This window comes from Gymnodraco acuticeps, unplaced genomic scaffold (assembly GCF_902827175.1).
Source record: "Gymnodraco acuticeps unplaced genomic scaffold, fGymAcu1.1, whole genome shotgun sequence".
In the NCBI taxonomy this organism is placed as follows: Eukaryota; Metazoa; Chordata; class Actinopteri; order Perciformes; family Bathydraconidae; genus Gymnodraco; species Gymnodraco acuticeps.
Window position 1 is genome coordinate 1,845,149 of NW_022990023.1, and position 288,358 is coordinate 2,133,506.

General features: G+C 40.2%; 13 protein-coding genes across 40 annotated transcripts; 6 read left to right on the forward strand and 7 right to left on the reverse strand.

Annotated features, from left to right (window-relative positions):
• Window positions 1–40,294: 40,294 nt before the first annotated feature.
• On the reverse strand, window positions 40,295–52,338 carry LOC117544866 (G protein-activated inward rectifier potassium channel 1-like). Its single transcript, XM_034214349.1, has 3 exons — window positions 51,222–52,338; window positions 42,987–43,203; window positions 40,295–42,623 (listed from the first exon to the last, which is right to left on the reverse strand). The coding sequence occupies exons 1-3, from the start codon at window positions 51,888–51,890 to the stop codon at window positions 41,956–41,958; spliced, it is 1,554 nt and encodes a 517-aa protein (XP_034070240.1). The 5' UTR covers window positions 51,891–52,338; the 3' UTR covers window positions 40,295–41,955.
• Window positions 52,339–54,384: 2,046 nt separating this feature from the next.
• znf281b (zinc finger protein 281b) lies at window positions 54,385–64,349 on the forward strand. 5 transcript variants are annotated; one of them, XM_034214343.1, is made up of 7 exons: window positions 54,385–55,141; window positions 57,267–57,788; window positions 57,938–58,048; window positions 58,154–58,277; window positions 59,676–59,768; window positions 59,998–60,116; window positions 60,414–64,349. In XM_034214343.1, the coding sequence occupies exons 2-7, from the start codon at window positions 57,339–57,341 to the stop codon at window positions 62,016–62,018; spliced, it is 2,502 nt and encodes an 833-aa protein (XP_034070234.1). In that variant the 5' UTR covers window positions 54,385–55,141; window positions 57,267–57,338; the 3' UTR covers window positions 62,019–64,349. The 5 variants fall into 5 exon arrangements, with proteins under 5 accessions (XP_034070234.1, XP_034070236.1, XP_034070237.1 ...); XM_034214345.1 differs by having other exon boundaries at window positions 54,943–55,141; window positions 59,685–59,768; XM_034214346.1 differs by having other exon boundaries at window positions 54,943–55,141; window positions 57,938–58,021.
• Window positions 64,350–81,642: 17,293 nt separating this feature from the next.
• muc13b (mucin 13b, cell surface associated) lies at window positions 81,643–88,797 on the forward strand. 3 transcript variants are annotated; one of them, XM_034214322.1, is made up of 13 exons: window positions 81,643–81,776; window positions 82,634–82,732; window positions 82,805–83,200; window positions 83,315–83,437; window positions 84,162–84,268; window positions 84,549–84,604; window positions 84,759–84,922; window positions 85,628–85,768; window positions 85,998–86,043; window positions 86,149–86,186; window positions 86,531–86,618; window positions 86,897–87,164; window positions 87,929–88,797. In XM_034214322.1, the coding sequence occupies exons 1-13, from the start codon at window positions 81,725–81,727 to the stop codon at window positions 88,076–88,078; spliced, it is 1,728 nt and encodes a 575-aa protein (XP_034070213.1). In that variant the 5' UTR covers window positions 81,643–81,724; the 3' UTR covers window positions 88,079–88,797. The 3 variants fall into 3 exon arrangements, with proteins under 3 accessions (XP_034070213.1, XP_034070211.1, XP_034070212.1); XM_034214320.1 differs by having other exon boundaries at window positions 82,634–83,200; XM_034214321.1 differs by having other exon boundaries at window positions 81,645–81,776; window positions 82,637–83,200.
• Window positions 88,798–90,461: 1,664 nt separating this feature from the next.
• Window positions 90,462–134,769, forward strand: lrp2b (low density lipoprotein receptor-related protein 2b). The gene is given in 82 exon segments (XM_034214327.1): window positions 90,462–90,528; window positions 91,259–91,369; window positions 91,534–91,656; window positions 92,036–92,152; window positions 92,306–92,416; window positions 93,837–93,953; window positions 94,259–94,375; window positions 94,704–94,847; window positions 95,353–95,469; window positions 95,846–95,974; window positions 96,141–96,310; window positions 96,476–96,699; window positions 97,129–97,335; window positions 98,099–98,301; window positions 98,858–98,998; window positions 99,424–99,633; window positions 99,732–99,924; window positions 100,573–100,698; window positions 100,804–100,934; window positions 101,400–101,537; window positions 102,082–102,360; window positions 102,678–102,917; window positions 103,045–103,167; window positions 103,335–103,451; window positions 103,690–104,067; window positions 104,508–104,756; window positions 105,036–105,244; window positions 105,434–105,618; window positions 106,955–107,183; window positions 107,611–107,788; window positions 107,994–108,122; window positions 108,845–109,011; window positions 109,331–109,474; window positions 110,049–110,158; window positions 110,678–110,855; window positions 111,253–111,466; window positions 112,258–112,494; window positions 112,588–112,779; window positions 112,917–113,389; window positions 113,607–114,054; window positions 114,643–114,808; window positions 114,903–115,061; window positions 115,153–115,442; window positions 115,818–116,021; window positions 116,255–116,497; window positions 116,695–116,820; window positions 116,930–117,049; window positions 117,201–117,332; window positions 117,515–117,716; window positions 117,800–118,095; window positions 118,755–119,268; window positions 119,485–119,640; window positions 120,096–120,266; window positions 120,438–120,661; window positions 120,749–120,926; window positions 121,308–121,504; window positions 121,803–122,048; window positions 122,440–122,568; window positions 123,066–123,185; window positions 123,469–123,585; window positions 123,671–123,750; window positions 123,752–123,788; window positions 124,472–124,609; window positions 125,009–125,131; window positions 126,259–126,387; window positions 127,203–127,334; window positions 128,319–128,444; window positions 128,794–128,937; window positions 129,031–129,196; window positions 129,456–129,584; window positions 129,751–129,971; window positions 130,064–130,246; window positions 130,779–130,898; window positions 131,282–131,369; window positions 131,726–131,790; window positions 131,898–132,075; window positions 132,348–132,411; window positions 132,846–132,965; window positions 133,332–133,418; window positions 133,660–133,743; window positions 133,970–134,026; window positions 134,486–134,769. Coding segments are annotated over 82 exon segments (13,863 nt in total). The 3' UTR covers window positions 134,513–134,769.
• A 1,268-nt stretch (window positions 134,770–136,037) lies between these two features.
• Window positions 136,038–152,571, forward strand: LOC117544998 (MAGUK p55 subfamily member 3-like). Its single transcript, XM_034214631.1, is given in 20 exon segments — window positions 136,038–136,187; window positions 144,205–144,345; window positions 145,008–145,126; window positions 145,431–145,508; window positions 145,659–145,739; window positions 145,903–146,040; window positions 146,535–146,594; window positions 146,596–146,617; window positions 147,021–147,106; window positions 147,181–147,255; window positions 147,356–147,552; window positions 147,683–147,747; window positions 148,313–148,330; window positions 148,577–148,618; window positions 149,958–150,116; window positions 150,463–150,543; window positions 151,066–151,159; window positions 151,234–151,342; window positions 151,830–151,949; window positions 152,099–152,571. Coding segments are annotated over 19 exon segments (1,749 nt in total). The 5' UTR covers window positions 136,038–136,187; window positions 144,205–144,320; the 3' UTR covers window positions 152,279–152,571.
• Window positions 152,572–153,436: 865 nt separating this feature from the next.
• Window positions 153,437–157,393, reverse strand: psmc5 (proteasome 26S subunit, ATPase 5). The gene is made up of 12 exons (XM_034214650.1): window positions 157,318–157,393; window positions 156,184–156,255; window positions 156,031–156,100; window positions 155,851–155,948; window positions 155,711–155,767; window positions 155,275–155,505; window positions 155,027–155,153; window positions 154,718–154,908; window positions 154,284–154,382; window positions 154,087–154,197; window positions 153,919–154,005; window positions 153,437–153,596 (listed from the first exon to the last, which is right to left on the reverse strand). The coding sequence occupies exons 1-12, from the start codon at window positions 157,339–157,341 to the stop codon at window positions 153,543–153,545; spliced, it is 1,221 nt and encodes a 406-aa protein (XP_034070541.1). The 5' UTR covers window positions 157,342–157,393; the 3' UTR covers window positions 153,437–153,542.
• Window positions 157,394–159,604: 2,211 nt separating this feature from the next.
• smarcd2 (SWI/SNF related, matrix associated, actin dependent regulator of chromatin, subfamily d, member 2) lies at window positions 159,605–168,138 on the reverse strand. Its single transcript, XM_034214633.1, has 13 exons — window positions 167,750–168,138; window positions 166,267–166,472; window positions 164,486–164,528; window positions 164,260–164,382; window positions 163,688–163,807; window positions 162,982–163,077; window positions 162,598–162,699; window positions 162,340–162,501; window positions 161,756–161,853; window positions 161,437–161,572; window positions 161,200–161,322; window positions 160,855–160,956; window positions 159,605–160,746 (listed from the first exon to the last, which is right to left on the reverse strand). The coding sequence occupies exons 1-13, from the start codon at window positions 167,900–167,902 to the stop codon at window positions 160,693–160,695; spliced, it is 1,518 nt and encodes a 505-aa protein (XP_034070524.1). The 5' UTR covers window positions 167,903–168,138; the 3' UTR covers window positions 159,605–160,692.
• A 653-nt stretch (window positions 168,139–168,791) lies between these two features.
• On the reverse strand, window positions 168,792–173,151 carry si:dkeyp-118b1.2 (uncharacterized protein LOC559983 homolog). 3 transcript variants are annotated; one of them, XM_034214680.1, is made up of 9 exons: window positions 172,993–173,151; window positions 172,414–172,460; window positions 172,182–172,305; window positions 171,919–172,051; window positions 171,307–171,478; window positions 170,847–170,947; window positions 170,714–170,736; window positions 170,535–170,580; window positions 168,792–169,702 (listed from the first exon to the last, which is right to left on the reverse strand). In XM_034214680.1, the coding sequence occupies exons 3-9, from the start codon at window positions 172,230–172,232 to the stop codon at window positions 169,683–169,685; spliced, it is 546 nt and encodes a 181-aa protein (XP_034070571.1). In that variant the 5' UTR covers window positions 172,233–172,305; window positions 172,414–172,460; window positions 172,993–173,151; the 3' UTR covers window positions 168,792–169,682. The 3 variants fall into 3 exon arrangements, with proteins under 3 accessions (XP_034070571.1, XP_034070569.1, XP_034070570.1); XM_034214678.1 differs by having other exon boundaries at window positions 168,792–169,682; window positions 172,993–173,150; XM_034214679.1 differs by having other exon boundaries at window positions 168,792–169,682; window positions 172,941–173,036.
• A 129-nt stretch (window positions 173,152–173,280) lies between these two features.
• LOC117544994 (nucleolar transcription factor 1-like) lies at window positions 173,281–179,785 on the reverse strand. 14 transcript variants are annotated; one of them, XR_004568749.1, is made up of 23 exons: window positions 179,418–179,785; window positions 178,742–178,926; window positions 178,344–178,421; window positions 178,024–178,179; window positions 177,874–177,938; window positions 177,720–177,780; window positions 177,484–177,542; window positions 176,983–177,118; window positions 176,853–176,894; window positions 176,719–176,778; window positions 176,308–176,463; window positions 176,158–176,222; window positions 176,004–176,064; window positions 175,768–175,826; window positions 175,285–175,420; window positions 175,155–175,196; window positions 175,021–175,080; window positions 174,810–174,871; window positions 174,557–174,664; window positions 174,364–174,411; window positions 174,216–174,272; window positions 173,818–173,886; window positions 173,281–173,739 (listed from the first exon to the last, which is right to left on the reverse strand). XR_004568749.1 is itself a non-coding variant. In XM_034214620.1 (23 exons), the coding sequence occupies exons 1-23, from the start codon at window positions 179,449–179,451 to the stop codon at window positions 173,686–173,688; spliced, it is 1,881 nt and encodes a 626-aa protein (XP_034070511.1). In that variant the 5' UTR covers window positions 179,452–179,784; the 3' UTR covers window positions 173,281–173,685. The 14 variants fall into 14 exon arrangements, 9 of the variants coding, with proteins under 9 accessions (XP_034070511.1, XP_034070510.1, XP_034070518.1 ...); XR_004568751.1 differs by having other exon boundaries at window positions 174,506–174,664; window positions 179,418–179,783; XM_034214620.1 differs by having other exon boundaries at window positions 174,557–174,692; window positions 179,418–179,784.
• Window positions 179,786–192,542: 12,757 nt separating this feature from the next.
• LOC117545023 lies at window positions 192,543–198,450 on the forward strand. Of its 5 annotated transcripts, XM_034214663.1 has the most exons (16): window positions 192,544–192,580; window positions 192,679–192,970; window positions 193,060–193,160; window positions 193,270–193,389; window positions 193,472–193,519; window positions 193,688–193,768; window positions 193,847–193,930; window positions 194,584–194,644; window positions 194,738–194,788; window positions 194,874–194,918; window positions 195,034–195,098; window positions 195,190–195,295; window positions 197,199–197,237; window positions 197,541–197,694; window positions 197,787–197,897; window positions 198,002–198,450. In XM_034214663.1, coding segments are annotated over exons 5-16 (897 nt in total). In that variant the 5' UTR covers window positions 192,544–192,580; window positions 192,679–192,970; window positions 193,060–193,160; window positions 193,270–193,389; window positions 193,472–193,517; the 3' UTR covers window positions 198,100–198,450. The 5 variants fall into 5 exon arrangements, with proteins under 5 accessions (XP_034070556.1, XP_034070554.1, XP_034070553.1 ...); XM_034214665.1 differs by lacking the exon at window positions 193,847–193,930 and having other exon boundaries at window positions 192,543–192,580; XM_034214662.1 differs by lacking the exons at window positions 192,544–192,580; window positions 192,679–192,970; window positions 193,060–193,160; window positions 193,270–193,389; window positions 193,472–193,519 and having other exon boundaries at window positions 193,531–193,768; window positions 198,002–198,099; window positions 198,190–198,450.
• A 4,819-nt stretch (window positions 198,451–203,269) lies between these two features.
• slc4a1b (solute carrier family 4 member 1b (Diego blood group)) lies at window positions 203,270–216,217 on the reverse strand. Of its 2 annotated transcripts, XM_034214609.1 has the most exons (18): window positions 216,160–216,217; window positions 214,841–214,881; window positions 213,452–213,632; window positions 212,781–212,916; window positions 210,523–210,595; window positions 210,034–210,076; window positions 209,734–209,918; window positions 208,967–209,177; window positions 208,666–208,869; window positions 207,839–207,987; window positions 207,529–207,723; window positions 207,160–207,408; window positions 206,964–207,053; window positions 206,409–206,575; window positions 206,062–206,303; window positions 204,616–204,785; window positions 204,088–204,261; window positions 203,270–204,006 (listed from the first exon to the last, which is right to left on the reverse strand). In XM_034214609.1, exons 3-18 carry the CDS (start codon window positions 213,606–213,608, stop codon window positions 203,926–203,928), a joined length of 2,526 nt encoding a protein of 841 aa, XP_034070500.1. In that variant the 5' UTR covers window positions 213,609–213,632; window positions 214,841–214,881; window positions 216,160–216,217; the 3' UTR covers window positions 203,270–203,925. The 2 variants fall into 2 exon arrangements, with proteins under 2 accessions (XP_034070500.1, XP_034070501.1); XM_034214610.1 differs by lacking the exons at window positions 210,523–210,595; window positions 212,781–212,916; window positions 213,452–213,632; window positions 214,841–214,881; window positions 216,160–216,217 and adding an exon at window positions 210,210–210,467.
• A 9,836-nt stretch (window positions 216,218–226,053) lies between these two features.
• Window positions 226,054–255,881, forward strand: ngfrb (nerve growth factor receptor b). Its single transcript, XM_034214645.1, has 6 exons — window positions 226,054–226,378; window positions 231,612–231,750; window positions 237,490–237,846; window positions 250,839–251,085; window positions 251,597–251,757; window positions 252,629–255,881. Exons 1-6 carry the CDS (start codon window positions 226,325–226,327, stop codon window positions 252,970–252,972), a joined length of 1,302 nt encoding a protein of 433 aa, XP_034070536.1. The 5' UTR covers window positions 226,054–226,324; the 3' UTR covers window positions 252,973–255,881.
• A 14,309-nt stretch (window positions 255,882–270,190) lies between these two features.
• LOC117544970 (alpha-tectorin-like) lies at window positions 270,191–283,585 on the reverse strand. Of its 2 annotated transcripts, XM_034214522.1 has the most exons (26): window positions 283,531–283,585; window positions 282,656–282,773; window positions 281,731–281,800; window positions 281,576–281,599; window positions 280,222–280,337; window positions 279,647–279,925; window positions 279,468–279,563; window positions 279,187–279,355; window positions 278,427–278,827; window positions 277,756–278,332; window positions 277,075–277,658; window positions 276,321–276,870; window positions 275,637–276,235; window positions 275,319–275,476; window positions 274,784–275,184; window positions 274,444–274,640; window positions 273,737–274,132; window positions 273,343–273,626; window positions 272,972–273,255; window positions 272,745–272,864; window positions 271,910–272,094; window positions 271,645–271,805; window positions 271,291–271,542; window positions 270,941–271,100; window positions 270,753–270,855; window positions 270,191–270,656 (listed from the first exon to the last, which is right to left on the reverse strand). In XM_034214522.1, exons 3-26 carry the CDS (start codon window positions 281,774–281,776, stop codon window positions 270,565–270,567), a joined length of 6,234 nt encoding a protein of 2,077 aa, XP_034070413.1. In that variant the 5' UTR covers window positions 281,777–281,800; window positions 282,656–282,773; window positions 283,531–283,585; the 3' UTR covers window positions 270,191–270,564. The 2 variants fall into 2 exon arrangements, 1 of the variants encoding a protein (XP_034070413.1); XR_004568747.1 differs by lacking the exon at window positions 270,191–270,656 and having other exon boundaries at window positions 271,668–271,805.
• Window positions 283,586–288,358: the final 4,773 nt, after the last annotated feature.

Sequence of the window (288,358 nt, forward strand, 5' to 3'; positions counted from 1 at the left end):
CACTGTGTTACTTTTTAATTAAAGAATGACTGCCCCTCTAGGTTTCTGAAACCCTCAACAAATGACCTCCAAAAAGTTAGATTTAAAAGACATGACCTTGGTCCTCTCAATATCTAACTATTAATTGTGCTGCTTTGTTGAGAGGGAGGAAGCGGGTTGTATTAATTAAATGTTTGATTAACCTCCAGAAGCCCATTAAAAGTAACGCTTTCCTGTAAGCTTATTAAGTTAAAATTAATATATTGACAGTCTTGTTTTTATTTAACCACAAGAGGGCGTTGTCTGTCCAGGCTTTACACTATAGCCTACTGCTCTCAATTTAAATCCATGCAGTCTTGGGCCCTACATAAACAATAATTGATGAGTAGAACATCAATATCTGAGTCTAAAAGATCAAAACTAAACTATCTCCTTGAAATAATCATTTTTTGTTGCTGGAGGTCTTTGAAAATCTCTCCAACACTGTGTCAAAAGCAGAATGATCATCTGTTATGTTCTGCCTGACTCATTGCTTTTTTCGAGCACATCTGTGAATCACTCACCCATGGGCCAGAGGCTTACTGTAAACACACAATGAGTACCACGTAGAGACTCATATTTAAGCAAACTAGCTCTACATCAATCCCTTATGGATCCTGGCTAGTTCCGACAAACATGCAGCATCAGAGTTAATTCCACAACAGATGGCAGGAGGCAGCCGCCCCTTCCTCAGGTTTGTTTATTTATCATCTACTCAGTCCGGCGAGCATTAATCACCTGCGTCACTCTGCCTTCTGGCTCAGGTGCCACAGCAGCCCACAATGCAGCTGACATGCAAACAATATAGCTGCTAATACAAGGCAGATGAGTTTGAGCACGCTGTATATGAAATGATGGAGCTGAAAGGGCAGCTCTGCAAGGGAAAATAGTCAAGAGCTTTGATCAAGATACACATTTTGACTGAGTGTGAGCCTGAAGAACTGTTTGAACTCATGCTTGAACAATATTTTAGTAAACTCAAGACTTTCCCATTCCTTTCTTTCTACATAACTCTATACTGTCATACTGTTTTATATCTCGCTTTCAGTGTTGTTTTCTTTTAATTATTTTTTTTTCAAAGCTATATCTAGAGTAAACCTTGAAAACATGAAACAAAAAAAGTTTGTTCACCAGAGTTGACCGCAGGCAGTTCTAGTCTGTACTTGTTGAAGCATATTACATCATCAATTTGTTGACATGTTTCATTGCCAACATCTTCCCTTGTGAATAGGAGCTGTGTTTTGTGCCGACTTTAAAACTTAAAAAGATAGAAGGCAGTTTAATTAGATTTCTTTTGTGTGTGTTCTTACTTTTCATGCTGAAAGACGTGATGGGGTCATAATTGCGGAGCTGAAAACATCAACAAAACAGCAGGATAAGAAAAGAAACACACATCCAAATAACATGTTTTAAGAAAATGGACTACCTCGGAGAGAGAAAGCCAATCAATTCTCCTGTTTTCAAGGAACCTTCTTTCACTGTATTTAATTAGCTGGCGAACCTGGCTGTGAGGAGGATAAGCAAGCCCTTCAGATTCTCATAACCCACAAAGCAATAGAATCTGGCTCACTTAGAAAGGGAGAAAAAAACACTTTTTATGTGGGAAATCAAAAGCCTTGAAAATGTAATTGAACGCTTGGAGAGCGGCAGACAATATTGAACTGAAATAAACCTGCAATAACCTTGGATCTTTTTGTCTGTGTGTGTGCACTGAATCAGAGGGTATAAAGGTGATAATGTTACTAATCAATAGTGCTCTCTGGCTCTCCTCCAAGCAGCGCTCTGGCGGATGATCCCTGCTGCTGAGATGAACTCGTCAACTTCTCCCAGAATGCTTACGAACCACAGCGGGATTACCTCTGGAAGCTGAGCAATATGTGCACTTCAGAATATAGGCTGATCCATAAGGTATGATTTCACATCTTAGATACCTGGGTGTACCATCTAAAAAGCCTAATATTTTCTTTATATCTTTGTATTATATAGCTTTTGCCTTTAAAGGGACACACCACTCCTAAATAGCAGTAATATATACTAGATAATAATATTCTTCTCTGACAAAACAACAACTTAAATGGTTTTCTGAGCTCACAACTGCATCAAATGTGCAAAAATAATTCTATACCGGTTGTACTACACTAATAGGCAATTAGTTTAAAATGGCCACAGCGCAGTGCCCTAATAACAAATGAGGAGTGGGTGTAAGCCCTGACAAAGCTAGTCTGAGGAGCTATGAGGTAAGATTATTTTTCATTCACGCTGTTTTTCATTCAACAGCATATCAGTGACAAGGAGGCAGGACCTGCAACTAATCCTCAAATGACATGAAGGATTTCCCAAAACTGATGGTGCGTCAAGGCTCTCCTCATCAACTACAAAATGTGAGGTGGGTGCAGATTACTTCTTCAGCAGTGAGTCGAAAAAATCCCTTAAGTACGTGGAGCATCCACTGTACAAGGTTAGCTACCAGGACATCCCAACATAGAAAATATAGTCAAATACCTTTTAAATTCTTCTGATTCTGACTAATAGAGAGCAGGATGGCTGGTGTCTTCTTAGTTTGCTCTTAAATCAAAACCTAAGTAGACTTTATACCAGGACTAACACTGACGTTAATGGGTAAATATGTATATAAAATATTTTTACAACAGGCATTTTGGCAACAAGATTAACGTTGGCTCTTTTCCATTTTAGTGTCTCAGTAAATCATGGCATTACTATACCAGGACACTGATACCAAAGCAGCGTTATCACTATATTACATGTATACCTGTGTGTCCTACTGTGAAATATCTAAATATCTTGTGCTACAAAGGCCTATCAAACGTTGTTTACTCGTTTCCCTTTAATAGAGTCTTCTGGGAGGGGATGTTGTTGGAATCAAAGTCAAATAAATAAATAAAATAAGATCAGACAAGCAAACACTTGCGTAGCCCAAATGCTGTGGATTAGCAGCGCTGCTCCTGCTGAGCCAGATGCTGAAGTGAGCATTTACAGCACATGGTGACAATGTGCCCACCCACCTTCTGCACAACACATTCAAACACACACATCTCAACAACAACAAACAAACTAATTCATTCCCAAACCTGCACCACCTGCTGACCAAGCAGGTACTATACACCACACACATGCATAAACACACGCACATCTTCCAGTGACAAAAGCCTGCCTGTATCGACCATGACATCAGTCCCGTTTCCTGCAGATGAGAGGGGAACTGCGGATGACAGATTGATTGAAAGATCTTCCCGCCTCTCGCATCCATCATTTCAGCCTGATTATAATCCTCTTGCTGTTCAATCCATCTGCTGGAAAGAGGGAGAAAAGCATTTAGGCCAGCCTTGGACCGAACATCGAGTCACCCAGAGGGGTTTCAGACAACGTACAGCTGGGGCTCAGGGACAAGACTGGAGGACCACAATTAGTTTAGGCTCAAATAAATAGAAAGTGACATTTAGTTGAATTTATTGTCCAGGTAGCAGACCCTTTTTCATTGTTGCAGAGCTACTTGATAATCTAATGCTGAAAGTTCTGTACCTAAGTGAGTTTGTGAGAAGCCCAAAATGTAATCCCAAGACATGAAGGGATTTGTCTAAGCTGCGCTAAGATATGTCTGAGCTGACGGTGGGGGACATTTTGAATTCTAATCCACTCATCTTGCCAATATGTTTTGCAACTACAAGAGAGGTAAATGGAAGGCGAGGAACAACTGTAATGTAGAGGATGTACCATAAACTGTATGTGTGTGAGGCACCACCGTCTGTTTACTCCCATATTTGGGCTGACTGGTTTCTGCTATTGTGTCTGCTCAGTGCTCCGTTGTTGCACAGTGCGCCAAACACAACAATTAACAACCGAACAGATCTACACACAGATGGACTTTTTCGAGTTGATGGGAATGAAACACCTACACAGTTTTCTTGTGGGCAAACAAACAGGAACTGACTCATCAGACAAAAGTAAACTAAATTCATGAATTCAGTGTTTTTGCATTGGCAACAGTGCACTCACAAACAGGGGTTCTTCTGAAGTGGATATATTGTGGAGCGCTCAAGTTATTTCAAACAGTGAAATTCTGATTAAAATGTTCGTATTTTTGTGTAGGAGAAAAAAAATCAACATCCAGGAATGGTTTTAAATGTGTAAGTGGTAAGATATGTTGTTCTTTACCATCACAATAACCAGTAAGCAACCAGTACAGCACAGTACAACTAACCTGAGCCAGCAGAGCCACATGTTTTGGATACAATTTAAGCTATTTCATTAGTTTCAATGTTTTTTAATCAACAAGCAACTGAAGTTCAATTACCCAACACAAAAAGTTGACATTTGTTCTGCCTTTTCTGTCCATTATAAGTCTTAGAAATATTTGTATATATATATATATATATATATAGTGCCCAGATGTAATTGTAAAACCCTGTTGACAGTAAAACTGCCCTGGGTGTCTAAACAGTGAACTTTTTTTTGATGTAAACAGCACTTGTGAGGAGAAACTTAAAGGGGACCTATCATGCAAAATGCACTTTTGTACGTCTTTTATACATGAATATGTGTCCCCGGTGTGTCAGGGAACTCACCAAGTGTCAGAAAACACAACCCTCTCTCTGTTCCTCCATACCCAAATCTCTAAAAACGGGGCTGCAACGGAGCTGATACAGATTTGAAATTGTTCTGAAGTCAGAAACGGGGAGCTCCGCCTATATGGGTAACTCTCCACCTATCAGGGGAATGGGGGGTTGCGTGGCATGGTAACAGCATGGTAACAGCATGGTAACAGCATGGTAACAGCATGGTAACAGCATGGTAACAGCATGGTAACAGCATGGTAACAGCATGGTAACAGCATGGTAACATGACGCTCATGCCTCGCCCCCCTGTGGTCAGCTGCAGCTCATTTGCCACAGAATCAGCCCTTGTGAAGACAGGGCTGGAATAGAGCAAATAGAGCGAAATGAGGCATGGCTAAAATGCATGATCTGTTTGGTATTTTGAAAAAAAAACTTCACAGACATGTTTTATATAGGTATGGCCCTACAATATATTTTTCAAATATAGCATGATAGGTCCACTTTAAGTTAAGAACAACAACATAAACGCCACTCTTCTAGATCACTGATACAGACTGCCTTTAGAACGCATTGTCAGTGTCATATCTGCAGAGCGCCCTGATGACAGGAGCAAATGCATTTTCCTTTATCCTCCAGGGTAAGGGTAAGGCAATATGTCAGTCGTGAAAAAGCCAAGATAAAAAGTGTTCAGAAAGAGCTTAGAGATAAATATGTAAAATATAACTGCAGAAAGGTGTTGGGAAATGCATGTCAATGTTGCTTCCTAAAAAGAAAACATTGCTTATTAAATATGAGGCGCTAAAGAATTGTATGGTTTTGACAAAAAAAGGAAATTAATGTGAATCATTTCTAAAGCCAGACTTTTTCAAAAACTATTGAATATAGAATTAGTTTTTGGTTTACAGAAGATAGAAAGCGAACAGATAAGACAGGACAGTGATGCACACATAATGAATAGAAAGAAAGTCAAGGTTAAAAGAGATGATGAATTGTCAGGTGTTTTATCATATTCTGTTATAAATATAATCACAACTTCTTGCAGATCAGTTTATCCACTTTATTCTGTGGGTCCAGCATGTTTGTCCAGACTAAGATATATTTATAACAAGTAGATGGACAGTTGGCATTTGTTGTTTAGGGTAAAATATTTGGACAACTATTGAATAGAAAGTCCTGAAATTTGCTACATCAGAATAAAGATCCATAGAAGATAAATCCTAATTTCCACATCATTCTGCTCATTTAGCGCTAAAATTCTCACTTAGTTAGTTAAATATCTCAACACCTACGTAGTGAGTTCAGTTGACACCATTTCTTTACATTAATTTATCATTCCTAGGTCATATTTTCTAATGCCTTTACCTGTAGTCTCACTATACAGATTACTTTTGTATTCATCATTGAAATATCTCTGTCAACACCTGATGCATTGTAATCACATTTGGTACAGTTCTTGATGTTTGCACTAAACTTTTGATGGACTTATGATTATGATATTAATGGCTGCCTCTGTGTAAATCCCTATGGTCAGAATAAAGTGCCTCAGTTACAGTATTATAGGTCGGCCTTGCGCAGTTACAGACAACCTATTTTGCGTCTCTGTGCTTTGGAGCTTTCTGAAAACATGTTAGGAAATTGCTTTCATGTGACGTTGGCGGGAGGAGACGTCTTTGTAATTGAGCTATCATTTCTATAGGATGATGGGACTCTCATGAAGGCTTACCCTGTTCTGTCTGTACTTATTACAGCAACTGAGCTTTTTGTGCTAGCCGTCTAATCCTTGCTATGCCCATCGGGTTTTATGGCACCAGCTAAATGGGGTTGTCCACTGTTTGATTTGGAGTGACCTTCTCTGTTGCAGAAGAAGCTGAGTTAAGTCTGTGAGGCACGGAGTCAGTCCTGCTATTGTTTTACACTCTTTTCTATCTCACCTCCACTCTTCTTATAAAACCTCCTCTACTCTTTTGTTTACATTAATTTGCTCCAACATGGCACTTCCACCATTGTCTCTGCAGGTACTAAATATGTCAAGATAAGAACATTTTAGCAATTTTATATTGATTTGTTTCTTTCTGTTTAGAGCCCCCCCCACCCATTTTCCTCCTCTTTCTCCTTATTCTTTATTTTTATGATTTAATGTCAATTTCATCCTGCTGTTTTCATCCTTAAATTGATCCTTCTTTGGCGTTCTAGTAGTCCCTTTTTTTTTTTTTTTTTAACCTTATATAACTGTTTCCTATTCAATAACCTTTTGCTATTTTATTCTCTTATTTTTGTAACCTTTAAAAACATTTTTGTATCCCTTTGTCCCTTGCCTGAGTGATATTATTCCTAACAAGTTTGCAACTAGTAATGCAGTATTCAGTACTGTACTACGTCCAACCGATCTATTGTCCCGTCTTCGTTGTACAATATGTTTTTACCTTGTGGCATTTAAGGTGGAAGCCATTACTAAAACAGTCCATAATCTTTATTCCACCCCTTTTCTCGGAAAACACTAATCCTATCTGAATCGAAACCCTTCAAATTCAATTCCTCCCAACCTCTCCGAAAACAAATGTCCAGCTGAGAGGTTTGACGAAGGACTCGTACTGTAGCTGGATTCCACCAAGGTCAGTTCACCCATATAGTGCACGGTAACATGTGAGTGGAAAGAGGATACTGAGTGGTGTAATAAAGCTTTCACAGTGTGTGTTTATTAGAATGAGACGGGGCTCTGTTCTCTTCCACCAAGCTTTGATATATTTCCCCAGATCAGATATTTACCTCCTAGTATCTGCAGAGGTATTATTCTCTATCACTACAGCATGCAGTCTTCACTATCATTTATTTCTACAGTATATTTGCCTCCTGGGGTTATATACAAACTCATTCTCTTACGCAGATGCTGTGAAATTGCTTTCATAGGTGTGTTTACATTTGCCTGTTAAGCTAACTGCACACACACACACACACACACACACACACACACACACACACACACACACACACACACACACACACACACACACACACACACACACACACACACACACACACACACACACACACACACACACACACATACACACATTTATCATTTGATATATTTGCATGTGGCTTTAGTGTCACTGCAGGTGTTTAGCAGTAAAGCCGCTCTGTATATGTATCATTTTCAAACTGTTTTTCCTTTATCCCCATTTTCCCTCCATCTCCTTTTCCTCCCACAATTTATTCACTCCATGTCGACTTCGTCTTCCATTCATTCTCTCTCTCTCTCTCTCTCTCTCTCTCTCTCTCTCTCCTTCTCTCTCTCTCTCTCTCCTCTCTCTCTCTCTCTCTCTCTCTCTCTCTCTCTCTCTCTCTCTCTCTCTCTCTCTCTCTCGTAATATGCCAGCCTCCATTCTTCTGCCTCCCTCCCCTCCACCCTGCTCTTCTTCACCATCTCTTTTTAAATCTCCAACAATCCGCCGCAGTGGAAAAGCTATTTCCCAGCTATATGCAGACGCCGGTATCTGCAATTTGGGGTCAGAGGAGCTGTTGTGTACACCTCAAAGCACCAATGTGACAAAACAAATGAGGGTGCTGTGACGTTAATTGGTTTTCAGACTGACCTGAATATTTGTCAGGAGAATTTGGGTTTATTCTTTTGGAACGGGGATGTATGATCTCTTTCACGCTCTTCTTGATCCCTTGAGAATCTGGACCTTTTTGTCCATTGATCTAATTCAGAGTCAAACTTGCTCTCTAATGGCACATTTCCACTGCAGCGGGGTAGCCCCATTTAAGCGTCCCTTAGCGTCCTCGCTCAGGCCTCGGACTGCCTCGCTGGCCGTCCGAGGCCGTGGCGCATTTCCATTACAGTTTAGGACCTGGGGTAGCAGTTTAGGACCTGGGGTAGCAGTTTAGGACCTGGGGTAACAGTTTAGGACCTGTGGTAACAGTTTAGGACCTGGGGTAGCAACGGCGGGGCGATCGGCTTTTTTTTTCTTTTTCCCATTTCGAGTTGTTCCGTCGAGCTCCCGCTGGATTTGATCATCCCCAATGAGATGTAGGAACGTCGTCACCTCCTCAGTCGACCACGGTGTGCTTTTCTTCGACGTTGCCATTTTTGTAGCTCCTCCGTTTACAAAAATGCTGTGACTTTAACTTTAACTATATATTTATTTGTTGTTCCTTCCTTTTCTTTTCCCTTCACTATATCTGTAAAGCGTCTTTGAGCACCTGTAAAAGCGCTAACAAATTAAATCTATTATTATTATTATTATTATTATAAAAATGCTGCAAGCTTGCTTCTAGATATATATATGCGACGCTAGGGATGATCTCGCGCGCAATCTTGTGACGATTCTCGCTGACCAATCAGCAGTCGAGAGTGTTGACGTCACTAGTTCAGCCCTGGCCTGATAGAACCACGATTTTATGGGGCCGTAAAAAGAGGGAAAAAGTACCCGCTAGCCGGTGCTACGCTATATGGAAAGGCCACCAAAAACTGGCCTGGCCGCTTGAGGACGATTAAGGACGCTTAAACGGGGCTACCCGCTGCAGTGGAAATGCGCCATAACTGTCGCAAATGGTTTCCTTTAACAGCCCATTTGTGAAAGGAGTGTTTCAGGTAGGGCGGCTCGATTATGGCAAAAATCATAATCGAGATTATTTGGGTCAATAATTGATATCAGGTTTATTAAAAACGATTATCCATTTACTTTGAAAACATCCATTTATTGAAAAATAAATGTTTAGCAGTTGATTACCCTGAACTTTAAGTATAATTCAACTGAAAAACCAATAAAAAAATAAATAAGAATAATCGTTTTATTTTGATTATGTTGTTTTCATAATCGTTGCAAGCCAAAATCGTAATTGCGATTAAAATACGATTAATTGAGCAGCCCTAGTTTCAGGCCATAAATGTGAGAAAAAAAATCACGGTTTAATTGCAGACTTCTTTTGCAGTCTGGATAAAAGTGCTATTAAAAAGAATGGTGACAGAGTAATTGTGATGAATGTTGTGTCGGTGTGTAGCACTGATAGAAACACTAGTCCCTGTGGAAAGTGACCGGCTGACCCTCCTCCCTGCCCCCCCGAGGAGATAATGAACTCAAGCTGCTGACTCAATTCCCAGCATGTGTCAGTGCACACACGTAGCATGCACTGTCACAAAGCATTTATATATTACATACATTGTGATCGCTGTGCAGCCTTACAATGTGTGTGTAGGCACTCCTGCAGTTTCCCGCTGACATGCACATGATAAAAAAAAAAAAAATGAATACCCTTAATCTTCACATATCTGCAGAGTGGAGAGAGACAAGTGTTTTCTTGGCCAGGGTAACACAAGGTTTTAGTTTTACAACATCAAAGAGCCGTCTCTCCCTCTCAGTCCCAAACCGCCTGTTCATTTACTCCACAGAACTTCAATCTCTCCTCAGGAGTGTCATTTTCTGTGAGCAACACAATGTCTCGCTTTTCATGTCTCTGTTAATGGGAGTGTTTAAGTAGAAACATGTCACCATGAAAGGTCCAGACGATGAGTTAGATTTTTCATTATTCACTTTCTGCTTGATATCTACAAATGTTCAGAGAGATTTGTTTTAGCTGGGTCCTCTGTGTATATATCGGAGTGATGACAACATGTGAAACAACATCAGTAATTTTCCATGAAAACTCAATTTCAGCAGCAGCCGAAGAGTTTCTCTGGGCTGTTCGCTATCGCTGCAGTTTTTTCGTTTTTTCCCACCTCACTGCAGTCCATTACAGGCAAAAAAATCACTATGACCCCTCCATTTCCACCTGCAATGTTACCGATAATGGCACCTACACACGTTGACATGTGTGCAAAATAATCAGCACTGTGACCCCTCCTGATGAGGGGTTATGAGCAAACCTTTTCCCTGCTGTTTTACAGCCCCCCCCCCCCCCCCCCGATATTTTGCTCTCCTGCTGGCTAGGTGCATTTGTTGTGTGCTCCGATCCATCTCAGTGTGACCCCGGAGTCCTGAAATGCCACCGCAGCGTTTCCATCCACAGAAAACAAGTCCGATGTGTGTGTTTGCTCTGATCAGGTTCCTTTGATGGCTGGCATACACAGCCTGAAATAAGCTGTCAGACCTGTAATGTCGTGAAACACATGCTGCACAAGTGTGTCCTCACTTTCTGCACAACCCGCAAATAAAATGCCAGATTGATGAAGTTAGTTTATTTTGCAAATACCCTCCTGAATCGTTCCTGTGGTTTTCTAAAGCCAAGTTTCCTTGTGATACTCTGCATTAATCTTTGATCTTCAATTCGCAAAGGTCTTCCTTTTTTAAAAGCTGAATCTTAAAATGACTGAACTCAAAGTTAAATTGACATTTTTTTTCATATAACCTTGATTTGCAAAATATCAGGGCATTTGAAAAGGAGTGCAGGCTACCCATTCAGAGAGCAAAACAGACCTTCAAAATTCAATTAGGAGCAAGCCGCTGTACAAAGGCCCTCTTTCTACTACACAATTATCGGACCTGAGATATTTTATTTGTTTTTACTTGGAAAACGTACTTTACATCCTTCTAGTCCCCATGTTGCGTTTTTATTGAAGGACTTCCACATGTTGGGAAACATACTTCTTCGGTTTCTTGTAGGGAGTTAAATGGAGGAAACCTGAAGTGCAAAAACAAACAATTTTACACACAGTTATGTGCAGGACTATTTCTTACAAAATTAAGAAACTAAATTGAACATTTTAATTATTATGCTTTAGAGGTAGGTTATTCTGTTTTACCCTGTTTCCAAACTTTGATCAAAGCTAAGATAACTGGTTGCTAGACTGAATCTTTATTTCACTAGTTAGCTGTTGTTGGCTTGGCTTTATTTACATTCTCCATGTTTTATTGGTATAAATACCCTCCGTCTGTCTTAAAAATCTGGCTGTGAAATCTCCTTAGCAGCATACCAAATGTCCCTCTCTCTTTAACTAATATGTCATATTTTCCTTCTGTGTTAACGGAGCCGATCCATCTAATGTCACCTGCTCATGTGTAAAATGTGGTCATGCTGGATTTCACTGACAGCTCTCAAAGACACCTCATCCCCTGTGGTTAGCCACTGATCCATCCATGGGGGGGTTCAGTCCTCCCACAGTACACGTCAGAGCACGCACACACACACACCTACACCCACACACAACACACTTCACTGAACACTTCACCTCCTGTGTGGTTCTCCGCTGAGACTTCTGCTATCCTCTCCATGCTGAGATGCACACACACACACACACACACACACACACACACACACACACACACACACACACACACACACACACACACACACACACACACACACACACACACACACACACACACACACACACACACACACACGCAGGGAGATGTACTCTACACTCACACAACTGCACCTACATCATACAGGCACACACATACTGCACACACACAAAACACACATATACTGCACTTGAAAGGACAAAGGCTCCCATATATATTACACTATGCATACATACACAAAAAATGAATACACGTTTCCCCTTCACTTCTGGGGCTCTGAGTCCACACTTCAGTAGCCCCGCAGACTCTGAGGGGGAGCAATGGTTGGAGTTTTAAAGAAATACACCACCTTTTTAAAGGATTGGCCCGTTTCTTCAGCTTACTGTGAAAGTGAGAGGACAGAGACACGAAGTCATGCATGTGTTCCCTGGTAGCTTGTGTTTGTAGCCATGCTAGCAGCTCTAGGGATTTTGATATTGCTCGGTTCATTGGACAGTCGTTCGATCACTTTGGTCCAGATGGAAATGTCTCAACAACTGATGATTACTGGACTGCTAGAAATTGAGTACATACATTCATGGACTCCATAGGGAGGGGACCTACTTACTGCTAAACACGATGTACCGTGTAACTTAAACATGGCAGAATTGTTATTGTTGGCATGTTACAGTAGCATGCTGACGTTAGCGTCCAGCTCAATATAGCTTCAAGATCACTAGAAGCTTGTACAAATTGAATCATTCAATTTGGATGTTAAAGACAGTGTCACATGTAGTTTATATCTTCCTTGATAATATTGAATTGTGGATTACATAGTTTCTGCTCTTTAACTAACACAGAAAACGAAATAGTGACTAACAATGGCTAATTACAATTCCTGTAACAACTTGTTAGTCAGAATGTTAAGTAGATCCAAATCAATCTTCTTTCAAATGGTATTTACTATTGAGTTGTACATAAAACGAAGAACCTCTTCTGTGGACACATAGATGAATTATTCTAATCACTTCGAGTCTTTTTTGGAGCTTAATTTATGTATCTATAATCAAATGGAGTGTTAATGTCTAAGAAAGTTAATAAAGAAGACTTTAAATTGAACCTGAGATTAGATCGTTACGACAGGTTGATATCAAGCGAGAGTACCTAAAAACAAAAATGCTATATAAATAAAGGGATTATTATTTAATATTAATATTATTGATTAAACAGAAGCCAAATAAGCTTTGTGTATCTGTCATGTGAGAAACCCTAGTGAAGCCTTCCTTATTGTGTTTAAAGACTCTTACGAAAAGGGAGATATACCATCCAAAAAAACTTGGTTTACTCCTTTAAATGTGTCCACACAGTCAGTGTCATTGTGTGTGTGTGTGTGTGTGTGTGTGTGTGTGTGTGTGTGTGTGTGTGTGTGTGTGTGTGTGTTGTGTGTGTGTGTGTGTGTGTGTGTGTGTGTGTGTGGTGTGTGTGTGTGTGTGTGTGTGTGTGTGTGTGTGTGTGTGTGTGTGTGTGTGTGTGTGTGTGTGTGTGTTGTGTGTGTGTGTTGTGTGTGTGTGTGTGTGGGTGGGTGGGTGGGTGGGGTGGGGGTGTGTCAGGGCTGGCTTGATGGACCCCTGCACAAACAGTAACATGGGCAGAATGTCAGAGCCATATGGTGGCAATGAAGGAGCTGATTAATGCTCGGATGTGTGAAACGGAGAAGCTTTTTTTTTGTTTTTAACTACTGACTCAGTGAGAGAGCAGGCAGTACGTGTGGTGTCCTTGCGGATTCTGAATAGCTGTATGTGTATGGGACCTGTGTGTGTGTGTGTGTGTGTGTGTGTGTGTGTGTGTGTGTGTGTGTGTGTGTGTGTGTGTGTGTGTGTGTGTGTGTGTGTGTGTGTGTGTGTGTGTGTGTGTGTGTGTGTGTGTGTGTGTGTGTGTGTGTGTGTGGTGTGTGTGTGTGTGTGTGTGGTGTGTGTGTGTGTGTGTGTGTGTGTGTGTGTGTGTGTGTGTGTGTGTGTGTGTGTGTGTGTGTGCGTGTGTCATGTGTCTACCAGATGGAGCCCTTGACAGGGAAATGTATCGTGGGGGGGTTGTAAGAGGCGACATTGAAATGATGTCACTCAGTCCTCTTCCTGTCTCCCCCTAATTAAATAAACTCTCTCTCTCTCCCTGTATCCCTCTACCTCACTCTCTCCCTCTAATTCCATCAGATCCAGATCCCCTTGCGTACATTGCAGAGGCAGGTGGTTTGTTTGTGTGTGTGTGTGTGTGTGTGTGTGTGTGTGTGTGTGTGTGGTGTGTGTGTGTGTGTGTGTGTGTGTGTGTGTGTGTGTGTGTGTGTGTGTGTGTGTGTGTGTGTGTGTGTGTGTGTGTGTGTGTGTGTGTGTGTGTGTGTGTGTGTGTGTGTGTGTGTGTGTGTGTGTGTGTGTGTGTGTGTGTGTGTGTGTGTGTGTGTGTGTGTTAGGAGAGCAGGGGGTTAAACATGCGGATAAGACAGTGGGTGCAGTAAATTCATGGCCTTTTCCTTTTGACAAATGACTCTGTCAGCCTCTCGAAGGGCGGCGGCCCTCCATCGACCCTCAAGGTCATGGTCTACCATTGGTAGATGTGAGTGCTCGTATATCCTAAAATCGTTTTTAATTTTAATCTCAATGAGTCTTTTACCTGGTTAAATAAAGGATATATGAGGTGCCCTTCTGCACACTCAACTGCTACTGAGAGGATCAAAATTACAAGTGCAATGAACTTAATGAACAAATATCCAGCTGATGCCTCCGGAGAGCACACTTAACACATTTTATTGTGTCCCGCAGTGCAGTGCGTGCACCTTTTGTTGGCAGAATCAAACCTCTAAAAGGGTTATTTTAATGCTGATTTATCCAAATAGAGAGCACTGAGTAGGCAGAAGCCTCTGTGGCAGGGATTAAACTGGTTACCACCCTCAATTAATAACAATTATTTATTGTGAACACTAATGTGTGACTTGTTAGAATGATAATTTTACATTTAAATGATTTGTATCGGTCTAAAGCTGGAATTTGCTTCTCAATAAATACATAATAACATCTCTGTGAAATGATACAAAGAAGGGTGTTGTGATTATAGGAGCCAAATCGCTACACCTGCCAATATGGCAGCAAGGCGCTGTGCAGACCTACGTGTCAAGAAAGCTGTTGGATTATTAAATTGCTGTCTGGAGGCAGGTTTTAGGTAGAAGGGAAAAGAAAATACAAGTTGTAGTGCAAATCTAAAACACTAAGGGCAACGCTCTAAATTACGCCCATGTATATTCGCTAACAGCAGCCCAAAAAAGCTTCACCCTCAAAATGTAGAATTTTTTTTATTCAACCTTCATTTTATTTTATTTTAATCTGAGATTGAAAAATGGCCAAATTTGCAGTTGTGGGTGAATAGGGGCATTTAATAAGCATTTTATTTTGCTAATATGCTTAATATTTTGATGTAATTCACAATAAACTTGGTTGTAAAATAAGCTATAGAGAAGCGTGAGTGCACAATTATAAGTTTAGTTTTTTTTTGTTTTATTATTTTAGATGTAAAAGTTTCTCACCTCCAAACAGCTGGTTTGTAATGGTGTGAATTTAAGAATATCGGTTTTGGAAAATTACACAAGTAGCTAGACAATACGCCCACAATTCTGACGTCAAAAAGGTACTTGTTTTGTTTGAGGTATAAATCCTTCATCCTTTCAATTTCTTTAAATATTGCCAATAATTGGCAAATATAATGAAACTAGATGGACTTTTATTAATCCCTCGTGGGGAAATTGTTTCTCTGCATTTGACCCATCCTAGTGTTAGGAGCAGTGTGCTGCCATTTTGAACGGCGCCCGGGGAGCAGTGTGGGGAACGGTGCCTTGCTCAGGGACACCTCGGTAGCACTTGGTCTTGCCGGGACTTGAACTGGTGACCTTCCAGTTGCCAAGCCAAGTCCCTATCGACTTCGCCACCACCGCCCGAAAACTGGTTGTAAAATGTTGGTGTATGTGTTGAACACTACACTGACATCAGTATTTTCTTGTTTTCCTTACACAACTACTGACAGAGAGAAGTGTACTCTCAATTTTGAATAATTACTGAATGATTAGTTTGTTATTCTCCTGGGCTGCTGTTCAAAATGAATCGCTTTCATTTCCCAAACATTATTAAAGATTGTGTTTCAACTGATGACATTTGGGAATGAGATCTAATCAATGTCATCAAACTTCTCAACTCTCTCATATTGACTTTTTAAACCCATCACAGAAAAAGAGTGGATTGAATTTTCAAAGCAATTTTCCACTGCTCCACAACAACATGTGATTGAGCCTGGCCTGAGTGTGAGCAAAACTAAATTCCATTAGATGCCGTGTGACAGCGGGGGAAACTGAGAGCTGGTTGCGAGTGGGCGGGCGGGATGTGACTCCCCGTGTTGGAGAGGAATAAGGGGCTTGGTTCGATAGAGTTTGGTCAAAGTGGGCCGGTGGAGTTGAGCTTTACGGTTATGAAAGCCGCTCTGAAATGGAAGCGTGTGGGTGCCAAGTGCCTTGTCGAACACACTCTTATCTAATTGTATGTCGGCAAGTAGGGAGGGGGATAAGAGAAAATGTGCTCAGTGCATATGTGCGAGTCCCATGCCTATTGTAATCCCATCATATGAAATCCATATTATTGTGTGTTTTGCGCTTCACAGTGCCAGCTCGTTGATTTGTTGTCACTCGCTTTGAGGATGTAATTAGGCGTCTTATTCATGTAGTTCCGGTATGTTTGCACTGTGTGTGTTTGCTTCAGCTCACACTGTACTTTCATGTGGATGAGCTCGCTCTCCCTCCACTCATAAATGTAACTGACTCGGTTGAAGCCCCGGATAATTGCTATGGGGATTCATCAAAACAGCTCCCCTGATGGAGGGTCCCAGGTCAGCATCACACAAGTGCTGACTCATGTTTCACACAGCGATGAAAATGCTCTTACATCGCCAAACAGGACCAGACGCTCACACTTGATGTTTAATGCATTAAATGGATGGTCCAACAATGTGCCTCAAATTACATTTAACCTCAAAATATTTCTGAACATTTCCTTCCATTGTCCTTCTGAAAATGGCTTTGAATCACTTTTACAAAATGATTCATGTTTTCTGATCTTCTTGTAATGATTTAGTTAAAAGTTATGAAACTACCAGTGCAGTATACTGTCAAATGAATTACTAAAATGAATGCAGCATTGGGGTGAGTTCATGCAGATTCACGCTGCATAATTCCTGATTTACAAGATAAACAAAGCTAAAGATTAATAGGTGGTATTTGTTGAATCTGAGTTAATCATGTTACAGTCTCTCACGGTTGTAGTGAAAATACACTGCCAGTCAAATTTGAACAAAGGTTTGTTTTGCGACAATTTCCAGTTTTGAAATGTTGTTTTTTGCAAGTCTAGAAGACGCATACAGCAGATCTGTAAATGAAAGAACAGAACATGTAAACACCAAGTCAACAACAACTGATTTATTTATAAAGATGTCAACATCTGTGTAGATGACTGTTATGACAGGCATGTGTAGCAAATATGTAGGACCCAGTGAGTAAAAGGTCAAAGAGTATTTACATCTTGGTGTGTGTGTGTGTGATACTCTCGTACTTCTATCGTTGTTAGGACCAATTTAGATTTTAGTAGAGTGAGGGTGCTTTTGGACTTCTTTAGAGGCTATTTAAGGGTTAAGACTAGGGCTGAACGATTAATCGATTTTAAATCGAAATCGCGATTTGAAATGATGCGATTATTAAATCGCAAAGCCTGCGATTTTTTTTTCTTTTTTTTTTTTTTTTCTTGTGTGTCACTCATCCACACCAATCAGAAGTGCTGTGCTCCACATGTACCAGCCATTGTTAATCAATCAGAACTGGCCCATGATAGAAGGTGATAGACAGATTGATCCAATCAGCTGCCAAGTATTTTTGAAAGTGCCTGCCCTTTCCAAATGGCTTCCAATGGAGCTTTCCTAGATGGTTTGGAAGCATCTGAGTCAGGTTAGTAATGCTCCATCACATGTTCTACATCTATTACAGGGTGAATCTTAAACTGAAGCTTGACTTTAAAGCAACCCAACGGAAGTTTCATGTAAGTTTAGTTATTTCACTCGTAGCTCGGGCTGCGGGGGTGCTAGAGACGGGAGTACGTTGATACGACCTTCCTAGCCGGAGTTATGGCCGCATTTTACAATAAACTTCCGTTGGGTCGCTTGAAAAATTGCAATTAGATTTTTTTCCCAAAATCGTGCAGCCCTAGAGACTTGGCTTTAGAGGCATTGCATTTGAAAGCCAACGTTTTTTATTTATTTAGCTAATGCATTATGTCATTGCCAAGTATCAAAATGGATGGCGTGTGAATGGGGTTCATGTGTATATATATTTAAGCTCCTCTGCTGTGATCAGTATGTATGGCACACTGTGCACCTGCTGCATTATTAACCAGCAGTGTGCGTATGTGGATACGCATGAAACAGATGAAAGTGAATTTCCTACACGTCTCCTTCCATTTTTTCATTTTCTCCCCCTTACCTAACCCCAGTAAAGACACATTGAGGAGCGAAGGTCAGCTGGAGTCCAGTTCACCTGACGTTGACTTCTTAGACCTGGAATCGTTGTCAATTAGGTAAGTTGTAAAATAAAACGTGGGACGTGTGAGCAGAAAGAGGGGGGGTCGTGGCTGTTTCCATCAAATATATAAACGATGTGCTGGGAGAGTGTGGCGTTCATGTTTCATTCATTACTGTAACCAGGGGCGAAGAGGAAGAGCATGAGATCAGGTGTGTATCTCTGTGCTCTGTATGTGTTTAGAGTTGAAGTTGATGTATGTGCGCTGTGCCTCGGAGAAAACTGTGTTATGTATGCGCATGAATGAGCAGTGGTCGACAGGAGCTAAACCCCCTGAGAGGAACGCTTGTATGCATGTATGTGGTTTTGCATGAGTGCACATTTGTCTGTGTGTGTGTGTGTGTAGATTTTGTTCGTTTGCTTGTTGTCTTAAGGCTTGTGATTGTCGTCGTACTGCTGAGCGCTTGGATCAGTCATCGTATGGAAGACTGAAGACTTGATTCCTTTGTTTGATTAACCACTGAAGGATGCATCTTGGACAAATACAAAACTGTTAGTTCTTCTTAAAATCCTCAGAATAAAACTACAGCACCACATGTAAAGGCATACCCATAATCTGTTTTTTTAAAGGCTAAAAGAAAGCTTAGTTTTCCTGAAGAGTCTTAAGAGGCTGGCAGTGTCAAATAAAATCTCCATCAGTTCAGAACATTTAGCTGTACTCTTTTATAATTGACCTCCTTAGTGTTTTCACTGGTTAATATCACATGAAGAAGTGAATATTTGCATCACTAAAGAACGCTCTTTGCACATGTTCATTTCTTCCATGAGTCACTGCAGGGCATTATGTTTTGGGGTCATCTCCTTTATTTGACTACCAAACTAATGGAGCCTTTAAATGTGAGTAAACTGCTTTAAATCCGCATGATGAGCATTCCTCGGGCTATTAGCTTTCTCTGCAGCTGACTGTGGGACACCCTTAACTAAGATTGCATCTAATCAACACAATTAAGTCTTTATGTGTGTGTTCACATTTTTTTTTTTCACTCTCTCTTTGAAGGATTCATTACGTCCAATAAAACAAGCAATTGAGCTTAAAGTATCAGTTTATTCAAATTGCCAACTCACCAAAACATATGAGATTTCCCTGAGTACAATGATAGTAAAAGGTGTGCAGTAATGGAAAACATTTGTTTTAAAGAATGTTTTGGGGCTATTGTATTTGTTTGTTGACTTGGAGACAGCCAGGCAGAAGAGATGAAATGCTCATTCCCGCGTTGCGTTGATTACAATCTCAGTATCTGCACAAATTTCCCCAAACAATACTTGAGAAAGTTGCCTCAGGGAATTGGGAATTACCTCAGGTTTGAGCAGCCAAAACCAACCAATATGTTGGTATATGCCTTACACCACTATTCCACAGGAGCGCTCTGAGTCTTAAACAATTATGCCTCGTTATATAAGTGTCCCAGTTAGTTTGGATAATCCTCAGAACTCACTGTGAGAGACTTCCACTGAAACTATCATACAGTTCATTCATCACTGTTTCTGGAAAAATATGTTTTAATAAAACGTCATTTTCAAAACCAGTAACCGTTCATACAAATCCATTTAATCCCGGTGGATGCAGGGGTCAAAGGATCTTTAAATGGCACCAAAATGATCAGCAGAGCTAGAAACAGAGAGAATCAATGTGAGGTTTATTACTGTTCTGGTTTAACCGTCTATTCAATATGTCTCTACCACTCAATAGGTTTCAGCCTGTAGGCAACATAACACACAGAGCGGTTGTTGTGTAACAATCCTGTTCTGAGCAGTCACCTTCACCTGAAGAAGACATTCAGTAAATGTATCTATCTTTTTGTTCCAACTGATACTCTTCAATCAAGTTACATCTTTTACAAATTACCTCAAATGTTGACTTGTTTATCAGTTCAACCCGTTTCTGTTCCAGTTTGCTTACATTATCAATCAGAAGCTTTGTCCCCTCTCATTACTCACTACTCCGACATACTCAGTGTTTTACTTTACCATCCTTCAGAAACCCAACAGGCAGCTCACAAAAAGATGTTCTCGATGGAATTGGACAAAACCAGTGTCAGCTGAAAATCTGCTTCGCTTGGGCGATCATCCGTTATCTCCTACAGGACCCAGGCAGAGCTATAACCTTGAAGCAAAACACATTTCTTTCTCAAGGCTGGAGAGAGAATATGTTTTACTTTAATGGCTTATGCATTTTTAAACAACATATCTGTATATAAGCTGAGTGCAAGAGTCTCTGCGTGTATTTGTTTTGTTTTGTTTCATATCTCGAGTCTCATCTGTGTCCTGCAGTCCAGTTCAGTCAAGATTTCAAAATGCGGGAAAGGGGCCGAAACTTTAATATACAAAGTTCATAGGAGAAAGCTGTCCATTACATAAACTATGCTCCAAGCTTTTTGTAAGGAGTGTGTGCTTTATATATTCACAAGCTAAATGTCAACCTGCTCTGCTTGTCCTCTGGTTTTATCTTATCACTCATATCCTTCTTTTTCCTCTTCTCAGTGTTTGGTGATTCAGGGGCATCAGTACATCACTTTGAATTCAATCCTACTGTCTTGCGTGATCCATGATTTCAAAGAGCACCAACATGAAGTTCACAATTTTTGTTTTGATTGAAATACTCCGAATTGTAGTTTTATTTTGTTCAATACTGTGATGTATGACCAAATACCCGCAAACATTCATTATGACTTTCCCATTAGCCATGACTGTTAGCATGCTGCCTTTAGCATACATCTCGATTGCGCTTGTTAAAGCCCCTGTCACACTGTCCTGAAATTGACACCAGATGGACACACAAGTATGGAATTGTGAATTTCGCACGAAGATGGCCCCGAACTTGGTCAACAGCCAAGCAACAGCCGAAGCAAGTACGATGCCTACAGAAGGCCACACGATGGCACCCGAACCACACACGAAAATATGGTCGTAGACTTTACTGATGATTTAGAATGTATCCAGACTCAACGTAAGAGCTTGTGCCTCTTCGGGGGGTGCTAACATTTAAACATACACTTTATTCTTTACTTTCTCCGTCTTTATGATTAGAAGATAATACTTATCTCTGTCGTTGTTTCCATAGCAACAACAACTTCCTGTCAACAGCGTAAACTTGCCTTCAAAATAAAAGCATCTAAATAAATCAGGAAGTTAACCTAAATTACATTTAAGACATACAACTGCAACGAAAGTAACAAAAACAATGTAATATCCTTTTCAGTTTCACAGAACACAAATTGGGTTATTTATATAATATGTTTACATGATTTTGTTGTGCAATAAATGCAATCTCGATGTCATCGTACTATAATACAATGGCTACATTGGCATTGCGAGGGCTTCACGTAGTCGTGTTGCCTTCCTAAAACAATCGGGCTGCTTCTTGTTTCCTTCGTATTGTCTTCTTGAGGCGAAAAATGCCCGATGGCACCGATGATCACACGAAGTAAAGACGAAGATGGCACGATTTGACAAGATGCCCTCACAATGTCCTTACGAAGGGCAAAATGGGCACACAAATTCAACACGAAAATGAACCTTCTCAAGGTCTTTCTGCAATTTGTTGGCATGCCAAAGATTTTGCCACCGCTCACGAAGTTGCTGCCGGAGCCTGAGAAACTCCACCGGCGGTCATACGTTGGCTTAAGATGCCCTCACGAACTTTGGCGTTTTCTCCTGGAGGCCAAGGGAAGCCAGGCTTCCCCTGTTTTTTCGGATTGTAGTTATAATTTTAATAAATAAATAAAAACACTTAGTTTGGTTTCGGTAATTTTTCTGTGCTGTGTGTTGCTGCCGGTCCGTCTTTCCCCCATTCTCATTGAGTATTTTACAGAGAGTGAAACAGCGCCCCTCTACATGTTATGGTGAAACAGTAGATGGCACTCTCTGTTGCGAGAGGAGGCCAGCCGAATCTGGCTTCCCTTGGTGAAAGAAAATTGAGGGATTGACCAATCAGATGAAGGCTCATGTGATGCCCCTTCCAACCTGTGATTGGTCAGGGCCATGCCAAGGGAAGCTGGAGGCGGCTGGCTTCCCTTGCCTCACAATCCAATCAAATCGCATCAACTTAGTGTTGCAGTGACGCCTCCTAAAATCCGGAAGTAAGCTGCGCGCGGTTTCCCTCGACAAAAAATCAATGGGATTTCTCCATAGGATTTTGGAAAATAGCTCGAAATAAGGTCAGTGGAAAACGAACCTGTTAGATAAATGCACGTTGTGTTCAGTCGGATAATATCCACATGTCTACCCTACTTTTATAATTTTCGAATCATAAATCTAATCGATAGAAGATAGATAGCGCCACTGCACCACTCTCACCGCCGTTAGAAAGTAGCAAGCAACTGAAGCAAGTGCAATTATGGAGGGTGGAGATTTGGAGTATTTCATCAAAAATAATTGTACTAAACTTCCGCTACAGCAGCAACAACAAATACAATCTGATGACAGGCCAATGCCCAAACTGGAGCTGTGTACAGCGAGGAAAAAAGGAGCGAATCGGACGTAAAACGTTAAAGGTCTCCTGATTTAGTTTGTGAATGAATGCTTATTAGAGTTTCGGCTGGAGAGTACGTGCGGACCTGTCGGTTAGATAACAGGCGTGTGTAAGTCCTGCATCTGTATGATACAAATGTGTGTAAAATGATACCGGGTGCTGTAATCACTCATCTGGTTACGTTATTATATTGACCACCACACCCCCGACTCAAAAGAAAGGACGTATTATTGGCTTCCCCTAATTTTTTCCCCACGCCACGCTACTGCTCACGAATGGCCCGATGTAGTTACGATCAGAGCCGAATTTGAACATTTCCTTTATCGTGTGTCCATCTGGTGTCAATTTCGGGACAGTGTGACGGGGGCTTAAAGCCTCGTGGAGCTGCTAGCATGGCTGTAGACCAGGGGTGGGGAACCTCCGGCCTCCGGGCCGTATACGGCCCACGAGACCATTTGGTATGGCCCTCGAGGTAATTTATAAACATACGCAAAAAAGAAAAAAATTAAAGAAACCTAGACCGCAAAATAATTAAACAAGCGAGTGCCTGTTTTTCCTGGCAACGGTCATGGTCCTTGAACACAACACGACCCAAACCTGTCATCACGTGGTATATGTCTCGTCTGACAGGGGTGACGGAGAGCACCAGAACGCTGCTCCGGGACTTCAAAAAATTGGAGTACCCATAAATCCGTACACATGCTGCAGTTTTTGCGTGGCTTTGTCTTTAGTTGTAAGTCCAGTGGCGATCTGTCATACTGATCAATAACTTTGTTGTTATTAGCATATGGTTAGCTAGCTATGCTAACGAATATAAGAAGCTTTTTCTCCAACCAGTGAGGTGAAGGCACATCTTTATATGATCATTATAGTTATCAAAAAACAAGAGAATTAAGTAAACAGGTATAAAATACTATATGACAGTAAAAAAAAAGTTGTTATTAATAAACAAGAATACAGTTTGAAAGGAGAGTGATTTGTAAAATATCCATAAAGAAAAAGTAAATCTGCTTACAGTTCTGTTTCAAATGGGTGTTGAGAGATGTTTCCAGATCTCTTCATTTTGCTCTCAAAGTGCACCAGATTGATGCTTTCAACTTCAATATTTAAAAATAAATCTTCCCGGGGGAGCATGCCCCCCTGGACCGCCCTAGAGGAGGTTAGGTCCCCCCCCCCCCCCCCCCCACTTAAATCATGTCCACATGGATAGGAAACTAAATACATTTGCACACATCTTGTGTCCATATCTTTCTGTTTGGTGATCATGCCACAACCATGACTCGTGCATGCATGCACGAGTCATGGCAAGATATCTGGATTAAGAGGTTGCTTTTTCTTTGCAAAGCATGAAAGAAAGGCCAAATGAATGGGCTGTGATTTTTAAGCAGAGGTCAATAATTTGTAAACCTTGAATCTCTGCAGTGAAATGCATTTTTTTTTTTTTTAAACCACTGTACTTTTCTAATCTTCTGCCTCGATGATATAATGTGAATGGGTGCCAACCTATTATAAAATAAATGTTCAATATATTTGATTAGCAATATCTCCTCAAAATGAATGAATGAATGTTTCTCTATTTTAGCCTCTTTGTGTCTTATCTTGCCCCGTTCTCACTCTGTCTTTCCAGCAGCTTTCCTCAAGGATGTCACAAGGTCTCAGTCCTCTATAGCGATTAAAATATTAGCACGCTGCAGCATATTGGGATTAGACTGGAGAAATTAACAGTGGACAGAAACCACAAACTGTCTTCAGGCCCTGAGGAAAGAATCATGACCTTTCACTCTTTTAGCTGAACCAGGGGATTCTTACCTTGAAACAATAAGAGAGATATGCTTTGACAGCACCTCTCAAAGGTCACAAACATGCTGCAGGCAAATTGTGCAATGTCCTCAAACAATGTGCACTGTGGTTTTAGTCAGAAACGTCTCTGTTACGAAATGAGACAGCAAGGACACCTGGGGATACACAACATGAAAATACTGATGCAGTGAGTCACTCTGCCTTTGAACTTGATAGAAATTCAAAAGACATTACACAGGTTAATGATGTTCTGTTACTAAATACAGTATATAACGCTGCATAACGATGAGGCATGATAGAAAAAGGACGAAGCCCACACGAGTGCTCATGATGCAACCAACCAGAATCATTTCTGTTCATAAGAGAAAGGACTGAATTTCACGCAGTCCAAAAGTAGAAAAGCCTTTAGTGTTAGTGGCGACATGATTAAAGACATTTGTGTGATTGTTTGACCCTCTTTGACCTTGAATATAAGAACTTAAAGGTGGAGTAGGTAAGTTTGAGAAACCGGCTCGAGATACACTTTTTGTTATATTCCATGGAATGCTCTTAACATCCCGATAGCAATGAATATCTTAAGTGCTTTGACAAAAAATCCATAAAAAAAATTCATCTGTGGAAGCCGTAATACTGTAAAAAGTAAGACCAATCAGTTTAGCCGGCCGGCTAAACTGATTGGATTGCCGCCCTGTCTGTCAGCCTTCCATCTCGTGCACGCACAAATGTATCTCGTGCCCTCATTGGACGTGCCGTCATTGGGCGTGCATTGCAGCAGTACTTCAATGACTCGCCAGCAACAGGCGGCCACTTTCACCATGGCAGAGTTAGGTTCAACATCGTCTACTGGTGGCAAAAGAAATAATGTAACGGAGCAAATTAGGAACAAAAACAAAGTGGAAACTAGGAGAATTCAAACCAGAGTCAATATCGGAGTTGCTTTTCAACGATGGCGACTACTGATGGAACACACCTATGGGGGTTATTCCCTATCTTTATTCAAGAGCGTGGTATTTAAATTTGAGAGCATACTTTATGTATTTATTTCCCTCAAACCCTGTCCTCACACTCAAATAGTGCCTGCTTGCACTTAGATTAGCTCTGCTTGTGCTCAAACTGTACGCTTGCACTCAGATATATTGCTGCTTACAGATTTTTTTCTGCTCTCATATTTATTCTGTGCGCGCTCGAAACTTTTGTGCAACAATCCTGTCAAAATCCTTCAACCAATAGGAGGCCAGGTGTCCTTGCGGGTGCGTTCGCTTGACTTATTACAGCGTCCCATAAGGGCGGTTACTCTTTGGTTTGTCTTTGGTGCGATGACAGGGTTTGAGTGAAGGAAGTCAATAAAGTATGCTCTCAAATTTAAGTACCACGCTCTTGAATAAAGATAGGGAATAACCCCCATACACACCGAGTTGAAATCTGACGCCGTGGTCGCTCTTTTTCTCTTGGACAGGTAATTATCTGTTTTGTATGGTTTACAATTCCCCTGAACTATATTCTTTCACACACAGTGACGTCACGAGCTACCCACAATGCAACGCGCATTGTATTTATATATATATAAATACGCCATTTTTCTGGAGGTGCAAAAATCCTGGAGGTGCTAATATAAACAGCTAGCTAACGTAGCCAGGCAGAGCGCACTAGGTTTTTTTTCTGAATTAACGACCGAAGAAATCGCTGCATGACTTCAGATTACATCTCTGGACTTGAGGGGTGTGCTCTAGGTCGTTACCAGCGTAAACTAGAGCTGTGTGGGTTGTCCGATTGCCCTTACAGAGTGCCTGCAGATGTATGGAAAAACGATCCTCGAAAGTGGCCTTCGGTCGATTTTGGCAGCATCTACGTCTATCTTCTGGAAACACCAGGTGAATACCCCACTTGTCACAATAATATTATCATGCCATTGCATATATGTGGTATTTTAGAGTTGACTATATTGATTAAGGCAATAGACTATGATATTCTGCTTGCACCTCGCCTGAAATGGCGGATACCGGAAGTACGGCCCTCGGCCCAAAACCTGTATGTGTGTGTGAAAGAATAGCCAACCTAAGTCATGTGCGCGTTCATGTGTGTTGGAGGAGGTGCTCTGTAAGGAAGTCTGACGGAAGGGGCGGATTCTTTTCGGCTGTGTACTTTCAAATTTTAGTGCACTCGAGCCGGTTTCTGAAACTTACCTACCCCACCTTTAAACTGAGCGATATAAAACAGTGTGGCTTGATTTTTGGAGGGAATTCATTTCCTTTCTTGTTTTAAGTTGTTTGACCTCATATCTGACCTCATCATACTTCAGTGGTTGGCTCCGAGTGCAATTGTGGTTCCATTCTTTTCAAATCTTTGTGGCGATCAGACCCATTTCTCTTTATGCCATCGTGTGGTACCAGCGCGTTGGTGAAAGTACGTTTATATTGAAGAGATTATCTTCTCTAATAAGGGTGAAAATCCCGAATGGGCTTATTCCTCCATTCAGTTAACATCAAAGTTGTAGTTATTGCGATTCATTTGTCGAAATAGTTGTTGCATCACTTTGCAACACACGTCAAATAATTCCTGAAAATACATGAATGCTTTTTTGTGCATTTATTTACATTTAAATCAATCCACGTCTTTATATAAAGTATAAAGTACTTTTTATAAAATATTCCGTCTGTAAATAAATGAATTTTTAATAAATGGTTGTATTATTATAAACTTAAACTTAGATGTGGTTTAACAGATACAGTAGTGGTCTCATAACTGGATCTGTTGTGTTTGCGTATGTACAGAAAAAGTGGAAATTACATCCGTTTGATTCTTTTTTTGTTTTATTTTACAGACACTACATGATTTACAAGAGACTGTAAAGAAGAATAGCCTTAACTTTTTTCAGGGGCCTAACAAGTGTTATCATATTACTGGAAATAATTACTATTTGTACAGTAATTTATATGTGTCTATTAATAATTGAGACAAAGGAAATCATATTCACCCTGCAGTACAACAACTCTCACCTCATTAATTACATGTATTATAAAGGACTTTAGGGCTTATACGGCCCATTAGATTTCAACATTTAATTTACTTTTGGAAAGATTTACAGAGATATTTGCGATTTGTTTTCGGTGCTGTTTTGTTTCCTATCAAAGTGGTACTGAATTTCCTGCACTGTGTTTACTCAATGTGAATGTTTCCCCTGCTGTACTCCGGTATCTTTCAAAGGAGATCTTAATCTCAATAAGACTACTTGATTAAATAAATGTTATACTTTGTTACCTGTTTTCTTACAAAAAGCACAGTGTGCTCAAGCCGTAAGGTTCATGATAGCATATACGAATACACTAAGCTCACACTTTGCCTCCAGTGATAGAGATATTATTCTGATTGTGTCTGTGATATTTTTTCTAATGTTGTATCTACCACATAGTGGAGAGAATGCAAAAGGAGTCTGGATATGTGATGCTCTTACAGTCAAGTAAATCCCTTGTACTTCTTCCATACAATAAAGAATACACATACTATACATCAGCAATGTTTAGGTCCTAACGAAAAATGTAGTAGGAAGATGTAAGTGTTCTCCACACTTTTACAGTTAAAAGAGACGCAAGCTATTGGCCCCTAAAGACAGAAAATCAATACAATTATCTTGCCGATAAAAAACATCCTCAAGGTTTTCTACAGCTCTTCATTGTTCATTGGCCTTTTCTGCTTAGAGCTTTTCATTCAAGTTCCTCTGATATATATTTGATGAATATTTCTCGTATAATCAATTATTAAACTTTAGTTCACGGCTTGCCAATGTACATTTGAGAATAAATATGAATTATGAAAAGGGTAATAAATATATGATTGTATCTAAACATGTAGGTTTGTGCATATAGAGCAAAATAGGATAGTTTTTCATACTGATCTACATACATTTGTATTGATTTGAAATAAAGCAGAGTCTTGACAAGATGAACAATTGTGGTAGTTTCTTTGTAGGTACCCTGTTTATTAAATCATCGAGTAATCAAATCAATCAACTAATCAAATCTAGAAATTCTCCCAATTGATGGAGCACAAGGTTGCATAAGAGACCGCAGACCTCCACAGAACACGCAATCAGATTAAGCCCCTTCTAAACACAATTTGTCCGCCGTTAATGAAAATGAATGTAACCTGCTTCCACACACTGTTTGGACAGCATGATGGTGAGGATGCAGGGAAGCATAGTTTGTCCGATCACGTTAAACTCACCGTAAACACATATCCCTGCTGTCAGCGCAACGTGTAAGTGTCAATAAATTGCAATTTGTGTATATTAAAATGATAGCTCTCCAGAGCCGCTTAGAGACAGACACAAGGAGGATCCAAATGAAATGGCAAGTAGGCTCTATTTTGATCCATCCAGTAACCTTACAAAAATATTGTTGTTAAGGCTCTGATAGCTGACAGTTACACGTCTGTCAGGAAAGGGCATGTCTCAAATGCTGTACTGAGAATCATCCTGAAGGTGACATTTTTGCTGGATTCAGACAAGACTAGATGTGTGATGTTATGAAACTACAGGAAGAAGTCAGTCAGCAATCATCTGGGGACTCGACTGTCACAGATTCTTCTGACGCTCCGCTGAGCTTTGAGGAACACCTTACCCCTCTTGGTTGGAAAACATAAAGTGGAAGCACAGGCCCAATAAGTCCCACTTTATATTCACAGTATAAAGACAACAAAATTAGTTTTTTATTAGAGCTGTTACTGGTGTACCTGTCAAGCTTCGGATTCTCGCACGGTACATATGCAATTAACACAGACAGCAGTGGCAGATTTACCACTTGAAATCTGTGTGTGTATTTTTTTAAACATTTAATTGTTGGCTGCAGACAGAGCTAGGCAAAAGCAAGAAGCTGTCACACTGGCAGATACAGTATTATCACCTCGAGCCAGCTAGCTATTTAAGCTACCATTACATTACTGAGGTTGCTCTCAGTCACAGTTGGGGGTTGACTGTTCAAAGTTTTCCTTGTTGTAAAAGATAATCATTGTTTTTGAATACTATTATTTTTTACATAGCGGTCTTAAATATGTACTTGATGCTACATACATTGTCCATGCTGAAAGACCCTCCGTGTATTGCTACATGTCCTGAACAGCATCATCTTCACCAATACATGATCCATATAGATGACAGCAACATTTAAAATAGTTCTTATACTGCATGTATTCTTATGATCAAGAAACATGCTAGATCAGACTTATCTCATTGCATCATAACCATGTTTGACTCTTAAAATATGTGTTTGCTTGTGACCAGTTAAAGGTGGGGTAGGTAAGTTTGAGAAACCGGCTCGAGTTACACTTTTTGTTATATTCCATGGAATGCTCTTAACATCCCGATAGCAATGAATATCTTAAGTGCTTTGACAAAACATCTGTGGAAGCTGTAGTACTGTAAAAAGCACGACCAATCATTTTAGCCGGCCCGGCTAAAGTAACTGGATGGCCTACCTGCCTGTCAGCCTTCCATCTGTGCACAAACTTATCTCGTGCCCTCATTGGTCATGTGCGCGTTTGTGTGTGTTGGAGGAGGGGCTCAATAAGGAAGTGGCAGATTTTCTCCGGCTGTGTATTTTCAAATTCTAGCGGGCTCGAGCTGGTTTCTCCAAAATTACCTACCCCACCTTTAAGCTGAAGTTAAAACTGTCCTCAAATCAAATGAGGAGTGCTGCTAACGTTAGCCTAAATATTCCAAAAGCATCCAGGACACTTAGTGCTAGTCTTTACTGTATTTTGATAACGTCTTCTTGATTCTTAAGTCGATAGAGAAAGCACCTTCTAATGTCTAATGTCCATCCAATGGGCTGATCAAATTCAAATCATTCTGAATAATGAGAAACTGGAAGCTTGACGGCCTGCCTTCCCCAGTTATGGCTGATAAGTTAGGATTGGAAAACTCAGGGGGAAACAGTCCATTGCAACTGTTCAATCAAAATGATGTGTTTCAAACTTACTTAAAGTCACCAGCTTCAATAAGTGGTGGAACTCATAATTCTAACTCTGGATTTTGCTACTGCAGCATTTCCCTGATTTCAGCACTTAAAGACCATTTTAACTGAACATACCTCTGTGACCAAAGTAATTGTTTGCTAAATTCTCCACATGCAGACCCAGCTCTCCCCTTAGAGCTGTGCAAAGGCTCTGTGCAAATAGGCTTTGGAATCAGAGCCATTGGCTAACAGTAGTTCAAAAGGTCAAACTTGGCAAAGAAAAAATCAAACAACCACATTTTTCAGCAGAATATTGATTTGTCATGGGAATGATATTCTGAGGAGCAATTTCATCCGCCTGTTTCTCCTCTGTGGTAAATTAGAGCGTAGCAAGTGCATTTCAGGACACGGAATACTGATGAGACAGAGAGGTGCAGCGTCTGAGTCAGTTAACGGGTAAATCCACTTAATGTAGGGAAACCATACCAAATACACAGTGCTTGCTCAGCGTATGTGTAAATGCCTAAGATATATAATAATAATAATAATTGTGGTTGCACAATGTACGCGTCTTGCAAACCGTCTTCTGCTTGTCCTTATTGCAGGAATTACTTAACGGTTCAATTGAGCCAGATGGCAAAGAACTCTCTGGAAAAGCATTTAGCATGAGAAAGATATTTTTTACCCTGACAACGACTCAGCTGCCATATTGTCTTGTTATAAACTCACATGAACATACGGTGCATGCAGCTATTTTTCTCAAGGGCATTTTAACATGTCCTCTCCTGCTGATAATTACCACGATGTACTGCAGTAACGTTGACACAACATTCAGAAACGGAAAAACATTTCCAACAAATCCTGGTGTGAGCAGATCACTCGACCCACTTTACTGCCACTAGATTTCAGTCTTTGTTACACACAGTCTTTAAAGCTCCCTGAGGACATCATTTTAATGCTCTTTAAAGTTTTATTAAGGTCGGTTTGACCTCAACAGCAGATATGGGTTGAACAGAAGGACACACGTTATAGCTGCCCCACCCACTGCCTGTGCTTTATAGCTCGTATTTGATGTGGGGCTTTGTGATTAATATGCCTAAATACATATATTTACCAATAACTACATTAGTGTGTGATATTTTAAGATGTCACGCTGATAAGCTTTAGTAATCATAAACAAATTAAATATGATCAAAATAATGAGTGTGCCCACAAGTAATAGTGTCAAAACTGCTAAACGCCAGAGGACAGAATAGATGACTTTTTAACCACAGATGGCCGTCTACCTCACCAACTGGGGACTAACGGTATTCCCTCAAGTACAAGTGATTTTACTGCATTAGCTGCTTTAGCATGTCCCCCCCCTCACTAATCACAGATTGTCAGAGCAAGTGTACAGGAGGATTATGTGAACAACAAGAAGCAGAGGCCAGCCCAAGAATTAATAGCTCCATTGTATTCCAAACTCAAAAGGAGTCACATAGCTCTAACAAAATGTGGATAAATGTCACATTCGATTGAAATGTCCTGTGTGTGCCTGACATTTGGATTTATTAAAGGCCCCCTATTAAACTGTCTTCCATCAATATATTATAGGTCTTTTATATACAAGCATGTCTCTGAAGTGTTTGGCTCTAAATACCCAACAGATTATGCATTGTAGCATTACCCATAATCCCCTCTGTTTCAGCCCTGTTTCAAAAGTGCTAATTCTCTGTCTGTTACTTTAGATGAAAATAAGGAGCCCCTCCCCACGCCCCTCTGAGAGATATTTGGTTACAAAGAACTCAATGGTGCTCTAGGAGGAGATTCAGGTGATAAGGTGGGGGGGGTACCTTGGTTGGTGATTGGCTAATGGTTACACAAGCCAACAAATCGTTATGACATCATAAAGTGGCCAACATCTGATCGGCTCATTTTCAGACAGGTTTTTATAGAAATGGATCAGGACAAAAAGGGAGCTAATATTTTTTCCTCAAACGTTCAGAATCTCTTTCCACAGAGGGGACACATGTTTAAAAGACATGAACAAGTGGATTTTTCATAATAGGTGACCTTTAAAGCTTATTCTTAATGAAAAGAAGACATTCACTACATTTTCAGGATTAAACTCCTCAACCGGGTAGAGTAAGTGACAACAAATAAATAGTTTATGCCACGCGGGAACCATGTCATAGTCCTGGCAATCAGCTTTCCTGCCAGAGCGCCCGGGAGAAAAAAACAAAGATACAACGATTGCTGCTGTCTGAGTAAATCCCATGGGTACATGCGTGGTAAATAATGCAGAGCTCATTGATTGGAGTTACTTCCAATAGATTGGGATACTGGGGCCAGTGTAATAAAGTAGAGAAGTCACTGCTGTAGGAGCGAGAGACATTACGGGAAACGCTCACGTGTTCTTCTACAATTCCCTTTTATTTTATAATCCTTTTTTACACCTGCATGATGTCATATCTGTTTATACTCTTAGCATTATTTTTTTTTAAATGCCTGGCGAAGTAATACTAATAATAATAATAATCCTTATATTTATTATAGCGCTTTATCAAAGACTCTCAAAGCGCTTTACAAATACGCATTACACATACAGATCATACATGTAATGGTCATCTACTGTGGACAATACCCACAGGAGCAAATTCGGGTAGTAGTTAGCTTTGCAATGTCACGGCTGTTCCACCTGCTATTACCCTGATAAGCGAATAATCTGCTTTGCCAAGTTCGACTAGGATTGAAAGGTCAGTAGCCGCGGTACAGATGACTCACTTTCCTGCCTAACCAATTTGTCCCCGAGCCACGAAGTGATTAACCTCGCCCAGAGGCTGTAAATCTGCCTGGCAGGAGTCGGATAAGTAGGAAGGTTCAGGGCACAGATGCAGCTTCTCCACAACTTACTGTATGTCCTGGCTAGCACTGCATCATATTCCCAGAAGACAGCCTGGCATCGTGGCCGGTCTGGGACATGTGCACCCAACATTTGTGTGTTAGCCAGATTGAAGAGCTTGTTAGCTCAGCTGCTGTTGCTTCTTGAAACTGGTAAATGTGCTAGACAGCATTTTATTGGTCATTATTCTGATGCAGAAATCTGTTTCTGAGTTTGGCAGGCCAACTCCTTTAGTCATGACTAATATTGTTTTGAAAGATACTCAGAATCAGAAACGGATGTATTGCCAGGTAGGTTCACACATACGAGGAATTTGACTTGATGTCATGGTGCATAAACTATAAAACAAAAACTCTACATATGAAACAAAAAATCTAATATAAAACAACAAATCTTTAAGGACACTGTAATAAAATATAGTTGGATAGCAATAAAATAAAGCAGTAATTTACAGCGAAATAGAAATAGAACTGGACTGTTTGTGCTAAATACCATTTTGTCAGGAGTTTTCTTTACTTTCTTTACCGACTAAGAAAGTGGATCACATCACTCCTGTTCTGAAGTCTTTACACTGGCTTCCTGTGTGTCAAAGAATATATTTCAAAATACTGCTGCTGGTTTATAAAGCACTGAATGGTTTAGGCCCAAAATACATTTCTGACCTCCTGCTAAATTATGAACCATCCAGATCTCTCAGGTCTTCAGGGACTGGTCAGCTTTCTGTCCCCAGAGTCAGAACTAAACATGGAGAAGCAGCGTTCAGTTATTATGCTCCAAATATCTGGAACAAACTCCCAGAAACCTGCAGGTCCGCTGCAACTCTGACTACTTTTAAATCCAGGCTGAAGACTTTTCTTTGAAAAGTGCTATATAAATAAACTTGCCTTGCCTTGCCTTACTGTCATGTTCATTCAGATACAAACTACCTATTTCAGTTATTCTCAAACATGGGTACTTGTATCGCAGGGGGAACTTCTGCAGTTTTGCCAGGGCGTTACATATAGAAATGTAAGTACCCAAATTAATCGTATTATTTTAAAGGAAGTTACAATTTGATTTGAAAGTATCTGAAATCTTAAGTGGGCCATGGCACCTGGAATATGTTGCACTCACTGAAAGAGTGAAAACTAGTCTACGCAAGGAGAAAAGAAGGTTAATGGCTAAATGGTTGAAATAGTTGTCAAACAGTAAATGACGAAGCTAAAAGGATTAAAGTATTGGAAACATGACTGAAATAGTTAGCTGAAATGAATGTATGGTTGAAATGGTTTGCTAAAAGTAATGGAGACATGGTTGGAACGTGCACCTTCTGTCACTCTAAAAAAAAAAGCATGGCAGTAAGAATGCAGCCAAACGACGGACTTTTCTGAACCACAACTGAATCATTTTGTAACATTTAGCCACTATTATATCCACTAAAATATGCTCAGTTTAAATTGTATTCACAGGTTGTGACAAGGGCTGTGGGTTACCTCTGACAAAGAGAGTTGGGAACCACTGGCCCTGTATCATTTTATATTTTATACACCTTTTGAATTTCCCATGAAACTATGTTATTCCTGCCTGGATCATAACACATTCAAGCAGTTGTTTCTTTTCACTTCCTTGTAGAAGTTGTAATTGAAGACTCAGATCAACACTAGCAGCTCCCATCTCCTCTCAGCTCTTCTGGGAATTACCTGCTAACATCTGCAAAAATTAAAAGTTTGAATTATTTATCAAGTCTAATGTGCAGGAAACATTCACCTCAATTAGCACTGCGCTGAATAAGGCTGTGTTCTCAGCTAATTCGATTTATTTGTGTTGGAAGCTATTTCATTTGATCGGATACACCTGAACAAAGCTTGGAAATGCTGATTGGAGAATATTAAATCCAATTCAATCTACGAACGCTGTGGGTTGATAGATCTGAGCGAGACTAGAAATGTAATAGACAATTTCATAAACAACCAGCGGTGTTTGTTGTACTGTTTTCAGGACTTGCAGATTTGTATGTGCATGTTTTATAGCCGTCCAACTAACAATGAAAAGCTGACATCTCAAGTGTCAAAAACATCTGTTACAAACTTGTCAGAATGATGGAAATTAAGCCGAGACATCTTCCTGTCCCAGAAAATATGTAAATGTTCTGAAAATAGGTAAATGTTTTGGGACAAGGAGAAGTCTTCATTTTGGAGCTTCTCTTTGAAGATTACTAAATGATCCCACATGGTATTGACTGAATGTGTTGCTAAGGTAATCCAGAGAGGGAAGATGCATTCATTTGAGGAAGAGTGAAAACTGTTTGAGCAATGCAAGGTCTTTTAGGAGATCAAAGGTGTTAATGCGCCATTCTTGTCGAGGACTGAAGCTGAATTTCCTTTTCACGTATCGAAGACAGTGCACTGATGGCTTTGTCCCTCACTGATGGTCTCACCTGAATCAGAGTGGAAGCAGAGCTTGTGTGAGGGAGACAGAAAAGAGTGCATATTATTTGAATGGATGTTGAATAGAATGAGTTTTCCACTTTACAAAGATACCTCTTTCCTGCAAATGCTTAGATTTGTCAAAGAAGTAGAAGATAAAGGATGATCACTCATTTAATCTTTGCACCACGAGCCGCATTACAATATGGCTCTCAGGCATTGCACTTAACCTTAAAATATTCATCTTTCCTATCTAGTGGAAGATGGATGAAGTCACACATTTATGCAGGAGTGTCTTCCCCAAGCAGTGCTTTTCACTTATTAAAACATCAATCAAATGTTTATTTGACAAGCACGCTTTTCACAAGGGACATGAACATACACAATCATTTTCACTCATGTAGTAGTTTGACTCCGACAATAAATGTTTTGGTTGGCTTCACTAACTCCTCGCTAAAATCTCTAAAGGATGGATTCCTTACATTTAAAGCAAATAAAAGCCCCGTGAAGACAATGACTCTTTTCAAGCAGCAGCCACTGCTCCTGCATATCTGCTAATGTGCGCTGAGTGATTTTGTATTCACAGTAGTGGGAAAGTAATTCAGACGTTTGAAAAAGTCTTGGTGGGAAAACCCAATTGGGATGCCAAGTAGGGGCATGTAATAAGATTCTGTCGCTCTGTAATGGATTGACAGGGCTGGTAATAAGGCAGCCACATGTTGAGCTGAGCCGATTTCAATCAGAGTCGCCCTGGGAAGCATGACCTGCTTCGAAAAGAGGATACAACACCCTCCCCTGCTGGCTAGATGATTGTGTAATGTTACCATATAGATTGTTAAGACATCATTCATTGTAAAGTGTGTACAGTTCACAATAAACATACAATAATAAGCTTAAAGACTTAAACATCTCGTCAAATATATGATCATCTTATCTAACGCTGCCACGATTAGTTTTCAGTTGCTCAAAAGAAAGAAAGAATTAAATGTGTTCAAAATAACCTTTTTGAAACTCTTAGTTTCTTAAACTTACAGATAAGTACGTTTTTTTTTCACCCGAAACTTTAACTTTGTTTGTTTTTGTTTTAAGTAATCGATATTCAAACCTGCATTAACACGTTGTTTGGCCATCAGTGCAAACAAACTGTAAACACATTACAGACGAATATCCCCTTGTAAAGTTGCTAAACGGACAGTAGTAGTTGCAGACGGTTTCCTTTTTTCACATCTAGCAGATAGCGATCCAGCAAATTCCATCTGTTTCATTCTGTTTCTCCTGAGGGACATATCTGCCTCTTTAGCTGCTAAGTTCTCGATTATTTTCACAAGCTAGTTGTCTGCCATTTGGTGCTGAGCAGGTGGTTTTTAGTGATGTTTTCACAGAAAACAGCTGCAAACTGTTCCCAATACAATCCTGCTGAAGTGGTGGAAGTGAACCAAAGCATTAGAGTTAAACTGAGAGATGTGGGAATGCTCCTGAGGGCTGAGGGGAACTGCTGAGTCGGGAATAATTGTATGTTGGTCTGGTACTTTAAGCGACCCCTTAATGTCAGTCTGATTCAGGTTAACGGTGAGACTGCTGCTGAAATGACTTCCTTATTCCCTCAGGGATAACTGTATTCTTTTATTGTTGAGGTTTATCACAACAACATTGTTTTGAAAATAATTAATTTTACTTTAGGTAATAATACTGGGCTTGAAAAGACATCTGAGATTGCTTCCCTTTAGTGTTTGCACTAAATATGAATACATGCGAGAAATGGATCTTGAAAGAACAATGTTTCAAGTGCTAAATGGTTTACTTTTTAAAAATACTTCCCCTTGCACCCTTCAGACTGAAAGAACATCAACGAAATAAAGAGCACTTGAATTGACGCACAGTGACTCAGGTAGAAAGCAAAGAAAGTAAAGTAATTGAGATTCTGCAGGGGGAGCCGAGCACTATTTACCCAGGCTGCCCAGAGCGAGCCTGTGGGCACAACACAGCTGACACCACAAGCCAGTTATGCCCTCTCCAATCTGTCATAGTGATCCAATGGAAACTTTATACATCTCTCATGACCAACTGTGCATTTTCTGTTGAATACATCATTCAAAAATGTCCTAGGGATATATCCCTAGGACATTTTTGAATGATCAAAATTAAAGGTTTGTTTTACAGTTTTATACCCTGTGATATTATTTTTCAGTTTTTCGTGAACAAAACAGATCCCTTAGGGAAAAGTTCAGAAGTGTGATGGTTGCTTTCTCAGTGAGATCAAACTCATTTTACATTTTCACATATAAGAGCTCATAGATACAGATTTGTTCACAGCTTCTGGGACCTGTAAATGACTCAATCAATGTCCAAGAGGTACAGAGCTGAAACCTCACAGCCCAGTCATGATAGCCCCGGCTCACAAAGCTAATGGCGCCGTGCTTAAGAGAAGCAACAATTTTGTGCTCATTGACTATGGATGAGCATCTGGTCAATGTGGATGTGTGATCTGATCTCTGTGCTTCCTCTGAGAGCGCCTCACTCTGTTTCCCTATGCTCACAGGTAAACACGCAGCTTTACAGCTCCCAGTCACGCTCTCTAGCCACATCTGCATCTATGTTGGCATACAAAGACATCCTCACACTCTGACTGACTCACAGCCTCGTACACATGAAGGAGAATAACAATCGTAAATCACACTGTTAATTGTTTTGGACTTGTAAATATACAAATTGTGAATAAGTCTCTTTAAGGGTAGAAAAGAATAACCAATATTGGAACAAAATCGGGCCGCTTTTGCTGCTGTATCTGATGGACGTCATACAGAAAGGTCAATGCTAAGAGTCTAAGATAAAGAAACAATACCACACTAAAAAAAAAATGAATATGTGGCACCGTGTTGTGTGAGCTTTTTCAAGTATTTTCACCGTGTGGTTATTGTTGTGTGATAATCAACTATCTGCTGCCTTCTGTTGTAAAAGTCTCTTCTTATTCGGGTCAGCTTTTGAACGCATAGGATTTCCATATGGTGCTCAAGAAATAAATGTACTTTCTGGTTGTTTACTGTTTGGTTGGATCTCTTCCAATTCTGTAGAATATTGTGACGTTAAATCAGACCAGGCTCATTTGCATGTTTATTCTATAGATGTAATAACCATTATTGTACCAAGGAAGTGTCTCTGAAGGGAAAATTAGACCAATCCATTCCCCAAACACAATTGAATGACAGAAGAATGAGCAAAACAGATTTTCCTTGTTGAATCCATCCTTATACTGTATTACGTCTGTTTGAAGAATGGCCTGTGATTTATTCTTCCCCCTTACATTCGTCTGAGCTCATTTTATCTTTAGCTGGACAGAGGTCATTTTGCACTGTCAACGAGTAACATAATCAAATGTATGTTTTAAGCTATTATTTGCAGTATAACTAATTAGTTCTGGACATCCTCTGATGTGCAATGTCTGGAAAATTGCCCTCCTCTGGTGCACTTCTATCTTGATAGCCACAATTAAGACCAAACTAATTCCTCATTTCCCCTGCATGGTTCAGCTCCCTTTTGGTACTTTGGGGTTTATTATTATTTCGTTATGTAGGCAGCATCCTTAGTTAAACGGCATAATAATGTTGTACAAGAGTGTCTAGCATCTTCTTCAGCATTGCACTCGTCTAATCATCTGCAAAGAAAAAAAAGGGATGCTCTTCCTTGATTGTACAGTGTGGTGTGTGGATTTGTTTTATAGGCTAAATATGTTGGTTATTGATGACAGTAGCTTCAAAAGAATGGGTTGCTGCAATATGCTAGTGTAGATTGTCTCTGAACAGTCTGTTGTCTGCAGTGTTTTATCTCGGGCAGTGTTTTAACTCCATGTCGAGTATTGACTTGCCTGCAACCTCGAGATTGGAACGAATAAAAAGTACCTAGTAGTCACATCTACAACTGTTGCTAATGGAACATCTAGTTAAGTTGATTAGAGCCATGTCGTACCATGCAGTGTTCATACGGTGCCACTGACCAGGCTGGTGAACAGCATTAAATCTTTAAGATACCGAACATTTCAATTATTAGCTGAGGTTGCACCCAGATTAAGGCTTTCATTCTAAGTAAGCAGCGTAAAGCACATTAACAACGATAAATCAGTAATAGTTTGCCACCAGAGTATTTTGTCTGGAGCTACTCTGTACTCTTTCCCTGATAAAACTCACATTCATATTTAAGGCTTTAATATTAAATACAACATTTAAAAAAGACTGAAATACCACAGGGTTTTGAAAGCTGGATTCTGTCCAACAGAGAAGATGAGCATTTCAATTTGGTCAAGAAAATGATATACTCAGCACTTGTATTTTCAAATAATTTATTGTTAAGCATTTGCAATAATTATGAAGTTTTAACTTTCCGTTATATGGCAATCATAAGTATCCCCTGATGTCAGCAACCCTGGATTCACAAATATTTGTTTGGGATTTTTATAAATCAGTTCATGATGAAAGAGTTCTAAATTAATCTGGGATTACATTTGTTCAACCATATAACGAGCCAATGCAAAAGCACACACTGCACCAAGGGGTACAAATAGTTACAATTGTACAGTAGTAAAGATACGAATAAAATAGGTATTCAAACAAAGAAATATTCAGTACAAGTGATAAATAAATAAATATAGTCTATCAACCTAACTTGTTTTAGGGTTTCCCTAAATGTATTACCCATTTCAGTTGGACTGACTTTTTTTTCCAATCTCTTTATTTACAATGACGGCAGATTGAAATTCTTATTTGTATTTAAACAATGGTCCTTCATTTTACACTTAAGAGGTAGACAAATACAGATGTCTCATTTGTAGCTGGCAACCATCAATTTGTTCAGCTTTACGTAAATTAGCAGCTAATTAAGCTAACATTAGCTTTGTTAGCTGAATACTCGGTCTTCTGCTGATTTTTCAAACTGCTTCTAATTACAATTATTTAAAGAGTTCGTAAATATGCGCCTGGTGTCAACATACATGATATTGTGCTAAAACAGTGAGGGTTAAGCTTATACGTCCCTGTAAAAAGTCAGCAACCACACTAGTTAAACAGGATGGGGTGGTGACGTTAGCATACCTTGCAAGTTTCCAGTATCAGCATTCACACAGTGTGGTATGTGCTAGCTGTGAGGGGTTTTTGTTGACCTGTGACCCCCATAAACTACTAGGCATTAAAATACATACCATGCTCCTTAACCTTGGAAGTAACAGTCGTTTAGTTATGCAGGTATGTTATGGTACATGCTAACGTTTGCACCTCATTTGAGACGAGAGCACATATACGCACGGTTTTCTCAGACGACCAAACTCTTTAAATTCAGAGGTATCACTCTTATATAGAAATGTAATTAAGTGGACTCACTAAATGTGGCCCTTGTTTGAACAAAGTTACAAATGTATAACTCCTGACAACACCCCTTATCACATCCCTGGTCAGTCGACTGAAAGTCCACACCATCCGGCAAATCTTCCCTTATGAAATAGGGGCACAAAATGCCCAATGTGAAACGCTTGAGGAATAGAAATCCCAAACTTGACAGACTTGCAGTGCCTGGTTACTGATTGGACAATCGCTGTTTGGAGGAGGGGTTTAGCGAATGGTGAATTCCAGATTAGTCTTATTTATTACTGCCACTTTGGTAATTAACGGATATAGTCTTTTAAGATAATAAAGTATTTAATGCAACTCTAAGAACCTACGTGAAAGAAACAAGGGAAGTGTTTAAAGTCAGTGGGGGGGCACAAATGGTGATCCATCAAAAATGACTCACAGTATGAGCGGATGGATGGCTTATTGGCGTTGTCCTTCTATTTGTGGCAATGGACAACTAAGTAGAGAGCCCCTAATTAAATGTAAAATACTGGCCCAAATCTACAGAAAAAAACCAAAACTTGTATCACAGTAGTCTTTGTTTATATGCAATGCCTATCAAGCCTGATTTAATTTCAAAACGTCTGAAAAGTAGTCTGCAGAAGTCAGCGGTCAGCGTTCATTCTGCGCAGTTTGGCGGGCAGGTTGTCCTCTGGCCGACCCCCTTTTGAGGGAATCTGAACCGGGGTCGGAGCATAAATGGTGCTAATGGCTTTAGGCAGTCTGTGTTTATCCATCTCACACTCCTCAACATCTCCATCCAAGGACAGCAGCTGGACCTGCTCATCCAGCTGTTCTTTCTTCACAACGGGGATGGAGCTAGACCTCAGCCTCTGAATACTAAGTGGAAGGTCTCCTGTGCTGGAGGCCTTGCCCCCAGGCAGGACTGACCCTGTCTTCAGTCCCCGCCAGTGGTGCTCATCTTTAGTGGAGTTCATGCGCTGGAGTTTGCTCGGTAGCCTGGATGTTTTTTCATCTACGTGGTCTGCATAGTCGGCTGAAAGGAGCCTTTCTCTGCGACCTCCACGGCTACTGTTTCCCAGCTGGGGAGAGGAGCTGGTCAGTGCGGCAGGGAGCGAGTTTGCCGTCGTCAGAGAGGACTTCTCCTCATGCTCTTTGACGCTGTATGGAGGGATATTGACCTCAAAGTGGTTGTGGAATTGGGAGTAGTCGACTCTGAAGAAGCCCTCCTCCAGTGACATGACGGGGAGGAAACGATGGCCCCATAAGACTTCATCTTCGGTGTAAGATGTCCTCGCCTGGCATGTCATCCCTAAGATGGAGTAAAGAGACAGAGAAATAATTTAACTACAGACACGAAAAAGAAAGGACTGAGAAATGTGTAGAAAGTGGGCTATTAAATTAGAATGGACAGACAGCTAGACAGGGAACAGAAATTGCTTTAGGAAAAATGCAGACAGAGATGGGAGGAAAATGTATTATGACAAAGATGTAGAAGTGCTATTAAATAATTAAAGACCATGAAATTAAACATTCCCTTAAATATTTTATTTTATATTACTGATAAATGCTCTACTATGCCAAAGGCTAAATGATGATGAAATAAATGTTAAGGGAATGGGAATGGGAAGTTAAGTCAAAGTTATTAGGGAAAAATGTATATTTATGCTCTAACCAGTGGTTTCCACGATGCCCTCGAGGATGACAACGATCTCAAACTCCTCATTCATGAGTGAGCGCTGCGACAGATCAAAGAACGGGCTCTTGGTGTTGATCTCATGGCAGATGGTTAAAGGCGACACCAGAAAGAGTTGGTCCGCCCCCGTCCCGAAACCCACATCCAGCTCGCACTGGTCCAGGGGAAGGAACTCGCCCTCTGGGGTTTGCCGAGACTGGAAAACAAATAATGATGACATTTAACATTTCATTTCTTATTACAAGAGAACATTGAGAATCATTCTGCAACCTTTTCTCTAAATTGTGTAATTAAACCACAACTGAATGCTTTGTATTGAATTTAAAAATCACTAGGTCTATAGCCCTAAGTGTTTGATCTGTTCTTAATGGTTGTAGTTTGAAGTCTTAGATTAAATTATTAACTTTCTTGGGGAGAATTAAAAAAATAAAGATCAATATCACTTTCATAGAGTAGTATCAATCTACCCAACACTTGATAGGAAAGGGAAAGAGGGCCTTTTCCCAAAATGTATGTTTTCTTTGAAATCATTATTGTGGTTTTAATGAAACCGTCTGTTCGACAAAGCAGCTGATATTAGCCTACAAGATGGCAAATAGAAAACCTCCAATATTCAAGTCACGTCTTTGTTGTAATGAAATAACAATAATTGAAGGCTTCATCCATTTTGCTTCAGGATGACTGGTGTGCAGCTATGAGACAGTTTTGTTGAATATTATTTTCCACTTTAGAGGACATTTTCCAAACATAACCCTTTAGAACTACTGTATGCATGTATTTTTTGCAGGTGTATAACCCTGATGGGAATGAAATATGTTATAGCATTACTACGTCTAAAACTGTTCCAATAGAAATATTTCGTATATCAATATTTTAATAAGGTAGGACACTGGTTTATATTGTAGCGTGTTCAAGTAACCAAGGGATATAGTAGTTATCAAATAAGTATAAGATGTGCACAGTTATGATAAGTTTGCACTGTTGTTGTCCCTTCCATATGAGTGTGTGTGTGTACGGCGGGCATGAGGCGTGCATGACGGGACGTGTTGTATTCGTATGTGGAAAAGTCATACTCAGTGCGGTGAACGCTGGCTTTATTGCTACTGTATCCGTAGCACCCCACGCAATAGTTGGGACTGTGTACTGACGTCAGTACAAAAATGTTGCCCCCCCCCAGCGCAAATGTCAAACTCTGCCCTATATGGTTAAAGGTCCCATGAAATAGCTTTGAGAAGCAATTTTCCTGTGTGATTAGACGTAGTCCCACATGAAATAGTACGTTTGGGGTGGCAGCTAAAGTAAGGAGGGACTTAAACGCACAAAAGCAGGCAGGACAAAGCCTGCAAACTAAAATTGTTCAGGATCAATTCCATCATCCAAGCCTCAGGATTTATTTTGATGTTCCTGCAAATTGATGGCACTTAAATGCAACCCTCTGACCTTCTGCTTTAGTGCTGGATTGACTCACTAGACTTGGACGTTGTGTAAAATGGGAAATTGTATTGGATGGGATTTCTCTTTTTGAGTTGAATGAGTCAACAAAAAAAACGTGACCCTTTTTGCCGACACGAGGATGGATGGCTTTTGATGTAAAAATACAAAGAAATACACATGAGAAAACAACATTCAAAAGGTGTTCTCTGGACCTTGATCTTGTTTACTGGCAGACATGGGTAAAGGTGAGAATAAGGGTGTAAAGCTATTCAGTTTGACAACATGAACATTTGGTAACACTTGTAGTTTAAGACAATAATCTTTTACTATCATTAGAGAACTTAAAAACTCTCTGTGGAAGCCTCACCTCTAAGTATCATTTGACAAAGGAGAAAACACTAGTGCTAGCTCTGGAAAAACTAAGCTCAATCAAATGAAGTACTTTTTTGAGTGTTAAAATATACCATGGAATGAGGGAGAATGCTTAAACTTCTCTAAGCTTATATACATAAAACGTGCCTGTATTGCAAGCCTCTTACTGCAGTTGATACAAAGAAAACTGTGTTTGTTTTAGCAAGAAGGACACACATAAAAACCCTGCTCCAACCCATTCAACCATCAACACGAGTGAAAACAAAACAAATGTCTAATCCGAACTAAGTAACATTCTGCTATGGCTCAATTTGAATATTTCTCCCTGCTTCCTCGTGCTAACTTGTATGCAGAGCCGCCTCCCTGGTCCTTTGAGTGAGGAGCCACTTGGTCCGCAGATGGCAAACAAATTGTCATTTGTATTCACAGTGATGTTGAGGAGTGAAGGGTGTGACATTTCACAGGAAGACGTCTGTGCCCACAGATCCCTGGCGTGGTGAGGGAGAGTGTCACCCATCATGCTGTATCAGTGATGGCCGCTCACTAAATCTGCAGTCAGGACGCCTATGTTCCATGTCGACTGAAGTTAAATCAGAATGAAACCATGAAATCTAGAAGTGTGGGTGTTTTGAAAACAAAAGTTGTTAAGTGTGGATGCCTGGGGGTGAAAAAACAAGAAGGGAAAAGCTGTAAAAAAACACACACACCAACTCCTTGTCCTTAAACCAACCACTCTGTATATTCTTCTACTTGATACACTTCTTCATGGCTTTTCTCGTCGTAAAAGGTGTAATAGATGCAGTGTAAATACCAAGGAAGGGATTATTGGTTTGAAAGTTATATAAATAGTTTGACATTTTAGATAATGTATTTGCTTTCTTGCTAAGAGTCGGAGAAGATCAATTAAACTTATTTTGTTTGAATGTAATATCACTCTAATCTAATGATTACTTTAAATGCAAATAAAAATCGGTGTCATTTCCAGCAGCGTATGGTTTATTGTTATGAATTGTCGATGTGTGAAATATCTGTTGAATTAATAGATGTGCTAATTATTGCTGCTTCCCTTTGATATTTTCATATAATTGCACTTTGTGTAGTTAATTAACCCACTTCCTGCTACATCCTCCTGCATCTATTAGAGATAAGGTGAAACAAACAGGTAAGCATAACATTTAAATACAAGTGTAATGGTTGTGTGGTTTTTTCCATATTGCTTTTGATCACCGTTTCTTGAAAAGCTTCCTCCCACACCTTTAAGTGGGAGAAGCACATGACATCATTTTTAAAAGCCTGTTTATGATTATATATTAATTTATTTATTTCTCCAAATCATTAAAAAATGTAAATTGTCGTTGATATATTGCAGGCAGGTGTCCCATTTTTCAGCAATGCTCGTTCAAGGATATGATTTTGGAAACCAATTTCCGGGGAAGTCATATTTAAGCCAATTCTAGTCGTGAGAGTTGAAGCTGCTATTTTTCAGACACTGTTCATAGCTCCATCGCAACAAAATTATACCTCCACCAAGGAAGACGGCTTGACACTAAATTGTTTTAACGAGGTGAAAGCTTTGTGTTCGCTAACCGTCGCTAAACAGTCAGTGTCACAGGGGGGGAAATTAATGGCCTTTAGAAGCGGACCTGATAGAGAGGGAGTGCTTAATTTACAGAGCCACCTGAGATTCAGGTTTAGTGAAAGCAGGCCCTCTCCCTGGTGACTCACTTCCTCCTCAGGGGCAGAGTGTGTGTGTGAGTCCGATGCAAAGACACACTGACAGTGAAAGTTAGAAAGAAGTGTGTGTGCATCTTGTTTGTCTTTAATGCATCTGTGTACGTGTGTATGTTCAGCTGGAACCTTTGAGCTGGACATCAAACGTAATGCTCACACATGCTGCCATTCCCAATCTCTCGACAGCACCATTAGTCTTTCTCTCAGGTCTTCTACTCTCTTTCCGCTTGTCCTTCAGAGTAAGACAGTGGCAGATGTGGCGAGTCACGCTTGTGTGTCTGCCTGCCTAGCTAATCGCCTGCCTGTCCATCTGCCTGAACTAGCCCTCATCACTTATCTCCTGCTGTGGACCGACCCACTGAGACGAGTGTCTGTTGACATTGACGACCACCGCCCAACTGTCGCTCTATTGCTCAGTCTCTTTTTTAGGCCGGTTGCGTTCCTTGTTAGAACTCAGGCACTTAGGAGGTAGGACCCAATTGCACGACCCGGGAGACAGAGGTAAAGTATTGGTAGGATACTTTATTTTCCAAAATACAGCAAAAAATGGTCAATAATTCATCTCAGGATGAGATGACAAAAATTGAGAACAAAATGATAATCGCTCACGTGGTGAGGAACAAAACTTTTCTAGAGCACAAAAGACCTGACCAAGGCAAAAGACAAGGAGCATAGACCTGACCATGACCATAGAAAAAAACGAACTGACACTGAACACTGGGAGAGAGGGGAATTTAAACACAGGGTAACAAGACACAGGTGGGAACAATCAGGGGCGGGGCTGACACTGATGAGCACAGGAGACACAAAAGGGGTGACAGGTGAAAACAATCAGGAAATTAGACACACCAGGGAAACTAACGACAGACATAAAAACACAGGGGAAAAGACCAGACAATACACAGGGAGGAAAACATGACAAGGAGACAAGCAAAACACCCACTACCAGACACACAAAACTAAAAATGTGACACAACACAATAATCGTGACATTCCTACATGCACTGCTGTCTCTACTACCTATATATTAAAATAATATTCCGCCAGTGCACCACTGCATTGTATTGATTTATTAATGAAAGCTGCATTAATATTAATGTAAATTCAAGGACAGTTATCTTTTAAAGTTAATATGCATTATGAATCGAGAGAAAAGCACAGTGCTGCTAAGGAATAATGTTTGCATTAATAATTAAATTAGTTGTCTAAGTCAAAAATGAAGTGTAGTCTATGGGACGCTTGACACCAAAAGTGGGTCAAACTGCAAAAAGACCCAAAAAATACATATATATATATCTAATGAAATAAATGTGTCACTGAAAAGGCAGAGTATTCACTGTTACTTTGACAATTAGTTGTGTGCCTTTAATTTTATTTTCTATGAAATATTGTAATGCCGGTATCAATAACTTTTTTGCACACCAAAAAGTCACAAATAGTAAGAAATGTATAACATTATAGACTTCCACCCAAAACCCGTCTAGAATTGGTGAAAACACTTCCAGGACCATTGGCCCCTCCCACTTTGCAACTGTATGTACGACACTTTAAGCCTCAGCTCAGGCCTTCAAATGGTTCAGAAAAGCAAACAGCCCTGGCATTATATATAGATGTATAGCCAGGGAAAGAAAACACCAATCAGATTGCACTAGCAACACCATCTACAGCATATAGACGCTGCAGGATTTCCATTCAAAACTGCTATTTATTTTTCTGTTAAATTCCATTAAACATTTCAAGAATGTAACTTTTAAAAACATCGAATTAAAGCAAGATGTTCCCAAAGTATATTTGTAGTCAATATTTGTGTTGAACAATCGTAATCCCTATATTGACCTCATTGTGATTTATAAATGTTGTTGCCATAATCTAGCAGTCCTTTCCAATGTGAGGATGAGGACAATAGTCTTACATCAAATTCTGAATCAATATAAAAAAGTGTGAAAATAATAAAGCTGTAAAACTTAAATGACTGCCCCAAAATATGCTTAGTTGGTTTAAAGCAGATTCCCTGACAGCTCTGCTTGTTTGTTTTCTTCAGTGTTGAAAAGTTAGAGATGCATGTCCTAATGCGTAATACATACATGACATTGCACTGTAAATAACGTGCCTGCTAATCAGGAATGTGACCAACTTTATCTAAGTATCCAGGTCCCGTAAGAATGTACAGCCCATGCTGTTCCCTGAAAATTGATTGCAGTTGCCATGTCACCGTGCGTTTACACAGCCCCATCACTTGAATTTACTGTGGCATGTCTTGTATCTCCAGTCAGCTTTGTTAGGAGCCCACCTAACACTGACCTTGAGAAGTGCATTGCTGGAACACAAGCCAGGTAGAGCACAACGAAGTGATGTAGAGTCACTTTACTATAGCCCAATGCTTTATGGGCTCTTAAACATCACTGAGACAGTTAACACACACTTTGAAAGACACATTATAACACCATCTATTCAGCAACAATGTTTCCTGCACAATGCAACCCTTTTAATAACACATTTAATCTAGAAGCCAAAGAAAGTAGAGGTTTGACCTTATAATAGGGTATTATATAATTGTAGAAGCAGATCAATAAAAGACAAATGAAACTGCACTGGACAAAGTTAGTTGTCTGTTGGTCCTCGCGGCACGAATGATTGCACACGGACGTGACGCTTTTTAGCGGATAATTAGCAAAGTGCTGGATGCCTGACCGTCCACTAACACATTTAATGAAAGCTCATCATTTACTGGCAGGAATCCCAAAGTAATATCATCACATAAATCTGATCAACCGATGTCTGTTGAACTACCAAATCACAGAGACAGATGGTGAGAAGTTGAACACTTTAATAAACAAACGTTCCCTATTGCCCTAATTATATTACACTCAGGCAGGTTCATTTACTTAAAGAAAAATACCTAAGCATTAAAGGGAAGATTAAGTATGGTGCAGTGTAGCGTAAGTACTTGTAATCTACTTGTAATCACACTGCAGCACTTAGTTCTGCTTTAAATATTGTGTGCAAGTTTCAGACTTATCCAATAGGCCTTAAGGTATCAAAAAATAACTAAATTCTCAACTGTGTGGAAGATCCCTGCCAAACAGGGTAATTCTACTAAGGAGATATCTTTATTATTGGCACAGATTATTCAGAGGTCAAACATGAAAGCATAGTCCTTGGGAAAATATCCCAATATTCTGTTTGAAATAACTGATTTAATGTGTCATGGACGATTATTACAGAATATTAAACGCTCTAAATGTGACTCCTATAGCCTTCGTAGAACAAGAAGAAATTATGATTTGTGACTTGATGATGCTCCGTTGATTAGTTGCAATTAACACACCATATTTTTCTATGCCTTTTGTCGGCTGTTCATTAAATAGTTAATGATAACAGAAGGAAAAAACGAATTGAAGTGAAAGCTGGAGCATATAGCCTTTATACATTGTTGAAGCATAGCTTTTGATGTGTTAAACTGGGTGACTTTTATTGCCCTATACTGGATACTTTTACTCTAATCAAATGTAAAATGACTGAACAGAAAAACTTATTTCAAATGATATCATATGCCTGGATAAAATCATAGAAGACGAAGTATAACCACATTAATACCAACATACTGGGAGCTTTCTGGAGACTTTCCCTCGAGGTTCAGAAAGTAAACTGTCACTTGAGATCATCACGCTACTCCGCAGAGAAGACAAAAGCACGACTAACTCTCCCTGTCACAACAAAGCATCGCTCTCCTTTAGATATCGGCTAGTGTTTGGACAGGAAAAAAATAGAATACATTTAAAAGACATTCCTGCTACGGAGAGAAAATGCAGAGCTTGCAGATTAGACACACAACTGTCAAGAAAAATCTGCTTGTGGCAGTGCATGTGGCCAGCTGTTGGTCATACATTCTGCAGAGAACAAAAAGTATTATTGGTACTTCAGAAACTTAATTTAACGATACAATCTTAAAATGCGGTAATCATCGCTGCAGTTTCTTGTAGTTTTGAAATTGACCAAATGTTATCCTCTTCTCTTTTATCACAGCCAGAAGCTCCTTCCATCATCAGAATACTTTCAGCACTGAAACCAGCCCTCACGTCATGCAAAGGTAAATCTCTTCCTACTATCAGTGCTTCAGATTAGTGGCATTTTGTCTTTTGGCAAGACTGACCTTAAGAAAAATACTTTACTACATTGCAGCCCACTCAGGGAAATAATTGCTCTGATTGATCGTTTAGTCAATAAGCGTGTTGTCCCCTGAGGGCCCATTCATCTCATCTTAGCACAGTTGAAGGCACACTGAGGGGGGGGGGGGGGGTGGCAACTGTATGCTACATCCTGTGCAGAAACACAACACAGTGTCCAGGACAAACCTGAAGTATAGTTGCTGCAGGGTGTGAATGGTAACTCATTAAAATACATCTTATGTTGGAGCCTCGTGTTAAACCCATAGCTCTCTACAAATCATAAAGGCCCTCAGGGAGTGCAATCAATTCTGGAGATGAATGGGAATGCAACGCATGACTTGGAAAGCACTCATAAAACACAATGAGCAATTTCAAAACAAATTAAGTGACTGCCAATTGGTCTTAGCCTGGATAATGACTCTCCAAGAGGCAAATGCCCACTGCGCAAAAGTGTGCCTATACTTTTTGAGTGATTTGGAATAAACTACGTGTTTAACTTATAGCTTACCTTGATGAGTTTGCACCTGATTTGCGCGGACACCATATGGCTGTTCCGCAGGTTCCCCACTCGGAACATGAGGCACAACTTCCCGTCCCGCTGCGAAATGACTGCTTCCTGGCTGAACATCAGCGTCTCTGCGCGCTTCTTCGGCTGCGACATCTTGATGAACATGCATCCGATGAGGAAGGCGTCCACGATGGAGCCCAGCAGCGACTGGAAGAGGAAGAGGATGATACCCTCCGGGCACTTTTCAGTGATGTAGCGGTAGCCGTAGCCGATCGTCGCTTCGGTCTCGATGAAAAACAAGAACGCGGAGGGAAAGTTGTACACGTTGGCGACGCACGGGGTGTAGGATTCTTCGTGGCCGCCGTTGCTCAGGTCGCCCCGGATAAAGGCGATCACCCACCACATTGAAGCCATGACCAGCCACGCGACTGTGTAAGTGAGGATGAAGATGAGTAGGTTCCAGCGCCACTTAAGATCCACCAGAGTGGTGAACAGATCGGAGATGTACCGGCTGGTTTCCCCGCCAAGGTTACCGTGCTGGACATTGCAGCGGCCGTTCTTCTCCACGAACCGCTGCCTCTTCTTCTTCACCTGTGCGGAAAAAGTAATGCCCTGGTTTGTGTTAACCACCTGGTAGTCCTCGCCAAATTTCTTCCGTAAGGCTGCCATTGTGTCAATCCCCTACTTGTGACAAGTGATCGATACTTGTGCAGAATCAGTCTCTTTGCGCAAGTTTGTTCCCCCCCTGCCCAAAATCCATTCAGCGCGCGTCTCGCATCCTGTGAGGTTGAGATGCGCCTCTCTCCTGTAAATTAATCCTAAATGAGCTGAGATTCTGCGCAATACATGATTCAGATTCGGTCCTTTACGCAAAAGAGTCAGCTGCAAGTGCCAACTTTTTTTTCAGTTTTCATCCATGCAGGAAAAATAAACCACCTTCAAACGTTACGTTTAAAACTAAAGCTGCATCCAAACAGCTCGATTCAGAGGCTTTGTCCTCGCTGTAACCAGGTGCTGCTTCAATAGACCTGTGAATGTGAATAGCAGGCTACAGTGCGCACTTCTGCCTCAGGGAACACGCTCTTGTAGGAGTGACTTCTAATTAACGATTGAAGGCGAATTGCAGCACGGGTGGTTTATTCCTCTTCCTCTGGGGGTGGGGCAGCTGATGTGAGGGTACAGAGAGAGATATTGTGTCATGTCTGTGCACAATCAGGTAGATGGAAAACAATGCATCTCTTTAATTTAATTTGTTTCCACATTACTTTTAAATGCATTTCCTGATGTCTGATAAGGTGGCTCTTATGGGAAGCACTGTACTATTACATTGGTTAGTCTAAGCCTTGGGTCGTTGGTGGCTATTTAGTTCCCCCTAGTGTTACTGTAGTGGTAGTAAACCTGAGTCAATTACTGTAAATATGGACCGCATAATTCTTTAAAGAAAACTAAATGCAATGTAAGTCAGTCTGCCAGATTGTGGAGAAATGTATCCAGAAATACACACAATTAACAACAATTGGTTATAGCCTATAAACACCAAGTCCCTATGAGAATATGATCAACTTTGATATGATGTATCGCCGTTACAGCTATTTACTGCATTTGAAAATTGAATAACTGCTCTTTTCTTTCCAATGAGGGCCTTAATGTGATCACGATTGTGCTGTAATGGCACTATAGTCCTAAAAGGAATATCAAGTTTGTAATTTCCTCTGTCAGCATTGTCAATACAATAATCTTACAATGACCTTGCTGTGTTGATTAACTGAAAATAAAGGAGTATGGGGCTGGTAGGAAGAACAGACAGAGTGAGACATTTAGTTGGACTAACTCCAAGGGCAGCAGGAAATGAGTTGTTCAGTTCTAGAAGTGAATACAATATAAGTGGCAATGAAAACCAATTGGAAAAACACTTTTTACTGGATGATTTTGGATTTGGACGTAATAAATATGTTGATGTTTTATCAGCAGAGGATACATGCAAATTGAACTGTGCACAAAAAAACTGAATCTCAGCTATTCGCTATTTTAAACCTTCGTACAATAATATGTTTCTAATTGTGTTGTGCTTCCCCTATCAAAAACACTTTACATGACATGCCTTTATCTTGATACCTACAGTATTTCGTAAAGGGTTGCATGATGAGTCAATAATGTTAACCGCCACAGTAACTTTTAAGTGATATTTTATTTTGTAATTGTTTTGCCTTTAGCTCCCCCGAAGCGCGGACTCTTGACTGTAAGGCATTAATCTGATATCTGTCAATAACAGGTTGATAACAAAAACTCTTTATTTTGTTAATGAGTAAAGACATGTTTTGCTTTTAGCAGAAGAACATGTAAAGTGTGGTAAACACTGCACAAACTGCAGGAGAAACACTCAGTGTCCTCATTTTCCTAATTCTAGCTGATATAAAATGTCAAATAAAAATGCATCAGTGGAGAAACGAAAGCTCCCAAGGATTATTATATTAACATTCAAAATAACCATTTCTACGAAGCCACAAATGTAGTGCCTGAACAATAAAGGAAAAGGACACACTCATCATGGTGAATGCATCACACAACAACAGAACATGTTCAATCTAAGGAACAAGGTCAAAATATGAGCCCTGTTCACCCCCATCATCAGTTATTCATGAACATTCACTTTGTGGAGACAACACAAACAAAACAAATGTGATTTTATAATTACATTTTGAAACAGGGATTTTCTCATTCATAGTGCAGATTACCCCTGAACTGATCAATACTATCGTGGAGCCAATTCCCTAATGAAATTAGTCATTAATCAATATCGAAATAAATCAATTCACTGTGACGATGGTGCTATATATATCGGAATCATACACATAAAAAACAATACAGTCTTAATTTTAACAAAGTTCAACATTTGTGGCAGTTTGCATTGGCATTTTTTATTTATCAGCATCCATATTCTTATGAGGTGTTATTATTTTATTATGAATGGAAATGTCCTTTACTTAATTGATTTAATGAATTGACTTTTGTTCTCTGTTTGTAATGTATGTGTCAATAGTATTTATTTATGGTTTTCTAGCTTTTTTCATCTCCATTTTCAAATTGAATCTTGATGTATGTCTTTTTGTCTTACTTGAAAATCGAAAAAAATAAAAGGTTATCATTTAAGTAACTTATATGTACCTAAATGACATGTTTATTATATAAATCTGACAATTATTGCAACAAAGTAAATGTTACTCTTTGTATAGACAACAAAGGATCCATTGTGAAAGATATTTTCATTATATGTTCTCCTCTTTTATATTTTGCCAAGATCCTTTCAGTACTGCACATTCCCAAATATACATCCAACCGTTCATCACATATTTCATTCAACATTAAAGTGATATTGAACCTTTATCTAACATTGAATCTTTCAAAAGGAACCCTGAACAATACATTGTTTTATCTTCCAATTAAACTATTTCCATAAATTAATGTGTGTGGCTTATCATATCCTCCAGTGTCCTTTTCTGAATAATTACATTACATTTAATGTAGGTGTTTTCTGTCATGTCAACTGAACAATCTGTATGTCTGGGAGATATGTGTTTTACTTGGGACGTTTTCTGAATCCTGAATTAAAAAAGATAAAGACTTGCACGACGCCATGTCTCTCCACATTACATGATGTGTTCATGTTAATATGTCCGAGTTGTTTACATTACTATAGTTCTTCTCACTCAGTGCTGTCCAGCCTCTCTCTCTTCCCTCAGCAGACTCCACCAGCCTGTCTCCTCTCACGACCCGTCCCTACTACACCCATAATTCCCCGCGCCAGGACAAGATGGATGAAAGCAGCGACCGCCGGAGAACAATGTTTTGGCAATAAACCCCCAAAGCGGCGAATACGGAGAGAATACAGGCACGTTTTAACCAACTGCGGTCATGTGTAGGTGAGTGGGAAACGAAATAGTATTTTATTTGTGGTGAATGCTTAAGCTTTGTCGAGATTTTACCCGACGGAATTGTGAGACGGTGAGATGCACCGAGAGCCAGCATCATTGTTTCTGTTGCATGGGCCGTAATGCGGGTTTTCATTCGGGGCAAGCTAGCAGCTAACTAGCTAGCTCATGGCAGCTTGATTGTTATAAACACAGCTGCTTCAAAGCGTACAGTTTTGTTTAGCACTGGATATCAAGTCCACGTGTACAGCAGTCGCCGAGGAATGTGTTTGGTAGCTAAATGTGCTGGTAAGGCTTATCCGGGAGCAATTACAGCTAAAGTTAGCTAACAATAAATAGAGCGCCAGCGTCGCTCGAAGCCAGACAGATTTGATTTCACGAGCGTCATCAAAGCTTGGGAATTGGAGAATGAGTAATTTATACCGATGACCTTATTTGTCTAAAACTTGCTGTTAAAATGTACATGTCCCACTGTTTTGTATTTGCTTCTATGGAATTGATTCATGCCTTTGTTTGTGTTATGCTGCCCCTCATATATGTACCTTTTTTAAATAGCCAATATGCGTTAATGGCATCAAATCATGGATCCTGTTTTAGCATTAGCTAGCTTGATAGCAACACTAGGTAACATGCTAAACGTTGCGTTACATCGATAATATAGGATAAAAATACACATTTATCAAAGACATACATGGCTGATTGAGTCAACATAACTTTGATTGTTGGTTTGACTTTATGTGAATGGCCGATCTTTGGTTTTAGTTTGTCTTAGCCTATTGTTTTGATTGAGGACGTAAAGGTGCGTTGATTGTGTCTCATTGTGGTAAACCGGCTAGCTTGCTATGCTAACTAGCTAACTATTATGCATCACAAAAGCTCATCCGCTTTCTGTTGAATTCAGTGTGGAGGAGCCAAATGGTCGGCTAGTGTAGACTAAACAATAAATTCTCACTCCAGTCTTCTGTGCTCCTTTCGATACACGTAGTAACAAATCAAGCCTGCCTATTTTGACTGTTACGTCTAGCTGTATTTGACCTAAATATCGTTTGTTTTAGACAAGTGTAGTGGACCGAGTAATGTGACTGTATTGAAATCAATGCCCCCCAGCTTTTTTATTCGTGATGGTTTATTAACCAAACATGACCAGCGATGTGCTTCAGTATGCATCAAAGTGTAAAAACAATAGGGATGTCTGTCTGAAGGCGTTCAAGCTTTTGCACAGATTTTATTTTGGCTACATTCCAAAACACATGTGGTGCTAAATGCCACAAGCAGAACAATACAGGGTTCAGACGCAGGTTTTTGCTCTTTTCTCCATTTACTATTGAACTAATTCTATAGAACCGATTTCGTTCCAAAGCTTGTATTTTATTAAGTATAGAGCTTCAGTTTTTTTTACTTTATACCCTTACACAACATATATCATTTATATAATTCACAATCTTAGTGTCTCTGTTTTTTATTAACCAGAGATCTGTATTTCAATAATACACAGGCACGTGCATTTATCTTTAATTCAAATGTGTATTAATAATGTCTTTATTTTGTGTTTGTTATAGAGAATACTAGGTTATTTCATGATGGTTGACCTATTTATTATTTCATTTGGGGATTGATGTGGAATTTGTGCCATTGCGATGGTACGGTCTCTTTGAAGTATTCAACATACTAATTGTAAATAAATAATATAAACATTGGCTTGAAGCTGTGCCAAAAGTCGATTGCTGGGTTTGAGATAAAAGAAAAAGTCCACTAACTGCTTTTATATTTTATATTCATGTAGTATAAACAGTATTTACAATTTATTGCTTCACTGTTGTGTTGACAGTTTCACAAAGTGAGCTGTTTATTTTAATTCAGAGGTTTCTCACGACTATTTACGTAAAGCCTAATAAATCCAATTACGTAATTAATGGGCCACAGGGGAAATTGAGAGAACATTGTCATGCACACACTGAAGGCTGACGACAAGTGAGAAGTACTTTAGGTTGAGTGGCCTTAGAGATTAGGTGTTTTTATATACATTAATAACAAAACCTGACAAATATTTGTAATTGTATTATATGTATCAATGTCTAAAATCACCAATAATTAACATGATTCTTCTCTCTTTCAGGAAACCCTTCTCCTGCATTCTTCTTTAGACCTATTGCCCTTCTTCTTCCCTGCACAAAGCAACACCTCCACCATGAGTATTATCCAAGACAAATTAGGCAATGAGTTTTTGCGCAATGGTGGCATGGATCCCAATTTTGCACCAGGTATGCTTATGTTCAGCCACCTGCCGCCGGTCACCAGCTTTACGCGGCTCCCCACCCAGTCGGTTATGGGCGAGCTTCCTCAGGAGATGATCCTGAAGAAAGAACGTGACTCGCCACCAGACCACCAGGGCCATTTGAACACAGGGGGCTTCCTCCACAGTATGGGAATTAAGCAGGAGCGACTAAGCGAGCTGGATTACCGCATGCCCCTCTACAGTGGGGGTGGAGGAGTAGGGGTAAACTGTGCTGGAGGGGGCGCGGGGAAAAGTAATAATGACATGCCGGACATGTCTTTCGGCAACCATCACCACCAAAATCACCAGAATATGCTCCTTCATGACCTCAGCCTCAGCAACGTCCGTTCCCTTGGAGAACAGGTGAGAAGGGGTTGTGGTTCTTAATATTGTTTAGTGATATCTAGTTCAGCTTAAATTTGTACACCCTTTTAACTTTCAATTTATGTCCCTTTTCTGCCATTTACTGAATTTACCCTGTTGTTGTTGTTGTTGTTGTTGTGTGTCCTCAGATGCCTGTAAGACTGGGTAAAGAGCCAAAAGAGTCTGCAGGTAGAAGAGGACGAAGGAACAACGGGGACGGGCAAGGAGGCAAGGCAAGAAGGAAACGCAACGATGCTAAGGTTAATCCCTTATCTGTGGTCCCTGTCAATACACCAGCAAAATGTGCTATTTGCATGAAGAATATCTCAGTATCTAACATGTTCTGATGTGTTTTCTCTTTGTAGGCCATGATGTTGGATGGAGAAGGAGCCTGCATGTCCCCCAACTCAAAACCACATATCTGTGAGCACTGTAACGCGGCCTTTCGCAGCTCCTACCACTTACGCAGACATGTGCTCATACACACAGGTGAGAGGCTTTCGCTGCTTGCCAGTGCCTTTTACTTCTTATCCTATATATTTATATTAAATGATGTGTTGATAAGTTAAATTCAACCAGCTATGTCCACTCCTCCTTTCACTATGCACCATTGCTGATTAGATCTCCCAATAAGAGACGCCTGGTTGAGACTGTATTAGAACTAACAACATTATAATGAAACTATGCTTGTACTAAACTATACTTCCCGTGATCAATTTGCATGTTACCTGCTCTTAAGCTATGTCAGCAGGATTGCACTAAAACACAATTAGGCAATAATAAAAACAGCGCTCTTGGAAAAAATAATATTACACTCTTCACTAGTCTCCGGTCTAACTAATCTCCCCTTCCCCATGAGTGCTTGGGGCCATAGTTAAAACCAGGAAATCACAGAAGCCACGGATGACTCAATGACTACTCATGTATTTCTGGAAGTCTTATGGCGCGTTTCCACTGCAGCGGGTAGCCCCGTTTAACCGTCCTCAAGTGGCCAGGCCGGTTTTTGGTGGCGTTTCCATATAGCCTAGTACCGGCCAGCGGGTACTTTTTCTGGCCTCATAAAATCGTGGTTCCCTCAGACCAGGGCCAGGGCTGAACTAGTGACGTCAACACTCTCGACTGCTGATTGGTCAGAGAGAATCGTCACAAGATTGCGCGCGAGTTCATCCCTAGCGTCGCATATATATCTAGAAGCAAGCTTGCAGCATTTTTATAAACAGCATTTTGTAAACGGATGAGCTACAAAAATGGCTACGTCTAATAAGAAAAGCACACCGTGGTCGACCGAGGAGGTGACGACGTTCCTACATCTCATTGGGGATGATCAAATCCAGCGGGAGCTCGACGGAACAACTCGAAATGTGAACAAAAACAAAGCCGATCGCCCCGCCTACACTGCGTTGCTAGCACAGGTCCTAAACTGTAATGAAAATGCGCCACGGCCTGGGCCGGCCAGCGAGGCAGCCCGAGGCCAGAGCGAGGACGCTTAAACGGGGCTACCCCGCTGCAGTGGAAACGCGTCGTCCTCTTCGCTGGGAAGACCTCATTTTGCTCTTAGAACTTAAACACATAAAAGATTTGGAGGAAAGCTTTTTTTTCAGTTTATTTGAAATCACTTGCCTTGTTTCCTGATTACTTCTTCCAAGCGTACCGGCGTGTCACAATTTAAACATGGGAAATAAGTTGTTTTTGTATAGTTCTTTATCTTATGTGTCACACTAAATACACAATATAACACCATTTCTCTAGGAGATGTCTATATGAAGTGTTTAGCATGTGAGTCTCATATGTCTTTGAGACGCCACAGCTTTAACTGTCATTGTGACCATATGGTCGGGTGACGGGCTAGGAGATAATTAATGTGGTGAGCGGATTGTTGTACTCTTGATCGCACAGGTGAGAGGCCTTTCCGGTGCAGTCAGTGTAACATGAGCTTCATCCAGAAATATCTTCTCCAGCGGCACGAGAAGATCCACAGTGGTGAGTTTCTGCCCTTGGATATAAAGTCTTGTGTTTTTGGAACACATCCCTTTGCTTATCTGCATAATAATAATAATAATAATAATTCCTTACATTTATTATAGCGCTTTTCCAGATGCTCAAAGCGCTTTACAAATACACATTACACATCTTTTTTATACATGCAATCAGATTGCATAAGCGATGTTGTAGTTACACAAACTCTAACACCGTCATCTGTCTTTTTCAGGAGAGAAGCCTTTTAGCTGTGACCAGTGTAACATGCGCTTTATCCAGAAGTACCATATGGAGCGACACAAAAGGACACACAGTGGCGAGAAGCCATATCGCTGCGATACATGTCAACAAGTAGGTTATCTGTGGTCTCTTTGATTTGATGTCTTCTGCAATTTCGCTTTTATATATGTTTTTGATGCTGTTTTTGAAGTGATCCTTTATTGAATTATGTGTATCAGTAACATGCATTATTATCATTTTGTCTGCAAATCTAAAAAACATTTATTTCTTTGCTTTCCACACTTAAATCCATCTTTAAATCCCTGTCTCAAATGGGATTGGTGAAGTTAAAAGACGTCATTGAGAGCAATATTTTAGAACGGTTTTGGTTTTTCTCCCTTATCCATGTTCTCCTTTTTCCAATTTTAGTTTTTCTCAAGAACAGACCGGTTACTGAAGCACAAACGGACTTGTGGAGAAGCCATAAAGAAGGGCCTGGACCCGAGCATGCTGGAGCTCAGCGATGCGGAGCTAGGCCAGGGCAGCTATTCACTCACTCAGGGAAACTCAACCACCTCCGGACGCAAGAGGGCCAAGTCCAAAAACGGGGAGGGCGGCAAGCGGAAGAAGAACGCCTCGGCATCAGCAGCTTCTTCCTCTGGGGGGATGAGTATGCAGGACTTCGACATGGAGCACCCCTCGGGCTCCGACCCCAACATGCAGGGACGTACTCCTAAATTGGTCTTTAAAAAAGCAGGCCGCAAGGACCTGGACAAGGGCCTCCTCGCTCTGGAAGACACCGCCGACGGACAGAAGCGGTTGGGGCAGAAGCACGACTCCATGGATCACGTGGAGGTTTCGGGCCTCGATAACATGGGTCTGCTCCAGGGGCCCGGGCTCAACAAGCAGGGGCCCACCACCAGCAGCAACTACGATGATGCAATGCAGTTTGTGAAAAAGCGGCGCTACCTCCAAGCTGTAAACAATGACTATGGAGCCGGCTCACTGCACATGGCATCCCAGGGCAACAGCGTCATCCACGGCTCCCTGGGGCCCGAGCCCACGCTGGCCATGCTGGACACCTCGCCTCTGGATCTCAAGCACGACAAGTCAGGCATTCCCGACGAGGTGCTGCAAACCCTGCTCGAGCATTATAGCCATAAGCCAGAGGGGCAACACCACCACGACGTGACTTTCGACTTGTCGGACCACCCGCACCACGTCGACCTCCAGCCGGCGGCCCCCGTCACCCCTGAGCTGGAGGACGACTCCCCCAACGGTGGCGACAAGCATGCAGTGATGAGCGAGTACTCGAAGTTCCTCCTGCAGGCCCTGGAGCGCACCAGCCACAGCGGGCCCTTCCCCAGCCTTGGCCAAACTGGGCCCTTCCCACTCCTGTCCAGCAGCTCCAGCCCCACGGGGCCCCTCTTCTCAGACAAACACGGGTACGCCACATCTCCGCTGGACTGTGGCTACCCGCCTTCTGTGTCCTCCCCGCTTCCCATCGTCGCCCCTTCGTCAAACTCCTCGTCGTCGTCCTCCAAGTCCCACTACGGCATGCTGGTCAGCTCCCCCTCCCAGGCGGGCTACCACCTCAGCTTGGAGCCCACCAGCCACCAGCAGCTGACCCCCTCTCAGGAGCTGACAGAGCAGCTGGAGAAGCAGCACTCCCCGGGCACCTTCAACCTACCTCCCCAGGACCTGACTGCCTCGGCAGACGGATCCAAGGGGCCGCAGCCCAAGTCCGGAGTGGGCATTGCACCCACCAACGGCTCCAGCTATCCAGACCTGTCCCCACTGAACACCCCAAAAGAAACCATGTACCAGATCGAGAACTTCGCCCAGGCCTTTGGCTCCCAGTTCAAGTCAGGGCGGCGGACCCCTCTGGGCTACGGCAGCGATCCTGGGGTGGAGGTGGACCACCGAATACGGACTCCAGTGTCAGAATTCTCAGGGTATACCAGTTTGTTAGCTGACGTCGGCGAGCCAGTGAGTACAGGATCAAAAACCCAGACAAGCCAAAGTTTCAGATAAGGGTCAAACGAGGTGAATCCAGCAGGGGGCTCCTGTTACTGTCCACGCAGCCCCCACACCCATCCTAATTTTTGTTTTTTAAACACTGCCATTAATTGTTAATACAAAATGACCAGGGAGGGTCTTTCATGGCCTCAAATGCAATTTTTTTTAAATATTCTCATTTTTATTATGTATTTAGTCGCTTCATTTTTGTTTAAGAGTAGTGATTTTGATATGAACGTACCGTAGATTTAAATGTAATTTAAAACATTTAGAGGGTAGCTATAAACTTGCATCTTTTTTTTTTGGAAACCCTTGTGTTTTACCAATCATACCATTGTAAAGTAATAATGGCTAATGTTGATAATTTCAATAATAACATGTGTGGCAGGGAAAGGCCCAGAATTCAAATTGCAAAAAAAGTATATATTGTCTGTTACAAGAAACATATTAACTCAGGAAAAATAGTCAAATTTGTGTAATAAGACTTTGTATTATGAGATGCAATTAGCACAGTTTTTACAGGTGTACTTTGAGACTACAAAGCTTTGATTTTTTGTTTCTTTTTTACTCGTCGGAACAACAAATTACAATACATGATGTTTGGTTTCTACTGCGTGTAGCTTTGTTGAGATTATGATACTGTTGTGTCAATGTGAAGACATCCACATTTCTTTTGAGAGCCACATGTGTACACGAGGTAGTATGAATTGTAGTGGAGTTCAGCACACAGCATCTTTAAGGTAACTTGTCAGCTTTAGGCGTCGGTTAATGAATCTCGTCTAACCGCATACTTCTCTAGTTGTGCCTGCTTTGGCCAGTAGAAAAGAAGAAGCTTAGACTAAATTCATCCCATTGCTGGAGATCTTTTCCTCATGCTGTTGCTGTAGTCGTCACTTTCTGCTCCACTCTTGCTGTTCCTTTTTTGTGTAAATGGAATCAAACAAGCACTTTTTAAAAACAAATCATCATTGGAAGCAACAACAACCCATTCAATTTGCAGATGTGATACGTGATTATTATGCTAATGATTATTATTATTATTTTAAGAGGAGAAAACTGTGAACGGGATTGGGGGGTGGGAGGGAGGGAGTATTTGAATAGGGGTTGAGTAGGCATGGGCATCTAAATGTATTTTGTTGCTTTTTTCTTACGGTCTGTCGGGTGATGTTGTAAAAAGATTTGCCATAACTTTGTTATACAATATTTTGAGAGTACCTCTTTGTATTTAAGTGTTTTGAGAGACGGGCTGACATGCTGGAACCCCAAACCCCTTTTTATTTATTCTCCACTAGCCACAACAGAACTCGGTAGCAGATATTTTTGGCAAGTAATCCCATTACCTCTTACCTCCTTTTCCCCCCCCTCGACTATTTCTTAATGATGTTTTTAACCCCACTGTGGTAGTAGCTGCAAGAAACTGCTTCAATGATACAGTTGAGAAACACAAACGGTAACTTATTCCCCCCTCCCCTTTCCCAAAATGCAGCCCTGCACTCACAAGAATAAACAATGGCCTTCTTTGTCTTACGTGGCTAAAGCCATTCTATCCCGGCAGCCAGGGTTGATATTTAATTTAGTTGATTTCCTGTGAGCCGAACCCCCCCCTTCTCCCCTTTTCCTTTTCCTATGTCTGTGAGCTCCACAGCCAAGAGACTTTGAAGCTGCTCAGATCACAGGGAACAAAGACTGACCAGCCACCTCACTCCAAACAAACACTATGCTTTCTAAAGGAGAAAAAAAAAGAGTGGGTGAGAGACGGAGAAGAAAAAAAGACGATACGATTGACCTAAATATACCTCATATCACTAAAGCGCAAGAAAGCAGGGACACACGTTTCATGTATGTAGTGGAAATATTTGTAGTATAGGTTCGACATATTGTATACTCATTTTAACACTGCCTGTGTTTACAAATATAGAGCAAATGACTCGTCAAAATGCAAATGTATTTTTCTTTTTCTGTAAAAACATCCACGCCAAGCAGTGTTGCATTCTAGATGCCTCATAGAACATTCATTTCTCTCGTTATATCCCTTATTTTTGTTACTTGCCATAATGTGTTTTGATATGATCTCTAGAAGGATATTGTTTACAGAAATGTACAAAAACACTACAAATGTGTGTTCTCATTTTGTTTTGAGTTTTTCTCCAGTATGCATGATAAAGACATTTTTCTATGGCTTTTTTTCTGACTCACCTCAATACCAAATGTTGTAGCAGAGGCCTCCCCATCCCCTTTGTCTTATTTGTTCTAGAACCCATGTGATATGATTTCCCAGGCTGTACCTGTTATTGAGATGAACGGATTAGAGAAGCCAATAAAACTTTTTGTTACAAAAAAAGAAGACGGTGTGTGGTTTATGTCTCTCAGAAGCTCATGTGATACCTGATATTGTTTATTTTTTCTAATTATTGGTATTATTTTGTTCTGTTTTTACAAAAGATTTTGGGCAAACATCTTTTCCTGGCAATGACAGCAGCACATAGAAATATGGCTGACATCATTTGATAGAAATCTGAAGAGAATGTGATGTTTAATGTAAATACACACTCAAGTACGGAGCCCTGGAGGGTTCATAGAGAGAAAAATAAATAAAACGTGGCCACGTTTTACTTTCTCGTGCGCACGCTTTAGTAACTCGTGCGCACGAGTTACTAAAGCGTGCGCACGAGTTACTAAAGCGTGGCCTCGTTTTGTGTGTGTGTGTGGGGGGGCATTTGTTTATGATAGTATCGTTCGTTCCGGTGCACTCCGGCAGGACTATAGCACATCGAGATTAAGATTAAACAAATGTCTTTCACTTGGGAATACACTTAACTATGGGGAACCAGATTTGTGTAAAGTACTGTTCGTGGTAATTTGAAAACAAATGCCGGTGGTGTCGGATACACACGAACACGCACACAGAGCGGAGCTGAGCACACACACATCATGCGCCCCGGTGACAGGACATCTCCTTCATAAAGCGAGGGAGAATACTCTGGTAGTTCGATGTGTGAATAGGTGTGTGTGGTTAAACGTAGCAGCCTCGATCTCTATTCAGCGGTTCTAATGAAGGGAAACGCAGTGAAGTAAACAGTAAAAGGCACAGCTCTTTGCAGCTGGTGCTGCTCTTCTCAGATTCTGCTGAGTTACACGTTACTGCCTGTACGACGAAGCCTGTACGACGAAGCCAGTTCAACAGACCCTGGACCTGGATATGTTCGATTTACCCGGCTTAACTGACCCTAACAAACGCGATGTCGATAAGCGGTCCTACGAAGCTGGTTATCAACTCAATAAATCAACCAGGGTTTCTCTGCCCGGCTGAGAGCGCGTTCACGTGAAAGGGACGGGACATTTGACCAATGACAAACATGGAGACGCGTGCTGACAGCGCAGCGTCATACTTCATGAATGAATAGTGTAAATAGCAAATCCTGCTTCGTAGTACAGGCCACTGGTGCCGCAGAGATTTCATAAAGTGAAGGAGGTTTTCCTTCTATAAAACAGCTGTGGGCAGCAGATACTGTGAGTCACGGACAGGAATCCCTCAATTTAAATAAAACGAGGCCACGCTTTATTAACTCGTGCGCACGCTTTAGTAACTCGTGCGCACGCTTAAGTAACTTGTGCGCACGCTTTAGTAACTCGTGCGCACGCTTTAGTAACTCGTGTGCACGCTTTAGTAGCTCGTGCGCACGAGTTACGAAAGCGTGCGCACGAGAAAGTAAAACGTGGCCACGTTTTATTTATTTTTCTCTCTATGAACCCTCCAGGGCTCCGTACTCAAGGCATTACAAGCACACTTGACATTGCGATATATTTTTTCCTGCGATATGAAAAAATACAGGAATTGAAGAAAAAAACGTTTTTTTTTGTCTGCAAACCATCTTTTCTTGAACTTTAATGCTATACAATTGGTATTTTTTTAACGATATTTAACCGGATTAAGGATTTTAGTCACAAACTTCTGGATCTTAAATTATCAGAACAAGTTGAGTTAGCTCGGTGGATCCTGCTGTGATGGTTGTGATTGGTGGTTTGCTGTGCATGCAGAGCCTGCATGTCACTCACTCAAGTACCTTTTCCTTTTGTAGCAAAATAATTGTAACATGACGTGTTTGAGTTAATTTGCCTACTTAATATCGCACTTCCTACATTTTATTTTAGCCCTAGTTATGAAGGTAGATATGGTGCAAAATGCGAGTGTGTAAAACCTGATGTGAGCACTTGCAGAAAAAAAATCTGAGCTTGTGTGCATACATTTACACTTGTATAAAATATCCACGTAACTGTGAACCAAATGTACACTTGTATAAAATATCCACGTAACTGTGAACCAAATTTGAAGTCACAGAAGAAAAAAAAAGTTTTGTAGCTTGTAGAAAAAAAATGAACTTAGTGATGAAATGTTCACTTGCAGAAAAATACATATTTTTAAAATATATTTTCCATTACAACTGCAACTTTATTTATTACAACCTCTCAAATCAGTCATTACAACTTGACGAATCTGCTCTGTGGCAGTATAAATCGACGAATCTGCGGTCTTGACTTTTGCTACACTTCTTGCGATAAATGTGTTGCAAAAGTAATTTTCACCTGTAGATGTGGGGGGTTGGAGCGAAGGGGCGGAGCTATCAGAACAACGAGGCTCGGGTATGGAAGCAAACAAGAGACAGAAGTATTTGAATTTTATTAGACACCGAATTTATAGCATTGAAAATAATTACTTTGAAAATCATGAATCTGAATTTTTTTTGCTCCGAATTTATCTATGTGAAATAAAAATGTAAAAATTCAAGTTAAAAAAATTCGAATGTTCAAATTCAGATCCCAAAAATTCAAGTGAAAAAAATTCGACGTCAAATATTTCGGTGTTTAAAATTCGATGTAAAAAAATTCGGTGTGTAAAATTCGACGTCAAAAATTGCGATGCAGCCTCATCCGGGCTACTCAGACAGGATAAGCAATCGAGCCCTAATGCAATCAAACCGACTTCTGGCCTATCAGAGCCAAGCGGCAAACCCCGGGACAGTGCGGTGAAGCCCAATGCTGCAAACTGTAGGCGATGGATGCAGATGGGAGCAATTCCCGTAGACCCTTTGTTAAAATGTCCAACTTAACATCAGAAAATGAACATGTTTCTAGCCTGGATCTACAAAAACATATTCTGTATATAGTTAGATTCCCCCTTCATGACAACGGGGCTGCTGCTCCTAGCTCCTCTCTGCTAGCTCCGTTAGCTCCGTGATGCTACAGCGGCTCAGCTCATGAGGAGAACACTACTTGAACTCGGCCATGTTTGTTGTGTTGGTTCCTGGTGGACTATTCGTCCTGCAAATATAGGATTTATCTGCCGTTGAAACAGACCGTCCATGAATGCAGTTTCTTCGGTAAGTCAACCCTGCGTACTTTATGTTATGTTACTGGTGTTTTTATTAAGCTAACGTTAATGAATGTTTAGAGTTGGGGTAGCATTTTAGCAATCGTAGCTCCATCTGTGCTAACGATGCTATGCGTAGCATCCAAGAGTGTAAAACATTAAGTGGGATGCTACTGTATACCAAAAGGCTTCTGTGCGAGGTTGCTAAAATAAGGTCATCTTTGTACGTTAGATAGTTAGTTTTCTATTTAGGTTACTGTATGCATTGTTAAGGTTCATTTAAATTCGCTATGCTCTACTATAGCATAAAATAGACTAGCTAACGTCAACGTATTGTTGAAGAGAGGCTTAGTGTATATTAAATCAACCTCACAATGAAATATGTGTATCTTTAAAATATGAACGTCACATTTCAAGATAATAACGCTCCCTTAGATATTGTAATATGGTTTGTTGAACTGGAGTTATTTATTGCAGCTAACCGCCTATCCGACGAACATTGTTGTTTTTAATATTATTACCAATGCCTCTTTTAATTGTATTATCCTCACACTTGAGAAACAGCCTCATCGTGGCTGTAGAACAGAACATGTAACTTAATTCCTGCATTTAAGGACGATGAATAGCGTAGTCAATGCTTTAGTGACAAGGAAATGATTTGTTTAAATATTAGATGCAGTATGACGTTATCTGTGACTTCAGTGAAAATTAAGCTTATCCATTGCATTGCATTTGTTCAATAGGTTTGTGTCTTACCCCTATGTGTGTGATACATATGAATATGGCATATGAAAACAAATTAATTTGACTGACTCATGAAAACCTCATCCAAAGTAACAGTAAAATAAATAGGACCTACACAATAATACTCAATCAAACTGATACAGTATAAGGACTGTGATATCCAGCCATTTCTTAAGTATAACAATAAGATTATGACCTGTTTTTAAAAGAAGATAAAAAGTTGTTTGCATGGAAAGAAGTCTGTAAGCCACGCATGTAACTTTACATCTGTTTGTTCAAAGTGTCCTTAAGGTGATCCAGACAGGCTGGACCAGAGGAGGAGAGACAGACCTGGACCAGAGGAGGAGAGACAGATCTGGACCAGAGGAGGAGAGACAGACCTGGACCAGAGGAGGAGAGACAGACCTGGACCAGAGGAGGAGAGACAGACCTGGACCAGAGGAGGAGAGACAGACCTGGACCAGAGGAGGAGAGACAGATCTGGAGTCCTAGCAGCAGAGAACTTCAGCACGGATTCCAAGGTACACCTTTTTCATGCTTTACAAAGAATGCATAAAGTAATGACTCCAATACACTGATATACATGCCATTAAACATGGCTGAATACTAGATCACCTACACATCAGTGAAGTTGAGTGGACTTTATTAGCAAAAGGTTACATTTGACCAAGCAACATCACATAGTGAGAGCTGCGACCCTTTGTCTTTCAGTGAGACAACCGAACAGAGCAAGCTTCCACAGTTGCACTAAGTTTTGATAACAGTTAAATATTATTTTAATAATACATTTATTTAGTTTGATTGCATTAGGGCTCGATTGCTTATCCTGTCTGAGTAGCCCGGATGATGCTGCATCGCAATTTTTGACATCGAATTTTATACACCGAATTTTTTGACATCGAATTTTTTGACGTCGAATTTTTGGGATCTGAATTTGAACATTCGAATTTTTTTTACTTGAATTTTTACATTTTTATTTCACATAGGTAAATTCGGAGCAAAAACATTCAGATACATGATTTTCAAAGTAATTATTTTCAATGCTATAAATTCGGTGTCTAATACAATTCGAATACTTCTGTCTCTTGTTTGCTTCCATACTCGGGTCAGTCACACAGTCACGTCGAACCGGATGACTGCGGGGCTAACGGTTCGTGTTGCTCCCAGTCCGCTGACATGGCGCACCAATCAATGGTAAATGTTGCCCATTACTTGCCCAGTATTACTTTGAATATTATTATTGTGATTGAGGATTAAATCCGCTTTGAAGACCACCGTTTTATATCGTGCAGTTTAGCGGCAAAATAACGTCAGTCAGCCAGCTAACGCTAGCTTTGTTGAGTTTATGCTAGCTAAACAAGTAGTGGTTGTAGTCTACAGCAGTAATTAATATATTATAGCCTACTGCTTTGGCACTAACGGTTGATAACCGTTTATGAAAATAAAACCAATTGAACTGTACTGAAATAATGACAAGTTTTATAATTGTCTTGGGCTCCTGCTGTGTTTTTAAAGCCTTTGTAAATTATCCATGCTATTTTCTATTTAGAACGAAGACTTCAGAATCTTAAAATCCCTTAACGTTTGTATGCAATTGTGCTAAATTCAACTCTGGAATCAAGCAAATATTAATATGTTTGCATGACATTAGTTATTTATATTTTGCCATCACTGAACTATACGTTTAATACATTTAAGTCAAGCTAAGGTACATGTGATGGAAGCTAGTTAGTGCTCTTACCTGTGATGCCTCCTCCAAACAGCATAATAACCAGACTGTATCATTAAAACTAAAACTAAGTACCAGTTCTAGATCCTTGACTTTAGACAAACAATTCAAAAGACAACATGTATTTAAAGACCAATCTTTATTTGAAGGTGCTTCTTAACCTGAGATATTAGTTATACAGTAATAGTATTGACAATCTAAAAAAACTGAGCAACTCAACAGTCAACTTTATGTTTCTTATTGTCTAAAGCATTTATTATTTTCATTTCCCCCCCTCTCATATTCAGTGTGGACGGATTGAGACAGTGTGGTGTCCAGAGAGCTGCAGAGACTTCAGGGAGAAACCTCCGTGTGATGGACGTCCTGTCTGTTGGTTTGGAGAGGACTGAGGGTCTTTCCTCAGCGAGGAGGACCAGGCCTGATGGAGGAGCCCATGCTGGGCATAGCTGATACCAACTGCACAGGCCTAGTCTGTCACTTTATTTGACTAAATGTGTTTACTTATACATTTAATAGGTTTACACCTTCTGTCCATATGTGCTTTTTATTTAAAACATGTTTGATTAACTTTTGGTTCACATTTGAATAAATTGTATTTGTATTTGCACTCCTTTTGTCCATTATTCTTACTGAAAATGATAGATTACACATTCACATCTGACTGAAGATTGGCCCCATTTATTTGTGACGTTGCAAACTCTGCGGTTCAAGGCACAAGTGATGTGAAGCTCATAAAGTGAGGCAAATAGAAATAATCAGCTGATGGAGTGTAGATGTGGAAATAGATGCATCCCATCAGCTGACTGTTTTTCGCCACACTTTATAAGCCTGACTATAACCACCCCTTCTCTGAGGTGCAGGCAGCGTCACAAACAAATGATGGTCCTGATAGACTACAAAAATATTCGGTGTGCAGATCTTTTTTTTCACAATAAAAGTAGTTTCTTAGTGAATGTCCTGTACTGGTCTTAAAATCTCATAACATCAGCTTTTAATGTTCCTCTTGGATGTTCTTCTTGACCCTCAGAGAAGGAGAAGATGTCGTGTCTTTCAGGCATGTCCTTCCCTAACAAAAATTACAGGAAACATAAAACATTATGGCAGAACAAGTGTGTTATTTATGAAAGAGGTGTGTTTGTGTTTAGGGGCTGTTGATATAATTATTTTTTAATTGTAATCAGATTATGAATGAACAGTATGAAATTCATCAACATTGAAATATGTTATTATCAAAATAATATTGAACTGTTATCAAAATGTAGTACAACTGTAGAAGCTTGCTCTGTTGTCTCACTGAAAGAATAATTTTTACCATGTTTTTTACAGACAATATTGAGAGATAAATAGTAGTAGTTCTCACTATGTGTTAAATATCTTTGCCTTCAATACATTAAATTAGAAAGCTGACAAAGTCATATTGCTTGTTAACATCTAAATGTAACCTTTTGCATGGAAAAAAACCTCAACTTCACTGATGTGTAGGTGATCTAGTATTGTTTAATGGAATGTATATCAGTGTATTCAAGTCAATACTTCATTCATTTAAACCAATATATTTCTTGATTCTTTGTACAGTATGAAAAAAGAGTCTTTGTACCTGAGCTGAAGTTCACTGCTGTGAGGAGTCCAGTTCTGTCTCTCACTCTTTGGTCCAGCCTGTCTGCATCACCTGGACACCTTAAACAAACATATATATATATATATATATATATATATATATATATATATATATATATATATATATATATATATATATAAAGAACCATGTGTACAAACAATATAACTGATTCTCTTCTGTTGAACATGTTGGATTGTGTATTGTCCGAATCAGGGTCCTTTTTATTTTACTGTAACTTTGGAAATTGTGTTACCAATGCTTGCTGTTTATTTGATATCAATTTGGTAATACAATTAATAAAAACAACAAGGTTTGGGTTCGTTCTTCAGATGACTGTGACGTTAACGTGTAAGCTCAATAATGAACTCCAGCTCAACCAACCATATTGTAATATCTAAGTAATCATCTTGAAATATGACATTAATAATTGTAATATACACACATCTTATTGTGAGGCTGATTTCACATACACTACTTCGACGTTAGCTAAATAGAAAATAGCATGGATAATTTACAAAGGCTTTAAAAACACAGCAGGAGCCCAAGACAATTATAAAACGTGTCATTATTTCAGTACAGTTCAATTGGTTTTATTTTCATAAACGGTTATCAACCGTTAGTGACAAAGCAGTAGGCTATAATATATTAATTACTGCTGTAGACTAGTGATGTGTCGGTCGCGAACGAGCCGGCTCTTTTAAGTGAACGACGGGAGCCGGCTCACGCCCGCGAACGAGCCGTTTTTTTTTTGCGGAGGGATCTAGATCGGCTTGAAGGCACATTGCAATGTGCACATTATCCCGCTTATTACATGGCCACATTCTCAACAAAGTAACGACATGACTCCCAATATTAATTGAAATGCTTTTATGGATTTAGAAAATGATTTTATTGATTTAAAAAAAATAGTTTTATGTATTGATTTAAATTGACATGCATCAACTAAGAAAAGTAGTCCGTTGTTACTGTTTGAACTAACGTAGCAACAGCAGGAACTGCTTCAATAGTGTTTTTGAGGAGCTTTTTGATTACAGATTTGAAAACATCGTTGCTTGCTTTAAAAGTAGCACAATTCATTATGTCAAACCTTGGAAAGTATCTAGATATCCCTGCCCTAATGCCAAAGGAACTGCACACTGAATATGTGTCGCCGTTTGATGTCTATGTCTGGACCGCTGCGTAAAAAGGAGGGTTTCTGCCCCATTACTTCTCTTCTTACTTCTATAAGAATAAAACACGGAGGAGGGAGATCTCTTTTTCTCCCCCTCTTCTGACAGCCCAGCAGCTTATCTCAAAGCACGCTCCCCTCTCCTGCAGGGGGGCGTGGTCAGCTGCAGCTCACAGAATCAGCCCCTGACAAAAACAGCCATGGGAGCCTGCCTGCAGACCTCCACTCTCAGGCAGTGGCGGCGCCAGAGATTTTCTCTAGGGGGTGCTGTGGGGTAGCTTGACGTTTCATAGAGGGTGCTCACACATTTAGGGTTTCCCATGAATGCACCAGCGCTACAGTTGAATTTTCTACTGCAACACTCCCCACGCACACACACACAGTGCACCCGCGACTGTTACAATGAAGGCTCGATAATCAGCTCACGGCATATAGGCAGGGGTAAAGTGCTATTTTTACAAGTGGGGAGCGGACCTCACCTCCTCTAGGAGGGTCCTCACCTCCTCTAGGGGGGTCCGGGGGCTAGCTACCCCGTGAAGATTTGTTGTTACATATTTAAGTTAAAAGCATCAATCTGGTGCACTTTGAGAGCAACATTAAGAGATCTATGGATACATCTCAACACCCATACGAAACAGAACTGTCAACAGATTTTCTATTTCTTTATAGATATTTTACAAATCACTCCCCTTTTAAAACAAACCGTTTGAGACCCACTGAGATAACTAGACTAAAGTTAACTATCTAAACACTGAGAGATTCCTTTACTTCACCTGAGTTGAGGTTACCTGAGACTCTCCGTCTGACAGGAGAGAGTTCTCCCTCCACCTTGTTGTTGAAAAAGCTCCTTATATCCATTAGCTTGGCTAGCTAGCACCAGATGCTAACCACAACGATCTCCGGTAGATACCCACTGGTGCGCGAGGCGAGCTCTCTCGCTCGCTCGCACACGCACGCACACAAAATGGCTCGTGCCACACACACACACACACACAGAGCAGGGCTTGAATGAAACACAGAGACCCAGAAGTAAGCTACTTGTACTCACGAGGCCTATTATGTGCAGAATCCCTCTCGCTTTCAGTTGGTTTTGATTGAGTGTCCACACGTGGTCGTTTAAGGACTAAAAAACGATCAATTTTTCACTTTGCTGTTAGCAAATCATTTGGCGCTCTAGCTAACAGGAAGTCAATCAAGTGTCACAAAGTAATTTAGCCTATGGGTAGGTCAAAAATCGAATGGGTGCTGACCATTGGCCTAATCATATCACCTGTGTTGGCTTTATGTTTTTGGTCAAAAATGTGTTTGTTTCACATATGCATTGATGTAATCAATAATATTTCTAATTTAATAAAAATAATAATAATTTTCGAAAAAAAACACATTTCTTGGGGGTGCTTAGGGGGTGCTTTGGCAATCCTGGGGGGTGCTTCAGCACCCCCTAGCTCCCCCCTGGCGCCGCCCCTGCTCTCAGGACAGTTCCGGTGCAGACCTCCACTCTCAGCACATCTCCACTGTCAGTACAGGAAGTGACGATTCTGACGCGTTTTTTTCCCGCCCACCGAAGGACTCGTTTGATGGAAGTTTTCAAATCACAATGGAGACTCATCACGGAGGTGATGAGTCCGCCCACCGTGCACTTTTGGTCGGCCTTGGTCAAGCCCTTTTGACCCCCCCAGCCTGGTTCTCATAAAAGTTTTTCGCTCAAATGACACCATGGAGGAATGTAACGGGGACTCTGCCCGCCTCACGAGTGCCTATTTTCGGACACTTTTTTTCACTTTACCCCGGTTTTATAAGTTTTTTGGCTATTTCACCCGGTTTCTACCGGAGACTTTGCCTGATCTCGGGTGGCCCCCCACGGCCCCCCCCCCATCCATATATTAACGGATTTTGACCATTTTAGTTGCATTTTCTCCTCCCCTCTAACTGATCGAATGGAAAACGTGACCCACTGTCAGAGCTCTGGCGGTCGGTTCCTCCGAACTGCGGGTTCGACTCTGATGGCCGGGAGGGTGTGCTGCGTTGGGGTGGGGGACTTCCCCCACTCTGCGTGTCTCTTCCTTCCCGGGCCGGCCGATATGAAGCGTGACCAAGACGCACCGTCCAGGGGTCCCACCACGGGCCCCGCAGCGGGGTGGAGGTTCCCAGCTGGAACCTCCCCACCTCCGCCGCGGTGCACCCGGCAAACACGGTTGTTTCTCGAACCTTCCACTGTTTCTAGCGGGTGTAACTAAAATACAAGATGTCGTATTTATATATATATAAATAAATATATATCTATATAGATAATAAGTGTCAGTACGATTTTATTTTGTATTTGCATGCATTTCCTGTTCGGAAAGTGGCGCTGCGGCTGTACTGATAGTAACAACAATATAAGGTGTCCGTATATATATATAGATATATATAGATATATACGTAACATATGTATATAATAAGTGTCACGATCCGATTTTATTTTGTATTTGCGTGCATTTCCTGTTTGGAAAGTGGCACTGTACTGATAGTGGTGATTTTATTTTGGAATTCTTAGCGTGCACTTCCTGTCCTGATAGTGGAGGTGTCCTGAGAGTGGAGGTCTGCACCGGAACTGTCCTGAGAGTGGAGGTCTGCAAGCAGACCCCTCTCAAAACAGCGCTGGAAAGAGCAAATAGAGCGAAATGAGGCATGCTAAAATGCAGGATCTTTTTGGTCTATAAGTCTATATATTTTTATATAAAAAAAGATATTTATATACTTTATATAGGTCGATACAGTAACCCCTTATCTGTTTTGTGTAGCGTGGTTCTACAAGCAAGTCAATGCATTCATTGGGTGGTATCAGAGAGTTACACGGGTCTGTAAATGCAATGAAAACAATTGGCCACAGCAAATCATTTATATTAATCATGTAATTTTTACTTTAGAATACTTCAGTACAAAGGATGTATTGAATAATTTAAGTGATATATGTGTACACATATAAATCATTAGTCAAAATAGGGCTACATTTGATGGAATTAAAAGGTATAATATGTGGTAAACTGAAGAGCCGTTTGGGAGCCGAAAGAGCCGGCTCTTCTTGGTGAGCCGAGCCAAATGATCCGGCTCACCAAGAAGAGCCGGAATTCCCATCACTACTGTAGAGTCTACAACCACTACTTGTTTAGCTAGCATAAACTCAACAAAGCTAGCGTTAGCTGGCTGACTGACGTTATTTTGCCGCTAAACTGCACGATATAAAACGGTGGTCTTCAAAGCGGATTTAATCCTCAATCACAATAATAATATTCAAAGTAATACTGGGCAAGTAATGGGCAAAATGTACCGTTGATTGATGCGCCATGTCAGCGGACTGGTAGCGACACGAACCCTAGCCCCGCAGTCTCCAGTCACCCGAGCCTCGTTGTTCTGATAGCTCCGCCCCTTCGCTCCAACCCCCCTCCCTCCCCCCACATCTACAGGTGAAAATTACTTTTGCGACACATTTATCACAAGAAGTGTAGCAAAAGTCAAGACCGCAGATTCGTCGATTTATACTGCCACAGAGCAGATTCGTCAAGTTGTAATGACTGATTTGAGAGGTTGTAATAAATAAAGTTGCAGTTGTAATGGAAAATATATTTAAAAAATATGTATCTTTCCGCAAGTGAACATTTCATAACTAAGTTAATTTTTTTTATACAAGCTACAAAACGTTTTATTTTCTTCTGTGACTTCAAATTTGGTTCACAGTTACGTGGATATGTTTTACAAGTGTACATTTGGTTCACAGTTACGTGGATATTTTATACAAGTGTACATTTGGTTCACAGTTACGTGGATATTTTATACAAGTGTAAATGTATGTACACAAACTCAGATTGTTTTTCTACAAGTGCTCACATCAGGTTTTCACGCTCTCGCATTTTGCACCATATCTACCTTCATACTAGTTGTGATTGTTTTTCAGTTACATTTGTTCAGGAAACATTGTAATTCAGATGATATGGTTTCTAAAACTTCTCGTTTTCTCCTCAGATTATGAAATAATTGCTTTGAACACTTTATCCCAGTTGCAGGTTGTATTTCAACACAGAAGCCACCAGATAATGTGTTTTTAATGTGAATCCTCCTATCGTTTAGAAACGACCTGCTGCCAGAGGATGGAGCTGTTTTCCACCTGACAGACGTAAACGCAGGTAAAACGTTATCAGATCATTTATACTATAGTGGTTGAAATGTAGGCCTACATGCTGCCTCCTGATAGGTGCTGAACGTAGTGTTACCAGATTCTTTAGTGTTCACACTGTTCACCCTACAGCTGTGAAACCTGTTTCCCAGACACTGAAGAGAGTCTGTTATTATGGCCTTTTGTCTGGAATAGATCAGCGGTAGTGGTGTTTATGGATAGGTCAACAATGCATTTTTAAATGGTTTATATTGCGTTATAGACTGGTCATATACACTAATACCACAGCGCTTAACCATGTAACTAAATGTTACAGTTTCTTGAACATAACTAATTTTTGTCTCGAACCATAGTTTTCAGCAGAGTTGGTAGAAATAGGCTACTCATATCTTGTACTTGAGTAAGAGTATAAGTACCAGAGTGCAGGAATACTCTGATACAAGGCAAAGTCCTGCATTCAAAATGTTATTCAAGTAAAAGTAGAAAAATAATTAGCATCAATATATACTTAAGTACCAAAAGTAAAAGCACTCATTATGCAAATAATATATTTTATGGTTTGATTATAATTATTTATGCTATTATTGTGTTTATCAAAGCAGGTAAAAGTACAGCTAGTTTTAATGACTTTGTATACTGGAGGGTAGCTTGTGTTTTCCAGGTGGAACTAAAGTCTTATTTAAGTGTTGATTATATTTCACATCATTAATCCAAATCTGCAAAGCAATTCAAAGTGTGTAATAAATGTATTGGACTAAAAGTACACCATTTAACTCTGAATTGTAGTGTAGTAGAAGTACAAAGTAGCATAAAATGGAAATACACTAGTGGAAGTATCGCAAAATTGTACTTAAGTACAGTACTTGAGTAAATGTTAATTGTAATTAGTTACCTCTGGATATTCTGGGCTTTTTCAAAATGACCCTGTATTTAAGTCCTTGTCTGACGAAAGGGTTATAAAACAACAACAATAAGCAAATCCAACAATATTCAGTCGGTACAAAGAATGTGTGCAAATCATTAGCTTCCTGTCTTGGTGTTTATAGCTCTTATGTCATTGTTTTTAACACAGATGAGAAGTATCTCTGAGCAGTCTCTTGTTGAAGGAGCCTCGTGATCAGAGTTAAGGGTCTCAGTGGGTTTGACTGGCACTGCCACCTTTTACAAAGCTGGTATCTCTCCATCATGAACGTCATGTTCTAACTCTAATCACTGCCAGGAACAGCAGGCTGGGTGGGGTCGAGGATGGCCGTAACTGCGAGTGACTTTGGACTTACAGCTAGCAGGAGACACAGATGCAATTACTGCTCTGCCATCGCACCTCTGTTGACTCAGGGCAACATGTTCATAAAACCTGCCGCTGACAAATGTAGCCGGGGAATTATATCGTCGATGTCTAAATGTGCAGGGATTAATCATTTACCGGATCCAAAATAAACTGTTGAAGTCACACACATCATATACAAAATTAATAATAAACCCATGGTTCGCTACTAACCAATTTATTATTTATTTATTATTATTTTGAAGGTAGGTGATGATGAAATACAGAGTGAAATCCTTCTAGTTCAACAAAGCAATGGGATTTATTGGATAGTTTGTACATAGTAGATCCCATTGGTGTGATAATGTAGATGTCTGGGTAAAGAGAATGTCCTATCATATATCATATGTTGTAATGTTATAATCTATCCACTCCAAAGGCCTGACAATTGAATGTATGTATTTCAATTATGAATTTGCAAAAATGATGTCTATTTACATATATAGTGAAACAGTTTGACATGCATTTTAAAAACAAGTCATGTCTGTTTCTAAACTTATTATAATTAAAGGATATAGGCATATTTTTAACAAGGGTGTAAGAAACAATCAGTACAGTACCGAACAGCGATATCATATTTGTGATACTGCATTGACCCCAAAAAATACTATCGAATTCAAATATTGGTTTCATTTAAAGATTAACTCAGTAAATATTTTTGCAAAGATAGGCACCATCCCAGTGTATGGGGCTTCTCAAATAAAGTGACATAATGTTAAATGTCCCAGAGACTGTAATAAAGGTACATGCAGATCCCACTGTTCTGATATAATGTGAAATGTTTTAACTCAGACGTTATGCATATGCTGGTGTGTTTTTAATGCTTTGAGTTTTCCTTAAATTAGACTTTTTTTTAAATCTCAATATATCACCTTGCTTTGAGTATCATGATATTTCACAGTATATTGTAACCCCTGTATTATCATATGTATCATATTTCCTCCAAATATGAACTACTTAGATATAGTCATAAGTTAAAGGAGACCTATCATGCTATATTTGAATAATATATTGTAGGGCCATACCTATATAAGGTATATTTATACGTTTTTTTTCTTCAAAATACCAAATAGATCATGCATTTTAGCCATGCCTCATTTTGCTCTATTTTCCTCTCCTCCACCCTGTCTTTGCATGCGCTGCAGCTGACCACGCCCCCCTGCAAAGGAGGGGGCCATGTTACCATGCTGTTACCATGCCACGGCAACCTCTCATTCCCCTGATTGGTGGAGAGTTGGCCATATAGGCGGAGCTCCTCGTCACTGACGTCACACTATTTTCAAATCTGTATCAGTCTGTATCAGATCCATTGCAGCCCCGAGATTTGGGTATGGAGGAAAAGAGAGAGGGTTGTGTTTTCTGACACTTGGTGAGTTCCCTGACACACCGGGGACACATATTCATGTATAAAAGACGTACAAAAGTGCATTTTGCATGATAGGTCCCCTTTAATTAAAGAGTGAGGGCAGTTTCCAATCCAGTGTTTTGAAAATATGAAAAAATTGTATTAAAATCATTCATAGTGTGGAACCCCCACTTTAACTAAAGTGTTGTTTTTTTATCTACAAATCAACACCCATGGAAACAAGGGCTTGAACCATTTTTACCTACAGGTCAAACTGTTTTTATCTAAAGGCTATTTTAGCCATTTGACGCCCATGGTGACGCTTCAGTGGCGTAAGACTTTAGTCAGTTGTGTGTTCATTTAGATATAGATCTGGGATCAAAGTCAACTTGGAGATAAAACCTTTTTATGGGTGTTGATGAGAAGATATATCAATTAACTTTAAAATATTAAAACATAACTTCAGACTTGTGAAGGGGAAGGTTGATAACACACTTTGATTTACCAAATGTTCAAACTTTCACGTTGAGGTCTCATAATGCTTATGTTGTAGACAGTTTAACAATAAGATCACAATATCTCACATCTTATGACGTCTCTGAATCAAAGGTCACATTTTCCTGCGGCCCACCCTGGTTTATTGTCCACTTGCTTTCTGATAAGACAGTTCAAACTGGATTTAATCACTTTCTGAAGCAACATTTTAAGACATTTGTTCTTAATGGCATTTAGCGTCATGGGTGCAGCTTCTTTTGTGTCGCTGTATGGAGTCGGACACAATCATGTTAAAAATGGTGCTGTGGAGAAATCATGTTTACAGAAGCTGTCCCAGGAGTGAATGGTGACTGGTGAAACGGCCATAAATTCATAAAATGACTGGCAAGGAATGTAATCTTTGCCCCTCCTGTTCATTTCGGCCTCTATAAGTAACTTATAAAGTCTGAGGCTTAGATGTACAATTGTACGTGCTATTTGAACAAGAAAGAAGCTGAAATTTGTCATAAATGGCGACGTCAATCCTCCAATTCTGTTTTCACATGGTTTCAGCTGTCGAGCCAGGAAACATATACGTGACATCATAAACTGTAATTAGTTTTATATCATATTTATTATAACCCCTGTAATTAAACACTCCTCTGCTTTAAAGCTTCCTCATTATATACAAAAAACCTGGTATAATTCCAACAGTTTCATCTTATCCGCCTTACTGACGGCGGCCATTGCTTCCTTTTTTTGGTTCTCCTAAACTGTGCCTTTATTAATCGTTATTACAAACAAAAGAGAAACAAACCACTTTCCCTGAGAAGTTTAGAGAAATATGAACAGTATATGGCTATAAAATGCTATGTTTAAACATTATGTCTGAACATACAGTAGCTATGATATAAGAGATAAACAACATGACCATAGCTGTGTGGGATATGACTGTTCCTAAAGGAAAAGGTCTAAGATAAGAATTTTAAGACATTGTATTGGTATCTTTACACAAATAAACAAAAACACAATTGCAGAAAACAACAGAAATGAACTGTATGCGATGATCTGTTGGATAGACAAATGTATTATTAATTATCTATATTGCAATTTTTTTTAATGATTTACTGCAGCGTATGGGAAGATTTGCGTGTTGATGATGTGTGAGGAATATTACCTGACTTAAGATAATGTTTTCACATTTGTTAAATTTTAGATATCTCTATTAACTTGGATGTCTTGTGAAACACTTTATGTTGAAAACTGTTTTTTCTAACACAAAGCGTATCTTCGCCATAATCAATGATGTTAGGTTTGACTTTCAGGATTGTCCCAAACACATCATCACTCAGGCCCTTTGCTGTGTACAGAGGATGTTAGCCTGTTCTCTTATGTCATTTTAAGACAGTTTGTGATTATTCATTAAGTGGTTCCTCTTTCACGCTACACTTCCCAAAGATCATTTGGCAAACAAACAGCCAGGCCAGCCCTATTGTTCTTCTTTGGTTTTTCTCTATAATTTAAATATGTTGTGTTTATGATGGGAATAGATATATGTCTCAAAGATCTGACTCAGTTTCTGCTCTTTAACAAAAACAAACAGAGACATGGGAAGTGGAACCTCCAAGTCTTTTTTTTCTGGGAGGGAAATGTACTTTGGCACACGGTGCCGCCCTCAAAGGAGTGGCCAATGATTAAAACTGCCAGTGGAGGACACTGGAGCCCTTAATCCTCGTCCACTCACCCGCCTCTCTGGCTCTCTTTCTCTTGGTAACATTTGTCAGTAAGTTATTTTTCAATGGCTCGAGAATTTAAACTCCTCCGCATTTTGCTGGTTGTGGCCTGTCTTGGTAAGTTGGCTGAATCTTTATTTTGTATCAGTCGTTAGCCTCTCGCAAATTAATAGGAGAAATGTAATGTATATTTTATAACAGAGGAACATATTGTTTTTTCTCACAGTCTATTTTTGATGGATATGTAAAAGGTTGTTATCCAGAGCAATAATATAATCATCACAGATCTTGTGTTGAAATGGGTTTTTATAAGAAAGTAGAAGATCCAAAGAAGATATTGCGTGGTTCTAGATCAAGTGATACCCTTTCAGGTAAAATGGAAGTGATGATATAGACTGAGGGCTGAAACAACATTTCTAATGTATGCATCTATTTTCTCAAAAAAAGAATTGATCAGTTTTGTTCAAAATTGAAAAGCCAGGTATACAGCTAGTCAGAAATGAAGGCCCACTTTTCATAATGCCTATAAGATTGGCCTAACAACTATTTGTTTTATGTAGGATTGGTTTAAACGCAATTAAATGTAAATATTTAACTACTGTGTTAATTCAGACAATCTGACCTTATCTTATGACCCTTGTTGTCACCTTCTATTTCAATCAAGGAAGTATATTGGGTTTCCTTATACACCCTCCAGTCTGGTTTTTGAGCTTTAGACGTTGGACCCGTAATTTTTAGGCCTCTTCAATTATGTCTCTTTTTTTGTGTTTTTCTTAAATCTTTCATAAATGTGACACATTAAAATATGTATTCTTAGTTTGGATCAACAAGAAACTGAACTGAGAATTTCCTATCCGCAAGCCTTCATTCTATCTTAATATCCGCTCATACCGCAGTACAAATATGTCTATTATTCTGATATTAAAGAGAAAACAATGTCAAGCATAGTGGTTACCTCTCTCATACAACCACAGCAGGACCTACAACCACAGCAGGACCTACAACCACAGCAGAACCTAAAGCCATATTAAAATCTGCAACCACAACAGTGCCTCCCACCACAACCACAGCAGGGCCTCCCGCCACAACCACAGCAGGGCCTCCCACCACAACCACAGCAGTGCCTCCCACCACAACCACAGCAGGGCCTCCCACCACAACCACAGCAGGGCCTCCCACCACAACCACAGCAGGGCCTCCCACCACAACCACAGCAGGGCCTCCCGCCACAACCACAGCAGGGCCTCCCACCACAACCACAGCAGGGCCTCCCACCACAACCACAGCAGGGCCTCCCGCCACAACCACAGCAGGGCCTCCCACCACAACCACAGCAGGGCCTCCCACCACAACCATAGCAGGGCCTCCCACCACAACCACAGCAGGGCCTCCCACCACAACCGTAGCAGGGCCTCCCACCACAACCGTAGCAGGGCCTCCCACCACAACCGTAGCAGGACCTACTACTACAGCAGGACCTACCACCACAGCAGGACCTGCCACCACAACAACAGCAGGAACTACAACGCCAGTGCTTCCAAGTAATGTCACTTGTCAAAAAAACATATTATCTGTTTCCAAGATGTCATTGTTTCAAAAATGATTATCATGTACTGTTCTGTGAATTTTTGTCATCTTCTTTTGACTTGCCTTAGACCCTTGTAATGAAAGCTCATGTGGCGCTGGGGCCACCTGTGAACCTCGTGCCGATCAAACCTTTGCATGCTTGTGTTTTGCTGGTGATTTCTACAATGATATCAGCAAAACTTGTGACAGTGGTGAGTATTTGTCCTCTATGACGTTGTTCCAGTCCATGCTAAGAATTGGCTAAATGATTTGTAATATTAAAGTGTAGGCCTGTATGTAAGGTCTATCTGTGGGATGAAGAGTATAGTGTTAATTTTTTTTTGTTTTAAGCTAAGATTCATTGAAGTCGTAGTATCAGGTTGGTCAACATGATAAGCATCTTTAGGAACCAAGTGCTACTTACTCATTTCATGAAATACTTAGAGCTACAGTTCAACGTCTTAAGTAATATTCAGTAAGATGAGAAGATTTAACAATAGAAATAAGTAGCTGCAGCCAGAATTTGGTTGATTTACTTAGCTCAAATCCACACCTTGAACAACTTGAAAAAAGCTAGCCTGGGTAAATCCATCTTCAAGCACCTGAGAATGAACGCGTCATAATTTGTTTGTTGAATTCACACAAAAAAAGTGTATGAACAGCTACTTGGGGTTTTCCAGGGCTATATTTTCGACAGGAACAGTGACATCCAGAAGTCCTGTTTGTACCGTGTTCCTGACAATAATTCATTTTATGCTAGCTTCCCTTTTATGCTAAGCTAACCAGCTGCTGGCTGTAGTCTTTCGCTCATTGGTCAGATAAGAAAGTGGCTTTATTTTCTTATCTAACTCTTGGCAAGACGTATTTTTATTTATTTTTGAAATGGTTATGACAGGAGTGTGTCCTTTATGCTAAGACAATGTTTTCCTATTTTAGCCGAAGTTTTTCCTGGAAACCTTGTTCTTCAAATAGAATACAAGGAAAGTATGGATGACACGAAGTCAAAGGAATTTCTTGATGCATCCAAAATAATCACTGACGAGGTAAGCAATACGTTCTTATATTTAGTTTTTTAATGGCTTCTATTTTTTCCTTTTGAGTAATACAACTTTTTTTCTCTTTTAAACACATTAAATAATGTTGATGCAAAATGTCCTGTTTCTAAAGTTCAGTGACATAAGTGATAGATCATGAACTCACCAGTGCTACACCTGGGTATTAAACTGGATGCATGTTGTAATGAATGTGGCATTTTGCTACACAACGATCAAAGTGAAGTTTAACGAAGTGGTTAACAATATGGTATTTTTTCCTAAAACACAGCTGACTGGAGTTTTTGAATCGGATAGTTACTCTGGATCTATAGTGCTGAAGCTCAGGTAAGTCACAATGTGTTAACCATCTAATTGTCTATCAATCTAAAACCATACTTCCTACATTACATTTACACAATGTTGCTCTTAAATAAGGCAGAATGTAAATATCATATAATACACATAATATAATTTACATGTGATATTTGTCTATATACAGCAAGGTCACACCAAAAGTTTGGTCAAGAGCAGGATCTAGGGTCAGCGCAGATGTACAGATCATCTTCGGGGCAAATGCTGGCATCGTAACAGCAGACGTTACAGCGACACTGAAGAAAAGGGCGGATTGTGAGGACTGCCTATTGAAGGGTTCATCTTTCGTTGGTAAGTTTATCAAATGTATACCTCAGTTCTTTATCTAGTGTTAAGGAGAGATTTATCAAAATATTATTTAAATCTAAATAGATATACTTGCAGGTCGAATGTAATTGAAGAGGGTTTTTGTTCTTTCAAAAAGCTGTATGCATTATTGTTTGAAGTTGTCAATGTTAGGGCTGTGACTTGCATAACCATATAATGCTGTTTAGTCTTAAGAACTTAACTCACTTAGTGATCATTTCATTTAATCATTAAATGTAAATGAATCATTATAGTTTGAAAAAAAAGTGTTATTATAATATATCAAATGCAACAAACTATCATTTTAACAAAGCCTGAAGCCTTGGATTCTTTCAGGAATAAAATGTTGTTCTGTCAGCGTGAAGCAAAAAGAACATAAAATACATTTTAATATTTGATTTGTTTAGTTTAGTTGTTGCAGAGTGTCTTTTTGTTGCTTTTATATATTAAACTTCTTTGTGCTTGTTGGTTGTGAATCCCCAGCAGACAAGGTTACCCAATCATGGTCTTTGCGCATATATGGTGATCTTTGTACAGTGTACAGAGTATAATTTAGCCGGCGAGTGATAATGTGCAACTATAAATATGCTGTACATTTCAGACCATGCTTCTTATTATGTAGTGAGTTTTATTTTGTACCATTGTATTTTTTGGATTTAGATGTACCAACTATTTTTTCTCCATTTGAAGCTAGAGAACTGTGTGAGGAGTCGGACTCGGACACTCCATGTGGTCAGAATACTGCATGCGAATCTGGAAACGGAACTTTTACCTGTATATGTTTGCCTGGTTACATTACCACCATCCACAGTGAAAGGATATGCATTAATGGTAAGGGCATTTAGTGTGGTAGAGACATACAGATTGTGTGTGTGTGTGTGTGTGTGTGTGTGTGTGTGTGTGTGTGTGTGTGTGTGTGTGTGTGTGTGTGTGTGTGTGTGTGTGTGTGTGTGTGTGTGTGTGTGTGTGTGTGTGTGTGTGTGTGTGTGTGTGTGTGTGTGTGACATACTAGCCTTTGTTTAACTAAACGACACTACCTGAAACTTTGCTATCTTTGTAGCATGTCCCAGTGGTCAAATATCTGTTGGATCCAATGCCTGTGAAAGGTAAGGTTGAAATGCCATATCATATTATAAAAACAAAAATACAACTCATACAAAGGGCTTGGTTTAAAATGAAATTATAAATGACTATTTGTTCTTGTCTTTCAGTTGCTCATTTGGTTATTCTGGTTTTAACTGCACCGATTGTGAGTATACAAAGTATCTGTTTGACCATTAAGACGAAACGACAGCCACAAAATAATGCATTATCAAAAATATTTATTATGACACAGAAGAAATCAATAACCTATAAAATGTATACAAAATGGATGACATCTCATTTAATTTTCTTTTTAAAAAGACACATTTATCAGATTTTACAAAAGGCTTTATAACTTTTACATGAGACCTGTGAACAGACCTTGATGTAAAGAAAAGTCGGGGTCCATTATGACTTTGTTGTACCTTCATTTTAAAACACTTGTATGTCAAAAGTTGTACAAAATGTCGATAGCCTTGTTGTAAATGTCCTTGTCATTGTGTTTGTTAGCATGGAAGCGGTCGCTGGTAATCGTTGGCTCTGTGCTCGGGGCACTGCTGCTCATCACGCTCATTGTTCTGATTGTAGTGGCAGTCAGGTGAGCCCCACATCTATTCACCTGCCCACTTTTAGTCATTCATTGTTGACTCTGTCATGTTTTAGCCATGTTTATCTCTCAATCTCCCACCCATCATATTGATTATGAACCTTTTCTATTGTGACAAAGCTGCATTTAACCTGACATTTTCTTAATGCACCACACATTTGGCAACAGATGGAGTTGTAGAATAATCTATCTACTAATACAATGAAGTATATAGTGCAGACAAGACAGATAAAGCTAAAGTTGATTGTAATTGTATGTACTCTTTTTAGATCCCCAATGAAAAAGAGCTCCAAAAAGAGCAAAAAAGCAGACACTGGGAACTCTTATGTTAGCCAACTCCCTGTCAAGGCGCCATTGGGAGCCCACAGCCACGTAGCCCCGGCTAATGGGCTAGGTAACGGCCAGTCAGCCTTTGGCAATGCTGGGGTGCCTAGGATCCCACGGGCCACGACCACCAGCAACTGGGACAGCAGGACCAACCTGGAGATGACTCCGAGCAACAGCCGGCAGAACCTGATCCCTGCTGGGAGGAACTCGGTGAGCATGACTCTGTGTGATAGACAGAGGACAGAAGTTGGACGGTAGTTTGTAAATAGTTAGGAATATAAAATGGAAACAATGTCCTTAAAGCAAAGAGGTCTGGAAAAGTATTGAGATCCATTCATTTAAATGATCATGCTTCTTCATAAATAAAAATGTGTTGTTTTTGTTCAGAGGATTAGTTCATATTTTTCATGACAAAATCTATTGTAAAAATGATGTGTTACTTTCTACACTTACTTTACTCAAATAATCACAATCAGGTTTATTACCAGGTAGGTTTACACGTACAAGGAATTTGACTTGATGTCCTGGTGCATACATATAAATGAACATTACAAAATATTAGAAAATATTTAAAAAATATAGTAAAATATTGCAGTACTTACATAGAAATAGAATGGAATAAAATATGGAATAAAATTAGGCGGTAATGAAAAAAAAGAAAACAGATCATATGGATGTATAACAGATAATCTGTTAGAACACATGTTTAATATAGTTTCAAAACGTTAATTTTTTGTTATTTCAAAAATATTGAGGCTATAGATATAATTGGACATGGGACATATATCCCCCATAGGGTCCCCCATATATTTTATATCTTGTAAGATGTCCTTTGTAAAAATTTTAAAAAGGAGAACAGACCAACAGAAAAATAAAAAATGCTGAGCAGAAGAGAAAACATGTATCAGGTTAAGATAAACGTAATATATTGGTTTTTGAAATAATTAAATACAAAAATTCTCTTTCCATTTTAGCGGTTCTACGAGGACAATGAGGACCAGTATGCTCAGTCTCGACAGAGCAGCCTCTACGCTCGCCCGCAGAACAACGCGTATTCCCAGAGTCGACCTCAGAACAACCCGTACGCTCAGAGCCAAGGCCAGAGCAGCCCTTACATGCACTAAGACGGTTTGACTAATGAGGAAGCACAAATCCTTCATTGACATTTACCCAGATCAGAAACTGGGTCAGGAACACCTCAACATCCTCCTTTTTTTGTTTTTTCCCCCACAAATAACTTTATTCCTAAACACCACCTGGTCCTGTGCAATAGCTGGAGAAATGTGAAAAAAGTGTAAACTCTATTCTTACTAATTATAAGCTGTTATAAATAATGTGTGTATTTCTTTAATCTTTGTCAAAGTTCAGAATATGAGATACAATGGGGGTCTTTTTAAAGGTTTCTCAACATTTTTGTCAATCAATTAAGATATTACTCTTTAACGATTTCACATTTGTAAACCCTCAAACGAGGAGCTGTTCGATATATTATTATAAATAAATGATTATGTTATGTGAGGATCGTCACATAACATGAATTTACAGGTAATCGTTTTGTATGTGAAATGTGTTGTTTATCATGAGAATTATCTTTCTGTTTAACTCAGCTGTTGTGAATGAGACGGGTTTCCTTTGTTCGCATACCATTTAATGAGTTATTCCTAAATTAGGGCATGTCAGATGCCTCCCTATATATTTCAGTATAATTTGGGTAAAATGTTTACTACATTGAAACAGTTTGATGTATTATTTTGTACAGCTATGAGCATATTTTGTTTTATTTCCAATCAATTTATTGATACCAAGCTGTATTCAACATGGAAAAATAAAACAACAATACTTATACTTATTCAGTTGTTTTTTTTCGTCACTCATATTATCCTTAGGAAATGTACCTAATTTCAACAATAAAAAATTGACATTGTATTAAACACACACAAAATATTGATATTTACACTACTTATGATATTCATGGTTTATTTAAATAGTTAACTTAACTATAAGACATCTTAAATATTAATCAACCTATTATAAGTTTTATAAATATTATTATTATGATGTTTTTTAACGGCTTTTGTGAAATCAAATATGTAGAGGTGGTTGCAGTGTGTATTTGTTTGTACTGCCACTGGAAGGCGCCAAAGTTTAACTAACACAAGCAGTGATGATGACGGGGTTAACACTCCATAACAGTCCAAATATATTTTTGACTAATTAAATCACTGAAATGTCCTCAAAGTACACTATTGTGCTTTGCTGATTAACCTTTCCTAGGTTACTATTGTTTGAAACAAATTCACCCTTTAAAAATCCTTGTAGATGTATGTGCATGTGTCAGCTTTAAAGCATTGTAATAAATGTAGTTTAACATGAGGCGAAACATTTCTACAAGCACAGCAGGTGTATCAATCAGAAAAAACACATGATATCCAATTCACAATGGTACACTTGTTTGTAAGGGATACATCATTCATGTTAACATCTGATCCGTTCATTTGTTGGTATAACACATCCAGCCAGAACAATATTATTTAGCTCTGAGTGTAGCTTTATTGCCGTTTTTGTCTCATACTACTGAAGAGGATAAATGCAACAGGGACAAACAATCCAATTCCACTAGTAGATATTAAACTGTTCTTGTTTCTGTCACAAAGTAATGTTCCTTTCTGCTTCAAACCAATAAAGCACATGTACTGTGACATGGTTACAGTAGCTACGATCAATTCTCGATAATGGGACAATTTTTTTATATTAACATGCAACACGCTGCTCTGTGAAATGTTAATGATAATACGTTTTATTGTTTCCCAGCAGGGTGGAATTCAAAGACCTCTGCATAAATTAATGTAAGTAGTAAGAAGTAGTAGTCATTTCATAAGCACTGCTATTGAACACCATGAACGGCTTTCACTGTATACAATAACTTTGGTTTACCAACAATATGTATTGCAGGAAGGAACGTTGTGGTTGCAATGCCTTAAACATGTGTCACAGATTCAAGATTCAAACATTTATTGTCATCATACAAAACTACGGTGTAATTATGTAATGCACGAAAAACTTAGATCGCAGGTTCCTCAACAGTGCAATTTTGAAGACGTTAAAAAAAAGATGCACATCATAGCATGCTTTCAACCAAAAAACATACAAAAGCATATCGTGTTCTTAAAGGTCCTTTTTTAGATCTTAAAAAACGGATGAAAGGCACTCGTGATAACTGTACTCAGGAACTATATGGTCTGTATTAACTCGCAGTGTTAAATGAGTGGTTGCTTTTTCTTGCTGATGTAGACAACATAGCAACAGGTAAAAGTTCATCTTAGATGAAGTTTATGTAAAGTAGCGAGCCATAAAAAGCTGTATTACTCCATGTCACAGTATTGGTCTGCTGGATGCTCAGGGTCATACATCTCAGTGTCAAAGGCAGTATCTTTCCCCAGGCTTATAAACAGAGTCAGATGTAGCATGAGTGTACACACTTTATCAAACTAACAGCAACATTAAATCATGGACCTAAAAGGTCTTCATCTTCTGTTTCTCCTACTGCTGTCCCAAGGAATTCATCTTGCTCAAGGTAAGTGTATAATCTTGATTTTTCGAAAAATATGTTTTCTAGTAATCACAAATATGTAAATGCTAAGTAATTAGATGGATAGAAAAACATTGAGTTTGAAGGGATTTCCTCTTGCTTTAATAAAATGAGAGTAGTTTAACACCCTAAGAAATGATTGCATGTATAAAATTGGTGAGAATTATAGCTGCTTTAAAATAATTAAAACATACACATGATGATAACATGTCACCCTTCAACCCTAACCCTAAAATAATAAAAGGTAATGTATTCATGCGAAGCTTTAGTAGTTCTATATTTTTTCAATACAAATACAATTTCTTGAGTTTTTGTCACCTTATTCTACATTTCATAAAATGCTGAACAGTTGTGAATGCTGTTATACAATGCACACTTCTCTGTGCTAATTCAGACATCATTTATCCATTTGAAATGATTGCCTGTTACTCCAGGGTCATGTGATCTGCTGTTCATTCATGGTGAAGAATTGACCATCCTTTAATTGTAGAATCACATGTTTTAAGGTTCAAAAGTTGCATACAGAGTGTGGATACAGCTGTCATAAACACGGTAACTCATTTGTCACTGGAACAGTAAATAAACTGTATTAAATGTGTAAATGACCTCTTTAACTCGAATCATGAAGGTCAAGCCCACACCATAATCATAAAAAGATGACTGATGGCTGATGTTTTAACTTCATAGATCTGTCTTTGTATTATGTTCTCTGCAGGAAGTTGTGGCAGTGGAGAGTTTCAATGCACTTCTGGACAATGCATCAACAAAGCTTGGAGGTGTGATGGGACTAAAGACTGTGCAGATGACTCAGATGAGCTGAACTGTTGTGAGTTTCAGTGATTTATAATAATCTGTTAACTGGGTAAATAAAGTTTGCCAGAAAAAAAAGAATGAGAAAGAAAAGGAGCTGTACATAAACTTAAAACTATGATTGAAAACAGCCCTATTCTTTAAGTTTAAACTCTTCAATGTTTTTCTTCTTTGTGGCAGCACCTCCATCATGCACCTCGCAGGAGTTTAAGTGTGTAACAAGCGGCGAATGCATCTCTTCGGGATTTGTCTGCGACGGAGAGGAAGATTGTATTGATGGAACAGATGAACAAAGAACTTGTGGTATGCAGAGTGATTGTTGATGTACCGTTATTAAGAATGAGAAACTGACACAATAAAAAAACAAATCACACACGTCATGAACATTGGCTCAAAATACAGCATCTAATCATTTATATAATTCAAATGAAGAAAGAGAAACACATTGTCCCAAAATTCCTATTAGTAGTTTGGTAATAAACAAATGTATGTTTCTGATTTCATTTTTCCAATATTTGTGTTCATTGCTCTCCATGTCAGTGACAAAGATATTCTGGACAAACAAAAAATACCTTTAATTACATTCTATCCTAAGCATGTTGTCATTCTATAAATTGCGAGTAGTAATTTCCCTGTTACAAAGCATTTAGCAACCAAACCATCTCAAATGCTCTGGGTTCAGGTGGGCGGACCTGCAGCCCGGACCAGTTCACCTGCCAGGAGGGCCAGTGTGTCCCCAGCAAATACAGATGTGACCACGTAAAGGACTGCGTGGACAACTCTGATGAGAACAACTGCAGTAAGACTTTCCACACTGTACATTAATATCATATCAGATATTTGCAGGTGCCTTTATATTTTCTTAATACTTTTATAGGAATCATTTTATTTGCAGCATTAAGCGAATTTAAAATCCCTTTTATGAAAATAATAAAACAAGTTTTTTTTGCAGACTATCCCCCTTGTACTGAGAAGACGTGTGCCAATGGGGCCTGTTACAACAACACTCAGCACTGCAATGGGCTGCAGGACTGTAGAGATGGCTCTGATGAATTCAACTGCAGTGAGTAGCTGAGACGTATCGCAAAACCCAACATTTAAATGATAAGATATATGTTCTGTTTTGTAGGCTTACCACTAAAAAAAATTGTTGGCCATTAAATTACATTTAAAAAGAAAAGGGCTTGTATTTATATCAAAGTATTTGCTTTAGATTATATGTTAAACATTGTGGAGAGATGTTGTAGCCTAATGTTATTGTTTAATAGGATAACAAAAATATGCCTGCTTCAAAATAAATGACCAGCCGGACCATATAACCTGTGTGAATCAATCATAGTGTTAGACTGTTAAACTGGTTATAATTTGGACCACAGCCAAACACAGATTTTTCACTGGAGGTGACTTGCTCATAAAAAAGATGCTGTTAAAAATTAAAATATTTGTTATGATACTGTATACCTATATTTATCTTATTTTCTACCATAATTAATTAAACAATTGATCCACAATTGTCTTGTGGAGTGTACTGTAGTGTAGGCTACATTACAGGAAGTAGGCAGTAACTTCCGGCCGCCATCTTTGTTTTGATTGAGGTAGCTAATATGTCGCAATAAATGAAAGGTTCAAATAGCTCTTAATTATTAAGCAGCGAAGTAATTTAATATCCCAGCTGAATACAAAATGAATATTAAAAATCCGGGAATACATCTAAGACTGCCGTAAGTGTTGTCAAACGATTTTTTTTCAAACATTAGCTCTATGAACTTGCGTTGGAATATGCTATATCTCAATGTAACGTTATGTTAAACTGTTCAATGTGAAATGCTTTCATCTAATGCTTATTATTTTTCTAAAATTGAACAATTATGTAGGTATTACTCTCGTTTTCATCTACGTTGCTGACGTTTATTTGCTCTAGTAAAGCTAAACTTGTTCAACCTTTGATCAGCTTTTAGGTTTCTCTTTAGTCAGTTGTGGGAAATGTCACCAAGTACATTTACTCAAGTAATGTACTTAAGTACTATTTTGACATATTTGTACTTCAGTAATTTTATTTTATGCTACCTAGACTTCTACTCCATCACCTCCTGGAGGCAAATATTGTACTATTTTTAACTCCACTACAATCCTTTAACACTCATAGTTACTTGTAACACGTAAAATCATATGACATTTGATAAGATGCAGTCCTGTACTATACATATATTTATTTATTTAACAAGGTAAATGGTGAGTGAATTGGCTCCACAATAAACAATATAAAAATGCTCCTATATGTATTGATTACTTAGTTTTAAAAACAACCTAATAGCCTATAGTGTTGTAGAATAACATAATTCTGGGAAAAGAGCAATTATTTATTCTGCATACTTTACATTCTGAGTACTTCTTCCACCTCTGCCTTAAGTTTAGGTAGAGATGTTTGACTTCAATTGCTTGACCACTCACTTCTAAAATCAGTGTATTTGTTTAATTTCCAGCGACACAGCACTGTCCCATCCACCAGTATGAGTGTGCAAACGGCTACTGTATCCCTCGTCCGTTTGTCTGTGACCACTGGGATGACTGCGGGGACAACAGCGATGAGCAAGGCTGTGGTAAGGAAGGAAGTGTCTCCACAGGATTTGAGTGTCACCTTAAATTGTAATACGTTGTAATGGTGTGTAGTTGCTGTTAAAAGACCATCCTTTTCGTTTAACTAAAAAGGGAGGAATTTAACTAAACTAAATTCAGTATTTGCTTACTGGTCTAATGCTAAACAGCATTTTGATATGCATTGTAGAGCTATACAACATATAAGATATCATTGTGAAATTAAAGTATGATAGGCCCCTGTTTTTAGCTGTTTTAGGTATGTAAAGATGAGTTAAAGATCTGTTATTTCTCTCTATGTTTTCTTAAGCGTACCAGAGCTGTAGTGGCGGTGAGTTCACATGTTCGAGTGGCCGCTGTATTCCTCAGCGCTGGGTGTGTGACGAGTTCAACGACTGTGGGGACTTCAGTGATGAGAGAGGATGTGGTAAGAACCCATTTTTCTTACAGATGGACTAAGAGTATGAACTAGAAATTCAGTTAATAACCATATATAGGTATTGCTGAGGAGTGTCATTCAAAATGAATAAAACACTATGAGAAAGAAAGGACAAATGATTACTTGAACTGAATACTGGAAGATTACATTTAAAAAACACGTTATGAGAAGACTTAAAACATGACAAGACTAGCTTATTCATGGTAAGTTCAAATGTATCGAATAGAAAATTGCTTTTAACATTAAAAAAAAGCTTGATAAAGAAAGAAAAACATTTACAGTTCATATTTTAATCACATCTGTTTCTGTTTTTTAGATAGTAACTCTGGATCCTGTTACCCTGGTGAGTGGGGATGCCCGGGCTCGACATTATGTATACCAGTGGGCAAAGTGTGTGACGAAAAACCTGACTGTCCTGGAGGAACCGATGAGACCAACTCCACAGCACAGAAAACCTGCAGTAAGTCATTAATGATTAACATGTGTTTAACATAACAACCTTAACATCCCACAGTCAACCTCAGAAAGCTTGCTTTGTTTGCCTATTTGTACTTGTCTTTATGAGTAACAATGAAAAAACCCTGACCAAAATGACTCTGAATGACTGTTTAGTCAATGGCAGACATCTAGTCACATGTAAAACATCCGACATTTGCAACACTTTAATACGTCTTTAAGTTAAGGTGCAAGGGTTTTAGGCTTCATACTCATAAATGATTCTCAGAAGTCAGCTGATAGGATGCTTTATTCTTCCTTATTGCTGCCTTCACACTCACCTGGTTTAAGATTAACTTTTGCAGGTCATTTGGGCTTCCAGACTCAGTTAATGATGGCTATAATGCTGGTCACAAAACTGATAATGATGCTCTTGAAGATAAAGCTGCATAGATCAGCATCCCAAATAAAAACTTCATTTGCAACCTAGATTCAACCGTTATGTTGATTTGTATGTATTTTGCTTACAGGCCTGGACCAATGCTCTGCCTTGAGTTGTGAGTACCTGTGCCACCCGTCTCCTCAGGGGGGGGGCTGCTACTGCCCAGATGGTTTCACTGTAGCCAATGACAGCCGTTCCTGTGTAGGTGAGTGCCATATATAATTTTTATTTTTGTAAAAACAAATTATATATTCATTAAACATACTGTACTGTAGTTAGGCAACAGAAGAAAGCATGAACTGTAACAATAGAGCACTTGAGGTGATTGATGGAGATGGATTTGTTTTGGTTAATTCCTCAGATCTCCTCACATTGTTGCATATCATATTCTCTTATATGTTTTTATTTTAGTTTACGACATATACTACACCTAATTGTAAAATGTCAGTTTGTGTTGATGAACTTAGAACAGAGCTTTCGTAATTTTAACCTTAGAGATGTCTAATTTAACGATACTCAAGTTGCAGATTTCTGGTATATATCTCACCCTAATTCCTAAAATGGTTGTTTTATTGCCCCAGACTATAATGACTGTCAAATCTGGGGGATCTGTGACCAGCTGTGTGAAGATCGTCTTGGGACACACCACTGTAGCTGTGCTGATGGATACTTCTTGGAGCAGGGTCACGTGTGCAAAGCCAATGTGTCAGGTACAGAGAGTCAAAGAGTAGCTTCATACAATGTGTGTCTGCTGGAACATAATCTGTGGGCTGTCCATATGACATAGTTGAGGAGACAATACTTAAATGTATATTTTGTAAAATCATATCAAATATCTAAGAGGACTGCTGAGGTATTCTTTGCATTTTTCTTCAGCTGGATTGCCACAGCTCATTTTCACCAACGGGGGTGATGTGATGATGGCGGATATACATGGACGCTTTGTCAGAACTCTGGTGCCGTCCCAGGGCAAAGGTTATGCTGTAGGTGTGGCATATCACTGGCACAGCGACACAGTCTTCTGGAGTGATACAAACACCAAAAAGGTCTGTCAATCGGGATTATTGTCTGTCAGTGCATTTTCCCCTCAATTTCTCCACACCTTCTTTTGTATGATTGCAAAACAGCTACACTGCAAAGCTCTGGGGGCCCAGAATGATTTTCATGTCAACAAAAGCCCCTCATCCTAAAACCTATCATTCTTTTGCCAGGTGTACTCTGTGAACTACAATGGGGGGAACATTAAGGAGGTTCTGACTGCTGCAGTCCAGAATGTGCAGAACCTCGCTGTGGACTGGATCAACTTCAAACTCTACGTCCTAGAGGCCATGATGGAGCGTATCGACATGTGCGACTTTGATGGAGGGAATCGGGTCACACTGGTGGCTGAAAACCTGCAGACTCCTCACGGCCTGGTCCTGGACCCCACAGTGGGGTGTGTTTAAGTGCTTTAGTATTTAAAAGCTGTTACCAAAGCTGTTGAGAACAGCATGCATGGCAAACCATATCAGACATGATTTCATGAGCTGCATGTTAATAACAACTGGTTTTAGTAAGATAACGCAATGCTATCTAACAAAGCATGTCATTTATGTCATTATTTCTTTTTCTTAGATTGAGTGAAACTTAAATATTGGAGTGTGTAAATATTGGTCCAACACTGTGTCTGTCTTAGTCTGTCATTTGTCTGGGATGACATGTTTCCTTATTATTTAATCTTAGTTATTTACGGTCAAATATAAGAAGTAAAGCAGTGGCTACTTTACAAGAGATCCCTTTTTAGAACTCCATCATTTTTATTTTACCATGAGTTTTTGTACCCACTTCACTTGATTTATATTTCTTTATTCCTTTTTGTTTGCAGCTACATGTTCTTCACAGACATGGGCGTTTCCAGTGAGCAGATGAAGCTCGAACGCGCCTTCATGGACGGCAGCAATCGTATTGAGCTGGTGAAGAAGGGACTTGGCATTCCAACAGGAATCACCTTAGATATCGTGACTCAGAGGGTCTACTGGTCCGACAGCCACTTTGACACGGTGGAGACTGTCACCTACAGCGGTCTGGACAGGTAAAGGTTGCACAGAAAATGTTGTCAGTCACCACCTTGAACCACCCAAAATCATAAGTGCATATTTTTCCTGTTTCCCGTAGTGCTTTTTATCAATCTAGATTGCTTAGTGAGTTGCACAGTATTAGAGATGTCTGCTTTCTCTCAAATATGATGGAACTACATTGTACTTTGCTTGTGGTGCTGAATTCACCAAAAACATTTGAAAAACTCACAGAAATGTCCCTTATTAAGAAATGACGACCCAGTTACTCTAGAGAATCCACAGACCTTGTTGTGCAGTTTCATGTAAGAACTATTTTCTTTCTTCTGAACTATACCCGCCAATGAATAAACATGAGCTTCTCGTCTATAAGTCAAGCTTCCTTCTGCTCTGTTCAATGCTGAGTGGACGTATTTCTGTAGAAAAAATAATTCCTACTTGAAACGGCTTACAACAAGGTTCGTTGATTATCTTGAGTAACCAAGTCTTGATTACATCCACTTGTAGACGCAGACATATCTTAGGCGAATAGCTCCAACATTCACACCGAAACAATCTAGATTGAAAAATAGCTCTGCAGGTAAAAGAAAAATATGTATTTTTGATTTTGGGATAAACTGCCCCTGTTTAGTTACAAAATAAAACACTGAGACCATGTTGAGACAGACATTATGTTGTGATGTTTTTTGTTTTGATGGCACCCTTGAAAGGGAGAAGAATTTATTTATCTCATTGTACATGTATAATGACATTCTATCTATTCTTGATGTTGTTTCCCAGGAAAATGGTACTAAATGGTGCAACCCAGGCTCCACATCCATTTGGAATTGCTGTGTTTGAAAACAACGTGTTCTTCACGGACTGGACCAAGATGGGTGTGGTGAGAGCCAACCGGTTCAACGGCAGCAACCCAGCTCTCCTCTATCGCACCGCTAAGCGCCCCGGCCATGTTGTAGTGTCACACCCTGCCCTGCAACCCGTTGGTAATGCACGCAACCTATAACGAGAATTCCTACATAACAATTCAAACTATTATTTTAAAGGTCCCCTATTACACTGTTTTTCATCAATATATTCTCAGATATATACAAATCATGTCTCTAAAGTGTTTGGCTCGAAATACCAAACCGATTATGCATTGAAGCATCCCATAATCTCCTCTGTTTCAGCCCTGTTTCAAAAGTGCTGATTCTCTGTCTGTTACTTCAGATGAAAATAAGGAGCCCCTCCCCACGCCCCTCTGAGAGATATTTGGTTAAAAAGAACACAATGGTGCTCTAGGAGGAGGTTCAGGTGATCAGGGGGGGGGGGTACCTTGGTTGGTGATTGGCTAATGGTTACACAAGCCAAAAAATCGTTATGACACATGTTTACGTATAGATGACATGAGAAAGTGGATTTTGCATAATAGGGGACCTTTAAAATAAACCAGAATGTGCAACTCTCTATTTCCTTTTGTTCAACACAAGATTCAATGTTATTTGTTATCTTTATGTATTAATACTACATAATTATAAAAAAAACACAACTGTCCTTCAGTGATGAACCCCTGCGGCCGACACAACGGAGGCTGTCAGCAGATTTGTGTGTTGAGTCACCGCTCCGACAATGACGGTCTGGGCTTTCGCTGCAAGTGTAGCCATGGTTACGACCTGCATTCAGACCGCCGGACCTGCTATAGTGAGTTAACCTTGATTTCTTACTCGATTCATATTATTGCTTATGTTCTGCCTTCGGATGTTATTTATAAGTAATGCACATAAAATTGACGAGATCTACACACATTTTATAAATTGAAATATTTTTGTATTATTATTTTTGATTTATTTAGGTAGCAATTTCAAAAGGTTTGCTTATCAAGGTGATGCTATGCTGACTTTGGCGTACACAAGTTATCCATCAATAGGAATTATTATCAAAAATAATCTCAAAAGTGTTGGTTCGAATCAAATTTAAGGCACAATATGCATGATCATTACACATTTTTCCATGTCAAATATGTTGTATCTAAACGATCTTCTTAAAACAAACAGTTAAAAAAAAGGAAACATGTTTAGAAAGCATTTTTTCCTGCTAGTAATCGCTGCCACCTGCTCTTTAAACAGAGGTGAAGGACTTCCTGTTGTTGGCCACCTCTCTGGGGGTGCGGGGGATCCCACTGAACTTGTCCCTGCAGGAGGACATCACCCTGCCCCTCTCTGGGCTCGGGACGTCTTTCTCTGGCTCAGCTGTGGAGTTTGACGGCAAAGAGGAAGCCATTTTCTACAACGACAGGTCCAGAGGCCTCGTCTATAAGTCCAACCTCAATGGCACTGGTGGGTTACTTTTTCAGATGTATTATAATGCTCTGTTACGACAGCACTGTGTGCGATGAGGATTGAGTTTACGATTTATTTTCCTTATGCATTCTCAGTCCAACAGATCTTAACGGGCTACAGAGTGGGAATAATTGACGCCATGGCTTACGACTGGACCTCTAAGGTCTTGTTTTGGACCACGAGCACTTACAAGTCGGTGGTGGCCTTCAGAGTCGCAGACAAGTCAAGACGAGACGTTGTGACGGGATTAAGGAACCCAAAAGGAATCGCAGTGCATCCCAGTGCTGGGTGAGTGCTTAAACGTATCCGGTGTAAATACTGAAGAGAGATTGGTTGGCTCTGAGGAGAATTTCACGTTGCAGGAATATCAATGGAATAAAGTACAGTATACTTAACGGTCCCTTAACATACCCACCATATGCATTTTGTTCACTATGATGAACTGAATTATTCAAGTTCAGAAATTAAAATGGATTGTCTTGCCTCTGAAAAATACAGAAAAATAAATACTTTAGGCAACAAAGTTCAGGTATTATCCATAGTAAGACATCAAAGGTAAGTGATTTCTTAAGCTGAAACCATTTATCGACAAATATATTAGACGTTTGACAAAAACAATAACCAACGATCTTGCGAAAATGGCAAATCATTCTGTTTTCAGACACTCCAATATGGACATGTCAAGCTTTCCATATTTGTATTTTATATCAAACTGAATATCTTTGTTTTTTTGGATTGACAAAACAAGACATTTAAGACATCATTTGTTGACCACTAGTATGGTTATTATTTTATGATCCAATTGATTATTGTAGAAAATAGATTATAAGACATTCATGAGTTTCATCCCTACTGATTTTATTATGTATATATTTCCTTTTGATTTACTCTAAACTGATTTGTCCTCTGTGTGTCTAATAAAACGTTGATCCACAGCTACTTGTTCTGGTCTGACTGGTACCGTCCCGCGGTCATCATGAAAGGCTTCACAGACGGCAGTAACGCAGTTCCTCTGGTCAACACAACGCTGGGATGGCCGTATGGACTTTCTGTTGACTATGTGTAAGCACAGTAATGACCTTTAGTAAACTATTCTCAGGCATTTTATTTTATTTATCAGTATTCCTCCTATTTGCTGCTTGATTCCTTGTGATTGGGCTTCAACAGGATGGACCGGCTGTACTGGGTGGATTACCAGTTGGAACAGATTGGTCACATTGGCATCGAAGGATACGACAGACAAACATTTACCAATATCGGCCAGATCACACAACCCTACTCTCTAACTATCTATTCAGGTGAGTCTGTTAGTCTCTCCTCATACCTCCCATTTAATCTAATATTACACATGCACAATATTATTCAAATTAAATATGTAATTATTCAGGTTTATCTTCAGCTTTGATACAATAAAACCAAAGGTCTTATATAATATAAACTTCTAAATATTGCTGAACTGACCTAGACTGTGGTGAACAGAGGGTAACAAAAATTAATTTTCAATTCCAGAAGAAAAATAAAATGTCTTCATATTTCCATTCTGCCATAAGGGATGTGTGTGTGTAATACCTTTGTTCTTATACTGACTTGGACATTATGTTATTAGAATAGGGTAAATCATGCTTTGGGGGAAATTATAATACCACTTATTTGAGCTCATAAGTCACTCATTATTTGTGTTCTTAAATTTCATTTGTTGTGAATGTAAAAAAATGTTGAGTACCTTTACTGGTTTCAATTCCTGAACCATATATATTTTGCAGACTACCTGTATGTAGCTGATATAAGGACCAAAGGAGTATTCGAGATGAGGAAGAGGGATGGAGGAGGAAACATCATGATCAGACAAGGAGTCACCGGCATCATGAACGTCAAGGCCTACACAGCTGACCTGCACAGCGGTAAGCTCTCACAGCATTGGAGTCTGGGGATAGTTAGACAGGTCAGCCTGCACTAACTGAAGCAGGATGGTTAAGAACATCATATAAAAAAAATGTAGACTGGACCTCAGTGGTGCATACACACACCATGCTTTCATGCCAGTTAAATTGATTATAGTGGAAGCGTAGTGTTAACAATCTATATGCCAGCCATCTTGATGATGTTATCTTTACATAACCTGCCTTTCAATTGTTGTTTTAAATATTATATTTAACTGGAACTTCTCCTTTTTGTCCGGGACATTGAAATCTTCCAGGACACATTAACTGGCACCAGAACTTCACGGAAAACTTGGTTTATTTAACTGTGTGTATGGACAGGACTAAAAGCTAGTTAGTAAGCAAGAAGGGCAGTGACAAAGCAACAATAGAACATTTGATATATATCACTATCTCAAATCAGAATACTAAGTGCCTGCATGGATAGAGTGATAGCTGTGCCGTGACCAAACCAGATATAATATCCAGAGACCTGCTGACTCTTTCTTCATCCTCCTCCTGACAGCTATCACCAGCCGCTGCAATGTGGTGGCCAACGGGCTCTGCAGCCACTTCTGTTTCCCGACCCCCTCCTACAGCCGAGTGTGTGGCTGTCCATATGGCATGAAACTTCAGGCCAATCAGAGGGACTGCATCAAAGACGATTCTGTCCCCCCACCTGATAACAACTGTGGAGACCTCGCCTTTGAGTGTGATGAAGGACGCTGCAGGCCCAACTCCTACCGCTGTGATGGAATTAGTGATTGTGTTGATAAGTCTGATGAGGCCAACTGCACCGATACAGGTGAATGTATAATATTTAAAAAGTGTGTGTGCAAAATGAATGTGCAAACCATAATTTTTCTTTTTTTATTACTGCCGAATGTTATTCCATATTGTTTTCCATTCTATTTCAATGTAAATACTGCTATATTTGACTATATATATTTTTTTCAAATATTTTTTAACGTTATTATATTTTTCTTAAAATAGTTCTCTATCTGTGTTTTTTTAATTTTTGTTTTACTTTTATGTATGCACCATGACATTAAGTCAAATTCCTCGTACGTGTCAACCTACCTGGTAATAAACCTGTTTCTGATTCTGATTAATCATTACCAGGAGCGACCTGCTCTCCGAACGCGTACACCTGCAACAACAAGCACTGTATCCAGTCCGGTTGGCGCTGTGATGGCATGGATGACTGCGGGGACGGCTCTGATGAGACGAACTGTCCCACTCGTCTTCCCACCACGTGTGACCCCAGCTACTTTACCTGTGATAACAACAGGTGTATCTCTCAAATGTGGTTGTGTGACGGTGACAACGACTGCGGCGACGGCTCGGATGAACACAACTGCAGTAAGTATTTGGGGACTGTCAGTCACTGTACTGTAACATGATATTACTCCATATGATACTGAGCAAACCAAACACTTTTTGTACATTTCGTGCAACAAAAGTCTAATAAAAGAGCTTTGATTGACAGATTCGACCATCACTACATGCTCTCCAAACTACTTCCTGTGTCCCGACCACCGCTGCATTTTCAACTCCTACGTGTGTGATGGAGACCAGGATTGTCTTGATGGCTCTGATGAGAAAAACTGTGGTATGGATCTTTATAACTTAAATCTTTATTGTTTTGTTATGTTGATAATAAATTCACCTTAATGAGCCACATTTTAGGTTGTGAAATACCCATTCATGTTTTTTGCTTTAAAAATTGTTTTAGTTAACTAATATTTAACCGACTATTGTTCTACTTTCCACCATAAGAGTACGCCTGTGCCTCCCATGAGTTTGCCTGTGCCAGTGGGGACCAGTGCGTCAGTTCCAGATATCAGTGTGACGGAGTGTTTGACTGCAGGGACCATTCTGACGAGCGAGACTGTCGTAAGCAAACAAACATAATAATTGTTGTAATAAGCGATGTGATTATGGCTGATTGCAACACTTTTATTCTGTTAGATATATGGTATCATAGAATGCGTGTATTATTGAATCTGATAGAAAATAATAATTTACCTGAATACATTAAAATGCTAACCATTACAATTTAAACATCTCGCTCTGTCTTTAAGTTACTCTAAGCGAGAGTACTTTCATTTTTAAAGTAATTTTGCTCCCCCAGCCACCCGAGGTCCAGGCCTTTGCCACGATGAGGAGTTCCAGTGCCAGACGGATGGTTTCTGCATCCCAAAGGAGTGGGAGTGTGACGGCCATCCAGATTGCGAGGACGCGTCTGACGAACACAACTCCTGCGCCCCTATCACCTGCAAGCCCAACTATTTCCAGTGTACCAACAAGATATGCATCCCAGCAAGCTGGTTGTGTGACGGCGACAACGACTGCCGGGACATGAGTGATGAGCAGAACTGCCCCACCCCTCCATTCAGCTGCCCCTCTGGACAGTGGCAGTGCCCCACGGACCTGCTGTGCATCGACCTGGACAAGGTGTGCAACGGCCAGAGGGACTGCCCCAATGGAGCCGATGAGTCGCCTATTTGCAGTGAGTTATTGAAGTATCTTACATTGTATATGAGGGCTCAACAACTTATTGAAATAATTTGCGATATACAAATGGCAGGAAGAACAACATTTGTAAAGTCTAAATATAGGTTAAAGTATTAATTTGAATGTATTGTGGAACTGCAGAGATATCATGACCTACAAATTATGTTTTACAAACTTAACTAAATATATTTGTTTGGTCCAGATCTACTTACAAATAATACCATGATAATATATAAATATGTATTGAAGATAGATGACAGTAAAAGGCTAAAATGATCAATCCCCCCACATATTGTATTTGCAATATTAGTCAAAACAATCGCAATTTGTTATTTTCAAATCGTGCAACCCTATTAGATATCACATTTAGCCTCAGGACAGAGTCATCCTACACAAACAAGATGCATTTGATATTGTGTTTGTCATTTCATGTAGACCAAGACGACTGTGGGCTGAACAACGGGGGCTGCAGTAACGGCTGTGTCCAAGGACCGTTTGGGGTTCAGTGCACCTGTCCGTCAGGATTTCAGCTTCTCAACGACTCCAAGACCTGCGAAGACATCGACGAGTGTCTGATCCCAGGTTTCTGCAGCCAGCAGTGCTTCAACGAGAGAGGAAGCTTCCGGTGCTACTGCTCAGAGGGTTACATCCTAGAGCCTGATGGGCGCACCTGTAAAGCTGCAGGTAAACAACACACAGTAGCATCACAAATAAATAAATGTCTAATATCAAGAACATTTCACTGAGATTCTGGGTGTGTATTAATAAGCCACATCAGTTTGAAATGAAGACAATAAATTAAAAAAGCCCTAAATGTATAATTTACAGCCACCTAAAGCATAGTAAGATACTAACAAATCAAAACACCACATTTAAACTAAGCAGAAGATTATTCATTGAGTATATTATTTATATTTGAAATCATTCAGATTTGTAGGAAACAAGATATTTTTCTGCCCTTAGACCCAGGAGCAGCTACACTTCTGGTGGCCAAGCGAAGCCAGATCATCGCCAATCGGATCAACATGAGACCCCCCCTGTTGCGCCCAGTTGTCAGCGGTTCAAGCATCGTGACTGTGGACTTTGATCGTGTAACTTCCAGAATATACTGGGCAGATGCCTCGCAGAAGAAGATATGGAGTGCCTTCCAGAACGGCACCGACAGACGGGAAGTAAGAGAAATGATTGCACAGATGTGTTAAAAGAGATTTCAACCGGTGGTCACACATTTTCTCTGAAAGGAAAACATACACGTCAAAATATAGAATATATGAATAGAATTTGAACATAGCTGCTGAAGGGAAACACAAAGACAGGCTTAAACTAAATCAAACTGTGTTCGATGTGTCCCTGTTGTTTAGGTGTTCTCCACCGGTCTGATGGTACCAGAGAGTATAGCTGTGGATTGGGTGGGGCGGAACCTTTATTGGACCGACTCTGTGATGGAGAACATTGAGGTCTCAACTCTGGACGGTCGCTTTAGGAAAGTCCTTCTCACCAAGAATGTTACCAGCCCCCGGGGACTGGTTTTAGACCCCCGTAACTAGTAAGTAAAGACTGTTAAGCAGAAACTGACATGGGTATTTAGATGGTTTTTAATTTGATGTTACATCACATTTGAGCTACGGCAGCTATGGAAGTAAGAAGAGATAGTGATCCAAATGATGTAAATTGTTTTGTTCTCCTGTGTTTATGACTTAAAGTGCACCTATCATGCTATTTTTAGGCAATAGCATAGGTCTCAGATATATACAAATATATAAAAAACATGTCTATGAAGTGTTTTGCTCAAAATACCAAACAGATCACCCATTCTAGCCATGCCTCATATCCCTCTGTTTCACTTCCTGTTTCAAAAGTGCTGATTTTGGGTATAAAGCTTTTTTTAAAAAAAGGAAATTGATAATAAGCTGAGCTCATGCGGGAGATTCTACCGGCAGCTACTGTCTAAACTAAATACTGCGGTGATGAAACGCCATATCATGGATTATCAAGGATTATTTCTGAAACAGTCTGGAGCTCAAAGGCTTTCTCTCTTGCCGGTTATACCACAAGGTGAGTTCCTTTTTATTTCCTGCTTCTTCACACACATGCTCTGTGCAGTACAGGTTAGCTCTGAGTGTTAGCGATGCTAATGTAAACATGCACCGACCATATTACGTCCAAAACAGTCGGGCATTGTTTCTGATAGCAACGTTTCTGATAGGGCCGTGGGTGTAAAGCCAGCCTACATTTCCGCTATTACGTCATATCGGACGCAAATCTGGATCAGCTCCGTTGTAGCCCCGTTTTTAGAGATTTGGGTACGGAGGAAAAGAGAGAGGGTTTTATTTTCTGACGCTGCGTGAGTTCCCCGAAAAACATAAAAAAGTGCATTTTGCATGATAGGTCCCCTTTAAATAAAACACATGTTTTTATAAGAATAATCTTTGTAGGTTCTCTATCTTTTTATATATGTGAAACTAGTGGGAATAAAATCCCCTTTAGTGTAGTAGTGGTACACTTCAGCCTCTTGTGGCCAAAATGAGTATTACAACAACAAACACCTGAGATGTTTCTACCTGTAATAACTTAATTCTCTTTTCCAGGAATTTTTTATATTATCCTGGCAGAATCTTTTTTTTAAAGTTTTAACACAGAAGAGAACAATATTTTAAATCAGACTTGGATCCCTAGAATTTCTTTCTTTCTCACTTCCACTGTTCCACTGTTAGAGCCTGTGACTTAAGTTTGTCATTGCCATATCTACACTGTAATAACTAATGTGCACATGATAGTAAAGCCTTGAATCTGGAATCTTCCCTTCAGGGTTACCGTACTTACAGCAAGCGATAACACATTCATATAATAAAAAACTCATCACACTGCCATTCCTCCTCCAGCACCAACCTGATGTTCTGGTCCGACTGGGGTCAGAACCCCAGGATCGAGCGGGCCGACATGGATGGAGCCATGAGAAAAGTCATCGTCAGCACCAAACTCTACTGGCCTAACGGCCTCGCCCTGGACTACACCACCCGCAGGGTCTACTTTGCTGACGCCTACCTCAAATATATTGACTATTGTGACTATGATGGCAATAACCGCTATCAGGTTATGGCGAGTGACATGGTAGGTTCAGGTTCATTCAGTTGTTCGGTGTTAGAAAAAACAAAGGGGACATTTTACTTATGGCACGACAAGACAATAACAAAATCAAGACAGTCATTTACTTTATAGCTTGTTTTTGTTCGTTAATAGAAATCAAAATTGTTTTCCATTTTATAAATTATAATTCATTTGAGGCCATATTGAAATTGCAATACACAAAAAACTGTGACTATTTTTATCTTTTGAGAATAAGTGTGATCAATTCTTACTAATATATTTTTCTCTGACATTGACAAACATAATTAAGTCGTATACAAGAAGGTAGTCTTAACCGTTAACACATCTAACAAATCAGGGAGAGTGTAACACTACCTTACTTTTAGATGTGACTCATGGTAAAATAGAGAGTTCCTTCGATTAATAAACAACATAATTCCCCTTTATCCAGGTTCTCCAGCACCCTCATGGTATGACCATCTTTGAGGACAACATCTACTGGTCGGAGCGCTACACCAGCAAAGTGATGAGGACGAACAAGTTCCACGGTGGCAACATCACCACTCTGATGACCAATGTCTACCAGCCAATGGGCATCGTAATGGACCATCCCATCAAACAGCCCACAGGTAACTTCCAAGGTTAAGGTCTACTTTTTGTTGTGCTGCATCTTCCTAATGTTATGCTAACCACATAACTGCTGCAGTGTTGAAGTAATACAAGTGCACAGCAGTTATAAATAGCTGTAGTAGCAGCAGAGATAGCTGAAAATAATAAATGCTGTCAAATGTCATACAAATGTCTAATTGGAGTTGACTCTGTTTTTGTGTGTAGCCATCAACCCATGCAGAGAGCACCTGTGCACTCAGCTGTGTCTGCTGGCAGGCCTCAGACCCAGGTACTACACCTGCCATTGTCAGTCTGGCTGGAAGCTCGATGCCGACAAACGCACCTGTGTCAAAGGTACGTTTATTTTACAGTATATCGGATAAAACATGTTAAATCTCTGTACACATAAACCATATGACTGATTCATTTGAAGATGAAGCTAGATGTATGTTCTCTCTTAGAGCTTGACACCCCCTTGTTTAGTTTAGTTTATTAGTTTATAGTGTCGTGGACAGTCCTATTGATCAACTGTCACAAAATACAGTAAATGGGGCAGCTTTAGCAAACATTGCTAATTTCCAGCTGTTGTCCCCGGCCAGATGATAATGGACACCCTTAAAATCATAATACATCAACAGCATTAGTTATAAAAAAAGGACGAAAGACAAGTAGATACAGGCGAAAGGAACAATAACATGCAAACAACACACGTTACTACATGCATGTCACATATAGCACATCACAATCACATAACAGAAACGAGGGGCAACATCCATGATCACAACATGTAACACACACGCCACATCCAACACAGACCAGTGTGTGCAGATGTAGTTCTCAGTGAACCATGTTTTTAAGTGAGCTGTAAAGGTGGTATATGTATGTATGTCTTTGATTTGAGTGGGTAGGGATTTCCAGTTTTGTATTGCTGTGACCGAGAATGATAACTGACCAAAAGTACTCTTCCTGAATGGGACTGATAGGTCGCCACGCGTGGAGCTTCTAGTGGTCAGTCTGGTGTTGTTACGTTAGAGAATTATGTTCATCTCCTAATCCATACTTTTATTCTTTTCTAGATGACACTCCCTTCTTGATGGTGGTGAGAGATTCTGTGATTGTTGGCATTCCCCTGGACCCCGCTGACCCTTCCAACAATGCAATGGCCCCAGTGTCCGGCATCAGCCAGGGGCGGGACATCGACTTCGATGACCAGCTGCAGTTCATCTATTGGGTCCAAAGCACTGTGAGTGGAGTTCCTAAACTGAACCATGTAGAAATGTTTTATGATATAGAATTAATTTACTGTGATGCAATGACAGCTTTTGATTACAATTCAAATATATTAAAGACCACTGTTCATTGTCTTATACCTTTTTATTGCTTAAGATGAGAAGATAAATGTTAGACTTTGCAGAATGCCTTGCTTGAGTTGATGATTTTCATGATATAATAGATAGATATTTTCCCCCGTTTTTGGTTATTTTTTTACACATTTAATGATTATTTTTAGTTTCTCAAATGCTTGTTTTAACGCAGGGTCTTTGATTTTGCTCCTATATCAGGGTTCTATATGGCAAGTGAAGACCAGCGGTACCAACAGGTCTGAGTTTGCTCCAGCTGCTTTCATGGGCTCGCCGTCTGGTCTGGCTTTTGATTGGATAGGCCGGATTATGTATTACACCAATCCCACTGTGAAGACCATAGAGGTAAGAACAATGTGAAATAAAACCAGACATTAGATCAATCAATCAACAACTTTATTAATCCCGCAAGGGGCAATTGGTTATGAACAGCTTATGTCATGCACACAGGCAGGAACATACAGGAAGAAAGCACACACCCGGGAGCCTGGATGTGGATCATTCCAATTTACACGATAAATAGTTCATAACATCACAATAAGTAAATACATAATCAAGTAAAACAGTTAATTAAAAAAACCTATCAAGAATTTAAAAGTTTGAGTTACTTGAAAACAAATGACTAAACATGTAGGAATGATAAAGGGAAAAAAAACACATGGGAAAAATGTAATAGATTACTAGGGGATGCTGTAGTGTTAATTTATATAACCTTTTACAATACATGTGTCTTGGATGTCTTCTTAGTCTGATTATTTTGGTTTAATTCATTAATTTACTATACATTATTTAGTTTTCTGTAATCTACAATTCATAGTATTTGCTGTGGATTTGTTGGTGACATATATCAGTGTTTTAACACCTCATTTATGTTTTTACATAATTATTGAGCCAGTACCTAACTTTCCACCTCCCTTAGGTCATCCGTGTGGATGGAGTCCAGCACTACAGGAAGACCCTCATCACCTTCACTGGTAAACCTGAGGGAGCAGGAGAGCCCATTGGAATAGCTCTGGATCCAGCCCGAGGGTAAAGCATCTGTTCAACATATTGTATATTTGCTATATTCATTCAACTCAGTGACATGGGGAAATAACTGGAAGGAACAAATCATCAAGTGTCAATATCTGAGGGTAAGATGTGTGTTTCTGAAGGCGAGAGCATTACCTATTGATTTGTAAGTACGTGCTTGCTGGCACTAGAGAGACTGAACCAACAGACCAGGACGTGATTAATTGGACAGCATTAAACAAGCAGACAATGGCAGCCTGACAAGGACGAAGCAGTCTTCTTTTTTGAAGGGCCATCACATAATTGGAAATGAAGAGGATTTATTTCTCCAGCAACAACCTCTCAATCCGAGTCATGTCCTTTGTAATATAAATAACCCACCCAAAACTAAACAGGCGACACAGTTTTGATATTCTAACATTTTAATACAGTAGTTTTAAATAAGCACGTTCTCCATATATAAATGTTTTAAGAAAAGATGAGGTTCAAAAAAACTTTGATAAACATTATTCTCACATTTACACTTTCCCTTCACAGGAAATTGTTTTGGACAGATAAGGGGTCAGACAATGGAGTTCCCCCAAAGGTTGGCAGTGCTGATATGGACGGGGGGAACCCCAGGAACCTCTACACAGAGAACCTGGCCAACATAGGATACATCGCTGCTGACATCTCCACCAGGAAACTCTACTGGGGTGTTTCGGGCTCAGGGGTGGTATGTTCAGTATACATGTTCGAAATATAGTCCCAGAAAAACCAATAAAATGTTGTCCGTTTCTTAAAATGTCCTTGCAGACTGCACTTTTGAGATGTTGGTGTGAGTTAATTAACCTGAACTGAGTATACTTACCTTTTTAGTTGTTGTTTTATACATATGTTTAACAGACTGTTCTGTATATGTCAACCTAAAACTGGTTTTGTACTTGTTCTCTTAGAAATGTTGAATTTTACACTATACACCATGTCATTTCCACCCAAATAATTCTATATGTTCAAACAAATCTTATGTTTTTTAATCAGGTTCTCTTATTCTCTTGTGCTAATATCTTAGTCATCTTCATCCCGGTCCTGATTAAACTACATTCACTCACCTCTTTGCTCTCCTTGCCCAGATTGAGAGTGGTACCATGGATGGAGTCACCCGGATGGCGGTGGTGAACGGCCTGTCCCACCCATGGGGGCTGACGATCCACCAGAACCATCTCTACTACACCGACCTGGACTACGAGGTCATCGAGAGGGTGGACAAGGACAATGGGGCCAACATGGTGGTGATGAGGAGCGGCATGTCTGGCCTGCGCGCCCTAAAAGTGCACGCCAGAGACAGTAAGTGGATTCACTGGTTTCTAGATTGTATTCTGAGTTGTCTGTCCTTGAGCCTTTTTAGTGTTTTCAGTCAGACTGACTGTTATATTATGCAACAGTTAATTACTGCGGATGAGAGAGCGAGTAGGAGTTCAGTGTCCTCCTCAAGGACAGCACAGAGCCGGATTTAGCACCACTTGTGTTTCATCCTTTGAATAGCTTTTGTGTTCATAAGGCCTTTGCCTTCCTTCACCCTCATAGTTAGTGTTGTAATGCCTCTGCATCGACGACTCATGTTTTCAGGTTGTCTGTATATCTATCCGTCCCATGCTTGTAAATGTGATGTTTCTGAAAGGCTTAGACGGAATTTCTATATATTTGGCACAAACACTAAAATGGTCTCAAAGATGAACTGATTACATTTTGGTGGTTTAAATTCAAGGTCATGGGGACCTCATGTCTATATTATTCTTGAGGTATCGCAGGAGGGGATTTTGTGGAAGCAGGAATTTCCACGTGGCCTCAAGGAAGTACACATTTTTATTTGATGGTTAAAAGCCAATATCACAGTGACCTTGCGAACCCTTTTTTACAGCCATAACTCAAGAATTAATTCTTATGTTGACATATATGAAAAATTGGCAAAATGAGGACATATTGGACAGACATGGGTATAGACTACAACTTGCATTACATTTATTTTTAATCACTTTCATAACACACCATTTTTGTTAATGCATTTTTGAATGCTCTTAATAACTACTTGGCACTATTGAGCATACTATCAAGTCAAATGTTTTCTTCCCCATCAGATTCAGCAGGGACCACCAACGCCTGCAGCTCCAACAACGGGGGCTGTCTCCACCTCTGTCTTCCAACACCAGACAATAAGAAGACCTGTGCCTGCACTACAGGATTCAACCCTTCTCCAGACGGCTCCCGCTGTGAACAATATGAGTCGTTTGCAATTGTCTCCACATCAAAGTACATCCGTGGCTTCCACATAAACAGCTCCGACCACTCTGAGGCTATGGTGCCTGTCGGGGGACGTATGTTGGCTTTATATTGTTCTGCATTATTGTTGTTGGCTATAAATACAAAAATTATCAGTTGATTCAAGCAGCACGTTTTTCTTTTTCCAGCTTCCTACTCCGTTAAAGGCAAGTTAGACCTCCATATTGAATCTGGCTTTGTGTACTGGAGTGACAACAGCACCTCCACCTCATACAGGGGCATCTTCAGGGCCAAGACAGACGGAGGAAGATACAGCACTGTCCTCAACTCTGGCATTGGAAAAGGAGGCATTCAGGGCTTCGCTGTAGACTGGATTGCAGGTACAAAGCCACTCAACCATTCCTGTATTTATCTATAATCTTACCATTGCGGCTCTAGGATCACCCACACACTAATAATTCATTGTATTATTGCATGCAGATCAAAACCCCTTATGTCTCTCCATTAACTTTCTCAGGTAACCTATACTTCACCAATGCCTTCGAAGGCGAGACATTCCTGGAGGTGCTTGCCATCAACACCACGTACCGGATGATTCTCCTCAAGTCTTCGCAGGACCAGCCTCGTGATGTGGCTGTTAGCCCTAAACTCCGCTACCTCTTCTGGACTGACGGTGGCCAAACACCCAAAATCGAGCGAGCCTCGCTGGACGGCACAAACCGCACTGTGTTGGCTTCAGAAAGCTTAGCGTCCCCTCGTGGCCTGACCATTGATTACACCAATGATTTCCTCTACTGGACAGATGACGTTCTTGATATGATCTCCAGAATGGCCGTAGACGGCACACAGAGACAGATTGTTCGGTACGGGAGCCGGTATCCATTTCCAACAGGGATGGCTATATTTGGAAACTACATGCTGTGGGTGGATAAAAAGCTAGGGAAGCTCCTACAGGCCAGTAAGGACCCGGCCAATACCGACCAGCCAGAGGTGAGAGTCAAATCCAACGTGGTGACGTTTTTTTTTTAATGACCTTTACATGAGAAAACTAAATTCTTTGTATAATTTGTGCGATTTGATGGGGATACGCACCATGTGGACTCAAAGCTACATTTATTAGACAGACACTTAAATGTATATAACTTCGGTTGTGAATGTTCAATGCTCATTCCTGTAAATAACTAGTTTTTTTCTTCAATGGTACCAGGTTATTTTGGACAATCTTGACGGGCTGATGGATGTCTCTATCTTTGATGCTCATGTCCAGCCGACATCTGCCAACCAGGTGGGCTTCAACCCGTGTCAGGAAGATAACGGACGCTGCCAGCAGCTCTGCTTCGCCCTGTCAGGCCAGGAGGCTCCGAAATGTGGCTGTGCTCATGGGTCACTCCTTAATAACGGAGTAACATGCGGTTACGGACAGGACGAGTTTCTAGTTTTCACCACAGACTCCACGCTGAATAGCATGAGGTTAGATCCTGCAGATCACAGCACCCCCTATCCAACCGTGAACTTAGGCTACAACTTGATGGCTTTGGATTATGACTTCAAAGAAAAGAGAATTTTCTTCACCCAGAGTATGGGAATTGGTCGGAGCAGAATTGGCTACGTCACCACAACATCCATCACCACCCCGCCTGTCATTCTGGCTACAAGTGAGTTTGTTTTTACTATGTTACTATGGGGCTGTACCAAATATCATATAATAATATAATAATATATAATAATTCTTCTATTGGGGATTTTGAAAGAAGTGTTGAATTGGTGTTTTCGTATTTTATGACGTCATTACCCGAAAAATACGTTATTATGGTTGTATGGCACCAAGGATTACTGTTGCAGTGAAAATAATGTTTGTATTAGGCTCAATGCCCACAAATATCTATTCAAACCGAATAATAAATTAAATAAAAACATGTTTTTGGAAATTATTACATTTATGATTTTTAATACATTTTTTATGAAACCACCCCACGCAGCCTCCAATGAAATCTTATTCCACAAATAGTGTAATAATTTTCTTTATAGTTTAGCCTGATCTTTTCTGTAGAAGTATTTACGCATAATTTTTTTACTACAGAAAATTCTAACTATGTGGCCCCTTTGTTTTGTCTCCATCTTGAAAACATTTTATCTCCCCGTTTTGTTTTTCTCCCACATCACTTTTTCTGTTTCCCTTCATGATCTTATCCTTGTGTTTTTCTCTTTATTTATCATCCTCTGCTCTCTGATACTCTGCTCAGATTTGGATGACCCAGAGGGATTGGCGTATGATTGGGTCAACAAGCGTCTCTACTTCACTGACTACTACAGCCGCACTGTCCAATCTATGGGGGTGGATGGGATGAACCGCTCAATCATTGCCCATGCAAACCGTCCCAGAGGCATCATTGTTGACCCCTGCTACGGGTAAGAGCCACAGTCCATTACTTTACTACTAAAGGTCTACACATTAGACTATGAAGCTCCCCTCCTCCCTTCTCACGCTGCTCTTTCTGCCCAGCTACCTGTACTGGACTGACTGGGGCTATCCAGCTAAGATTGAGAGGGCCACACTGGGGGGAAACTTCCAGACCTCCATCATCAACACCAGCCTGTCCACGCCCAACGGCCTGTCTCTGGATTACGAGGAGAGGATGCTCTACTGGGCTGACTCCTCATTGTAAGTCCAGTTTTGTTTACATTTACTGTTGCAGTAGATCCTATACTGCTCATAATGTTTGACAACGCTCCTTTACTCCCTTTTGCTACAGAGACAAAATTGAGAGGGCCACTCTGACTGGGAAGAACCGACAAGTGATCGTACAGGGGGCCCAGTACCCATACGCCATGACCGTCTTCAAACAGGATATCTTCTGGACCGACTGGACTGAGAGAGCCGTCTTTAGGGCAGGGAAGGACGATGGCTCTGACTTTGCAGTGCTGGCCCAGGACATGCAGTACCGACCAAACGACATCCATGTTTATTCCGCGTCGACGCAGGAGAGCTGCAACAGCTCCTGTCAGCAGTTCAACGGAGGCTGCAGCAATATCTGTGTTTCTGGTAAGAGCAGACTACTAAACAAGGCACCAAAGCCCCTCTAATACTGTAGTTTCATATCCTGCTGGGGACAGTTATTGTATCCATTAGACTCATCGTTTTTTTTTCTGCCTGTAATTCAGGCTAACAAAACTGAATACATTTTAACAGTAAAATCTTCCAAAAAACATAGATCTGTTACCATGATTGACACCACTCAGATAAGTGTTTTGTTTTGTTTTTAAAGTGAGCTTAAAGCAAGTGGAGAAAGTTCTGAACATCCTTAATAAAACCTCTTTGTACTCACAGTACGTTAATTAAAAAGACAGATTATCTCTGTGTTCCCTTCCTTTCCTCCACATTATCAAATTCCCTCACCTCCCATAATCTCTCCTGCAGGTCCACTGGGCCCTGAGTGCCAGTGTCCTCATGAGGGGAAGTGGTACCTGGCCAACAACGGCAAAGACTGTATCAAAGACACGGGGAAACGCTGCGAGCCAGAGCAGTTCACCTGTCTCAGCGGTGACTGCATCTCAGCGCGCTGGAAGTGTGACGGCGACAACGACTGCTACGATAACTCAGATGAGCTGGAGAGAGTGTGTGGTGAGAGAAGAGGTTTAATCTGACTGAAAAATGTAATGGTTCCAATCCAAACCAAATAAGCATGCAGACTGAAAAACATGTTAATTAGACACTGATGATTTTTGTCCGTTTAACCCTATAAGGTATAAAATGTGCCACACAATGTCAACTTGGGAAAAGGGACACACACATTATGTTGTTGTTATAAAACACACATACATTTGAGACTGTTTTCTGTTGCTCCTCCTGCTCAGCCTTCCACACCTGCTCCGCCATGGACTTCACCTGTGACAATGGCCGCTGCGTGCCGATGAGCTACGCCTGTGACTACACGGACGACTGTGGGGACAACAGTGACGAACGAGGGTGCCCCTTCCCCACATGTAACCCCTCCACAGAGTTCACCTGCACCAACGGGCGCTGCATCAGTGCAGCCTTTGTCTGTGACGGACACAACGACTGCCGAGACAACACCACCTCCGACGAGATCGACTGCCGTGAGTGACCTCATAATTCATAACGGTGGAAAATAGGACATTCAAAGATTGGAAAATGTTTATGAAATTGTTCTTCTAATGTCATTTGTTCCACTGCACAAGCAATATTCTCCTTCCAGGTGGGATTCTGTGCTGCTAAAGAAGTAATAATGTGTTTTTGATCCTGTGGTTGATGTTTTGATCTTTGCTCTCTCCAGCTGACAGGACGTGTCCTGCAGGGCAGATCAAGTGTGAACGCAACAACATCTGCATCTACCCTGAGAACCTGTGTGATGGCTACAACAACTGTGGAGACAACAGCGATGAGAATCCTCTCTTCTGCGGTAAGTTCAATACTGCATGCTGGAAAGAATAGTATCACTCACAGACATGTTTCACCTATGGGAATAAAACTCAAGGGTATTTGTGCGAATCTGTGTTCCTGTTCTTCAGCGGGTCGCACATGCTCTCCGGATCAGTTCAGCTGCGATGGAGGGAAGTGTATCCCAGACTTTTGGGTGTGTGATTCCGTCCGAGACTGCAATGACGGGACAGATGAACCTCTTTCCTGCAGTGAGTTCTCTGCATTTACATTTTAAATGTTGGCATTTAAGACTTTGTAGTTCAAATCATAAAGTTCAGCTTTTTTTGCTGATAACTGGTCTGTAATTGTAGTCTCTAAATGCATCTTAAAAATATTTTTTCTTTTTTCGATGCAATACAGAGGATCAAATCAAAACATGCGGCCCAAGCCAGTTCACCTGTACAAATGGAAACTGCATCCCCCAGTTATTGATCTGCGATGGCAACAACGACTGCTGGGACGACAGTGACGAGGCTCCAGAGCTACAGTGCGGTGAGTCATTTATTCATTTCACTGTGTGAGGATTCAAGTGGGAATCTGGGTTAAAAGCTAGAAAATATTTCAGCAAAATAAATGCCTCCTCGACACATTTGTAATGTCTAAATGTGTGACTTTTTTGGTATTACTTAGTTCTTCTTTTCCCTGTTGACCCCTCTCATCCTCACCCACTCCAGGCCAACGCACCTGCAGTTCGGACCAGTTCACCTGTCTGACCTGGTTCCCCGGCTACCCGCGCTGTGTGCCGTTAAGCTTTGTGTGTGATGGGGACAAAGACTGCGCCAACGCGGCCGATGAGCTCCAGAACTGCCCCAACCGCACCTGCCACATGAATGAGTTTGTCTGTTCCAACGGGCTCTGCATCTTCCTCCCCTACCAGTAAGTATGAATTGTGTGAGAGAATACAAATAGACATTCGTTTACCGGTCCGAAATCTAATTCCCTCCTCATCTCCTCCCCAGCTGCGACCGTGTGAATGACTGCGGGGACGGCAGTGATGAGTTGGGCTGTAGCTATGACACCTGCAGCAGCAGCGAGTTCACCTGCAGTAACGGCGCCTGCACCCCCGCCTCCTTCGCCTGCGACGGGGAGAGCGACTGCATGGACGGCTCGGATGAGGCCGACAGCTTGTGCGTCACGACCCAGCCCACCTGTGCTCCCACGCAGTACATGTGCAAGTCAGGAGAGTGTATCGACATCAACAAGGTGTGCGACGGACAGAAGGACTGCCAGGACAACAGCGACGAGAAAGGATGCGGTGAGAGAAATGTGGCGTCATGTGACAAAAGGGATGTGAAGTGATGAAAGAGGAAAAACAGCATTTCTCTCCCACAACGAGACAGTGTATTTGGTTTAAAGAAAATCCCTCACCACCATAGAGTTGTATAAATGTTTTTATTTCAGTGGAGACAAAAAAAGGTTATGCACAATCCTGAAATCTTTGTGTAGTTGGGTGCTTTATGACCCGAAATATTGCCTCTCTTTTTCAGAAATCACCATATTTTACGAAAAGTGTGCTTCTTGAACTAAGTTGAATCAATAGAAGAAATATCCCATTTCCAATATTATATGAATATACACAAGAACTTAAATGGGACATAATGTGCACATTTTCAGGTTAACACCATATACAATTTATAGCTAGCACATTGGGTTTCTACTTGAACACGTTTATATAGATAAGAGTACATATTCCAGCAAAGATAAAACAGGAAATATTTATTTATGAATAACATAAAAGTTCAATACATTTCCACATTTGTATATCATTTTTTGTCAATCCATTAATTGATTTATTGTTATATTCATCTGTGAAAAATCCTTGTTACTCATTTAAAATTACATTGAGGTCTTTGAACTCATAAATCTGTTTTCCTGTCTTTCCTCCAAATCACCCTTATTCCTCGTTCTGTTCAGGAATCAATGAGTGCCGTAGCCCGTCAGTCCACAAGTGTGCGCAGCTGTGCACCGACACCCTCACCGGGTTCTACTGCTCCTGCAACGCCGGCTACCGACTCATGCCCGATGGCAAAGCGTGCGAGGACCTCGATGAGTGTACCAGCACACCCGCCGTCTGCAGCCAGATCTGCGAGAACACTGTCGGGTCGTACCACTGCAAATGTGCCCCGGGGTACCTCCGTGAACCGGACGGACGCACCTGTCGTCAGAACAGTGGCATTGCGCCCTACCTGTTGTACAGCAACCGCTACTACATCCGAAATATAACCACCGATGGGTCACATCTGAGTATCGTCCTCCAGGGGCTCTCCAATGTAGTGGCTTTAGATTTTGACGACCAAGAGAAGAGGCTTTATTGGGTGGACGCGGGGACGGGGAAGATTGAGAGGATGCGTTTTGACGGGACTGACAGGGAGACGGTGAAAGACGATGCAAGAGGAGTTGAAGGCCTGGCGCTGGACTGGGTGGGCAGGTGTGTGAAATGGATGGAATATCATTCATTAAGCTGACTTTTTGAATCACTGTTTAGATACCTTATTAAGAAATAACCAGTGCAAATTTGATTTAAAAAAACATCTTCATATCTGCAGGAGAATTTTTGCTCATTTTCTTCTTCTTTTAATATCTAACACTGTTTTTAGTATTTAATCTGTCTGGTTGATCAGTAAAAGCGTTTTGTATGTTGCAGGAAGTTGTACTGGGTGGACGGTTATTACGGATCGGTTCATGTGATGGAGCTGGATGGGCGCTACCAGAAGAGACTGCTGTCAGGAGAATTCACAGAAGGAAATACGACTTATCTCATCAGCCGACCTCGTGCTGTGGCTGTTAACCCGAAATATGGGTACTAACACACACACACACACACACACACACACACACACACACACACACACACACACACACACACACACACACACACACACACACACTCAGTTGATATGTAATATCGCAAAACAAATGGAAAAACCTTGGGGTGTTACACACTATACGATTCCATTCAGACCGTGTTTTTGTGTATTTATTGTTTAGCTCTTATAGAATAATCAATAAGAACATTAAACAACTGTAACTTTACTTTTTAGATTAACAGAGGTTTGTGCCACCATTTAAGACTTTTTAAACCCCTAGAAATATCTAATAGTAAGCATTTAGTGCACATTGTCTATCTCATCTTATACCGTCGATGATAGGAAAGGTAATAAAACGCCTCTTCATATTAGATAACACTAGCTAATTGCTTTTTACTGAAGATTTATAATAGCGACATTCCCCCAACAATTTCCCCTTTTTTCCTAGATGGCTGTACTGGACTGACTGGGGTGACACAGCATATATCGGCAGAGTCGGCATGGATGGAAGCAACATCAGTGCCATCATCACAACCAAGCTGGAGTGGCCCAACGCTCTGACCATCGATTACACCACCAACAAGATCTTCTTCGCTGATTCCCACCTGAACTTTCTGGAGTGAGTGTAGAAGTTCAGACACAAGATTATTATGAGTTTCCATCAGATATGCTTAAATGGGGATCTGAAATAGTTCCCGAAGTGTTTCCTGTATAATAGTATCATCGATACTCGATAATATAGATATCATTCTTTCATCGTGTATTAACCCTCCACTGTGTCCACCTTCAGTTTTGCCGACATGGACGGCAAGAACCGCCACCGGGCCATTGCTGGTACACTTCCTCATGTCTTTGCTGCTTCCCTGTTTGAGGACTGGGTCTACTGGACGGACTGGAACACACACACAGTGGAGAAGGCTCACAAGTACACAGGAGAGCAGCGCACAATCATGGGCAACAACACGCATCGGCCCTATGACATCCGCGTCTCCCACCCCTACAGGCAGCCTCGCAGTACGTACATTTGAACAGCAGGTTGTATTCCTATTGTCTCCATAGACTGCCGAATTGACAAATATGTTTAATCAACCTATTTCCCAGGTGAAAACCCCTGCTCCTCCCATTACCTGACCTGCAGTCACCTGTGTCTGGTTGCCCCCGGCGGGGAGAGAGCTACCTGCCAGTGTCCAGATCACTTCATCGGCCTCGCTGTGGGCTTCAAGATCCAGTGTGTCGCCGACTGCTCAAGCACGCAGTTCAGATGCGGGGACAACGAGAAGTCAGTCAGATAAATAATCAGCTGATACTTCACAGTCATCAGAATGCCATTCATCTAGCCAGTCTTTGAAAAGTGATGAAAGTGATCATTTGCCGAGCTTTAAAGTTTGGGGAATTGTACAAATGATGAATATTGTAGAACATTTTCAATTCAATCCTTTAAAGCGCTGGATTATTTTCATCACTCTCTCTGGTGTTTATGCAGTATTACTTAAATATATATAGATATATTAAAAAATAAGAGCTGAAAAACTAGAAAACTGTATCATATGAACAAAGCAGATAAGGTACAAACAAAAGAGTAAAAGGCTGTAGAAGAGATTAGATCATTTTACACTTATATTCTGTGAGGTAACCAGTGTGTGCTCTCTCTGGTCCCTAGGTGTGTTTCTATATGGTGGAAGTGTGACGGCCAGTCAGATTGTGGTGACGGCTCAGATGAACCTCAGACCTGCCCGCCTCGAATCTGCCCCATCGGCCAGTTCCAGTGTCAGGATGGAAACTGCACCTACCCCGGCTTCCTCTGCGACGGCCACTCCGACTGCCCTGACAGCTCAGATGAGGATGCAGCTCTCTGCAGTACGTAAACAATCATAAAAATAGGGATGATAATAATAGCAACTGTAATCAACTGCACCATTGTGGGAAACCATATAGATAGTTTAATTTGAAGGTCTTTTACGCTGACATTTTAGGTCAACTTCACTGGATTTAGATAAGGTGACATTTTGGCTCAAATTCTGAAAAACAACATTTATTAGTTAAAGAAATCACTTAAAATCAAACATAGCCACTAAGACTTAGCTAAGGCAATTTGTTCATTTTGGATTTACCTTAACATTTCAAACATGAGTCAAGCTGCTTTCTATCCTCTCAGGTGACCACCGATGCCAGGAAAACCAGTTCCAGTGTAAGAACAAGAAGTGCATCCCAGTCTCCTGGCACTGCGACGGAGTGAATGACTGTGGAGACGGCAGCGACGAAGACGCAGACATGTGCTCCCAGAGGACCTGCACACCGGGACAGTTCCAGTGTGCTAACGGACGCTGTCTGCCGTCCAGCTACGTGTGCGACGCCCAGGACGACTGTGGGGACGGATCTGATGAGCCGTATGAAACCTGCAGTAAGTGGGACATCAGGAGATGGTGGTGTTGGTGAATCAGGGTTCACTTTATCAGCTATTATTATGTTATCTACTTCAAAAGTCATTGTTAGTTTTATTTGATGTAGTCAACCTCCATAGTATAGTTTGAGTCAATTAAACTTGTTTTTTTGTCATCAGATTATATTGAACATTTCAGTGAATGTACTTTGTTTTCTTCTCCCAAACCATGTTGTATCATTATTAACTTTCATATAATAAATAAGTTACTCAGAGCTTTCCCTTTTAATCCTTCTTCTCTCGCTGTCTTGCTCACAACTTCTCATCTCTTACGTTCTTGTTACTTACTAATATTTTTGTTTAATTACAATTTCTCAATTTCTCATCTCTCTTTTTGTCTTTCTTCCCCCAGTGGGTCCGGACTACAAGTGTGATGCGGACACTGAGTTCTCCTGTAAGACAAACTACCGCTGTGTCCCTCAGTGGGCTCGCTGCGACGGCACCAACGACTGCATCGACAACAGCGACGAGCAGGGCTGCGGTCAGTGTGGCAGCAGAGGGTTTATGTCATGTTGTAGGGCTGTAACGAAGTCCAGTTGAAGAAAATCATATTTTGCAATACAGTACCGTTTATTACTTTATATGTTTTATGTTTACATTTGATGTCTATAATCCTTATAGAGTTTCTTGAGGATGAACAGAAATGTGGAAAAGCTATTCACTGTGCTGTTAGAAAAAGCAAACAGGAAACAACATAATGTTTCCACAGCTGCATTTAATTAGCAAGGCACAAAAAACATTGGATATTGCTTTACAACAAAGGAGATAGTTAAAGCTAAAGGCAAGAGTCTATTGGAGACGACCACAAGCTGTAGGTGATGTAGGATCTTAACACACCACTTTGCACTATGCACATCAGATTGTATGTGTGTTGCAACAGCATATCTTGAGTTTTAATCATGGGCTCACTTTTTTTTTTTTTTTCTTATTGACTACAGAATAATCAGTCATTCTGTGTCTGATTTTGTTTGCCAACAGAGGAGGTGACCTGTGATCCTCTGGGAGATTTCCGATGTGACAACCACCGCTGTGTCCCCATCCGCTGGCAGTGTGACGGCAGCGACGACTGTGGGGACGGCTCAGATGAAAGGAACTGCCGTGAGTGTCATACGCTATGTCTTATAGCCAAATCCATCCCAACCCAGAAAGAATCCTGTTTCCCTCAGGGGTTATATTTTCCTCATGTATTTGTGGGGTGTGAAACAATCTGGCAGTTGCAAACTTGTACTGATAAACCTTTCCTTAATGATGACTTAACCTCCCTCCTTAAAAAACTTGCTTTAGTATCAGCCTGTGTAGATTATGCATGACCAGTAGGACTTTACTAGTAGGATTTCATACTCAAAATATGTGTCTCTGTTATTGTGATTCTGGTCCATAGAGCCGAGGCCTTGCTCTGAGAGTGAGCATCGATGTGACGACGGACAGTGCATTCCTGGAAACTGGGTCTGTGACCATGACAACGACTGTGGGGACAACTCGGATGAACGGGACTGTGGTGAGCAGGCGTTGCACACAAAAAAAATGAAATGAAATATTCTCTGTCATAAATAACACTCGTTACCATCCTGGCTCTCCTCCAGAGTTGCAGACGTGTCGCCCAGGATCCTTCCAGTGTGACTCGGGTCACTGTGTCCCCGCCGCTCTGCAGTGTGACGGCCGGCCCCGACTGCCAGGACCTGTCGGATGAGACCAGCTGTCGTGAGTAGAAACAAGAAGAGTAATGGCAGAGTGCCTGGCTCCTGCAGCGTTTGAGTGCATGTGTGTTTTGTTGTTGTTTTTAGTGGGTGTGTATGAGGTATCTGCATACCCTTAGTATTAATACATTTTAATTAACATTTCTAAAATATGCAGAAATATACAGTAGAAAAAACATAACAAACAAATAGGCGGCAGACTGTCAGCAGTTTAACAGTTCTATCTAAATTTGAATTTGATAGTGAACAACACCAAAAAAGTACATTATAAGCACCCATAAGACTTGGTCTGGGGATGATTTAAGCTATCGAACATCAATAACAATGTTCCTATTTCAAGTTTGGCAAGGAGCCTTTGTCACTCCAATTTCCTTTCTCCATCTTGATTCTTGTCATATTTTTAGTTTCCACAATCTAATAAAGTCAAACAGGCTCCCCAAAAAAAGGCGTACATTCACATCTTTCTGTTGAAACTGTGGCTTGGCGTGGAGTGTCACAACCCTGATCCCAGAATATAATGAGTCAAATGTTACCATAACCAAGACTCTGGTTGTACTTCGCAGCTTTTGGGTGTGACTGTTTGAACGAGAGCAATGAGTGGCGTAGCAAAAACAGAAAAAGAGATTACCAATGGTGTCATTTGTAGATTGTTAATCTGTTCATTTATAATTTTTCCCTACTCCAAAGCTACTCGTTACCCAGGAGGCCGTTGGTGTCCTCAGAGTGAGTTCCAGTGTGCGAACCGTCTGTGTGTGAGCCAGAGCTGGGTGTGTGACGGAGTAGATGACTGCGGGGACCGCTCCGACGAACAGCTCACTTTATGCTGTGAGAAATCTTTCCTTCATTTTATTTATATATATATATATATATAAGCCCTGTGAAAAAGTATTTTCTCTGTATTTCTTGTTGTTTGATCAACTACCCTAAGGCATTTTTCAGGTACACCACAATTCTAACCCTAATCCTAATGTTTATATAAAGGATTGAGCATATTTTCCTAATCCTCATATTAATAGTTTCATACATGAGCAGGTAAAAGCAAACTGTTTTTCTTTGCAACTGCTCTCCCCTGTTTAATACAATTTATACCTAATTCAACAAAGATATCAAGACAAGACAGCTGCAGAATTCAAAAGCAAACATGATTCCAAATAGCTGTGTGTTTTAATAATATGTTCTGGCAGAGGTTGGTCTTAACTCATACTTGTGTTGTATATGTTACAGTGAACGTCACCTGCGAGCTGCCGTTCAGGTTCCGCTGTGCAAACGGCTACTGCCTCTACTCCGGTTTGATGTGCAACCAGAAGGACGACTGTGGGGACGGCAGCGACGAGAAGGAAGAACTCTGTATGACCCACGCACATCACATACAATCACATAAAAGCATACAGAGTTCATCAGGGCAGTTTGGAATGGAAACATTGCCATTAACCAATTGTGATTGCTTTTTTTTGTTTCCACTTTAAATGTGGCAGAACTCAAATGTAATCAAACAAAAGCACTAAAGATGGAATCTTCAAATGTTGTCATTTCACAAAATTACACACAGTTTCAAGAATGACTATTGTACCTTATTACATTTCAAACAAATATACAGATAATGAGACAAATAGACAAAAATATCATACATATAATACAACTTGATAAGATAAAACATAATGTATCCCTAGGGAACAGGTAGCTATTATATACAGGCAAGAGATGCACAACAAAGTATTCATGTAGACATTTGGTGTTACTATTACATTTAATGATCGAAGTTTAAGGCAAAGAGATGTTAAAACACAGTAACAAGCAGAACCTAAAATGTGCACACACACTGAGCACACTGTGCCTCTGCATGTAATCAATTAGGTTTTACAGCCGTCATTGTTATTATTCTTTATTTTTTTTAACATAGCCATAACCAGATTTGTAATAAATTCAGGTCGAGCAAGTGCACCACTAATCATCAGTTTCTGGGAGCCCCGTGGATTAGTGAGGACATCACTAATGCCTCCTGAACCTCGCTCCTTTATGCCAATGAAATGGGAAATCCCAAAATGACATCAGTGTGTATGCACGGCACACAAAGCCTGAAACATACAAGGGATAAGGAACAAGTCTGTATTATGGAATTGTTGCACAATCAGCTTAAACATCATCACAGCAAATTATTTTGAGAGGGGATTAAATAGTTGTGCTCGGAGTGCAGGTGGACAACAAGCTAGCTCGTCTAAAGCCATTTGTTGTTTCGCAGTAGGAGCTGTAAACAAGCCTTAAATTGAATAGTGAAAATATAGTATGTGGGAGTCCAATTTTCACACACTTTATCCATCTTCTTTTGGCTATATACACAGTTGAAGAGTATAGAAAAAGCTCTGAATTAAATGTAAAACTAGTGGAGGTGGACGTGTTTCTACAGATGGTTTAGTACCCACTCAACCTTCCTGCGTACTTGTGTTGATGACTCATTCTAACTGTGTCCTTCTCAGGCCGCGAGCCCACGCTGCCACCCTGCACTTTGGAAGAGTTTAAATGCACCAACGGACACTGTGTGGCCCTGCCGTACGTCTGTGACCACAACGACAACTGTGGAGACCGCACCGATGAATTAGGCTGCAGTGAGTAGCACGACAACACACCGACTATAAATATCCTCTTTTTCAATAGTGGTTATTACACGATGCTATCAAGTGTGACCTTGCCGTGATTTCATAATGTTTCCAAGTTACAGATATCTGCATCCAGCATGTTTTATTCAATATTTAAAAACACAAGAATAGCTACATTATGTGCACAGATAATAGCAGATCACATTATATATAGAATTATATAATTACAAGAAAAAGATGACGCACATGTTGTATAAATATGAGATATTTTTCTTGATATTATTCAATGATTTGGACATGCAATCTTTTAAGTTAGCGCATTGAATTCTCCAAGTAAAATCTTGTTTTCTTATAATAATAACTTTTCATGCAGTGTCAAATAATGAGGAAAAGAGATCTTGTAATTATAAGATAAGATTCTTGTTATTAAGAACCCTTTCGTATTATTCGAAAAATGTTCTTATAATGATGATGAATGGAAATGGAATGCGTAACTATAGGATAATTGTCTCTTTTCTTAAACCTGTTAGATGTCAGCTTCTTAAAAATAAACATAATTTAAGACAGAAAATCACAGTTAAAGCAAAACTCTGAGGCAGCCATGTCAGAACACCACCAGAGGACGTAAATATCCTTTGAGATCATTTATTGAAGTATACATGATGGTGCAGGGAATAATTGGGACCTGGAGTCGAGGCAGTAATCTGATTATGTTAACAAAGCCATTGTTGTATTTCATCAAAAGTAAGCGTCTCCTACATTAGAGACTAAATCTTTTTTTTAAATGTGTCTGAGTTTCTCCGCTCTGTGTTGTTTGGCTTCAGATTTTGGCCACGATCGCAACTGTGATGAGAAGCTGTGCCAGCACGAGTGCACCAACCTGAACGGCACCGGCTTCATCTGCTCCTGCCGGCCCGGATACACCGTGGACCCAGTCAGCACCTACACCTGCATGGGTACACACACACACACACACTCTTTTGGAATCCTCCTGCTGTTATTGAACTTATACACACAGTGGGTGTTTCTCAATAGCGAGTAAAGCTGCTCCAGAGCCACTATTTCAAGCATACTATGTCATCGAGTGCCGCCGAAGGACTGTTCCGATGTCCAGCATACTTGGAATTCTACCGAGCCCGGCGTACTTCGTAGCAAGACATTTCGAGGCTGCACATGTGTAGACTCCGCGTCTTAAAATCCCCACAATGCTTTGCGCACGGACCAATTTCCCAAAATATGTGGCGGAAAATGTAAGGAGGGGCCTCTCATATGACGCACACCTGCACACTTGCTCGCCTGTTCCACTCTTTGTTTTCCGAATGCCAGGAAGGATTCTTGCCTCGCTTCTGAAGCAAGTGACTCGGAAAACATGTGCTACAAAGCAAGCGTACTCGACATTGAGAAACACCCACTTTCTCACGGAGAGATACCGCAGGTCCTTCCGTCCTGCAGCGGTCAGACTATATAACCACCATGGCCCCTAGTAGACCCCCCCCCCCCCCACACACAACAACACAGACTATAACACCCCTTGTTGTTAAATACCAACCAACTATGTGCAATATGTGCAATACGTGCAATATATATATGTGCCGTTAATAACTGCAATATATACCTGGCTGCCAAATCCTCAGAACTGTTAAAGGATGTGTATTTTGTAAATTGTGTAACCTTTTTCTTAATTCTAATTTGAATCTTTAATACTTTTGTATGCATGCTTCTTAGGTAACATTAAGCTGTCTTTGGCTCTTTTCTGCTGTAACAATGTAAATGTGCCCTCTGTGCGACTAATAATCTGATTCTGACTGCACACAGAGGATTCTGCTGTCAAAACTCATACAAATATGAATGTTTAATAAAGTTTCATCATTCCAGTTAAAAACCATATGTGCCAAACAGTGAAAAACTTGAACTCTCACAATCTCTTCTCTCTGCTGCAGACATCGATGAGTGTGAGGTGTTCGGCACCTGCCCTCAGGTCTGTAAGAACACCAAGGGTGGCTACGACTGTGAGTGTTCCCAAGGCTACCGGAAAGTGGGCAACGGAAACATGTGCGAGGCTGAGGGTGAGCAAGACATTTTTATTTATGTTTCTATTTCTAATTTGTCACAGTACAAAGAAGTGATACATTTGACTAATAACGATGGAATGAAATATACAGACATTAACACAAGTAAGACATATGAAACTTCTTTAGCCATGCTAGATTTATCAGTGGTTAGTGGGTGTATTGTAAGTGTTTTTATGCATGTAAGTGTGTTGTGTAAGTGTGTCAAACTGTGACCAGATGGAAATGTGGGAAGAGGTGGATTAGTGGAGAGAAATAAATAGATGGGTAAATATAAAGAAAAATACAAGTTGTTTCTGCTCCCACTTTTTCATAAATTATAAATATAAATGTCTGTGTGCCTCAGGAACGACCCCCCTGCTGCTTCTTCCGGAGAACATTCGTATCCGGAGGTTCAACCTGCAGACGGAGGCCTACCACGACTTCCTCCGAGAAGAGGAGCACATCATGGCTCTGGACTACGACTGGGACCACAACGACACCGGACTCAGTGGGTTACACACAGATTAAAACTGCATAAAACGCTCAAAAAACATTAATGACAAATCTTAAATTGTTTGATGGTGACCTTTTGTCTCTTCAGGTATGGTGTACTTCACTGTAGCCGGTAAGGACTCTGCAGCGGGGGCCATTAAGAGAGCGTACATCCCCTCAGTGGACGATGGCAGCAACAACATCGGTGCTGCTGTCGACCTCGGCATCAAATACATCACCACACCAGACGGCATCGCTGTGGACTGGGTGGGCAGGTGCGTCTGAATTTATCTGATCACAGTCCTTCAGTCTGATGCCTTGCGCTTGATCATTTCAATTATTTATTTATTTTATTTACACGAATGTGATACATAAAAACCTTCAATCAAATCAACAAATTAAGCTTTTTTAAGTTTAGGTGATGTCCCTAAAGTCAAAATACTCATACCAGTGATAAAGGTCCTTGTTTTCATAAAGAAAGAACACTCTTGATAAAAAGACATATGTTGTGAGTAGTTATTTTTCTGCCTGTAGGAACCTCTACTGGGCAGACTCCAGGGTGAAGAGGTTAGAGGTGGCCATGTTGGACGGACGCTACAGAAAACAACTAGTCAAGACTGATCTGGGACATCCGTCTGCTGTGGCCGTCAACCCACGACTGGGGTGGGACTTTAGTTTGCTAAAGGTCACCTGTCCCAGACAAACTGAAATGTCTGGATGGTTCATAATGCAACAGAAGATTTTTTCCATGAAAGACCTTAAAGGAAGACACACCTTAATGCACCTTATCTCAGAGCGCAGATATCTAACCTCTGCTCTGTTTCTGCAGGATGTTGTACTGGGCAGACCGTGGGGAAGCTGCCAAGATCGAGTGCTCCTGGCTGGATGGGCAGGAGAGGAAAGTCCTGGTGAGCGACGGCCTGGGTTGGCCGACTGGTCTGTCAATCGACTTCACCAACGGCGACAGAGTCTACTGGTCTGACTCCAAGGAGAGCCGCATAGAGTCTGTTCTGCCCTCAGGAGAGGGACGCAGAACTGCCGTCTACATCGGTGAGGATGAGGATGAGGATGAGGAAGGAAGCGAACATGAGTTGTTGTGTGTGAGACTGTAAGGTTTACACATTTTGTTTCTCCTCCTCTAGATGTGAGGAACCCCTTCAGCGTGAGTGTGTTCGAGGATCACGTTTATTGGAGCACTCAGGAGAAAGGCGAGGTGTTTCGGCAGGACAAATTTGGCCGCGGATCAAAAACCAAGCTTCTGACCGGGGGGCCGTGGCTGACCCAGGTCTCTGTGTACCAGCAGCAGAGATACAACTCTCTAGATAGTAAGCTACACTCACATGTTCACACACAGTAGCACATACTGTGCTGTATTACAGACTATAATGTGCATATGTTGTTTAGTTTGCCGTACATACCTGAAAGGATCATGTTTGTATTTTTGTATCTATAAAACTAATAATTGTTTATTTTCATGTTTGTATTGACTAATATATTATGTTTGTATTCTGTTAGACATCATGATGGGGCTGTACCAAATAGTTTTGAGCTTTATTAATGATTCATATTCATGACGTGTACATTTTTGCATGTTTTTTCATGTTTTTTAAACCTGGTATTTCTACACAGTTCAAGATGAAGATTAGGAAGAAAGTCAACCATGATTGACAGAAAAAAGTGAAGAAATCCTCGCAGTAATGACAACATTCGTGAAGGAAGGAGAAAGCAGAATCCTGCTCACTGCATTGATATCATACCTCTCACATGTCTATTTCTGATTACTATTGAAAAACATGTGAGTCATGCACTTCAACTTGTTGAAATGAAGGAGTCAACCCCCCCCCCCTGTCTCTGCAGTGAAGAGTCCGTGTAAGGGAACCTGCAGCCACCTGTGTCTGCTCCGGCCGGGGGGGTACACCTGCTCCTGCCCCCAGGGGACCGGCTTCATCCCCGGCAGCCACACCGAGTGTGATGCAGGTCATTAAAGACTCAGTGAATTACAGTTATGGGGCATCATGTGTTGAAGTTGCAGGAATGAATCTCATACCTCAATTGCAGTGATATTGATACAACTTGAATCATTTTCTCTTTGAATTATTTTTCCTGCAACTATAATTTCAATATCAAAAAAATAAGTCAGGAAAGCTAAAGAAGGGGGGGATTCAATAATGTTTCAAATGCCATGTAGGAGTTAATCTAAAGCAATATAACAATAATAAATACTTTGGCAAATCTGTAGCATATTAATCTCAGTCACGTTCCTTACGACATTTAAATTATATATATTATGATGTATTTTGTTTTCTCCATTGGGGTAGTAACAGTGGTTTGATGGTTTTTAATATATATTATTATTTCAGGTTTTGATCCCCCGCCCACCATGCCCCCACAGTGTCAGTGTCAAAATGGAGGCACCTGTTACTTTGATGACAACAAGGCTCTCTGCAAGTAAGGAATGTGTTAGTCTTCAATGTGGAAGCCAAAACGGATTGAATGGAAATTATAATGCAAATTTTAAAGGTCAAATCTTTACACTTTCAAATTCTAAGAGTCATTTTATTCCGACTGAAATATTGCTCGAACAAAATTGAAATCAAGTTACTCTGTTTATTTTGCATTTTCAATGTCAAATTTGAGATAACATATGAATATTGTCCACTGTAGAGCAGTTAAAGTGTACAAAATATATAAATGTGAAACAGCTATTCCATACTAATGAATTTACAATACTAATAATAAGTATTGTATATTACCGCAGTGTATTAAAATGTTATAACTCTAATGTTTGTTTTGTTTTTTCGCAGATGTCCTCCAGAGTGGACGGGAGATTACTGCCAGAAAAACAAATATGACGCGGTCACATCCTCAAGTATATTTGATTTAAAAGCCAGAAATGTAACCTTACAACATTAAAAACTTTAACTTTATTTCAATTTTAATACTCTGCCTTTTGCTCTTTCCTCTGTCTGATCTCAGTTGGCATAGCGATCGGGGTGACAGTATTGATCGTGGTTCTGCTGGTCACTCTGGTCTATGCTGCCAGGAAGAAGTCCAGCCTGTTCAGCCATCTGCCCTCAATGCCCAGTATGCCCTCAATGCCCTCAATGCCCAGTATGCCCTTGATGCCGTCCATGCCCAACCTGCCAAGCTTCAGGTGAGATGAAGCCAGATTGTAAAAGATGCAATAGGTTAATTCTGTCAGAAACCTAATAAATCTAAAATATTTGTTTCCTTACATGTCCACAGTTTTCTTCTAACTACTAGTTTAATGATATGCTTTCAATACAGAATGTTTTGAATCTCCTATTTACTCTTAAGTTCTCTTTTACAAGTGTCTCATTCACTTTCAAGGTTTGTTTGTATGCAATGTAGCGCACAGCATTGTTTCAGCTGAATAGACGGTGTGTTTTAAATTCTTTTTTATAGAAATAGTGCGTCTCCAAATGCATCGAGAACAGAGGAGAGTGAAGCGGGGCTGAATTGTGAAGCGGTAAGTAGCAGAGCAGTCAATCATGAAAAAGGGTTGATAAATAAATTCTGAACAGGTTTTTTGATGTATTCGTGTTTTAAAGCAGCAACAAAAGCAGCCTAAAGCTTTATCAACTCAGAGTATCTCCCTGGAAAACTGATCTGATACCTAAATACAATAAATGATATTCGAGACATTTAAACACTGCGTGAAACATTTATGAAGGACATAAATCATCCACTATTCTCTCATTATTCCTCCTGTCCTCTGATATCCTCTCTGTCATGATAATGTGGATAATAAAGGTCTGCCATCAGAGCCTGAAAGCCCTCAATAATTTAAACCTGCTTCCTATTCAGACCCAGGTTTCAGGAGGCAACCAAGGACTATCAACTCTTCATATAAACAAAGTGCTTAGTACTATCGACTTTTTGTGTCTTCTTGTTTGTTGTCAGGTTCCCTGTATGTTGGTGTCCATGTTGGAAACAGACGTGAAGAGTTTTGAGAACCCGGCATATCAAGTTGAAGAACAACCTCCTTCCACGAGCGCAGTGGCAGCTACCTCTGCAAACGAGGTAGATGAACAGAAATCAGTCCTCCCTGTGGAGTTCATTGATTCTGCAAATACCCCCTCTTGCTTGCTGGCTGCATATCATGCTACATGGCAGTAGTTTGAGAGTATATGCCAAAGGGATGTAGTATCAAGAACAGACTGTTTCGTTATGATTCTTTCCCACTGCTGCAATGTTATATTTTTAATATTAACTTGCTGTATTTCTTGTATCTGCTGTTTTCATGTTTGCTCTACTGCTCACAAATTAAAGTGATTTTTACCGAGAAACGTTCAGTAAAAGCATTACTTTGTGCTCCGATGCAGCGAATCACTTCTGGTTTTGGAGTTTAATCATTTGAAATATGATATACTGTGTTTCCTTCCTCAGGAGAACGTGATGAACCCTTTGTATGTGGAGGAAGTTAAAGTTGTGGACGAGCCCTCGAGAAGTGCAAACACACCTACTGTCAACATGGTCTGTTTCACATTCATTACTAATTTAATTGCACAACTAATTAGATACATATAATAACACGAGGGTTTCAAGTAAAAATGCAACACCAAACAAAGGCAAATCAGAGAGAGAGACAGATATATTATACAATACATCTCTAATCCTTTTGACTAGGTTTTAAGTTCCAACTAACTAAATCCCAGAGAGTTTTATTTTGTTGTTTAATCCTTTAAACCCTTTTAACTTTCCCTTACTGTTTTAGGAGCCTTTTGAGAACCCGGCATACGGCTCAGACGTGGAAGATATCGACGTCACTTCTACACAACAAACGGCTTCCAGCATACAGGTAACCATGGAGACGCATGTTAAACTGTTTCCTAAAACAGCTCAGTTTCTGAAAACATGGATAATTACATGCTTTGAATGTTTTAATGCAGGCAAAAGTGTTAAAATAAATTAGCTATATTACTGTTTTGCCAACTGTAGAAGGGAAGGCAGTGAAATGTTTATATGTGAATGTGTGCTTGTTTATGTTTTGAGTTATTGAAGCTTTTTATTTCTCTTTTCTCCAGCTGTTGGAACCCATTGATGATGAGAGTTTTGGGTCTTTCCAAAACCCCACATACGCTGTGAGTCCAGAATAACAGATGTTAAACAGGCGGCATTAAGTGTCTCTAACACTGTTCAACTCTTTCATTGAAAAGCTTCATAGTGACAGTCTTAGTAGCAGTTCACAGTTTATATTTTCCTTTCAAATGATTATGTAACATGACTTTAGTGAGATACTATTCACAAAACAGATTTGCAAGATGATTTCATTTGATATGTGTTGGAAGCTGTATTATGACCATTGTAGGTAAAATAAATAATAATTGCTTTGCCATGAGTTTGATCCAACCTTTCAAAGCCATGGGAAGTGTTTGCTTGAGAATTGAGCATTTTCTCTCAGAAATGTATGAATTTAATCTCAAATACTGAGGATGTATTTTTATACACTCCAATCGCCCTTTTATGACCTTATGAATGAAATGTGTGACATAAACCAGGACACAATATATCTAATTGCATTGCATTGCATGTTTAAACAGGAGCAAAGACCAGATTCTGACATTTGACTCGACCTCGTCATCAGGGATTAAACTGGATGGCGTTCAGGACTGAAAACTCGTCATTTCCTTTGGAGGGAGGACGCAAAACAAATCAACCAAAACATTTTGTAAAAGAAAGAAAATGAATTAAATGATTTCATGTGAGATTCATTCAATAAATGAATAGAAACTTGTAATGTCTGTATTTATGATTTGTTTTTATTATATCCTTTTGTACATTTTGATTTTGAGAAGGTTGAATAAAAAAACTGCTTTTATCATCACTCTGTATCACTTCGTTTTTTTAAACCCTTTAGATATAATCCCTAATTATAACAATATCTCCCTTTTACTCTGTGCGACAGTGAGTCTTTCATTAGGACAATGCTGAGCTCTGATCCTGTATCTGACCCACTGAGCTAAGATGAAATGCATTCTCATCATCCCTTTAATAACCCAGAGAGACAATATTTGATCGTGTGATCACAGGGAAAATGCAGTGACTCTGTTCATCTCCCACTGTCACAAATGTCTGAACACATCAAGGTCTCTTTGAGCTGCAACAACTAGGCCAACCAGATGAGAGAAGGGTCCAAAGAAAAGTGAAAACACAAAAGAGAGACATATAAAGGGAGTTGTGAATTATGCGTTTTTCTATGTTGTGGTCCATTTTTCATTCAACATCTCTGACCATCAGCCAAAGCATGTACTGTACCACTCACTGGGAGACATGGAGGGAGGGGATGAATAGCAATGGATGGATTTGAAAGAGGCGGACCAAAAAGGCGTGCAGCTTGCAGCATATGTGCACATTATGTTGCCTTCAGGAACTGCCAGAAAGTACAAAGACTCAGTCCTCCGAATGATCCAACAATGAGATTTTCATGATTCCTGAATGGTGAGAACGTGTTTTATTTTGTATCAGTGTGAATACAAGGGTCAGGGCAGAAAGAGTTTTATTTTGTATACAACGAAGGATAGAAATGCAACCATAGACTGTATATGCAACATGTACAGTAACAAGGCTGAATCCTTACTGTGTATGTACATTTTCTAATCCATTTCAGCATACCCTAAGATTTACGGTGATTGGTTTTCCATCATTTCATTGTTTTATATGGGAGCCAGGAACATTTGAAAATGCAGTCAAAATTATGACTGCATACAATCTACATCTCCCTATTTTAACATTTGGTTCAGTCCTCAGTTGTAGCGTGTTTTAAAACCAGTAACAAACCTTTTTTATTTTCAGAATATCCAACAATTGAAACCAGATGTAACCAAAATAATAAGTGGCAAAAAGTAGCCCCTAAACACATAAATACAATTATTCAAAGATTTACACAGCAATATAAATTATATTGTACGTTAGTGTTTCGGACTTCCTTATCAAACGCACATTTTCTCCTAATGTTCCCCTTCAGCAACAAGCAGTGTTAGTGTATTTCCATCAGGGAACCTTAGATGTTAGAGATTACGAGGAGCTCCTGAATGCAGCAGACCCACAGCCTGACTGAGGGAGGGAAGGGGCGGCGCATTGAGAGACACACTGGATGGAGCCGAGAAATAAAACCACTCAGCTGAAGGGGCACTAAACAGAAATACAGAGAAATAACGAAACTAAAGAAAACACGCTCGGGATATAAACAGAGACGGCGTGGGGTTAAAAACGCACGCGGAATTTGAGAGGAGCCTCAGCAAGGTAAGGATGCTTTTACGTGCAATGATTGAACTTCATGTGTTTCTGACAAAGAGAAATTAACAGCTCCAGAGACAGTCACAGGTAGCACTAATTAGCACAGAAAATGCCAAAACCTCTATTCTGTTATTTATTCTCTAAGGGTTTCTTTTTTTTTACATTCCGAGTAAAACCTGTCTGTGCTGCATGTTAATGAGGCTGAGCATCACCTGTGATTGATTGCAGACTCCATATATGGCGTAGAAGAGGCCATTGTGGTCATGACATGCACCAAGACATACTGCAATATCCAAGTAAAGTACATTTTAAATGTGACGTTTGAGCTAATTAAATGACAACAAATGACCTTACTAGCCCCTTTTTAATTGATCTCCTGATAAATTGATCTGGTCACGCTTTGTTGCTGGATTGTGTTCAATGGTTATGGCTCCTTTTGATGTGCTGAGGAGCAGAGAAATACAATGAAGGTCAGGGTTTATACACAGGTTTTTTAAACAGAGTTTAAGTGGATAGGAAGGGAATAGGAACTTATATTTTGTTTATGGTTATTTATTTCCCCATACAGTATGGTAAACAATATGGTGTTTTTAATGCGAGTAAATCGGATTCATTGATTATAACGAGGACTTTTTTGCAGTCATGTGTCACACCCAGTACATTTACACATGTCATTATAGGCTTAGTGGGAGTTAACATCAGCTATCAGTCAAAAAGCCTCTGAAGTCTGGCCCCCCTCCAAGCCAGATTGACATTTTATAAACGAGCATGTCAAGACCCTCCCCCTCCACCTAAAAACCTATTTGGCTGTTGAAATCTTGAAATGAGACACTCAATTTTCACCTCAGGCTGAGAGCCAAATTCAATCTCTAGAAGGGATTCTTTTTTTTATCCAGCTGTGAGTGGGCGAGTTGAAGGTGTACTGAAGAGATGTTTTTCTTATAAGCTTCTATAAAGCTGCTCTTGACCTCCTCTGCAATATTATATTTTATTTCTAGCACAATTAAAAAGTAAATCACTCTCTCTCTGGCTAGCATTAGATAAACGTACTTGTTGTGACCCTACACAGTTACAGCTGTTAACGGACAGACTTTAGGATTAAGCAATTAGTGGATTTCAAGGGAAAATAGGCAACTCATTTGTAATTTTGTGTTCGTCTTTATCAAGCAAAAATAGTGGAAACATACCAAATAAAATCCAGGCTTTGCCAATAAGAGACTCTGGGTCTTTTTTTAATATATCCTTAAAACTTAATATAGTTTAGTTTTTGTTGAACTCAAACAAGAAATGTAAGTAGGATTGTAAGGATAGATTGATTTGTGAAACTCCCATGGCACGTCTCCATAACAACCGCAACTTAATCAAATGAAAGTCCTATTGTTGCAGGTTTTGTTATATCAGAAAGTATTGTATTAGGGTCCAAAGAAACATTATGATATGATATTCTGACGATACTTTATTTAACGTTATTTAAACACCCAAGATTGACGATATCACCTTGAGCTCTGAGATGTATTCTCTAACATTTCATATTCGTATAATACTTAAACTGTTCCATTTTTCAAAGAGCACAGGGAACATTATGTTTGTATGGCTGTACTGCTTTTGGGTAGTTGCTATAGATTACAGTAATACACTTATGAGTGTACAGCTTTTCCTAAATGGATATTGGAATGAAATCTGTCATATCCAGATATGTCGAATCAGACATGTGGGTGGCATCAAAGGTGAAGGATGGACACACTCTCACACACGCACACTCAACCTCACTCTCTCTCTCACACACACACACACACACACACACACACACACACACACACACACACACACACACACACACACACACACAGAGGGGATGGGCAGATGGCATCAGCAGAGTGTCGATGACCTCGCCCCTCTCTGGCTCCCTCTCGGGACGTCCAACAGAAAACAAGTCTGGCAAACAGGTGGCGTTCATGTTTGTGTGCGAGTAGAGAGAGGACAGTGGCATAAGGTGAAGCTCTGCGAAAACAATGCCTGTTAAATAAAGTACTACGCAGACGTGATTGTAGATTGTGCCAGTGCCTAGTTCAATAGTAGGATTTGTTTGGATAAAATAACAACGAGGCAGACAGAGAGAGAAAAAGTTCAAAACTCAGACAGAGCATTAAAGGAACAATCAGTGAGGATTTACTGTCAGTCATAAGAGGAGACATGTGAATATGAAGCGCTGTTATAATCCAGCACAGCTAATGTGAGCACCAGCAGGGGAAAACCCATGAGGAAAAACATGAAATAATATTAAATAACTAAACAATGAGAACACACTTTACTACTTTATCACAATGCTGGTGAGGCATTAGGATGTGTAGTGGTACATCAAATCAAATCAACATTTATTATAGCCCCAAATCACAAATAAGGCCTCAAAGGGCTGTACAAAGCGAACAAAAGCTAACACAAAAACTAAATACAAACGTCATGGCATGAAAATTATAAAAACATTATACAACAACATAAATATTGCCATGTGATGAAAGCATGTGACTGAAGTGATGCTAATAGGTGATGGAAATTAGTTGACAAGGAAAACAGATTTTGGGTTTGCTTTTAAAGGAGTCAATCACCTACGGATGGTTTTTTAATTCTGGGGATGGAAAGGAGACTGGCATTATGTGATCGTGGGAGCCTGGTAGATATTCGTGGGGTAATTAATGATGATAGCTAGTCCATGTAAGATTTTAAAGGTTAACAGTAAAATATTGAAGTCTGATCTCATTTGAATCAGGAGCCAATGCAATGAGAACAGGGGTGATATGATCAAATGTTCTGGTTCTGGTTAATATCCTGGCAGCTGTGTTTTGAACCAGTTGTAGTTTGGCGGTTGTTAATTTTGGTAGCCCGGAGAAAAGTGAATTGCAGTAGTCCAACCGAGATGAAACGAGAGCATGGACTAAAGTTTCAGCATCGGCTAGGGAAAGCATGGGACGAATCTTTGAAATGTTCCGAAGGTAAACAAGATCATGAGGTGAGAAAGACGGAAATAGTTTAGGATGCATCAGGCCGTTTCTCAATCTCGAGGATGCTGGCTTGGTAGTCGCGTACTTCCAAGTCACTTCCTTCAGAAACAAAGCAAGTATGCTTCCAAGCCACGGCTTCGGAAAACGAAGAAGAATGGAACAGGCTAACAAGTGTGCCACTCTCTCTAATGGTTTCAACATAAACTGTACCGAAAATAAGTACCTCACGATGTCTATCTAATTATGAACTTGCTTTACTTTCACGGAACACATTGGTGATAACAAACAAATGTAACAAAGTAACATATTTACCAACATATGTTCTACGCCACTACATACTTTCATTTAAATGTGTGCTGCGTCGGTTCAGCCATTCTCCGCACTGGTTTTTGAAATTGGTCCGTGCGCAAAGCATTGTGGGGATTTTAAGGACGCGAAGTCTACCCATGTGCAGCCTCGAAATTTGCCCCAAAACCAAGGACGTGGCCTCGGAGGAATTCCAAGTATACTGGAGATTGGAACAGTCCTTCGGCGGCACTCGATGACGTAGCATCCTTGAAATATTGGCTTGGAAGCCAGTGTCCTCGAGATTGAGAAACGGCCACAGCCTGCTTGTTGACGTCTCCTTGAGCAGCTCCCTCTCCCCTACGGACGTTACTGAGATGGTTAAAAAGATCAACTTGACAATTGGAGTCAACAAATCATGAATAATTCATTTTGTATACAATCTTTATGCAAATGATGTAAAAGACAGGCTAACTAATGAACTAGAAGGACAGGGTGTTTCTCAATGTCGAAGAAGGCTGCTCCAGAGCCACCATTTCAAGCATACTACGTCATCGAGTGCCGCCGAAGGACTGTTCCAATGTCCAGCATACTTGGAATTCTACAGAGGCCGGCGTACTTCGTAGTGAGAAATTTCGAGGCTGCACATATGTAGACTCCGCGTCTTAAAATCCTGCATGCTTTGCGCACGGACCAATTTCCCCAAATCTGTGACGGAAAATGTAAGGCGGGGCCTCTCATATGACGCACACCTGCACACTTGCTAGCCTGTTCCACTCTTTGTTTTCCGAATGCCAGGAAGGATTCTTGCCTCGCTTCTGAAGCAAGTGACTCGGAAGACATGTGCTACCAAGCAAGCGTACTCGACATTGAGAAACACCCTCTCTGTGCATGACCTCCACCAAAGACGTGCCCATTCTTGTAATGTTAACAAAAGTGAGAAGTTATTTGTCTGTATGCACAAATATGTACTTGTTCCTTTTTTGACAAAGTTGAATAAAAATTCAACGATTCTTCCAAAACAAATCAAAATATTGTACTCCTTTTCAAATCAAGATGATGGCATGTCTTACAGCAAGGACTAACTACTAACTTCTGACTTGTCTTTTTATAAATGTTACTGAAATGTCCTTGTTTATAACTGTAACAGAATTGAGCTCAACAAAAAGGAAAACATACATAATGAACACATGTCTCTAAAAGATAGATTTTCTGTCAATTACCAAATCAATTATTTGAATGATTGCTTCATTTTCATTTGCTGACGAGTTATTCTTGATATAAAGTACATTTTTAAATGATTTTCTTTCTGTTTATAAAAGCGAAGGTAAATGCTTTTCAGTATTGCCCCGGCTGTCCTTGCTGCTTTTCAGTTTCTCTGCTGATCTTTCTTTCTAATCTGCTTCATTGTGTTCACTGAAATCCTCAGTGATGCACACACCCGCCAGCTTTGCTGTCTTAATTCAAGGAGAGGATAGATAATACCACCATATGGCTGGTGGTAACCTTAAGTATTTTAGACTCAGTGAGTGACATAAAAAAAACAGAGCGATGCCGGCCTTAAGCTCTTCTCAGCCTCTTGTAATTAGAGAGAGAGAGAGAGAGAGAGGCGGATGGAGGGAGGAAAAGGCAGAGAGAAAGAAGGTCAGGAACACTGGCCAAGTGTGTAGAGAGGGAGGCTCACCAGGAGCAGCGAGGGATTTACCACAAACTGTCAGCTTTGTTGTGAAGACCATTCTCTCAATGGAGAGAGGGAGTTCGAGCAATGGCCGACAAATGGCAAAAAACAGCTTTCCTTTTTAAAGGTCCCCTATTATACTGTCTTTCATCAATATATTATAAGTCTCAGATATATATATATATACAAAACATGTCTCTGAAGTGTTTGACTCCAAATACCAAACAGATCATTGCAGCATTACCCATAATCCCCTCTGTTTCAGCCCTGTTTCCAAAGTGCTGATTGTCTGTCTGTTACTTTAGATGAAAATAAGGAGCCCCTCCCCACGCCCCTCTGAGAGAGATTTGGTTACAAAGAACACAATGGTGCTCTAGGAGGAGATTCAGGTGATAAGGGGGGGGGGGGGGGGGTTACCTTGGTTGATGATTGGCTAATGGTTACACGAGACAAAACATCGTTATGACATCATAAAGTGGCCAAAATCTGATCAGCTCATTTTCAGACAGGTTTTTATATAAATGGATCAGGACGAAAAGTGAGTGAATCTTTTTTCCTGAAACTTTCAGAATCTCTTCACACAGAGGGGAAACTTGTTTATGTATAAAAGACATGAACAAGTGGATTTTGCATAATAGGTGACCGTTAAGGCAGGGGACATAAGTCTAATTCAAACATAATCATAATTAGTTTGAAGTCATATATATTTTGTTTGTCGACACCGCGGCTGAACGAAAGGCAAAAATACGATTTATGACCCGTTCATCTTCCAGTAAGTCGTATGGAAGGTAATTTTTATCTCACATGTCTGCTATGGTGCTATCAATATCAACACGCTGCTGATGGACTGCAGTAACAGTCGATTACAATGTGTAATGGCCTCGAAGCAGCTTACAATGATTATTTTCATAACCACTCATCGATCTAATGCACAATTGAATAATTGTTTTACTTGTCACTGTTTATTGTAATTGCCACTTTGGAAGAATGCCATCCTGCCCCTCCAGCCACTTTTATTTTCCAAATCAGAAAAACGCTTGGCAGCTTCTTCTGTTGTTACCAGCCCATCAGGGGACATTTTGATCATAGAAAATAGCATGTAATTATCGTAAGACAGTTGTGAATCACTTTTTTCATACATTTGGCAAAGATGTTGACACAGGATTACTGAAAATAAGAAAAGTAGTATTTTTTTTTTTTTTTTAACTGCTGTGTTGTATTCATAGACAGACCTCTACAGCCAAAAACAATCACTGTCTGATCGACAATAAGAAACTCACCAGGCTGATATGTTCACTCATCTGTCTTGAGCAGTAAATACATTTGACAGATTGTTACATTGCCAACTTCTGGCCTGAAGCGTGTTTGTGGTGATTGTAGATGTCAAACCTGAGCCAGAACACGCTGCCGAATTGTTTTCTTATTTCAATCTCAGAGTAAATGTCGCTTTCCGTTTGTTTCACACAGACCACCATGTGGACGGTAGGTGGAAAACAGACTTTATTTTACAAAAGTAATATTCACATTTGGAAAGAGGGCTGGAAAAAAAGGAAATGTGTAGACATAGATTGTATGTCTGTAGGAATAAGAACTCAACATCACTAGAGCAGAACATCAGCCACTAGATGGTAAAGACATGATTTATAGTGTTATTACTGCGCCAGAATAAGTTCAAGGGTTGGAGCAGGTGAAGAATAAATTGCTGTTTCACATGATTAACTCTGCGCACTGTTCATTAAAATCTAGATCAGTCTTCACCCTGCCGGCTGCGGTGGAACATGTGCAGCGTTCAAAGAAAGGCAACCTTTTCACTTTAATCTGTCAAATATTAGCTACCTTTTGATTGGTTAATGTCATTACACCTGCAAAAACTAGTTACCTCTCAGGGGAATTATGCTTTAAATAAAATGATGTTAAAACTGTTCAAGTAATTGAAATAAAGGACCGTTCCTACAAGACTGATTAAAAAAGCTAGCAAAGTCATACTTCTTATACAGTTATATATTTTTTAATTAGAGCACAATTTTCTGGAAGATAACAACTTCACATTATTTGTTTTGTCCGGCAAATACCCCTCAGCAAAATATATTTAATATACAATGGCAACCATAAGGGAGGCTGTAGCTCAGTGGATAGAGTGCTGGACTTTGAATCAGGGGATAGCAAGATGTCGTTGTGTCCCTGGGCGAGACACTTCACCCCAAATGGCTCCTGTGGGGATTGTCCACAGTACTGAAGTTAGTCGCTTACATGTAATGTAATAAGAAAGGTCGTCAATTCTCCAAATGTAAAAGCTAAAATCAGAAAACGATTACTATGTTTACATAAACATCAAGGTGCCAATATATCTTTACTGAATAATGTTATTGTACTTTTGTTAAATTAAATAATAATGTATGCACATGGATTGGAGTAACAGGCCCTTTCCCTTCACAGATCAATATATCTTCTCTTATCTAAAACAACTGATCTCAGAAATCTAAGATCCTAATGGAAATGTTAAATTGATGGCAGATCGAAGCTACATGCTTCACCGCACACAATACCAACCCGCTGAAGTGTATAATGGGACCCAATCATTTAATTGATCTATTCAGGGAGGCTATTGAAATGTGAAAACAGCGAGTCATCAGTATTTGGCACTACAGGATTGCCATGGTGATAAACGAGTTGAAGCATCTTATTGGACAAAAGGGTTGAGTGTAATATAACCTCACTTTCTTCAGTTTAAAATGAATGTGCCATGGCTCAGTAATGAAAGCAGCTAGTCATGGATGGCTCACGGCTGGCCGGCTTCCCTTTCAAGATGTGTTTACATAAGTAAGTCATTCTTAATGAGAAAATATATGCTTTACAAGTGAGCTATATTCGAATAACCTCATGTGTTCTCCATCGGCATCACCAGAGGTCTGTCTTCAAATATTTGTTTTGACAAAAATACTCAACCTTGTGTAGTTTTAGATTAATATTTGAAAAACAAAAAAGGGTCCTAAATTCTGAGAAATCTTAAATGAATCCACTTTTAAAAAATCATTTTCTGTGTCTATTTTTCTATTTCCAGCTGTGATTTTTCACATTAGCCGTACGTGGAGGACAGAGGAGTGGAGAGCGTGCCCCGGCTTTAGTTCCCCCCCCCTGCTCCCTCTCTGCACCCTCCTGCCTCCTCTGGATGAAGCCATGCCCATCGTGTCTGCAAACACAGGTACGTTCAGACACGTGATCAAGGTTTTTTCATTCTTACTGATTCTATTTTATATACAGTTTATGCTTCTAAATAATGCAAGTGCTAAAATATCTAGCTTTTTTTCCAGGGGGGTTAAACAGACAATATATTAAGAATGCTTTTATTAGAAACTTCATCAGCACCAAACAGAAGTTTAAAATACCTTTCTGTGAGTTTTACACATCTTTTAGATTTACACAAACGACTTCCAACAACATTCAATACATCAAAGTTAGATGTGTAGTTTCTCTCAAATCTTTGGCTATAGTATGGAAAATAAGTAAAAAACGCAAATGTTGGAGAAATAAACAAAAGAGGAAATGTTTTGAATTTCAGGAAGTGTCACGAGGACTTGGATTTGTCTATCCACGCAGCATTTGTTTTTCGGCTGTTAGCAAAAGAAGATATTACTTTAATGAACTCGTATCAAAGCAAGAACTTTGTTCTTGATGCCTACTCATATTCATATGATCCCTAAAGAAGATTCAAATGCATTCAATATGCAAAACAGATTTGAAAATATGAACAATTACTCATTGTTTTTCTAATGATATAAAAGCTTATCTTTTCAGTAGCTCTTGTCTGAGAATGGGTTTTTGAATGTCGGATTAATAAATAACTTTCCGTTTTGTATGACTCAGGGCTGCATGAGACCCTGGCCCTGCTCACCTCTCAGCTCCACCCTGACGCCAACCACAAAGAGGACCTGGTCTTCCTCAGAAATGTCTTCAGTGAGAAGAGTCTCAGTTACCTCATGAAGGTACAGCAGATATGTCTGAGATACTGTGTTGGACAAAGGGACATCTAGTCAGGTCTAGCATTAAAACCTAAACACCTTTAAAACAAAATACAAATTCATCTGAATGTGTGTCTAGCATCTTCCAGACTTGACCTGTCATAGATATACTGTATATAGTTTTAGACTATTTTACCAGAAGCTACATACTTACATTCTACAGCATAGTACTTGTGTCTCTTCACATGTATAATGGTAGAAAATCCAGGCTTTGTTTTAACCTAAAATGTGTGTATCTGATTATATTTCCGTGTGTTGTACGTCCCAGATTCATGACAAACTGAAGCAGTATGAGAAACAGAGCCCGACTCCAGTTCTCCACAGCGCCACCTGTCTGGCCGAGGATGTAAGTGCAATCTTTCATCACCAAGTGAAAGTAAACATTCACAATCCATCTCAGCACATGCACGTTTCTTAAGTAAATGTGTTTAATGAAAAGATTTGGCACAACACTTAGAAATATTTCAAGCAATGTTTTTCTCATTCGTATCCTCAGCTGGCAGAAGAGCTTCAGAACGGTCCTCTCGAGGGCGATGAGAAAGAGTTGCTCCTCCTGCTGAGCACTCCTCACCTCAAGGTACACTCTCACACACATTAGTTTTCTTCCTCACACTTACACGAAGTAATGTACGCTCGACAGTGTCTCCCTTTTGATATCATCTCATTGTGCTGGTTTTCTGAGCTTTCAGCCGGAGCTGCTCTGATTCTAGTTGTACCTTCTGTGCATTTGTCTTCATAAGGCGGTGCTGTCAGCCCACGACACTGTGGCCCAAAAGAACTTCGACCCGGTGCTGCCGCCACTGCCGGAGGACGTGGACGACGACCTGGAGGAAGAGTCGGTCAAGATCGTGCGTCTGGTGAAGAACAAAGAGCCGCTGGTGAGGGCCTGCTCACACCGGAGGATATTTCTAAATAAGAGCCCTTCCTTCGATTATTATTGTTGTGCCCTCAAGTGTGGCTTTAACAGCTCAATTTAATGTGGCAGCTTTAAGGCTTTAAAACCCCATGGTGTGGCTGTGTGTCTCTGTGTAACGCTATACAACATACACGAATCCTCACAGCAATACATTTAACCTGTCGGAAACATCTGCTATTTTCCCTTATTTGGTGGTTTTAAAAATGCAACAGGAACCCTCTTTTGTGAATGTAGCCAGCAGAAATCAAGCACAGACACGGAGGTGATCTAGATATCTAAAACTTTCAGTAACACTGTTTTGGCACTTAGTCTAACAGGTTATTGATCATTCCTGCCAAAGCCAACAATGTGCACTTGAGGAGTGTCTTTCACCGTGTACCAGAGGATTGTATCGGCTCAGTGAACTGGAGAAGACATACAGCCGAGCCTGATTAATCGTTTCGTCTTTTCCATCAGGGAGCGACCATCCGCAGAGACGAGGTGACAGGAGCTGTGATCGTGGCCAGAATCATGAGGGGGGGGGGCAGCCGACCGCAGTGGTGAGTCAAACTGTGTTAACGTCGTACACCATAATGCAATATGTTTTTTATTTCTCTTAAAACTTCCTATTCAACAGGACTTCCTTATCTCTGCTGACACTGACAGAGAAGTGAGAAGATTAAGTGGTACAACCCCCTATGAACTGTCGACAGAGAACAAATCCTTGAGATTAGTGCCACACGATTGCATATTTCCAGATTACAAATGAGGGTTGCTTGGGCTGTAGCCATGGAGATGTTATCAACTTCATGCCAACAGACAACTGTGTGATTTGTGGTTCATATCTGAGCCTCAAACTCTAAAAGCACTTTTACTCCACATACTGGGATTATGTTTGCTGTATTTTTCTTGGCTGGTAGGCTTTTTTTCAGCGGACTTGTTTTTGTGTGTTTGTGTTTCCAGGGCTGGTGCACATAGGGGATGAGCTGCGAGAGGTCAATGGGAACCTGATAACCAACAAAAAGCCAGAGGAAATTAGTCAGATTCTGGTAATGGGAAAAAGATGTGGGTCATATCATCATACTCTTTACAATTATTCACTGATGTTTTTGTTTTTGATCAGTCCCAGTCACAAGGCTCCATCACACTGAAAATCATCCCAGCTGTTGCAGAAGAAGACAAGCTGAAGGAAAGCAGGGTGAGGACTCATTATCTGACACATTCATCCTAAATCTATATTCCCCATACCATCCAAATGTTTATTTCTTAAAGTTACAGAATATTCCTGCTCCCAAAAGGTCTACCTTCGGGCTTTGTTTGACTACACGCCCTATGAGGACAAGGCCACGCCGTGCCAGGAGGCGGGACTTCCTTTCAAGAGGGGGGACGTCCTCCAGGTTGTGAGCCAGGAGGACGCCACCTGGTGGCAGGCCAAGAGGATGGGCGACTGTAACCTGCGCGCTGCTCTCATCCCCTCCAAACAGTTTCAGGAGAGGTAGTCACCTCTGCTGTCAAATAAATAACTGAGAAAGACTTTATGTCAAGGATCTGAAAAATATCTGACAAGGTGGCATTTTTTTTAGATGAGAAATTGATCTTTTTTTCTGTTGTTTTCTTCCTTCCAGGCGCCTGCGGTACAGGATGAAAATAGGCTCTTTTCCAGCCCCAATGTCCCCCAAAGCTCCTGCATGTAAGCCCGTTTCTCTTCTGTAGATCACAAATAACCTGCAGTGTAACCATAAATGTACAACAGGCTTAGAACCACAGATACAGTTTATATTGCTTGTTGAATGTAATTTAGCCAAAGAGATGCAGAAAGAGAGATTTAAAAAAGAGAACCGAGGTTAATCTCTAAAAGAAATACATAACTGTTTCATTTCCTGATCACCATTTCAAAGTAAATGAATCAAAGTAATCTGAAAAACAACGGCTGCTTGCAAAATCACTTCTTTCTTGTTTGTTCTCTAAAAAGATGTCGTATTGATGTAACGGTGTGATGTGTTTCTAAGGTGATACTCTTTGAACTGAATGTAACAATGATTCAGGATAATATGCAAAGGAAATGGAAGCAGATCGAGAAAGCAGATATGTTGAGTATGTCTTAGCTCAGATACAGTTTAGATATGACATTTACAAGACAAAAGAAGCATCCATTTAGATCACAGTTTACATAGAGCAGTGATATCACAGTATAGCATTTGTAATATTCTGTCACTCTCTATATGCTTTGTTATTCCTTGCATTGCTAACCTCAGATGATCAGACTGAGCGAGGTACGTGGACAAAACTTCATGTTAGAAAATAGCACTCATCCGTGTATTGAACACATCTAAATCAAATTCTCTCATCACCCCACCCGAGTTCCCAAAACACAAAATGATGCTGCATTTTCCCATTTTTTACCTTTACAGTTGCCTCAAAATATTATTAGCGTGCTCACTTCACTTGAACCTGCTTTGTTTTGAGTGTAAAGCCCCTTCCACATGAACCTCCTCTGACCCTGTCTTCTCATCCTGCAGAAGACTGTGACAGTGAGGGCACTCTGAATGGAAAGGACGTAGGTGAGGAGCCATGATTTATGAGTGTACACTAATCACTGCTACATCACATTTCTGCTCAATCTGTGTGCAAATCCATATCTTTCTTTAGGACGGGGGTTCTCAGGGTTTCATGAGTGCCATTCTTTCTTCCACAATAAATGCCTTAGTTGTCAACCGAATTCGCCGACTGTACTGTACCAGGAATTAGTTTTAGCATACTGTGAAGTGTTATAGGAGATTGAGTGGGTAGGACAGATGTCAGCCTTTAGTCTGAATGCTCTGCTTTGAACTGAACGCCAGATGTAACGTCTCTTGACAGATGTGTTTGTTCCCCTCACCTTACCTGATCTACTGATGTCTTCAGCGCTCCGTTAGCCTTTCGCCAGCTTTTCTGTCCGTCTGGGCTTAATGTGCTTCTATGGGTGTGTTGGGCCTGAAAGCATCGCCACACCTTGGACCTTATTTTCACATCTTATTTGATCATCTGAATGATGACTGTAACCAAAATCATACACACAGCTTCACTCCAGATTCTTAGAACTGATTACTTATTTGTTTATCAGCTTTGATGAGCATATGTTACTCATTGGTGTAAGCTCAAATCACTGTTGTTCCTTAGCCACATAGCCCTGCTGCATTACTTTATTGGTAAAAATAGGAAGCAAATACCTTTACAGGGAAACAACTGTGATGATTTTGAATGGACAAAGATGTGAAAACTGTAGATGCAAAGGGAAACATTGCTGGCCTTCTGCTTTAGTCGTCACTGAAGTGATACCTGTGTGTTGTCGGTGTTTCTTCATGCCCTCGCTCAGCACTTTCTGTGTTTGGACTGTTTAGTGTGGCTTTTTGTGCAGGACCCGACAGCCTCTTCAGTATCTCTAGCATCTCATGCCAGCTCGTATATCTCTGTGCTTCTCAAATGGCTTTCTCATGCTACATGCTAAAGTGCTTTGTTGGTTTTTGGTAGACGCAGCATGCATGGCTTCAAAGCTTCTTCTCTGTTGGTGAGATTGAAGCTGGGTGAATAAATGGTCTAATATGAGCTGTAGTTTCTCCCAAGAGTAAGGCAGCGCCTGCCTTCTGTGGCCATGCTCTCTCATGGGATTTTTACTCAGGTACTCTTCCTGATTCCTAACAGTGTTGTTCTGCGTGTCTGTGGCATTTTTAATCAGTGAGAAATACTTTGTTACAAACTACTGAAATGTGTGTTAAAATGGATGGAATTTACAGTCTGCTGTTTGTTAAACTAGCAACATATGTTTCTTTGTATCAACATGTTAAAGTAGCTGTGTGATTTGCAATAACATGTGGTGCATGTATCTCCGTTCAGCTTACATTTGTATTTCTTTGACTGCAGCTAGCCTGCGCAGAAGTTTCCGCCTCAGGAAAGATCGCCAAGCTTCACCAGGAGAACCTCAAACTCCAGACACCAATCACAAAGAGTTCCTGATCTATGAAGAAGTATCACAGTATCTGCCTCGCCCCGGGGAGAGGCCTCGCCTCATTGTGCTGATCGGTAGGTTCACTGCCAGGTTTGGTGAGACTCTGGTATGCTGGTCTTTACACCAAGATATATTATATGTTTCACAAATATAAATGGCAATTAAAACTAATGGGAAAATACGATTCACATTCTTTACAACGAAATACAATAAAACGATATCAGATAAGAGAGAATACAAATAAATGTAGCAACACACAGCAGTTTCAAAATCGCTAAGCAAATTGTCCTGCCCTCTGTCTGATTATGTCAGTCAGTCTCCCCAATACAAGACACCTTGCTCTCAGATGTGTTTTCTTCAGCACCTTATCGTGTTGAATAATTGTCCATTAATTTATTTGATATGTTTATTTGGTCACAGGTTCCTTGGGAGCTCGGATAACGGAACTCAAACAGAAAGTGATCGCTGGAAATCCTCGACGATTTGGTTTGGCTGTGCCTCGTGAGTCTTATTGCCTTTTTTTTTTTTTTTAAATCAAAACTTGATAAAAAAACACAACAACTACACCAACGTGTACTTTGCACTTGGGTCACCTGATATTTGTAATCAAATACAATTAATACACTGTTAATGTTTTTCTTTCAAAATTACATTAAATGAAATAACTCAAATATTAGATGTTTTGTTCATTGTTTAGTGCAAAAACCGCGTATGTCGGAAAAAAGTCTTAGTATGTCATATAATGTCAGAAAAATCCCTCAGGGTATAATGTCCAAAAAAAGTTATATTGCAACAATATCCGTAAGAAAGCGTATAAATACATCAAAAGCGACATAGTATGTTGTAAATTATTTATGTTGCCGTCCTGAACAAAGCAAAAAAAACCTTCCTTTGGTCTAAATGCTTCTTTTGTGTCAAGTCAAATGTCATCATTGTGATTTATGCATTATATTAACACGTTTTTATATTAAGAGAAAATACAAAAGTTCAGTTCTTATCCTGCTTTTGAACATGTGACCAAAGACACCACTCGAGCCAGGAAGTCTCAGGAGAAAGAAGGAGTGGAGTACCACTTCATCTCCAAAGCAGCGTTCGAGGCCGACATTCAGAGTGGCAAGTGAGTATTGGACACTAATATGTTTGAGTGCATGAAGTGATGATGATGATGATGATGCTGCTGTATTTCTGCAGATTCATTGAATACGGGGACTATAAAGATAATCTGTACGGCACCAGTTTGGAGTCCATTAACAGAAATCTGGATCAAAACAAGGTCTGTCTGGTGGATGTGCAACCAGAGGTTAGTATAAAAAGTGTCACGCAGCACTACATGCCAACATGTTTCTGATAACTGTTGCCGCTATCTGTAATATTAAATGTGTAGTACGTGCAGATGTGTGCTCCTCTGTCCAGATTGTCACAAACGTTTAATTTGTTCACAGAATTGATTGCCTTTTTCTGCCTCAATGATGCAGAAGAAAACATATTCCAAGTTTTAGCATCACGTCTGAGTTTTATTCAAAGTATTAATAGGTGCTGTGAACTAAAGGGTTCTTTCACACTCGAGGGTAATTGGATTTTCTGCCACGTTTCTTTTCTCACCTAATTTTGTTTTTAGTATTTAATGTTATCTAATGGCAGACTCACCTTGGTTTTACAGGGCATTCAGTCTGTTGTGGAATTAAGTTCTACCTTATATGCTGACAGTTTGTTTGAATATAACTACATTGCAAACACTGTATTTAGTTCAACCCTTGTGTTTTAAAGTACAATATGATTTGTTTCAGGCACTGAAGACTCTTCGTACTGCTGAGTTCAAACCCTATGTCATCTATGTAACGCCTCGCATCTATCACAGCATCAGGAAAACACTTGGCTCCTGTTCCTCACTCAGCTCAGGGATCACGGTGAGTTACATTAAACACGGCGCCATCATAAGTCCCTTTTCTTTTGGATATATTAAATGTACATTATAGGGGAGCTTTGTACACTGTTTTGAGGAGTGTATAATGATCAAAAGGCTGAATCAACGTGTGCCCTTCCTTATGACAAACAGGAGTGCGACCTACAGGACATGAAACACTCAGCGGAGCGGATGGACGAGAACTACGGGGCTTGGGTGGACTACGTCCTGGTGAAGGAGGACCCGGTCGGTGCCTTAGCGGAGCTGCAGGTGGTCCTGGAGAGGGTCCAGGTGGAGCGGCAGTGGGTGCCTGTGTCCTGGGTGAGGGGCTAGCCTTCTCAAGCTGACTGTTTCCAGTCGAATCAGCTCAGCATTTGGTGGACAGTTTATACCGCCGGAAGCCTCCTGAGGTCCTCAGATCTGGGTTGCGGTCCAATAGTCCATTTAGTTTAGGAACCTTCCTAACCGAGTGAAATGACCCGGAAGTCCCTCAGTGGCAGCCATGATAAGAGCTGTTCAATTCTCTAGATGAAAGGAAAGGAGGTTTCAAACTTCCTTTAGCTTAGGAACCACTGGACCTGCCCCACAATGCCTTGCGGCCGCAGCATTTGCCGTCACTCAACAGTCGGCCGTTCACGGAAACAACCGATTATGACCGAGAAATTATATCATGAAAGTTACGGTGCTTATTAAGCTTTTTAAAGCGTATGTGGTAAATTGCCAAAGTGCTTTGTTTTGAACGTTCGTCAGTATTATAATCAAAGAGAGAAATATGAACGTTAGTTTTTACTGAAATGATCAAATAAAGTCAACATCTCAGTGTTTACTGAGCTGTGTGGAGTTTGTTCAACCGTTAAAAGATGTTTGAATGGTGATATACACAGTGATAGATGTTAAAGACTAACGTTTATTATAAATACATTTTCGATAAACTCCTCGGTTCTCCACAAGTCACTCAAATCAGCGTTAAAAAAGCGAGCGGTGCCGAAAAGCGACTAATTTGCATCACTGTATATACATCCATGTAACATCCAACCAACTAGTTTCCCCACAGCAGCAGACGCACATTTAAACACGTCGGATAGTGAAAGTCATTTTGAATTCTCCTATCCACTATCCCTTAACGTTTCACACAGAGGTCAAGGGATAGACGATAGGAGCTGATTATTGGACCGCAACCCAGGAGTCAGCCAGTGTTACTGCCATTTAACTATTCCACACGCAGGTAGCTGCAATTTCATATCCTTCAGTGTGAAAGTAGAAAACCTCTCAGAAGCATGTAGGAACTAGATCGCCAAATAATGCCATAAAAGACCAATCATGTCAGACTTCTACTGTAATAGAAGCTATATTGTGGAGTGCCATATCAAGTATTTACAACATATAAAAGGAAATTCTAACTTGGCTTTGACACAAATCTGTATTAAAAGGAACATGTTGTATTTGTTGGTGATAATGGAGAACTGAGAAATAAAAACCATGGACCATCTGTTATTTGGGGAAACCATTTACTCTAGAATGACAATTATAAACCAAAGCATAAACAAAAGGAAAATATACATATGTTTGCATTGTGCGCATGAATACACAAGGCCTTTTACTTCCACAGCTTCTTGATGGACATGTTCTTCTCGCTGTCTTTCTGCATCACCTGGAGGGGGAACGGGACAGACTTAGTAGAAACAAGTATACAGAAAACTATGCAAACAGAAAAGAACATGCATACACTTCATGTGATTAAGGTTTTTCCAGCATGTCCAAAAGAAAAGCCTCCTTGTAACATAACAGCTTTTGTGAGAAGCACAAACATGGTAAATGCAAGCTCAGTAAAAACGTTGTTACCAGGGATTTAGGTGGAATATCATTTTGTGCACGTTAACATGGTCAATACAAGTAAGTAGATACAGGGCGAGTGGTAAGGTGTATGAAAGCATGAAAGATCAAGATGCGTGACAACACTTTTTTACACAAACCTTTGCCACAGCCATCTCAAAGTCCTCCTGGTTGACGTGAACTCTCCTCTCTCTCAGAGCGTACATCCCTGCCTCTGTGCACACACCCTAGAAAATAAAGACAAGAACATTCAATAAAAAGAAGGTATTAATTAACCAACTGCTAGAATCTAGTGGGTTTCCTCTCACCTTAACCTCGGCACCAGAGGCTCCAGGCATCAGCTCTGCGATCTTCCTCAGATTAATGCCACGTGTCAGGTTCATCTTCCTGGAGTGGATCTTCAGGATGTCCAGACGGGCCTAATGATGCACAATAAAGAGATGCTGAAAACCAAACCCACAGCAGGTCTACATGTGTGGATTCACTGTGTTGTGAAAGTGCCTACCTCCTCATTTGGAGGGGGGAACTCAATCTTCCTGTCGATCCTGCCGGGCCTGAGCAGAGCCGAGTCCAGGATGTCGATACGGTTGGTGGCCATGATGACCTGAGAGAGAGAAACAATTGAAATCAGTATTTGTGTGAAAGACTTTTATAAAAATCAGTATATCAACTTTAATGTAGGTTTAAGCAGATATAAGATACTCTAAGTGTTAATGGATATATTTGTAAAAAAGTTACAGAAACATCCTTATATCTGCTCTAACAAAATGATAATGTACTTGATTTGTATACACCCTTAAATGGTAATACAGGAGAGTTAAAGTCCAATAAAAGGTTTAGTGAAGGGCTAAGCTATGCACACTATAAAGCCACATTTACATATTCATAATAACGCTCACATTCATGCAATAAAAAAACAAAAATAATGATGTGTGCTACCTTGATGTTTTTGGTGGCCTCGAAGCCGTCCAGCTGGTTGAGGAGCTCCAGCATGGTCCTCTGAACCTCACTGTCTCCCCCCGAGCCGCCCTCCAGACGAGACGAGCCGATGGAGTCGATCTCGTCCATGAAGATGATGGAGGGAGCATGTTCTCTGGCCATGACGAAGAGTTCACGCACCATACGGGCACCTGGCACGAGAGAGGGAGAAATAACGGTTATACAACCAAATAGTTTACAATCAAATAAACAGGGAGGTCTTCAGCCTTAAAATGGTCTGTTAATAAAATAATTAAAAAGGAAGCTTACCCTCTCCAATGAACTTCTGGACCAACTCGGAGCCAGACACCCTGATGAAGGTGCAGTCAGTGTGGTGGGCCACAGCTCGGGCCAGCAGGGTCTTCCCTGTACCGGGGGGGCCGTACAGCAGCACTCCCTGCACACATTCAAAGCCAACAGAACCATCTTTACACTGCCAGAGGAAGATAACATATGACTACATCTGGGGGAACGTCCCCTTTAAGAATCCGCACAGAAACATTGAATAAGTCGCTCACCTTAGGCTGTGCAATGCCCAGAGCCTCAAACAGCTCTGGGTGCTTGACAGGCAGCTCAATCACTTCCTTGATCTCTTTGATCTGCTTATCCAGGCCACCAATCATTTCATAGGTGGAGTCCGGCACCTTCTCCACCATCATGAGGGACACCAGCGGGTCCACCTTGTTGGGCAGGATCTTGTGCAGGGTGTAGCTGTCGTTACGCAGAGCCACGCGGCAATTAGGAGTCACCTGATGTAGGAGGGACAGAGGTGTTATTGGATACTGCAGGTTTTATGTTTTCATAAACTTACAGGTGAGCAAATATGACTTGAATTATTTACCATTTGTTTTATGCTATCAACACAACAAGTGAAAGGCCATAATGTTTTGCAAAACAGAATGGGTAAACTATTCAAATGCCAACCATTGACAGGATTGTGAATTCAAAACTTACATCATTGATGTCAATGTTCTTGTCCACATCGACGACAAACTTTCCTTCTGGGTGTACCTGAAAATAATGCAGACATTTTCATTTAAGCTGTCAACTAGTACTCAAAGTAGTGTGGTACAAAGCACAATAACACAGCCTACCTTGACCAGCACTTTCTTTTTGTCCATGACCCTCACCACCTCCCCTACGTAGGAGCCCTGCTCCTGTAGTAACTGCAGCTCCTCACGAAGGAGACGCACTGGGAGATAAAACATCAAAGTTAACATGACTTTATGTGATCAAATGAAATGTCAAATACACAGAGGTAAAGAACAGTTTACCTTTGGCATTGAGCTCATTTCTCTGTGCCTGCAGACGTCTGAGATTCTGGCTCTTGTCATTTACTGTCAACTTAAGAAGAAAGCAGCGTTTAGAAGTTCTGCAATCAAAGTCACATTAACGACTAAACATTTGCCGAGATCATGATTTCTTACCTGTAACTCTTCTATCTTGGACAAGTAGTACTGTCGGAGCCCTGAGCCACCTTTGCTGTCCCCCATCTCCATCTGTCAAACAAATATCAAACTTATTTATCTGTTGATCGGTATGTCAGCAAAAAGTCACTCGAAATATTGTCTAAGAACAGCAGAAACTTTACATATATCCGATTTACAATCGTTTACATTTATAAGCTATTAATACATTAATAAAAGATGTAATGCATTATTATTATTAAGCTATACCCAATATGTCATACTCTATTTTGCCAAATAAAAGAACATTTGAACAATTATCAATTTATCTTAAATCATTATAAGATGTTCGACTATTTCTTTATTTGCAGAAAAGCTAAATGTTTCCAAAAAGATAGTAATTGTAATTAACCAGGCAAATGTAATACATATCTTTGAGCGATTTCAATCCGTCTCGATTAGCTGTCAAAGTGTTTACTCAATTATACAAAATTAAAGAAAGCTACATTTCGTTATAGTTCGTGAAATAAATAAATCCATAATGTTAGCTATCTGTTATCTGCCTCTATGTAATGATCTAGTTAGTTTATTCTCCTAGTACTAGACTCCTGGTACTAGGATGGGTTAAATACAGAGAACAAATGTCACTGTGTGCTCTGCCGCCTGACCATTAAAGAGGGTTTCATCCCTCCCAATTATAATTCTTCTAACAAGAAGTTATGCTAGCAGCTAACGTTAGCCAACTCGACTCGGCATAGTGTTTAGATGAGGTAGCTTAGCCAGCGCTTTGTGATGCTCAAACACTTATTTAACCTAAATTGAATGTAACATCGGTTATTTATTTGATAGTTTACAACAAAGAAGACCCTAACTGCAAGTCATTCAGATTATTTTAAGATAGCTATACGTCAACAGACAGTGAGCCTATGCTAGCACGTTAGCACAGTTAGCTACAATGAGACAGCAAACCGGCAGAATACTACACACATTTATTGTTCCCAAAGAAGTGATGTCACTATCTACAGCTGAGTCGCACAACCGGTACTTCTTACAGCCGATGAAGGTTAAACTATTCGACTCAAAGCATAATTATAACGTTCCTTTAGTCATTTATTACCAATAAATCAAACAAAACGGAAGAAAAAATACACCTACATGATCAGGTCCGTCCACCTCCATCTTGGAATTTTCTGTTTCCGCTGGAGGAGAGAGGTATTTCCGGAAGACTTCTTCTTCGTGCTTTTTTAAATAACTCCGCACATCGCCACCTACAGCCTTTCCCCCGCCATGGGGGTGTGTGGGGGTGTGTGTGTGTGTGTGTGTGTGTGTGTGTGTGTGTGTGTGTGTGTGTGTGTGTGTGTGTGTGTGTGTGTGTGTGTGTGTGTGTGTGTCATTGAAAAAGTTGTTTTTCAACAGTTGAGTAATTTCTTGCATTTAAATAGCTGTTTTGATGTGTTCCAGTCAGGCTTTCGTCCAAACCACAGCACTGAGACTGCTCTTGTAAAGGTCTTTAATGACATCCACTTAAACACAGACAGTGGCAGAACTTCAGTGTTAGTATTATTAGATCTCAGTGCTGCGTTTGACACTGTTGACCACAGCATATTACTATACCGACTGGAGAACTGGGTGGGACTTTCGGAAACAGTTCTGAATTGGTTTGAATCCTACTTAAAGGACAGAAACAACTTTGTTTCTATAGGTAAATACACATCTGAGTTGACAAATATGACATGTGGGGTTCCTCAAGGCTCCATCTTGGGGCCTCTTCTCTTTAACATCTACATGCTACCACTGGCTCAGATAATGAAGAACAACAAAATAAGTTACCATAGCTATGCAGATGACACACAAATTTACGTAACAATTTCACCAGGAGACTATGCTCCAATTCAAACACTGAGTAAGTGCATTGAACAAATCAATGACTGGATGTGTCAGAACTTTCTCCAATTAAACAAAGATAAAACTGAGGTAATGGTTTTTGGAGCCAAGGCAGAACGTATAAAAGTTAGCGCTGAGCTTCAGTGTGCAATGTTCAAAACAACAGATAAAGCCAGAAATCTAGGTGTAGTCATGGACTCTGACCTGAGTTTCAACAGTCACATTAAAACTGTTACTAAATCAGCCTACTATCACCTAAAGAATATATCTAGGATTAAAAGACTAATGTCACAGCAGGATTTGGAAAACTTGTCCATGCTTTTATCTTCAGTAGACTCGACTACTGCAATGGTGTCTTCACAGGTCTCACTAAAAAATATATTAAGAAGCTGCAGCTAATTCAGAACGCTGCTGCTCGAGTCCTCACTAACACTAAGAAAGTGGATCACATCACTCCAGTTCTGAAGTCTTTACACTGGCTTCCTGTGTGTCAAAGAATAGATTTCAAAATACTGCTGCTGGTTTATAAAGCACTGAATGGTTTAGGCCCAAAATACATTTCTGACCTCCTGCTAAATTATGAACCATCCAGATCTCTCAGGTCTTCAGGGACTGGTCAGCTTTCTGTCCCCAGAGTCAGAACTAAACATGGTAAAGCAGCGTTCAGTTAGTATGCTCCAAATATCTGGAACAAACTCCCAGAAACCTGCAGGTCCGCTACAACTCTGACTACTTTTAAATCCAGGCTGAAGACTTTTCTTTTTGTCGCTGCTTTTAATTGAACTATTCATATCTTAGACTGCACTGTAACTTTTATCCATGTACTTTTTCTTTTAATGTTTAATTGCACTGTAACTTTTATCCATGTATTTTTTCTTTTAATGTTTATTTTATTAGCTTTTCTTTTTAATGACTGATTTTAAATGCCATTTTCTTAATCTCTTTCATTTTTTGTAAAGCACTTTGAATTGCCTTGTGTTGGAAAGTGCTATATAAATAAACTTGCCTTGCCTTGTGTGTGTGTGTGTGTGTGTGTGTGTGTGTGTGTGTGTGTGTGTGTGTGTGTGTGCGTGTGTGTGTTAAACATAGCCTTAAATATGCTTTCTTTATTATTTATTTCATTAAACCGTATTTCCTTTGATCTGCTTTTATCAACTTCAGCGATTGCCCTAACAACATTATCTTATTGTTGTTATAGTTTTTTTGTTCAAAGCTTAATTGACTCCCCATTTATTGATAAATGTAATTCTATGCAAACCTTTAGTCAGTTATTTGCTTTGCAAGCTGAGACACAGATCTGCAAAGAGTGCAGGATGTTTTTGGGTTGGCCGTTATTTGAGGAGGGAAATCTCTTTAGGCGCTAACATACAGGTAAAACCAGCCAGACCTGTTGAGACATCTTCAGAGACACCTGAGACCAGCCCTGACATGCACACTCATGGCCTGAGCCTAGCTTTTATCACACAGTTGAGACTGCAGGGTAAAAGATAGGAATATAAGACGATATCATTAATAATACTTAGAATAACGCCATGGGCATTAACATTGTAACACAAAACATTGGTAGGAACATTTATTGTGAAAAATGTATAAAAGATAAAGGTTTTTGATTGATAGAAAACATGCAAACATTTTACAATAGAGGCATTACAAACACATATTTGTACACAAAATGTCATTAAGTGTGTTCTTCACAAAACAAATGGCACAGCGATACTGTCAACATGGAATGTTTAAAGAAACCCTCATACAAAACCTTGACAAAATGGCATTTCAATTAAAAGTTACCTCCAGAAACTAGAAACTATACACACAAATCTGATGCATTGTTTAGTTGGCACACTATAACTGTATTTCTATTTTATTAATACCAGCTAACCTTTTGGCAACAGTTCAATTTCCTGGTATTAAAACAATAACCCCAACAACCCCAATAATAAACAAGAACAACATGTAAACATCCAAAAAGTGCTGATGAATTACAGCTGGACAGAGAGGACTCAAATTAGCTCACATTTTCCCATGTAGAGCTGTCCTCAAAATCAAAGCAAATACACGTTTCATTTCAAATTACATATCCATCGATATAAAGAAAAAACAGCTCTTCAAATAATAATTATTATTGTTGGTAAAAAAAGTTACTATCCAAGTCATGAAACATCTTTGAAAATCCTACGTATTTTTGAAGGCAAACTATCAATGTTTTCTAAATACATCTTTGAAATATGTACATATATCTCTGGTGCAAAACAGTTCAGTATGGATTATTTTTGAATTGTTCCTCACTTAAGGTTATGGCTTTTAAATGGTAAACAGACACCCTTTCTAAAACACCTACACAGCACCAATGCTAACAGTGTTTCAAGCATAATGTACCATAAACAAAACATTTAGCAAAACAAGGCAAGATTATTTGAACAGGCTCAAAACGACACAAAATACAAAGTAATCATAGAATTAAGGGAATGTTAATCACTTTGGTCCAATATACTTGTTGATTTAAAACTACAAACCTATATGTTTCCCATATACCATGTCAGTGAGGATGGCTTTGTTAACATTTAAGCTGCAACAGTAGCCTATTTATTTCCCAACAAATTCCAATTTTGATTAAGTCAAGTATATATTGTATACTGTAATATGTCTTTAGGCGAGACGGATTCCCAACACCTGCTCCAAGTCTTGTCTTCTCTGCTGCACCTGAAAGAAAAAAAGAAATGTCTTAGTGCATGTTGAAACTAGAATAACTTACAATAAACCATCCGGTGTTCAGTGTGAAGCACTATATAAGGCTGTGTAATTCTTTACCTTGGAGTAGACGTATCTGCCCACAGCCTCTGGTACCCAGGGCCCCTCGTAGAACTCAGTCCTCCTCTCCTCCTCTGGGTTTCCTGTCACATCAGTCATCAACTGACAAAAAAAGAAAACATTGAACATGAGGAACTATCATTTTATGAAAACAGATAAATGTTTCATTTAAAATACCAAAATAAGGTCAAAAATTGTCAATTTACTTAGGCAGTCAAGGCATTAAAGTCCCTTCATTTGAGAAAACTAATCTGCAAATGACTGCAACGCAATGAGAGGTGCTATGTGTAATGACTCTCGTCCCATTAACACATACAGTAATCAGCGTTGTGAGAACATGTTCACCTTCAGATCTCTGCACTGAGACTTGAGCCAGTCTTGGATGAAGTCCTGAGGTTTATTACTGAAGCTCAGCATGAAGTCTCTCTCAGTCTTCAGCTGGTTGATGTACTCAATCGTCTCGTGAATCTGCAGTATACAAAACCAGTGCAGTAATACATAAGTAAACCAAACATGTTACAATGTTACTCCAATTATCTGAAAAGCCAGGGAGATGAGTTGTGATTGACTGACAGGCCTTACCTTAATTTCCAGCGCAGCAATTTCCTGTTGGTTTGTTGTAGAGGACAGGAAACTGTTCATTTGGCCCTTCAGAGGGTCATCCACCTCCACATCAATGTCATAGCACGCCGTCTTCTTCTGATCGGTGGGGTCCACACTGTGCAGAGGAGATGCAAGTCAAGAGTGATGTTAAAATGAACAACATGTCATATGGTGGTTGAAAAGTGTGAGCTCAAACTTCTCTAAAGTCTCTGGAAGATTCTGTATAATTAATGAGATCCTGAAAAATTAGTGCACATGCACAAATACAGAAAGATGACAATGATCCACACACTCCTACCTAATCATGTGATTGACGATGATGGGGTCAGGGTGCTGCAGCAGGCCTGCCAGTTTCATAGGAATCTCAGAGAACTTCATGCGAGGACAGCCGAAGATCTGAACAGCATTTGGTTAGAAAACAGAGCAAACTTTATATGCTGAAAGTAACGTTTTGTGACCTTTTTTTCTCCCCATAAGCATTAATATACATGCTATTAGTTGCACAATGTAGTATGTACTTTGGGGGATTTAAGATAACCTTTTTTTTGTGGATCTTTAAGAAATGAAATCTACAAGTTAAAAATAATTATACATTTTACCTTATTAACAATTACATTTGGGTAAAAATAAGGTAATTGTATGCATAAATGTATTGTTTAAATGAATACATCATGGCATCAGATAACAAACCATGACACTAATTCTAAATCTGGTATGAATTATGGTAATTGTCTGTATGAAAAAAAAAAACCTCAACATCTGCTGAGCTCTGCACATTTATCAATAAATTACACAACCAATGTGAAAGCATATCAGAGCAACACTTGGCAAAGTTGATGTAGCTTTGTGCTGCCTGGCAAAGCCTCCACATGTTTCCATTACCTGTCTGAAGTAGCGGTTGCAGTTGATGAACTCTTTCTCATGACAGTCCTGCAGCTTGTTGTTCTTGATGTAGAGCCAAAGGGCCTGCATGATGCTGGCTCGCGTCTGTGTGTGAACACCGAGCAGACGAGCCAACCGGGGGTCCAGTTTGTACTGAGGGGGCTGAAAAATGGAAAAGTAGCAGAGAAATTGGTGGTTTGAAAATAGGAAACAAGCCATACCATTCAAACATGTTTTCATTGAGAAAATAGGTGATACCTGGTGGTCGAGCATGAGCAGCAGGGTGCATTTCACATTCACATCACCGGGCCTTTTGACCTGGAAACCATCCGTCTCCTGAGTGGTGGGCATTCTGTGCCACTGAAAAAACAGATGTTCTTTTATTAAAGCTTAAAATTGATTTAGTTACCATAATACTTCGAACAAAACATAAACATGTTGGGATTTAATGTTTCCAGATTCAATAACTCTTATAAAAGGGACTTAATCTAAAAGTTGACAATTCCAGCTGAACTCAACTTTGTGACCAGGCTAAAAAAGAAAGTGTTGGGGAGAGTGAACCAATAATAGTCTCAGAAGATGATGGTGTCCCCTGGAGTTTATGAGATTGTTGCAGCAAATGCCTGTTAAATGATGCCATACCTCGACTAGGTGGTTGTCGGGTCCATAGAGCTCCTTATCAAGCTCAATCACCAGGCTTTTGAAGAAAGACGAGAACTTCCTCTTCTGCTTGCCAGGCTAGAAAACAAAAAGTGCACAAAGGAAAGAGTGTGAACAGACAGGGCAGCAGGATTGTTATCTATCTTATATTGTGCTGTGTGCAGCTGCATTGTTTAGCTCTGACCACATTGGGGGTGTTGAAGCACAAAGCTGCAGACAACCATAAAAAGCTGTTTTTCCCCAGGCCTCTCCAAAGTGCTGTTTGCACAACTCCTTCCCTCGCATCCCTTTTCTGTTACTCCATGCTCTACTCCTACGCATGCCTAAACCAAATGAGCCAGCGGAGAGAAATTAACTGAAAAAACAAGCCTCCTTCATGTGGCCCCAGATGACACAATGTGCTGGAATTGATGGAGGGAGGGGAGGCATGTCAGCTCATGGTATGCAACGGCCAGTGGTTTCAATTCCTCGCTTCAAAAGGGGAACATGATTCTGTGTGTGTGTGTGTCGTGGAGTGGGGAGAGCTGTACTAAACATACATCTGGTTGCGTGGTCTGAGCCAAGGACACAGGCCAACCAGAGCTGGGAGACTTTTCAGAAACAGACTGAAATACTTAGGAGTCAGAACACAGTGGGACGATGGCGAAACAGAGCGAGGAGGTTAAAATGAAGAGAGTTTCTCACGTACTTCCTCCAGAAGTTTTCCCTCCACTCTCAGTTCCCAGGAGGACACCTTCTCTGCCTCCTCGCCCTCCGGCTTGCTGGGGGTGTACGTGTTGGAAATGTAGATCCTGAGCTTGCGTTTTTGCTGTGTCATAGAGAAGCAGATGAATCAGAAACTCCAGTAAAAACGGTTGTTCAAACATAAATAAACCATGATGGATTCTTATGGATATAGATTTTAACAACACGTTATTGTTAAAGACAGATCTTTGACAAAACAGGAAGTCATAGATTAGTTAATCAAGACGGTTTAAGGTTATAATTTTTTAGATAAATATTCATGAAACTCATACGGTTTATTGGCCACATTTTTTCCAACAGTCATTCTTTTTCCCTCTCTGTTATATTTCCACACCTGATTCAGATTGCCTACTTTCCCGAGAAGAGGGATTCACAGGAAATGATGCATCTAGTCGAGCATTCTATATTTTTAAAGCTACATTTGTGAATAGGCAGCACTTCGTAAGGCCTCAAAATTCTATAAAATATATCCTTCATTTTGTTAAAAGCTAAGAATGCAGTCTAGTGATGAGGTACCATGATGGGCTTCTTGATGGCTTCCTGGATCTCCATACGCTTTCGAGCGATGGTCTGGTCCAGTTTCCTCTCAAAGGCCAAGAGGTCCATGTAGGCCTGGGACTCTGGGACCAGGTCTCTGATCTGAAGAGCCGACAGCAGGGCGTTAATATTAAGGGAATTCAGCCGACTGTGAATAAACTGAATCCAGTTACATTTGTTTCAGTGGGGGTCCAAACTTTCTTACCCTCTGTGGGAGAACCTTGTCGGCCATCTTTCGTCTCTTTGGCCTAAAGGTCACAAAGAAATTGAAATAAATAAGAGGTTTGGTGTTAATTAGGAATAACCCCCTTGAGATTCAGCATCAAATCATCATTAACAATTATAATGATAATAATATTCATAAGAAGAAAAACAAATACAAGAAAAAGTACAAGTAGAAGAATAAGAATATATAACAAATATGAAAAAAACAAAAAACGTGATTTATTCCAAGCAGAACTTTCAAATGGATAGTTAATTTAACGACTATAGTAAAGTCATAATTATTCATCAAGTTATTAAACATAACGAGAGACGTTATTAAGATGATTTCCAGAATACTATTATGTGCACAAATGAATTGACCATGATGCTTTCTTGAAACAGTAGAGCATCCTGAGGCTAAACAAGGACATACTGTACTATGTTGCCAATTCTGGATCATCACTTAGCATTTGATCTTTTTAAAGTATGACCTTCATTAACCAATTTACAAGGAACTAACAACACACTGACATACACAAGATGAACAGAATGACCTCATTGGATTATCAATTATCAATTATTTGTGAAAGCTTCATCGTTCATATATGGACACAATAGGGAAAGTGCAATTTGATTATGTATGTGCAATAGGGAAAGTTCTGTACCTGTATGTTTCTTGTTTGTTTCTTTGCCATGTGATATGTGATCTCTGTTCTGTATCTATGACTGATTGACCTGAATGTTTTATGTGTATTATCTCGATGCCCAAGACACATTTCTCCTAAGGGAGACAATAAAGCTCTATCTTATCTTATCTTATCGTGCAATAACAAAAGGCTCTCTCTTCATCGACTCCCCCTCACCCAGGGCTCTGACTCCTCATCCTCGCTACTGACTTCATAAAAGCACTGTTGTTTTCTTTAACTAAATGACACAGTTCCCTTCATTAGGATGTCATTCCCAGGCTCTTTGATGAGAATTTAGATTATTGCTTCTGGCACACCAAACCCCGTATACTGAGAATTTGGTTATGAGATCAAGCTTTACAGACAAGACATTCATTGTGGATGTAAATGCCGCCTCACATCATGGATCGCAACGTTTATCAGCGTGGCATCACGGAGCAGTTTCAAGTCAAAGATACCGACTTGTGTCTGCTGCTCTAAAAGCAAAGGCCAGTCATGAGATACTCTCCCCTCGTGTCTGTGCTATCTGAGCTGTGTTAGCAGCACAGTAACTTCACAAGCAGAGAAAAACACATCCTGAATGAATAGTGGTGTTGTTATTTTGTTAATGAGCCATGACAGGAAACATCAGCGGCTGAGTCTTTATGACCACATGGCTTCTATTGTGTAAAGTATGTAATTATAAGACTTTTTGATTTATCATGAACTCTAACTTTAATAACTTCTCCCACTGGGTGTAATAATGTTTCATTCTACTGCAACATCACATTTAAGAACCTCAAAGAAATACGTTCTGCAGGAAATGTGGTGTGCAATTTTCATTAAATAATTGTTGAGGCGATTCATTGATTGGGAACAATGTTAATAACGGATCATTTAAGTGGTTTAATAAGTAGAAATGTTAGGATATTGCTTCTCCAATATGAGGACTTGCTGCTTTTTCACGTCAAATCGAATGTATTGATTTTGTACAACGATGAGATGCACCAGTTTTAAGTCCCAGGCTGTCCAGTCCCTGATTTGGCCCCTGGATGTCTTGATCAATTGGCATTATTATTCTCCCGCTCTCACACACTCTCACTTCTCCGCAGTTTACCCTCGTCTCAGGCCTCCCAGCGCCTCTTGCTGCTGCTGCTGCTGTTGTTGATGCATATGAAGAAAGCGTTTTCTGGAAGCGTCCATGCCTGGAGGCCCCATGCCTTGCCTCATGGACAAGTTCCCACTGCCGTAAGAAGGGCCAGGCGGCTGACCCCCCATTGATCCCATTGGGCCCCCAACTCGGTTAGATGGCATCCCTGGGCGCTAAAGATAAAAGGGAAAGCTGAAATTATTATTTGTGGTTCATAAGAATTTTCTATATTCTTTCTCCAGAATATTCTCTTACTCACTCATTTGCTTTTAAATACAAGTGTGGCGACTAAAAAAAGCATTTGTGAAGATGATTCAGATGATTATATTTTCTACCTGCAGTACTGGTTTACAAAGAATATGTGTATGCTTTCAATAGGATGCTACTTTTGATTTCACCATTAAAAGCAGAAAAGATTTTCTAGCCAGACGTAGTATAAAAATGTGTATTTTCAATACGTACACAGAACATGCGTTCAACAACGTTTAGTACTAATGAATAAGTAGATACAAAAAAATCTAAAAGAAGAAAATCCTGTGTAAATGAACGAAGCTTGATGGGATACATTAGATAAAAGCAATTTTAGTAAATCCTACAAAAAGCTGTTTTTAATTCAGATGTTTTATTTGGAATATTATGTAATGTATGTATACTTGCTTTATGGCTTTTCAATTGATGTTCCAATAGTTAATGGATAACATATTGTGTTATGATTCAGTTCTAGTCTGACACAAACCACATTGAATGAATAACCAACAATGGATGAGAATGCTCTATCTCAACGCGGCTGCTTACTGTGTTTGGACACTCCCTTTAACAGACAAACACATATCTGAACCCATATGGCTTCAACTAACAAACATGACACAATTGTAATAATGCATATTAACTAAATACCACATGCAGATGGCGGGAAAACTGGTATACCACCATATGCACGCTCAGCTCTGACAGATGGAGATGATAAAATTACTTTTGTTTCACGCTAACTGTCAGGAGGCTGAGGGCAGCCACGTGATTCTCTCTTTAACAAATGCACAAAAACTGTAATGCTAATTATTTAAAAACATTGAAATACTTTAGAGTAGAAAATAATCAATCACTATAAAACATTTTAAATATGCAACACTCAGTTTTGTTGGTGGCAAGTAATTACATTGATTTTTACAACGCGGAAGTAGTGCGAGTCCACACCATAGGTCCACACCTTGATATTTAAGGATAAAGACATTTAGGGTTATTATATTTAATCTGTGTGATGACTGTCAGAAGATAAATAATTGTTTTGCAATCCAAATGTAGGAGTGTGTACAATCAAATCAGGCATGGTAACATAAACTTTACAAAAACCATAGTGAAATGAACGTTCATTACACTTAACTTAAGCTCAGTAAGTTACCAAGTTTCCCTCTTTTTAAAAAGTAATAATACAAGCAAAGAGAAAACTCACCTGTGGGTACTGGGGAGCGTTGTTCATGCCCCGGGAGTATCCCCCCGGAGGTTGGGGCATACCTGGCATCCTCATGCCCGCAGCATGCCCCACATTCATGGGGCTCAGACCCATCGGGGTGAACCCTCCTCCTCCTCCTCCTCTCGATGCCATCTTCTGGATCCACAAGTGGTTTTAAAAGTGACGAAAACTTTAGCCAAACTTCGGTCAATAAACAAGACTAGCAAGCTGCTAAATACACGTCGCTGGTACAAGTCGGGACGAAGCGTTAGCTGCAGTTTCTTTAAATGAGGTCAAGCTGTGGTTTGACAGCCAGCAAAACAAAAAGCTGGCTAACGTTAGCTCGTTTCTAACGGCATCTACTTCCGGGATCTGCTTCTGCCTGCAACGGCTTGTTTTCTGGACAGCAAGCGGAGGCTGTTGGGTAGTTTGTCAACTCCTCCTCTTGTTCTTAAGACTTAACATGGCTAACTCGTAAAAAAAAAAAAAAGTACTAATAAGAGACATACTTTGTAAATTAAGTATGAAAAGTATGTAGGCTACTCCATGTGAGCACAATGTAAACTAAATACTCAAAGTAGGGATAAAAGAAATTACCATAAAATAAATAATGCTAAAGTTTGAGATATTGAAAATAATTTACATCTTTAGTCTCTGGTTACATCACACAAAGAGGTTCAAGGATTGGTTGTCGTTTTCAAATTAATACTTAAAAAAAAAAAGTTGTATAAAACTGTCTGTATCATCTTAAATGCATGATTTAATCTGTATCCTATGATTTACCGCCCACAATTAGCCTTCATTAACGATCCCCAATGAATCACAACTCATGTCGGAGTTAAGAACTTGAAGGCATCATTCTGGGAACTCAAGGCAACATGTTATGTATTTATGGTAGGTGTACCAAAATAACCAAACTAACATCTCTAAACCAGCATCCCCTGTTGGTCATTTTTGTTTTCAATGCAAGTACTTGAGCAGGGTGACGTTTACACCCCCATTTAGTGCCTGCCAACAATTCCAAGTTAACACGAGACATAAAGACAGGTAACAAATCATTTATTATGCTAGACAGATGAAACAAACTGAGCCATGATAGCAGCAATTCAACTATTGGAATATTTACACTATCACATCAAACCAAAGATATATGTAACCCTTTACAATGTAAACACATGATACAAAGACATTATTGAATGCTAGAAAACAAGCCGACCTAGCCACAAAATGAAACTAAATAAACTAAATCTGCTTGTACAATTGGTGGTTGATTTACTGAACACCAGTTTCCACAGGTGAATGGCAAACAGAGTCACTGTATCGTGATTCAGCTGAAAACAAAAGACAAACCATTAGAAATTATTGTCTTTGACATTATTATTCAAAGAATGAGATTTAAAAAGTTGAGGAAATAGAAGTACACCTAATAATTTCTGTATACAAAAACAAAACAACATACTGTATGTGCACACGATCACTCTTCACACAGCCGCCTCTGCTTGGCCGCTGCATGAACTACACCAGAATCTACCTCTGTGCAGTGAAACCGTATACGGTCAAATTCATTATTTTGGACTCCAGCTAGAACTTCTTAAACAAAAGAAACTAAAACAAAAGAAAAAATGAGTGTTGGTACAATGATTTGTGAAAAACTAAAAAAATCTGTCAAGTATACAGTGAGAGGTCTGGACTGCTTGTTCAGAGCAGCAAACGCCATGAGTGTCACCTATAACATGGACGTCCATTGATTCACAACATAAAGAACCAAAGTGTTACTGGTCTTCCCGTACGTGCGTTTATGTGTGTATGTGCACACACTATGGTAAGAGAATGTGTGTTTGTGACTGAGTGTGTTATTGAGGGAATGCCTCGTCTTTCATCAGCATGCGTGGGCTCTCCTGGTTGTCCATTCGATGTCTAGGACCCATCATGCCTATGGGAATAAACAACAGGCTGAATTTCATTAATTCACTCATGCAATATACAGATTACAATGATTTAATTATGAACTTTAACCCTTGAGCATCTCCAGGAGCATGTCTTTGCTATTTTTCTTGGTTTCCTGCACTAAAAAAATGCATCAAAATCTGTGTCTCGCCCGCTCTCTCTTTTCTGGCAGACCTCCTTCCTGAGAGCAGCTACCCGTTTGTGTAATTTGTTTGGCATCGCCTTTGGTTTTGGCATACAACAGTTTGCCCTACATTATGCTCACTCATCCACAGCTACACGACTGATACTGCTGCTGACATACACACTTCATATTGGTAGCTTTCCTTTAGTTTGGTTTATTTTAATAAAACCACTTACTTTACCCGTACCTCGTGTCTTTAAAATCATTATTTTGTCATGGCCAAGAGACAGACCATGACACATTGACATACATACATTTTATAAATGTATTAAAGAACAGTTGTACATTTCCCTGATGCTGACTAATAAAGACATTCTGATGTAAACAGACTTTAAACAAAGGGAACTTTTTCAAAGTGAGACACAAGGGTTAATTCCCTGATACGTCTGATTAATGCAAGTCATCATAGATGCATAGCTAAGAGACAGATATTCAAAACTATTTTGAGAGGTTAGAACTAAGCAATCATCTAAGGAGGAAGTTTTTGGACACAAAGCGGTCAAATAATGAAACTACAATGCTGCACTAGATAGCATTCATAAGAAATATGTTAAAAATAACTAGCCTACAAATTGAGAAGTAATGAGTATTTGGATACACAAGTACACATAGTACAAACAAAAGAAGAAGTTTAAGGCATTCATTTTCACTTACTGTTCTTATGCTTGAATGATTTTGATCTTCTGGGTGAGTTTGGATTCTGAGGTGGAAAAAGATAAATATCAATTATGCGTTGACAAATCAGAAAACCTCTCCATGTGTTTTTATAAATTAAATAGGGATTAGGATGATAAAACAATGTAATACTTATTGTTAGAAGAAAGTAAAAGTACCTTATCAGATTTCCTTTTCTTGGCTGTAAAAGAAACACATTACATTTTAGATAAAAAAACAGGGTCATTTAATTTGGGAATTATATTGACAATCAATTTAAAAAGGAAGTCAAACATAACGGCACTACATCACCTTTCTTTTCTGCACCGTAAGACCAGTCGTTATCATTAACATCATCATTGTCTTCTTGGTCGCTCTCTGACTTGTTGTTGGTGTTGTTACCGGTGACTATTCTGTAAAATAGGGAAGGATTAGACACAACACACACAATGACTCAGCATTACTCGCTGCAAATAACAGTTTGATTAGAATAAAAATACATTATGACCTGAAACCAACTTTAATGTTTTCTATCCTTCTATTTAAGGAAATATACTCAAAGGTGGTGGGGCATCTCCAGTATACATAGATTACAAGTTTGATAACTCAAATATGGTACATGTGCACTATTGAATACCTTGCCTATTATCATTTTCACATAGTACTACTATGAATGGGTGGGTTTTGTTTAGCTTAATGGACAAATGTGTACATGTTTCTTTGATTTTAATTTGTCCATTTTACTGTGGTTACCTGTTTATCTCTCTCATACCTGCGGTTGGCTATGCGGCTGCTGTTGCGTCCCATCCCCAGGCATTTCTCCAGATGTGGAGCGAAGCGGGAGGCAGCAATGCTTCGGCTGCAGTTGGGACACACACACTCTTTGTTTTTCCACTGGTTGTACACCTGGCCGAACACATCCAATCCCGGCTGGTCCACAATTTCTGGAATGAGAGATGGCATGAGAGATGTTATTGTCTGAATGCATTGTTATTGACTTTTGTCTCTTTTTTTTTTAATGTTGTGTGATTTAAGTGTGACCAAGTCATTGATTTGCAACCTGTAAGGACGCTGACGGATTGGTTCAACAAAATGGATTTGGGGAATTAAGTGTCAAATTGATGGAAAGTGGAAAGGAAAGTGGTAACCTCACTTGATTCAGGAAATGAAGGCAAATACATTCATTTGTGTTACTCTTTTTAATTATTAGGCTTTTCAAGTCATAAGGCTCAGATCTGAGTAAAGTCATGTTGAAGTCAGATTTTAATCTTTTTTGATTTTATCATCAAATGTGTGACACAGAGAAAAAGCTATACAATTCCTCTGTTGTTCACAAACATTATTTATGTCGCCTTTATTTCACTATAGTAGACTTTGTGCTCACCAAAGTCCCTCATGCTTTCTTGGTCCGTGTCATCCAGGAAGAAATAGCCCTGCTTGACGGCCCGGTGGACCTCGAAGCAAAGACCCAGGCAGGCATCCTCCACCAGGTCAGACAGGATGTCCTGAGCTAGGCCCTGCATGAAGGGTCGGGAGAAACAGAGGCACAAGTCAGACTGTCTGTTTCCTGCCGTGTGTTTTCAGATGTAATGGGCATTTCCAAGGCTGATTAAACCACCGTCACACAGTGGCTCTGCTCTACTGTACCTCCAGCTTGCTGTTGTCCAGGCTGGACATTGAAACCTCCTCCATTTTCATTTGCCAGAACTACCAGATGAACCGACACTGCTGTGGTCATGCTGTAGCGCAGCACACATTGGCCAGAACAGGGCTGCAGCAGGAGGGAAACACACAGTTAGCAACACAGCGGCGTTACCCAATGCATGTAAATGAGCGCATGGTCAACATATGATGCCTTGAATGTGATGCAGCTACTTACAACTGCACGTTGAACACTACCAGGGACTCACTTCCCTCGTTTATAACCTGCGAATAACAGAAAATAACTTGGTGTTGTAGCACTGCAATGTCGCAATAAACACACAAATAAATAAATAATAAATAAATAGCTCAAATTACAAACGCTGCCGGTGCGAGCATTGCTGTCTAACGAAGGTAGCTTAGCCAAAGTCTTGCTGGGGAAAACAAAGAGCGTGGCTATGAATAGGCTGGAGGAATTGAAGCATGCCAAGAGGTTACAAGACGCTGTATCCTCCAGGTAAACGACAGCTACATCTACGAACTAAACACATCAAATGTATCAAACCTGGCTGAGTATTTAAAAACAATATAACACATTTGTAAGTGGTTGAATGGTTTCTGCTGTTGAAGAAATACATTTGACCACAGCGAGGCTTGTCCCCGAACACAACACCGCTACTGCACTGCGGCTGTTCCCCTCTCAACTCCAATAATATGAGACCAAAACGATCCTACGATTGTATCCCATAATACAAAACTACTTACGAGGACAAATATCAACCACAGCAACGGGAATTTGCTAATTGTGTTTATTTACCTATTTCGGCAGGCATCCATCTTTATATCACAGAGATCAGACAGTAGCAATCGATCGCTACACGTTCCACCGAGGGCTTCCTTTGCAGCAGTGCTTCTTCTCTGCGTCAGCTCTGATGTGTTTGTTTCATCCAGCGCGACATGTGACTGCGTTACCCCCCTGACATTTAGGGGTTAAATAAGCCTTTTGTTCGGCTGTATTAGTAATTATAAACCTTTTTTCCCTTGCACTGGTCGTTTGTGCATTTTTACTTCAACTTAACAAAGGATAATCGAAAAATGAATCACATTTTATTCAACATGTTTATTGGAAAAATCTTATTTCTGGGATTCAAAAACATCTAAAAAGGGTTTGTATTAATAAAAAACAATGCTTGACAAAGAAGTTTTGTTTTTACAATCAATAAAAATACAATTCCCAACATCAAATGTAAAATGAGGCAATATGAGAACTGATATAAAACTCCCATGTCGTGTTTCTCCCTAAACTATTTTGATGCATGTATGCAGTTTAACAGTAAAAACAGCATGTGAACACAACACAGGATTAAATTTCATTGATCCCAAAGCATCTTGTTTGCAAAGGGACCCTATTGTCCTCAATACAGTACAATGTGGCATTAAAGTCAGTCACTTAATCCAGAATTTGGCTCTGAACTTCACAAGCTCTGTTCTGTTCCCATCCCATCACCATCTAAAACATTTCAAATGTGATGTTTTCGTCATCTTCTTCTTCCTCCTCTTCGTCCTATAAAACAACATTAAATATGAATTAAACATCTATGATACAAAAAGTTCAAATAATGTGTTTTTAATGTGTTCGAACCTCTTCAAAGTCAAACATCTTCCATTCTTGCTCGCTGTTGCAGTCTTCAAAGATTTCATCTTCTGAATCCTGCGTGACATAATGATAAATGTGGACTGAATATAGAGCTTGTTTTAAACCAAAATGCAGATAGAATTGAATGAATCCTATGAATTACATCATATAATATAGATATCTAAATGATTATTTCTTCTTAAATTATCCAGTTAACCCAAAAATAAGAATTTCCTAACTGTGTACCATTCATTGACCACAAACTTATCAGCATACTTCTGGTAAAAGTAAGTGACATTTCAGATAAAGCACATTAAAACTGAGAGACAGTCAGAGGGCTTTGCATTGGTGCGGTAAATAATTAATTATAACGTAACGTCTTTTGTTTCAACACTTAAACGTACCGATGTTCTGTTGGCAAATGGTTCTTTAGTGCAATTTTCAGCAAGGTATTTCAATTTCTGAAAAAGAATCATGTTAACAATCGTGAAGAAATATTGAAGAATAGTGTGTAAAGAAAGAAACTAGTGCTTGAATACGGTAAGTTCTTACGGAGGGGTTACTTGTCCGATAAGACTCCTGCTGTGCTCTTGACAATGTCTAAAGAATGGAAAATGTGACACATTTTAAAGGACGTTCCAGTATAAAGGTTAAATGTCTAAGACTGAAACAATCAGAACAGGATTCTTCATACCTTAAACCACTTCTGCAGCTGCATCGAGTAGCCTTTCATGTTTTCATTTACCTCCTGTATGAAGCAATTCTTGTCTTCATAGGAGAGTTTTCTCCACATTTGATTGGCCTTGGCGAATCGCTCCCTTGAGTTTGGAAATGTCTCCTTGAAAAGTACCATCTGCTTTTTGCAGAATATTATATTAGCACTGTGAGTAAGGAAAACATCTCAAATTAGTTTTCCTGCAGGTAGATATTGCAAGTTGTAGAGTTTTAAATATTTCTGGGAATCTTATATGGAACAAATGTATGACGATCGTGCTTACTTAATAGGTTTTTTGGGCTCGCCAGGAATCTTCTTTGGAACTTTTTTTGTTTTAACATCGCGCTGCACATAAATGACACATTTTAACATTAGTCAACCAAGTGTTCAGACGTTTACTCCTCTAATTAAACAGAATAAATGGCACATCTACAGGTACTTGGCCTTTGTTCTAACCACAAGAACTGTTCATGAACCAAAAAATAACTTCTCACCTTTGGAGTTTTGATGCCATTCGCTTTCAGGATCTTCTGCTGCTCCTCCTGGTCAAAAGTCTGAGCAACAGAAACACCATCGTTACACAAAGTCTGACGGCAGTAGCTCAACTGTAGTCTAGTAAAGGACTCACCTTTAAATATTCATTCAGCTTAACCGCGTACTCCCTCTTCATCTGAAAGAAAAGTATTTATTTCACATTCAAGTGATTTTTAACCAGGATGCTAATGTTTTGTAACACTTTTGTCTGTGTTCCTCCTTACCTGTTTGCAGCGGAATGTGTATCTTTCCCTCTCTCTGTCAGTCAAGTTACTCCAGCGTTGGGCCCACACACTGGTGTAGGCAGTGTTTGGTAAACCCGTCATGGGTTGCTCTTTGCAGAAAATATTATAGCCATTGCTAATGAAACACAAACACACATGTGACAGTGAACAAGCTGCTTGTTATCTTGTTACATATAGCAAAGTTAAATACATTTGCTGGTGCTCCACTGAACTTCTTCAACTATCATCCCAGGCAGGAAACATTGAGCATGCTTTTAACAGAACTAAGTGTAGGTAACAAAAGCTTAAGAAGCCCTGGTTTAAATCAAACGGTAAATGTACTGTTTCTGCCAACACTTAAAAAATAACTTAAAGTTAACCACTACATCTTCACTGCCTGCTGACCATTAGTAACCCTGCATGTGTGTGTGTGTGTGTGTGTGTGTGTGTGTGTGTGTGTGTGTGTGTGTGTGTGTGGCTTACAATGGAGGTTTGGGAGGCATGCAGATTGCATCTTCAGTCTGCTCTTCTTCCTGCATTTGCTGGATTCAATTCATTTGAAGTTAATTAATTAATAATAACCTTTTCAGCAGTGTTATATGTGACCTTCATAATAACTGTTGTCATCGAAACAGTTATTATATGATTATGGTATTCAGTCAGGACACTAACGTTTGTGAACATTAGGTGTGGCTGTTAGGTTAGTGACCTTCACTTACATCTGTGCTGTCGTCTGAGAGCTTTTTCCTCTTCTTATTGGGTCTCGATTCACGTTGTTTTCTGAAATATAAAGAATTAGTTTGACACTGTGTTTAAGCAGGCAGCCTATACTTAATGTGATACATTTATTTGGTAAGTGTATTAATGAATTACTTGAACTCCTCCTTCTTTTTCTTGTATTCCACTGTTGCGAGATTAAACTTCTCCTCATATTGAGCCTGGAAAATGTCAGAAATTCATCATTTAAAAGTGAGACCTCAGATAACACAGAATGAAAGGAAATGTTGTTTATGTTGCCTGTACCTTCTCTTCATCAGGGAGCGCTTGGTACTTATTGTCTAGACGCCTGAATAGCTTTCGTTGACTGATATCTTGGTGCATATTATGATAACGGACCCAGTTCTCCTCGCAAAAGATGGCATTTGGAGGTATGGGTCTCTTCGGGTGATCTGGGTGGATCTGCAGAAAAAAATAATAGCTTACTGTTAACTCGCAGAATGAAACATGTAGGGTTACTGGACTCGCCGGGAATCTTCTTTGGAACTTTTTTTGTTTTAACATCGCGCTGCACATAAATGACACATTTTAACATTAGTCAACCAAGTGTTCAGACGTTTACTCCTCTAATTAAACAGAATAAATGGCACATCTACAGGTACTTGGCCTTTGTTCTAACCACAAGAACTGTTCATGAACCAAAAAATAACTTCTCACCTTTGGAGTTTTGATGCCATTCGCTTTCAGGATCTTCTGCTGCTCCTCCTGGTCAAAAGTCTGAGCAACAGAAACACCATCGTTACACAAAGTCTGACGGCAGTAGCTCAACTGTAGTCTAGTAAAGGACTCACCTTTAAATATTCATTCAGCTTAACCGCGTACTCCCTCTTCATCTGAAAGAAAAGTATTTATTTCACATTCAAGTGATTTTTAACCAGGATGCTAATGTTTTGTAACACTTTTGTCTGTGTTCCTCCTTACCTGTTTGCAGCGGAATGTGTATCTTTCCCTCTCTCTGTCAGTCAAGTTACTCCAGCGTTGGGCCCACACACTGGTGTAGGCAGTGTTTGGTAAACCCGTCATGGGTTGCTCTTTGCAGAAAATATTATAGCCATTGCTAATGAAACACAAACACACATGTGACAGTGAACAAGCTGCTTGTTATCTTGTTACATATAGCAAAGTTAAATACATTTGCTGGTGCTCCACTGAACTTCTTCAACTATCATCCCAGGCAGGAAACATTGAGCATGCTTTTAACAGAACTAAGTGTAGGTAACAAAAGCTTAAGAAGCCCTGGTTTAAATCAAACGGTAAATGTACTGTTTCTGCCAACACTTAAAAAATAACTTAAAGTTAACCACTACATCTTCACTGCCTGCTGACAATTAGTAACCCTGTGTGTGTGTGTGTGTGTGTGTGTGTGTGTGTGTGTGTGTGTGTGTGTGTGTGTGTGTGTGTGTGTGTGTGTGTGTGGCTTACAATGGAGGTTTGGGAGGCATGCAGATTGCATCTTCAGTCTGCTCTTCTTCCTGCATTTGCTGGATTCAATTCATTTGAAGTTAATTAATTAATAATAACCTTTTCAGCGGTGTTATATGTGACCTTCATAATAACTGTTGTCATAGACACAGTTATTATATGATTATGGTATTCAGTCAGGACACTAACGTTTGTGAACATTAGGTGTGGCTGTTAGGTTAGTGACCTTCACTTACATCTGTGCTGTCATCTGAGAGCTTTTTCCTCTTCTTATTGGGTCTCGATTCATATTGTTTTCTGAAATATAAAGAATTAGTTTGACACTGTGTTTAAGCAGGCAGCCTATACTTAATGTGATACATTTATTTGGTAATTGTATTAATGAATTACTTGAACTCCTCCTTCTTTTTCTTGTATTCCACTGTTGCGAGATTAAACTTCTTCTCATATTGAGCCTGGAAAATGTCAGAAATTCATCATTTAAAAGTGAGACCTTAGATAACACAGAATGAAAGGAAATGTTGTTTATGTTGCCTGTACCTTCTCTTCATCAGGGAGCGCTTGGTACTTATTGGCTAGACGCCTGAATAGCGTTGGTCGACCGATATCTGGGTACTTATTATGATAACTGACCCAGTTCTCCTCGCAAAAGATGGCATTTGGAGGTGTGGGTCTCTTCGGGTGATCTGGGTGAATCTGCAGAAAAAAGAATAGCTTACTGTTAACTCGCAGAATGAAACATGTAGGGTTACTGGACTTTTAATGTGTTTATTGAAATGGTATTTCAGAAATAACACTGAACAAGGAGAGGTGGTATTTACAACCAGAAGCTCTCTAAATTTAGATTGTGCAGGGTTTACCTTTGTGTTCATCAAAGGATTGGAAATGACATCTTCAGCTTCAACGAGGATCTCCGCGAGGGTCCGAATCTTCTGCAACTGCGCAAGAAAAACAAAGATATTACTAGAAACATTCATAAGAGTGTATTAGTTTGATATTTTGAAACACTAAATTGTCAGTTGTGTTTATTATATTTAAACATACAATTGAAAAACAATATGGTGTTCTCACTACCTGTCTTTTTTATATGCACACATTTTAATTCGATATATATATATAGAAATATATATATATTAATCCGAACTATCCCTTTAAGATTTGAGAGTCAGCTGAAGTACATTATGTATGATATAATTAAAAGTCTTGAAACAGCTACTATGTGATGACACTTAAACTTTAGGATTGAACTGCGACTCACCTTCTGCAAAATATCTCCCCATTTATTTTTGCATGCTTCAGGAGTGAAAGGATCGAAAGCCACTTCTTTCCAGTCCACATGTTTCAGTGCTTTTAAATATGTGCCCTTTATGTGTTTCTGTCTTGCTGCAATGGTTTTCATTGCAGCAAGAAGCTCCTGGGTGTCTTCCTGGGTCCACTCTGTATCTGTAGCACAGGGACAAAACAAAGTTGAACCATTAGAATTATTAAGATAAGGAAGAATAAGGTGAAGGATAAAGAGAAATAAATCAATGTGCCTACACTTCCGTATCTTACCTAGGTTCCTGTCTCTGTATTTTGTGTAACTCTTCATAGTATATACATATTAATTTAGATTATTTACCTTTCTCTTTTTTTTTACATATGCTTATTTCTGATATTGTTCCAATCTAAAAATACATCATATTCATTATATCTGTGAATGTAGGCTACATTAATGTCACATTATAATTATTCAATATAAATGGGAATGAGCATTGACAACAATATACTCCATGTAATTGTTTCTTTGACTCACAATACATATTTGAAATAATAATCTTTAAAAGCTTTGACAAGCAGTTCATCAAGCAAAGTAAACGTCTGTTACTTCTTCAGTGCTTATTGCAATCTAAGTTGAGTCATGTGAAATAAAATATCTATTTAATTATACCCACCAGATTCTTCAGGCACAGTTGTCGTCCCACTCATCTTTCCAATAAAAAGTATTTCCAATTCTTTACGTCACTTGATGCAAAGCCTTAGGTCGGTCCAAGTGACTGTGGGAAACTCTACAACACATGCTAGTTAGCAAACATATCAAAATTCGGTTCGTTAAAAAACCTACAAAGAGGTAGCGTTATTGGCCCTAAATCTATATATATTAGCGGTATTTTGTCGTTGCGTTTTTCAGCGGAAAAAAAACACCCCATGGAGCTAAAAAGAAACACATTCACAATTTGTGTTTTTTCAACAAAAGCATGTTAGAAGCGGGCCAAATCATCGGAAACATCCTCAAAGAACAGCCAATGAGCTTACTAGGTTTCTTCTTCGTTGTGTTTATAACCGGATGTTAAGTGTTCAAGCAGCGTTGATTGAACAAATCGCCACCTATTGTGTCGGAGGGTGATTGCGTTTTGGTGCAAAATAATAATACAAGAATTATAACGGATATTTGTTTACCAGCTGAACTTTTATCGTTATATCTTGCCTTAACTCCGCTCCCTCTCTTAAAATCCCCATTTTAATTGATCTTCTACCACCAAGGGCAGAACTCTAAATCCTCACCAACTGTGCATATAGTTATGTAGGTACATTTATTTATCGCTTGTAGGTAAAGTATAGTATTTCATTGTATTGCAAAGGCATGCATGCCATCAAGTACCCCATTTTTTTTTCTGCTGTCAAAGGCATGTTGTTTCTTTGCTATAGCTTCAGGTTTTCAAAGTAATATAGTATCATCAGAGCATTTAATTGGTCTCATGTTTCCCTTCCAGGGGTGTCAAACTCAAATACACAGTGGGCCAAAATAAAAAAATCGGTACTAGTCGAGGGCCGGACTGGTTCAATGTTTATTGCAAAACTTATTGAAATGAACTTATTGCACATATTAAACCTGGAACTAACAAAGCTTAAATTATTGCCTATAAAAACAACATTAAACATAAATAATCAGTTGCATTAATTTCTTATGGCTCTATCTGCAGCTTTTCCAGAGTAATTTCTCTTTCGCACACAGTGACGTCACGAGCTACCCACAATGCAACACACGCCATATATATATATATATATAAATACGCCATTTTCATGGAGGTGCAAATATCCTGGAAGTGCAAATATAAACAGCTAGCTAACGTAGCAAGGCAGAGCGCACTAGGTTTTTTTTCTGAATTAACGACCGAAGAAATCGCTGCATCGCTTGCCACGGAGCCCGGCCGGGCCCAGCCCGAAAAGGCAACGTGGGCAAGACCTCCGCTTCTCCGTCCCGCGGGCCCACCACCTACGGGAAACAGCGATGGGGTCGGGTGCGCTGCCAGAAGGGTGGCAGTGAAAGCGGAGGGTCTCGACGGACCAGACCCGGGCGACAGAAGCTGGCTTTGGGGACGTGGAACGTCACCTCTCTGGGGGGGAAGGAGCCGGAGCTTGTGCGGGAGGTGGAGCGTTACCAGTTGGATCTGGTTGGGCTCACCTCTACGCACAGCGTTTGGTTGATGCAGAGCGGAGTGCACGTGCTGGGGTGTACGGTTTAACCATGTCCTGGATGTAGGAAGGGCCAGATCCATTTGCAGCATGGTACGCAAGTACCATTGTCTTGAAGTGGATTCTAGCAGTTATCGGAAGCCAGTGAAGGGAGAGGAGGAGCGGCGTGGTGTGGGAGAATTTAGGAAGGTTGAAGACCGAGCAGCTGCAATACACACATGCACACAGAAGGATTCAAACTTGTATTTCCGGATCCACACTTGTGTTTTTCAATGCACACACAAATGCAGTGGTGTAGTGGGCGTTGGACGCGGGGGTACGCCGTACCCCCACTTATTTGGAGCACAATCTTTTTTTTAATAGTCTAATAAATATAAAATCATTGCCAGTGTTATCAAGTGTGTATTTGTTGTAATAATGACAAAAACATAATACATTTCACAGTAATTATAATACAAAATAAAAACGATTTCCTTAAAGAATTATGATTCATCATCACGCTCATGACCCCACGGCGAGCTGGGGGTGTGTCACTGACACACCCACGGCGAGCCAGCTCACTGCCCGCCGATTTTGCGGTAGCTCTTTCCCTCAAGAATGCTAACGAAAAAGCTCTATAATGGCAGGCAAACATTTTTTACTTGACTTCTTTTCTAAAAAGAATATAATTCACAAGAAGAAAGAGGCTAGCAGCACCGAAGCTACAAGTGAAGTTGCTAGTACTACATCACCAGAAGAGCCGCCTAAAGACGTGGATAATGCTAGCACTAACGTCAACGTTAGCTGCGCTAGCAACGTTCCCCTAGCTAGCTCAAGCTCACCTTTCCCAGAGGTATGGACGGAGGACATGTGGCAGAGGAAACAAGAGGAAGAGACTGCAAAGCTGGAAACTGGGCTGCAAAGTTTGTTCATCCATTTCGGATTTATCAGTCTTCAAAACGCAAGGTGTGTGTGTGTGTGTGAGAAATGCAGCGCTGTCTGCTTATTTGCAATGTAGGCTAGGCCTAATCAGAATCATTTCAAATCCAGATCATCGTCTGCTTAGTTGCAATACTGTAGCTTATGCAATTTAGGCCTATAAATTGTTTATGTAATTTATATGCCAGTGTGTCCATGGTTTTGAGTCTGTGTGTGTGTTGAGCGCAGCGCTGTCTACTTTTTGTAGTACAGCAACTATAGGACTAAGCATGCCGGTAGTTTCTTTGGGCCTGTCTGCCCGTGTTGTGAGTGCACTTCGCGCGTGCGCACTTGTGTGGCATTGTTTGGGATTACCTAATTAAAATAGCGTCCCCCCAGTAAAAAAATCCCCACTACACCACTGCACAAATGTGTTCGGTTTCATATACCTACATGTAAATAAAATACAGAAAAAAGTTTTACATATGTATTTTTGATCCTCACATATTTGTTTTCCGTTTAAATCTTATTATACATCCATGGTTTAAATCCCCTGAACCTGCAAACACAAACCGCTTCCTGTGCAAGGATCGCTGTGCATTCGTGTGTGGGTTTTTTGAGACTCTCCTGACGGTCAGCCGATTCGTACTTGTAATTTTTTCTATCTATAGCCAATCAGATGTCTCCTCAATTCTAAGCCAATCACGTGAGCGCGCCCCCACGAGGGTAGTTCTCATTCATAACACTCCGTTCGATGTCTCACTATGGGATGCGCCTCATCGCGGAGCAAACAGAAGCATCAATTTCATTACGCCAATCCTGATTGGCTGGTGATCTTGACGTCAGCGTCAGGGAATCACCCCCTATAAGTAGCTTGCGCCACGACGCATGCATCATTCAAACACCTCTTCTCGCTTCAGAGCACATCTCTATAGTAGCCGGACAAGCTTAACGGTCCACAGACTGAACCCAAATATAACCATTTCGGTCGACGGGCGCTCGCCGGCTACTCCTTCTGCTTCGCAAGAAGACGGTAATACTAACGCCAGTTAGTATTAAAATCGACCTCGCCGTTCTTTCCCCGGAAAGTAAGGTAAGGTTTTGATTTTTCTCAAGCTAGCTACGCACCCGTTGCTAGCTAGCTTCCCCTTACTACCGACACCACGGTAGCGAGGACGCTTTTCTTTTTCTCTCTCACGGAGGAGAAAAGGATTAGAAGTATATTGACACACCAGTCAATATTCTTTGAGAACAAAGGACCCACACCGTCCCCTTTTTCTCCGGATTAAGGACGGGTTGGTAACACTTTTTCTCTCAACGACGTACCTGTTACGAGCGGGTCCTCTCCACGCCACGAGGCGAACAAGATGGACGCCTCTCCCCCTCACACCAGAGGAGTCAGGGACTCGAAGGCTCGGTCATGCGGCTGCGGGTTGAAGATAGCAGGCACAGACTCACACCAGGTCTGCCCGTCCTGCCTCGGGCTGAAACACGCCCAGGAGGCTATCGACAACCCCGGCTCGTGCGGGCATTGCGCCCTTTTCACCCGAAAGAGCCTCCACCGACGGCTAGCACACCAAGCTAGCTTGTTGGAACAGGACTCCCTCATGTCCACTGATTCGCCGTTTGGCAATCAAGACACGGGGGCGTCTGCTGCAGAGACTGAGCCCCTCACTATGTCGGTCTGGGGCTCACTAACAGCGGCAGCTGCGGAACCGGGATCCCACGCCGTGTCAGGCCGGGACCCGGTGGCGGCAAGAGACGCGGGAACGGAGCCCCACGCCTCACCAGGCGGGAGCTCCCGGCGAGACCTCACCATGGTCTCACCCGCGGGGAATGTCCTGGAATTAGACTACATGGGGGACAAAGAGGACACCTCTGAGTCCCTCCTGTCTGATTCGGATGAGCAAGAAGAATATATCTTCATGTCATCGGCTCAAACGGCAAAGCCGGGAGCGATGGCTGCTCTCCCGGGCAATAGCACACCAGCTTCGCCCTGTCTGAGCAGGGACCTGCAGGCCGCGTGTCAGCGCGCTGCGTCCAGGCTAGACATCCCGTGGCCCGAAAGGGCCAAGGAGACCGCCAGGTCCCGTTACGAGGGGAAACATTCTCCCCAAGCAACGAGGACAAGGAGGCAACTCCTCCCGGTCTTCCCGGAGATGTTGGATGAGGTGTCGGTCTCGTGGAGGGACCGACCCTTTCCCAACAAGGCCCCAATCCAGGGTGCCTCCCTAGACTGCGACGGTATGGAGAGGCTCGGCCTGCTCCGCATACCGCCGATGGAACTGCTGGTGGCAACCCACCTCCTACCGAGGATGGGCCCGTCACCAAGCAGGAACCCAACGCTGCCAGCGAAGGTGGACCGTTTCCAGTCAACCATGACGGAACGGTCCTACAGAGCCGCAGCGTTGTCCGCCAGGGCTCTGAACGTTTCCTCACTGCTAACCGCATACCAAGCGGAGCTCTGTGAGGATATGTCGAGTAATCCTGGACCGGCTGTTCTGGACGAGTTGGCCGCGGTCACAGACATTTGTCTCCGTGTCCAACGCTGCGCCGTCCAGGCCACGGGCAAAACAATGGGGATCATGGTGGTGCAGGAAAGAGCTAGATGGCTCAACCTCACCAATCTCCCAGACCGGGAAAAGGAGGATGTGCTTGACATGCCCATCGTTCCCGAGGGGATTTTCGGCTCCGCTCTTGCCTCCATGCAAAGCAGATGCGAGTCGAAAAAGAAGGAGGACGAGGCCCTCCACCTCTGCCTCCCTCGAAGGCCCCTTCGTCCAAGCTGCGAACCCTGCTCGGTTAAAAATACCGAAAGCGCAGAGGTCGCAGTCCGCCCCGAGTCCCCAGCCCAGGCAGGGGACGAGGGCGAGCTGGCCTAGAAAATCTCCGGTTCCGGCTGCAGCCCAGGCGCAGCCAACCCAGAATTTCGGCCAGCAGTCGAGGAAGAAGAAGCGAGCGGCGCGACAGCCCCTCCTTCTCCCCTCTATGACGGAGCTGGAAGTCTACGGTTCCCCAGCTCTAAATGTGTTCCCGCCGCCTCGAGAGATGCCTCAACACCATCCTCAAGTCCGCATAAACACATGTCACACACTTATTGATTTTTCTGTCACAAATCATTTTCCGCTGACGCATCCAGGCTTCGAGCCAAGGGCGCAGCTCGGAAAAATGAAAAGAAAAACAATAAACAGTCCGTCAACTGTTCCCCTTCTGAGAGCAGCTACGGCCTCTCTCAAAGGGCGGATAATTGACGGGTCTGTAAAGGCACCACCGTCACGCGCATGCGCAGTGCCGACTGGGGTCGTGAAGACACCACCGTCATGCGCAGTGCCGGCTGGAGCTGTAAAGGCACCACCGTCACGTGCATGCGCAGTGCCGGCTGGGGTTGTGAAGGCACCATCGCCACGCGCATGCGCAGTGCCGGCTGGAGCCGTAAGGGCACCACCGCCACACGCATGCGCTGTGTCGGTGGGGATTGTCGAAATGGGGCACCACAGTGCTCAGACACTGGAGGGCCCCATAACACAACAAATAGAGACTCAGAGGGGAAGAGACGTGACATCTCAGCTGGCTCTAAGGAGCATACAGCGGGAGATGCTCACGACATCTGCTTGGGTTTCTCAAGACGGTTACACGGAGCTACAGACTCCAAGTCACCGTCACCCCCCCTCGCCTCTCGGGCTATCTGTATTCACAAGCCCGGGGGGTGTCAACCCATATTCTGGAGAGAGAGATTCTCTCTCTCCTAGAAAGGAGGGTTTTATCTATAATGCCCGCCGAGCAGAGTCAGATTACGCAGACAAATGTCCTCGTGCTCAACATGGGTCTCATAATAAAACAAAACCCCGCGCGCCACGGCGTGCGGAGAGTATTGGTTATTATGAAATGCGTAGTGGCACTACGCCACTGGCCGCACCCGACTTTTCTAGTACGGGGCGCGCCTACGGGTGCCGTCCTTTCACGGAAGGTGGCCACCACGGATGCATGTCTGACAGGCTGATAGGGTATTTACGAAGGTCGCCCGGTGAGGGGTCTCTGGAGCAGAGACCTCCAGCGGGCGCACGTAAATCACCCGGAGCTTTTAGCGGTGTTCCCCACCCTAAAACGCTCTCTGCCTTCTCTCAGAGGACACCATGTCCTCGTGAGGACAGACAACACGACCACAGTATCGTGTATGAACCGCCAAGGGAGGTTGCGTTGTCTCCAGTCACACACACTGGCACACAAACTTATCCCTTGGAGCGGCAGACGTCTCCTCTCTCTGAGAGTGACGCATGTACCAGGAGTGATGAACCTCGGGACAGAACTACTGTCCAGAGGTGCACCACTCTATGCAGACTGGACTCCACATCCAAGGATCGTGAGTCCGCTGTGGGTGCGTTACGGCAGAGCCGCATTAAATCTGTTCGCATAAAGAGAAAATGCTCAATGACAGCTGTTCTCTTTAATGCACGATTTAAACGCACCATTAGGCGTGGACGCACTCGTACACGATTGACCTCCGGGTCTTCTGTACGCGTTCCCACCCCTGGCTCTGATACCCCCAACTCTGGCCAGAGTGAAGGAGCAACGCCACACACTTATCCTGATGGCTCCGCCTTAGCCCGCAACGTACGGGCTGACGGAGATATATCGGCTGTTGTGCGGGCAGCCATGGCAGCCCCCTCTACGCAGGGACAGATTGTCTCAGGCGGGGGGGGCGATCCTTCATCCACGCCCAGAGCGTGGGGCACTATGGGCCTGACCCGTGAGTGGTACAATCTGAATACAGTGGGACTCCCTCAGAAGGTGATAAACACTATTCAGAGTGCGAGAGCTTCCTCCACCAGGTCTCTTTATGACTGTAAGTGGAGGGTGTTTGAGGAGTGGTGCCTTCAAGAAGGACACATCTCCTTTCAATGTCCTGTCGGGGTGATTTTATCATTTCTACAGGACTTGATCGATAAACACAGAGCTTTCTCCACGATCAAGGTGTACCTGGCTGCTATTGCTGCATGCCATGTGGGCTTTGAGGGTAAGACGGCTAGCCAACATCCTTTGGTCTGCCGTTTTATGAAGGGAGCTCGCAGGCTCCTCCCTGTCTCCAGGTCACTGGTGCCCTTATGGGACTTGGCAGTGGTTTTAAATGGGCTCAGAATGACCCCATTTGAACCCCTGGAAGGAGCTGACATGAAACATCTGTCAATCAAGACAGTGCTGTTACTGGCCCGGGTCAGTGATATTCATGCGCTGTCTGTACATCCTTCATGCACTCAGTTCGCCCCAGGGCAAACGAGAGTGTTGTTGAAGCCCAACCCTGCCTTTACACCAAAGGTGGTTGGTTCGTGTACCCCAATTGACATTGAGGCATTTCCTCCGCCGCTGATTTCCTCCGGGGAACAGCGGCAGGATCTGTTGTGTCCAGTCCGTGCTTTACGCACATATATGGACAGATCAAAGGAGCTTCGTCTTAATGACCAACTCTTTGTGTCCTGGGCTAACCCTCACAAGGGCAAGCCTGTTACTAAGCAACGGCTCTCCCACTGGATTGTGGAAGCAATTGCTTTGGCCTATACGAGTCAGAGTTTGCAAGCACCTTCGGGTCTGCGGGCTCACTCGACTCGGGGCCTGGCTACATCCTGGGCTTTGTTCAAGGGTGTTTCCATCCAAGACATCTGTGCAGCGGCGAGCTGGTCCTCGCCGCTCACTTTTGTCCGCTTTTACAGGCTAGACGTCTCCGCTCCAAGCGTGGCCCGAGCAGTGCTGGGCACCTTGTTGAGTCGGGACTCTACCTGTTAAGGTTCTGTTTGGTTGGTGATTTTCGAGATAAGCTCGTCTGGCAATACGGGAGCTACAATTTCCCATAGTGAGACATCGAACGGAGTGTTATGAATGAGAACTATAGGTTACTTACGTAACCCCAGTTCTCAGAGTAACATGAAGTGAGATGTCTCACCAGACGGCCCTCCTTGCTATGGTGAAGCGAGAAGAGGTGCTTATTTTGAATGATGTATGCGTCGTGGCGCAAGCTACTTATAGGGGGTGATTCCCTGACTCTGACGTCAAGATCACCAGCCAATTAGGATTGGCGTAATGAGATTGATGCTTCTGTTTGCTCCGCGATGAGGCGCATCCCATAGTGAGACATCTCACTTCATGTTACTCTGAGAACTGGGGTTACGTAAGTAACCTATAGATTTCTTGCGTTCATGACATAGCGCTTCATGTACGCATTTTGCGCAGTCCGGAGCTGACAGCTCCATGGAGCCTGCCTGCAGGCGCTAATCTCAGGACACCTCCACTCTCAGTACATTGACACTTTCCGAACAGGAAATGCACGCAAATACAAGCCTTTATATTATTAAGGTACAGCGCCACTTTCCGAACCATTGATGAATGCTTGTGTACACAAAAACGTCAGGCAAAACCGTTTTAAATGTGTGTTTCCTACATGGCGAATATAGCTGCTTTATTTATGTCTGTATGAAGTTGTTGTGAGTGTGGAGGGAGCAGCTACAGGTTAGCTTAGCCTAATCGATCAGTGCACTACGAAGCCAGTGCGAGACAGTGGACTGTCAACGGGGGGAGCCCCGTCGGTCATTATCGGCCGATATTCACTCTTAATAGTTTGATCGGTGCTCTCTCTAAAGGCCGATCAGGAGAGCTAGATCTGATCGATATGGTATGGACATAAACGTGTTCCAGGCTTGGCCTGTCACTTTAAGAGTAGCAGCCGCAAGGGGTTGTGGGTTTTTGGAGTGTGTGTGTGTAAAATGTGATGGCCAAGGCGAAGTGCGGAGTTATGAAGAGAGAGACGAAAGTATAGAGAAAGTGGTCAGAACGGGAAAAGTAACTAGTCTGTATGTAGGCCTATGCAATACAGTGTCAATCAATGTAACTGATTAGTCTGAATAACGTGAATAAACAGAGGTTCTTCCCACGGCACACGAACGCCCCGTTTGCATCCCTTTTCCCCTCGAAATGTCTGGGCAGCTGGACTGGTTACCAGCTGACAACGAGCCAAGTCAGAAACCACCGGTGTGTAACCGAAACTATGGTTTCGGTGCCGAGATATACCGTTAACGCGAGTGAAGTATAACCGGACGCGAGAGAGAGATCAGGGGCCTCATTTATAACGCCGTGCGTAGGATTAACGTGGGAAGGTTGCTTACGTAGTAGAAATCCAAAAAATAGTTACAGAAATGTCCCGACATTTTCCGATTCACCAAACATTGCGCACCGGCGAGGAAAGTGCGTACAGCACTTCCTACGCCGGTTTCCCTTTATAAATCACAACCGACTCGAAATGCGGTGCAGCTTTTGCGGGCTTCACGTAACGCCCATATTTGCCTATAAATAGTCAAAGAAACGCCCATTCATTCATTCATTCTGACTGACTTTATGAAGAAGATCGCAGGAAATGACGACAGAACAGTTAAAAAAGACATCTCACACCGTGTCAGATTTAGGTTATTTTGGGGAGGTCGAGATAAATCATATTGTTTGGTGGATGCAGTTTGAACCAGAGTAGCAGCATGGAGGTCGGATCGTCACCAAAATAAATAAATAAATGGCCCGATAAAGGTTAATGACAAAAACAATACACATAGCCTTCCTCAGGCATTGTGTTTGTACCGGGGACAGGAGACACCCCCTTGATGAGAAACTGTAAGAAGTGAATGGGGAATCCCCCCGGAGTGGAGTCATGACGACTGGATCTGAATTATGTTTTTGTATTTGGTGGTTTGTGTTCCAGCTGTCGATCAGCTGTGCGCAGCGTCTCCACTGCAGCCTGTGCGTCTCAACCAAGCGGCAAACTGTGGGGTAGAGCCGGGAAGCCAATACGGAAGTGCCACACACTGCAGTTCATATATTGGCCGATAGGCGATGGCTGCAGAAAGGAGCAATTTCCATAGACCCCCATGTTAAAATGCCCGATTTTACAGCAGAAAAAAACATGTTTCTACCCCTGGCTCCATACATTTTATTATCGATATAGTTAGATTCCACCTTCATGATTATGGATCTGTGAGTGAATTGTTTTCTAACGCGACCCTTTATATTTATATTAGGTCTTAAAGTTTGTGCATACATTAGGGCGTGGTCACTTTGATTGACAGATACGTGCCTCACTGTCAGCTAACAGCAACTTGTCCAATCTGCTAGGCTACAACCATAGAGGCTACAACGTTAGTTAGTTGTAGTTACTGTACTTGATCCTTTAGCTGTGTTCGTGGTGATCGTGCCTGTTAGGGAATATTGTTACAAATACCAGATAATTAAAATGTCGTGCTGTGCGCTTGAATGTACTAACAGATCTTCCAAGAAGTCTACTTTCAGCTTTTTTCGGTGAGTAAAATGATAATATTATACATGTTAACCCCGTTAGCAGGTGTTTGTGTGCTTGTTAGCTTAGCCTGTTATGTAGCTTATTAGCCAGCTAAGGACGTAACCCTTTATACATATATACAGTTTAGTTTATGATTCAGCCTTGGGTACGACTTTTATACTATATGGCTATGACGCCCATAATGCTAAACGGGAGCAAATGTTAAAAGGGGTGGGCCGCCGGAGTCCACGCCGCCGAAGCTAACGGGGCTGCAGGGTGCTAGCTCGCTAGCGCGTCCCGGTGTCAGTACCAGATATGTTCGGCCTACCAGATATGTTCGGGTGTATTTCCGTCGCATCCGTCATCCGTCATATCCGTCATATACTCACCTCCCTCTGCTCCCAGCGCTATGCTGCCACACACCGGCCGTCTGCGGAACTGCAGCCGGAGGAACTCGGTACAGCTTGTTATGTGTGAACGATCTAGATCCCTCCGCTTCCCCATAATTACCGCGAACATTTTAACTTTCATGACAGAAATGGAGAGCTTTTATGCTGAGATAAAGCAGTACGTGCTCAATGGTGGTTACCACAATCTCACCATCGCCGCTGAAAAGCCTGATAAAAGGAAGGCGTTCATTCGGAGGGCATCCAAACAATACCTGATCAAAGGTAAGTAACAGAATAAGACCATGGTTAAGTCACGAACATACGTTTTTATTATGAGGTATAAACCCCCTGTACATGTGACATCATCACATCCCTTTACTTATAGGGATCAATAAAGTATATATCTATCTATCTATTTATCTAATGGTGTTTTTTGGTGCAAAAGTGATCATACCTCTAATGGTTTATCATATTGCAATTCCAACATTTTTCAGTAAATCGCAAGGACTCCACAGCTTGTTTCTCCTTTTTCTTTTTATACACACTTTACATTACTGTAGTTGTTACGTCTAAACCACATTTGCCACTGGATTTCTTGAACAGCTTTTAGTCATAATGTCATCTCTACACATGTCCCAAATGATTGTTTTTTTGTTCCTGTTGTGCCAGCTGGAGATTTGTACTACACATACAAGGACAATGAGAGGATGGTTGTGTGCACCAAGGACCAAATTATCAATGTCCTGAAGGAGTGCCATGATAACCTGGGTTCCGGAGGTCATGCAGGGAGAAGGCGCACCACCGAGAAGGTTTTGGCAACGTACCACTGGTCCACTATGCGGGAGGACGTGAAGAAATGGGTGGGAGTTTTTGACTGACTGACTGATTATTGATCTACAGAAATGTGTTGTATGTGTACATTGAAACAGAGTGAGACAGTTTGAGCTCCATCAGAGCAGAGAAAACATATTTCAGAACTTTAACAGTTTAATTCTGTCTCCTCTGAAAGTTTTCTCTGTTCTATCATTTTTATACCTAAAGTTTTTTGTTTTGCTGATTGAAAATGTATGATATTTGCTAAGGTTGATGAGTGTCCCCGCTGCCAGCAACACGAGGTCATTAAAACGGTTGCACCCGTACTGCATCCCATTCATGTTCCCGAGGCATGGACTGTCCTTGGTGTGGATCTCATTGGCCCACTTCCCTCCACTGCTAAGGGCAAAAGGTACTATCATGATGGGCTGAAGCATGTGTAACCTCCTTTAAAGGTTCTAAACGTGAAGAATCTGGTTTAAAAAGAAAGGAAATCATTTACAGTGATTCTGTATGTATTTACAACATTCTGCATTTTATATTGCAGATACATTCTAACAGCGACTGATCTGTTCACGAAGTGGGTGGTAGCAAAAACGCTCTACCACAAAACAGCTGTTGAGGTCTCAAAAAAGATTGTAAATATTCTTCTCGATTTCGGTCTTGTCGAGAAGATCATTACCGACCAAGGACGGGAATTTGTCAATGAGGTACAATAATCTATCTAATACAGTGTATGTGTTATGTGTAACAATGTAATTTGGTAATTGGTGTACACTAAACCATCTGCAGGTCAACCGTGGTGTTTTTGATGCACTGGGTGTAAAACACTGCATCACTTCAGCGTACCATCCCCAGTGCAATGGCCAAGATGAGCGTACAAACCAAAACATAAAAAAAGCACTTGCAAAGTACTGTGGAGAGGACCAGAATGACTGGGATTTACATCTGAGGGGCATTGTGGCGAGCATTAACACCTCAAAGCAGGTACAATGTTGTAACAAATGCAGATGGAAACAATACTCAACAGAGATACTAAAAGGAATTTTTATGCTTTCAGAGGTCAACCAAGTGCACGCCCTATTTTGCCCAGTTTGGGAGGCACCCTCGCGTCCCGGGTGTTATAAATGCTACAGTCAATGACAGGGATGATACCTCTGTTTTGGTGCCTGCTGATGAGGCAGAACAGCAGCTTGAGGCAAAGGCTGCAACCATTGCAGATTTGCACTCGAAGGTGAGAATAAAATGGCAATATTTAAAACATAATAACTCCTAAAAAATGCAAGCGTATGTTAAGGACTGTAAATGATAACTGTTACATATCTTTCTCAGATTTACCAGAACATCCAAATAGCACAACAGAGACAGAAAATCTCTTTTGAAAAACGCAAGGGAAAGAATGTGAAATCTTTCCTGATTAACGTTGGAGATGAGGTCCTAAGAGCGAATAAGAGGAAGGAGGGCCGAAAAGGTGGAAAACTGGAGTGCAACTGGTTTGGCCCTTATGTGGTTTCCTCAATCACCAACAAGGGTGTGGCAACCCTGTTGAGCTCAACAGGAGCTCAGCTGAGACAGAGTGTGAATGTGTCTCAGCTGAAGCCCTTTATCAGGCCTATGTTGAGAGGTATTTTGATTATCAATACAAGGACACATTTTAGGTATACTTCATGTGTGGTACTTCAATAATACTATTTTTTGTCTATCTAATAACAGCTGAACCGAAGTTGGATTCGGAGGGGTCTGTTGCTGACCACCAGTATGCCCTCTCTGGTGCGAAATACGCAAAGGATCTACATCCGATTCAAGACAAGCTGGTAGATATATGTTTACTTCATGCACAGTGATGGAGGTGCATTGTTTTGATTTTAATTTTTCTATGTTTTCTATTGGCTTGAAGTATGTTTTGCAATCTGTTATTTGCAGCTCAGCTATGTGCTAGACCACAATAGGCCTGGAGCAGAGGTCATTGTGAAGGAGGGTGATGTGTGCCTGACCAGAGAGGACTTTTGGAGCCTGGGTCTTCCTCAGTGCATGGAGTCAAATGTAGGTATACTTGAGCTTTCCTCCCAACTTCATCTTGTCTCAAATAAATGGCACAGGTAACTTACTGTTGTTACTGTTTCAGATTGGAAACACGTGCCTGAAGATGGTACAAGAAGCCACCCAAAGACATGTACGGTTTTCAACAGACATCATTGGCCTGCTTTTTTCTTTTGAATAACACATATTTTCTAAATAGCTGTTTAGTGGTGAAACTCCAATCTCGTGAAGTGTGGTTGTCTCTTGTTGTTGAACATACTTCTATGAAGATTTCATTTTTTTTGAAAAACTATCAATATAGGGCAAAGATATATACATCGTGGATATGTATGTGGTTCCTACCTGGAAGTCCAAAACAGCTGACGTGTTGGCCAGTTTTCCAGTAAGTTCCTGTTGCTTGAGACCTATGTTTCTTGAAATTGATATACAGCAACTTAAAATCCCTTGTTTAAAATACTAGGCTGACCAATTGGCCACCAAGGACATGGTTTTCATCCCTGCCTGGAGTCGGCAGCAAGGAAAGGCAGATCACTATTTGCTTTGCGTGAGTCTGTTCCAAATGATCTCACCAGCATGTACAAAATGAACATAAGTTGTGCTGTGTGGTTTTCTTCTGGTGTTTGATTATGTCTAATTTCAGCTATTTTGTCAATGGTTGACAGGTGATCAAGCCAGCAAAGAGAGAGTTATATTTGCTCGACCCTCTTAAGCCAGATGGCTTTGGGGACAATTCCTACAAGGACATATTTAGGTTTTTGTAACATGATTACCCCCACCGTTCTGTGGCTTGTATGGGAGTTCTAAATAGTTTATAGTATTCTAATACTGCAGTAACCATCTTGTAGACCAGGGGTCTGAATCTGATCAAATTCATTTATAATATATCTCCATTTCCACAAAGTCTGGAGTGTCCTTAGTGGAACCAAAAGAAAAAGAGTCTGCAACAGGATGCTATGAATTATAATGTTCATTTTGTTATAAGCCTTGTTCAAAGGTTGTTTTCAAGTTCAGCTTTGTTCAGAGGCTGGTAAACGTATTTTTGTTTGTTTTATTTTAGCCCCGTTCAGTGGCTTTCATAACTTTCCTCTTTTAAGGCATGCAATAGTTCAATGTAAGGAAATCCAAAAACATGAATTATATTGAGTATAGCGTTCCTTCACCAAATCAATTCCCATGTCTTATCATTTCTTTTGACAGTGACCTAGCGCACCGCATTGCTCCAGGTCAGTGGACAGTAAAGTTCGGCAGAGACGTCAAGGTACATTTCTCCACCATCTCATACACCTGCTTTCACATGTCTTTATTTTACATTTGACCATGAACATCACTGTTAAATTCCAAATTCTTACAGGGTTTGCCTCACCAAACCACGGGCAATGACTGTGGTGTCTTCATACTGATGGTAAATTCCTCCCTTGACACTTTTTTTTAAGGGGTTTTGTTAGTTTTTGAAACTCATAACTTAACAGATCTTTATCCTTTCACAGTATGCACTCAACTTCAGCACAGATGCTCCACTTTGGTTTACCGAGGTCAGTATTTATCCTCTGAGTTAGTATTTCAGGGGGAAGAGGGGGCTAACATTGAGTAGACAAATGATGAGGTTCCATTCATTTTCAACTTTATTATTGTTACATTTTCTTTTAGCGGGACATAGCACAGATCCGGAAATGGTGGTGCATTATGCTCATGGAACGGTACCAGATTGAAGGGTAAATCATACATTTTAAATGTTACTTTATAGACAACAGTTTCTTTGACACTGATTTACATTTTCATCCTGATATTATGTGATTTTTATAGCCACGGACAGAGGTTTTCTTACTGGACCAATGAGGCCGAAGAGCTGCTCAAAGGGGCACTGGAGCCAGTGTACAGGGTCTCAAAGAAGCAAAAGACAGAACATGAGGTCAATAGGCACACTCCTGTTTGTGATAAAGAAATGTAACATTCCAGATTATTTAACACATGCATACATATCTAAACTAATCTCGTTTAATTTGGCATATTACTCTCAATGAATATAAGAAAGCACTGCGTAAAGCGAGAGCAGCCTACTACTCTTCATTAATAGATGAGAATAAGAATAATGCAAGATTTCTTTTCAGCACTGTAGCCAGGCTGACAGAAAGCCACAGCTCGATTGAGCCTTCGATTCCCATAGCACTCAGTAGTAATGATTTTATGTGCTTTTTTAACGATAAAATTGTTACTCTTAGAAACAAAATTAATGACCTCTTGCCTTTGACCAGTATAGTGTTATCATCAGCTCCCGGAAACGTAAGTTCTAATATTACACTAGATAGTAAACTAGAATGCTTTTCAGCCATAAACCTTGAACAATTAAATTCAATGATTCTCTCTTCTAAACCATCAACGTGCATGTTAGACCCAATTCCAACTAAGCTGTTGAAGGAAGTTTTTCCATTAATTAGCACTTATTTATTAAATATTATGAATATGTCTTTATTATCAGGCTATGTTCCACAATCATTCAAAGTAGCAGTGATAAAACCGCTTCTTAAAAAGCACAACCTCGATCCAGAGGTTTTAGCCAACTATAGACCTATTTCTAATCTTCCGTTCCTCTCAAAAATTCTTGAGAAAGCGGTCGCAAAACAGCTGTGTGATTACTTAAAAAACAATGATTTATTTGAAGCTTTTCAGTCTGGCTTTAGAACACATCATAGCACAGAGACAGCTCTGGTTAAAGTCACAAATGACATTCTAATAGCCTCTGACAAGGGACGTGTCTCTATTCTTGTTTTGCTCGATCTCAGTGCTGCATTTGATACTATCGACCATGATATCTTATTGCAAAGACTAGAGCACTTAGTTGGCATACAGGGAACTGCTTTAGACTGGTTTAGGTCCTATCTATCTGAACGCTCTCAGTTTGTACGTGTCAATGATGAATCTTCCACGCAAACCAAAGTTAGCCATGGAGTGCCACAGGGCTCAGTGCTCGGACCTATTTTGTTCACATTATATATGCTTCCGTTAGGCAATATTATAAGGAATCATTCTGTAAACTTTCATTGTAATGCGGATGATACTCAACTATATTTATCAATCAAGCCTGATGAAATTAATCATCTAAATAAAATTCAAGACTGCCTTAAGGACTTAAAAACGTGGATGACCTTAAACTTTTTGATGTTAAACACGACCAAAACTGAAGTTATTGTACTTGGCCCGAAGAATCTACGAAACAAATTATCTAAGGATATACTAACTATGGATGGCATTAATTTGGCCTCCAGTGAGACTGTAAGGAATCTTGGTGTTATATTTGATCAGGATTTATCCTTTAACGCCCACATAAAATCAATTTCAAGGACCGCCTACTTCCATCTACGTAACATTGCAAAAATCAGGCATATCTTGCCTCAAAACGATGCAGAGAAACTAGTCCATGCATTTGTTACTTCAAGGCTGGATTATTGTAACTCTTTATTATCAGGGTGTACCAAGAAGTCAGTCAAGTCGCTTCAGCTGATTCAAAATGCTGCAGCTCGTGTACTAACCAGAGTTAGGAAAAGGGACCACATTACTCCTGTTCTGGCTGCCTTACACTGGCTCCCTATAGAACACAGGATAGAATTTAAAATTCTTCTTCTCGCCTACAAAGGGTGTCGTATTGTCATACTGATATTTTGTACAAACTGTAAAGTCCACTGAGACAAATGTAACATTTGTGATATTGGGCTATATAAATAAACATTGATTGATTGATTGATATCAATATTGATAATTGTATACACATGTAATTAAACAATCACATGACCCACACCTTATATTTTCCTTCAAAGGTCCAGTTTCAAAAGTCCGACATGTGCTTCATATTGGAGGTAATATCTTTTCAGTGAAGCAGTAACTGTTTTTTGTTTAAAAAACGACCTATGATCACGGCAGAATTTCCAACTATTATGTCTCACTGCTTTTTTTTAACTTTATTGATAGCTGTTTTTTACCTCAAGGAGAAGAATAACAAAACATAAGAAAAATGTGTGTGATATATTCAACATTAATATTAAAAATGTGTATTTTTGCTACCTGAAGCCCAAAGAATCTTGGTATTTCGATTGTGCTGGCAACAGTCTAGTCAATGTGTTGTTAAATATGTTTGATCTAGTCTGACCAATACTTCACAGCTGCCAAACTGTCTTCTCTCGGACCTTCTGATGGAAGTGGTTCTCCAGGAAGGTGACAAAGCGTACTCATCACTCACTCTAGTGTGTACCACCTTCAGAGACACAATGTCCACTGTGTCTTTCAGAAGAGGGGCCCACTTTCGCTGGCTTGAGAGTAAGTGATTCAGTAAAGGTGCAGCACTATACGACAGCTGTGGTGTCTATGCATATTTTTAATGGCTCTATTGAAATGCTTGTTTTACACAGGTGTTGCTACATGGAGTTTGTTCTCTGCTTCATACAAGCAGGATTTCAACGTCATGTACACCATTGACACCTGCCGTGGATGCTTGGAGCCTTACAAAAACTGCAAACCAGGTAGACTTCTTATTCTGGATAATAATGTTTATGTGTCATTACATATTTAGTGTGTTGTGGTCCTAGTGTGATTCAATTACAATATTTTCTTTTTCTATTCATAGGATATGTTGGGAAAGGTAAAAGAGGAGAATTGCAGGGCATCTACTCTGATGACCAACATCCAGGCTATTGCAGTCCCTTCTGCAACCAGATATCATAGGTAAAGATTAACTCACACAAACAAATGTCAGAATAGACTAAATTGTCACTGCAATTAATGAAGATCATCCTTTGATATCTTACCTTCAAGTTTGGTTTTCCCGGACGCTGCCCGTCATGGACTTCGGGTCGTGGACTTCGGGTCGTGGCTGAACCTGTCTCTGCAGTCCTGCCTTGGGTCATGCTGCTTCCCTGATGGCTTCCTCATATATTCTGAACAATCTGTGCTGTTTTCCTATCCACATGTAAAAGGAACTAGAAGGATTTATTGATACTAAGGGCTGTAGAGAAAAGTTTGGAGCTTTTTCCATTAACGTTGAAGTTCAAATTCTCAATAAACACTTGAATGCTGTGCTGTCTTTCTATTTACTTGAATGTGTGAATTCATTCAGTTGGGTAGGTAAGCTTGGGATGGATATATTAAATATATACATACAAAAAATTAGAGACTCTTTCCAATGAAAGTAGCTAGCCGCAATAGCTCCAAGATTGCTATATCTAGTTTGTAGGTCGCCAAGTTGGCATCATTGACAGTTCGTCTCTTAAAGCCTCTAAAGCTCTGCAACAAAAAAGGATCATTATGAATGTAAATACTATACATGGTAATGCAGCAGGGCATAGTGCGATGAGGCAGGCAGGCAGAACCAGATTTATTTCTAAATATTTGTCGATCAATATTAGGCTACACTAATATAAGGCTACTAGTATTATAATATTACTGCAATAATATTCCAGTGGTGGCTGCTTAAGGTTGTTTCTGGCTCGTTTGATCCAAACATTGTCCAAAGCTCAAAATGTATTGTAATAGATGTAAGAATTCTCAAAATGTACAATATGTTTTGATCCAACACAATATTCTGATTCAATCCATATATGTTAGGGGGTTTTTTTTCACCAAAATAAATAGACTGCCTTCTCTCCAGCTCACCGCACACAAAGGGGGGGGGGGCATCTGTATTAACGGGTCAGTCTATAAGCACTCTAACAGCACCATAAATTACATTTAAATAACCACAAAAAGACAATTATTGTTTCCGATATTGATTTAACGAGATGCTGTTATAACATGGAAACGGCTTAATTTAAAAAAATAAGCTTCAAAAATGTTTTATGAAGCACACTGGGTACAGCCCTGTAATACATGTGTTCCGTGTGTATATAGTCTTACGCAAGAAACACATAGCATGAACAGACTGCAACAAAACCAGTCTTACAAAACAGACTTCTGCTAAACTGGTGCAGAAGCAAAGCATCTGCCTTAGATGAAGTTCACACAGAACTGTGGAAAAGGGAGAACATCTGTACTTGCTTTCAACGACATGATCAGGCTTATATATTATAAAAGTGTTGGCTAAAGTAACGCAGAATATATATATTTTTTAATTGTAAATAATTAAGTACACACACATAACAAGCTGTACCGAGTTCCTCCGGCTGCAGTTCCGCAGACGGCCGGTGTGTGGCAGCATAGCGCTGGGAGCAGAGGGAGGTGAGTATATGACGGATATGACGGATGACGGATGCGACGGAAATACACCCGAACATATCTGGTAGGCCGAACATATCTGGTACTGACACCGGCGGCCGTAGCTAGCACCCTGGGGCTCCGTTAGCTTCGGCCAGCGGCGGAGTCCGGCGTTATAACTGGAGATCAAGGACTGCATCGTAACGCGGACTTGGTTCGCCTGCAGCCCGCTGTAGTATTAGCTAAATAAATGATGTTGAGCAAGGCTTATTAAGCTGAACACCGCCACAATTATTCTGCTATGTATCGGTACTTATTTTATTTTATTAACGTGTGAATGACAAGCATTAAGAATAATACCAAATAGCTAATTATCTTGCAGATTGTCTCGTTTGATTATGAATGTAACGTTTATATAGTGGAACTACACGGTTTTATCAAAACCAAAGTGCCACGCAGTGACTTGGTATGCATGTATTTCAGCAGGAAATGTGCAACCTAGATGACATTTACCAACACAGACTATATAGAAATATTTGTAAAAGTTGTTCATGCGTTACTAAGTAAATATGGCATTAACCCTCCTGTTGTCTTCGGGTCAAATCTGACCGATTTACTACTTTCATCAATCATGTTTTACATTCGATTGATACTGAGAGCATGTTAGCTTAGCTTCTTAGCCTGAGCTAGGACTCGAACGTCACGCTCGTTGGCAGCAGGTCCCGCCCTGTCCCGCCTCTTTGCCCTTATTTGGAGAAGGCGGGAGTTAGACTCTGATGACACCGTCGAGCCGTTAGTGGCCGACTCCGCCTACTAAGGGCTTCACGGCAACTCTGCAGAATCCTATGGGTGACGTCACGGACCCTACGTCCATTTATATATACAGTCTATGGTCTCAACCCCCCCTCCCCGCAGCAACCCTATACCAGTGGTTCCCAAACGGTGTGCCGTGGGATTTTGTGACAACCATACGTTATTATTGCAATATACAACTGCACAAAAATAATTATTTTTAATTTACTATATCAGTACTTTGTAGGTTTATATGTACGTAATCTGCGCGATTTGCGCGTCCACATCTCCACGTGCAGTGCTGCATAAACATGGCTGAGTCATCGATAACTTTCGAGGGGTGGAGGTATGCCCATTATTTTGAGTTCGTCGGAAGAATAGACAGGAATGTGACGGTGAGGTGCAAACTGTGTCCAGGCCAGAAGCTGTTATCCACTGCTGGAAACACCACGTGGTCAAACCTCAACAAACACCTGCAAAGAACACATGCTAAGGTGAAGCTACCGCACAGCTATTTGTTGTTTGTTTATATCACGTAATCTGTTCTTCTTCTCTGACTTCCGGTTGTTGCCTGTTTTGAATGACAAATACACACTACCGCCGCCTGCTGGTAAGGAAAGTTATTGCCACTCACGCATGCGCAGTTCGTATGTGCTCGGCGAGTAAAGTAACGAGTTACTTTATGTAGATAGTAACGAAGTAGTGTAATATATTACTTTTTTTTTAAAGTAATATGTAATATATTACATTTTTTTAGTAACGACCCCATCTCTGGAGTTGGCGTTCTCTACTCTGATTTACATGAAGAACAACAGGAGGTCACGGCTCTCTGTTGAACAGGACTTGCGAGTGGCCCTCTTCTCAGTGCCACCAAGGATAAAAAAAATCTGCGCGCCCCGACAGGCACATGTATCTCACTAATTTGTAAGTCTGCAAAATATTTACAATAGCACATGTTTCAATGCTGATTGCTGAAATGTTACATTTATAATGTGTAGTTCAGGACCATGGACAATGCAGCTTCCTTGCATTGACAGTTCTCTGTGCTGAATGTCTGCTGAGTTTCCTTTGCCTCATTTTTTATGTTGTGACCTGTCTGGTTTAAATGAGTGTGTTGCTGCTTTGATGAAGCCTAATTTGATAAAGTTTCAAATTAATTTCTGAAATATTTCGTTAATAAATATTTCATGAGTAATATAGTTGTCTTTATCACATTTTATTTGGCATTAGTAAATAATTATGCACATTTACAGATATTTTACATGATATGAGTGATAACACGTGTTATAAGGGCTATTTTGCACAATAGGTGTGCCTTGAGATTTTTACTTGTCCTTTGGTGTGCCTTGGGCACAAAAAGTTTGGGAACCACTGCCCTATATCCACCAGTTAAAGGAAATACAACTAATGTGTTGTGTTATATCAGCTGTACAATTTACCACATATGGTGTTCTTAGTTTCCATACCTCCTGTGTTTTACGAGCGACTTATCAAGTCTTAGCAAACGGCATAAAACCATAGACTGTATATATAAAGCATAAAACACGATTAAACATGATAGTATATAAAACCATGCTCGTATCTACAACCTATAGAAATGCAAAACGGCGTCAGTTTAGACGTAATTCTGTCCTTCTGTTTACCGCATCATTTATGAGAAAACATTTCATAACATTAACACAACATATTCGAGGTGGTTTTAAATAACATATCCGTATTTATTTATTTCTCCAAGTAATGTTTTTGTGTGCACTGAGGAGTCGCAAACAGGCGTTTGTTTAATTATTTTAAGATTGGCTTTAATCAATGTTTGAAAATGAATTCTTCATATATGATAAATGAGAGGTAACATTTTATTTATGGTATTATTTCCACATATTTCTCTCCATTCTTCCTTCTGCCAACGGTGTCGCAGTTTCTCGTCTCTCCCGTTGTTGTGCTTAGTGCGTACGCATGGGTTAGAGTTTGCGTGGAGGACCGCACATTTTCCCGTCAAGTTAGTATTTTATAAATCGCAAACATTGCGTAGAAACTGGCGTACGCCATATTTTGAACGTATATCCCTTTATAAATGAGGCCCCTGATCAGCTGCTGAGTCTGACGGAGACACGCAGCTCTGCATAATCACCTGATGCTCCGCCCTCTGTTTAGCGAGCTGACCGGACTGCGCAAAATGCGTACATGAAGCGCTACGTCATGAACGCTAAAAATCATACCCTCGTGGGGGCGCGCTCATGTGATTGGCTTAGAATGAAGGAGACATCTGATTGGCTATAGATAGAAAAAATTACAAGTACGAATCGGCTGACCGTCAAGGGAGTCTCAAAAAACCCACACAGCGATCCGTGCACAGAAAGAGGTTTGTGTTTGCAGGTGCAGCGGTTTTAAACGGAAAACAAATATGTGAGGATCAAAAATACATAGCCTATGTAAAACCTTTTTCTGTAATTGGATTTTATTTACATGTATATGAAATGGAACACATTTGTGTGTGCATTGAAAAACACAAGTGTGGATCCGGAAATACAAGTGTGAATCCTTTTGCGGATCATGAAATACAAGTGTGATTCCTTCTGTGTGCATGTGTGTATTATGAGACTGTTCTGAGCCCATACACATCCATGTAAACTCAGTTTGCTGCTCTGTGATGCTAGTTCAAGCCAGATACTTGGCATCTCATCTTGGGTGCAAGTTCATCAATGTTTGGGCTCAGGCTCTGAGCTGAGGAAACCCTCAGGATTTACTGAAGGTGTGCGTGTAATATACCGGCGGGCCAGATCTAATAGTAATTAGAAATTATCCTGCAGGCCGAAATTAAATCCACCACGGGCCTGATTTGGCCCCCGGGCCTTGAGTTTGACACATGTGGAGTAGATCAAGAAAGAAGCCACACCAAATGAAACTAAGTCGATAGGTCTTTTGGGAGGTAGTCTTTATTATTTATAGAGAGATGACAATAAGACAGCAACATAACACACAATATAAACTTAACAAACACAAATTCACCATCTTATCTCTCCCTATACTGCGACACAGTGTAGTGTTACCAGCTTGATCCTTCTGGCTAAAGTATCTACATTTTGCTTGCAATGTTACTTCATAAATCATATATTACTTACTTAAAATTCTGATTTTACAAGTATGAAGAAAGTGAGTATAACAATAACTTAAGTGGCACATGTTACAACATTACATTCAATGTGCAACTGCTTGAAGAACATATTGGCTTTTAATACTACAATATTTTTCACTTCGTGTCCAATATGTAAATGTTTGGGTCCCTTTAATATGATTTCAGCTTCAGTAGTATGCAAAGCACAAGCTTATAGAAACAAAACAACATAATGCAAATAAAGTACCTGAGCGACTCTTCAGGAATTTTTTACAAAGAAATGTTTTTATACAAGATATCAATGTTCATAAAGATAGATTCTATATCTGCATTTTTCATTAGAAAAAACTTGTTTGAGCTCATAAGTAGATGAAATATGTGAGCCACATAAAAAATAAATATATATTTTTGTTAAAATAAAATGATTGCTGGCATGCTATAGCTGTCATGGAAGACATCTACAATGGCATCTGAGATTCACAGTATACATCCCGCCCCGGCTCCTCCTCAAAGGTCACTTTGGCGTCTTCAGCATCCAACTAAAAACAACAGAAACGTTAGTGCTTGATTCTGTGTATATCTGCATAAATATATTCAAATGACTGGAGTTTTCCACTTACACATTTCATCTCCAGTTCAGTGAAGAGGCGGCCAGTCATAAACATGCGCAGAGGGATGGTGAGGATGAGCATGAAGGGAAGTGCGAGGGATACTGGACTGGATTTAACAATCCACAAAAGTGCAAGGCACATGATCTGGATGGCCGTAAAGAAGTGCATTCGTCCTGTGCTCACCTGTAGCCAAAATGTAAAAATATTAATCAGTTAGAAGAGTCTGCACCCACAAATACTTTTTGTCTTCTGGTATAATTCAGCGGCTCTTATAGTGAGTTGATATGACTACATGAGTTCTGCTAATCTGAACACCATTCAACGCGGTGCAAAAAGTAATAATTTAGTTGATGTCCTCTTGTGAAAATATGGCTAATGTTCCTAATATTTGGGACATAAACTGGTTTAAAAATACGTGTTAGTTGTTAGTCATATGTTTAAATGTAAAATATATTAAAATGGGATATTAACTCTAAATACTAAATGTAAATGTTGAACATAAATCTAAATCTAGGCTAATATTTTAGAAAGTATTACTCTGGTGGCGTAGGGTTCGTCAGGGTGATATTTCTTGGGGATGAGTAGAAGCAGCATACGGTCCCACAGCTGGATGCCATTGAGTGATGTGACTCCCATGTAGAGAAAGATCCCGAACAAGGCCGACATGGGAATCATCTTTAGGATCGGCTCCATCAGAATGGACAGACCTAGACAAAAATAGATAAAGGATATTTCACTGTGTTTTTTGATGATTACAATTAAAACGTCATTTTGTTAACAGTATTAACTAAGTAAAGTATTAACATTGAATAAGATAAACAAGTAACCAACAAAAAAACAACTACCTAATGGAATGAAACAAAATAAGGAAGAAGTATAAGATAATAAATGAAAGGTTGTGGTTGGTACGATGCCTTTCGAGCAGGGTGGGAATTTCACGACGGCCACGACGGCCATGGCCGTCGTTGCCCCGCACTTTGGCCGTGATGCCCTGTGAAAAAAAATGCAATTCACGGCCAAAGTGGCCTTGGTGCCCCTGTCAAAAGTTCCAGTGTAAACAACGCTAGTAAAGTCATATTAGTGCGCGCAGTAGGATAGTCCCGTGCCTGTGGATCAGAGCGATTGCTCTGCTGTGATTGTTCCGTCAGAAATGCCTGTAGGGGCCCGACAGCCTCCTCCTCAGCCGCGGGAGCAAGACAAGCACAGGTAAGCAAGCGGACCAAGCTGTTTTGATATGATTTAACTGAAGTATGTGGTAGTATTTGAAAGGACTTAACATTTACGTGTTTATAGAAAGTACTATTGATAGGTAATTACCATTGTATTAGCCTATTTAAAGTCGACTCGTTACATTTTGTCATGAAAACTAGCGATAGCTAGCTAGTTTGGATAGCGCTAACGTCTTCCCTTCAAGGGGTCTACATCTAGTGTTGCTTCTACAAGCTAGCAGATAGCTGTCACCTTTGAATCTAGTATTTTTCTTGCTAAGCGGTTTTGATATAATACATGACTGACTTATGTGGTTTATGGCTGAACTTAACGTATACATTAAAGAAACACTATTGCTATTCAGCCATTTGTAAAACGACTGGTGTTGACGTTAGTGCTACACTTTTCAGTCATGTTGATTGACCAGCGTAATTTAACCAAACGGCCTTTGTGCCCTGTCATGTGGCCTTTGTGCCCTTGAAAAAAATGTGAACGGGAAGGCCAAATGGCCTTGCCCCTAAAATGACGAAATTCCAAGCCTGCTTTCGAGTCTTAAAAGATTGACATTTTACGCCAAGTACATACTGTTACATACTGTATACATGCAGGTTATTTGAAATCTGAATTTCAAAAAGGCATCCAGAGCTTTGCGGTTCATAATGCAACCTCCTCTTTGCATTAAGTTAATTAGATCATTGTGTAACTGTTCTTTTAATGACAGGGGTTGGATTTTAGGAGAGTTGTAAAAAAAGACATGGATGATTGGACACCTACCAATAAGCAGCGCCACCAGAATGCCGCTGACCCTCTGCTCATTCACTCTCTCAATAACAGGTTTTGTCCCTTTGCTCATGACCGTGAGGGCGTTGGCGTGGGTGACAGAGCGAACCGTGGCAGCGCTGAGCCACGGCACACCAAAAATTGCAGCGAGTCCTCCCATGCCGACTATAACCAGCAAGTCAAAGTGGAACCCGGAGCCTTTCACCATCTTCCTCTCAGGCTGACTCACAATCAGACTGTCAACAGATGAATTTTGAAGTTTAGTTTAAAACAGGACATGATATGTTTTCTCAGGTTGATAATTCAGTGAGTGATATTTTTGTGGAGAAGCGATGACTCACGTTGTGATCTGAGACTCCAGGAAGATCAGAATGAAGACGAGTAAGGCCGGGACGCAGCATGCAAACATCAACCACACGGGGAAGGCCTGGTGCTCTCCGAAGGGGTTGATAAGCCAGCCTCTTTTGGACGGGTTGGACACCATGAGACCTTTGGGAACCACTAGTTTCTGTTAAGAAAAACAGTTTCTGAATAAATCTTCCATGTTTTAAAGGATATTTTCACAATTTGTCTATGTTTTGCAAATATAAATGTGCAGTAAAACCTGTTCACCTTAATCAATACATGGGTTATACTATATTAGCCTAGATACATTTTTGCTTAGAGAGAGAACGATGGATTTTTTACAACACTTAAATTGACATAACATTATGATTGTATCTTTTGACGCGCAACTATGGACAGGAAGAATGATTACAGCAGCAAAATCAATTTATTTGTGTACCTAACTAATGTTTTAGTGGTTAGTGTGAAGCTATAATATACTACATTTAAGCTGAATGACGCAGGTTTTCAGTACATCAACTGGCTTTGGAAACTTAGACTGATGGACCAACCTTAGTGTAGGTATCATCAATGTTGTAGTCCAGGAGAACCATGAGGAAAATGGCAATGGGCACACCAAAGTCACCAAGCAAACGTCTGACCTGTTTGAAGAGTTAAACAATTTAATTGAATAGCCAATAAAATATACGACTTGTTCATTCAACTGTAAATTAATTAGTAAAATACTAGCCTGTGGACAAGACGTACCTTTCCAGGCAGAAAAGTGCCATTCTTGAACTGGCGTAGGAAGTAAGCGATGAAGAAGCAGCCTAACATGAGGCACATGGAGAGTAGGGCTGTGTTGGGGTAAGACGGCTTAATAATGTTGACAACAACAGTCGTGTTCCCGGTAGCGTTGTCATACATGGCCATCTCCTCCACCTTTGGGTGCCAGGGATTTTCTACAGTTGTATTCACATGATCGTAATTCAGAGTGAGCGGATGAGCCTTAAAGGTCTGAAGAGAGGTCAAGAGAGAGCAGATTATAATCTAAAACAAATGTATAATGACAGAAAGGAAATGTATTAAATTCCATTCGGACAGATGAAATGTGTGACATGGATGAAAATGGTTTACCCTTCCTAGCTTGGAAAATGTTTCATAGATGAAGATGAGGGATATGAGGATGGAGAAGATTTCCTGGGTGAAGCGGGAGATGAAACACACCAGGAAGCTGCCCTCAAAGGCCACAATGACCACCACGATGATGACCAACCACACGCCAACCCACACTCTCCCCACAATGTACTCAATGTCCTGAGACTTGCAGAACTGAAAGAAGGGGCAATGGGAACCAGTTGAACTTAAACAAACATCAATCACGGGAAGTGGTATTCGAAAATGTATGTTCAGTGGGATCATCACAGGATTCAGTGGTATAGCTTACAACAAAGAAGGCCTCCTCAAACACTAGCAGAGGACCAGAGAACCCGATGACCAGGACGGGCTGAGCAGCAACGAAGCAGAAGATGATCCCCTGAATGCTGGTGGAGATGAGGAGCTCTGAAACGCCCATCATGTTGTCCACCTTATCAGCTGTAGTCGCAAAGATGACAACATAGTATTAATATAGCTTTAAATGTTAAATACACACAAGGATAAACAGGTAGCACACACACAGTTCTTCAGGGAAAAATACTCAGTATATATATATTTTATATTTTCTGGCCTTGTCAAACAAACATGCTAATGTTTTGGCCCACTGGCCTTGATCAGAGCATGAAGGAGAATGGAAGTCATGTATTTTGGATAAAGGCGATGGCAGGTGATTAGTTTAAAGGGTCACATGGTTGTTAACACCCTCAGGTCCCATTTACACCTTTTTTGACAATATAACAATGAATAAAAGCAGGTCAAATGGAGAATATGACATCATTTAAGAAGTCTAAGATGAGGGCAATGTTACTTGGCTGTGGCATATTTGTTTTCCTTATGACACACAATGCTCTGTTCAAGGAACCCAGACCAAAATGTTGCCATGTTTAGATGACACGAGCATTATAAATTGGTGAAATGGAATTAGTAAATTTGTCCAGATTATCTGTATGTGTGTGTCTTTTTTACCATGAGATATAAAACATTGGATTTCTATGAACCACACACAATTACTTGAAAGGCGTATCTTATGAAAGAAACAAAATATATCATATACATCTTGAACCATGCAATAGAAACACGAGGTCTCATACAAATGCAATTACTATCCACACATACCCAGCAGTCCTCCGAAGGTAATGGCAGGAGACAACGCAGCAAAGTAAATGAAGATGACTGCAGCAAGGACCTGGGCGTTAAATGCATCTGTGATGTCACTCTTGTAGTAATGGTAGCGCCTCTTCATGTCTCGTATCATCCCTCCAAATGGGCGACCAGTACGGGACAGTGGGTCTTCAGGTGGGGTACCAGCACAAAAAGAAACTGTAGGGAAAAAACAATGTTGATTTTGTGTACATGTGTTGTATATCCAGATTTTTGCGACTGATACTGGAGTTATGGGTTTGTGTTGAAGACTCACCCTTGCGAGGTTTGGACTCCAGGTCGTTGTTTGGATCAGAGCATTGGAACCTGTCCTGAAGTAGCTTCTTCTGAAAGCTGATAATGGAGCTGAGCATCGCTTCGTTCTGGATCTCTGTGGGCGGGATGACGATGCTGCAGTCCATGAAGTCGGATACGGCGTCTGTCAGTGCACGGGGGCTTTTCGCCTGAAACGCTGCCTGGTTGAAAACCTGGATGTGGAGGAGATAGTTGAGGAGATGTTAAGACTGCCCCAATTTCATACAATCAATACCTTTGGTGCAGAGTGGTAGTACAATTCCTTCATTCCTTTAATCAGCACAATTTGTATTGTTTGGAGTTTATATTCTTCTGGCATTATTAGAACAATCTAAATTAGGATTTAAGTGTATGTTACTAGCTACTACTAGCTACTACTACTCTGCATTTGTAGCTAAAGATGTCTTTCTGTTCTGTTAAAGGAATACTTCACCTCATACAACAGCAAAACAGTCACACTAATTGTAGACAAAACCTCATACAGAATTAATTTTAGGGCTCATTTATAAGTCAAACATGCCCACGACTTCCCAAACACAAGCACTTTCACTGCATTTTACTATTTAAAACACTTGCTTGGGAAAGAATGCTGCAAATCATTGTGAGTACTGTTGATGTGGAATTAAAGAGGGTCATACAAATGAGCATTTTAGGGGGAAATTATTCCTTAAATGAGTTACTGCTCACACAATTTAGGTCAGAAAGTACAGAAGGTATCAGCTAACTCACCTTGTCAGCCATTAGTGCTGCCATAGTACGGCCAGTCTCGCGGTAGTCCATATCAGTCTCAGTGGGGCCAACTAGAGCAAAGACGAAGCGTACGGGCACCGGGGCCTCCAGGGCCGGGTTGAGCACGGCGGCTTCCTTCAGACGCACAAACACCACGGTAGGCTTTTCCAGAATGTCCAAAGCTCCTGTTAAGAAAATAAAAAGATAAAAGTAGAATTTTATTGTAAGCAATCACTACTGAAACAAACATACAAACTGCATATCCTAAATGAAACATGAACAATGCAAACACTGGCTTACCTACTAGCACCATGGAAGCCTCAACGCTGTCAGACTCATCTCTCTGAAGGAACACAGAGTATAGAATTTCTCTCTAGTAAAGCTTGACTTAATAATCTGTGATGTTTGAAAATGATAGCAGCAGTTTTCAGAGGAAATCCCAATTTAAGAAATGTCTGCTGTGCTCAAATACTTACTTTTAAATAGTAAACATGTCAAGACTTGTTTCGGCCCTTAAAACTGAAAAATGTAAATGTAATTTAATCAACAACTAAAAACTGAGGTTTTGTGTACCAGAACAAAACAATTATATTGTATGTCCCAAAAAAAGCAACAGACTCCTCTAAACTCTGACTTCTCTCAAGGACTTTCTAAATGATCTGATGCCAGAAGTCACTTTCTCCTTTAAATTCACTGCCACCGTCTCACCATTGTTGATGATGATATCAGTTCAAGTTATCATCAATGACTTTCATTCATGTAGATAATTTCATCAGGGGAAGATCTTACCCTGTCCTTGACTGAAAACTTCTGTAGATCCACCCCATCAGTCAGGGCTTGTTTCTCCGGGTCATCTGATTGGCTGGAGGAAGGAAACGACACGTGTCATTGGCTGTTTAGGTGTCAGACTGATGAAAGACAATCAAATGGTTTTCTTTAGCAGAAGAAAGTAGTCTGCTCTGCGCATACATTCAGGATGGTAAGCAGCCATTCAACAGCATACTTGATAAGGTTTAGTGGGCAGATTTGATCAAAGAGATAGCTGTAATCCCCAGTTTCATTATTTATGCAAAGCTAATCTTACTAGCTGCTGGCTGCTGCTTCATATTTACTGTATACCGTTCTGTATTTATGTACAGCCATGAGATCAAGTGTTGTCATCTAACTCATCAAGAAAGCTTATCATATTTTCCAGGAGGTCAAACTATCCATTTAAAGGTTGATTCTGATATATTTTTGTGTAAATATATTAACATCTAACTGAGTTTAGGAATTAAAACGAAATCATTATTTATAAAATGATTTTTTAATGAATTCCTGTTATATTCTGAACAAAGGATCCCATATCTAACAGCGTAGATCAAATATTTAGACAAGGTTGTCACAATATCAGATTTTCTCTAAATGATTATTCTAGACTAAAGAACTAAAAAAACTAATATTTATTTTAAAAGAATGTCGGCATATTTATTTCACTCAAAATACAAGTGAAGGGAGGTGGACAGAGAGTCTCTAACCATAACTGGCCCAGACATTAGGGTTTTTTAAATCAACACTTAAAACTCACTTCGTCTCTCTGGCCTTCTAGCCTTTTCTTATCAAGCTCCACTTTTGTGGAATCAGCTTCCAGTTTGTGTTCAGGCGGCTGACAGCCTATCCGTTTTAAGAGTACGCTTAAGACCTTCCTTTTGATAAAGCTTATAGTGATAAAATAACCTAATGAGTGCTTTGACGCATACACTGTGCCTCTTCACCTACATTTTGGTTCTTGCTCTTTCACTTAAATCCTAAAAACTTGGATCTTATATCTAAAACTAAGGTTATTACTACTCTTTCTATTTTCTCTTTATCCAAAACCTTTTCCCTCCATGACCTCAAAAGGTTTTATTGGAGGGAAACAGGTTTGCAGAGGGGCCTATTTCCAGCCGGGAAGTGTTATGCCGTAGCCACAGCGTACCTCCTTACCTCTCACCAATTCCAACTGGCCCCAGCGGGGACCTTGCTGCCTGCGGGTGCCTATCTGTGTCTGTGTATTTGCATGTTCCGATTAACCCAGCCTCCCCCAAATTTTCTTTTTCTTTTGTGTCTATATCTACGCCGGGATCCGGAGTCGAGGCTGATCCTCTTGCTGTGGTCCTGTGCCCTGGATCCTCTATCCTGAGTTCTGGATTAAGTCGTGGACTTCGGGTCGTGGCTCGGCCTGTCTCTGCGGTCCTGCCTGGGTCTCGTCATGCTGCTTCCCTGATGGCTCCCACAGGATTGTTGACATCCTCGTAGATTCATCTTCTTATTACAGACACATGCATTTCCAAACATTCGGTCTACCTACGCTGTAAAATGTATTATCTCTTACACCACGGCATCTATTGCACGTCTGTCCATCCTGGGAGAGGGATCCCTCCTCTGTTGCTCTCCCTGAGGTTTCTCCCATTTTTCCCTTTAAACTGTGGGTTTTCTCTGGAAGTTTTTCCTTGTACGATGTGAGGGTCTAAAGGACAGAGGGTGTCGTTTTCTCATACTGATATTCTGCATAAACTGTGCTGTTGTATTTGCTGTATAGTGTCCTTACTGTAAGGTAATTATTATATGTACAGCACTTTGGCTCGACCAAAAATCGTTTTAAAAAGGTGCTATATAAATAAAACTTGATTTGATTTGATAACTGAAGTTGGAAATTATTCAAGAGGCGCTGGACTATATGAATCAAATCATCTTATGTGTATTACAAACATGATATGAGTATTTTCTTTCCTAAATATTATGGGTATTCAATCAATACCCATATCAATATCGACACACTTTTAGAGTGACCTTTAAAGGTGCGAGGTAACTTCAGTTCACATCGGTGACCTTTAAAAGAGACTTAAGCAGACAGGCACTGTGGTTTGGTGGTCAGAGACATAATTACAGGTTTGATTTCCACAGGAGCTCCGTGTTGTGTTAACTTTCTCTGAGCAAGATACTGGACCTCACATGCAGCTTTGAGAACAGCATCATTCATGTGGGTCATTTGTGTTTGAGTCACAGTTAGGTAATTGAAAGAATACCTGTGGTTTTGAAGCAGAAACTTCAGCACTCCCTCCTTGGATTCAGGTTTGATCTCCTTCTTGTTAACCATCTCGTTGACCATCTTCTCCGCGATGCTGGCAAATGTCTGCTCTTCACAGTCGAAAATGGTCACACCTTGGAAATAGGAACATGTTGGAAAATGATCAGAAGTGATCATGAGACGAGGGCAGTGTTGTGGTTTAAGAATAACAGGTTTAAACAAGGAAGAGTCTGTAGGATTTGAAGGGGTTAACTTTGGCTCTTCAACGGTGAAACATTAGAGTGCCCCATTAATACTGATTAATGATATCACTATACATGTCAAAGCAATTAAATGTAGTAGTTTATCAATGTTTAGACGATCTAGACTCTTTGTCAAAAGATGGGTATTAAAAGCATGGTACTATATCACATCATAAGCATATCATGTGTTTGTATGTGTAAAAAGTAGCTAGTAACTATGACAGTGAAATAAATAAAGTGCAGTATTCGCCCCAAAAATGTAAATTTGGTCAAATTCCTTCACAGAGTATAGAGTAGCATAACTTGGAGTTACTCAAATGGAATAACAGTCATTGAGTAAACGTACTTTACTTTGCACCACAGAATACAATAGCTTGGTTTATGTTTATGTAGAAACTCTATATGTTTGCATTGATTTTGCTCTGACCTGTGTTCATGGTGCGTCTGAGCTGGATGAGGCTCTTGAAGGTGAGGTAGGAGATGCTGGAGGTCGCCCACCCCCCGGCCTGAGGGTCGAAGCTCTCCTCGCACCCTGCCCATCGGCCCGTCTCCTGCCAGTAGGTCTGCTGCTTCTGGTCCTTCATTGGCTCCTTCAGCTCCACCCACTGCTGAAGGCACGGAGAGAAACACAAACACCCGCTGATGAGGACCTGAACGTGGGACACAAACCATGCTTGTGTCTATGAGACGGAGAGGGAAAATCTGCACGGTGCAGGTGGATGAAATGAACGTGCACCTCCCACAATTACAGCTTTTCCACATGTGGTTTCACTGACCCCTTCCTGCTTGTCTGTGTGTTTCACTGTAAGGTCAGCCTCTATGTATGCTGAAAATAGACATTTGAGTACAAAAAGCTTTATTATCAGATGTTAATAGATTTTAGGTTAGGTTGACATTACTTCAAGGCCATCTTCAAGCAACAACCACATTCCAATATGAGCCGTAAAAGGATATTTGGTTGCTGCAATTGTACCTCTTATCTTACCAAAGCTGCAGTATGTTTGTAGTTTTAGTCTTTGTCTTGTTGTCCCTCTAATGCAGGATATGATGTTAGGCTACTATTTAGGATAAGATAAGGTAGAACTTTATTATCCCTGAAGGACTTTTGATTTATAAAAAATGACAATAACGAATGTGAGAATGAAAATAAAATACGATAAAGTAGTAAAAATAAAGGAGTAATACCAGTGCTTAATAGAATAACAATAAAGGATAGGTTTATGTAAACTCAATATACAAGTAACGATGAAACAAAGTGAATTATATTAAAAGACTTAAGTAGATATTATTAAAGCATGAAGTAAGTATTTGCATTTTCATTTCATTTGGTTTCATTCTTATCAGGAGTAACTTGCACTTAGCATAGCACTAGAGAAAGAAAATGCACCTTTCTGTTAACTTTTCCAGACAAACCTTTATTTTCATGAGGATATTGGCTCCAACTAAAGGTTATGTGTGGGTGAAAAGAGCACTAGAAATATCATCCTGCATACCCAAAGAGAGAAGCACTCTCTGCAGACCAGGATCAGATAACACCATGTGCATGCATGCTTCACTACATTACAGAAACACGGATGATATTTTAGGTGTTAAGTGTCACAAAAAGATAACATAATTCCCTTTTATAATCCTCTGTTCAGCATCAGTGGGGGATTTGGAGCAGATTAGTGTCATGTTTGGACTGTCAATACATGTCGTGTGCCTTGTTACAGTGTGTGTGTGTGTGTGTGTGTGTGTGTGTGTGTGCGTGCGTGCGTGCGTGCGTGCGTGCGTGCGTGCGTGCGTGCGTGCGTGCGTGCGTGTATGTGTCCCTTACCTGACACTATGCACTGGGGTTGGAGTTGGTTTTCCAGGCAGCTGTAAAAGACACAATGAACTTTGTTAAAACCCACTCTTACAATAACACAGTGAATAATATAAAATTAGATTAAGTTCCCCTTATAATCTTTAAATTCACTTCATTTTTGGGGTTTAAATAAAATGGTGTGTTAGGAGATACTAAAATAAAGTGGGTGAACGAACGAATGAATGTCTACATTTGCAATAATCTGTGTGAGAAATATTGCTTTGAGTTGTTGAGTTTCAGTGTTATGCAAGAGATCATCCACAGTATCCATATTATCTCAGATTGGACCAAAGCGCTGAAGTTGACTGTCACAACAGGACGATTATTTCCAAAACACAGCTGAGCAGAGGGGTGGAAGATTTGGATTAGGCGGACTAGACGCTCTGTGTGTTTGTGTTTGTGTGTTTGTGTTTGTGTGTGTTTGTGTGTGTGTGTGTGTTTGTGTGTGTGTGTGTGTGTGTGTGTGTGTGTGTGTGTGTGTGTACAAATTGGCATATTCTTAAGTTTACAGTTCATAAAAATGAACTTTGTTACATGAGTAGGTGTAAATGCTGTGTGAAATGTTCTCAAATGGCATCAGGATGACGGTACAATCATAACTCGGTTCATGTTGCAGGGGAAATATGCATCACAGCCAAAAAACACATTTAATGGTTGTTTCAAAATGTAAAACTAATGTCAAATTAAAACATGCATATTTCAGTTGTTTGTCCTTTTTATTTCAACATGTGTCCACTGCAAAACATACTCTTTATGTTGATTTGATTTGGTTTTAATTGATTTGTCAATATGCATGTGAGAAGATAATTCATACTTCAAGATAATGTTAATGCAAACCCAACATTCCCCTTTGCATAACTAATCAATTAAGCACAAGCCTTCATTCAAATCAAGTAATTTAAGGCATCAAAGTTGAGCAACACGTACTTTAAATCAAACTGCAGCTGTGAAGATGTTTTGACTCTCAAGATGAACGCCTTATGTTTTACGTAATGACTAAGATTATTGAGGGACTTGGTTGTATTGCAAAGCACTTGGTAATGAATGTCAAATGTTCTCCTCATGTGTGTTACATTATTAAGTATGAATGCCTTCAGCGTCTAACTTTCTTCAGATAATTACTTTGCAGTTCATTTTTTAAGAAAAATAAAACTGAAAATGTCTTGCAACCAAAAGACAATAACAGCAACAGTTACGTTTACAAGTGTCCCTCTAGTTGTTATGCTTTCAAGCTGCAGCTTTACTTCACAAATACCACTCATAGCTCTGGCAGAAGAGGTGACACTTACCTCATGCAGGCACTCAGCAGCATAAAAGACAGCAGGATGGTAAAAATGCACGACTTTATAAACACCACCTCTTTAAAGCCGCCTGTATTTGTTTGTGTGGGTGCACACACAGACACACACACACACACACACACACACACACACACACACACACGCACACACACACAGACACACACACACACACACACACACTCCCAGACACGCGCACACACGGGCACGCACACACACACGGACGTGGACACTCTAATTATCTCTGAACCACACATCCATCAGAGCGATGTGTTCTTGTCCAACCCATAATATTGATAGTAAATACAGCGACTTTATGTGGAAAAATAACAGTAGCACTGTGTCACTATCCAACCAGCATCTTAACATATTTCATGTCTGTGTTTGTGAGGACAACAAAGGCTTGTATTACACTGCCGGGTCTGCACACTCACCTTCAACATCACCGAGGTGGGGGGGGGGGGGGGGGGGGTTTGCCTTTCATCTTCTTCCCGTCCTCTCCCTTTAAGACTGTCAACGTCTCGGATCTGTCCATCCTTGATAGACTGAAGCCTGAAAGTTAAAACACATTATTAGTCGCCTTTGCACTGTGTTACCAGATTTTACCTGAGATTTCCCACCCCCCCCCCCCACTCACACAAACATGCTGTATATGCATTTATACATGCATGGCTGCACACATGCACAGATATGCAATTTATATGAACCATGTGCATTCTTACAGATATCTGATTAAAAACTATGAAACAATCTGGCTTCAGATCAAACAATAACGTTTTTGGATTAACACATATTTGACCAAAACGTTCAATAATCATCATATATAATATAATAATGCTTCACACAGTAGACATCTTTGATATCATCAAAATTGATATCACATAGAATACAATTACCAGCAAAATACATACAAACTTAAAATAGTATAATAATAACATTATTCAAAATAAATGTAGATCAAAACTGTGCATTCAAAGGAGGATAGTGCAAATACAACACAAAATCAGGTGATAGGTTAAAATGCATCGGAGTACATTGAGAAAGTGCAGCAGAGAGCAGGAGTTAACTAACCCTTCCTAAAAGGCTACATTGTACAAATATGTTTTTAGCTTTTTTTCCCAGACTTCCACCGAGCAGGCTTCCCTGATGGGTATTTTGTTCCATAGCTTTGGGGCATAATTAATGAAAGCTGTGTCACCAATCTTCTTTTTGTTGATCATGTATCTTTGAGATATATGGACATTGAGTAAATGAAACCCTTTGCATTATTTAAAAAACTTAAAAGAAAACTGTAGTGTTTGTGAGCTCTTTAAACGTTTTGTAGAAATCTTAATTTGTAAAGTTACTAAAGCTGTTGGTGCAGTAAAAAAAGTAGAAAGTAAGTAGTAGGAGTCATAGTGTACTTAATTCAAATGTTTCATAATGAGAATACTCAAATAAAGTACAAGTTCCTCTCATTTGTATCTCTTTATTTAATCTGTGGATACATATTTTAATTGAGTTTTGCCATAATATAATGTTATTTAACCCAGTACAGTGTCAAACAGGCAAAATTAGAGGTATTTCCGTGCCAATATAAAGCGTGTATTACAACAGATGAAGCAGGCTAATTGCTTTTCACTGTTTAGTATACATGTGAGAGATGGTGCTAACTGTAAATAGAGGGAACCAGCATTGATTTATCAGTTGATGCAACATTATAATCTAGTGTTATGAAATGAATTATTATAGGAAGTCATAGATAATAAATAGTTGCATTATTTTAATATATAATCATCTTCTTACAGTTTTTCTCGATTGCTAACACACTAAAATTCTACATAAAGCACAATTATTTTAACTGACACTCAAAGAGCAAAACATCGGCTCAAATCTCCAAAACTCGCAACACGTTTTCAGCTTTTCACACAATTTGCAAATCAACATGGCACTTTGTGCAAACCACTGCACACGTTTCTCCACGTAAGACACAGGAATCTGACATAAAGTCACGTGTGAGCTGGTTTAAAACACTGATATTCAAAATGCCTCACACATGGACCAATGATCAAGAAACACGTTCCACCTGACCAAACACCTGGTAGCATCATTGTTGGCGCATCAATCAGGATGTTAGCACTAAAAGACCACAGGTGAGAACTTTCTTACAGCAACAATGGAAGCCAACATGGAAGCAAGAGGAAGAGGAGAGGAGAGGAGGAGGAAGAGTACTCTCTAATGAAATGAAATGTTATCAACCATGGTTTGACGATGAGAGAGGCTGGACGGAGGCTTCAGCCTAATCTAAGCCGGTTTACTATCGCCTCTGTAATCCGGACACTTAGACTTGAAAACAGGTTAGTTACCAGTTTGTAGCTCTGCATAATTCATGATATATCAGAGCTTATGTCTGTTGTGTGAAACGTATTTACTGCATTACTGTAATTGAGTTGTTGGCATGTTGCATACTATAACTACAACAATCCTGCACAATGCACTGTGGTGAACTTACTTTGATGCAACACAGACGCTGACCGACCACTATGTCTTTGTTGTTTATCTGAAGGACTGAGAAACAAAGAGGTGGAAGGCTGAGGGTTTCCAAAGAGGCAGGTAGCAGCAGTTACTAACTGGGTTTTGGCAAACAATGACATCACACTTAGAGAGATCCGAAGCAGAGTAGCTATGTGCTGAGATGCATGTTGCACAATGTTAGTTTTGAATAAAATGTGGTTTTTTTCAACAACTCATTTGTATTTCTTCATGTACTGTATGTCTGTAAACTCAAGCAATCTTTCTCTGCAGAAACCTCTCTGTACAGAGCACAGCCCATAACAGATGAGTGCTTTAGAGTATGCTCAGCAGTGTGTAGCTGGGTGGTCAAACCATCTTTATGAATGAAGTGTGTTATATTTGGTGCTAAAGTTTGCATTTGGTAAGTGTTTATGTAGCTTTGAGGGCAGTTCTTCACTTAGCAGGAGAAATTAGGTGTTTTGCACTTTGGGTGTGTGGTTTTGTGAATTGAGTTTAGTGTTCTGAGAAACTGAGCAATTAAAAAACTGCAATGAATAAAAACTGTAATGAATAGTCCATGTGACCACATGTTGAGACCTTACAGTTTTTCTCGATTGCTAACACACATCTTTTTTTAAATTGCTCAGTTTTTCAGAACACTAAACTCAATTCACAAAACCACACACCCAAAGTGCAAAACACCTCATTTCTCCTGCTAAGTGAAGAACTGCCCTCAAAGCTACATAAACACTTACCAAATGCAAACTTTTGCACCAAATATAACACACTTCATTCATAAAGATGGTTTGACCACCCAGCTACACACTGCTGAGCATAATATTACATTACATGTTACATGTTAAACGCTTCTATCCAAAGCGACATACATACTCAATACTGTGGACAATCCCCACAGGAGCAATTTGGGGTGAAGTGTCTCAGGGACACAACGACATGCTGACTGCAGTGGGACTCAAACTTGCTATCCCCTGATTTGAAGTCCATCACACTATCCACTGAGCCGCAGCCTCTCCTTTAGCATAATCTAAAGCACTCTCATCTGTTATGGGCTGTGCTCTGTACAGAGAGGTTTCTGCAGAGAAAGATTGCTTGAGTTTACAGACATACAGTACATGAAGAAATACAAATTAGTTGTTGAAAAAAAACACATTTTATTCAAAACTAACATTGAGTAACATGCATCTCAGCACACAGCTACTCTGCTTCGGATCTCTCTAAGTGTGATGGCATTGTTTGCCAAAACCCAGTTAGTAACTGCTGCTACCTGCCTTTTTGGAAACCCTCAGCCTTCCACCTCTTTGTTTCTCAGTCCTTCAGATAAACAACAAAGACATAGTGGTCGGTCAGTGTCTGTGTTGCATCAAAGTAAGTTCACCACAGTGCATTGTGCAGGATTGTTGTACAGTTATAGTATGCAACATGCCAACAACTCAATTACAGTAATGCAGTAAATACGTTTCACACAACAGACATAAGCACTGATATATCATGAATTATGCAGAGCTACAAACTGGTAACTAACCTGTTTTCAAGTCTAAGTGTCCGGATTACAGAGGCGATAGTAAACCGGTTTAGATTAGGCTGAACCCTCCGTCCAGCCTCTCTCATCGTCAAACCATGGTTGATAACATTTCATTTCATTAGAGAGTACTCTTCCTCCTCCTCTCCTCTCCTCTTCCTCTTGCTTCCATGTTGGCTTCCATTGTTGCTGAAAGAAAGTTCTCACCTGTGGTCTTTTAGTGCTAACATCCTGATTGATGCGCCAACAATGATGCTACCAGGTGTTTGGTCAGGTGGAACGTGTTTCTTGATCATTGGTCCATGTGTGAGGCATTTTGAATATCAGTGTTTTAAACCTGCTCACACGTGACTTTATGTCAGATTCCTGTGTCTTACGTGGAGAAACGTGTGCAGTGGTTTGCACAAAGTGCCATGTTGATTTGCAAATTGTGTGAAAAGCTGAAAACGTGTTTCGAGTTTTGGAGATTTGAGCCGATGTTTTGCTCTTTGAGTGTCAGTTAAAATAATTGTGCTTTATGTATGATTTTAGTGTGTTAGCAATCGAGAAAAAGTGTAATGCCAGGTTTTGTTTATTTGGATCCCAACTCTACTGTATTTCAATAGCAACTTGTCTTCCTTTGGGCATATTTTATTTATATTTCAAATTTAGAAATGAATGAATTTAATAAAAGGGAGAAAACTCAACAACTCATCTTAGAAAAAATAATAAGTAATAGTAGTAAAATGAGTACAGTACACAGTACAGGAAATGGAAAGTGAGATTCAATCCCGTTTATGTGATTAATCCAAATCTGGGAGACATTCTCAGTTTGATGTAGAGGTATAAATACACAATGGAATGAAGGCAAATGTCGGTAATGCTGCAAACTAAATAAAATCATTCAACAATTTAAGTACAGTGAAGGAGATTAAACACTGAGGTTTGTTGAGTGTGTTTAATCTAATTTAATGTTTAATTGAGTGGTTAAAATCCAACATTTAACAAACTAAACACATATAATATATAATTTGCTGTTATAAAATATTCTAACAGTAAATATGCATGGCTGCTGTTCCCCTTCACATCACTGATGTCTGCTGCTCAGCAGGGGGCAGCACTGTCTTAGTTTACGGCAGCAGCATCATCGGTGAGAGTGGAAACGGAAATGTTCAGGTTTTCATGCAAGGCCCATTTTTTATTGATCATGAGTAAGAGTCTTCCCTAGAAACATATCACAGATAATCTGCTGAATGTGAAGCCTGAATAGATTAACTGTACCAATTCCATGTTGTACCACAGTCTTTTTTTCCCCTTTATATTTTCTGAAATGTAAAATATGAGAAATTAATCCGAAATAAACTCTCAAAAAACAACTTCAACCAGGTCACCTAAAAAGAAGACGTGCTTTTTAGGCTAATATTGAATTAAATGGTTCCGTTTGACAGAGACACCTCTCAGAGACTATAGACAGAGGAGTTCTGCACACCTTTGGGCTTTACATTCATATTTTATTTCTTTTTTTCTCATTCAAAGAAAAATGTTCAATCTCAAAGATCTTCCTCAGGAGTGAGAAAAAGAAACAGGCATTTCTCATTGAGGCAATAATTAACTCAAATTACTCCTGGATGGGTATCTCTTCAATTTGTTACTGCAATATTCTCAGATTTGTTGTCTTGCATCCTTTAAAAACACGTCACAAGACAAGATAATCTACCAAACAGATCCTTAGTTTTCCTTGGTCAGCTTTTAAATAGATACAGTAAAACATGTCCTCCTGTACCTCTGTGATTCAGCAGGTTACTCTTGTGTCTGTGGGAGCATGTATGTGCTTCATATCAGCCAAATCTGTGTGTCTGAATGCATAATGGGCTGCATTGACTGTCAACAGCCTGAGGCCCGGTTTTACCCCGGTGTGTGTGTGTGTGTGTGTGTGTGTGTGTGTGTGTGTGTGTGTTGTGTGTGTGTGTGTGTGTGCGCGTGTGTGTGTGTGTGTGTGTGTGTGTGTGTGTGTGTGTGTGTGTGTGTGTGATGAATCCAACTGTCGGCCCAAATCTGATCAATACAAAGGCCTGTTCACCCCCACAAAAAAGCCCCTTCAATATCAGCAACATAGACACAAATAACTTTGAAATCAATACTTTTTTTTATTGATTCAGTGAAAACAACAAAGGAAAAAGGCACAAATGCATGGACATCATGCTGGATGAAGGTGCAAACATGACTGTGTACACATCGTAGGCACAAGGTTCAAGGTTCTTTATTTGTCAAACGAACATACATGTAGTTATGACGATGAAAATCTTGTGTCCCAGGCTTCTCCAACAGTGCAACACAAAACACAGATAAACAGAAAAATATAGTGCAAGTAAATAGTACATTTGGAAAAGTTGGAGAGGAGCCAAAAATGTCATGACACCCACAGTGTGCGTTGTCTCTGGGTTGAGGCCAGGTCCCAGTTGAAAGGTCACACGTTCTCAACAGAGGAGCCTCATTCATTCATTCATTGAGAGTTTTGGAGTGAAGTGAGAAAACCTCATAAGCATCTTTACGTCCTAGTAGAAACACTTTTTAACATTTATTTACTCATTACATTTGTATATCTGTATATTTGATTGGCTGGGTCATATATCAAGTTATACATCCAAGAAAAGGTTAAATGACTCAGATAACAGTGAAAGATCTAAATCTGTAAGGAGAATCAGAATCCGAATAAGGAATAAGGAATACACTTTGTGGTGCACTATAACTAAGAACAGTGAAAAATATGAAAAAATACAGTATATCAGATTTTAAAGTGGAGGGGTGTGTAGATTTTGAAAGAGGTAGCATTATAGAGAAATGTGCAACGTTTTCAGAGGAATGAGCAGGGCTCACGGTATTCAAAAGAGATATTTCTCACATGATGTGCAATGACCTCTAATGTCAAATCAAGCAACTTCGTTATTCCTCCTATGAGATGTGGCAGGAGGGAGGGTGTACAGTAAAAAGAGAGAACAAGGGGGAAGACAGATCAGATCAATAAAGCGCAGATGAGGGGGTCCCACGGGAAGGTGCGAGTTTCGTTGCCATCTGGCCTGCTCAAGGTTCACTCTGGTACCAAATTAACCCCACTATTTTATCTCCACAGCAGGCGCACAACCAAATTAAGAATATCTGCACTGACTCACTAGTCCAAAGCTCTATTGCACATGATGATGCTGGTTTGCTGAACTTGAGGTTGTTTACCAAATACACCACATAAGAGGAATGCTCCGCCGGCACTGCAATGCTATCTGAACACAACATGATATCTCTCTCATGCCAGTTATTGCTGTGAGTGCTCTCAGAGTCATTTAAGGGCTTCCTTGCCTCGTCATATGATGCCTCTCCATCTATTACGGTGCATTAGGAGAAAGAAAGCTCGCAAGCTGAGGATCACATTGTCTGTGCTCCTCTGTTGTTGTTGTTTGAGTGACAGGTGGCCAGTGTTAGTGGAAAGAAAAGCATTTGTTTTACATTTTGTACATGTTTAAGATGGATATACATGGGAGGTAATATCATTAAATGTAAACATTGGACATACATAAGCATGGAAGGCTTACCTAGACTGGGACAGACTAGACACACACACACACACACACACACACACACACACACACACACACACACACACACACACACACACACACACACACACACACACACACTATTTGCCACAGGACCAGCCACCTGGAACAGAATCAGTTTCTCGGAACATGAGATGGGACGGTTTACGTCTCCTGGACCACCCGTCCTCTGTCCACTCACTGGTGACAGATGGTCAATGAGTGTGTGTGTGTGCTACTGCGTGTGTGTGTGTGTGCACATCTGTGTGACTGCATGGTGTGTGAGGCTAGATCTTTGTCTTTGTATATGCATGCCCTCATCTCTTTTTCATACCAGTAAACAAAGGCGGATGAATACGCAAATGCATGCTTTATAAAAGATAAAGTAGGCAATAGTTCTCCTGTTTGCTGTTTAAATTGCCTATGGCTTCCTTAAATGCTTTTAGTTTTTTAAATAATATGTAACATTTTGACATTTACAGTTAAGAAAACCGATCATTCAAAAGCATCCTCACTCTAAGAGGGATTTATCATGAAACTACTTTTTCTCAGTTTATTTATTCCATCACTCTCCAGTCCTATAAAACAACTTTTTATGTCGGCTTTGAATTTTTTTTTAGTCTTCAAAATTACCCATTCAAAACGATTAAAATGTGCTTCTCTAACGGTTATAAAACAAAAAGTAAAAGGATTGATTGTTAAAGCTAAACAAAAGTTATAATGTTAAATGTTAGTGATTTCAGATTAATTCATTAGTGGCTACCTTTATGAATTACAAGGGCAGTGCTGAAAATAGATTCTTATATTTTGGCCGGAAAAAATGATTCTGATTTTCTTTTGTCCGTCTGTTTCTCCCTCTCATGATTTATTTATCCACACATAGCAACCGCAACCCAGCTTCCTCCTCCCTCCTCCTCTATGTCCTACTTACATGCTCTTTATAAATCACTGTCTCTTCAAGATGATTCAATCAAAGAGGAAACGTCCTTACTTCATCTTAGAAGTCAGACAAATAAACTCCTAGCATGTTTTAAGAACTAGTTACATAAATAAACATTATGTAAATGTAATATACTTATCATTATACATGAATGTAACGTATACATACTAAGATATTGACTTTATTTTGAAGGAATTTAGAATCATGCTTGGGCCTTAATGTCAACTTTTGTACATGTTCTTATCTAATTTCACAATATCTGCCAAAATATTTTAAACAACTGTACATTAGTGTCTCCATCTGCTAACAAGTTTACAAGAGGAGCCTATTTGAAAGTAAACATAACACAATAATGGCGCTTTATATCATACAAGAAAGCAAGTATGAGCAGCAACTGGTTCAGTGACCTTTAGCATGAACTGTTAAATAAATAGATCCAACATCATGTGTTGCTGAATTGTACATTCAGTTCGCAGGCTGTGCACAAACATGACAAATGATCTGTCCGTAAAGCTCACAAACAACTTTGTCCATCTAACACGCTGAGCAGGGTGGCATGCATAGTCATGACCTAAACCCGAATGAACACGATGTGCTCCCAGGTTTATTTCAGGCCAACACTTGGCCTCAGGTGTTGGAAGACAGAAGATGCCTCTTCTTATACATAAAGGCAGCAGTGATTCTGATCAGAGCCGTGTGATTCCTAGCAGTGACACGAAGAAATAAATCACCATAATAAAGTTTTTAATTAACGGGATGGGATTCAAATCAAGCTCATACTCTTATTTAAGTTGCATATGCTGCTGCAAATCAATGCATGCATACCTGGGTCTCAGGTTTCTGTGTTAAAGGTGCATTCACAGGGAGTGTGTTGATGTTACTGCTGTCTTCAGGCTGTGCTGATTGACAGAAAAATAAGGTCAGGTCAGACTTCAGGATCTCAAAGTCACCAGGCAGAAAAAGACAACTCTCTGCTGGATCTCATCAGTGTTAGAGGATGCTCAAGAGAGTGAACGTTCAAGAAAGAAATACATTTAATCTGCATGCAGCGAGATTTTAACGCAGTTGGCAAAATGCAGTAAACCACTAGCAATCACGAATTAATTTGTCAGATGATGATGCAAGATGTTCCCGGTTGGGCAAGAACATCACAGTGCAAGCCTTTAATAAGATAACTGTGTGTGTGTGTGTGTGTGTGTGTGTGTGTGTGTGTGTGTGTGTGTGTGTGTGTGTGTGTGTGTGTGTGTGTGTGTGTGTGTGTGTGTGTGTGTGTGTGTGTGTGTGTGTGTGTGAAGTGGGCGTGGAGAGAGAGATGGCTCCTTCCCTGAAGCCTTTGAGCTGAGCGTGATATGAGCCCAGTTGGAGAGAAGCGCACTGATCATCCAATGGGTCAATCTCAGCGAGTGTATCCCCAGTCTGGACCCTGTGAGCGGCTCTGACAGATTTCTCCGCAGCGACACACACTTGGCAGCGTGAAGGCACCTGGAGAGTTTCTTTTTTTCTTCTTCCTAGAAGTCAACTCGAGAGAAAAAGCGCAGCAGCGATGACAGCCGAGTTTATTTCACGTGGAAGTGACTGAGACCCGCATCGTTTTATCCGATTGACTTTTCTGTGAGGATGCCAAGGAGAAACAGGATGAAGTCCGTTTTTATAACTTTGTTACTCGGCGTGGTGAGTACAAAGTGTGTTTAAATGTCGACCGTAAACTTAACGCCTGCGCAACTCAACACATTAAACACGTGTCTTAGTTGTTTATTTGATGAACTCTCTTTTTCCTCCGTCCAGTCTTCAGCCTTATCACGTTTTGACAGGGAATCCCCCGGAAAATCTCTGTAAAGTTAGACCTGCACCAAAGTGAGATTTAGCCTACTTTATGACAGCTTACATTTCACTAGTTTGATCTTTACTTGTAAACATGTCTTTAGCAGATATGTTATCCCTGGAAACTATAAACTCCTTGTCGTTGCACCTGTCCTGAATGTCTCATGTAATGCAGAGCGGATGTATGCAGCAGCCATTCAGGTTGATACTCTATAGCTCCAGTTGCTGGATCTCTATAGTTCCACCCTTCTCAGTTACATGTGGCCCTTCAGACGGCAGGACAATAACACTGTCACAGTGGCCCCTGCGCAGGAGCTGGCCAATAAACCACGTGTTAACTGATGAGGATGATTTACTGTAATTTCCTTGTCAAAGCAGGAATCAATAAATCTTGAGAGGAAGATCTGGGGATTGTATCATCTCCCTACTTTCCCCCAGGCCAAGCAGGCTCAGGAAGGAAATATATTTTCAAATGTGTTTTCTATCTGGCAGGAGTCACAGGACATAGCTCGCCAGGGTCCTGTTTAAAGAACAGCCTGCACTGATACATGACAGCTGCCCTCACTGATGGCTATGCATCCTCTGCTGGCTCAGCACATGCAATATTGATACAGCCCATCCAACCCCCTCTTACTCTTCCTCTCCTCCTTTCACCCTCTCATCTTCCTCTCTGTCTGTTTGCTCTTCATCTTCATAACAGATGTTGATTCAGCATTGTTTGGGATGGCATTAGCTGTAATGTCATTGCCAGAGTTGGAAGATGTACTCAGATCTTGTACTTAAATTAAAGTAGAAGTACCACAGTGTGGGAATACTATGTTACAAGTAAAAGACCCTGCATTGCAAATGTTACTCAAGCAAAAGTAAGAGAGTATTAGCATCAAAATATACCCAAAGTTGGTAAATTTTCTAATAATATATACCATTTGTTTTGTTGTTATTATAATAATGTTGTCAATGCTGGTAAAGGTACAGCTAGTTTGAATGACTTTGTATACTGCAGGGTAGCTTGTGAATTTACTCCAGGTGTAGTTGTATTGTTATTTAAGTGTTTATTATATTTCATATCATTAATCAGAATCGGCAATGTTACTAAAGGTATTAAATACATGTAGTACAAGTACACACTTTACCTCTGAATAGTAGTGGAGTAGAAGTACAAAGTCTCTCAAAATTGTACTGAAGTACAGTACATGAGTAAATCTACTTTCTACCACTGGTCATTGCCCATGTTCATCAGGATCAATGGCTGGATCTAAATAAGGCCCATCTTGTAGGAAGGCTGGTATAGAGGAACTCTAATGGTCTAACGAGTGCTGACAGCTGAGGTCCATGAGGTTAAGTGCCTCCAACAGAGAATTGACTGCAGCATTAGTAAGATGGGTTGCTCTGGAGATATGTGTCCAGATGCTCCTGCGCATGCTTTAGTACATGATTGTTGATGTGCGTTTGCTTTCCTTCAGCTGCAGGGAGTTGGGCTAACAAAAGTTGAAATCCCAAACATCCCTCTCGTAATCAATTACAGGAAACTCGCAAGTCGAGCTCAAACTTGCTAAGTGCATCATTCTCTTTCATTCCACCAGCTATTTGCTCAAGTTACATTACCCTGTAATTCATCTGTATGCACAATTTAGCAGTCATTAGTGATGCACTTTAATCTGAGTTTTCTACATTTGAGGCGCTTTACACCCGGAGCTAGAATATAGGTCAAAGAAAGACTAAGTAGAAGCCAAGCTCCGGGTTTTTGGAGTTGTTTCAAAAGTGTCAGTCAGTCGTTGGAGCAGGTTTGTTCACATGAAAGGCTGTTTTATGCGTTTGCGCAAACCTGCGTGCCGATGGGTGTGTACAATATACAAGGGGGCAGTGCAGGGGAAGCGTGTGTGATGACAGATGTTATCCATCTCTAATTGAATGCTTGTTGTATAAGCTGTGTGTGTGGTAGAGAGTGATACAAAAGGGACTGGTGAGAGGGAATACAGATAAATCAAATTATTTTATTTAATGCAATGTCACCGTAAAATCTCAAGTGAAAACTTGACAAGAAAATATATTTCTGATAAGCATTTTTGTGTTTATTTAGTGAAATGCATTCAGAATTATTCATTTAATTCAAATCAAAACATACAATCACGAATAGAGTAACTGCAGGGGGAAAACAACGTTTTTTTGGTCCGCAGAGGTTTTTTTTTTTTTTTGTAAAATCAGGATTGTTTCAGGAAATGTTCCGATAATATCAGGCTTGTCTCACCAAATGTTAAAAGTCGCCCCCACAAAGATGAATACACATGTTTCGTACACGCACGTCGTAGTTGAATACCGGAGAGTTGAAGGTGAATGGGCCGTGACATCATCAAGGTCAAGAGGGAGACGTGTGTGCACAAAGACACACACACTCACACACGTTGTGAAGTCAACTTGAAAAATCCTCAAAGGAGATCAAGGGGTTAAAAAGTCGGGCTGATTGACAGAGTGGCAGCTGTCTGAAATCAGTCTCTAATTGCTAATCAGCGTCGCTGCACCTTTAAAAGCAACTCACCTGAAAGAAGGGAGTAATCAAAGCTGGAAAGGGACGAACTAAAGAGCGTCCGTCCAGCAGCAGCAACGAACCAGCAGAATAAACGTCGAAGAAGCAGCACTGGTGCAGCCATAACAAGCTGGAGAAGCGGCCGGTGAGAGACGAACTGTGTGTTTATCAAGTCATACAACTTACCGTTCATGGCAAACGTTAGAACGTGCGTTCTAGTTCAGTGTCATTTGTTTGTTTGTTGTCCTCAAGCTAAAAGCAACATGATTGTTGATTTAAAAACGAGTGTGTTTTGTTTATTGAGATATGTAGATTGGTAAAAACGGTTTGCATGCTGCTAAGAATTCAGTCTATTATATTTGCATTTTTAATGAGACTGCATAAGTTAAAAACTGTTTAAAACATAATTCATAAAAATACATTAAGAAAGTAAGAACAATATTCACAAGTGTTAAAAAGTATATGTAAAGCATGTATTTTTTCATTTATTATTTGATGTGCATTGTATTTACAGTAATTATTTTTTTATTTTTCATTTAAGGTTTTTTACCTTACAACTTACAACCTTACAACCTTACAACATAAGCTGTACTGCAACAACAAATACCAAAGTAAAGAAGAACTCAAAAGAAACAAAGTTGTGGTCATTGTACGAGTGAAACCCAGTGAAAACCTCCTATGAACTGTACCATCCCTTTCAAGCGGGGAAAACTGCAAATATACCCAAGGGCTTGACACACATTATCTGCCAGCTGACTCACAAGTGCCTGAGGGGACACTTGATGTTTTTCAGAGCTTGTCTCTGTCAGCAACATTCCACACACACCTCAACCCTGACGATTTATGCCGAGCATACCGCCTTCAGCCTTCCCCAGTACACACACACACACACACACACACACACACACACCCTTAATCGAACTAACTGGTCTGCCAAAAAAAATCATTCAAAATATAGGCCATATATTATCTCAATGACACTTTACAGCAAGATATAGCTTGTTCTCTGGTAACTCAGGAAGACATTGTTTATGTTTTATATTAAATTATAAACATGGTCATCATGGTAACGCCTTTTTCCAACACTCCTCTGTGAGTTATAAACTTCACAAATAAAGTATTGACACAGTTTAAGGACTTTAGTGCAATATGAATGCAGTTTCTAAGGGAAATTACAGAAAATAAGCCTAGCCTATGTCTTGATAGAAATGATTTAAACAACAAATATATACAGTATGCAGGACATTTGTATTGATCCATATTTCTCAGGCCTACCTCAAAATGTCATTATTAGTGCACGGCTCAATCTTACAGCAGGCAACATGATCTGGAAACCATTAAATCTATCAAAGAGAAAAATGATTCACATGAGGAAACTGCACTTTGAAATCCCACATCAGCTATTACAGATCTTAAATCAAAAACAATGATCTTGTCTGTCAACAAGTCAGCGAGTTGCTGTCAACAGGATAACAAGATAACCTCATAAATAAAAACAATCCCTCCTCAGGTATCTGGATTGAATTAAAGACAGGCTTCTGCTGGCTGGGTGTCAGAGGGCAAGCCTCTACTCTACTTTATCAAAGTTTGCAGAAAATAAAAGGACCCCGTGGGAGAAAGAAAAAAAGTAGGGTAAAATGCATAAGGTCGCACAAAAAAGAGACTTCTGGAAACATCCAGGCCCTGACGTGAAATGTTAGCGTGTACTCTCATGCAAATGTAGCAGCAAGCATAAACATCTTTCACCTGACATCAGGAAAGATAAAGCACTCAACAGGTTATTGTTTGAAGAACGCAGAGAACACACAACCCATCATTAACTGTGATTTTTTTTTTTTTTTTTAACTTTTAAAACTGTTACTGGGAATTTTGTCGTTGCTGAGAAATTTGAAATATGTTAACTAGATGCATTAGAGTGAAAATTAGATGTAAGGTTCATGTGAGTGTTATACATGTGTATAAATGTGGATAAGACCAAATCTCGACCCTTTGAAAGTAAAGCATTGCAACCCATGTCAAAGACGTCACATTGTTTCTACGTGTTGTAAGCTGCGCAACAGAAGAGTTATTCCTCCTCCAATTGTTTCATTTTAATCTTTTTAGAAGCTCAAAAAGAAAAAGTAATTATATATTTTACAAGCACATAGAGAATAGAAAAAGAAGCCAGAACAAATTACATTTTTGTGTGTTGAAATCAGCATTTTCTTCTCTCCCATCCCATTAATCATCTCACACCCTCTTATATTTATCTTGCATCCTGTTGCACTGCGCTGGGACTTTTAGCAGTTCCAAAGTAAACCTATAAGGATACCCCGGATGATTAAAGTATTTCTTTCTATTGTTTTTCTTGTGAAATACAGAACGTTTATATCTGTTCCAGGCATCTGGAAACAGAGAAAAAAACATCTTTGCTTTGCTTGCATTTTACAATTCGGGACAATAAATACAGTTTTTGTAACTATAACAATTAGGTCCTTTTGTGTGTTGTTGTTGGATGCTGCTGAATGCAATTGTTTCTTTGCTTGTCCCACTCACAATGATCTCTATTCTGATTGGCAGGTTGGGGCTCTAGCTAATAAGGACTGTTTGTCGGGACAGTATACATACACCGGAGAATGCTGTAAGCAGTGTCTGCCCGGGGAGGGCGTCACCAGGCGCTGCGGACTCAAGCAGACCAACTGCACCGCCTGCCTGGACAGTGAGTAACACAAAAAACAGCTGTCACACACTCTGTCCCTCACTCATGTCATGTATTCCTTTCTGTCCCTTCCCCCAAGCTTCATGAACATCAGGTTGAGAAATGTTTCCCAAATTCCTACTGATGGACAAACAGACAAAGCCGGAAAAAAAGGAGGCGATTAAAATGCCTTCTGTTTTTTTCCAGTCAAACAAATAACACTACACATGACACCAACGCACTAAAAACTGAGAGCAAGAAGGCAGCAGTCTTGCAATTGAGTGATCACTCTCTGCAAAAGGCACTTAAGAAAGTATATCTGAGGCTAATGAGAATGACATTGGTTTAGAGAAGATTGGTTACAAACTCTGGTATTGAAGAAATTACATTTCTACCTGTATATGGCGCTGAATGAAAATGGGATCATCCAAGGTCATAAAGTCCATTGTCTCCTTTTATGGCAATCAATCCAGAAGTTTTTATTTTTTAAAGGAGAAGAAGTGAGCTTGATGGAACGTCAGAGGATCATCAAAATCATTTCATTGAAATCCATCTGATCTTAGATATTGTCGAGTTTTCACCAACTGCCTGAAATTGCCTCTGGTGTGGATAAAAAACAGATCCCAGTTTTTTTTTATTACTAAACATAATACACCTTTAAATCAGTTTGGATCCATTATTGTGCAGATACGAAATGTAAATCCTTAACTTATTGAGCTAGACAGCAGGAAGAAAAGATGCCGGACCTATCTGTGGTCCAGCATTACTGCCCTCTTCCTGACCCTTACCATGTAGGGAGAGAAGCTGTGCTGGACCGTAAGGCTTTATGAGGACACCGATATTGAGAGGATTCAAGAGGTGGTCCAGCTAGAAAATGTGTTTCAGTGGAAAAGCATCAGACAAGTTGTTTTGGCACTGGGATTAAAACGCATCGTTTGTAAACTGCAGACCAAAGAGCCCAAATGGACATAGAAGGATCTTCCTCAAGAGGTATATTTCTGCTTGAGCGCAGGGAAAACAAATCAACAGTTATATGTGAGATCAAAGGTCAGTTAAGCCTGCAGAGGCCAGGGTTGGTCCTCAGCCAGTTCCTGAACTGTTCCCAGAGTTTTTCCTCATGAATTCCCTGACTATCCTGCGTCGAGGCGAGGAAGTGGATGTCAAAAACCCTGGGTCAGTGAAGGATGACAAACGCTGAGCTAAGGAGCCTCTCACTCAGAGAAATATTAAGACGTAAGGTCATGGGAGAAGTCATAATAAAGACATAGAGAAATGATTTATTTATATTTTCATTTGGAATGATTTATGATTTTAGAAGTGCGTGTCAGATCAGGAGTTACATCATTATAATATATTGTTGCCTTGTAAAGATATACAAATACCTAGACTACTTATCAGAAATGTACACATTGCTACAGAACCAATTTAAGGTTTAAAGTTATTTTAATAAAGACATTAGCTGTGTCTCTGTGGTTGCAGCTCTGTGTTGCACAACATGAAGGCTCACAGGGTGATAAATATCACTCTCTCTCCAGTGCTCGTTCTGCTCAGACATGAATAAACACAGACTGTGGCAGGCTCTCAAAACTGTCACGAGGCCAGACACGCTCATGGAAAAAGAGAAATGCAAAGCAGATAGAGCTCTCCACCAGAAACATCCCAATGATATTTTAAGAATGGGACAAACATATTGATTTCATCAGTAATGTAAGCTGATAGAGCTGCAGTGCGAGTATGAAAAAGCATTACAATAACAAGACTGAAACATTAGTCGGTTGTTTGTCTATTGACAGTTACCCCATTATTACTGCAGGACTTCACTCGTTTAACTTTAGGTACAAGGTCTTTATTTGGTTTTCCAATGCAGATGGTAGTGCCCAAGTCTAGGCCTCATTATCAGCTGATCGCTTTTGCACGGACATGTGAAAGTGCATCTTCAGCAGACCTCGCTGAATCCGTTCATCTTCTTCAAACAGAGGAACGACTGCATTTCTCTGCATGTTCAGCGTAGTTACAGCATAGGTTTACAAGCAGCCATTTTTTCAAATCTAGGTTGAGGAATACAAATATTCTAGAATCACTATTGTCATATGGCAGCTTGGCTTTTAAAAACGGAGTGATTGTGCAAGTTGTATCCTGACAATTATCTCTGACCAATCAGTGGGCTGCAGCATTTTAAAGGCACTTATATTGACTTAGCTTGCTTAAAACGTCAACTCTCAAGCACCAGGTAGTAATCACAATTTTGCTAATAGAAAGCCAAAGCAGGGTTTAGTATCATGTACTATGCAGTGGACGTGCTTATAATAGCTTAGCATGTAGGTTACAGTTTGTGTATAATCATATAATGTAGTACGTAAACTGCATATATGCTCTTAAAGATGCATTTTTGTCCTATGTAACTTCATTTTCACTCTGATGTGAGTAGAAACTATTCATATTTGATGTCTGACAATCTTTCTTACTAATTATCTTTCAACATCGACTCCCACTCGTGTTGTTTCAGGCCTGCTGCCCACAGTTGATAGGATCATGCATTTATAAGAGACAGACTGCGGTGTCCAGACAGTGTACAGGCTTCATTTAGTACAGATAGCTAACAGGGGCCGAGATGTGCTCAAAAGGAGGGTCTGCTGAAACGCATGGAGGAGTTTGGATGAATGAACAGATGGGTGGATATGAAACAGGGCAGCTGGAATATGGACAACTTCTCAGCCAACAGCTAATGGTTCAAACACAAACACGCAAACCTCCCACACATTTACTCAACACACACAGACATGGACTGACCTTATTTGTCTTTTCCACTTTCTCTTCCTGTCCTTTAGCATCACTCATTTACTAGAGACCACATAATCACCCAAGGCTCATCAGTTCAGTTTATTAAAGATTTCAACAAAAATACCAATGAATTGTACAAATATATGTAGTACTTTAATTACAGTTTACACTCATTTGTATCTGGATGTTATCCCTCACATCTAAATATGATTTTGAAGCATAGGAACAATTATCACTACATTTAATATACTGTCAAAGAGGAGCTCTAATCAAGCTTTAAAACGTGATTGCAAATGGCATGTAAATGATTTGTCTTCCTCACATTAATAAATGAACACACTCCCAATAAAATGGTGAGTTCCAAAACCCTTAAATGTGTCAGCATTTAGCACTTCCTGTTCCCTCGTCTCAACTTTAATAGGTGTTTTTTTTACTGGTTTCTGGTTAGGATTTCTGGATACCAATGTTCTTTTGCAGATGTTCTCAAAATGCCATTCAAATTAGAAAAAAAAGCAATGGATGCCAACATTCTTTTTTCTGAATGTTTGTGTTCTATGGGTGATGACAGATTAAAGTAAAATGTGATGACATGAGTCGTAACTTTAAAACCCTCATATACAACCTAATAAAGACAACCATCAAAACAGCACATCCTAATTAATTAATTAACGATCAAGTACGGCTCAAACCAAATGATCCCCTTAGCGATCATAAAGCCAAACAAGAGATTATAAATCAATCAAGCCTGGATTAAATTGTTTAATTATTTATCCTAAAAATAGGGTATTTCACACACATACACACACCCTGTTCTGTAGCCAGTAAAGTAAGGAGTCCTTTAAGGGTGTTAAAAACAAAAGGGTTCAATTGACTAAAGCACTGTTCTGGTTCAATATGCTGAGCCAGGAAAAGACTGTCTGTAAAAAGACTGCCCCCTACCCCCCCTTAGTCACCCCCCCCCCCCCCCCCCCCCCCCATGCTCCAGGCTAGCGTTATTAATGTATTAACTTGCATTATTGATGCATGGCATTATGATAATGGCTCTGAGAGCGTGCGTGGGTGAGGGTAGTCTGAGGATGTGTGTCTGTTTGAGGAGAGGATGCAGGAGATAATGGGGATCGGGGGGGGGGAGAGAACAGAACAGTGTAAGACTGGACCGCTGTTTGTCCTTAAAGACATAATTAAACAAAAATGTAAAAGGATCCACGTTGGACCAAACCAATTTAAGATGTATTCATCTCAAATGACCCAGTTATGTCTTTAAGGACAAACATTGGTCTCTGTTTATCCGTCCTCATCTCTGGATTTCATCTCTGCTTCATCAGAGAGTTCGCTGTGGTTGGTGGGCCGGAGACACGCACTGAAAACTTGATAAGCCATGTGACACAACTCCCTTTATCTCCTAATACACTCAGTTTAGTTGGGTTGGGTTTAAACTGAAATAAAAAAATAATAAAATAATTTAGTACCAGCTGTTAAAATGGGTTTCCTTGCAACTTATTACAAAATGAATCTAGACTGTTGGTTGGCACACAAGCAATTTGAAGACACTTTTGGCCAATTGTAATGGACATTTTCCGACAACAGTTCAATTTATCAGTAGATGAATGAAACCGCTCTAAAAAATGTAAATAATAGTTGCAGCACCAGTTTAGGTCAAAAATAGGTCTCTGTCCGGAAGCTTGCTTTTGAAATAGATTTTTTCAGACATTTGAGGGTGTGGTTTGGTTTATGAAGTTGAAGAAAATGGTGAACCGTACATTTTTCACACCTAATGACGGTATGTAAACAATTGTTATGTGCCAGTAATAATTCAAAAGTAAAAGATATTAAGTTTAAGATCATTTAAAAAGTATTTCACTTTCAAATAAATGAAAATGATGCTTGTCAACAGTTTAGAAATACTGAAGAGGTTTTGAGGTCATACTTTCACAGTCCCCACACACATACACACGCACACACACATCTGTCTGTTGCATAATTTAGTGTGTTTCCCAGTTCCCTATTCAGCCGAAACACAATTCCATAAAACATGAAATATTGATTGCGTCCTCTGCAGATATATCTGTCAGGTAGATAGAGCATTTATGAAACACATGTGATTTATGTACGAGCATCATCTGAAAAAGACAGTGTTGCTGCATTTATTTTATATGAGTTATTGTAAGTGACCCATGCAGTTACATATCCACCACAGAGGATGACCCTTACACTGAATTCCCGTGTTACTGTGACTTTGGACAGCTCAATCCCAATTTGTCCATAGAAAGCATTTCCTACATTTAGAAATAACAACTATACTTTTGCATAGATATGATCCAATTAGAAACTTAACACTTTGCTTTTAAAAACAGAATATACACTTTAAAACTAAAGTAAAAGGCTAAACTATTAAAACTGAAATAAAGGGGAAAACGATTCAATAAAAGCGGATAAGAAGTGTGTGTGTGAGTACCTAAATAAAGGCGTGAAGTGTTATACAGTACAAAGTATTTTAGCAGAAAAATACGCTCCAGAATAGCTAGCTGCGTGGAAATGTAATGTTTATTTTAGTCTGTTTGCTTTTATTTCAGGTGGACATTTGAAAAAGGAGATGTTCAATTAGTGGATAAAGGATTATTAATACCAAGATGTTGAGATAAAAGCATGACAAATCACTTCCAGATCTGTAATCAGGTAGAAGGAAGAACACTTTAAAGTCAAAAGGAGTAAAATGCAAACATATTTCAGTGGGATTGTGCTTTTCATCTATGCAATCACAATCATTTGAATATCACATTTTTCAACACACTTAAAATGAGACAGTCTTCTGTCTAAATTGAAAAGGAAAAAGAGATTCGACACTGGAGTGACACCAACCATGTCAAAGTATTGTGCATATAAAGTATTGTACATGCTTTCAAAATGATGTCTGATGAAACAAAGGTCAGACTTCTGGCTGATAACATTTCATGGCTGTTTTCTTCCCTGTCCTTTCAGGTGAAACCTTCTCAGAAAGCTTGAGTCAAACAGAGACATGTCAGCCGTGCACAATGTGCTCAGGTCTGCTCCGCATGAAGTCGCCCTGCACAGACTCCAACGACGCCACCTGTGTCTGCAACTACAGCTACTACTTGAATACAATCTCTCAACAGTGTGAGCACTGCACAAAATGTCCTGAGGGCCAGGGGATGCTGTACAGCTGCGAGTTTGACCATGACACGGTGTGCGAGGAGTGCGAAGAGGACACATACTCGGACCAGGAAAGCTCTCGGGAGCCCTGCATCCCCTGCACCACCTGCGATGACGATATGATGTTAAAGGCCTGCACTTCTACGACTGATACCGTTTGTCAAGGTAAGACAATTAGCTTTAAATATGCTCATAGTGAAATGTACAGTAAATTACAATCTTATAAAATGATGCCCTGATTATTTAAAAACAGAGACATCCACATGGGCCTGGTTATATTACATTGAGTGTCTTTAACCTGGCTTATTTGCTGTTTTGAGAAGAACGATACCACGAACAAATGAGTCTGTAGTTCTGAAGGTACGGCCAGCAGCCTGTTAGCTTAGCTTAGCACAAAGACTGGAAACAAGGGGATCAGCTAGCCGTGCTATTAAATACGTTGGGACCAGTGATCAACCAGTTACAGTTATCAAAAAGCCAGTAGGGCCTGGCTCATTTCGTGGCATCTGCAGGCAGTGGCAAGTACTTCCGGCATCTGCCACAGAGGCCACTACTCCGTGGCATCTGTGGCAAGTACTTCCCGCATATGCCACTACTCTGTGACATCTGTGGCAAGTACTTCCGGCATATGCCACAGATGCCACTACTCTGTGGTATCTGTGGCAAGTACTTCCGGCATATGCCACAACTTGCCGAGGCATCTGCCGCTGCTCAACGGGAGTTGCCACAAGATGCCAGAGTAAGAGAAGGTTTACTGTAGCTGCCACTTGCCTTCCGTGGCAAATGCAGCTATTTAAACCCGCATTTATCGTGTAAAATGTCGCTGTTTAGGCATGAATTTATCGAACTGATCTGTACACAGGACTGATTTGCGATCTCTATTTTTCAAAAAGATTATACATTATCATTTCTATTCAATTTTACTTGGGGAATGGTTTGCTAAAATAAACAAACGAGCTATATCTATGATTAAAATATTGGCGAGTGAGGGTTGCAACGCCCTTGGCAATTGTCGCTTCTTGAGGGGAGTTTCCACTGCTTGCTACTATTCTTTCACACAGTGACGTCACGAGCTACCCACAATGCAACGCGAGCCATATATATATATAAATACGCCATTTTCCTGGAGGTGCAAATATCTTGGAGGTGCAAATATAAACAGCTAGCTAACGTAGCCAGGCAGAGCGCACTAGGTTTTTTTTCTGAATTAACGACCGAAGAAATCGCTGCATGTCTTCGGATTACATCTCTGGACTTGAGGGGTGTGCTCTAGGTCGTTACCAGCGTAAACTAGAGCTGTGTGGGTTGTCGGATTGCCCTTACAGACTGCCTGCAGATGTATGGAAAAACGACCCTCGAAAGTGGCCTTCGTCGATTTTGGCTGCATCTACGTCTAATCTCTGGAAACACCAGGTGAATACCCCACTTGTCACAATAATATTATCATGCCATTGCATATATGTGGTATTTTAGAGTTGACTAGATATTGATTAAGGCAATAGACTGCTTGCACCTCGTGTGAAATGGCGGATACCGGAAGTACGGTGTCGCCCTCGGCCCAATACCCGTATGTGTGTGTGAAAGAATAAACCAGGTGTATGACTAGTAAAGACAAATAATTAACAAATAAATATCTGTATTGACACAGCAATGTGTAAACTGGTGTTATTAGACTTGGCTACAGACTTAGGGCAGCTGTAACTGATTGCAGTTGCCACTGCTAGTGAGATGCTAAGGTTTACTTTATAAATTAGGCAAAGGACTTATATTTGCCCCATGCCTTCAGCAGCAGCAGGCCATTCACTTTGATTTGATCCAGTTATGAAATGTCATCATTTCGACAATAAAGAAATGCTACATAAACGTTATCTTGCACGTTTTATCGAACCATCTCCGTTTCTAACTTTCAATATATTTAAAAAGAGATCTCTCTCTCATCTGCGTGCGGGGGCGGGGCCTCACAGACATGCTGCTGTGCTGTGCACACATTTCTGCCGGTAATGAATATTAGGATACATTTTGTGAGGAAACTTTTCCATCAATAATTCCAATAAGTATTCCAAAATGTATTCACTACAACCCAACCCTGTGTACAGATCATCAGTCCTGTGTACAGATCAGTTCGATAAAGTCATGCCTAAACAGCGACATTTTACACGATACATATGGGTTTAAATAGCAGCATTTGCCACGGAAGGCGAGTGGCAGCTACAGTGAACCTTCTCTTACTCTCTCGCATCTTGTGGCAACTCCTGTTGAGCAGCGGCAGATGCCTCGGCAAGTTGTGGCATCTGTGGCATATGCCGGAAGTACTTGTCACAGATACCACAGAGTAGCGGCCTCTGTGGCATATGCCGGAAGTACTTGTCACAGATACCACAGAGTAGCGGCCTCTGTGGCATATGCCGGAAGTACTTGTCACAGATACCACAGAGTAGCGGCCTCTGTGGCATATGCCGGAAGTACTTGTCACAGATACCACAGAGTAGCGGCCTCTGTGGCATATGCCGGAAGTACTTGTCACAGATACCACAGAGTAGCGGCCTCTGTGGCATATGCCGGAAGTACTTGTCACAGATACCACAGAGTAGCGGCCTCTGTGGCATATGCCGGAAGTACTTGTCACAGATACCACAGAGTAGCGGCCTCTGTGGCATATGCCGGAAGTACTTGCCACTGCCTGCAGATGCCACGAAATGCGCTTGCTGTCTCTCCAAAAAGCTTGGGGAAAAATCGTTACTATATTAATCTCTTTTGAATATCTGGCATTATCACTTAGTCTGTTAACAGTTTTCATTGTGGGTCCTTTTCAACATATTGAAAAAAATGTATATGAATATTTTCAGGCCTGTTAAAATCAATACAACAAGCTGGGGCTCCATTTAGTATTTAAAGTATACACGGCATAGTTCATTAATACGAACAGTAATTTGGAAAACATTTGAAGAAGTCAATACAAAATTTGATAGCGATATAGTACGTTTCACAACTTTATATTCAGGTAAAACAAATCTGCATACAAAAAATACAATAATACAATTGGTAAAAAGAAGTATCACTTTAGATGTTCCCAGTGTATCTTTACATATTTTCCAACTTGTGTGAACCCGCACTTTAATATTAGCAATTCAGTTGAGCATGTTAAACACTTAACGCACTATAAACCTCATGCAGAGAGATGAATAAGGCATTCATGGGATTGTTTCACTCTGAGTTATGAGGTAAAGTGAAATTCTGCGGAACCTGATCTATCCATTTAACAAGACACTTCATTCACTTGTTCGGAGATTTATTATTTATTGCTAAGATATTTAGCTAATGGCTTTGGGATGACCCTATCAAAACACTTGGCAAGTTTACCATGAACTTCTGTGCAGGGGCCAGTAAAGTTGAATGATGGAGAGCATCACCCGGGGTCATAATCGCCTGAAAAGGATTTATATGAGCACATATTTTTCGGTACGGATAGTGAGACCACATAATCAACACTATAGACACTGTGGGCCCATGGACCTAAATGCCACGGCAAAGCTTGTCTCATTGTCTTCGTCGACTCATCCCATCCACAGACACAAAGACTACACTCTTTCTATGGAGAGGTTTGGAAGGAGGTCACATCTCTGAATTTCTTTTATTGCACAGCACCCTGTGTGTATCACAATCCTAATCACAAATTCCTTATGGCTGCAGTCACTTCTCATTCCAATGACCTGATGCCTCACAGATTAAATCAACGCTTTTGTGAAATGACAATAAAAGGAGTCTGTTGATCAGCCATGCCGTCTGTTGGGGCAGCGGTTTGGAGGATGTTGTTATCACAGTGTGAGGACAGAGCCAGTCTCAGGCTGAAGGGACTCTTTTGTGCCTCTCCCATGATCCCGTCTGCACTGTGAGGCCTTTCAGTTTACCCCATGGGGCTACTTCAAGGAGCCAGTAATGAGTAAAACAGACAGTGAAACTTATTTAGATTTATCCTTCATATCTTTTTGTGACTGTCTCCTTCTGTTTTGGGAATGTTATGCTTCACTTTGAGCTTTATCTAAGTCACACTAGAGGATTTGTGGGTTTTTTAAAACTATAGGGTCTACATCTTGGATATTTGCCGCTTGAGTTTGATGACACTGTATGGATAACATTTTATTTGAACCCTGCAATCGGATCTTAAAAGCTGGCTTAATTTCAACATGGTTGGCTTCATTTTTAGGAGGGTCATGATACCAATTTACGTTGATCAACAATACGGCTATTGTGGCTCCATGTCAGAAATTTGGTTTGACTGTTCTGGTTTTGCACGCGGCTACTGTCAAAATAGATAAACTGAGGTAAACTTGTACTATTTGTTATTGGAGTAAGAATATACATGTTGTAGTTGTTATAAGTACAGTACTGTAATATTTGCAAACCTGAAAATTGCTCTCTCCCCTTTTCCCATCCATCTGTTTAATCTAATAAACCCCAAAAGATAGAATTGGACCAAATGGCACTGCATCTCTCTCTTCTGCCAACATTTGTGAGGAAATGGTCGTATTGTTGGAATGTACTCAAGTCGGAAACTGACCGGAAACCGTCTGTATTTTGCCTTGCAAATTTGACATTGTGTTACTAGATTTACTAACGTTAGTGATCCCAGTGACACTACATGTCTTTGCAATTTGGAAATGGGCTTGTTCTATGTCTTACAGAGAGTTTGATGGACGGTTGATATCAGTTTGGGTTGTGTTCAATATAGAGACGGTCAGTTAAAGGTGTTGGGACACATTAGGCCTCTACCAAAAAAGATAAATGCCATTCCATTGAGAAGATGGGACTTCTGAAGTTCTGCTGTGGCCAGGAAAGCTGTTTGTGGTCAGTAAATACAATAAATCAGTAGACTCTGTAGAATAAACAACAGTGTCTGTACATATTTACTGTCCAACGATAGAGCTGAGCAGAGCAATGGAACAAATGTAATGAGAAATGGACTTAATAACTTTAGATTTCTAAGACTCGTGTTCATTTGAGTAATTGAAATGTTTTGACACTTGTGGTCACATACATCGTGACTGATTAATCAACTCTACAACATATAAGTGGTATATTTTGACTGTGCACATATTGATTAGACAAGTAGTGTGAGTAAACGCAACATGAACGATGAATAAATTGCCCAACGTCTGCCCAGCTTTGTACAAACCAGGGAAAGTCCCACAAACAGAAGAGGTTATTAAGCAGAAGTGGACACACAACATGTATTGATGTTTTTCTACAAAGTGCCCCGCTTCTGTTAAAAACATCTTCCATTGAGGATGATGCCTTAATGCAGCTTGATTCAACTTGTGGTTTGTCAAAGAAGCGTGATGGACAGAGATGATTCATCCAATATCAAGATATAAGAAGCCAGAGCTCCGATACTAAAACATCCTTAAGATAGCTAATACAGTATACGTCATGATGAATGTGACTTTGCTGTGATTCCAGGCACACGGCTCACTGTGTATGGGCTTCATCATCATATGTTATTGCTAACTTTAACCCAATCATATGCTCTTTATTTCTAATGTAATCTTTTTTGCCCAAGCGTTATCAGCACTTACAAATCTGTAGTGCTGCCAGACGTCTTCATCCATTAGTGTTGTGGAGTCAGGCGACACAGGCATTAAGGCTAAAAGCAGTCAGGATGGTGGAGGGAGAGAGAGGAGAAGGCCATTGCCCGTGAACATACAAGTCGTATCATGAGACATTGGAAACCTAGTTTAACTGAAGGTGGAGGAACCAGAACATCACCTTGACTGTACTGTAGGTTATCTTTGGATAGAAAGCTGGATTTCCTGCTGTTATTGTTTGGTTTATATTTGATTTGGCCAGTAGGGAAATCTCCCCTTTTTGTGGATACAAGCTCAGCTTTTAGGTGTGGTGAAAATTCAATTTCCCTGTTCTTTAAAAAGAGATTAGAGGTTTGTTTTGATTCTTACGAGGAAAAAAACACACTCTTCATCTCTGTGATGCTAAAACATGCTTATGTGGACCAGACTTTGTTACGTTATAGACCTACAGAGTTGAGGGTCTGAAGGCAAGATGCTTATCTAGTGTGTGATATAACTTCCCCTCTTCTAGAAGCCGCAAGGTCAGAGGTTGAAGGTCAGGGAAGGATTGTAAGTGGAAAGGGGGTCTTTGTGGAAAGATCAGGCAGTATGAGTTTCCTCTGGGGATGTGTGCTAAACAGCGCAGCATAAACCCCCCCCAATCCTTTCAGGGGTCACGACAACACGAGACAAGTGAAGTTGGTTAGCGCTCTAATTATACGCCCTCTCAAAGTGACATCTACCATGTTATCAAAACTAAGAGAAACCAATACTGTATGACAACTTTGACAGCAGGAAATTATGTATTTGAAACTGGAAATGACAGATTACGTTTTTTATTAACATGAGGAAATGTTATTTAATGAAGCTGGCGTTTCAAAATGTACCAGTACAATGTTCCCTGCTAATGTATTTGTTTTCTGCTAAAATAGTATAGCAACCACACCATTGAAAATGTTTGCACAATCCTTAGCTGATTACTTTTGTTCCCTAAACCTCAATCTTTACACTTTCATGATTTAATACATTTCAATAAAAAAAACGATGTTTGTTATAACACAATTGTGAAAAGTTCCTATATAAAGACTATTTGTAGGACACAGGGATGTAGGCAAGTCTGAGTACAGAGCAAAATATGAAACTGGTTTATAACATGACTTGGTAATTACTTGACTGATCGCAGGGTAATAACTGTCAATCCCAGAGAGAGATTCTTTAAAAATGGGGTTGGCCAGCCACTGTGACAAAAGCCTTTCACACAATGGTTGAAGTAGAGTGAGCAATGCTTGAGTTTGACAGAGAAGTCACTGCCAGTTCTTATCAGTCTGAGGTTTGGCTGTGAGCCCTCAAGGCTCGAGTAAACAGAGGTTTTCACTTGTTGACCCTGTTCCTCTTTGAGATTGTACCCAGGATTGACGCACATATGTGGCCTGACCTATCACCCAAAACCTGGGTTTCTGGCCCTTTGGCAGCAGGGGCAACAGGTTGAGGTTTGCAGCATGCAATAATTAGAATTATTCATGCACATACATGCACAATAAAGAGGTTACTCAAATATGAGTCACAAAACCACACCAGAGGCCATATGCAGACGGGCACCGATTCTCCTACGCACAGATTGAAATCAATATGATGACTTATTATTACACATAACAGATCTGAGACAGCATATGGAGGATGAAGGTCGAGTGGGTGCGGTTAGGAGGAAACAAAATGGGGGAGAGGAGGGGAGGGTGATCGGCCAAGTGCATTTGGTTATTGAATTGATGGGTGAGTAGGAGGAAGGAGACGTTTCCTTCCTGAGTTTGGTTGACCTTAACGATCCAGGAGTCAGAAAGCGTGATCTGCTAACCAGCCCCATGCACTGCACTCGGGGCAAGACCAGTTCAACTGAATCAAGACAGAAACACAAAGGACGGGAGAATGTGGAGGTAATGAGGTAGAAAATAAAGAAAGACGATCACACAAGCAGTATAAATGATAAAAGTGGCATGTTTACTGATTCATTTATTTTAAAATGGCTGATAAGGTAGAGGTAAACAAAACCAGGCTTTTGACCCTGGTCAGTTTGGCAGATAATAGAAAAAACTAAACCTTGATATATATACCGTAATAACCAGTGGAAATAAGACATATTAGTATGAGCTGTGAGCTGTTGTATTACATAGTATGTAGCTCAACAAAATATAAGATGTAACTTGTTTACAGTAAGGCTACTACTAAAACAGTTTAAGCCATTTCAAAAACCTTTCTCTTGAATTTCTGTTTTTGAAGGCAATAATATTCCATCCCAACTGTTTAAATATCATTTATCACTTTTGCTTGGGCCTTCATGAAAGAATGCTTCAGTTTGACAGGCATACTGTGCCTAGCTGGTTGGACAGTCACTGTGTGAGGAAGGAAGTTGATGAACGTTTCATTCCAGTAAGCATCCGACAGATAAAGTGAAAAAGACAAATGATTAAGAGCAAGATGCCAACGACATTTCCGATTTCCTGCCTCCAAAGCATTCACATCAATAGCCGTGAAAAATCGACCAACCCCAGTCTGACTCAACAATTCACAGTCTTTGTATTGCACAGTCACTCATTGTATGGCTACGGCTTCGTCTCCAACACATCTACTGACACATATCTCCACTGCGCTACGGCCACATCTGACCTTCTCTCTTCACCCTTTTGCTCCCTTCTCCACACAGTACGAGCATTGTAACAATAAAGGGTTTTTAAAGCTGACTGAGGCTCCTTCTCTGCTGCCAAACAAGAATTGACCCCTTTGGCTGTGACTCAGACTCCTGAAGTCGCCTGCCATCCCCCAGGAATTTTCCCCTTGACATTCCTGTGTACATTTTTTTTTTTAGGTGATTTGGCATGAGTGGGCCGTTCTGGTGCAAGGGTGAGCACAACACTTGCGCTTTCGCTCGTGCCGTTCATTCTTTGCCAAACGCTCTGCCAGGGACTCAAGGATTTATAGCATGTTGGGGGATTGTGTCCCTGCCAAGGTTTTCCCTCAGTGATATGTATCTTTTCATCTGCCATAGTGATCTACAGTTAATTAACAACATGTGGCATACAGAAGGAATTTCATGGCACTTTGTTTTGTGGGCTCATTTAATGATTTAGGTCTGTCATAGTCGAAGCTACTTTTCAGTTTTTCCATTTAATTCAATATAATTCTGGAGATTAAGATATATTGCTTTTACAAAAATGTGTAAATTGGCTGCCATTCAGTTTGTAAGTGCAAACACATCATAGAGATGCCCTACTCTATATCACTGCTCATTCACGATAGGTGACTTGGATTAGAACAAGCTAGATGTTTCTAATATTTACCGATCATCTTTCACATACGTTTGTATTGGACTTATGTCTTAAAGGGGCCCTATTTTACTTTTTTGAAATTAAAGCATGTCAACATGTCACACAAAATACAAATATGAACCTGAAAATTATCATGTCCTCTTTACAATAGGGAAACAAGAAGAAAGTTTGCCAGATTATGTAGTAAAATATTTCACTGATTAGAATTTTTATAACTGATTACAAAGTGGCACCAGAAACTGAAAAAAAGGCAAACCCATAGCTGAACTGTATAACAGATAATAAATGAGAATGAGAGCAGCACACAGGAAGAGGATAGGGAGCTGCAGAACAGAAAGAGATGGAGAGGGAGAGCAGATGCTGAGAATGAGGCCTGGTCGATAAAAGCGATGCAGTTACTCCTCTGCACTCTCAAGTTTCCTGGTTGACCTCTACGAGTGCTGATCACATTCTGCCGCAGAACACACACACACACACATTCAGGGGTGTGTTCAATCTGCACTAGGTTAGCAGAAACATTTGATGGGTCACGCAAGGTAGGAGTCGAGCCAAAGGGCCTCAAGGAGAAAAGAGAAAGTGATTGATGCTGGGCCAGAATAAATCGCAATGTTCAACATCAATCAACAAAACGGGGGCAACAGCATTCTTCGTAGTCTTTACTAATCCCTTAATTTGAATTGTGTAACAACTTGAACACTTCATGTTGATGTAAAACGTCATTGGTGTCGGGCAGGTCCTGACAGCAGTCACGGCTGTGCTCATGAGTAATAACATATTATTAAAACAACTTGCTTGTGTCGGAAACCCCTCCTTTTCCTTTTTTGTTGAACTCCAAAGTCAGCTATTAAAGTTTATGTTGTGGAAACAGCAGCAGCACCTGTTTGAAAGAGGTATAAATTAAGAGTTTTACACAAGGTGTGGCCACTACAGAACACACACAGAAACACTCACTAAGTACAAATGACACACACAGCTTGCATATGTGAGAGCAACAAGATCTGTCTTGATTATTACTCACATAATGGCAAGTATACATGTTTCCAGTTACACATTAATCAGTATCAAACAAACCCAGGAGGACAATTCCAGCATTTCCCCCAACAACCAAATAATGCTTTACAATAAAAGCTTGTCATTTTGACAGCGCCTTCCTTCCGTTTTTATGAGCTGATGTTCAATGACAAGTTGCAGACACATTTTGACCGGTAACACAAGTTTGCACTCCTATAATACAAAAATTGGAAACATAAATCTTTGTGGATCCTATTTTGGTGATGGGATCAGAGATTGAGTATTGTAGAAGAAAATCACAAGTATTTATGAAGTACACAAAAAGAAAAACTAACAATCATGCTGATATACAGTAGCCATAGGTCGTTGTATTAGACGTGAAATATCCACATTATTTTCAAAAGGTCTAATCCTTATTTTCTCTTATGATGCATTTTAATATAAGTGTTTTTTAGTATAAGACATGATAGAATAGTTTGAACCCATTTGAAAACCCTTAAAAATCACAAAATATGAATATACATGGTTTTCACAAGACAAAGACACATGCCAACCCACATTTTAGGCATTGAATAGGTTGTTTTGTGGCATGATGACTTACAATTACCCTATTCCATGCTTTGCAACATCCTAATTTAAATGCATGCACTATTTATTTTGAATTTGTTGCAATTTGGAGGGCAGGACAGACAGGAAAGTCCTAAATGTACATTCAGAGACAGGCAGAAAGGAAACTATGAATACATGAGAAAAACTTTAAGTAGAAGAAAACAAGGAAACAGTGAGTCTTTTTTATTTTCATGACAATATTATTTATATGTAATGAGCTATACTGTACATGTGTGGTTTTTTTCTTTAAAACGCATATGTTTATGTACACTATTTTATGAAGTTGAAGATTATTTTTACAATATTTGGTTGGGTGTTTTTGGTGTTTTTATTATAATAGCTAGCCTCAGAGGTGCAGTATAAGAGAGTTGTTCTTGAGCAGATCATTAAATGTCTAAACATAATAAATCTCTGACAGAGTAGTGGTCCAGAAACCACTGGGCTCTCTGCATAGTGGAAACACGCTGAGCTCAGCAGAAGAGGGTCACTCCCCTCTAAGCCCAGACAATTCGATGTGAGAGGTTCAGTAAAGGCACTTAGGGTCCTGTTTTAACTGTTCATGTAGGGGAGGAGCGCACAGTAATGCACAGAGTAAAGCATATAGGATGTGATAAATGGTTAATGAACAAAATGAATAAAAGATATAACCGAAAAGGTTAGACAACAATGATGTTGTGTTTACTAGCAGTAGAGGGGGCTCACCAGACGTAATGAGAAAATAAATTGCGTCCAAATGACCACAAGACTGATTGAAGCAATAGTGTAGCCGGGGGTAAAATGGATAGAGGATTGAATGATAAGGATGAGGAGGGGGCATTTGTGCTGGACAAAGAAGATTTCTGTCAATGAATGGTGTCTGGTTTCGAGTGAGGGGTAGAGAGAGACAAGCTATGGTGGTGCTGGTGGTGTGTCTGTATGTGTTTGTCTATGGGGAGGGGGGATACTGAAGCGGACGGGAAGGAATTTGATATGCAGAACTTCATATTCAGAAGCCTGTCTGTATTTTCTGTTACTTACGCACTTTGTTAGCAGATAATATTGGTGTTTAAACTAAAAGTACACCACCTATTTAGTATTGCACACATTGTTAGACTTATGAAGGAAATATTAAGAAAAATCATCTTTTAAATTCCGAGATAAAAACAAACGTCCATGATCCGATTGATTTACAAGCAGCCACTCTACCAACTAATTTTGAAATCAAATTGCCAACAATGCCTAATGGGTCCTGAGATTGCATTGAACATTTACCGGAATTTATCCAATGACTGATTGGACAGTACTGGGCGTAGGCTTCCAATACCAACAAAGGTTCCATTTCTTACAGATTCTGTATCACATGTAGAACATCTTAGTAGAGATTCTGCTGGCTGTAAATAATGTGGTGTCCTTGAAAGCTTAATAATATTTTTGAAGCTTGAATTGATTCCTGGAAGTCTTACAAAGGAGAACAGAAGTAAGGGGGGTTTGAATTAAGTGTAATGCAATAAACCCAAAGTCCACAACATATTTTATAGTCATAGTACATTAAATAACATTACATGAAAAACATGTGTGTTTTAGCATGCTGCATGACCTATTAGTAAATTACATGCACTTAAAAACCACTTAAAGAGGAAATTCCTGTAGACTGAGATGTCTATGATTAACAGAAACCTTTGAAATAGAGATACTGTATATGACTGCATGGACTACAAGACCTCTAAATACTGCTAACAAAACAAAACACTAATCAAGGGTCACATGTTAAATGAAACTGGGTTATGCACAGTGTACATAAGCCTGCAAGGCAACATCTTTGCTGTTGGGCTTTAGAGTAACATGAAACTAAGATCATATTAAGACTTATTTTTAGTGAGAAAAAAAAAATCAATGACTGAGGTTAAGGATAAAGAAGGATGGACTTCTAACATAATAAGTTAATAGGATGTTCAGCATATTGGTGTTGCCATAAAGTACTTATCACATCTTTATAATTCCTTCAGCTAAAAGCCCCTCAGCCGCTCAATGCATCCATCCAAATAAAAAATGTTATCACTTATTTCTCATTAGTGAGAAATGGCTCAGCGGCTCTCCCCAGATATTTACAGCCCTTGCAAGCCAACGGGATGGTTTCCTGTTGACGATGTGAGTAACTGTAAGTAAGTGACAGGCGAGGATAGGTTTCTACATCCGCGGTGAGGAGCGAACACGACTGCTTAGCTTTAATGGTGGGAGGAAAGTGGCCAGGACTGGATGGACATATAGCTCTTACCTACGTTAATGGGTCCCTGGGGAGGAAGGGAAATGACCGCGTGATGTGGATTTAATGTGTGTGTGCATGTTGTATGTGTTTGGAGGCACGAGGAACATGTATGTTTACACTGGTAGAAAAGGAGTAGTAGGAGTATCAAGATCTGTCATATTTGGATCCATATTTAATTCATCGATACAGTTCAATCATATCTTGTAGCTGAAAATATCCTGCAGCGTATCAAAGAGTCAACAGTATGTTTCTCCATCTGCTGCTGCCGATTGTAGGGCAAAGTTTAGCCTGCAGGAGATGTTTCTGATGAAAATGTTTTCCTGTGATTTGATTATAGATGAAGTCTTTTTCAGTTTATTGTTTTTGGTGTTTCAGCTCCTAAACTTCACTGTTTTGGTTCATTTTTCACAGCTCCTACAGTTTCTGAAGATCCCCTGTTCTATTCAAACTTCACGCCCACCTATGATTACTTTTCACCCGACGACCTTCCACCAGGGGGCCCTCCGGACACCACAACCCCCATCAGTACCACCAGCTCCACCACCAATGGTGACTCTAAGGAGCCGATCTACCATCTGAACGACAAACTCATCCCCATCTACTGCTCCATCCTGGCCGCCGTTGTAGTCGGCCTCGTGGCCTTCATCATCTTTAAGAGGTGAGGAAAAAGCACAGAGTAAGACAAAAGATGCTTCATGATACCTGACGACCACAGAAGGATTACCATATAGTCATTTTGAGTTGCCCTTTATTTCAGACGTAGTCTTGTGTAGTCCTGTCTCTGCAGTGGAGAACCCCTGGTCTAGTGCTCAAAATAATACATAATCATGATGTTTTTGGTTTGAATAATTTTAGCATCATCATATCATTTTCTTAAGTTATAGGGAAATGTCCCTGTTTTGATACACCCTCACTGCTCTCCTTATATTAGTTTGTCGCTGTAGCAAGCAGCTGTTAGCAAGAAAGTTAAAAACAAATCAAAACATGTCCAGCACCAAATGGGCAAAGTTAGCCACTAGCTGGAGAACACCATAGAGCTATCAGCATCTGAAGAGCCAGATATATCCCCAAAGAGAGTAAATCATTCGAATAAAGATGTTTGGAGGGCCAGAAACATGACTTAATATAAATGTTTTATTGTATCTTCTCGTCTTATTCCCTTTGCTCAGGTGGAACAGCTGCAAGCAGAACAAGCAAGGAGCCAACAACTGCACAGCCAACCAGAACCAGACCCCGTCCCCGGAGGGAGAGAAGCTGCACAGCGACAGCGGCATCTCTGTGGACAGCCAGAGTCTGCAGGAGCAGCAGGGCCAGACTCAGGCTCAGACAGGTACACACTAATACCTGTACCCAAACAGAGGAGACTACCTTCTTAAAAATAAATACAATAGTAGTCATTAATCGAACAATCGCGCTTAAATGGTCAAATAGGTAAGTGTTTATTTGGCGCTGAATACTGTGGTAATGAGTGTCTTCTAATCCACAATAAGTCTGATGGGTTTTCTGTGAATGTACACACCCTGAACTTTCCCTCCGCAACAGTAAAGAATTTCCCCTCAGGAATGAAGCGTTTGCTAGCTTCACTGTGAATACGACCTTTCAAACGTACTGTAGCAAATCAACAAACACGGATTACAACACTGACAGCCAAAGGGTTTTTTTTTTTTTGCAACACCTGGCAGTTTCCTGTCCTGTCCTGACAAACCAGTTTGAGAGAATTCAAGACTTTTAAAACCACATGCTTGCCCAGATTATGGTAAAGAAAGAAAACAATGTGGCGCAAGCATGGGAAAAAAGGCAAACAGCAGTGCTCTCTCTCAGTTTGCACAGTATTTTAAAGTGGAAATATTTGGGATATGTGGAGGTAACTTTGGTCTTAAGCAATCTTTGCTGTGGACTGCTGATGACAGTCGGACAGTTTGGATAAAGAAGCATATTTTCCTTAGATTTTCTGTAATGATGTATTAATGGAACTGGTCAGTCAGATCGGCTATCGCTGCTTATGTAGCTAGCAAGGGCTTTTTTTTACCACTTGTATTCTACACTCAATCACTTTTTCCTTTTCATATAATTGCGACCAACTTGGGAGTTTAAAATCAGGATGTAGAATTGTTTCAGTGCTCTAATAGTCAATCAGAGAGCGATTTGTAGGGATTTCTTTTAAATAATAGAAATTCAAACCTTGTTTGTTTCCTCTGCAGTTGTCAACATGGATGAAGAGCCGTGTTTGCTCCTTCCTCTCCACACCAGAGAGAAGGTGGAGAAGCTGCTGTTCAGTGGCAGCGAAGGAGACGATTGCAACCACATGGAGGACAGCGACTGGTGCAACCTGGCGGGCCTCCTAGGATACGAGGAGGAGCGGATCGCCACCTTCCAGCAGGAGGAGCATCCCGTCCGCGCGCTCCTGTCTGATTGGGCGAGCAAGGACTGCGCCAGCCTCGACTCGCTGTGCACGGCGCTGCGCAAGATCAACCGTGAAGACATCGTCCAGAGTCTGGTGCTGAGTCCGAGTGCTACGAAGCCCACCGCCACTTCTGTAGTGTGATTCTAGATTTAAAGTGAGCAAACCTTAACCTTAGTATTATTCCTTGGCAACCCTCACTCCATATAATTCATGCTAGAACCGCTTCAAGCTATTCCCTCAAGAAGCCAGCAGTCAAAAACCATACAGTAAGTCCTGAGAAATCATTTTCAAGTTTAATCACAGGGAACCGCCAGAAATTAGACAAAACTGAATGAATACCAAAGTCCCTTATCAAGCCCAACCCTTCACGATGTGCATATTATCAATACTTTTTAGAATCCACATAACGTAAAGCCTATGTCAAAAGGAAACTGGCTATAATCATTCCATTTTGGAGCATGTCTATATCCACACATATTTCTTCATTATTTACAATCAAGATTAGCATTCTCTCACTTTTTTTCTCATAACAAAGCAGCAACTAACTGAATTTAACATGGATTGCTGGATCTTTTATCCAACATACAGATATCCCCTACATCTTTACTCGTAAATATTCATAGTCTTTCCCTCAGTGATGGCGTCATTAGCCAGTGTTGTATCTCTAAATGTTACCTTGTAAATCTATGCTACCAAAGAGGAGAAAAACGTCTCCAGACAATACCTGACAAGCAACATTATTTACATGCCATGTCAGACTTTTGCTGCCAGATGTGGATATCACAACTCTGAGGAAGGATGCTTTTCAAATAAACCTGTTCTCCTTCTGCAAAGATTTAAGACATTGAGCTGCGAGGAATTAATCTGGACTAAGTGGTTTCTGCAGACTCTTCTTTGTACCCGACAAGTGCTTTGAGAACTGAAGGCTGGACTTTGCCAACCAGGTGGTCTGGGGGGGCACGTCATTAAGCGAGGCAACATGAGACACTATTCTATGTGCTCAGGCCGATCTGCATAGCACAGGAGCTCCAACACAGACTCCTTCAGACTGAAAAGAAAATGAGCAACTATGTAACTGTATGTATAAAGGCAGACAAGCACACATACTGTACGTATACACACACATAGGCCTACAATATGTAACCATGCATGCACGATCCAAACGCACTCAAAGGTCCCATAAACATTTACATTCTTCTCAACAGAAAGTATCAGAGCGCCATTCACCCTCTTCCTACATCATATCCTCCCAAACCGGCATCCAACAGGTGACCTAAATAACAATAAACCACACCCACGTGACCATTGCCGGAAGTGATAAACAATAAGAATTAAACGCGATGCAAACAGAAATGAAGATAATAATACAAATAATAAGTAATGGCAAAACAAGCATTTTGGCTCCTACAGGTGTCTTGTTTCTTTATTGTCTGGGACAATGACCTCTGGATAAAAGGCACGTCAGTGGAGACATAAGTCAAAGGAAGTGGGATGATCCGACGGAGGTAAAGGGAAAGAGTTTTGGATTACTTAAATGTAAAGCTGAAACCCAGGAATCTGCATTTGCATAAATCAGCTTGTTTAAGTGTAAAGCATGTTGTGTTGATTTGAATTGGTCAAATTCTTACTGAGGACCCCGAGCACCTAGCATTTATTTTTTATTTTGAGGTGTAACATATTTTAAAGGAGCAGATAGGTTACTGTAATCTTACCTATATCACCGGCTCCATCTGTTACCTTTTCAGGTACAGATTGTATATTGTTACTAACCACTAGCGTCATGCTGTAGTGTTACATTAAATGAAGGTATTCTCACTCTACTCTCTATGGGTTGTTGTATTTTAATACCCATAATAACTGTAAATGGTATTATGTTTCTCTTATTGTCCTATATTTTAGTAATTAAACGTGTCATTATGTATTTTTCGCATCACAAGTGCCTGGCAAAATATTTCAGGTATCCGCTGATGTTGTACATTTGTTGTTTATAGCCGTTTTTGTAAGTATGTTTTCTTCAGTTGTCGTTTTTTTAACTTGTAAATACATTTTTCTAGTTTTTATTTTAGTTAAAGCCTAGAAGGCTGTAACTGTACAATATCTATGTGAATGGGACGTTGTTACAATATCAATGCTGTCCTAGTTTAAGAAAGGTCAAGAAGGGCAACCGGAAGGTAGGTGAGCCTTTGCGAGGTACTTTTAAATATAATGATTCACTATCAGATGTGTGAAAGCAGTGGCGTCATTAAGACTGGTCATGAATAGGGAACACATATTTAAAATGTCGCTATAAGGCGAATCAGAACTTTAAAAGCTTTAATCGTCAATTTGGAAAAAAAATACTGCCAGCAACCAAACTCTATACAACATTTTAATACTCTGTGATTTGAGTGCACTGTAAAGAAAGTCCATCATTTTGCAGTATGACATTTTGGAAAACATGCCATTTAGATTGAGAGTATACATGAAAAGAACAATACCACTACAGCCTTATCGATGTAAATTCAGGCAGACAGAGTTACACAAAATTAAATATAATTCTGGCAGATAATCCGTAATGATGGGAAATTTGACAGACATGTACTTTATTAGCCATTACTACAGAACCACCTTCCATGAAAGCCTGTACAATAACTCAACACTGTCTTCAGAGATGTGAACTGTGACTGAAGATACATCTTATTTTCCTTGGGCAGTATTTGTTTTGTTTCAAAGATTTGAGAGATTTATTTAGTGACCAGACATTGAATTGTGTGTACAGTTAAAACCAACTGAAGGTGACACAACATGATTTTGCACTTGAGAGTAACAAAGCAGTCCTGCAGCAGGGGTTAAAGGGAAGATGCAGGGAACTAAAGTCTGTTTGGAGGATAGTGTTTTTAAAAAGCCCTGGTAATGTAGCTCAAGAAGCAAGTCAGACAGTGCATCAGGATTGAATTGTACAATAATGAATGTTCCGTGTATACCAATACATATACTGTACTATACTTAATGTGAATTTGCAAAACTCCTACATCAGACAAGTTAAACCAATAATAAAGCTCTTGAATCCACTTATGCCCTGTATTGATCTAACAATGCACACACTGTATTAAAGTGCATGCAGTTGCGTCTTCAGGAGCATAAACTCAATCTTAACACACACAACCATTAGATAAATAAATCATCTATTTCTTTCTCTATTCTTTTTTTTACCCCCTGCGTCTGTAAACTAGCAGATGCAACTGCCTCCATAGCCAATTAGCTCCTTTTAGCCATAGCAACTACAATGATGTTCACATTATTCTCCATCAACGAACTCAGTGGTTCTCAAACTTTTTCTGTCAGGAGAAAAAAAAAGTCGGGCCCCCCCACACAAATAGTCAGGCTCAGTGGCGGCGCCAGATATTTATTTTGGGGTGCTGTGGGGTAGCTTGACGTTTCATAGAGGGTGCTCAAACATTTAGGGTTTCCCATTAATGTACCGGTCGCTACAGTGGAATTCTCTACTGCAACACTCCCCACGCAAATACACAGTGTGACTGTTACAATGAAGGCTCGATAATCAGCTCACGGCATATAGGTGTAAGCAGGGGTAAAGTGCTATTTTTATAGGTGTGTGTGGACCTCACATAGGGGGGTCCGGGGGCAAGCTCCCCCGGGAAGATTTATTTTTAAATATTGAAGTTAAAAGCATCAATCTGGTGCACTTTGAGAGCAAAATGAAGAGATCTATGGATACATCTCTCAACACCCAGATGAAACAGAACTGTAAACAGATTTACTTTTTCTTTATGGATATTTTACAAATCACCCTCTTAAACTTTATTCTTGTTTTACTGTCATAGTATTTCATACCTGTTTTTCATTTATTCTCTTATTTTTTTATAACTCTAATGATCATATAAACGTGTGCCTCGGAAATAATTGTTTACATTAATGGTGACCAAACCGTTTGAGACCCACTGAGATAACACTCAGAGTCCTTTAGCTCACTGTCTCTCAGTCTGACAGGAAAGGACTCTCCACTTTGCTGTTGAAAAATCTCTCATGCTACCAACACAGCAACTATAGCTGAACTAGGTGGTGAGCCTGGACATCCTTAGCATTAAGTGAAGAGTCCATGTTAGCATTGTTAGCTACAGTAGCTCCTTTTGGCTTGAGCACCTACAAAAACTGTATGTGTGTCAGTTTCCATTTTTAAATCTTTAACTCTTCACATTTAAATCTTTAAACTACGAGAAACAGCTTTAAAATCAAAATGCTGGAGAAGTATTCCTGACTTAGCCTGCTGTTAACACTAACTCTTCATATTGATGTAAAGTAAATAATCCATGGTAACATTAAAATAGTCTATAGTTAACCATGAACTGTAGCTGTACTGTAGCATGTTTAATCTTGATAAGGTAGGACAATATAATAATTAAAATATAAATTCCCTAATAAATACAAATTTGACATTATAAAAACAAAGTTACATTAAATAGGGTTTCTATGAAAAAGAAATAATGTTTATATAATGCAGTAAACACAAGTTCAATTATCCTAGAAGGATGAAATTAAAGATTTCAAAATGATATGTTCTAATGATTTCATAAATGATATAGGCTACATGTACATGTTTTTGGTTCATATGTTACACTTTTTCTTGTGATTATTCATTTTGTAATGACTTATTCATATATTAAGTAGGCTATTTAACACCTCCAGCGGTCCTTATAGGCCAATGCCCTGGATTCTTTTGTATATTGCCCTCAGGATTGAGAGGGTCTGTGCATTTTCCTCAAGAGCCACTAAAGTCCTTCTGACATGTAATCCAAGCCAACACGACAGACTGATTACTGGAAGCTTCAACAGTTGCAGCCTAAGGATGGATTGAGGAAGAAGGGGGTCTGAAAAGGGGGCAGAGAAGCATGGACTATAGTTCCTCTTAAGTTTCATAAAACTGACTGCACGAATTATGGCATTGCGTGTGGTCAAAATGGCAATGGCAACACAATCCTATAATAATAGAAACCAACAGCCTGTCAACGCAATTAGACTTAGTGCTCACTCTGGTGAGTGATACGGCAAAGTAATGGTGCATGAAATGACACATGCTGGGGCACTCGTTCCCACTGGTTTCATATGTTTATGTCACTTTTGGCTCGAGTCAGTGTTGGTTTTACAAGTAGGAAAACATTGTGATGGATTAGTCTATTTTATGGACGAAAGTAAATTATTTTCCTGTTTCATTTATGCATGACACAAGAACAATTTAATACTTTATTGATCACAAGAAGTAAATTGACATTTGAGAGCAAGACATGAATCAATTTAACGATGCCAAGTGCCGAACTATAATAAGAAAAGTTACAAAGCTGTATGCGTATTTTAGATTAGATTAGATTACTTTATTGTCATTACATAATGCAAGCACAGTGTAACGAAATTAGGAGGGTCTAACCAGAGTGCAAACAGTCAGTTAAATACACATCTATCAGCAGTATGTACAAAATAAATGGATGTCAAATGTATAAATAAGAATAAATACACTGATAAGAATAAATACACTGAATACAGTATATATACAGTGCATGTGCAAGGATGAATACTAAAATCATTATCATTTCATACCTGGGCAGATAGCTGTATTTGCTACATGCTTGGTATTAATGTATATACTGATATTTAGAGTATGCAGCTTGGCAGGCCTTAGTAAAGTAGTACCTTGTTTTTTATTTAAAAACTAACATTATAGTATATATATAAATAAATATACATTTTGTTCTAGTTAAAAAACTATAAAATCAAAGCATATGAAATATATGGCAGTTACTACAAACTACAGTACATACTATATGAATGTATAATAGAGTACAACAAAACAAATGCATGCCACATATTCATGCCACTACAAATAGTTCCAAAATGTCCTAAATTAAACTATAATGAGAAAGACAAACGTTGTGCTTCACTCTGCTCCCAATCCACTTGATTTAAGTTGGTCACAATCTTTCCCCCGACTGCGTTCTTGTTCCTGATCTGTTTCTGCTTATTCAGATCAGAAATGGCATCAACAGGTTCTGACCCAGTATCAGTTTCTAAGTGAACCGCGGTTTAAATGGAAAACACATTCCCCAGCTAACTGCTGCTAACCTCCAGTGAGTCGTTAGCGAGGAATGTTTCATGTGTGAAGGGAACCATGTGTGCAAGAGTGACATGTGCTGGTGAAAGAGGATAGGCCACGTTGAGTTTGGGTGACCAGTTGAGTTTTGATTTCAACAGTGAGGAAAATATGTCATAACTGAATCTGCAGAGCTACACTTAAATGTTTTGTGTTAAAATAAACGTAACTTCATCTCAAACACTTCCTCACGCTTGTTTAAAATTTGCATTGATGAAAACCTACTGAAGTACCTCTTAAGTGATTACTTCCACAAGTAGTTCATAATGAAAAGACTACTTAAATTATGCACATGGGAATAACATTTAATGTTAAAGAGATTTAGCCACATTTTACGTTAAACAGCTTTAATATTGGCCTTTTTTTGTAGAGACTGTGAAGAGAATGAATGAGAAAAGGCTGAAAAATGTAATAAATGCAGAAAATGTGACCTTTAAAAACCCAGACACTTACAGTAATTCAGAAGTTAAGTTTTATTTTAAAATGTTAAATTCCAATGTATCGAAGTTCATCTTAGAAAAAAGGAGAAAATAATAAATATATAGAACAAAAATACATTTTAAAAGCTCATTTACAGGAAGAAATGTATGAACAAATAAACAGAAAAGGGTAGCGATCATATACAATAATAGGGATATGAAAGTAAGTAGGCGGTGATTTGCATGTAATATCCCTCCCTGCTGCACAGTTAACTCGGCTAATTTACAACATGTTATGGTCAGTTTTACAACTCAGTCCCAGTGTGGTCTCAGAATAACTTAGGGCTTATTTACTCTACAAATCACCTCTGGGATGAAGTGAGAACATGGAAACAAGACTCCCTCAGGACTCAGCAGAAATGTGAAGATGTGAAACCTTTTCCATGAAAATACCTTTCCACAGGTCCTGCTCAAAATAGCACAGCACATTCATCTCTCAAAGCTCAACCTCCACAACTCAGGATTATACAAATCAAATAAATATTCCTTAATGCTAAATAGTGTTTTTTGGTTTTAGGACAAATAAAGAATACGATATTGAAATGGGAAATCTCTAAGCGGTTGACCAATTACAACAGAGCCAGCAAGCTAACCAATCAGAGCAGACTTGGCTCTGGTTTCAAACAGAGGGTGATTTGCGGTTTTTGCCAGAAACACTACAAGGGATCGTATTAACCCAAAATGTACAGCATTGCCAGTTTGACACAAATAGTTTTGAAGATCTACTGTATTCTAAATTCTAACTGGATGTAAAAAAAAAAGCTAAATAGTATGAAGCACCATCTTAGCTTGTGCTGCAGATTCTAAAACTCCTTTTAAGTAATTACATACATGCTACTTTAAAATATTTGACCCCAGGTCTTCTAACCTCAACGTGTTTTGTACCTCATACCTTACAAGTCAGCACAGTGTTCTTTGAAAAGGCAACATGAGACGAGGTCAAAGGTCAGGAGCATCTTCATCTTTCCGACCAAGGGAAGAGCATCTCTCTGAGGATTTCAGTAGACGCTTATGATGATGTACGACTGACTGTAAGTCATTTGCAGGTCTGCAAATCTTTCCAGACGATAGCACACGTGTTGCCTTTTGTCTCGCAAGACTTTAACAGGAGAAAAAACACAAGGTTTAACCTTTGAAAGTAGCAAATTGGTGTTCACGGACAGAATGTTAGAGAAGAAGTGACTGATTTCCTCTAGGGTCAAAGGTTGGCATCTGACAAGGCAATAAAGGTGAAAAAGCTTTTCTTTTATGAGACGTGAAGTTGAGGGTTGGGTTGATTTTTCTATCCTGTTTGTATACAATACATTGATCGTTAAACCATCTGGTTTTGAACTGACATCTAACCAATTCAGCAAAAATAATAAGGGAACATTTTTGTTCAACGATATCACTAAGCTTATGGTGTTATGAATATGTGTAATTCTTTTTGTCAGGATATCTTTGCTTTTCGTAGTTTTCCATCCCAAATCCTAAGGGCTCATGTCCCCCTACACAGGCTCTTCCCAGCAGGCACAGTATAACATTTATTTATTTTATTTATTTGTCACTCTTGAAATACATAATGTATGGCGTGACCAATTGTCTGTTCATAACTTAAGCTATTACATATTACAATTAATTAATTAATGAATTAAGACAAGATTTCTCAAACACAAACTTAAATTGGTAGATATTTGTTATTGCCCCATCCCTATTGGACACATGGACTAACAAATGAATCAACAACCTGTGATCTAGAAAATGTTGGACTACAGATACTGTATGAGATACATATTGAGGAATGATCATTCTGTCTGAATCCTCTTTTTAACCTCAGATGATCAATACAATGTAAAAGATACTCTCTACGACAAGAGGAAATCTTCCTCCTCTTGACAAGGTCAATCCATGTAAACAAAGGCAATAATTATCGTATGGATTGTGTAGTTGGTTAACTGCGTGTTACTGTAAATCCATCGTGTACAGTTTCCTGTATGACACACTGAGATCCCGCTCAGTGTTCAGGCTGTGTTTACACTTGGCTACTCAGAGGGGACCACGTAACCCATCGCTTTTACAAGCTGTCCATCTCTAAAAATGAAGTGATGTGGTTTCCCACTCTGTTCTATTATTCTGCCCTTCTTCCTCCTCTCCCACCTGCCGCTGCTTGCTGGAACAGAGAGTGAGCCTCTGCCTGCAACGCACACAATTAAGTGAAGAGTGATGAAATTATATCTCCAGCCCGGGCAAATGGAGGGATGAGAAGATAGAGAGGCAAAGTGGGAAGGAGGGAGAGTCCATTCTGTGTCCCTCTGGGGCCGAGGGAAATTCTATTAGGCCTTTAATAGAGCCATTGTTCACCTCCTTCCACATCAGCCTGTTATAACATAACTCTCTTATGTCTCCGTGGAAACCCTTCTCTTTTCTATGAACTCTTTCCTTTACCTTGCACCTTATTTTTCTTCACTCAATTACAGCCTTCTTTCTTTATTACACCTGTGGAAATCAGACAGGAGACACTTACTGTAGCCTCGGGAGAATGGTATAAAAAGTTGTAATGTAATTCAAATACAGCAAACCATCGTTAACACATTCCTAATATCTCTGTTGGGTGCAGAGTTATCAAATGTCTGCAGCCTTAGAGCAGGTGATTAAAGCTTAACAGGAATGTGTTTTGAAAAGTCACAGCTTTTATTGTCCTCAATCATTCCACTTTCAGCAACGTTGAAGTGTTTAGTAAGATGTGACAAATAAGGAACATTTGACACAATTCAAACAGCGTCTTTCAGAAGCTTATAATTGGTAAAGCATTCCAGCCAGTGGCTTTGCGGCGTGCAGGAAAGGATTTATTTGTTGGTCATGGGGGAAAATACCGTTAAAACATTAATTGCATTTGATGTAAAACCACATAATGTGCCCTGTTTCTATGTATGTGTCCCGTCTGCTAACCATGTGCCTGGCACACACACACAACAGCTGTGCCATTAGAAAATATTCAGACACTGTTAAACACATGCATATTGTTGTGTTCACAACAGAGTTCATAAGAATGTCATCCTGTTTTGAAAAGAGAAAATCCATCTCGTCATCACTACAACAACATGACGTCAACAACAGACAGATCCTATTGTTTAAAATGTTGTCTTAATATCATCACATATTCATGCCAGTGTTTTGTACATGCTTCCTCCCTCTGATTCCTTTGTTAGCCCAATCTGACAGGTGAGTCACTGAACCAACAGAGCCTTTATGTCATAACAGAGACAAATATATCTACAGCCCGGCAACAATTGCACCGAGAAATCTTTACTAAGCCTGATCTGCACCTAGAGGTACGAAAACACTGTGTGAATGAAACTGATACTCATTTCAAACGCCTGTCAAAGAAGCTCTGAAACCTTGTAAGCACTTGAAAAGCTTTATATTTGAACATTGTTTATGTTCCAGGGATGTCAATAGACATGCCTATTATATAATAGAGAGGTGGTTTACAGCACATGATCAGAGTATTAGCAACTGTACACATTCATAATTATAAATATATGGGTCCAATTTATTCAAGTTTGAATAAACCCTTCCCTAAAACAGATTAATGGTGTTATCATAAAGGCAGCTTTGCAAAACAATACAATGAATATATTCCTTTGAATATCTGATACAATAATCCTCTGACAAATATGTTTCTCATTTTAAGTACAAACAATGCACCTGTGCCCTTATAATGGCCTCAGTTTGGCTGCTAAAGCCCCACAATACTTGACCATTTGCTAATTTGGCTAATGTTAGCAAACTTTAGGTTACTTTTAACTTACATTACTGAGTTATTCCTGGGGTTTTATGACTGTCCTCCACTTGTGCTATTCATGTGTTATTGGGCAGTTATTGGGCTTCGAACATCAGTTGCAGGACGATATAAATATGTGTAATGAAAATATTTGTAAGTGTCAAACGTTCAGGCTTCTAGTTGATATAGCTGTTAACAGTTTGGGGCAACTCTATGGTGAAGATAGGAACAAGATGAAAAGTATCAGCCTTCTTTCTCAACCCTAACCTAGAAATAAAATGAGCACCTCTCCAAAAACTATTTATTTAAACTTGTTGCCACACATAATTCTGGACCCTGCTTCTAATTGCAAGCATGCTAACCAACAGGAGGATCTCTTCCGTGGGATTTGTAAGATGTCCACCATATCTGTTATCTGGACAGAGCTACAGGAAACTGTAACTCTGTCCCCATATTCTGCCTCATGAAATCTGATTAGCTTTCCGAATAGCCAAGGACAAGCATTGATGTTCTGCATCTCATATAATACACCGGCTTGAGTTTCAATCCCAGCAACCAGTCTCTGTGGTGAAAGCAGGTATAGAGTGATGATCATGATGTCACAATGATATGGCCTCTAAATAAAGGACTAATGTAATGTTGCACTGTGGATGGGAGCAGATTATTGTACTCCAAAAAGATAATACAGCTCTCTAGTATGACATGGACCTTTCCCACATCCATCCAGACATCCAAGAAAGAGCCTGTGGGTTTTGGTACTTCATCCGCATGTTTTTTTGGAGATAATGATACTTTGTTAAGCAAGAGTTTCTTCCCATAGCATCTTGTGAATAAAGAAACCATTGTGCTACAGACGACTCTTGTGGAAGTTCTAAAATAACCCATATGGTCTCTACACACTTATAGGCTAATAATGCTAAACGATACCTTTCTTTTCGCTAAATGGACTTTAAACAGGCCTCTGAGAATCATACAATCATTCATTCACCTATCAATAAAATGTAAACATGCTCATTGTTAGAAGGTCCTAACTATCACCTAACATAGTGGATAATCCCACAACTGTACAATTCTTGTTTCTTTCCATTGTTTTGTTGGTATGTTCATGGTCTGTGATGACAGACAAGAGGCCAACATCAGTTTTAGGCTGACCTGAGGCAGGATGTGTCGCAGCTTGCCTGACTGTAATGTATGTAAACTGCATTTGGGATCTTGAGTGTCAAGAGTGGGAGGGCTGCCGTTAAGTATTTCAAAGAAAACAGCACTCAAACCCAAACATCTCACTGTATAAGCGTGGGTTAGCATGAATACAGAGAGACAAACGCACACCTTGTTATGTGAATGGTTTAGAACTGATTCATCACTCAAAAATACAGGGAACAAAGGACTTTGAACGCCCCCGTGTATCCCAAGGGTTCTCGTGGTAGCCACTGTTTAAAGGGCTTTTCTCTCAATTTAATTCAGGAAGGCTCGGATTGCTGATGGCTTTTACCATTCAGCCAATAACTGAGCTTTGCAACTAATGCTGGAGGGGCCCATCTGTAGCACCTGTGGAGGGCTGGCCATACAGCCGTCACTCTGAAATGTCCCTTCAGGAAAAACACAGCTGTCAGAACTGTAGAAATAAGATCAGGGAAAATGTTATGAAAGAGTTAAGCTCGCTCTTTGTTGTTAAAATGACTTCTGACATGTTATGGTACACGAACAAAGCAGCAAATATAGTCAAATTAACCCAGAGGCAAAGTTAGAGCCCCTTTACACTGTTAATTAAAGTTAACAAGCATATTTGGTCATCAATTAAAACATGTTCCAAGGTCAAATGGTATAACATCACAATCTATCAGAATTTGGACATGTCACTTTTATGTTACTGCCATTTTTCTCCACTTCCTGTGCAGTCCCAGGCTAGACTCACTGGACCTCACAGCCTCTGATACCAATCGATTGAACCCTTATCTGAAGATAAAGGCTTATCCTGTATATGGTACTTTTTGGATTTTCAAAAAAACTGAAGGGCAATGTTTTTTTGGTACAGATTCCATAATCTACACACCTAAAATAGCATAATTTTTATTCGGATGCTGATAGACAATCCCATACATTATCATGTCCAAGTTATATTTTAGACATCCCGATGAAAGACACCAAGAGACACTTGTTTACCCCCAGGGCATTCCCTCCTTTTCACTATGGGCCGTGACCTCTTGGGCTGAGTTTAACCAAGAGGGTCACGATGTCTGTCTGGCACACTAAACAACAGATAGTCTGGCATTCAGCCCTGCTCGTCTCAATCCCATTCTCCTCTTCCCATTCCTGATTTGTTCAGAGGGAGTGTCAGGTTCGGCTACAGTATCGCCTATCAGGGATTGGAGTCAGATCAAAGTGGCACAGAGAAAAGAGTGAGATCCACACCCCGACCACTAACCGTACAAAGAAGCTAAGGAGCAAACCCCTTCCCCTGGGAGTTGTAATGGGAGCGGCTGATTACCCCTGTGTACCACAGCCATTTGGACCAACCTGAGGGAGCCACAGTGGAGGATAGCATGCAGCTAATGATGAGCCCTCACATAGCATGGGCCAATACTCCCAAACCCTGTCCTTTTGGGCATTGTTCCAAATGAGCTTCATATATGTCCACAATAACAGCAAATGCCTTTCAAATGATTGCATACATATTACTCTTGTGCTGGCCCATCAAAATATATATCGTCTTATTTGTAAAACTTGTTAATTGCTTCGGACTCTACACTCAACAAACTCACATTCACCCCATCTTTGTCTGTGTTTATCTGGTGTTATCCCATATGCTGCATCGTGACGAGCTATCTTCCTCCTCCACCCTAGAGAAAATGAAGTTAGGACCGATCCGCTGCCGAATTTATCTCAAATCCTCGGCGATGCAGATCTAATTTCAGCCTCTTAGTACCACAAACAGGAAGAAGAAGCCAGTCGATAAACAGCCCATGGTCACTGTTGGAGGGAGTGAAGTGGTGGAAGAGCTGGGGTGGAGGGGAGAGAATATGGTGACACAGTGGAAAAGGAAAGCAGGGTTGTCATTATCTCCTGTCCAGTCCATCACTCACTCTATCAACCTTTGGTCTTCCAATTCCTGGGATAAACTTAATTAGAGAATGTAGGCTAATCAGCTAAAAGCATTTTAAGTTAATTGAAAATACTTAGAAAACTGCATGCAATCTGGTCTGACAAAATGACTTCAAATATGGATGAGACAATCATTTTTTTCAGTAAACATGTGTACTTGCTCAAATATGTAGATTCTGCCAACATCATGTTAGGTCAGCTTAGCACAAAAACTAGAAAGGGGGAACACTGAGGCCTGATTTCTAAATGTGCTAAAGCTAAGAAATAAGAAGTTGCACCATGATCTTTACTGTAAAAAAAAAATGGATATACAAAAAGGATTCACTTGTTATCACATAAGCAAATAAATGCCTCTCAAGACCAATCTTTAGCTGCTCAATGAAAACTGTATTGCAGGTCTCAGGAATAAAGGAAGCCGTTCAGATTTGGCAGCGAAACCAGATGGCAAGAGGAACCTCTGATCTAATATTTCAAATGGACGTCTGACGGTAACAGCATGGCACTGACAATATAATTCATGATTATGGCATTTTTATTATAATGGATTCTTAGGGATATAATTCATGTACAAGCATGACCACCCACAACGTAATAAGCATTAAACATATAGCAGGAAAAAGGGGCTGTAAGATATAATTCGATTTTTGGTTTTATTCCACTTTGAATGTGAAATAAAACAAAAGATTAACTGCATATTTTGTGTTTGCTCTTGTGAGAGGTAATTCAAAGGACAATAAAGTTGTCATAGTAAATCCATGGAAAACACAGCATGAGGGGAAAGTTACGGTCCATATATTTGCAAAGTGTTGATTTTTCACACATGGTTTGCTAAGCTAATTTCATGACTCTAAGGTTTGCAGCTACAGTTCCCTGACTACCCAAACTTCTCAGGAGTATAGTATTCACTAGGGAAATCTAATTACTGCCCACAGAACAGTAGATGGCCGGAAAATGCTTTATCAAGAGATGTCTGATCAAAACAAAAAGATTTGTAATCGACAATAAAAACAAACTACAGAGAGATAGTCCTTTTCTTCAAGTATACATCTCTTATTTACTTGCAATTCAACTGTTTCAATTCATTCATTTAAAAGCAGTCTTATTTATTTATTCATCAATAGAAATGTGTTTGAAGGCTTCATAACCAGACCCTGAACATCTCTTTCACACACGCTTGTAACACACTGAAGTGAAGTTAGGATTTAGTGGGATTTTTTGTGGGAATGAAAATATATTATATTTCAATGCTTTATATGCCGTTTATTTTTACCTCAAAACAGAAGGAAGGCTGGAATCTGGCATAAATGGACTCAAGTTCAGACGTAGTTACACAGTGAGCTCTACAGTGGTTAGAGGTGCTGACATGGGGAATAGGAAAGGTCAAAAGTCAGACGGGACCATTCCTGACCCCACCAACACACCACACGGGGGGCCATATGAGCGAATCCAATTAGGCCCTTAGCATCTTGTAAAAGTCAACAAGCTTTTACTCATATTTCGCCATCCGTCACCTTCTTTCACCATTTTCCTTTTTATTCTGATTCTCTCCTTACCTTTCTCTAGAGGCTATACAATTCCCATGCATGTTTCTAAAAACATATCAGAAAAGGGATAAGTATTAACGACAATTTGATGAAGTTGGAAACTGCTTGGTTGACAATTATTGCCAAGAAATCAGAACAAAAGAAAGTCAAACTAAATATTGTATTCAACCTTGTATGACAGCCTTCGAGATATATCAGTAAAACAAAACATTTAGAACGTTTTCTGCAGTTACCAGCTTTTTATTTTCACTTTAAGCCATATCATGTTGGTGCAGTTAATCCAGCAGCTCTCTACATCAAGGGGGAGCACGATAAAGGGATTGTCTGACAGCAGTTCAAAAATTAAAGATAATGGGACTATGCCACATATGGACGTTGTTAAGTTTGAATTCTTGTTGGTAGGTTTGAAAAGGTGGGATAAAATCTGTGAAGCTTCAGGAACTGCATTTAGTTAATTCAATTAGATACAGGATATATTAGTGAAAGGAAGTGACAGAATACATCAGACTGAAAAGAAGATATGAGAGTAACCAGGGACAGATCAAAGTGCCACATACGTTTTAGGATTATAACCTTGATTGTTAAGTATGATAATAGAGATTTCACAATTACTAATCAGGGTTAGCAACTATTTACAATTCTCTGCAACAGTGTCTTCAGGGATGGCAACTAGGTCCACCACTTTGTTCCAGACAGAAGTATATTAACAACATTGACTTTAACGATCCTTTGACATTTCATTTATTACCACCACAAGGTTCACCTTTTCTGCTTTTGAGTAAAATGTCACAAACTACAGTATAAAGGAAATAACCCTTTTCAGCCATAACAACATCTAAACAAAAGGGTCTAAACTCTAATATATTGATAAGAATACTTTTTAGATTGTCTTTATGTTAATGTTGATCACTTTAAAAATGTCAACTGTTGAAAACGGTGTCTTGTCAACGTCTTCCACACATGTTGCCCATATTTGTGGTTCTTGAAAGGCTTGTCACCCTGGGATGTGTAGTCTTTTATTGTTCTATTGACTACAGAGGTCGCCAATAGGTGGCAATGTTTTTTTGACCTTTTTCATTAAATCAATCAGTACTAAATACTTCACATCTAAGATTGAAGTCTTCGCTGTTGGCTGTTCACGGTGTTGACAAGTGGTTTTAGTAGGACCATTCTCCCCCGCTTTCCCTGACAAAGCGTATTACATGTGTGGATAGATAATGAAACTACATCAACTGCAAATCTTGACTTTACTTGTACGTACTGTTGAATGTTTCTTTGATACCAACTTAAAAAACTTCTTTCCCAAACTATGTACAGCTTTGAAGTAGGCTAATTTTATTCAAATGTAATTGTCCTACAGTAACTTGTGTATACCTGTTAAGTAACAAACCAAACTTGCCATGTCATCCTACATGGAGCTCAGGATATCCTTCAAAGCCTTGGCATGACATTAGATTTGTCACAAGTTTTTCACTCAATAGAGGGTGCCTGCTAAATAATGGCTTGGAGATATCAGTATATCAGTATTTCCTGTGACAAGTCTCCGTTTTAAGATTCAATTCTTGTTCACACATTGAATCTGGAAGCCTGCAAATGCCACATAAGCCTAGGGATTAACCTCCCTATAGCACACTGTCACAGGAGCTAAACTATTACATGAGAAAACCAAACGTGATCAAACAATGATTCCAAAATAAAGACGGTGTCGGCCCTCTAGCACAATTGTGAACACATGTTTTGAATACAGAAGTAGACCATGAATAATAAGATTACACACTTACATTCTTTTTCTATTAAACCACAAGATGTGAAACATGATCTGTAAAGTAATCTCGACATAATTTACATGAATTGACAGTAATGGACTGGACACCCTCTGTTCTGGGCCATGTGGTGTTGGACACATTGCCCCTCTTTGAAGTCCTAAATGTACTTTACAGCCATACCAAATGACAAATTGCATGTTGTGGGTGTGTGGCAAGTGTTATTATGTCTACTGTAAGTCTTATCCCATACTATTGAGGACACGTTGACTGACAATGATGAATTTCACCCTCAAAGAGAAGACACGGAGGATATCGTCTGTGTCGGCCTTCACACCCGGCCCTACAAAGGATGTTCTGCACAAAAGAGAGAAACCCGACCTCCTAAATCACCGGCAGCTTCTTTCATGTCAAATGAGAACCATCCTGTATTAATGGTTTGGATTGTGGTTATTGTTACGTGTATGTCTCCTGCACATAACATGAGTTTTCTTAACTACTCCAAAGTATTTCTATATGCGTCTAGACTATTTAAATAAATATCTCCAAACTTTGAGTAGATAGAACTTTATTCAGAGTCAACAATGTATACGATATGATTCACATTTCACACATAAATGACTTAATTGATCATTTTTAATCATGATTATAATGGATTGAAAAGTTTATTTAATCATAGTAATCATAATCATAATACGATTTATTGCAAAAGCCCAGAGGATACAACTGATAAACAGTATACTTCATTCAAAAAGGTAACAAGGAGACATTCATCTAATTAAAAAAGGCAAAATGTGTATTTGATCTTATGCTGCCCCCTAATGTTTTAAAGAAAATCCATCACAACTTTAAACCTCAGAGAGGAACACCAATAAGGAGTAATTTACAGGGACTATATTTGTTGTAATTTTAGAATAGGAATGAATCATCTTTGATTGATTTAGGTCAGAGTTTTGGCTATAAGCAAACCCAACAGCAAGGTCACCAGTGAGGTCAACAGGCCGGAAGCACTGCTCGCTTTCACCGTCCGAACTGCAAGAGAAGAACCACAGTTTAGATCAAATGTAATCATCCAGCTTTGTGTCATAAAACGTATGCACATTATGCAAAGAGACAAAAAAGCTTTACCGTGGCGATGTGGCGCCATCATTAGAGGTCCTAGTGAGATGTCTGCAGTATCATGGTAGGTTACGTCCCTCTCAACGCGCCTGTGGTGACCAGGGTAGCAGTGCTGTAGGAAAATAAACATTAAAGGCTTCTGTTGATGCAGCCGTTGATAATCTAATCTAACTGCAAACACACACAGTAGTACTTACAGCTGAGCAGTTGTTGTGTCTCAAAAGACACAGGTGGACCTGGCAATGCAGGTAAAGGGATGAGAAGTTGGTAAATGTGAACATCCTGAAGGAGAATCGGGACACAGTGGAGAGGCCATTCTGAACCAGCTCTACTGTACCATCTGCGGGATTAGGACACCTGGAATAAGAGAAGAAAGCAGATGTTGCAATGTTACCAAGATAATATAACATGGTTGAATTGGAAAAGAGAGGATGTGCAGAGATGAAAGAAACACATCTAGGACAAGTTAATTATTTTTCAGTCTTTGGCAATGAATAACAAGTGGTCAGTGTGCTTAAATCATATCAAATTGAACTATCGGATTTACTCTGCGCTGAGGAGATCCCAGCGGATAGGGTAGGTGGCCAGGTTGACCGGTGTTGCCCAACAACTGTCCACAACAGTGGAGATCTGGCTCCCATCGACGCCTTCTGTCCGCACCTCCACATAAATAATCTGGTCGATTTCCATTTCTATGTTCCTGCTGCTGGTCAGGGGGAAGTGGAAGGCAGGGTCCTGGTAGGGGATCATTCTCATACGATACTGTCCATGGCCTGCAGGAAGTTTTTTCGACACAATGCTACAACAAAAAAGGACAGATATTGTAAATACAAAAAGGACTGTGTTAATTGTATTAAGTTACAACAATTAAATCAATAATACATGCAGATGGTGTTGTCACCTCTCTACAGGGTTGATACCCACATCCATAGACAGAGCTTGGTTCAGAGGGTAAACACAGCAGAATAGCAAATGAATGTTCCTCTGGCGACTGATTAGACCTTGATGAGGGTCCACGTCGCCCTGGATGGTGTTCTCATACATGAAATGGGTTCCGTTGCTCTTAAAAATAGGAAAAATCAAGTAGTTGGAATTAGTGTTTTTGTAGAAGAATGATATATCTTCATCAGTCTGTTTTGAATGGCATTAGAGTCTATGGACTATACCTTCAGAGCTGTCCCACACAGGTGGTTGTTATTGTTGAAGTTAAAAACCAGTCGTCCGTCTTCCAGAGTCCCGGCGCAGGAGTGGTCTTGCAGGTGGAGGGCGCCGGAGTGGAAGCCGGCTTCGAACAGCTGGCAGCGCGAGACGGACATGGTGCCTGAACTACTTTCACAAATGATGGACGAGTCTATGAAAGAGATATACAAATAAATATAATAAACATATTTCTATAGTTTTTGATAAGCTAGAAAACATTTGAAAGCTGTACATATTGTCTGAAAAGTTTAAGTAGTGACAAATTAACAGAAAACAGAGTTGTGAAGGGGGATGTTACAGAGAAACACACGACTCAAGGATAACGTAAAAATCTTTTATGTTTATTTTGGACCAACAGTTTGAATAAATTGATCATATTCTGTGAGAAATCCAGTTTTTTCTATTGTACAATATCTGAGCCTTGGTTGCCATTGTTAGTGCCAGAAAACAACAAATAATAATAACAAATTGCCTTAAGCTGCTGATCGCACACCTTTTTCAACACTGCAACTTTTTTAGCTCCCATACACTGTCAGTGGTGCATGAAGATAATTTTTTGTTCTGTGATTGGATCATATTTTCCTTAGTGCACCTTATGAGATTAATACAAGGACCACCCATTTTTAGCAAAAGTACTGTAATTAACCTAAACTTGAGAAGATCCTATTGTCCTGTGCTTTTTTGTTGATGTATAATACATGAACAAGCTATTGTAATATGTAGCATTGTCTACAACTCCTCTTACATTTCACTTCCCTTAGCTCAAAATGAAAGCAGTGTTTAAAGAGGAGCTGTTCTCACCGTAGCTCTCATTGTTGGCCCGATGGTGGTGTTCATCACAAAAGCAGCCGTACACACCATCCTTCTCACCACACCACTCATGCTCTGCGCAGTCCAGATTTTCACAGGGGTCTGACTCAGCTGTAGAAATAGTGGGAAAAGAATGAGACAAGAAGGGATAAAACAGAAACAAATAATTGACTTCCACATTCATTATCTTGGCTATCCATAGCACAATGAAAACCTACCACAATGCAAAGCAGAGCGCCATTCAGGGATGTTTAACTCCAAAACTGAGCAGGTTCTCTCATAGGCTGCGATTGCAGAACACAGCATGCCATTGGCTGGAGTGTAGAGGCAGAGATCATAGACACAGGAAGTGTAAAACGGCTGAGGGTCAGAGTGCAGGTGACAGGCACTGAATGGCCCGCTAGTGTTGGTGATGACACTACAGAGCTCAGAGTATTCTCCCCTAAAGATACAGTTGTTCAATCCATCTCCACCCCCTGTTCCTCGATCGGTGGATCCACATCTGGAAAATACATTACAGGTTTTAAAACTTTGGCTGTCTTTGTTTATTTTTCAATACAAGTTTCTTTTGTTTTTAAAAACCGCTCACCCTGGTTGGCTTTTGGGAGACTTCCAGCTTTGTCCAAATGTATTGTCATTTTGTGCCGGTGTGCCATTGGGTAAGACTTTGTCATCTGAAGAGTCACTGTTGAGATTTCCGCACATCCCAGTGACTCTGCTCTCATGGTTGTTGTTGACTCTCACCAACAAAGTACTCCTGCCATCAAACTGGACAGTCAAGTCCATTGCATTGACCTCTATGAAGTGTCCCTGCCTTTGTATATGAGCTAAGGTGCCTGCAGTGCTGGGAAGAGTCACCTCAATTCCATTTATCTGGAGGAATGAGGGAGGGGGATTAGAAGTGAAGAGGTACTCATGATATGCTATTATTACACCAGGAAGAAATAAAAAGTTCTTCATCTTGAAAGTTATTAAAAGTATACCTTAACTCTTTTGCTGGGTCCAATCGTGATATTCACACTCTCTGGTTGATTTGTGAGGTAGATATCCACCTCAGACACAAACGACACATGGTTGTTCCCTCTGTGATTGTTGGTGGCTACGACCTGAAACCCTGTGTCATCGGTCCTGTCGCTCACACTCTCAGTAACGATGTAAGAGCATGTGCCCTGGAAATGAGCCAGTGCCCCATCAAAGGTCCTGTAGTGAGGGTCCCCCCACACAGTGCAAGTAGACATTGCATCAAAGCAGCCCAGCTCTCCATGTCTGATGGTGCAGTCTTGTGTTGGGGTGCAAGATACAGCTGAGCAGCGCAGGTCATTGGGAGCATGGCATTCACATCGCTGGGAGCAACCCTCTGTCCAGAAGGACTCATCAGCCTGCAATAGCAAGAAAGAGCCACATAAAAAATATAAAATGTTGCAATTATTACATTAAAAGACAAAAAGGCAACCAAGAGGATACATAATAAGTGTAGCACAATAAAGTAGCATTCATTTAGTCTAGGTTTAAGTAATCTGTTCATAAACATGGCCACTATTGTCGCGTTATTCTGGTCTTTCTCTGCACAAGTACTGCATAATTACTTGTCATTTTAGGCAATGGGATTGTGACAGCCGTGACTAAGAAGATTGATGGATCATTGGTACACATATCTGGTGTTTTTTTCATTAACGGTTAAATGACTTACATTGTAGTAGAAGCCATTGTATTGACAGCCACAGCTTTCCACAGGTACGCATCTTGTCCCACTCCTGACAAAACCTTCATCACAGAAACAGCCCTCGGAGCAAACCTGCTCACAGGTGGCATCAATGTTCCTGGCACAGGTGTGGCCACAGTCGGTACCACACAGCTCATAATGGGTGTTGGCGGGACAGTCGAGTGCTTTGTACGTGAGAAAATTAAATTATGGTTGTCAGCTTTTGTGTAGATGCAGTAGATCAATATACATTTTCTTGGAAGACACTTCTTTGATTGTTTTATTAGGCTGCTTGGATGGTAAATAAACAACTTGAATTTTGACTTACTGCAAGTGGTGTTGTCTCTCCAAGAGTAGATCCGAACATTAGCAGACTGACAGGCACTGACGTATGTTTCAACTGCCCTACAAAGAAGCTCTCGGCCTCGATTTCCCGAGATACAAACATCAAACACACAGTCATTGAAATATGGTACTGGGTCCACTTGCTCATGGCAGAAGCTGAGAGGGCCGTCAGCTGCTCGAATAAGCTCACATTGGGATCTTGCTGGTCTCTGATTGGCACATCGTGGGCAAGAAGAACCACACCCATCAGTGCAGGTGTAGTTCCCTGTTACTTTCCAACTTGCCCCGAATGCTTGTGGAGTATTGACCGTCATCCCAGATGGGGTGTGAAACTCATCATTTGGATTTCCATTGAAGTTTCCACAAAGTCCACATGTTTTCCCTCTGATGACAATAGTTAAAAACATCCAGATTTTAACATGTGTTGATAGATTGATGATACATGAGTCTCATCATTTCGATAAGATTCATTTTGAATAAAAACATTTAAACATGGGCTTCAGTATATTTGGCGTTACCTATAACTTGGCGGTACAGAGATAGACACTGTATACCGTCCATCGTACATGACACTCAGGCCAAAATCAGCACTGAGAAATGTGCGAGATCCACTTGCATAGATAGATACATGACTATTATTCAAGAGAATAGGTAGGTTTTTAGTCACTCCATTCACCTATAACATTGGGAAAAAAACTCATTAAATGGCATAGATTTATATTTGCCTTGCAACTCTGTTTCTTCTTCAAAATAAAAGCATCAGTGTAGATTGAAAACACATGTATAGGAATTGATTGATAAAAAAAATGTTCGATAGTTTTAAATCTGTAGCTTACCTGTACCACACCTTGGCTTCCACTTGCCATTTGCACCCGATAGCCCCACACATTCACAAATACTTCAGCTGTGATTGAAACTTGCAACCCTCTCCAAGGCTCATTCCTCGCCTCCACTGAAAATTGGTGGAGCTCTTCAGTTTCATTACAAGGCTTGGCCAGAACATAGCGGCACGTTCCCTGGAAGTCAAAGGCCTTTCCATCGAATGTGAGGTAGTGAGGGTCACCAGAGGCATAGCAAGTGCCATGAGGGTTAGGATGGCATCCAAATTCCCCCTCCACCACCCGACAGGACTCCTCAGGACTACAGGAGTTGGGGGCACATTGGACTGCCCCAGTAGTGCCATTACAGACACACAAGCTCTGACATTCTTCACTGTCCCAGAACCGTTCGCCACCTTGTCGGTAGCGTCCTTCGTGATAGCATCCGCAGGATGTTGGTGGCACGCACTGGTTGCCATTTAGGACGAGACCATCATTGCACTGGCAACCCTCCTGGCACACAGTGTCACAGGCAAAAGGGAAAGAGAGGCTGGGGCAGGCGGAAGGACAAGAGCTGTCACAGAGTTCATAATGGCTGTTTGGAGGGCAGTTTTGCGCTAGAGAAAAACAAAGCAATTCATTTAGTAAAATAATTTATATAATATCAAACACCTCTATAATAACATGAAAAAAATGACTTACCACAGTGAGTGGATATCCTCCAGTTTCCTAGGGCCACGCCCTTTTGTTGACACATTATTGCATAATCCCGTAGGAACTCACATAGGGCTGCTGCTGGATCTATAGAGGCTCTTGTGATCTCCACACATGCATCAACATGCTGCAGTGGGTCCACCATGGCCCAACACTGGGCAAATGGCCCATGTGGTGAGTGAAGAATGCTACAACGAGAAACCGAAGAATTGGTTATGGAGTTGTTGTGATTGCTTTCCACACAGTGTGCAGCCAGGGAGCCGTCTCTCCAACTGTCCCCAAAGTCCTGAGAGGTGTCGACCTGGACGCCATTTGGTGTGCGGAACTCGTCATGTTGGTGACCATTGAAATTACCACAGAGTCCACCAAGTGAACCATTGTAGATACCAGGTGCAGTGACAAGCACCAAATGAGGCCAGACTGTTTGCACAGTCACACCAAAGGCAGTGCGGATGATGATACTGTGAATGCTGCTGTGGTAGATTTGGATTCTGTTGGAAGCTGAGCTGTAAGGGAGTCTGATCTGCTGACCATCAACCTAAAGGGCCATTCAAACAGCCATTGTCAGATGTTATGGGTGAAGTGCGTTTCAGTTATATAAACAATAGTTTGTACCTTTTTATGCGTTATTCAAACCATGATTGCAACATTCTAGACAGAAGAAATCTTATTTTTCAATAAAGGTTCTCTTGTGTCACAACATTGCTTTTAATTAGCTCTTAGAAATATATGTGTGACTTACCAGAACTTTGCTGCTACCTGTCATTTCAATGGATACTTGTGTGCCCTCTGCCTCAAACTTTAGCACCCTGGCAAAACCCTGTTGTCCTCTGGGTAATTTTTCTGCAGTCACCGCAAAATGTGGGTGACTAGACAATCCCATTACTTTGGCAAGGGTCAGTCGGCATGCCCCAGGGTACTGGTACGTCAATCCATCGAACGTCTGATAAGACCCTGGGCCCCTTGTCCAGCATGTGCCATAGCTGTCAGGTGTGCATCCTCTTTCTCCCTCCTCCACCCTGCAAGACTCTAAGGGACCACAACCATGGGATTGGCAAGTCATGGAGCCATAGCTGCACCTGCATTGTCTCCCACAGTCCTCGTCCAGGATCACAAATTCACCAGAGCGGTAGTATCGGCCCTCAAAGCTGCAGCCACACTGAGCATGAGGGACACAGACCCCAGCACTCAGGATGTAGCCAGCATTGCAGGTGCAGCTCTCCTGGACAGGGAGAGGGCAGTTCTGGGTAGAATTGGGATTGACACAGGTATCTGGACATCCTGTGCCCTGGGACACAAAGTGGCTGTTGGACGGGCAGGGGATTTCTAGAAAAAAGGAAACAACATTCATCTTGAAATCTTGGACACTTACTGTATACCCGGAACATTATAAGATATAATGTTGATTGACACACAGACATACCACAGAAGCCTTGTCTCCTCCAGCTTGGCAGCTGTACGCGATTCTGCTGACACTGACTTGCATACACATTGAGGGCTTGGCACAGAATGGGTTGGTAGCCTCCTCCTATACACAAATCCTGCACACAGCTTTCCAGATAGTTCTGTGGGTGAAGTTGTTGATGGCAAGCAGCAAAAGGTCCAGAAGTGCTCGTGAGGATACCACAATGAGCAGGATTGCTGTATAAAGCTGTCTGAGCCGCAGTGCACCTAGCGCAGTCCAAGCCTCCACATCGGGACCCACAAGCAGGCTCATCGTCTGCTGATGCTTTCCAACTGTTCGCAAAAACCACATCGGAGCTCACAAGCTCGCCTTGGCGGGTTCGGAAGTCATCCTCGGGACGATTGTTGAAGTTTCCACACAGGCCACATGTTGCATTCTGGTAAGTGTAGGGTAAACGAATCCTAACATAACTATTTGTGTCATAGGACACCTCCAAGCCAAAGACAGTGCTGATGATCACAGAGAAACCTGACTCATACACCTGGACAGTGCCATTGGAAAGGGAGATCGGAGTGGCTGCAAAGTTTCCATTAACCTGTAATGACACCAGCAAGCAGAAACAAAGTTGTACAAGTGTGAATTAAAAAAGGAATATCACAGAAGGTTGGGATTCAGTTATTTTTGCTTACCTTAGCCATACCACGACGTCCTTTGACCAGCTCGATTGTATCATTATAGACATGCACTTTGACCAGTCGTGTCCAAGCGACTCGAGTGCTGCCTCTGTGCTCGTTCTTGCCCTCTACTCTATAGTAGGGCAACCCACGACCACATTGCTCAGAGAGAACATAAGTGCAGGTGCCCTGGAAGTGAAACACTTTGTTATCGAAGGTATAGTAATGTGGATCACCGCTGATGGTGCACCTGCCTTTCCGCACTGTCTGGCAGGAGAACTGAAAGGCAGTGGGTCTGCAGACTTGGGAAAATGAGCAGGGCTGGCTGTGACACTGCAGGCCTGTCGGGGTGCACGTGCATTTCTGAGCACAGGATCTGTCGCTCCAGAACGAGTCACCCTGCTGCACGGTTTGACCTTGAAGGAATGAAAAGTTTCTTGAAATTCATTGACTTTTAAATGCAACTTCAGGGCATTTTGACTTTTTCGCAAAGCTGATAGAAGAAAGACTTGAAAGACAGAACAGCTGCCTTTAAACTGGGACAATGCATGGTCATGGTCAACAATTTAACCTTACAATAAATGAAATGATTATTTTATTGTTTATTATTACTTGAAGCTTCACTTATTATCCCCGTCACCACATTAAAGCAGTGCAATGCTTAATGCTCTGCTGTTTTTGTTCAATAGGATTTAATTGTTCTATAGTTCAAGAAGCCCAAATAAATCCTCAGACTTCTTCAGTGGTCACATGCACATGCAGGTTCTGCTTTTACCATTAAAAGTGCAGCCGCGCGATCCATGGTCTGTCCGGAAAGCCCAGCGACCGGCTACATTGACGTTGCTGTTCTGGCTGAAATCTAAGTAATTACTGTTCAATCTATTGTTAGAGAAGGATCCAGGGATGGAGAAATGATGAGTAGAGTTGATTGTGTCATATCCAGCCTGGAAGTACATATCACAGATAAGGAAATGTTGATATCAACTGCATTTGTCATTTTCCATTAAGATTTGAGAAAGGCATGGCAATTTCATATTTTCATTAGTACATTCTAACCTGTGCTTGGCGTGTTGTTGATGCTATTATCCCATAGTTCATTAGCACAAATGAGTAGCTACTTCCAGAGATCAAGACTGCTTGGACCGTTGATCCCTAAAAATGTTTTGATTATGATTATCATAGTGAATATAATTAAAAGTGAAATGTATTCTTCCATTTAGAACAAAATGACTTACTGTTCCAGTGTTTGGAAAGTAGAGCAGATTAGACCATGTTGCAACAAAGACCCAGTTGGCGCTGAAGTGTAACCCTGGGAAGTAGCTATTAATGTCCTGTGTGGCTTGTTGGAGCACTGTGCCGCTGGTGTATTGATGGTAGGAGATCTGACCCTGCCTTCTGTTGTCTAAATCTGTCCAGAAGGGAGCGATTAGATCTCTGCTCCCGTGCATTGGGATCCTTTGAGGTGTATATCTACTCCATGATGTGTCAAAGGTCAGGTGGCCATTGTGGTTTACCTGCAAACCAAAGTAACAGATTCAGGACTCAACAGCATCATTGACAATCACATATTATTCAATATCAACAGATTTAATGCTTTATTATTTCAAAACAGGAATAAAACATGTATTGACTACAACTAACTGCTGTACTTATTTAGTATCTGAAACATTTTGGATGAAGATGAACAACTTCTTTCTAACTTCATTATACATTTTATTCAACTAAACATTTTTATTTTTTCAGTTACAGTTACACATTTTCAAACCAGTATTCAAAAGAAAGGGATTTTTTTTTAATTATTTTAACATACATAGATCTGATTGTGCGACTGGCCAAAATACACAAAAGGTCGTTGCAGGGGAATTTGAGGAGAACTTCCATCATCTGATCGCAAGCTATTTGTTCCAGCAATTGGGTAGAGTGGTCCTAGAAAGAAAAAAAGCGTCTTATTTTTCAGAAAATATATAAGGCCAATACATAGAGCCCCTAATGGAAAGTGCTGTGCTGAAAAAGATGTTGCACAATGTTGAAACTTTTCTTCACACTGACATAAATGTGCTTTTGGGGTTGAATGGACTATTATATTCCTATATATATACTGAACAACTACAATATACCTTTTTCACAGCAGACACCAAATTGACAGCATCCCATTTACTCAATATAGATCCAGGGTGGTGATAATGTGAACACTGGCTTAGCTGACTGGGACACTTGAAGTCAAAGCCTCAGCTCAAAAGGGTCTAATTGAGTCTAGTTTACAAAGGACCTAACACTACCTGAAAATCTGCTTTTTACAGAGTCTTCTTTATAGTGTGTCAGTGAAACACAACATCACTGTGGGCTTGAGATACAGACGCAGCACACTACACTTCCTAACACATCCCAGATGCAACCAGAAGGGGGCGATGAGACACTGCCTTTCAGCCTGGCATAATTCATCTCGTTAGTGTGATACCTCCCTAACCTAAGTAGGTTTGGCTATCAAGCAAGTCAAATATTAACATTTAAGCTTAATGTTACTTCATTGTTTGGAATGTCCTTGTGAAGACAACTTGACATTCACATACCGTAGCAGGTCTAAAAGTCAATGTAAAAAGCCTCCAACATTGAAGGACAATGCTTGACGTTAGGGAATACATATGTTATGGTAACACAGAGCAAAATGGTTTCTTTAAGTTTGAGGATTGGGGCTGGTCTTATAACAAAGACATTTACAGTATATGTTATCTTGATTCATGTTAACCAGTCATAACAAAGACATCTCATACACTTAAGTGTCATAGTTAACCAAATGACACTTGATGAATGGCATACACATTCATTAGGTCTCCTTAATGTTTATGTAATGTCAGTCGTATGTACAGTCTGACTGCTGTAGGCATTTTTGCTGTTGTCCTGTTTGTACTGCTCTTAGTGTGTAGCAGGCTGTTGAGAGCTGTTTCTGAGTCAAGTGACACCTACTGCTTACTTTGGTTTACTGGTATTGGTATATAAAGATGTTGCTCTGGTACAACCCTTCATTAACAGTGGCATTTGCTGTAATCCAGGAGATATATATAGGTCTATTCCTGAAGTAATAACTGCTTTGAGCTACTGATTTTATGACTAACCCATTAAGAGCATGAACAAATGACAAAGATATTATCTTAATATCAACTCACCTGCAGTCTGAGCAAGCACCGTACCTATGAAAACAAACATTGAGATATCATTTGTCTGCTAACATCAATAAACAAAGTCAGTTAATGCAGTGATGTAAAAGTATCAACAGACATACATGTTAATTTAAATGTATTTTATTGAAATGTATACATACTTATCATCCCCAGAAGCAGTACAGGTAACATGATTTCTCTTGACATTTTCCAAAGGCCCAAAATTCAATCCTGTGATCCAAATATAATAAGTACAATTTCAAAATAAAACAAACAAATGAGAAAGAACAGAAAGTCTTCAGGGACTGCACAGACCCATCACACCCATGTACACTTTACAAAAATATGTACACTTATACTGTTTTTTTAATATATATATATATATATATAGCGCATGGTGGAAGGGAGCAGGGAAAAGAAAATCTTATTTTACCTGCTCCTACTTAAAAGAAATAACAAAAAGAAAAAAAATGAAATAACCCTAAAAAAAGTAAAAATAAAAGCAATATTCTTTCAGTCTCAGTTGCATACAAATGCTGAAACATATAACAAGAACACAATCAAAAGTACATTTCATACTGTCTAATTACGCTTCCTTTATACATACAAATGTTCTTACAGTTCTTTAAATCATTCGGCAAAGAATTCCACTTCTTTACGCCAACTACAGAGACACACATCTGCTTTAAAGTAGTAAGTGCAAACTGATGCTTAACATTTTATTTCCTCCTAGGCTCATCCTCGGAAATCAAAACTAATTTGTTTTGTATATTTTCTAAAGCCATCTGTAATTCTATTAAAATGAACAGCCTTGACTCAATAACTAGTTTGTTTGTTTGTTCTCTAGGTTGGACATAAAACAACATTCTCACAGCTTTTTTCTGTAATGTAATTAAAGGTTTTAAATTACTCATAAAGGTGTTGCCCCACACTTCAACACAATAATTTAAATATGGCAATATCAAACAAAAATACTAAATGTGCTTTGACTTCTAGTCAAGCAAATATTTTACTTTATAAATATCGATGCACAATCTGTGTGTAGATTCCCATTTAGATAACCATCAAACTTTAGATTTGGCATACCTGTCTAGAAGATGAGTTGCCGCCTCAGCTTGGCTTTTCAGCCCTTGGACGAGCAAAAGACGAACCGATGTTCAACCTAGTCTTGTTCCTCCGTTTGTCATTGGGCACTGAATTGGTACTGCAGAGGAGTACACAGTACACACAGTCAAAAAAGGCCGTATTTTTATACTTGGCAAGTAGTCAAATTCTTTAATCGCTTTAGACAACGAGATACATCGGCACTAGCGGCAAACACATGTCTGATATATCTTACACAGAGGTTAAAAGAACATTCATTTTGGATCAACATTTATTTTAATCAATGAATTCACAATCTTAAAAAGTTGTTTCATGGAAGGCATTACTTTCATTTTGTACATTTTTTCAAAGCTGTGTATTTATTATGTTTCAATGAAATTACTATATTAAAATATTATCAATATTTTTTAAGTCATATTGTTCCAGATCCTCAGATGTGCATCATTTTTTATGTATGTACAGTAAGTGTGATAGTTTGAGAAAATGGTGCAAATGTAAGAAATTAATTAAATCAAATTATTAAATTAGTTAATTAAAGAAGACATTTCTTGACATTTTAAATCAAATATGGATTTGCAAAACGATTAAGAATTGGTTCTTCGTTCTTTTCATGAATATGTTACGATAGTTGTGCTACTGGCAAAGACTTTGTGTCTCAGCAAAAAATACTAATAATAAAATCAACATTCTTACAAAATATTATTTCTCAAGGAAATTCCTGCCATAGTTAAGTTAGAAATCAAAACCCCTTTTTAAAAAGTATGTTCACAGTACAGTATAGTATTGTACACTATAGAAATATCAGTATGTGGCTGAAATAAAAAAAGAATCTCATTAATACAAAATAAATATATTACCTGTTCAGATGTTCGCCTGTGGTTGTTCAGCGCTCACTATGGGAGACCTCCGTGCTGCAACGATACTTAAATCAAAAAGTTGGCTGAGTCCCATAAGTCTGTGGTTTGACAAGTTACAGGAATAGAATTGCTTCCTCATACCTAGTGAACCAAACAATCCATTGTTCTTTAACAATAATAAAGATTATCAGACTCTGTTCAGCAGAAACAAAAAGGTTATATATTTCACAAAAAATCTGGAGTATACAGAGTAAGCTGCACTTCAATATAACATGTTTATGTAAAGGGGAATGCCTCGAAGCACAATTGGTCACCATTAAAAACACATGAACTATTTGATAATGCTATACAAATGGTACAAATTCCAACGCTCCAACACATTGTACATGATAAGAGGCTGGACAGGCAGTATGAGAAAAATAAAGAGCTTTTTGAACATTAAAGCATGGAAACATGTCACAGGGCACAACATACAAATATGCCCTTTGATATTAACTAGTTTTTCAGAATGTAATAGTTTTTCAATGATAACTGTTGAGAATATATGAACCATACTTTGTATTGAAATGAATTGTATACTATTGGATATTTGTTTGAAACTGTTATAATAATAATTCTTGAGTTATGGTCTACACGTGTGTTTTAAGGTCTCTGTGACATTGGCCTATGAACTTGGACCAGTTCGTCCTTTAGTGGAAGTGAGCGTTTGAGCCAAACTTAAAGAATGCCCCTCCTGGCGTTTATGAGATATCTCGTGACAGGCTGACACCCAACCCCGAAAAAATCACACTTCAGGACACCAGGACGGCCTGAGGCATCAACAATGATGTTCAAGTTGTCCGTATCTGTATCCGTATCTGTTGAACCAACACAAATATGTCTCTGTGTCTGTATGGAAGTCACATTAAATTAGGGATGGGAACGATTAATCGAATATTCGAAATTATTCAGGTATTCTAATAATTATTCAGGTAGCCTATTCGAATAATTATTCAGGTGTTCGAATAATTATTCTATAACACATAGGTGTGAGCAAGCTCTCTGATTGGTCAATAGGCGTGTTTGATTCCACGATCAAAGAACGGTCAAATAGAACGTGCCTTTTCACAACAAGTCAGTATCCCTCCGCGTCTGAGAAAAACGGTATACCCTTGGCCTGAAAAGCAAACTTGCCTCCAGTACAGGCGTACGGACCTCGGCGCAAGCGCCTCGGTCCTGCCGCAGTACTGTCGTACCAATAATGACGTTAAAGAACGGCCTCTCGTGTATGATTGCTTAATTCAGGTATTCGAATAATTATTCAGGTATTCGAATATGAGTTTTTTTTTTGGGAGGAATGCCTAGGCTAAGTTGATTACATATTATCAAATTGAATAATTCAATGTATTAGACAGTGCCATAGCTAAATGTGTTAGGTGACGTCTAAAGGTGTGTTTTGCTCCGCTCACAGCGGGCAGAGCTGCAGCTGCAGGTGCTGATCTCTCTCTCTCTCTCGCATCCGGTTATACTTCACTCGCGTTTATGTCCAAATCCATCAGATCTAGCTAGTTCTAGCTAATGATATAGCTAATGATATGGCTGCTGCCCCTCCCTACACGCAGATCACGCAGACTCAAACCTCATTTTATGCCCAAATGCGCTCCGCAGCCGTTGCGAGGTTCCGGCGCTAACAGTTCATGAGCGTGCTCCCCCGCCCCCTGTCAACACTCGCGACACATGGCCAGCCTAAACAACAATAAGCGCTGCTTGGCAACCGTGTGTGGCGGAAAAGTACATAGACATTTTGACAGGAGAGATTTAGTTTAGCCGGTATTCAACATATTTTACCAGTCATAGTCCGGTAATTATTTACACTCTAAGAAGAGTCCTACACAACAGACATGGCGTCAAAAAGGAGTGTGGAAATATTTCGACCAGGTTAGTGAGTGCGGTGTAGAGTGCAAACTATGTCAAATTAAACCAACCTGATCTCACCAGAATGCGTGACTCCACCACGACTCCTTAACACCGCATTGCGTGGTGGAGTCACGCATTCTGCTACATTTGCGTGTCGGCACCACGCAAAAAACCCCAATGTAAAGTGAATGAGGCTCTTTTGTTGTGGTGCACACACGCATTTCTACAACGTCCCACAGTGAGCTTTTATTCTATAAAAACGTTTTAAAATCTACTTTATAGCTTGTAGTAACTCACGGGAGGCTTCTTTTATTTTATTTGTATTCATAATAATTTTTATTTTTCGTCAGAATGTAAAAATTACATTAGTTACGAATTTTTGTTCTAAAAAAACAGTGCATTGTGTGTAATACAACTGTGATTTTTATTAAATTAGTTAGTTTTTAAGGAAGGCCAGAGCTTCAGCTGTGTCAAATAGATTGTTCCCTTTAGTTAACGCTATTTAAAAGATAATTATCATGTCCCCTTTATTGCATTACGAGCGTCCATTCCCATTGGATAACGGAGAATTTTACACCCGGAAGTAAGTATTCCCCTTACTGTCGATTTATTTTACAGTAATATCTGCACTACTCATCAACTCAAAAACACCAAATTATCCTTGTTAATTACACAACATTGATTGGTTTAAATTGTGTACAATGCTTTTGTATTTTTCCCCTTCGATTCGGAGAAACGAATATTTTTTCAGAGTTTTTGGATGGCAGAAGACACTACACTACCCAGAATCCTCAGCTATCGTTTGGGACTACACCATGTGCTTAGCTTGACAAACCCCGTGATCAGTCCTCAAGCTCTGTGATTGGATGTTGGAGTGGCAGTGCGCGAAGTTTACACGGAGCGTCAAAAAGCACCTTGAAATGGAATGAAACCCATCGACGGCACACTATTCAAAACAAGAATCGAACGTGTCCTATCCCATACAGACAGAACGGTTTGTGGCTGGGGTGATGGGGGTCTTTTATAATCCTGAGGGCTTTCTTTAAGGTTAACGTGGTGTTTTTACTCCACTACATTTATTTTAGTTATTTTACAGATTTGGATTAATGATGTGAAATATAAACAACCCTTAAATCAGACTTTAGTTACACCTGAGTAAAATTCAGTGAAGGTGATTGTCAAGTGTCAACAATCAGGAGAGATATTTGATAGTTGGTGCTTGAGAAGACTAAACATTTATCTGCAGATCCGTATAAAGCATATTCATTACTCGTTATTCTCTAATCGTTCATTAAAGACTGTATATAATTGATATTTTGCACATCCCTTTCAAGATTTCAAGATTTTCTAAGGTTTATTGACATATCATATACACAACTACGGTGTAGTTATGCAATGAATGAAAAACTTGGATCACAGGTTCCTCAACAGTGCATTACAAGACATCTATCAATATGTGTGTACCTCCACCATTAAACTGTCATATTCTGCACATGTATTATTCTATCTAACATCTTATAAGAGTATAATAAAGATGTATAATATCGGTTAAAATAAGTGCTTCAACATAGTTAACATTGCAGGAAAGTTGATTGTCAAGTTCCAAAACAAACCATACAATATATTAGACGTTAAGTACTTTGTCAGGCTTAATATGTATCTGTAGATAGATACCCCCAAAGCTTTTTTCTTATTTAAAAGAAGACCTTAGCCTAAAGTATTCTTTAATGTTTAAATAAAGCCTTATTAGTTTGTCTGTTTTGCACATCCTCCTATCAGGCACTAAACTGTTTTGTTGTAGATATTATTTACAGTATCTTCTTGATATTTTCTATTCTATATTTATATCATTGACCTTCTACTTTCCCACTATTTTGTATGTATTCTTAATATTTAAATGTTTTCATCAAACACATTCAAAAGTACTTTACAAAAATGAAAGACATTAAGAAAAAGGCATTTTAAACAGTCATTAAAAAGCAACATAATCTACCTGCATTGCAATTACTCTAAACGTGTAATAACGTGCTTTAACCAGTAGGTGGTTTGGGTTAAAAAGCTGTCAAGTTTACAGTGTTAACACAATAAAATATACTGCTGTTTTTGGTTTAGTTGACAACGGATATATTTTGTTATTGTTTTGATATTTGTAACATAAAAGCGATGTAAAAACCCAACAGCAACACAGAAAATATGGTCTTAACATGACCCAGCGGTCTAGTAGTTAATAAAAAAACAATAATATCAAAACAAATTATTACTACTAACTTTATTGTGAAATTAAAACAGAACGGTAAAATAGTTTCCGGTCTATTTTGAGGCCCGATCTCTGTAGATAAATAAAGAACTACGACAGATGTGTAATATTTAATGCAGCCAAACCATTTATTACAATGCATTCATGTGATGACTTTCAAAGAGTAAAGCAAGCACTGCTGAATAAAGTATGATTTGATCTTTTACGAAACGTTTTTTATATGGAATGCAGTTGGAGGTCAACCAATCACAGAGCTTGAGGACTGATCACGGGGTTTGTCAAGCTAAGCACATGGTGTAGTCCCAAACGATAGCTGAGGATTCTGGGTAGTGTAGTGTCTTCTGCCATCCAAAAACTCCGAAAAAATATTCGTTTCTCCGAATCGAAGGGGAAAAATATAAAAGCATTGTACACAATTTAAACCAATCAATGTTGTGTAATTAACAAGGATAATTTGGTGTTTTTGAGTTGATGAGTAGTGCAGATATCACTGTAAAATCAATCGACAGTAAGGAGAATACTTACTTCCGGGTGTACAATTCTCTGTTATCCAATGGGAATGGACGCTCGTAATACAATAAAGGGGACATGATCATTATCTTTTAAATAGCGTTAACTAAAGGGAACAATCTATTTGACACAGCTGAAGCTCTGGCCTTCCTTAAAAACTAACTA

Coding starts and splice junctions, on each gene's coding strand:
- LOC117544866 (XM_034214349.1), bottom strand. CDS start 51,890: ATGGCAGCCTTACGGAAGAAATTTGGCGAGGACTACCAGGTGGTTAAC. Junction 43,204..51,221: donor TCAGGTGCAAACTCATCAAG/GTAAGCTATAAG, acceptor TTTGTTTTCCAG/TCTCGGCAAACCCCAGAGGG. Junction 42,624..42,986: donor GGGCATCGTGGAAACCACTG/GTTAGAGCATAA, acceptor ACTCCATCTTAG/GGATGACATGCCAGGCGAGG.
- znf281b (XM_034214343.1), top strand. CDS start 57,339: ATGAGTATTATCCAAGACAAATTAGGCAATGAGTTTTTGCGCAATGGT. Junction 58,278..59,675: donor ACATGTGCTCATACACACAG/GTGAGAGGCTTT, acceptor GTTGTACTCTTG/ATCGCACAGGTGAGAGGCCT. Junction 59,769..59,997: donor GCACGAGAAGATCCACAGTG/GTGAGTTTCTGC, acceptor TGTCTTTTTCAG/GAGAGAAGCCTTTTAGCTGT.
- muc13b (XM_034214320.1), top strand. CDS start 81,725: ATGGCTCGAGAATTTAAACTCCTCCGCATTTTGCTGGTTGTGGCCTGT. Junction 86,187..86,530: donor TGGTTTTAACTGCACCGATT/GTGAGTATACAA, acceptor TGTGTTTGTTAG/CATGGAAGCGGTCGCTGGTA. Junction 86,619..86,896: donor CTGATTGTAGTGGCAGTCAG/GTGAGCCCCACA, acceptor TACTCTTTTTAG/ATCCCCAATGAAAAAGAGCT.
- psmc5 (XM_034214650.1), bottom strand. CDS start 157,341: ATGGAGGTGGACGGACCTGATCAT. Junction 154,909..155,026: donor CCAGAAGTTCATTGGAGAGG/GTAAGCTTCCTT, acceptor CTCTCGTGCCAG/GTGCCCGTATGGTGCGTGAA. Junction 154,006..154,086: donor CCTCTGGTGCCGAGGTTAAG/GTGAGAGGAAAC, acceptor TTTATTTTCTAG/GGTGTGTGCACAGAGGCAGG.
- smarcd2 (XM_034214633.1), bottom strand. CDS start 167,902: ATGGCATCGAGAGGAGGAGGAGGAGGAGGGTTCACCCCGATGGGTCTG. Junction 162,502..162,597: donor TGCTCATGCTCGACCACCAG/GTATCACCTATT, acceptor TCCATTTTTCAG/CCCCCTCAGTACAAACTGGA. Junction 160,747..160,854: donor GCAGATACGTCTACTCCAAG/GTAAAGAATTAC, acceptor TTTTTCTTTCAG/GTGCAGCAGAGAAGACAAGA.
- si:dkeyp-118b1.2 (XM_034214678.1), bottom strand. CDS start 172,232: ATGAAAATGGAGGAGGTTTCAATGTCCAGCCTGGACAACAGCAAGCTG. Junction 172,052..172,181: donor TGGACAACAGCAAGCTGGAG/GTACAGTAGAGC, acceptor CCCTTCATGCAG/GGCCTAGCTCAGGACATCCT. Junction 170,948..171,306: donor AGCCGCATAGCCAACCGCAG/GTATGAGAGAGA, acceptor CCTATTTTACAG/AATAGTCACCGGTAACAACA.
- LOC117544994 (XM_034214619.1), bottom strand. CDS start 179,451: ATGAGTGGGACGACAACTGTGCCTGAAGAATCTG. Junction 178,180..178,343: donor ATCCTTTGATGAACACAAAG/GTAAACCCTGCA, acceptor TTTTTTCTGCAG/ATTCACCCAGATCACCCGAA. Junction 173,740..173,817: donor AGATGTTTGACTTTGAAGAG/GTTCGAACACAT, acceptor GTTGTTTTATAG/GACGAAGAGGAGGAAGAAGA.
- LOC117545023 (XM_034214661.1), top strand. CDS start 193,650: ATGAAGATTTCATTTTTTTTGAAAAACTATCAATATAGGGCAAAGATA. Junction 193,931..194,583: donor CAGATCACTATTTGCTTTGC/GTGAGTCTGTTC, acceptor TTCTTTTGACAG/TGACCTAGCGCACCGCATTG. Junction 194,645..194,737: donor AGTTCGGCAGAGACGTCAAG/GTACATTTCTCC, acceptor AAATTCTTACAG/GGTTTGCCTCACCAAACCAC.
- slc4a1b (XM_034214609.1), bottom strand. CDS start 213,608: ATGAAGGACCAGAAGCAGCAGACCTACTGGCAGGAGACGGGCCGATGG. Junction 208,870..208,966: donor GGAGTCCAAACCTCGCAAGG/GTGAGTCTTCAA, acceptor TTTTCCCTACAG/TTTCTTTTTGTGCTGGTACC. Junction 204,786..206,061: donor TCTGGTGGCGCTGCTTATTG/GTAGGTGTCCAA, acceptor ATTTTTGTCTAG/GTCTGTCCATTCTGATGGAG.
- ngfrb (XM_034214645.1), top strand. CDS start 226,325: ATGCCAAGGAGAAACAGGATGAAGTCCGTTTTTATAACTTTGTTACTC. Junction 226,379..231,611: donor TAACTTTGTTACTCGGCGTG/GTGAGTACAAAG, acceptor TCTGATTGGCAG/GTTGGGGCTCTAGCTAATAA. Junction 251,758..252,628: donor CCAGACTCAGGCTCAGACAG/GTACACACTAAT, acceptor TTTCCTCTGCAG/TTGTCAACATGGATGAAGAG.
- LOC117544970 (XM_034214522.1), bottom strand. CDS start 281,776: ATGTCAAGAGAAATCATGTTACCTGTACTGCTTCTGGGGATGATAA. Junction 275,185..275,318: donor TCTGTACCGCCAAGTTATAG/GTAACGCCAAAT, acceptor TATTGTCATCAG/AGGGAAAACATGTGGACTTT. Junction 271,543..271,644: donor GGTATCAACCCTGTAGAGAG/GTGACAACACCA, acceptor TTTTTGTTGTAG/CATTGTGTCGAAAAAACTTC.